Source organism: Drosophila kikkawai, chromosome 2R (genome assembly GCF_030179895.1).
Source record: "Drosophila kikkawai strain 14028-0561.14 chromosome 2R, DkikHiC1v2, whole genome shotgun sequence".
Classification (NCBI taxonomy): Eukaryota; Metazoa; Arthropoda; class Insecta; order Diptera; family Drosophilidae; genus Drosophila; species Drosophila kikkawai.
Window position 1 is genome coordinate 5040495 of NC_091729.1, and position 281049 is coordinate 5321543.

Here is a 281049-nt window from a genome sequence, read left to right on the forward strand (position 1 = left end):
GAAAACAAAACGGGCATATATCGGGGATATTAAGCCTCAGAAAGGGGCAGAGTCAGAGCAGAGATCGGCGCAGGCGGCAGAGAGAAGTCAAGAGAGCGATAGGACAGATAAGCAGAGTCAGGAACCGATAACAGGCAAAGACCATAACCTAACCCAACGACCCGAACGGAACGTTATACAACACTATAACCACATAGGACGTAGTCTAACACTAGAAAACAAGCTAATCAGCTGGCCAAAAACTAACATGGATTCTTTCGGTATCTTTCCAGCAGAGACGATGCACCGCTTTCAAGCAAGCGCGGAAAAATTCAGGGAGAAACTCGACAAGGCGGCACGCGGGGCTCCACGAACGCAGCTGATCGACCCGAACGTGTGATGCTGCGCGCACAAAACAAATAAGTAAAAATAGTCAGCAAGAAACACAAAGAAATGTAAAACAAAAAGAAACTGAAGTAGCCACAAGAATGGAATAAAAAATAATAAAATAAAAATAGTCGGTAAGAAACACAAAGAAATGTAAAACAAAAAGAAACTGAAGTAACCACAAGAATGGAATCAAAGAAACCAAAAAGTATGAAGTAAACACAAAAGAACTGAAATACGAAAGACTTAAATAAAACAAACTCGAAAAGAGAGAAAAGGAAAGACGCACTCGACTTTGAATCAAAAGCGCGCACGGCCTACGAACAGTCACACTGGCCGCCGACAGCAGGGCACACTAGCGGAGGCAAAACCCCGGCCAGTGAGCTGGCCACACTAGGGCCTCGCCGAGCCCTATATAAAGCGCGCCACGGCACTGGAGAAGTCACTCAGTCGCTGATTGCGATTGTAATCACCCAAGCAGCCAAGTCACTTTTTCTGGAACCAGGTACGCCCAGGTTCCAACCAATACATTGTAGTTAGTCGTAGTCTTCCCCGCTAACCCTCCTCCCCCCCTCTGCTGACTTTCGAGTCCAAATCGTTGCCGACTTTCGGGTCCACGCTCTGCTGACTTTCGAGTCCAAAACACTGCTGACTTTCGACTCCAATCTCTGCTGACTTTCGAGTCCAATCTCTGCTGACTTTCGAGTCCAAAACACTGCTAACTTTCGAGTCCAATTCTCTCTGCTGACTTTCGAGTCCAAAACACTGCTGACTTTCGAGTCCAATTCTCTCTGCTGACTTTCGAGTCCAAAACACTGCCGACTTTCGAGTCCAATTCTCTCTGCTGACTTTCGAGTCCAAAACACTGCTGACTTTCGAGTCCAATTCTCTCTGCTGACTTTCGAGTCCAATTCTCTCTGCTGACTTTCGAGTCCAAAACACTGCCGACTTTCGAGTCCAATTCTCTCTGCTGACTTTCGAGTCCAAAACACTGCTGACTTTCGAGTCCAATTCTCTCTGCTGACTTTCGAGTCCAAAACACTGCTGACTTTCGACTCCAATCTCTGCTGACTTTCGAGTCCAATCTCTGCTGACTTTCGAGTCCAATTCTCTCTGCCGACTTTCGAGTCCAAAACACTGCCGACTTTCGAGTCCAATCTCTGCTGACTTTCGAGTCCAATCTCTGCTGACTTTCGAGTCCAAAACACTGCCGACTTTCGAGTCCAATTCTCTCTGCTGACTTTCGAGTCCAAAACACTGCTGACTTTCGAGTCCAATTCTCTCTGCTGACTTTCGACTCCAATCTCTGCTGACTTTCGAGTCCAATCTCTGCTGACTTTCGAGTCCAATTCTCTTTGCCGACTTTCGAGTCCAAAACACTGCCGACTTTCGAGTCCAATTCTCTCTGCTGACTTTCGAGTCCAAAACACTGCTGACTTTCGAGTCCAATTCTCTCTGCTGACTTTCGAGTCCAATTCTCTCTGCTGACTTTCGAGTCCAAAACACTGCCGACTTTCGAGTCCAATTCTCTCTGCTGACTTTCGAGTCCAAAACACTGCTGACTTTCGAGTCCAATTCTCTCTGCTGACTTTCGAGTCCAAAACACTGCTGACTTTCGACTCCAATCTCTGCTGACTTTCGAGTCCAATTCTCTCTGCTGACTTTCGAGTCCAAAACACTGCCGACTTTCGAGTCCAATTCTCTCTGCTGACTTTCGAGTCCAAAACACTGCTGACTTTCGAGTCCAATTCTCTCTGCTGACTTTCGAGTCCAATTCTCTCTGCTGACTTTCGAGTCCAAAACACTGCCGACTTTCGAGTCCAATTCTCTCTGCTGACTTTCGAGTCCAAAACACTGCTGACTTTCGAGTCCAATTCTCTCTGCTGACTTTCGAGTCCAAAACACTGCTGACTTTCGACTCCAATCTCTGCTGACTTTCGAGTCCAATTCTCTCTGCCGACTTTCGAGTCCAATTCTCTCTGCCGACTTTCGAGTCCAAAACACTGCCGACTTTCGAGTCCAATTCTCTCTGCTGACTTTCGAGTCCAAAACACTGCTGACTTTCAAGTCCAATTCTCTCTGCTGACTTTCGAGTCCAAAACACTGCCGACTTTCGAGTCCAATTCTCTCTGCTGACTTTCGAGTCCAATTCTCTCTGCTGACTTTCGAGTCCAATTCTCTCTGCTGACTTTCGAGTCCAAAACACTGCCGACTTTCGAGTCCAATTCTCTCTGCTGACTTTCGAGTCCAAAACACTGCTGACTTTCGAGTCCAATTCTCTCTGCTGACTTTCGAGTCCAAAACACTGCCGACTTTCGAGTCCAATTCTCTCTGCTGACTTTCGAGTCCAAAACACTGCTGACTTTCGAGTCCAATTCTCTCTGCTGACTTACGAGTCCAACAACAAACTTCTCCGTGCCGACTTGCGAGTCCAACAACAACTTCTCCTCGCAGACTTACGAGTCCAACAACAAACTTCTCCTGGCCGACTTTCGAGTCCAAGCAACAACTTCTCCTTGTAGACTTACGAGTCCAACAACAAACTTCTCCTGGCAGACTTTCGAGTCCAAAACAACAACTTCTCCGTGCCGACTTGCGAGTCCAACAACAACTTCTCCTCGCAGACTTACGAGTCCAACAACAAACTTCTCCTGGCAGACTTCCGAGTCCAACAACACACGTCTCCGAGCCGACTTTCGAGTCCAACCACAACCTCTCCTAGCAGACTTTCGGGTCCGAACAACAACATCGCTGAGCCGACTTTCGAGTCCCTTTCCCTTCATCCAAGCCGACTGGCGCACCCAGGTGCCGGGCGACACACGGACCTGCGCGTCCGACAACCACCATCCGCCGTAGCCCCGATCGGAGCCAACATCTTCTCTTCTCCCTCTTCCCCAGGCACCAGCTGCCGCCGACGGCATCCCGACGTGAGAGGACCCTCCCAGACGCGAGGAGCCTACGCCCGTCCAGGAGCCCCGGATCTGATCTTTCCCGTCGCCCCGAACCAGCACAGCCCAGATCCTGATCAATTTACCTAACTGTAATATTCCGTCAATAAACCGTACCCTTACTCTTTACCGTATTTCCCTCTCGAGTTCTTTCTGGAGGGCAACGGATCGGGGAAAAATCTTTACAGCAACCACGCCTGAACCAAATAAATATATCTGCACAGCCCTGGACGTCCCGCTGACTACCCGTGGACGACAGGACGTTACAAGTGTATACCACGTCCACTTGCTTTTGTCCCGAAAAGGCATTAATGCAAAAGTGGTTAAAAACAGCTAAGTTTGTGGTAGTCGAACGTCCTGGCATAAAGCCATGCTGGTTGGGGCTGATGATGCTACCAGTGAGAAAGGCGAGCTGCTTAGCAACAATTCGTTCAAACATCTTAGATATATTGCTAAGCTTAGCAATTGGCCTGTAACACAGGTACACAGCCAAAAATTTCCACGAACCATTTCAAGTTTTCCATGATATTTGGGTGCTCCTGAGTAAAAGTCCCATACAAAATTATTTTCCATCACCTACAGGTTCCGCGGTATACCTAAAAATACAAAAAACCGATGTTTGCCGACATTTTGAATTACGTGGCCTATATAATTGGACTTACCTTTATTATTTTTGGTAGGACCTACTCTCAATACATCACGGCACTACTAAAAAATAGTCCCAATCGTGAACCATTGCCCATGTCTTTGGAATTCGACGCCAAAGTTGAAACTCCCAAAATTTTCAACATTTTTGTGATGAAAAAACAATTCTGAGAATTAAATCTTATATGGAACTAATTTTAAATATTCATTGAATCTATCGTTCATTGTATTCTTTAATTTCGGTTTAAAGCGTTTTCATGAGGACATTTTATTGGATTTATTAAACGAATAAAACCGCTTTTTTGGTTTGATTATCTACTACTATTTTCTGTCAAAATTCAAATAAGTCAAGGCAACCTATAGAATGCGAGTAAAAAATCTAAATTTATATTATATATAAAAAGATACATATTTACTCGCATTCTATAGGTTGCCTTGACTTATTTGAAATTTGACAGCAAATAGGAGTAGATAATAAAACCAAAAAAGCGGTTTTATTCGTTTAATAAATCCAATAAAATGTCCTCATGAAAACGCTTTAAACCGAAATTAAAGAATACAATGAACAATAGATTCAATGAATATTTAAAATTAGTTCCATATAAGATTTAATTCTCAGAATTGTTTTTACATCACAGAAATGTTGAAAATTTTGGGAGTTTCAACTTTGGCGTCGAATTCCAAAGACATGGGCAATGGTCCACGATTGGGACTATTTTTTAGTAGTGCCGTGATGTATTGAGAGTAGGTCCTACCGAAAATAATAAAGGTAAGTCCAATTATATAGGCCACGTAATTCAAAATGTCGGCAAACATCGGTTTTTTGTATTTTTAGGTATACCGCGGAACCTGTAGGTGATGGAAAATAATTTTGTATGGGACTTTTACTCAGGAGCACCCAAATATCATGGAAAACTTGAAATGGTTCGTGGAAATTTCACAAAGTTTAATTTTGTGTTCCTGTGTAATTGGAGATGATATTTTTCCCACCGGACTTAAAAATGGGAGTAACTGTAGCCAATTTCTATCTCTGAGTGAAAACACCGCTGGAGAGGGATTTGTTGAAGATTATTATAAGTGACTTTGAAAGAACGCCAATACAACTTTTTAATATAAAAGGTGAGAGACCATCGCAGTCTAATTTTTCAGTCATTAAGGCTCTCTAAAGCGAGTTGGCAGTCGGACTCAGTGACATATAAGCTCCCAATATTGGAGCTTGGGCAATGGAACGAAGCGTGAAATCATCATTCCATGAAGATAATGGCTCGAAATTCGAAGCAAAGTATTTGGCAAACAGATTTGCCACTTCGATATCGGAGGATGCTGAACGAAGCGTGAAATCATCATTCCATGAAGATAATGGCTCGAAATTCGAAGCAAAGTATTTGGCAAACAGATTTGCCACTTCGATATCGGAGGATGCTGAAGAGTTATCTAAAGACATGTGGGAAGGGATGTATGATGTTGTTTTCTTCGAATTAACAAAGTGCCAGAAAGATTTAGGATTATTAATTAGTCTAATTTCTACATCTGCTATGTATTGGTTGTACAAGAACTTGTTTAAAAACTCGAATTCGCGCTTATGCTGTTTATATCTATCGAAGTCTGCAGAATTACCATTTTCAGTGTATAGCTTATAAAATTTATTTCTGAGATTCTTGTATTTTTTAAGCCCATGCGTATACCATGGTAATTTATACGAACAAAAGAGCCTTTTTTTTTGCATATTTTTTAATGATAGCTGAAATAGTTATTAAAAAGTTATCATAGCAAGTGTCCAAATTATCATGCGAAAGGACCTCAACCCAATTAACATGCTTGATTTCATTTCGAATTAAATTTAAATTGTTCATATTAATGTACAATGAATATGTGCTTGGCGGAAATATATAAGTAAATAATGAAATCAGTAAGGGCTGGTGGTGGGCATCGCACTCAGAAATAGGATTACTACTGCAAACTAGATTTAAGTTCAGATCTTGACTTACAAAAATTAGATCTAGAAGTTTATGTAATTTATTAAATACGTGATTTATCTGGACCAGACCGAGACTGAAAAGCTCATCTATGACCAAGATTTCCTGAGGCAGATGCAGATTACTGGGAATCATTGATGGTGAGTTCATTCCATGCACCCACACCAGCGAGGAAAGATTAAAGTCGCCGAAAACACAGATAGACTGCGAATCCTCAAGATCTTGACTAATACGGGCGATGATATCCACATGAGCCTTATATAGTTCGAAACTGCTGCATGGGGGAATATATGATACCACCAGAAGAATAGTTTCCACGGGTCCGGCGAGAGACACACAAAGTTGATCAAGAAAGGAGTCATCATTCCAAAGCCGGATTGGTCGTTGGTTTACTTGTTGCTTTAGCTGCGTTGCAGAAATTGCAGCATTGCTATTTGTTGGTGCGTGTTCCATCGAAGCCGGTGGTGGTGGGGCTTGGCATTGATAGCACCAAGATGTAGGAGTTGGAGTGTGTAGGGCGGGTGAGCAAGAGTGCGCTCTCTTGCTATCGGTGGTCAGTAGAGCCGGGTTGGGCTTGATAGACGTTATTTCTGCTTCAATATCACGAGTTGAGAATTACGTGAAAGAACAGTTTCTTTGGTTTACAGAGCTTCTATGCTCATTCTTTTGATCGCCGCTCATTATTTTGAGCTTGTTACGCGTGGCACCATATAAATGAACTTTGCAACTCAAAAACACGTCTCACGCACTAGTGTCAGTATATCATACGTACTGTAGGGCTTGGCCTAAATATCAGTACGTAGTTTAGAGTTTCCACCATGAAAAAAAACTTCGAGAATAAAAACCGCGTAGCGGTCGTCCGTAGGCATGTCTGCATTGTCGAATATGAAAACAAAACAGTTTGGCATAAAATATTTAAACTTAATTCGGGGAAAATAAATATACACAATTTAAAACTACAGAAGTCCGACTCGCTCAACTCCAAACTATTTAGGGAGTATAAAAGAGCCTTAACCCTAGACGGTCATGCTTATTTTTCCTACATTGAGGCTATGATTCGTCGAATCGACGACGCCAATTTTAAAATAAGTATAATTGTTAAAAAACAAACAATATTGTAAAAACACGAAAGGAAGCTAACTTCGGCACGCCGAAGTTTGTATACCCTGCAGATTGGTTTTCATATTGATATCATAAATTATAATGCCGAAAACAGACACTAAACAGAGTTTCATAACATTTTACCTATACTTATTATGTTTACAGTTTGACAGTTACTGTTATACATTCCCAGCTATACATTTTCCCTACATCTACGGATCGCTTCAATGGCAGCTTTATGATATAGTTGTCCAATTTTCATAATATTGTTACCAAAATTCTGAAATAATACTAAAAGCTCATGTCTCAAAGTAAATGAAAATACGTTGAAAAACAACGAAGTTATAATTTTTTCTATTACTTTCCCTATCGTTCCTATAACAGCTATAAGATATACAGGCCTGCTCCGGTAATCGTAAAATATTTTCGATTTCGTTTTGGGCAAAAACGAACCGTTTTCGTTTTTAGCTGCTCCGGTTTTCGGCAAATTTCTGCTATCGGAATGTTTCGTTTTCTCATCGTTTCTCACTGCTCAAGCAGCTAACTTGTATTTTTGGTAATACGCAAACAACGTAAAGTACTGCCTATTATATTTACTATTGCCCTTTTTCTAAGCCAGAAAAATGCAAAATTGGTAGATTTAAGCAAATCTATGCACCTAAGATGCTGCCACACTTTTCACAGTTTTAATTCCGGTGGTCTCAATAAATTATGTGGTTAATTTGGACCATTTAAGTAATTACATTAAATAGCATTAATTATAAACAACCATTTTGGCGGTCCTTTAAAGTTATTAATGTATTCATTTATATTTTATAAATATTTTTAACTGGCTGTTTCGTTCCACCAACAATATGGCAACCTTGGCGATATCTTTTTGCGGTGAACTTATCGACCTATCGCCAAAACGAGAAAACTGGTTGAACACGGCAAAAATTTTGTTGTCAAATCTGAGGTGGGGTCAGAAATACATTTTTTATAAAATAACAACGTGCCAGAATGATCTTGTGGTGGTGTGGAATAAACATCAATAGACCACTGAGTAAACTATTTTTTTCCTTTTGTAAATAAGATCTGATTTCATATAAAAAAAACCATTTACTTTTGATTCCGGCCAGAAAAAGGTGCCGGTTTTTCAAATCGAAAAAATCTTTCGTTTTCGATTACCGGAGCACCAATTTCTCGTTTTCAAAAACGAAAACGAAAAAATCTTGCCGTTTTCGATTACCGGAGCAGGCCTGATAGTCATCCGATTTTCATAAAATTTATACCAAAATTCTGAAATAATACCAGAAGCTCATGTACCAAAGTAGATTAAAATACGTTGAAAAACAACGAAGTTATAATTTTTTTTCGATTAATTTCCTGATCGTTCCTATGGCAGCTATAAGATATAGTGGTCCGATTTTCATAAAATTTTTAACAAAATTCTGGAATAATATAAATTGGCTATATCTCAAAAATAATGGAATAATATTGAAAAACAGCCAAGTTATAATTTTTTTTCTAAAAATTTATCGAACATTTGTATGGCAGCTATATGATATAGTCGTCCGATCCGGCCCTTTCCGACATATATAGCAGTAAGAGTATATAGAAGACTATATGCAAGTTTCATTCAGATAACTTTAAAACTGAGGGACTAGTTTGCGTAGAAACGGACAGACGGACGGACAGACGAACGGACAGACGGACAGACGGACATGTCTAGATCGACTCGGCTGTTGATGCTGATCAAGAATATATATATAGAATATATATATTGCAAACTTCTTACTGAAATTATAATACCCTGCAAGGGTATAAAAAAACAGCGTTTAATTCATAAATATAACAGTTCAAAATTATAAACAATAATTTATTCTCACATTATTAATATACTTAAAAACAAAAAATTAAAAACAACATTTTTTTCATTTTTCGATCATATGTGATTTTGCCTCGTCGAATTGACGAAGGATGACCGTCTAGGGTTAAAAGCTATAAGATACAAATCGACAGATAAGCGTCCTTATGCTGAAGTAAGAGTCTTGGACCGACCGCGCGAATCTTTGCAAAGACACATGTCAGTGATCGCGCCGCTCATTAAGCCAACAAGCAAGACACCATCGGATACGCGCCGCGCCGAGACCCAAGAGTCGACAGTTAAGTACACGCACCGATACCTACGGCGAATCGCCAGGCGACGCCACACGCCCAGCGGCACGTGGGCTTAAACTCAGCTGATTTCGATCTGTATCCTAGTGTTGCGTAACGCCAGGGGAGTGAGCCGCGCTTAACAGCACAACATCTCCAGTGTTGGTAAACACGCGTGGTTAAGCTTTTCCCGCCGATTGAGTTTTCAAAACGCTGGCACAGATATTTATTTATTTAATTAAATAAATATAGTATTATACCCTGAAGCCGTGCTCGGCTGCGCAGTTGGCAGGTGGGAAAGGTCACGGAGCCGACCAAAGTCCGATCCCCCGCGTAAAGCGGTGTCCCATACAAGGGACGTCGGGGACCGAGAAGGGGCGGTATAACCCCCGTCGTAGCGCCAGGGGGAAATCTCTGGCCAGCGTGGGAGCCCTGCGTGGACCGACAGGCCGGCCATGGAGGAGGACATAAACCCCTTTGTGGGCGGTTCCGATCTAGCGAGGTCGCCCCAGCGGGAAGGGGACGAAGCAGTGGCCTTCAAGAAGAGCAGCAAGCTCTCCCGAACGCCCACTGAGCTGGAAACCATGGAGGATGGGCGGAGCCCCGGGCCAGGCTCTACGCCGCCTCCCAAGAGGACACGGGATCCTGCGAGCCCGACCAGCTCGCAGAGATCCACGCCTGCCAAGAAGAGCAAGGCATCAGAGGAGGCAGCCAGTCTGCAGGATCTCCAAGAATTGGGGAAACGGCTGCAGGAGGTTTCCACGAAAATGATGGACAAGACGACGCGTCACATCACTGTCTCAACAAGGGAACTGTTTGCCAAAATGAAGGCACTGCACGCAAATATCCTTGCGGCAAGCAGAGCGGCAGCTGCGGGCGTCAACGAAAGGCAGGAGAGCGAGGCCGGGAACAGCCGGTGCCCAAAATGCGCCCAGTGCATACTCTGCGTCGACAAGGAGCAGCAGACTCCGACAGTATGGATGAAGGATGCTACTGCCCAAACAGAGCCCTGGCGAAGGCTGAGCCAGCCAAATTGGCCGGAACTACCAGCAACTGCGACCGCCCCTACACCAACTGGCGCAGCGCAGCAGGGAATCGCGAAAGGTCCCAAAAAGCCCCGGAAAAAGCTTCAAGGAGCCCAGCCAGAGCCCGCGGAGGCCCACGTTGCCGCCCGGACCCCCGAGAACCCTGGAAAACCCGCTGGTGAATGGGAGGTAGTTGCCAAGAAGCCGAGGGCAGCGCGCCGTAGACGTCCTGACGCTGTCATCGTGCAGGCAACCGGCAAGTCCTACAGCGAGGTGCTAGCCATGGTGACCAGGAGGGGCGACAAGCAGTTGTCGGCCCTGGGTGCCTGTGTCTCCAAGGTCCGTCGCACTAACAACGGCAACCTGCTCCTGGAGGTGGCCAGAGGGAGCTTGGAGAGCGCCGAGACCATGAAGGAGAGCATCGAGAGGGTACTCGGTGACTCCGCGACTGTCCGTGCGTCGACGGAGAGCACGAAAGTGCTGGTCTTGGAGATCCGAAACATCGACTCCATCACCTCGAAGGATGAGGTCTGTGCCGCCATCGCCGGCCAATTCAACTTCGAAGTAGGACGCGTGAGAGTCCGGAGCATGCGCCGCGGCCACTCAGAGACGCAGCTGGCGGTGGTCAGCCTGCCCATCCCATTGGGCAAGGCAGTTTTGCAGCGCGGCGAGGTGCGCATCGGATGGTCGATGTGTAGGATTCGGGAAAGATCCGGTCCACCGAGGTGCTTCAGATGCCTGGAAACCGGGCACATTGCGATCCACTGCAAGAACCCGGTGGATAGGAGCGCCTGCTGCATCAAATGTGGAGAGTCGGGCCACAAAGCAGCCATATGCGCCAACGAGCCCTCTTGTTTCCTCTGCAAGGCGGCCGGTAGCAAGGACACAAGGCACCAGGCAGGCGGCAGTGGCTGCCCAGCTGCTGGCGGAGGGGATGGGAACAAACCAACCAAATGCAGCTAATTCAGTTAAACCTGAATCACTGCAGGGCCGCGCAGGATCTTCTGACGCAGACAGTGCGCGAACGCGGCTCAGCTACTATCCTTAGCGAGCCATACAGGATAGGAAACAGCCGAGACTGGGCCACGGACCGTACTGGCAAAGCGGCCCTGTGGCTATGCGGAGTGGGTGCGCAGCAGATGTGCGACATCAAGGCGGCTGACGGCTTCGTCAGAGCAAACGTTGGCGGCACGTGGCTATACAGCTGCTACCTGGCGCCCAGCCTTTCGATGGAGTCCTTCGGTCGTATCCTGGATGAATTGAGCATCGACCTCCGGGGACATAGCAACGTGGTGGTCGGTGGCGACTTTAACGCCTGGGCTATCGAATGGGGATCCTCCCGGACAAACGCAAGAGGCCGCGCGGTGCTGGAAACCTTTGCCTCGCTGGACGTCGTCCTCTTGAACGAAGGCTCCCGGCAGACCTTCAGCAGGGCAGGCGCGGGATCGGTCATCGATCTCACCTTCGTTAGCAGTGCACTGGCCCGCCGCGCCCGTTGGACGATCGGGGAAGTCTACACTGCCAGCGACCATGAGGCCATCGAGTGCTCGCTAGGGATGGCCGGCCGACCCAGTGGCCCCCCACCTCTACCAAGAATGGCGTTCCGGCAGGACACCTTCAGACCCCGGGCCTTTGCAAGCGCCCTTTAGGGATTCGCAGTGGACGAAGCTGATGGAGCCGACGTGATGGCAAACAAGCTGGCCGACGCCGTGGAAGACGCCTGCGATCGGAGCATGCTCCAGAGGAGGTCGTTCCGAGGAAACCACCGCCCGGTTTTCTGGTGGAGAAGGTTGCTTCAGAGAGCAAGAGGAAGCCCGCTCCTTATGGAATGTAGCGTGCGATACAAAGCGGCGAGGAAGGCGCTAAAGATCGCTATCAGGGACAGCAAGCGGGAAAGCTTCCTTAAGCTGTGTGATGCCGCCGAGGAGGATCCATGGGGTGGCGCGTACAAGATGACGGTGAAGAAGCTTAACGCGGGGGGAAACGCCCCATCCGACCCGGAGGCACTAGAGGAGATCGTCAGAGCCAGGTGAGTTCCGCAGCGTCACGGAAGCCGAGGTACTGCAGGCCGGCAGGAACTTAAAACCCAAGAAGGCGCCGGGACCCGACGGGATTCCAAGCAGAGCGACAAAGCTGGCTCTAGCGTTGCTGCCGGAGCAAGTGGCCGAGCTTTTTAACAAATGCCTCCAGGAAGGCACGTTCCCCGTGAGGTGGAAACGGCAACGGCTGTTATTGCTGGCCAAGCCAGGCAAGCCGCCAGGAGAGGCTTCCTCCTACAGGCCCATCTGCCTGCTGGACATAATAGGCAAAGTCTTCGAGAGGGTGATCGCAACCAGGATGACAGAAGCTGTCGAAGCAGCGGGCGGCCTATCCACTGAGCAATACGGCTTCAGGAAGGGAAGGTCGACCATGGATGCCATCACGAAGGTGGTCAAGACAGCTAGGGAAGCCATCTCTGGTTCCAGGTGGAAAGGAGGAACGAAATCCTACTGTCTAGTGGTAACCCTGGACATTAGCAACGCGTTCAACACGGCTGACTGGGGGCGGACACTGGAGTCCCTGAGGTTGTTCAACATCCCTAGCTACCTGCTGAATGTAGCGCTAAGCTACTTTAGCAACAGAGTGCTCACGACGGACACATGCCTGGGTTCCAGAGTATACAAAGTCTCAGCCGGAGTCCCGCAGGGCTCCGTTTTGGGACCCCTGCTCTGGAACGCCATGTACGATGGAGTTCTGAGACTCCCAATGCCAGAGGGCAACAGTCTGGTTGGTTTTGCCGACGACGTCGCCATAGTGGTGGTAGCCAAGGAGATAGCTACGGTGGAGGCTCACGCTGACGCAGCGGTGCAGGCTGTAGAGTTGTGGCTAGCGAACGCAGGGTTACAGCTGGCGGCCCACAAGACGGAGGCGGTGCTTGTCTCAAGTCGAAAAGCGGTGGAGACAGCTAGCGTGAGGGTCGGTGGAACCACGATACGGTCCCAGCGGGCAATCCGGTACCTCGGCGTTCTTCTAGACACGCGCCTGTGCTTCAAGGAGCACCTGGAATTTGTGCACAAGAAGGCCAGCGGAACCGCAGGAGCTTTATCCAGGATGCTGCTAAACTCTAGAGGGCCGAAGCAAGTAACGCGGAAGCTGCTCACGACGGTGGTGACGTCGCAGATGCTGTATGCAGCGCCAGTGTGGGCGGAAGCCGCTAAGGTGAAGAGCTATGTGCGAGGGGTGGAGGCAACCTATAGGCTGTGCGCCGTCAGAATCGCGTGCGCCTTCCGAACCATTTCGGAACGCGGCGCTGGTTATCGCCGGACAAGTCCCGCTGACGGAGCTCGTTCGGGAGAGGGCGGAGATCTACGCAGCCGCGCAGGTCACGGAAGCACCCCAGCAGACCAGAGCAGAGTCGAAGACTACCGCCAGAAGGAGAAGCCTCGAGAACTGGCAGAATCGCTGGGACTCATCGCAAAAAGGACGCTGGACGCACACGCTCATCCCCAACATTACGAGCTGGGTAGAGAGGTCGCATGGGCAGGTAGATTTCTACCTCACCCAGGTGATCAGCGGTCATGGCTGCTTCCGCAGCTACCTAAAGCGGTTCGGCCATGAGATGGAGGACTGGTGCCTAGTGTGCGGCTCCGGCGTCATCGAGGACGCGCGACACGTGCTGTTCGAGTGCCACCGGTTTGACCACGAGCGTCAGGAGTTGGAGGCGGTAGCAGGGTCCAGTATCGTGGCAGAGACACTGGTGCCGATGATGCTGGCAGACCAGCGTGTGTGGGAGGCTACAGCGACATTCGCCGCGGACGTCATGAAGTCTCTCAGGGAGCAGGAGCGAAGGCGAAAGGAGCAGACAGAGTAGGGGTCACAGCGCCCGCGAAGCAATGCCAGGCGGCGGTACCGCTGGGCTTCCGATTCGTATTCTTTCTGTTAATTGTTAAGCCATCCATGTTATGTGTAGTGTATGTATATAGTGTAGAGCAATAAATATAACGAATATAACGTGGGCTTAAGCGTATGTTAACGTTTCCAAATCTGTAAGGCAGTAGTAGGACGAATACGTAAGAAACAATAAAACCAACACTCCTGGCAAACTAATTCACAATTTGTATTATAATTTATAATGTTTATAATTTTCCCCTTTTCCCTGCCGCGCAGACTCCGCGAATATTGCGTTTCGGTACATCCATCAGCACAAATTTGCTGTAGTCGAGCCTTCTTTCTCCTCCACGCGTCCCCTCCCTGCTCCCGCAGCCGCAGTGACACGCCCGCATTGGTTTTCCATGCCCAGCGAGCCGCCACGGCTGAGAGTGCATCCCCTCTCCTGACCAACCCTCGAGCGAAGGCTTCGCGACCAGCCGGAGTACCATTAATTAGCCTCCGCGACCAGCCGGAGTGACCGTGAGCTAGCCTCCGCGACCAGTCGGAGTACCCTTAGTTAGCCTCCGCGACCAAACAGAATGGCCCCTGAGTTAGCATCCGGGCCCAACCGGAGTCTACCCATAGCTAGGTGACGCATCCCGGCCCCCCCATTTCATACATCTCGGTCCCTTCGGGATATTCTGGGAAAGATATAGCGGCAAGCAGAGCGTCTGCCAAGCCAGATTCTGGGTCATCCGGTCGAACCAACCAGCCCTTAACAATAAAGTTAGGTGCGCGTAAATTCGAGTCCCGGGTCCAACGTTCCGATTATAACAATTTTCTACTGTCACTCCAGCAGGAGAGCACGTTGGTGGACTGCTGACCTCTGCGCTGCACGGCGTGAAGTTCGGAGACTTCGCCGCCGACTCCAGGATGCCCGGCGTCGTGATGACGATGCCACTGCGGTGCTGCCTCGGCCTCGGTGATTGTGCACGAGTGCTCCTCCGTAACTTTTTCCCAATTGCGGAGTCAGATGCAATGATTGCCATCGCGGAGGAAGTCCCACCGGCCCTCGAAACATTCGATGTTGATGCTTGTGTCGCCAGGTTGAAGAGCAGGCGCTCTCCCAGCTTAGACGGCATCAATGGCACAATCTGCAAGGCAGTCTGGCGCGCCATACCTCAGCACCTAGCATCGTTGCTTTCCCGTTGCATCCAATCGGGATACTTTCCCAGCGAGTGGAAGTGTCCACGAGTAGTGGCGCTACTCAAGGGACGAGCCCTTCTCGTACAGGGGAATTGCTTGCTGCCAGTTTTTGGTAAGGTGCTCGAGGCAATCATGGTGAATCGGGTGAGTGAAGTTCTTCCGGAAGGTTGCAGATGGCAGTTTGGATTTCGCCAAGGACGATGTGTGGAGGATGCTTGGAGACACGTGAAGAGCAGTGTTGTGGCCAGCCCGGCGCAATACGTGCTCGGCATTTTCGTGCACTTCAAAAGAGCATTCGACAACGTCGATTGGAGTGCTTCACTGCGCCGACTGGCCGACTTGGGATGCCGAGAAATGAGCCGAGATCCGAAGCAGTTCCGGTACTGTAAGTGTGCCGGTAACTAGAGGTTGTCCGCAGGGATAAAACAGCGGACAATTTATATGGGACCTGCTGATGGATGTACTGCTTCAGCGCCTCGAGCCGTATTGCCCTTTGAGTGCATACGCGGATGATCTGCTTCTTCTCGTCGAGGGAAATTCCCGAGCCGTTCTAAAAGAAAAATGAGCGCAACTAATGTCCATCGTTGAAACGTGGGGAGCGAAAATCGGCGTTGCCGTTTCCACCAATAATAATAATTCTGCGTAAAGGTACCTTGAGACGAGCGCCGACAATAAAGTTTGCTGGAGCAAACCTGCCGTATGTGCGCAGCTGGTATGGTATGTTACCGGGGCTTTTAGCCCAACATCCCTGCCGTGTGGTTAGCGGCGAAGAATGCTGCCACAGCCTTCCATTGCTTGTCGTAGGAGGCGACTAAAAGGGCAAAGGGTGCTCTATCCGGGCTTGTCGGAGCCAAAGGAGGGAGGCGCACCGAGCCTCTAATTTCGGTACCACGGGTTAAGCAGCTTTCCAAGGTGGCTCATTGAGGTAGGCCCCCTTGTGGGAGTATCGTGGTAGTTGTGGTTGCTGTGGTTGTACTCCCTTCAATTCGGAACACGCCACATAAAACAAGTACGGAGGGTTCCGATTCACACCTGTCACTCCCATCTAGTCTATATAAATTTCTTGTATAGGTTCCCTGGCCACGACTGGGATCTATGCCGGCCAGAGAGACTCGTTACAGGAGGCGCCCGCGACCGCGTCAAGCGACAACCGCGTCGATCAGTAGCCGCGTCCGAGATCCCACGAGCTCACTCGCACTCCCGTACAGTTAACGCGAACGAGTGCTAGTGCAAAAGAAACAATAAACTCCAACAAAGTGCCTTAGCGGACACGCCAGCTAGATACGACGACTGTACAAGAAGACAACCCTACAGAACTAAGTGAAGCCATGGATCCCGACCAGAAAAATGCCGGTGAGTTCGTTCCACGTTTAATTAAAAATCCTGGGGTCTCTTCGCGGTGGATTTACTCACGCCTAAAGGCCGAATTACAAGCCTTCGCTGAGGAATTTGGGTTCTCTCCCGACGGGGTCGTTGACGACTTATAGCGGAACTTCGTCACCCTTATCAAAGAATTCGATCAAAACCAAGAGGCCCCGATATACCACTCGGGGCCCGAGCCCTGTGCCTCCAGGAGAAGAGAGGCCGGGACCCAGTGGTCTCTCAAGAAGTCAAAACGCCGTAGCAAACTCCGGAGACGCCTCATTGGGACGCCCACGTACTGCCCCTGGTTCCACTATTACCACTGCTAGCTTCGTTGGTACCACACCGAGTTTCACTATCACCACCCCGAGTTTCGCCGTTGCTGCCCCTCCTCCTTCCACTACCCCTGAGTGTGCGAATCCGGAGTCGCGAGCAACTGGAAAAGGAAACTTTTAAAGATTTCATGTTAGACCTTCGCGTTCTCATGGGTCAGGCGGGCTACAACGAGACCCAGGAGCTCGACCGACTGTACGAAAATATGGCACCCGAATACCAAATGTACATTCGGCGCAGCGAATTCCAGACCATTGGGGAGCTGGCCCAACTGGCAGCCGAATTTGAAGCCGTCAAGCCACGCAGCCTACGGCGCCCCATGCAATCCAGACGCCTTCGAGTAGCCCCTCCTACAACCCGCCTCCGCACAGTGGGGATAAAAAATTTTCCCCCGGACGCACCGGGTCAGGAGACGCTCCACGAACGCCATTCCAGCCACGACTACCCGTGCCCGTAAGAGTTAATCGGGTAACGGAACCAAACCGTCGAATCGACATACGGGATGCGTGCATTTCGGGGCATTTCAGCAGCGAATGCCGGAATCCTCAGCAGTATTTCTGCTGGGACTGCGGACGACGAGATGTCCGCACGGTAGAGTGCTGTCGTCAGCCCCAGCTTGGAAACGGGATGGGTCACCACGACCGGCGGAATCCGTTGGGGACCAATCCCGCGACGAACACTTTGTAAACGCACCGCTTAGAATCGAGAGAGGGAGGATCGCCTCGGAGGTCGCGATCGGGGGTCAACTACGCCTAGCCACCATCGACTCTAGCGCGTGCAAGAGCTTCATTAGCCAAGAAGTTGCCTATGTATAAGTTGGCCAACGACACCAGTTGCAGAAGATTCGCGCTCAAATCAACCTTGCCGATACTTCGAGAGTCGAGGTTCGACAACTCCTGCGCGCCGATATCACTCTCGCTCGAAATACCATCCAAGTTCCCCTCTTTGTCATGCCGGCTATGCTGAACCCCTTGATATTGGGAATGGACTTCCTGGCCGCGATTGGTGCGGGACAGCAAAATTCATCCTGTCAAGACGAAGACCGGAGGAGCACGGAACGAGGCCACCGTTGATGCAAGACGCGGCACACGGGCGACAAATGTCCCGACCCAACGAACCATCCGGCCGACGAGGATCAGCAGGACCCGAGCTGGTCAAAAGGACACCCCATGCCAGACAGGAAGAACACCGCCTGGGCATCGCAAAACACGACACAGAGCCACCGAACAACACAGAAGCACACGAGAATAACTACACTAGTACACACGGGAATACAAACGCAGAAGCACACGATAATAATTACACTAGTACACACGATGATACAAACGCCGAGACACACGAGGATACAAATGCCGAGACACACGAGGATACAAACGCCGAGACACACGACACACAGCAGAGGACTAACATAGGGACACCCGCGCGTAACCGCACAGAGACTCAGGGACCCGACGACAACGAACAAGACCCCCGCATCCAAGCGTTCCTACGCGAGCAGCTGGCCCAGTTCGAAGGGATAGCAGGAGTGGCCAACATCGCCGAGCATCGGATTACCATGCGAAACGATCGGCCAATCAAACAGCGCTATTACCCAAAGAACCAGGCCATGCAGAAGATTATCGACGAGCAAGTGGACGCCCTCCTCGACCAGAACTGCATCGAACCGTCGCGCAGTCCGCACAGCGCTCCCCTGGTCCTGATTAGAAAAAGGACTGGACAATGGCGTATGTGCGTGGATTATCGCCAGTTGAATGCCAAGTCGATCCCCGATGCGTATGCACTACCGCGCATCAATCACATACTAGAGCGATTGCGAAACGCGAGGTATATATCCACCATGGATCTACGCAACGGCTATTGGCAGATACCGATGGCAGCCTACAGCCTGGCCGTGGCCTATTTCAGTTGCGAGTCATGCCCTTTGGGCTACATTCGGCTCCATTCGGCTCGACACCTGGGACACCCTGCGTTGCGGCTGAGCATCGACCACGGATTCTCCAGGAATGTCACGACGCGCCCATCGCCGGCCATCTGGGCACATGAAAAACAATTCTGCGGATTTCCCAGAGATATTATTGGCCAGGAAGGTTCCGCGACAAACATCGATGTTGGAAGATTTTTTAGAAACATCGATTGTATCGAATAAACATCGATGTTTGTTCCAGCACTAGAGACTAGGCGCCAGGTAGCAGCTATAGATGCAGTAGCCGCCAACTTCCGCCCGCACGAATCCGTTTGCTGCCAGGATGTTGGACATACGCACTCGCCTGTCTCCGCAGAGCCAAAGGACCACCTTGCCAGAGCGGTCCTTGGCCCACTCTCCTCCCACGCTCGTCCTGTGTGCGCCGCTCTGTAGTGATTCAGGTTAAGCTGAATCAACTGCATACGGTCCTTGGAATGTCGGTACCGCCGGTTTTTGCTGCCAGGTCGAACGTTGGCCTCTCCGGAACTCGCTGGAGGGATCACTGGCTCCTTCTTGCGGGCAACTGCCTTGTGGCATGCTTCGCCGCACTTGATGCTCTTATCCACCAGGCTCTTACACCTAATGACGATGTGACCAAGCTCCAGGCATCTGAAGCAGCGGGGAGGGCCCTCGCGCTCCCGCACTCTGCACATGGTCCAGCCTATGCGGACTTTGCCGCGCCACCTGACCTCCTTCGTCATCGAGCATGGCAGGCTAAAGACCGCCGTTTTAGAATCACCGTACCCGGGGTGGAGGCTTCGTATCCTCACTGCTCCGTCGCTAAGCTGTTATTGCTCCGCGAGGGCGGAACGGATCTCCCTCTCCGCCGTGATCGCGTGAAGGTTGCGAATATCGAAGACGCAAACCTTCGACTCCTCCGTTAGGGCTCGCACTTCCGCAGCTTCGCCCAAGACCCTTGAGATGCTTTCCCTCATGGACTATGCGCTCTCCGCGCTCCCTCTGGCTACCTCAAGGAGAAGATATCCCCTAGCCGTCCGGCGCACGTTGGTGACAGCCCCTCCGAGATCGGTCAGCTGTCTGTCCTCCCTTCTCGTGACCAGGGCCAGGATCTCGCCAGGATCTTTCCACTGAAATGGTGTTGCTCAGCCTGGCCTCCAGTGTTGCTCGCTTACCGGCAAGTCTCGCACAGTTAATAACCGTGTGTTCTGCCGTCTCCTCCAGCTGTCCTTGGCAGTGCGTGCAGGTGTCGTCTTCCTCGTGGCCGAATCTCCACAAATAGCTCCGGAGTGTGGAGGGCCTCGAGGAGGGTCCTGCCTCTGGCATTGGTGAGGGAGCTGCCCCAGTCCACCGCCCAGGCGTTAAAGTCTCCGGCTATAAGGGACGGAGTGTGGCCCCTCGCGTCGTCCCCAAATTCCGCGAGCGACATGCTCGGTGCCAGGTAGACACTGTATATCCACCAGCCTGCCATCTTGGCACATACTAAGCCTCTCTCTGAGCGAACGTCAGCTATTCGCTTAGGTGTGTTGCCGCAAGACCTCAAGGCAGCTTTGCCAGAGCTGTGCACCGCCCAGTGTGGGCCAGGGCCTACCCTGTACGGCTCACTGATAGCGGCAACATCGACACCGCGTTCACGGACCGATTGCGACAGCAAATCGTTTGCTGCCGCGCAGTGGTTCAAATTCAGCTGAACCACTATCATGCCCTTTTTGATTTTGCTGCTCTACGCGACGTCACTAAGGGGCAGTGGCGGCTGCCCTCCTGGTGATTCGTGTCGCTACGGTTCGACTCCGCGCATTTGAAGCAGCGTGGACTGTTGTTGCAGGCGGCTATTAAATGGCCCTCCTGGCCACACCTAAAGCAGGAGCTGCTCCTGTCGGAGGTGCTGGTGCATCTGGCCGCTATGTGCCCTGGTTCCATGCAGCGGAAGCATCTGGGACGAGAATCTATCACCTTGATGCGACATCTCGTCCAGCCGATTTTCACCCTCCTCAGACTAGCTATGGAACCAGCCACAGTCTCTGCGACGGAGATCGTTGCCACCTGACCTCCACTTGCGAGGGAGAGGATGCTCTTGAAGGTAACGGAACCAGGTGGGAAGTTTGCCTGTGAGCTCTGCCGTAAGCTCCTCCCTGGATACCAGCTCGTCCAGGTCCCGGATAAGGAATGTAGTCCGGGGTGACACAGTGCGGATCGGCAATCCTCCGCCTAGCACACTCCCAATCTGCTCCTTCAGCGCGGAGAGCGAAGGTCCATAGGACTTTTTCAGCTCTATTAGGAGCTCGCCCTTTGCCGTTTTCCTGACTCTGGACACCTTGTCCCCAACTCCTGCCATTCTGGAGTCCTGGGTGCGCGTGACCCTGCTCAGAACCTCGCTGTTGGACATCTCCGCCGCGGGGGTTATGATGATCGCATCGTTTCTGCCCCTCTTTCGGTCCCTTTGGCGCATGGTCGCAGACCGCGCATTCGGTCCGGAATCGCTGTCATCACGCTTTTGCGCTCTGTGGGCGTTTTAGGTGGGGACCCTGAGTGGGAAGCGCGTGCTTGTGCGACCGACGGGGGCCGCACCAGGGTTACTGCTTGCGGGACGAGGACGACCTTTGGGGGAAGTCTGCGCTGATTTCTCCGTAGAGGGCCGGGCCCGAGTCATCAGTGGAGCAGTCTGGCTCCACTAATCTGCCACTGCGATGGCATCGCCAGCGGCCCTATCCTTACCCTCTAGCAGCGAAAACTTTTCCTGGAGCTCCTTCAGCCGCGCGAAGGCATTTTTCATGGCCGGGTTGATGCTTCGGACCAGCGATGGGCACGCCGTGGCTCAATTTGCTGACACTGCTCAAACAGTTATCTTTTTTCGGAGGCGCCAGCATGTCGCACAATTGCAGACGCACAAGTGCAGTGCTCGCGATCAGCGAACCGTGAAGATTTACAAAAACAACCACACTGACCTTTGACGCAGGTAGCGAGCACATCGCCACGGTCCCGAGTTTGCAACAACAAAACACAAGCGACCAAACTCGCACATCGTAACAAAAACAAGAACAATTTTAAAGGCTAACGTTGACTTCTGCACTAAAGAAAAAAGTTTGGATTTCTTTTGCAGTCGTTTTTCTTAGGCGGACATAAATGCACGCAAAAATGGCCGAAGATATTGATCTACTAAAAAAGTTTTTGTCAGTGTATTTTCTCGGCTCGCACATTCTGTGTGTCGCGTGGGTGCGACGGTTCACAAAGCTGGGGGTTGTTGTTGTTTTTTTTTTTTTCAGCGAGCTGCTGCTCAAACCGTTAGATCTCGTGCCCATCGCTGCTTCGGACCTTCTGCTCGTTAACCTTGTCTAACAAGTCGTCCAGGATCAAACCCATCTCCTTAATCTGTGGTTTAGGCGCCTTGATCTTCTTTCATGGGTGGGCCGTTACGGGGGCTCTAGGGGAGTCCATTACTCTCTTTGAGGGTGGGGTCGACGAGTTCGACTCCCGACTCTCTCAGGCCGCCGCTAGGTGGGGTCCGCTGCAACTTGGACCGCCTTTGAAAGGCTCCCACATCAATTGCATCTTCACTTGTCGCTGTTGCTAGCGCACCGGCCAAGTGGGCCGCCGGAGCTGCAGTGTGGGTTGGAATGTTGGTTAGGGCCTCCAGAATCCGTGCCCTTGCCGCGAGATCAACCGCGGGTGAATTTCCACATTTGTGGCTGCCACCTGGAGTAATAGTGTTGTTACTCGATATTCCTTTTTTGTGCATTTTTTGCCCAATGCGGGGCTGCATTTTATACCTTCTGCCAAGTGGGTAAAAAACTGCCGGCCACTATGGCACAGACGCAGACCAAGTAGCCGCCCAATGTGGGTCAGACGCTACCTGGGTTTAGGTTAGTATGCAGCTGATACCTGCTGCCAGGCTAGTTCCACTGCCGGCCACTATTTCCCTCCGACTTCTTGATGTTGGGGAATATACCGCCCCGCCTCGGTCGCCAGACCCCTTTTTTTGGGTGTACCGCCAGGGCGGAGGGGATGGCAGTCGGTCAGATCCGTGACCTTTTCCACCATTTGGCAACGTGAGCAAACCTCAATTCGGACGGAACATAGCCAAATTCCGACTCCTTGCCAAGGACTTCGGGCAGCAGCCCGGGAATGTATGCTACGAATTTCCGCATCGATCGTTAGCTTAAGCAGCTTCTGTCACGTATCAGGGTTTTTACCCCGTAGGTGACGCTAATGTGCACATGTAGAGTGCCGCGGCGCTGCAGTGCTGACACACAGCTGCATTGCGCTCGCTTCACTACACTGCTCGCCAGCTGATCGAGCAATCAGCTGGCGTGACCGACACAAATATGTGGGGGCATCCACGTTCGACCCACAAAGAGAGTGCGGCATCGAAAGAGAAGAAAAGAAAAGGTTTCGGAAGAAAAGATCCCCTCTTACCCCTGGCCATCGCCCATCTCACCGGAACATTGGGGCACAGAAGTGCCCTCCGCAGGCCGTAGGAGTCGTGCCTCGACAGGTAAGTCTGGAGACTACCCTCACACTGCATCCTACGTACTGCTACCACTTGTTTCCCCAAGGGGCACTGCCACAGCACGAGTCTATGTCGGAGCACCCACGCGGGCGTCCGTTCACCTTGACTTCACACACAATTTCGGTGTGTGTGTGGGTTTTTTTATATACGTTTATTATTTATTAACTACACTTAACAAATACTATACAACAAACTAGGCATTGACGGGGCCAAGGGCCCGCATTGTGCGGTACGGCCGCAAAGCAATGCTTCGCACAATGGAAGGCCGCTCAGCCAGTCCGCTCGTTTCGTACTCTCTCCAGCGACCTGAGGGATTTCATCAGCTTAGCTGAGAATTCCGCCACCGCATCCCACGTCCTTTGATCCGACAGCATCAACGGCACCAGCGTGTCCACCCTGATCGCTGACCCCGCTACCGCCTCCAGCTCGTCCCTCTCTTCGTCGAATCGGCGGCATTCGAAGAAGACGTGTCCCGCATCCTCGATTATCCCGGATCCGCACTCCGGGCATCCATCCTCCGTGTCGTGGCCGACCTTTTCAAATAGCTGCGGAAGCAGCCATGCCCGCTCAGCACCTGGGTTAGGTAAAAGTCTACCTCCCCGTGCTTCCGCTCCATCCAGGCCTCGATGTTGGGGATGAGCCTATGCGTCCATCGTCCCTTGGGCGAGGCATCCCACCTGGCCTGCCAGCTCCCATAGCTCCTTGCCCTGGCCGCGCTTTTCAGCTCGGCAGTCGTGGCTCTTTCGGGTCCTTGTTGGCTGTGCAACGCAGCGCGAATGTCCGACTTCTCGCGGACCAACTCCTTCTGTGGGACTAGGCCGGCTAGCACCAGTACCGCATCGTCCGAAATCGTACGAAGGGCGCTCGCCACTCGGATGGCACAGAGTCTATATGTTGACTCGACTCCCCGCATGAAGGACTTCTTCTTCGCCGCCTCAGCCCACACCGGCGCCGCATAGAGCAGTTGGGAGGTGACAACGCTTACCAGCAGCCTTCTGGCGTTCGGCTTGGGTCCTCGTGTATTTAGCAACATCCGCCCGAGTGCTCCTGCTGTCCCACTGGCCTTCTTCTGGGCGTACTGAAGATGCTCCTTGAAGCAAAGCCTGGTGTCTAGGAGAACTTCAAGGTACTTCACAGCCCTCTGCGACTCGATCACGGCTCCGCCAACCTGGATCTCGGTCGTTTCCACCTTTTTCCGGCTCGAAATAAGGACCGCCTCCGTCTTGTGCGCCGCTAGCTCCAGACCAGCGCTCGAGAGCCACGATTCGATCGCCTTGATCGCAGCATCCGCCTTAATCTCTGCAGCCGTGCGCTCCTTCGCAACTACCACCACCGCTACGTCGTCGGCGAAGCCTACGATAGTGGTGTCGCTGGGCATCGGGAGTCGTAGAACCCCATCATACATGGTATTCCAGAGCAGGGGTCCCAACCCGGAGCCCTGAGGGACTCCGGCTGAGACTTCGTATACTCTGAAACCCACATCCGTGTCCACAATGAGCACCCTCTGGCTGAAATAGCTCCTAGCTATCTCCAGTAGGTACCCTGGGATGTTCAGCGCAGCGAGGGACTCCAGCGTCCGGTTCCAGTCGGCAGTGTTGAAGGCGATCCATACGTCCAGCGTGACTACTAAGCCGTTTCCGCTATCTCCTACACCATATCGATCGCGTCCAGCGTTGACCTCCCCTTTCTAAAGCCAAACTGGCTAGGAGAGAGGCCCCCTGCCCTCTCGATGGCGGCATTCAGCCTTGCTGCTATCACCTTCTCAAACACCTTGCCAGTGGTGTCGGTAAGGCAGATAGGCCTGTAGGAGGATGGCTCCCCAGGCGGTTTGCCTGGCTTAGCCAGCAGCAGGAGCTTTTGCCTCTTCCATCTCTCCGGAAATGTACCCTCCTGGAGGCATCTGGCGTATAGGGTGGCGAGCTCCTTTGGGTGAAGCGCGATAGCCAGCTTCAGGGCCCTGTTAGGTACTGCGTCCGGCCCAGGCGCCTTTTTGGTGCGAACGCTCCTTCCCGTCCGGATCACCTCGTCCTCGGAGACCTCACAGTCGACGTTGGGGTGGCGCTCCGCACTGGGCTGCGTCATCACCACCGGGGCTCCCCTCGGGAACAGTGCCTGCACTATGGAGTCCAGGGCTTCCGGGTCCGAAGGAGCCGTGCTGCCTGCTTTCAGCCCTTTGACCACCAATCTGTAGGCACCGCCCCAGGGGTCGTTTTCCGCCTCGTCGCAGAGCCGCAGAAAGCACTCTCTCTTTGCTTCCCTTATGGCCAATTTTAGGGCCCTCCTGGCCGACTTGTAGACTTCGCAGCACTCGACCAGTCGAGAGGAGCCACGTGCCCGGGTCATTTGCCTCCGAGCATGGAGCCACTTTGACCGGAGATCGGCTATCTCGTCGCTCCACCAGAATGTTGGCCTTTGATTCCTCCGACATGTCCCTCTCAGCCGCATTCTCTGGTCGCAGGCGTGCTCCAGGGCTGCTGCGATCTGGTTTGCAGCCTCGTTGGCTTCACCCAGCGCCTCGGCTGACATGCCGTCCAGCGCGTTGGCGAATGCCTGGGTGCGCAGCGTGTCCAGCCGGTAGGCTTTCCTGGGCCGCAGCAGTGTGCGGGTGGTCCCCTCCGGCGCACCCACGGTGCATAGGATCGCCTCGTGGTTGCTCCCGGTGTAAGCGTCGCTGACCCACCAGCTGGCGTCATGGGAAATTGCGCTGCTCACAAAGGTCAGGTCGATTATTGAGGCGGCTCCTGCTCTGGCAAACGTGTGCCTCATCCCGTCGTTAAGGAGGACTACGTCCGTCGAGGCAAATGCCTCCAGCACCGCGCGTCCCCTGGCGTTAGTGGAGACGGATCCCCACTCGAGGGCCCAGGCGTTGAAATCGCCTCCGACTACAACCTTGGCCCTGCCACGCATGTCGCTGCATAGGTTGTCCAGGATCCTGCTGAATGCATCCAGCGGGAGACTGGGGGACAAGTAGTAGCTGTAAATGCAAAAGCCGCTGACTTCCGCCCGCATCGGTCGGCTGAAAGGATGTTGGACATCCGCCGCTGTCCGTCGCCACAGAGCCAAAGGGCCGCCTTGCCGGAGCGGTCCTTCGCCCATGCTCCTCCCTCCCTCGCCTTGTATGGTTCGCTAAGTATAGCGACGTCCGCCGCTACCTCGCTCACCGTCTGCAGAAGCAGATCCTGCGCCGCTCTGCAGTGATTCAAATTAATTTGGATCAACTGCATGCAGGCATATGGTTCCCTTTCCCTCTGTTCGAGGCTGGGCAGCCCATGCCGCCTGCCTGGTACCTCGTCTCCTTGCTACCAGCCGCCTTGCACAGGAAACATGATGGCTCCTTGGAGCAATCGGCTGCCTTGTGACCCGACTCTCTGCATTTGATGCAACAGGCACTCCTATCCACCGGGTTCTTGCAATGAATCGCAATGTGCCCGGTTTCCAGGCACCTGAAGCACCTCGGTGGGCCGGACCGTTCACGGATCCTACATGTTGACCATCCGATTCGCACTTCTCCACGCTGAAGGACTGCCTTGCACAGTGGGACGGGCAGACTGACCACCGCCAGCTGCGTCTCTGAGCGGCCACGGCGCATGCTCCGGACTCTCACCCGTTCCGCCTCGAAGTTAAACTGGCCGGCAATAGTGGCGCAGACCTCCTTCTTCGAGGTGATAGAGTCGACGTTCCGTACCTCCAGAACCAGCACTTTCGTGTCCTCCGTCGACGCACGCACGGTCGCGGAGTCACCGAGCACCATCTCGATGCTCTCCTTCATCTCCTCGGCGCTCTCAGCACTCCCTTTTGCCACCTCTAGGAGCAGGTTGCCGTTGTTGGTGGGCCGAACCTTTGAGACACAGGCGCCCAGATCCGACAACTGCTTGTCGTCCCTCCTGGCCACCATGGCTAGTACCTCGCTGTAGGACTTGCCGTTTGCTTGCACGATGACAGCATCGGGTCGTCCACGGCGCGCTGCCCTCAGCTTCTTGGCGACTACCCTCCATTCACCAGTGGGCTTTGCGGGGTTCTCAAGGATCCGGGCGGCGGTGTGTGCCTCGGCGGGCTCTGAGTGGGCTCCTTGAGTCCTTTTTCGGGGCTTCCTGGGCCCCTTCTCGCTTCCCTGCTGCGTTGCGCCGGCTGGTTTAGGGGCAGGCACAGGCGCGGGTAGTTCCGGCCAGTTTGGATGACTAAGCCTACGCCAGGGCTCTGTTTGGGCTGTAGCCTCCTTCTTCCCGACGGTCGCTGTCTGCTGCTCCTTGTCGGCTCTGCGTGTGCTCTGGGCGCATTTTGGGCACAGACTGGTACCGACCTCGCTCTCCTGCTTTTCTTTGCTCCCTCGTGGAGACGGTAATGTGGCGCGTCGTCTTATCCATCATTTTGGTGGAGGCTTCCTGCAGCAACTTCCCCAGCTCCTGGAGATCCTGCAGGCTGGCTGCCTCCTCTGACGCCTTGCTCCTCTTGGCCGGCGTAGTTTTATGCGAACTCGTCGGGCTCGCAGGATCTCGCGTCCTCTTGGGGGCGGCGTAGAGCTTGACCCAGGGCTCCGCCCATCTTCTAGGGGTTCCAGCACTGTGGGCGATCGGGAGACCTTACAGCTCCTCCTGAAAGCCTCTGCTTCATCCCCTTCCCTCTCTTGGCATGGCGTCCTCGCTAGATCCGAGCCGCAAACAAAGGGATTTTCATCCTTCTCCATGGCCGGCTTGTCGGCCCGCGCAGGGCTCCCACGCTGGCCAAGGATTTCCCCCTGGCGCTACGACGAGGGTTATACCGCCCCTTCTCGGTCCCCGACGTCCCTTGTATGGGAAACCGCTTACGCGGGGGATCGGACTTTGGTCGGCTCCGTGACCTTTCCCACCTGCCAACTGCGCAGCCGTGCACGTCTTCAGGGAATAAACTATATTTATCTAATTAAATAAATAAATATATGTGCCAACGTTTGAAAATTTTGTACGGCGGGAAAAGCTTAAACCACGCGTGTTTACCAACACTGGAGATGTTGTGCTGTTAAGCGCAGCTCACTCCCCTGGCGTTACACAACACTAGACTTGATCAAAATCAGCTGTGTTTACGTTCTGAAGAAACGCGGGGAAAGTGGCTTGTGGAAGGTGTAAGGAAAAAGTGGAAAAGTGAGAGCAAGAAAGGCGCTTGTGCTGAGGAGAGGATAGGAAAGAGTCACCCCCCCCCCCCCCTTGCCACGGGTCCCACCGGTAGAACAATCGCCCACGTTAGTTGGGCAACTGGGGAAACTTCAGTTCAGATCCAGAAGCAGCACCAGGTACGTACCAGGGTCCAAGGAGTCTCGCACTGCACTTTTGACCAATTTCAGGCTAACTACACCCCGGCACCGACCGAAAAAAGGACAATAAAGACGGAGCGCGGTAAGTAACACAACCTCACGTTTCTTTGGTTCTGTGTGTGTCCGGTGTGTGTGTGGGTGTGAATGTGTGTGTGTGCGTTTAGCTTATTCTAATTTTACGCCTAATTCTAAGCTTAATCTAATATTCATACTATTTACAAAATATTTACATCTTTGTGACGACAATTTGCGTCGTCACAGTATTAATTATTTCGTAGTGTTGGCCCTGTTTATAATTTTCCCCTTTTCCCTGCCGCGCAGACTCCGCGAATATTGCGTTTCGGTACATCCACCCGCACATATTTGCTGTAGTCAAGCCTTCTTTCTTCTCCACGCGCCCCCTCCCTGCTCCCGCAGCCGCAGTGACACGCCCGCATTGGTTTTCCATGCCCAGCGAGCCACCACGACTGAGAGTGTATCCGCTTCCCTGCCCACGACCAGCCGGAGTACCATTAGTTAGCCTCCGCGACCAGCCGGAGTGACCCTGAGCTAGCCTCCGTGACCAGCTGGAGTACCATTAGTTAGCCTCCGCGACCAACCGGAGTGGCCCCTGAGTTAGCATTCGCGCCCAATCGGTGTCGACCCATAGCTAGGTGACGCAATCTAGCACAGGAGTGGCAAGCTTAATGTCGTTCCCGACGCTTTGCTCAGGGTTAATGTGAAAGCTTTGGATGTCGAGCATGGGTTGTTTGTGGACATGGATTTCTTGTACAAACGGATGGAGCATGATACTGGGGAGCTAATTCAGGACTAATTTAGTTGGAAGCTGTGGAGCCAGCAAAGCCTGATCAAGGAGGTATTATAAAACGCTCATGACTATCCTTTAACATCCCATGGTGGGATCCACAAGACTCTGGACTCTCTGGACTCTGTGAAGGATGTAAAGGCATACTTCTTAGGGTGTGAGATCTGTAAGGCTACTAAGGCTCCGAATATCATACAGAGACCCCCAATGGGAAATGCTCCGGAATCCAGTGGATTCTTTCAAAGATTTTTATGTGGACTTTTTAGGTCTTTATCCTCGATCTAGAAGGTGTCATATCGGTCAAATTTTTATTGTCTTGGATCATTAATCCAAATACGTATTCTTGGAGGCAATAAAAAAGCAAACTGCAGAGATAATTACCAAGTATATGGAGCAGGAATTGTTCCATACGTTTCATCTCAGTCATCTCGAATAGGCCACACACTCACAGCTGTATACTCGCCGCAAGCAAATGCTTCGGAACGAGTTAACCGATCTGTGATCGCGGCCATCAGGTCTAATGTGAGGCCGAATCAGAAAGACTGGGACGAAGAACTTAGCAGGATTTGTTATGCTCTAAGAACAAGTGTCCATTCGGTTATAGGAGCATCACGTACTACATGTTCGGTCAGCAGTTTATAGGCTCTGAAGCAAATTGTTAAGGGCTCTAGGATGGCTCTTTGACGTTAATCAAGGAAGACTCCATGGATATAGCGCGTGCCAAGGCTCGCGAGGTTTTGCAAAAACAAAACGAGAAAAAAGGGGGGGCTATATAATCTGCGGAGCAGGCGAGTATCTTACACTGAGGGCCAAGAAATATTTAGGAGAAATTTTAGGCAAAGCAATTTCCCAACTCTAAGTTGGGTAGATGTTAGATGTCGGCTGTGACCCGAAGGAGGGCAAGAGCTAGGGAGAGGGTTCCCGCTGGTTTCGAGGCGAAGTCTGCATTTTTTTATTTTTTGCAGTAGAGCTTAGCAGATCGGTTTTCTGAGGGAAAAATCCACAAGGAAAATTTCAAAAACAGTATTTGCGAGTAAAAGCTGATTTTTATTATTCCCTACAAAAATTATTATTATTCTTTAAAAAAAATTAATGCCGCGATCTAATTGAATTAATTTAAGTTATTCCTAGGTAAAAACAAAGGTATATACATTTTTATACCCTTGCAGGGTATTATAATTTCAGTCAGAAGTTTGCAAACGCAGTGAAGGAGACCTTTCCGACCCTATAAAGTATATATATTCTTGATCAGCATCAACAGCCGAGTCGATCTAGCCATGTCCGTCTGTCCGTCTGTCCGTCCGTCTGTCCGTTTCTACGCAAACTAGTCCCTCAGTTTTAAAGCTATCTGAATGAAACTTTGCATATAGTCTTCTATATACTCTCACTGCTATATATGTCGGAAAGGGCCGGATCGGACGACTATATCATATAGCTGCCATACAAATGTTCTATATATTTTTAGAAAAAAAATTATAACTTTGCTGTTTTTCAACATTTTTGCACCAGATATGGCCATTTTATATTATTTCAGAATTTTGGTAAAAATTTTATGAAAATCGGACGACTATATGATATAGCTGTCATAGGAACGATCGAGAAATAAATAGGAAAAAAATTATAGCTTCGTTGTTTTTCAACGTATGTTTATCTACTCTGAGATATAAGCTTATTTTATTATTCTAGAATTTTGGTAAAAATTTTATGAAAATCGGACAACTATATCATATAGCTGCAAAAGAAGCGATCCGTAGATGTAGAGAAATGTAAAGCTGGGAATGTATAACTGTAACTATCAAACTGTAAACATAATAAGTATAGGTAAAATGTAATGAAACTCTGTTTAGTGTCTGTTTTTGGCATTATAATTTATAATATAAATATGAAAACCAATCTGCAAGGGTATACAAACTTCGGCGTGCCGAAGTTAGCTTCTTTTCTTGTTTTAAATATATTTTTTTGTGCAAAGTGAAAGGAATAAGGAATGAAATTGTGAGCAACTAGAAAAAAGGAAAAGAAAAGAGAAAAAGGAATATGGCGACTCAGAACAAAATTTTCGCCAATTAGTTTCTGTTTGTGATTGTGGTTCGATTTGAATTTCTTTATTTATCGTGAGTGTTAGGTGCGCATATATTTTCTATCCCCCCTTCACAGCTAGCCTCGCCGAAAGCGCTTTCATCGATGGATCAGCAAAAGTGGTAAGTGAGAAAAATGGGAAAATGATCCTAATTGTAAGTGCTTTAAATATCCATGCCAAGCAATAGATAACCGAAGAAACAAGTAAAAGAAAATTAAATAAATTAAAGAACTCAACTCCCGAATAAGGCAAGCTGCCAAATTTTTGTTTTTTATCCCACTGTGCGCAGCATAATATCTCCAAACTGAGTAAATGAATATAACCGAACCTTATTGTTGTTGTAAAAATTTGCTATTTTGGTAAACGAGTTTCACAATCTTTTCATTCTTTCTTTTTTTGCCACGCGTTCAAATAACTGAATTAATTCCTTAAAAAGGGGTAATCCCAAGTTTTATTAAATTTAAGTAAAAACATACAATTTTGTACTGAAATTATGTTTTGTTTTCATTTATATGTTCATTGTTATGTTTAAGCTAGTAATAAATTTAATTTTTTTTTATAATGTGCTAAAAAGCTTTAGTTTTATTGCCTCCACCAGCATGCCGTACCAGTCAGTAGCCAGTATTTTTTTTTTAAGAGGTCATCCAAGATCATATTTAGGATTGGAGCAAATGACCAAAGGTAGGGAGGGCTGATGGTGAACCTTAACAACAACATCGAAATTTCCGATGTTTTTAAGCGAAAACATCGATACATCACGATACATCGAACAAATTTAAAACAGAAGAACAAAAATTTATTTAAGGTTAATACAAGTTAAGGAACTAAGTTAGAGATCAATGTTGCGGTTGATAAATAGTAATTTCTCCACTACTGCAGGCTTAAGCGAACACCTTCAATCCGATATCAGTATCCAGCCTTGCTGAACATGCGGTTCGCTCTCACCACCACCACAATGTTATCCAATCAATATTCGCTACTTTTGAGCAGGGGTCGCAAATTAGAGTTATGATCAATCATATTCTTTCGGAGAGAGAACAACCAACTAGTCTAAAAAGGTTCTCTCTCGCAAATGTTCTCGCTTCTTTGCTTTGATTGCGATTTCGCTTAACTGTAACGGGAGATCGCAAAGACAAAGCTTTCGGGAAAGAAGCGGCATAGAAACTACTCGCTTGCTTCTGAGTCGAATAGAGTGCCTGAGAGAGAGGGAGAGGGATGAAGCACTCGTTTGAGTTCATGCGTACGAAAAATTAAAAATATATTTTACAAACAATTTAACCCTCTAAGCCCCAAGCGAAGAAATATTAAAAACGAAGTTGAATTATATTTTTTGGGGTAAATGGTAGCTTTTAATTTCAAAAATGACCTCAAAAAGTGTGTACTAATTGTAGTTTACCTGTAAATCGAACAGGTGTAAATAAGGTAAATCACTGCTGCAACGCACTATTTCTATAAAATTGCAAATATGCAACTTGATTTGTATTATATAATATCTTACCTTCTAGAACAATAATTTTTATTTGGCTGATTTTGAAGATATTTCACTTTTATTGATAGACAAAAAAACACTAAATGAAGCACACAAATATTTTTGCGCGCGAATGCATGATGCATGTAAATAACACGAAAAAAGTCCCGTTATAAAGCTTAAGAGAGCTTTGAAACCTTCTACTCATAAGTTCACATGTTTATTGTGAATTGACTAGTGTAATTAAAAAATTTAAAAGGCTCCTCGTTTTTTAGATAATACATATTATATAATAAGTGCCTTGAGGCACTCTTGGGTCTTAGAGGGTTAAACACAAATTAATAAAGAAATAAACTCAAGTTTGTGTTAAATGTTTTTTTTTTTTGTTTCATTTATTATTTATTTTAATAATTTAATTTAATTTAATTTAATTTAATTTAATTTAATTTAATTTAATTTAATTTAAATTAATTAATTTAATTTAATTTAATTTAATTTAATTTAATTTAATTTAAATTAATTAATTTAATTTAATTTAATTTAATTTAATTTAATTTAATTTAATTTAATTTAATTTAATTTAATTTAATTTAATTTAATTTAATTTAATTTAATTTAATTTAATTTAATTTAATTTAATTTAATTTAATTTAATTTAATTTAATTTAATTTAATTTAATTTAATTTAATATAATTTAATTTAATTTAATTTAATTTAATTTAATTTAATTTAATTTAATTTAATTTAATTTAATTTAATTTAATTTAATTTAATTTAATTTAATTTAATTTAATTTAATTTAATTTAATTTAATTTAATTTAATTTAATTTAATTTAATTTAATTTAATTTAATTTAATTTAATTTAATTTAATTTAATTTAATTTAATTTAATTTAATTTAATTTAATTTAATTTAATTTAATTTAATTTAATTTAATTTAATTTAATTTAATTTAATTTAATTTAATTTAATTTAATTTAATTTAATTTAATTTAATTTAATTTAATTTAATTTAATTTAATTTAATTTAATTTAAGTTAATTTAATTTAATTTAATTTAATTTAATTTAATTTAATTTAATTTAATTTAATTTAATTTAATTTAATTTAATTTAATTTAATTTAATTTAATTTAATTTAATTTAATTTAATTTAATTTAATTTAATNTAATTTAATTTAATTTAATTTAATTTAATTTAATTTAATTTAATTTAATTTAATTTAATTTAATTTAATTTAATTTAATTTAATTTAATTTAATTTAATTTAATTTAATTTAATTTAATTTAATTTAATTTAATTTAATTTAATTTAATTTAATTTAATTTAATTTAATTTAATTTAATTTAATTTAATCTTTTAATTATTTACATTATTAAATGTTTGTTGTCAAAATTGAGGAAATTGTGCAAACAATCAACTGACGCTACGCGAAATGTGCAAATTAACAGCGAGAACTTTCCGCGAAGAGACCGGTCACACTTCAGACGACGAGCCCGCTCTCTCCGCTTCAACCGAGAGAGAATAGAAAAAGGGCCCATGGCAGCGGTTTCGTTGAGAGTTTTCGCAACTAACCGGTAACGTAACCTGAATGTTGAGACTTTTTTGAGAATCGTGACTCAACCCTGCGAGCTCTGGTAAAAACGGACATATAACTTTTATTTTGAAAATAAAAATTGTTAATAACTTTTATTTTAAAAATGGAAAATAAAAATTAAGTTGCAATATATTTTTTAAGTAGTTATTTATTAGTATACTTAATGCTGAACAAAAAACATCGATATTAATATTGATGCTTGAAATGATGTATTTATGTTGGGTATTCTTTTCCAAACATCGATACATCGGTAAAACGTTTATGTATCGTCAAGCCTCTAATTGGGACCCCTGCTCTGGAACGCCATGTACGATGGAGTTCTGAGACTCCCAATGCCAGTGGGCACCAGCCTAGTTGGCTTTGCTGCCCTCAAGACGGAGGCGGTGCTGGTCTCAAGTCGGAAAGTGGTGGAGACAGCCAGCGTGAGGGTCGGTGGGACCACGATACGGTCTCAGCGCCTTGGCGCCTGTGCTTCAAAGAGCACCTGGACTTTGTCCAAAAGGCCAGCGGAACAGCAGGAGCGCTATCCAGGATACTATTAAACACGGCACGGCGGTCAACCGAGACATACATTCTAGCCATCCCACCCCAACGAACAGGATCCTCAAGGCGTTGCGAACGGCATGGATTACGCCGGACGCACGCCATCGACATGGGTGAACTGGCCGAGGGCCATGTCGGAGTACAACTCTGAAGCGTGGCATAGGGTCTATGTAGGGACAGAATTAGTTGCTTTTCTACACCCGTAGCTAGTTAAATATGGAAATAAAAATACAAATAAATGCCACTTCGAGCCACGTGACCGCCCCCGCTAGAGCGTTCTCCACGGGTCCCTTCCGACCTGCAGTTTCAATCCATCACCGCTGGGTAAAGCGGGGCGGTGGGGGGAATCCTGCCGGCCAGAAGATCCCGCCGCTGCTGGGTAACCGAGCGGGCACATGGGACGGGAAAAAAATCGGCCATCGCCGGAGAACTCCCGACTGGACGAAATAGGTTCCCTTCCCTAAACTGGATTCCCTTACATTGTTGTATCTGCCTCCTAGATAAAATATAAAATATTCGCGCATCCATGTCTTTGTCGTCTCATTAAATTTATAAATATATTTTTCTGGAGAGGAACTCTGGGCCGCTGAGGTTTAGCCCGGCCTTAGAAACATCCTTACAAGGTAGTGTCAGAAATACATACTTTATAAAATAACTACGTTTCAGAATGATCTTGCGGTGGTGTGAAATAAACATCAATAGACCACAGAGTAAACTATTTTTTTCTTTTTTACTTTTCATTCAGGGCAGACAAAGGTGCCCGTTTTAAGAATTTAAAAAACGGGAGCACCGATTTTGCGAAATCAAAATCGAAATCGTAAAATTTTTACGAATATTTTTCATTGAACTATGACACTTTAATAATTCTTTAACAACCCACAACAAATTTTCTGTCGCGATTCCTTTCATTTTTATTACATTTATGAGTTTATGAGTATTGTCCCATTCAAATACACAAAAACTTTATAAAAAAAACTCGCAAAGGGTCGACAAAATATTAAATGAATAACATGACTGGTTTATTTTATTTTATTTTTATTACAAATATTTTTTTCTTTATATAATTAATCGTTCAAAGTATATGTATGTTGAGGGCATAAAATAACTTTCATCTACATCAATACAACATCACAGCATTCTTTAGAAACTTCAACTTAAATCTGCAGCAATTATCTTATTGGTGTATATGAAACTAAGAAGTCTCCTCATAGAGGCTACTTAAATTAACGACTTATTACTTAAATAAAAATTTAACGTAAATAACTATATATTTTTGTTCAATTTTTTTTGTTATATTAGTTTTCCAGAGAAAGAAGAATTTCTTACAATTTTGACAACTACAAGCGTTTTTGTTTTTACCGATTTTTAAGTTATCACAGTACTAAAATTGCTACAATTAACAATAATTTATACTAGTTAAAATTTTAAGTATACCCAAAACAGCGATGTGCTGACCAACCAATATGTCCGATCTTGTGTGTAGCAACATTTAAAAGTGCTCGCTAGTGGAGGTATTTAATGGTCTTGTATTATTTTGGCATCGGATCGATCAGGATGAATGTACTGCACCCAGTCTTTTGTGGGGTTGCTACTTGCCGCACTCTCGCGTGACCTGGAACTTTGGATTGATGAAGGCGAGCTGCTAAACACGCTACTGACAAGGCTGGTGGCGAGCTGAAAAAATTAGAATAAGTTATTTATTACAATGGACAACAATAAAACCGGATAAGGTCAAATCAAATTCAATTTTAAAAATTACGGGTATACAATTGTCGTTTTACCAAATATAATTTTTTTTGTTTTTATAATTTCCCTATAGTTTCTATACGAAAGAACTTTGACCTGACTATTTGGAATCTTTCCTTTAGATACCTGTTGAACTTAGAGACTAGTTTGCTTATAAATAGACAGATGGACACAGCAATGTGTAAGCTGACCAAGAATACATATACATACATATACATATGTATACATACGAATATAAATATGAATATACTTTATAGCATAGCTCCCAAATTATGTTGACTGATTCATGCGGTCGCAAAAAACTGTTTTCCTCTCAGACTTAGAGCAGCGAATCCGACAGCACCCAATTGAACTGCTCGTATAAATTCAAAAAGTCTTTTGCGCATGTATGTATATATGAAGTTTCTTCACTTGGCTTTAAGATTAACACAAAGTAACAGGGCTTCAACTTATTTTAAAAATGGGACTTGAATGTAATTAAAATTGCATACATTTTTAAATTTTAATACATTTGAGAATGAGTTAGAATGGAAAATTTCCAGAGCAAAACTTGGGGATATCTTGGGGCAAGAATATACAGAAAAACACCAACGAGTTAATATTTTATATTTATATCTTCTATTTGGGGATATTTGCAGCTTTGGCGTCACATTTTAAATTCCAAATTTAAATTGTTCCTCCCCATCTTTGTTTACATTTTCGTAGTATGTAATTTATAAATTAAATCAATAAAATAAAAGAATTTATAAAGCACCAGAAAGGTTTCTTCGATCGATTTCTAATTCAATCGACATATGTATACATGAATATAAGATTGCAAAGCAGCGTTTCCTTCTTTTCTTGTTTTTACGCTTTTTCGCTTAAAATTTTTATTTGTGTTTTGTTTGCTTTTAAAACTTATGATTAGTATTAAAAGTACTCACCCGGTCGAACACGGCGGTTGATGGTAAACATTCATTTCCCGAATCCGCTTTCAATGGGCTGTTGTGAAAGCACTCAGTGCATACGTCTGTAAGCAGCGTCGTGGACGTTTTCAAATTGCGGCTCAGAGGGATATCGTAGTTGTGGCCATCGTCGCTGCTCTCGGCTGCGTCAGATAACGCAGGCTCCATGTCCAGGGCATAGCCTGAATTTCGGTGCACCTGCTGAAAAACCGAGTCATCGCCAAAGGATCGCACAATCACTGGCTGCTGCTTAGAACGGTCAACTATCAGATTCACCTCGCAGGGACTGTAAACTTGATTAGCTGCCGCGTCGCCGCTGTTTTTGAGCTTCTGGAGAAGATTGACACGAGCGTTGTTACCTTCGGAAATTTTGGCCGACTGGCGTCCATAGCTAGACATATGAAGGGTAGCCTTGCAAATTGCATAGCTCAAAAGACTAACTCCCAACAGTAGAGCGCTCCAAAAACCTAGGGGGTTGACCATCGGTAAAATGTTCAGGTAGAAGTTGAAGCGTGAGTCCAATGAGTCAGGTAGCCTTGGCATCATCTTAAAATGCAGATCTAAATAAATGATTTTCGACCCATTGGTTAAAGGGAAACTTACGATCTCAAACCATAGCATGGGTGCTGTCAGGTGACTAAATTTGGAGACAGCCTGGTAGTTGCGCAAGTCCTTGAAATGCATGTTGATTTGCACTTTTACAGAAAGCGATAGAGGCAGTCCGGATTCCTTAAAAGTCGGTAACAAAAATTATTAATCAAGCTGGTTGGCCGTTAACCGGTGTTGTGTTTCCAAAAGCACTTTCAAATACATGTATACGTCAACATGCACTTCGTGATTTGCCTTCATTTTGTAGCAGGCAATAAGCAGTAAGATAGAGATGGCCACACTAAAGACAGGCAGGCCTGCTCCGGTAATCGTAAAATTTTTTCGATTTCGTTTTGGGCGAAAACGAACCGTTTTCGTTTTTAGCTGCTCCGGTTTTCGGCAAATTTCTGCTATCGGATGTTTCGTTTTCTCATCGTTTCTCACTGCTCAAGCAGCTAGCTTGTGTTTTTGGTAATTAGCAAACAACGTAAAGTACTGCCTATTATATTTACAATTGCCCTTTTTATAAGCCAGAAAAAGGCAAAAAATTGTAGAGTTTAGCAAATCTATGCACCTAAGATGCTGCCACACTTTTCACAGTTTTAATTCCGGTGGTCTCAAATAATTATTTGATTAATTTGGACCATTTAAGTAATCACATTAAATAGCATTAATTATAAACAACCATTTTGGCGGTCCTTTAAAGTTATTAATGTATTCATTTATATTTTATAAGTATTTTTAACTGGCTGTTTCGTTCCACCAACAATATGGCAACCGTGGCGATAACTTTTTGCGGTGAACCTATCGACCTATCGCCAAAACGAGAAAACTGGTTGAACAAGGCAAAAATTTTGTTGTCAAATCTGAGGTGGGGTCAGAAATAAATTTTTTTAAAAATAACTACGTACCAGAATGATCTTGTGGTGGTGTGGAATAAACATCAATAGACCACTGAGTAAACTATTTTTTTCCTTTTGTAAATAAGATCTGATTTCATATAAAAAAAGCCATTTACTTTTCATTCCGGCCAGAAAAAGGTGCCCGTTTTTCAAATCGAAAAAATCTTTCGATTTCGATTACCGGAGCACCAATTTCTCGTTTTCAAAAACGAAAACGAAAAATTCTTGCCGTTTTCGATTACCGGAGCAGGCCTGAGGATCTCTATCTCTCCCTCTCTCTCTGTCAGTGAACACCAGTGTTGGAAATTTGTCCTTTATTAGGACAAATGTTTATTTTTTTTGTTTGCAAAAATTTCGAAACGGATAGTTCTTTTTATTGTGTTGAAGCACTGGCAACCTTGCAACCACCAAGGACTAACAGCTAGCAGCGAGTAAGTTTCGATCAAACTGATGATAAAAGATGAGAGAAAAAATCGTGTTCAATCCTGTCACATTCTGCATACAATTTTTTGAATGCAATTTTTTCATGGTTCCTTATAAAACGTGTAAGAAAGCTGAAGTCAAGGTAGTAGCAGCTGTGGTTACGATCGTTTCGTTGGCGCTACCCAACTCATCAGACCACTTGCTAACTATTACTAATTTTCTTGGTACTTTACCTTCAATCTAAGCTTAGACCCGTTGAGAATCGTAAGCTTTGATGTAAAGGCAAAAGCAAACCCCGAAGCAAGTGGTCTGATGAGTTGGGTAGCGCCAACGAAACGATCGTAACCACAGCTGCTACTTGTCTATTGACAAGTTTTTTTGTTGTTTTTAGCTACAGTCGCGCATTTGATTTTTATTAAATCGAAGCCGACTAAGACCTCAAGTCTGCAATTACGAATGAAAAAGAAGAATTCGGTTAAACAATTTTTAGAGTAAGGTAAGGTATTTTATTTTTTTTTTCGTAAATTTTTAAATCTTCTTTAGATAAATCTACAGGTACTCACGTCGAGCTTTTTTTAGTTTTTAATTTTATTATATTTTTTATTTAACAAATTAACTCATTTTTTGAGTCAAAAATCGGGGGTTTGACTTCAAATTTTGATAAAAAATCGGAAAAATTTTTAAAAATAAAAACGCTACGTGAATATCTCGGGACACTTATCCATTACCGAATGAAGTATAATTTTTGTAGATCGGATGATTTTGTGGACAGTTAGGAATCCTAACTTAGGATGTACACCGCAAACCAACTTTTTTTGGAGGCGACTCGGGAGATTCCCTATAACTTCTCTACCTCTAAATATTTTGAATTACAAAATTTATCAAAACTATTCAAATTTTGTGTTATTATATGGTTTTTAATTCATTAACCAAACTTTAGCCGTTTAGCCGATGGCATGCACACGGGAATCATGGATCAATCAGAGGATGTTGCGATGAAACAGAGAGAAAAATTGAAAATGCAACGGCAGATATTTTGAGCGGAGGGCACCACCGGATCCTGAAGAAGCGTTTTCGACTGAGGAAAGGGATTACGGTGCGGTATCACACCGCTCCGAAATGAGGGGGGAGTGTGACGCTCCACTTATGTCTCTATATTGGTAGACCTTAGGGCCTCCACATACGTCTCTATATTGGTAGACCTAGGGCCTCGATATACTTCTCTATATCTTGATAGACCTTAAGGCCTCCACAAACTTCTCGGTATTGGAAGGCCTTACGGCCTCCGCATACGTCTCTATATCTTGGTAGACTTTAGGGCCTCAGCAAACTCTTAGATATTTGAAGACCTTAGGGCCTCCACAAACTTCTCTATATTGGTAGACCTCAGGGCCTCCACAAACTTCTCGATATTGATAGACCTTTCGACCTCCAGAAACTTTTTCATATTGGTAAACCTTAGGGCCCCCACAAACGTCTCGATATTGGAAGACCTTAGGGCCTCCGCACACTTCTCTATATTGGTAGACCTGAGGGCCTCTACTAACTGGTGCACCTGAGGGCCTCCACTAACTGGTAGGCCTTATGACCTCCGCTAACTGGCAGACTTTAGCGCCTCCACTCTGAGGGGCATCCGCACAGTGGCTTTTTACCGACACTTTCGACCAGAGCAAGAAGGATGTACCTGGCCGTTAAGTGCAGCGTTCCAGAGCAGCTACCGTGGTCAGCAGACTTAACCCAATCTTTCTAAACTTTTGTTATATTCGAGACAATAAACATCTTATTAGAGTTACGGCATATTTCATGGCGTTCTACTCTGGGGCCGGGTCGACATCGCTTCAGCAACCACCTCGGACTAAGAAAATACAACTGGAGACGATCCCTGGCCATCCCTGAGTCACCGGAAACAACAAATCGTCTCACCTTATCAAGCCAGGCATTTCATTAATACAGATATAAAGTTTGGATCATCTGAGAAGTCTCAAGTGCCATGTCTCCCGGTTCTACGCAACTTAGTCTCTCTCAATGACACTTTGTATATACTCAACATTCTTTTCTCATTATTCGGAACGGGCAAAATCGGACGACTATATAAAATAGCTGTCATAAGAAGAATGCGAAAAAAATTATAAAAAAAGATAACTTCTATTTTCTTATCATGATTTCATAAAAATTTAACTATTTGATTATTGTAGAATTTAGGTTTTAATTTTATAATTATCGGATCTGAAGGAAAGTGTCTGCAAAGGTCGGTTTTTATAAAAATCTTCTAAAGCATTAAATAACAAACTACCTTTTTTTGGGAAAAATATTTTATTAATTTTATATTTTTCTACAAAATCCCTATACTACTGATTGACTAAATTTCTAAAAACATCGACTAAGTATCGCTTTAGTTAGCCGATATTTTCAACTGAAGACCTAACTGCTAAAAGTATAGGCTAATTATCGTGATACTTTGCCAATGTTTTCAGTAATTATGTCGTCAAAAAAAAAATACCCCAACTGAATTACTGAATTCATTTCACAATAAAAAGCTTTAATTTATACGAACCTTGTAACCTTGGCTTTTCAGTCATTAAGTTTATATTTTCAGCGAATGACTGAAAATATCGTACAAGCAGTTTAAATAGGAACAGCTGCTTTTAGCTTACGATATTTTCAGAAATTTTTGATACAATTTTTGCCCGCTGTAATCTCCAACTCATAGATAGTAATGAAGCACCAATTAAATGAATAAAATCGAAGGAATAAGCATTTACGACTGAAAATAAACATTTTGAAATAATTAATTGCAATCAGCTCTTTTTCATATTCTTTAAACTAATAGCCGATCTTTTAATTGTAAAACTACGTTAAAAGTAATTGTTTGAAATTATTGGTAAATAAATACCTTTTTTTGAACGCTGAACAACCCTTAAATGGTCCCTTTTAAATACAATTAAATAATAATGGAATCATTTTGAAGGTTAGAATCGAACCGAATTTAAGGTGCAACTACAAAATAATTGTTTAAAAATAAAATATATTAGCTTTACGTAATTCAGTTATGCTATAATCTTCATAAAACCTCAAAGAATAAAATATAGTTAACATTTGCCATTTACATGATCGCATTGTATTTTAAATTATTAATTTCTGGTTTTGCGGATCTGAATCCGCCAGCCAAGTGGCACTCGGAAAGTTTCCGAGCGGAGAGAGACGTAACAGACGGAAATACGAATCCTTAAGGATTTTTCGAAAGTGAAAACTAGAAAAGGTCAGGGAAATTCGAATCCGAGTAGTAGAACAGGCCTGAATAATTTTATTCACAAAATAATATGGTTTCAAAAATTCCAAACCTTTGATTTCCGGTGTACTGAACTTTCCATATAATATTAAAAATATAAATTATATTCGAATTTTTATCACAATTGTAAGTTAAAACCATTTTTTTACTACTAATAAGTTAGGTTAGGTTAGGTTTATCCGGACGGGCCTCATGGGGCCATGGGGCCAATATGGCCCTTAGTTATCCGGGGAAATTCCTGGATGGACCTAGAGACTATTTATGCTGGTTTCAAGATTCTTAAAGATCAAGGTGTTCTTTGCAAAGGCAAGGAGTTCGCGTGGCTTCCTCCTGGAGGCATATTCTAGCAATGCCAGAACCGGAGAGCCTAGGTATCTCAGGTTAAGCCCTCGTTAGGGCTGAACATTTGCAAAGATGCTCCAAGATTTCGGTTGCCTCGGTTTTATCACATATCCGTCATTTGTGCGTTGTCAGTAATACCCAGCTTGACTGCATGTGCAGCAGACAGGCAGTGGCCTGTTAGAATTCCCACTACCATTTTTCAGGCCTTCCGTGGAAGATGCAGAAGTGAGTGAGTTTCTCGTTGCGTAGAATAATTAATAAGTTACTTTGTTAAAAAAAATTTTGTGTTAATAAACAAAAGCCGACAAGTACCTGTAGAAAATTTCAACAATTCGATTTTTCAATTTATATCTCAATAATTATCTCCCTAATGTTATATTATATTCTACCATAAGGGGCACAAAGCTTTTGGTACTGTGTATCTTAAAGTCGAGTTCACTTATAGAAGGGTTTTCACTAGTTTTTATTTTTAACTAGCAGTACTGTAAATAGATTATAAACAATTCTTCCCTTCTTCCCTAAAGCCGGAAATGTGAATATTCAATTAATAAAATTATTAATAAATACCCTTAATATCGCTTGAAGGCATGTTAATCAAGTGCATGTACATGTATTTGATTCGCGTATCAAAAGAAATAATTTCTTCTTTTAAAATAACGGCTGCAAATAATGCGCTTATTCCGAGACCCCAGGTACACCTACCGGTTGTATAACAAATACCGACGAGTGTTTGGCCGGATCAGGATGCATGCCAGTGACGTTTTGTTGTAGTCCCAGATCGCCGTTCATGAAGTGCGGGAAGCTTAACGAGATTGGGAAGCCGTAGTAGCAATCAGTGACGTCAATTAGTCCAACCGGCTGACAATCGCCTGGAAAGGGTGAGAGTGAGAATCTTTTGTTAGACACGCGATAATATATTCACAAATTGTTAGTCAATTGTTAACGATGTTTTCTAACTCACTAGTAATAATTTAATTGGCCATTTAAAAGTTCGTTTAAATTTGAAAAAAAAAATCCCCTTTAAGACCTATTTCGACACACTAAATTGAACATCTTTCAATCGGAGTCATCTTTTCAAATGATAATGATATAATAATAACTGAAAGGGTGTAGGAAAATGTGTTTATAATAAATAAAGTCGTCGTAAAAAGAAATTTTAATTCCCAAAATTTAAGTTACTAAAACAATATAATAATTTACACCGATAAATTATTATTTTTTTATTTTTTTTATTAATATTTTTTTTTATTCATTTTGATAACAAAATCATTGAATTTCGATATATAAAAAAAAAATAATTATGACAACCAAATAAGACTTGCGGCTGCTTGCTTGATCGCTGCTTGCTCCATCCGCGATAATACAGTTTCTAGCAAAGTCTACGGTTCAATTTATTTTGCCCAAGAAGCCGGAGGAAATTAAGGATTAGCCATGGCTGGAGGTGCCTGGCGGCAGGCATAAAACGCACGTGGGTGGTTCCCCTGAATAAACACCATACTGGAGTCTTAATAGATGAAACCGGAGCTGGGATGTCAGCCCAAACGTCAGTGGAAGGCATGACTGCTACGACCTGCGGGCACGGGGGAGCAATCCTTTCTGCGTGTCGCCAACGGTACACCTCTGATGTGACGGGAGCAGGTCATGTCAATTGCAACGCTACTGCCACAAAAACGACGCAGGGGAAGCTAAGCCGCATAGATGCCATAGTCAATACAGACTCGGAATTTGAGAGCGTGCAGCTCTCCAAAGAGGATGAGGAAAGCCATCTCCACTCGCCGAAACCGTAGGGACGGGCCAAGACGCCTAAGCGAGGGGATGAGCAAGGCTGCCATCCGAATCCGGAGTCGGCTCCAGAAAAAACGGCCCTATCCCCAGAGGAGAAGGTAAAGCTTACCTGGGCCGAGGAGAGGATCGCTGAGGCAGGCTTCACTTCGCCAAACTCCCCCACATGAACTCGACGGGCGATTTCGCCAACAACGTGAAAGAGACGCTTGCAAACAAACAAGAAGGGAGGCCAAAGTGCAGTCCTCCAGATTAACAAGGAGGCGGAACACATCCTCTATCCCAGATACGGGAAAATGGCGTGGGGCATGGGTAGTGTATACCTGCGCCTTAAAAAGCGCCATCCCGGGGATAAGGATGCTCACAACCTGAAAGCAGGCGAGGTGGAGAAGGACCTAGGTCTGGAAACCATCTTGGATGCCGCCCAAGGAATGACGCTGGATGAGTCCGACGAAGGAGAGGACGGTGACCTGACCGTAGTCAACCCGTCGTATGGAGGTGCCCCAGTACCCATGCCATTTAGAGTGCTGCAGCTCAACCTTCATAAGAGTAAGGTCGCGTCGGAGGAACTCCTCATAGGTATGAAGCAAGGATTCGCCGACATAACGTTGTTTCAGGAGTCATGTATCCCTCAGGCAATGCCATCGCCGGACTAAAGTCCGCAAATTACAATTTGCTCTATCCAACATCGGTCTACACGCTAACCTTATGTCGCATTACAGCTCTTATGACCTAACTATGGTGAAGCTAGAGAGCACAAATAAGCGCCTTTTGCTGCATGGCACACGACAGGATGGCCCCACCAGAAGAACTCATGAGCCTGGTAGAAGCCAGCCCTAGATCTTACTGTTTTTATGGGACCGGGTACTTTGGTATCAGAACGGAGAGCTCTTGAGAGACCATCCTGCTTAGATCATAAGTACATGCGGTTCCAATACGTATTCGAACACTCTGGAAAACAATCAGTCTTCCGGAACCCCCCCAAAATACTAAGGCCACGCGGATACTGACGTCGGAAAGCGGAGCTTAGAACGGAACTTATAAGCGAGCAGATAATTTCAATGCAAATTTCTAAGCTTAGCTCCGCTTTCAGTGTCCGCGCTCTCATACAAGTAGTGGGTTTTTTTCTGTAAAAATTATCAGCTAGCTTATCAGCTCCGCTCAAAGCTCCGCTTTCCGCCGACAATGCACATTGGGATGAAATGCCTTTATTTTGGCCAAAACCTAAAAAATTCGTGTTAATATATCAATATTGTTACAATTATTTTAAGCTAAGAAATGTCCCTAGACATCAAAAATGTTTAATTGGTATTTTATTGTCCAGCCGTTGTCTTCCACCAGCCCTTGAAAGTGAACTGTTCTTGCCACGTAGTGCGTGCCAGTTTGCTGATTAGACAAGTTTCTTAACTTTGACGTTCTCGTATTCTTAAACAGTTTGACCAATTAAAATACCTTAAAATGGAAAATGTTTCACATGGTATGTAGAAAATATCTGTAACAGTGATTAATTATATGTGCTTTTGTTTTGTCATGCTTTTAATGAAATACGTAACCACTAGTTTTGTTGATTCTAACCTTAAAATATTTTTGTTTCGTGGAGCATATCTAGCAAGATACAACAGGATTCAAATAACAGCTTATGTGGTAGTATGTGTTATTATGTGTATATTCAGATAGCATTTAAATAATTTGCGGGAACTTGCGGGGGGGTTTGATATTTCAACAGATGCGAGCAAGGTTGGAATTCGTCGAGGTGACTTACAGGAAGTTTGGCTGGATAATAATCGCAATGTCATCGCTACTTTTTGATTTGCATGCGAGGAAAAATAGCCGAGTGAACAATTTAACTGACGTATTTCATCGAGCTTTGGATTCTTCTGATCCTTACTTATCAAGCATCGCTCAAAAAAAGAGTTCAAAATCACACTCATTGCCAAGTGAAGTTATTGCACTTTTAGCTTCTCCAAATCCAGAAGATGCAGCCCAAGTATATAATATTAAAGACGACCTTATACCATATTTAGATTTTGATTTAGAAGAAGAACGTTTATATTAATACAAGTTTATGTACTTATTTTTAAGTTTTCGTTTATCAAATTATGTTATAATATGCAAAAATATTAAAATAAAAAAATGGTCTAACAATTATGGATAAAAAAATAAAAAAATATATATATAACAACATTAATATGAATTTTATATGAATATACTGCAGTTCTATTATGTGGGCGGCAGGGAAGGAAAGGTGGCAGTGTAAAAAAAAAAAACCGAAATTCACAAATAATATAAGCAGCAAATTCTCCAAGTTTCAACTTTCTAGCTTTAAAATTACGGTTGTGGCCAAAATAAAGGCATTTCATCCCAATGTGCAATGTGCGCACGGCCTAACTGGGGAAAGTTTAAGAAGATTATCACGACAAGGGTAGCGACCTCTCCGGGCATACTAAAATCCGCGGAAGACATAGAAAAGTCCCTAGAGACTCTCTCCAAAGAACTGCTAAATGCGTACCACGCATCATGCCCAATATCGGAAATGAGGAAGAGGACCAGGCCACACTGGTGGAATAAGGACCTTTTAGTCTGACGAAACAAATTCAAAGAACTCTTTTTCTTTTTTACATTTTAGTTTATGGTCAATTAATTCTTAAGGCTAACATTATACCTTCATCTACAAAGTTATGACTTATACTAGGGTGACAAGTTCTGTATAGTTTAATTTGTGTGTTTTTGTATATTGCCTTGCTCTTTTTCAGCTTCTCCAGGCTTTCAAAGAATTCTTCAAAATCGCCAAAAAGGCAAATAAAGATATCAAAGATAGCATGAGGAACACAAAGTCCTACTAGGTGACTGCAAGAAGGAAATCCGCAAGGCGCAGGGGAATTCGTGGAGAAATTTCTGCTCCAATAAAGAGAATGCCCCTAGACTCCAGACTCTGCTATCGAAGCAGTCAACCATTTCAAGTCAGCTCAACCGCGACGACGGACAGTGGGCAGCAAAGATGCCCTAACGCCACTAATGCTCATTTCCCAGAATGCACTGAGGTAACCGATGCCAATAAGAACCGAAAGATATAATATCCTCTCGTAGAATCCATTGGGTTATAGATTCCCTTGCTGGGATAAAAACACCGGGAATATTTCTAGCAATGTTACAGGTGACCAAAGAAGTGATCACCCCATGGCTCTACGCAATATACACAGCTTGCCTAAGCAAGGTTATATCCCTTCCAATAGAGGACCTCTAGGATTGTCTTCCTGCCCGAAGCAGGAAATAAGCAGGCATGTAAGCCCCAAGGATTACATATTTAATTTAATTTTAGATTTCGTTTATTACGCACACAATGCATAAGTGTAAGTGTCACGCACACTTACACACAAAACCCGTGTGTAAGTGTGCGTGACGAAATTTCATATTTGGCTTTGCTCGAGCGATAGTATTTTGACTATTCCAAATCATATTGGTTTTTGTGCATTAATATTTCAGTCGGCGCTATGGTCGTGCTGGTTTAAGCGTTGATCGGCGATAACAATGAGTGGATCGATCCCAGACAATAGCAATGTTTTTATTATCGTGTTTTTTTTTTTTCTTTTATAATAATTCAAATTTTTGTTATATTATAATAAAAAAAACTAATAAAAATCCGGATTGGAACGCATACACTTTTTTTTGTCAGTCCGATTCCTTACCCACTAGACCAACCGGCAAGCAGGCCACGGGGTGTCCGCATTCTAACTAGAATCGAGCATTGCGGTTTCCACGATGAAAATGTCGGTTCTATCGCTGGAACCCGCCATACGACACATTTATTTCTATGACACGTCCCCTCTTTATAGTTTTATACTCCTTGATAATACCCAGAACGTGCCCAGATGGAAAGACAACAGCATTCATATGACCTAATGACTGGAATTCAGGCCAGGACCGTGAACAACACCTCAACATATGCTACGACGCACAGTAGCGCCTTTTCTCATTTTACGTTGTAAAAATCATAACTTTTGAACAAAACAAGATAACTAAATAATTTAAAAGCCATTTGACATGTAATTGTTGTGAAATTTACATATGTTTTGGAAAATGTGCCACGCCCACTCAATCGCCTTTCTAAAGGGTATCAACGTGAAAAAATTTGTTTTTCAATGAAGACAATTTTTAAAAAAATATTTTGTTTAATTTTGTATCTTTATTTTAATGTATTTGCTTAAATAAAAGTAATTTGAAAACTGAAAAAAAAAATTAAACTTTTTTTTTTAATTCTAAGTGTAAGCGCCACAAAACCGTGAGCGCTACAGTTAGTATTTATTCTTTTGTTTGTACAAGTATGAAACTGTGCCGGTACTTTGGTATATTTTACCCTGAGTTGTTTCGGTTTTTTGCTTCGCAATGCGAGAGTCGCAGCTGGACGCAGCCGATCTAAACGGATTCTGATTCAAGAAAGATACACGCAGTCCGTAGTCACAGTGTAGTTGCCGGCTCTAGGCATCTTCAAAAGTTATAGACTACTTTAGCCAGAAAATGGTGAAAATAATGGACACCTGGCAGAAAGCGATTTTCCTGTACAAGCCCACACAAAACTATAATTTTTTTTAATTTGGATAAGAGTTAATAAATGTACCTGTCATTAAAAAAGAAAAATCATGACCATTGGTTATGTAGTTTTTGTGTAATAATACCTGAAAGTCGACTAATTTATTTATTTTTTGTTATATGACGCATACACGGAAAACAATTTCGACTTTGAATGCTCAATTTTTTTTTTTTGTAACAGATTCAGAATCCTTTAGAAATTCTCTGTCGAATTTGTACGGTTTAAAACGATTTGCGATTATGAACTTTCCTATTTTTGCAACGGCTTTTGTTCGGGAGGCGCTACTGTGCAACGGCTTCAAGATGGATGGAGGAGTAGGAGCGGGCATATACTGTGCAAGCCATGAAATGAGGCTGTCGTATAAGCTACCAAACCACTGCAGTATATTCCAGCCAAAAGTATTCGCCATCAGTAAAGCGGCAGAGCTTACGCAGAACATAAACAGTCCAGATGAGGCAGTCAAGCGGGGATAAGATCCATGTAATCATCAGCGGTCAGTTCCAAAAATGTACTGGCAAGCAGAGAGTCATTCCCAGACACCGGGGCATAGATGGTAAGGAGACCGCACACGAAAGTGCAAAGAAATAAGTCGGACTTTCGAGTGAAAGAGCAGAAAACGTTCCTGTCTTCCTAAGAACGCCCCAAAGCGAGCTAGAGAAACGGGCTGACACAAGCGCAAAAAGCAGGAGAAGAAGTAATTCCACAAAAATCATGTGCAAATAGCGCAACGAGAAAATCATTCACAGCGTGCTGCATCTTCCACGGAAGGACTTCAAAATGGTAGTGGGAATTCTAACAGGTCACTTCCTGTCTGCTGAACATGCAGTCAAGCTGGGTATTACCGACAACGCCAAATGACGGAAATGTGATGAATTCGAGGCAACCGAAACCTTGAAGCATCTCATTTGAAAAGGATGAGATACCTAGGCTTGTCGGTTCTGGCATCGCTAGAAGAAAGCTTTTGAACCTGCTACGACAACAGCGCTTGGAGAAGGAGCTGGAGGAGGCGACTCCTGACAGGGATACGGATTTTGCGCTCTGGAAACTTGCTGGTCAGAACAAGAGGCAGGCCACCCCTAAGTTTCCAGTCAAGAAAGCGGATGGGACTTGGGCCAAGTCTCCGCTGGACAGAGCTGAAGCCTTCGCAGAAAGCCTAAAAGAACGCTTCACTCCCGTTGCTACTTCCTCTAAGGCTAGGGTAGAGAAAGTCAGTGTCTCCGTGGATGTTCCACACGAAATGGCGCCTCCTATCGCCCCAATCCTGCTTCCAGAAGTGCAGGATCAAGAAGCTGAAGAACCGGAAGTTGCCAGGAGCGGATGGCATCCTTGAAGCGATCCCCAAGCACCAATTTGGGTTCCTGAAAGGTAATGGCACCCCCGAAAAACTCCACAGAGTTGTAGACTTTATAGTCGAGGGGTACGAGAAGAAGCAGTACACGGTGGCTGCTTTTCTGGACATTCAGCAGGCCTTTGACAGGGCCTGACACCATGGGCTCCTATCCAAGATCAAAGAGCTTCTGCCAGCTACCTCAAGGATAGGAGCTTTCAAGTGGTCCAGGATGGAGTCGCTTCTACCACCAGGGGGATACTAGCCGGTGTCGCACAAGGAAGCGTACCGAAGAGGATTCAGGCGTTCCAGGCCAAGTTCCTGAGGCGTATCACCAACGCCGAGTGGTACATCAGGAACAAGGATATTCGGAGAGAGCTGCAAGTCCCCGCAATTGGAGATGCTGTCAACTCCCTTGCTGCCAGACACTGATCCAGACTGCTGAGCCATCCCAACCCCTTGGGCAGAAGACTGACCAGACCAGGAATGAGACGATGCCTTCAGGGGGTCACCATCCGGGAGCTGCCCATCCGGCGTATAACATAAATTTATATTGCAACTAGCCGTAAACCTCTACTAAAAAATTGTTAGCAAATAATGGAAAAGTAGATTTAAAGTTTATAGCAGCTAAACTTCCTACAAATAAAAACTATCGCTAGAAGATGCCTCCAGGAGGAACTACTTGCCTTTTCGAAAATCACCTTGATCTTTAAGGAAATCCGCATAAATAGTCTCTGGGCCAATCCAGGAATTTCCCCGGATAACTAAAGGCCATATTGGCCATAACCTAAATAAGACTTACCTTTTCGACAGAAGCATTTGTTTGCCTCATTGTTTACACCATTATCAAAAGCGTTATCCTCGAATACGTAGTTGTAACCCTTCAGTCTGCCATACGTTTTTTCATCGCCAACCCGGTACTGTAAAAACAAAATAGTGCTTGAAATACAATTATTTGTGCGGATCCTTTAATACTTACCAAGTTGATTGGTCTACACATGCTCTTTCTGAAGAACTTCACCGTCTCGTTGGGTTGAATGAAGCTTTTAAACTTTGTGCCATCCGACGCGTACTCAATGTTACTGCAGTGCTGGCCCTCCCATTGGGGAAGGGTTTTTTCTCCCCGATAGGTTGCGTAAAGCCCCGACAACGCTGGATCTGGCACTCCCGTATAGAACGTCTCGTAGTCCGTAGTGAAATCGTACATACGATCGATAAGACCCACTTTTTCGAAAGATATCCAGTTGGGAAGGAAGGTATTGCCTAGTGTGGCAAGGGCCGAAGGGTAACCGAACATGAACTCCTTGACAGTGGTCCGAACTATCGGCTCTGATTTCGTACTTGCTAGCAACGTCTTAAGGGCCATTCTTACTAAGAAGGGATGGTTAGCAGTCAAATGCGATATGGCCTGCAAAGAGGTAAGTCACAATAACATTAACGAAACTATCTAAAGTCATTGTCGATACTTAATATTGAGTATGCAGCAATCTGTTGAGAACATTATTATGAATCACTAGAGAAATGTATCCTCGTAAACAAAATTAATTGATACGAATTAAAATTTAGTTGGGATAGTTATAGTTAAGAAGTTTCGTCACTATGACGACCGTACAATCATAGGACTAGATGATGCCTAAGAATTATTCTTAATTTTACATAACCTCATAACCTCCCTAGAAAAAGGGTTTTATGGTTTTAGTCTGAAGTTTGAAACGCAGTGAAGTCGACAAATGACATAATATTTTTGGTTACAGAAAGTAAGATATAAGGAAAATAGTTTGGTTTATTAAGGAAATATTTTGGTTTATTTGGAGTGATTTCTCTGTTTGCTTTTTGGGGAAAAATTATAATAAATTAAGTGTTTAGAGGGCATATTTGGCTAGGCAAAAAAAAGTATATTAAGCAAAACATTTACGTAAAGTTAAATGACATGATATTGTTATTACAGAAAGCAAATATTATGAAAAAATACCTAAATAAGACCTTAACACCGTTAGAATTCTAGTAATTGAGTCGTGGGCGTCCCTGCAGTGTGAGATGACTGAAAAATCACTTTCAGTTAATGAAAACTGTCTAATAAATTTGTAACAAATGCGTTTTACCTGAAAAACATTGGTAAAATAAATATAGATATAGAAAATATTGTTGATTCCTGGTACACATAAATAACTGGGAAACATGGACTCGGTACCCTAATTGTATGGGACTGCATTTCATAAGATGGTGTTAGCACCAATTGAATTACCGGCTCTCAATCCCATGAAAAAATTTCTGAAGTGAACTCAACACAGAACACAGTGGTTAAGCTTTTAGGGAGCCGCGGCCATAATTATTAACTTCTTGTCGTAGATTGCTACGAAATTTTCATCAAAATTCTATAAAAATATATTAAGAATATAATACAAATATTGGCCATATCCTACGTCATCATATGTATATGTACATAGCTGTCATACGAACGATCGGCATGACATAGGCATTTAGTATGCAATTTTTTTTTATTTTTCAAGATATCGACGCATTTTTGCGAAAGTATCGTATGTCACTATTTTTCGAAATTGAGATTTTAATTCAAAATTGTTAGCCACCTAATGTCTCACTACCGATAAAAATTAAGTATCAATTTTGTCTTTTCTATAGTGCTTCCTAAGAGATTAAATCACAAAAAAGCTTCTCCTGTAAAATTGGATTTTTCGACATAACATGTTACGATACATTCGCGGAAATGCGTCGATATGTTTATCAAACTTACAGATTCTATGTTAAATGAAGTTTTATATGTACATGTCTACTAAATCTAGTATATAATATGGCCGAGGTGCGTAAAAATATTATAATTTCATTGGATTGCAATTTGAACAATTGAACTTTTAATACGATTGAAATTGGTTCAATAAGCAATAATATTGTTGCAAATGAAACTTAATACAATTCTGAAGTTTATTCATCTCAACTGCGCAGCCTTTGTTTTTAATGCTTTTATGTACCAAACTAATCACACTACGAGTTCGTACCCTTTTCTGTACACCTGAGTTCAATGATGTATGTATGGTATGTACATTTGAATTACTTTTTAAATAAATGGAGGGTATTATAATTTCAGTCAGAAATTTGCAACGCAGTGAAGGAGACCTTTCCGACCCTATAAAGTATATATGTAAAAAGGGAAGTGATCGAAGCAGGCCGAGAGCTTCGAACTGACAGCAGCTAAGTAGGAACAGGGAGAGAAATATTCATTGTGTTTTGTGAAGTTCAGCTTGAAGGTTGAAAATTCAGTAGATACGACAGCAGAGAGAACCATAACGAAAGCTGAAAATTGAAAAAGCAGAAAAGACGCAAAACTTGCAATAATCAAAATAAATATAATTTAACAAAATAAATACTATAATAAAGAACCAGCTAAGCGGGGCTATCAACCCATCTTACATATATATTCTTGATCAGCATCAACAGCAGAGTCGATCTAGCCATGTCCGTCTGTCCGTCCGTCCGTCTGTCCGTTTCTACGCAAACTAGTCCCTCAGTTTAAGAGCTATCTGAATGAATTTTTATGTTTTTATTATGGACTTTGACTTTTAATTGTTATTATTGCTTGAAATAACTTTAACTTCGGCACGCCGAAGTTTGTATACCTTTGCAGATTGGTTTTGATATTTATATTAAAAATTAAAATGCTGAAAACACACACAAAACAGAGTTTCATAACATTTTACTTTTGACAGCTACAGTTTTATATATTAAGATGTACCTGCCTTACATTTTCTCTACACATCTACCGATCGTTTCTATGACAGCTATATGATATCGACGCATTTTCTCGAAAGTATCGTATGTCGCTTTTTTTCGAAATTGAGATTTTAATGCAAAATTGTTAGGCACCTAATGTCTCACTACCCTGTGAAATATTATAACTGAAAACCCTATAGTTCCGATAAAAACTAAGTTTCAATTTTATATTTTCTATAGTGCTTCCTAAGAGATTAAAGCACAAAAAAGCTTCTCCTGTAAAATTGGATTTTTCGACATACGATACTTTCGCGAAAATGCGTCGATATAGTTGTCCGATTTTCATAAAATTTTTACCAAAATTCTGAAATAATAACAAAAGCGCATATCTCAGAGTAGATGAAAATACGTTGAAAAACAACGAAGTTATAATTTTTTTCCTATTAATCCAGTAAGTTATAATTTTTTTTCTTAAAATTTATCGAACATTTGTATGACAGCTATATGATATAGTCGTCCGATCTGGCCCGTTCCGACATATATAGCAGTGAGGATATATAGAAGGCCATATGCAAAGTTTCATTCAGATAGCTTTAAAACTGAGGGACTAATTTGCGTAGAAACGGACAGACGGACGGACAGACGGACATGGCTAGATCGACTCGGCTGTTGATGCTGATCAAGAATATATATACTTTATAGGGTCGTAAAGGTCTCCACTTCTGACTGAAATTATAATACCCTGCAAGGGTATAAAAATACAAGAAAGAAAGCTAACTTACACAAGGCATGCTTTTCTGTTTTATGTTTTAACTCTATTTAATATGTCAATTTATTTTGTGCTGCTGTTTGTCCTGTTTTTGCATATTTTGCATTTTTGTTGTGCCTTTTCCGTTTGCCGTTGCTTGCGCCGCACAGTAGCGCCTTTTCTCATTTAGCGTTGCAAAAATCATATCTTTTGAACCAAATAAGGTAATCGAATAATTTAAACGTCATTGGACAGGTAATTGTTGTAAAATGTATATATCTACTGCATAATGTACTACGCCCACAAATTCGCCTCTATAAAGGGTATCAAAGTGAAAAAATATTTTTTTTGCAATGAAAAAAAGGTTTAAAAAATATTTTTTATTTAAGTTTTTATGTTTAGTTTGTTTTTATGTTTATTTTTATGTATTTCCTCAAATAAAAATAATTTGAAAACTGAAAAAAAAATTTTTAATTCAAAGTGTAACCGCCACGTGCTATATTTCTTGGAATGTATGAAATTGTGTCGGTATTTTGGTATATTTAACCCTGAGTAGATTTATGTCGTTGTATTTTCGCAGACGCGGCTCGACGCAGCCGATAAAAGTTAATTCTGGTTCAGGAAAGTCCACTTAGGTTATAGACATAGTGTAGTTAATATTACCTGCAAGTCGACAAATTTACCCATTCTTTTTGGTATGATGCAAAAAACCAAAGAAAGTTCAACTTTAAATGCTCATATGTATCTTCTAAAAAAAAAAAAAAATTATATCAGATTCTGAATCCTTGGGAAATTTTTTGTCGAATAAGTATGGTTAAAATCGTTTTTGCGAACATGACGTTTTCGATTTTTGCAACGCTACTGTGCGTCGTTGTCAATAATTTTGCGAATGTTACTCATTTACTCACCAGCATAGCAATATTGAGCATTATAACTTCATCGTCCTCATGTCGACTGCCAGACATTTCCTCTTGCCAGACCAAGGGATGACTGGGTGTGCTGCTCATAGTGTTATTTTTATTGAATGTAACGTTTTTGTGGGTCATTATCTCCCTAAGTGACGTTAAAAAGGATTGGTCCTTAATTTTTATTTGAATTTATCATTTATATACTTACTTGTATACATAAGGTCCAACTTGTTCTACTTTGAGCCGCTCGCGACCAGCCAAAAAAGCCTCTGCGTTGGTTATATTAAAGAGGTATATCTTAATGTACAGATCAACTGGTGGCAGGGCCCAAAGATTAAAAATTTCACCTCCCTCAGACATGATTAACTTCTGCAAAAGGTCAACGTACAAATAAATCAATAAACGGTCAAATACATTGTCAATGAATTGATTCGCGGTCTCTCAAACGAGCTGCATTGCCCAAACTACGTGCCAATGTCGAGCTAAAGACCCTCAAGTAGCCAGTCCCACAATTGGCAAACACAAAGATTAGGGCTAAGAGCCTTAGTTTCTATTTATTGTTACTTACCCATTTAAATATTAAATCATATGGCTGAAACACTTTAACCAGCACTGCTGTTGTAATGGCCAAAAATCCGATGACAAGTAGGAGAAAAGCGCCTAAAAAATAATAATACCATATATAATTATCGTTGTACTAATTGGTCTATTATTATAATAACTATTATTAACTTATGGTAAAAAAAATAGTTTTGTTCAAAATATTTCCAAAATTATTGTACAAACTGTGCGTGATGTAAAGGGTTTCTTTTTTTCCTTGACCTCAGCCACTCTTTTAAGAGCTGCATTTTACAATACTACCTGTAAAGATTTCACAACACTATCTAAGAACAGCTGACTAGCACATGCAAATGTTTATTTAATTAACAATTTCTATAAGAAGGATGCATAAAAATCAAGTGCAGGATGAGAATGGATGAATTGGTACGGGCAAAACAGCTGACATCCGCATGAGTTTTCCAATACTTCTTATTGAACATTTTCAGTAATGCGCCGAAAACAGATGATTGAAAATTTAAATATTTCAAATTAACGGCCAAGAATGCTTGTAACTTTAATTTTATGTAATGAACTGGTAACCCATTAACGTACTTAGGTTGGACGTTAGAGCGGGACAAAATCTAATTAGACCCCTATTAACAAAACTCAGGCAAAACAAAAGCGGTTTGCCTATACCGGCCAGCTGATCTTCCTTGGGAACCAGTGTGACCAAAAAATTTAAGAAAAATCCATTAAAAGCGTTTATGGCGTTTAAGGCTTTTCTTTGGGCACTCTGAACAGCTGGACACAAATTTGTTAATAAATATGGCATTAAAATGTCCTTTGTTAGTTAAATCCCATATCATGGGCTTCCTTGACAGCACTTATCAATGCCACTTTTTTCCTTCAACTTTCCCTTCAGCAGGCCTGTAGAATAAATGAAATGAATTAATGTTATACCACGATATCAGCTGTTTACTCTCTTGATCTGGTAACGCCATTAAATTTTCGCAGGTATAATTTTGGTCGTCACGACGCACAGTAGTGCCTTTTCCCATTTTACGTTGCAAAAATCATAACTGTGCAAGTCCAAACCCAATTCCCTTTTTCGGATTATGAATGTGTCTATTATTTAAAGCAAAAATCATGGCGATAGGTAATATATATATTTTTTTTATAATATTACCTGAAAGTCAACCAATTTTCCCTTTTTTTTCATATGATGCAAAAATGGAAACTAAGTTCAACTTTGAATGCTCATATCTTCTACAAAAAAGAATTGATTTTACTGCAGATTCTGAATCCATGGGAAATTTGCTGTCGAATTTGCGGTTAAAATCATTTTTGCGACAACGACTTTTTTGATTTTTGCAACGGCTTTTGTTCAACAGGCGCTACTGTGCGACGAGGTAAATTCTTCTTCTTCTTCATATTTTCACACCGTTTTTATACCCTATTATTATTTCAGTCAGAAGTTTGCAACGCAGTGAAGGAGACCTTTCCGACCCTATAAAGTATATATATTCTTGATCAGCATCAACAGCCGAGTCGATCTAGCCATGTCCGTCTGTCCGTTTCTACGCAAACTAGTCCCTCAGTTTTAAAGCTATCTGAATGAAACTTTGCATATAGTCTTCTATATACTCTCACTGCTATATATGTCGGAACGGGCCGGATCGGACGACTATATCATATAGCTCCCAAACAAATGATCGATCGATTTTTAGAAAAGAAAACTATAACTTGGCTGTTTTTCAACTTTTTTACACTATTTTTTAAATATGGCCATTTTATATTATTTCAGATTTTCGGTAAAAATTTAATAAAAATCGGACGACTATATCTTATAGCTGCCTTGGAACGATCGGGAAATTAATAGGGAAAAAAATATAACTTCGTTGTTTTTCAACTTTTTTTCATCTACTCCGGGATATACGCTTATTTTATTATTCTAGAAATTTGGTATAAATTTCATAAAAATCTGACAACTATGTATATCATATAGCTGCCATATAAACGATCGGTAGATGTAGAGAAGATATAAAACTGGGAATGCAAAACTGTAACTGTCAAACTGTAAACATAATAAGTATAGGTAAAATGTAATGAAATATTATCTGCAAGGGTATACAAACTTCGGCGTGCCGAAGTTAGCTTCCTTTCTTGTTTTATATGGAGTTTGGCCTCTAAAACACATGTTACATCCGATTTTCGTAGTCAGTTTACTAGGCTTTAAAGCAGGTTGATATGCACATTAACGCCGGCTTTCCTCCTTCTTTTTATTTGGTTAGAGTTCATTGATTGTGAATTTATGTAACTATTTCACATTTATCGCCTTTTCTACTAGCCTTAATTAATCACTTTGTATGCAATGCAAATCAATTAAAATTTTTTGTCGTTAGTGGCAAATGAATAAACAAAGAACTTGGGTTATTTTTAAAAGCACTCTTGTATGCACGAGGTATAAAAATATAAATTGATGTATAAATGGGAGTCGCTGAAGATAATACAAATGCTTTATAGCTTTATTTGTTTTACTTTGCCAAAATTTTGATTTCGGAAAGTTCTAATTGATCTTGCCGAGCACGTATCCTCAGATATTTACATACATACTATGTATGTATGTACTTATATAGATACATATGCATATGTATGTACATTGATATAAACATACATACATATGCATTCGGATTTGCCACCCAAAACGCACAGTGACTGCGCCCATAGGCCAAAATAAAAATATCATTATAACAAACATGTACGAAAAGTAAACATATCGTCTCTAAAACGTACAAGCTTCTTCGTGGCTTACCAGATTTTTTTGGAAATCTAACGGCACTTTCTAAAAATAGAATTGAAGATGTAAACACTTGTTCATTTGCAGAGCGCACCTGCGCGCATCGCGAAATTTTCAAAACCAAACCAAACTTTTTTTAATGGATTTTGAAGTTTAAGGTATTTTCTATATAATGAGATATAATTTTATATATTAATAATAATTATTGTTTTCATTATATCAATGTGAAATAATCATGTTTTTTGTCTATATTTATACCCTTGCAGGGTATTATAATTTCAGTCAGAAGTTTGCAACGCAGTGAAGGAGACCTTTCCGACCCTATAAAGTATATATATTCTTGATCAGCATCAACAGCCGAGCTGATGTCCGTCCGTCTTGTCCGTCTGTCCGTTTCTCCGCAAACTATATGCCTATACGACTATATCATATACATAGCTGCCATACAAATGATCGACAAATTTTAAGAAAAAAAAATTTTTTTAAATATAATATTTTTTATTATTATTATTTCAGAATTTCTCTTTACATTTTATGAATATCGTACGACTATATATTATAGCTGCCATAGGAACTTCGTTGTTTTTTAACGCATTTTAATCAACTCTGAGATATAAGACTTTTTTATTATTTCAAAATTTTGTTATAAATTTGATGAAAATCGGCCAACTATATCTTATAGCTGCCATAGAAACGATCGGTAGATTCAGAGAAAATGTAAAGCTGGGAATGTAAAACTGTAACTGTCAAACTGTAAACTTAATAAGTATAGGTATAATGTAATGAAACTCTGTTTTGTGTGTGGGGGGTAAGGTTAATTCGGGGCAAAACGGGCCACTTTTCAAATGTACTGTGGCGAAACGGCTTAAGTTTGCTTAATGAATTAAAAACCATATAATAACATAACATTTGAACAGTTTTTGATAAATTTTGTATCAAAAAATATTTAGAGGTAGAGGAGTTATGGGAAATCTCCCGAATCGCCTCCAAAAAAGTTGGTTTGCGGTGTACATCCTAACTGTCCACAGAATCATCCGATCTAAAAAAATTATACCTCATTCGTTTAAGGATAAGTGTCCCGAGGTACTCACGAAGCGTTTTAATTTTTAATATTTTTTCCCGCTTTTTTATCAAAATTTGAAGTCAAAACCCCGATTTTTGACTCAAAAAATTAGTTAATTTGTTATATAAAAAATATAATAAAATAATAAATTAAAAAAAGCTCGACGTGAGTTCCTGTACAATTACCTATAGAAACCGATTGGTCCAGTAGATTTTGAGTTATCGTGTACACCGATTTTCAAAATGGCATTTTTCACGAGAGCGCTTTAAACTTTGTGATGCTCATGCATTGATCACCAACCGACCTTTGTTCAACTCTGCATAACTTCGTCAATTTTCCTATGATCGATGTAAAACTTGAACACAATATTCCTAAGATATTGAGCCTTTAAAATAAAAAATACAAAAAAATTTAAGAAAAAAAAAAATTAAATACCTATTCGATATTTTCAGTAATTCAGTCGTGTATGAAAAAGCCTGGCTATCAATTAGCTCTATGAATTACGTACATATCTCTGGAAAACATTCTCTTGATATATGTACATATGTAAATGTAAGGCCCTATACGTAAATCATTTGTTCACTTGCCGTCAAATATTATCATAAAAAACATACATATGTACATATGTATATACGAAATTTCGGCTTAACGATGATTTGACAATAAATACATACATATATACATATAAGAGAGAGGGAAAATACCGAAATGGAAAAAGCGTCGATAACCAAAGAGCAGTGCCTAGCCAACGCGGAACCGAAAGCTTCTACATTAAATGCTAAGTACTGCTGATGAGTAACAAAGTTGATTAAATTGATTACTTTGCTTGCAGGCATCGGTTGCAGAAAGTTGCGTCTGTTAAATGCAGACAACATACTGCTAGCTTGGAGCTGTGCTCATCACAAGCACACGTACATACATACATATGTACATGTATTGTATGTATGTACATAATGAGACTTCTTTGTGTTTTTTCTTCTGCCTTGCATGCTGTCAGAGCATAAGCCAAATTTCACTTGAGACGGCTATACATACCTGTGGTGGAATATTTTTAGATTTTAAAGTTTTTGAAATTAATGGAAAACTTGATTTCCGACTTATCATTAAATACGGCTTAAAGTAGTTTTCGGCATTAAACTTGGCCTCTTCCCGGTGCTCCCTTCACAGTCATTATCATCGATCGGCCGTGTCGGTTCTTGACGCTCATAATGTGATGCTACGTCTCAATCAATATATGGAATGCCTTCTATTTTATTTATTGTATTTAGAGATGGCATGTGTTCATTTTTTTGGCTTTTGGCAATATCTATGTGTCCGCTTTTTTGAATAAATAATTTTTAGCAGCTAAACGAACAAAAACAAAATATATGAACATATACATAAATAAAACTCATTTGACAATCCTGTTTGACCGTGAACAGTCACTTTTATCGTAATTTTGAATTTCGAATCAAAAGTTTTTGATAACCGCGGGCCGATTTTGTTCGTCGAGCAATTTATGCAACCAAAACTTGTTTCACTCGGTTCTTGTCTCTCAGACTATCCAATTGATTTCACTTTAACATTTAATATTTAAGAAAATTGGTTGGCTGTTACCGTTTCGTAATACAACGTTAATGCTTTTTAAACCCTTGCAGGGTATTATATGTAGTTTAAGTCAGAAGTTTAAAACGCAGTATAGGAGACATTTTCGACCCTATACAGTATATATATTCTTGATTTGCATCAACAGCCGAGTTGATCTAGCCATGTCCGTCCGTCTGTACGTTCCTACGCAAGCTACTCGCTCAGTTTTAAAGCTATCTTAATGAAACTTTGTATATAGTGTTCTGAATACCCTCACTGCTATATATATCGGAACGGGCTGGATTGGACGACTATATCATATAGCTGCTAAATTATATCTTCGCTGTTTTTCAACATATTTTCATCTACTCTGAGATATGGTCATTTTATTATAATTTTTTTTTTCATTTTCAGATTAATTTTTTTGAAAATCGGACGACTATAGCATATAGCAATAGAAATGATAGACAAATTTTTAGAAAAAAAAATTTAACTTGGCTGTTTTTTAACATATTTTCATTATTTTTGAGATATGTCAATTTTTTATTATTTTAGAAATTCGGTTTTAATTTTATTAAAATCGGACTACTATATCTTAATTCTGACATTGAAACGATCGGGTAATTAATGGAAGAAAATTATAACTTCGTTGTTTTTCAACGTGTATTCATATACTTTGAGATATGAGGTTTTTTATTTTTAATCTTATGAAAATCGTACGACTATTTCATATTGCTACCATAGAAATTATCAGTGGATATACAGAGAAATGTAAAGCTGTGAGTATAAAACTGTAACTGTCAAACTGTATATATGTATAATAAGTATAGGTAAAATGTAATAAAACTTTGTTTTGTTGGTTTTTCAGCATTTAATTTTTTAATGTTTATTGTATAGTAGATATTTTAAAATCTAAAATATAGTTTTTTTAAACAATTAAATTTCCTTTTTTTTTGAATTTTATTAAAACCAAATTATTATATGCTATGTATAAATATGCAACTTTTAAATAAGTAAATGTAAGGGTATATAAACTTCGGCGTGCCTTTCTTGTTAAATTTTAAACTTACGCATAGAAAAATTAGGTTTAATTAGAAAAATAAGGAATAAGGAAAGGAGTAAAATTCATTTCATTTTTTTATTCCTTTTTTTTTTTCTAAATAAACCTAATTCCCTATTTTCCTAAATTTCCGACATATGTATGTACATACATATATGGTAGTGACAATAGTCAGAAAACTATCTGCAAAGTTTTACTCAGATAGCTTCTGATCTGGGGGACTAGTTAGACGGACTAGGCTAGATCAACTCGGCTGTTGATGCTGATCAAGAATATACATACTTTATAGGGTCGGAACCGTCTCATTCTCTGCGTTGCAAACTTTCAACTATAGTTAAAATATCTTGCAAAAGTATAACAATTTGGTATGTATGTATGTACGACTTTAACATCCTGATTGGAGCGTTACTTTTTTTTGTATGTATATGGTCACATAACCTACACATAACGTAGTCAGTAACGAAATTTAAGGTCAATAGTATGATCATTGCCGCCTCTCCATGCATTAAATACTATAGTATGTCGAGTGAAGTGATTGCGTGTAATTTAAAACTCGAACTTGTCTTACAGCTTATATGCACATACATACAATTACGGTATATGGTTTAACTTTGATTTGATATTCAAGTTCAGGGTCCAACTAAATACACAAAAATTGATTTGTAGTGTTTTTGGGCGGAGCCGTTTTCATAGTTTGGCAAGATATGTACATACTTAGTTCGAGAAGACTCTATGACGAACTGTGTCATTGTCGATTGGGGTATTTTGATTTTTTTACGTTGTCGATTTGTTTCTATTCAAAATAACAAAAAAAAAAATAAAAGAAATAAAAAAAAACTGAAGTGCTATGCTAAATAGCTTTGATGGTTTTTTGGTGAGCGTTTCTTTTATGTTTCTTCCGCATGTGGCAAAAGCAAGCGACTTAACACGCATTTATCGAAAAATGTTGATAAGCAATACAAAAGCAAGGGAATAATTGTGCAAATGTTTGTATGTACATATGTATATACATATAAATCATATTAAGAGTTTACATTTAAATCTATTAATGTCTTTACTTCATCGACAGACTCATATTTCCGGACTTAACTTACGTTTAGGAACTCTATTATGTTTGCCTTGGTTCGGTTCATTAAAAAAGCTACCCAATATATCAATCGGTTTCATTGATCGATTCGCTTTGAGGCTCTTACGACGCTGGGCACGTTGCAAAGCGGACATAGCGGCCGAAGAAGCTGCAGGATCTCTATTAGTCGGTGAACCTGGCCCGAATCCGGCTTTATCTAGCGATTTCCGTTGATAATTATTTGCATCCTCGTCACTTACACAAACTGCACTATAACGTCGAGCAAACATATTGCCAAAGTCCTTCATAGTAATAGTTTGTTGCTTATTTATTTATTTATAAAAACTTATTTACGTGTTCAATATTATACTTTCGTTTTTAAGCACTTCACAATTAAATCTAAATTGATATTAATTTCTGTACCCGCGGCACTAAAAAACTTAGATTGGCTTTTGCTGCTGCAGCTCCTTAAGCATGGAAGCACATTTTCTTATACCGAGCTATATTATATTTTAAATCGCATTGGCGTCCGTTCGCCAGCATTGTCCTCATATAAATGAAATCGTGGATGCGGATTCATCGAGCAGGTAACCTACGGCTTCAGTCTAGTACAATTATAGCTTATAGAAAAGAGCAGTCTCGGAAAGAAAGAGAGATAGAGAAAGAGCATGATAGAGATTGAGAGAAAGAGAGACCAACACAAAGAGATCGTGCGAGCGTGCTGGACGCCATTCATACTTACATACATACATACATATGTACATATGTACATAGTCTTTAGGGCTTAGCTTAGGTCTGAGCTGGAGTCTTACGTTACCTTACGTACACGCTTACGAAGCTACAACTATTCGCTCAGCTGTTGCTTTGTTTTGAGCCGGTCTTCTGATCTAAACGCTTAACCGAAAAACCAGAAGTAGCTCAGCTCAAGCCTAAACCAGTTTCGAGTCATTGTCAAGATGCTGCCGTTGCTTTGATTGGCTTTGGGGAAATACCATATCATATCATATTACTCATACGTAATATAATCAGCGTGATATGGACAACTTTTTTTGTATTAACATTTATCGAGTTTTAATGGATTTAGACCCACTGAACGAACACACAGCTAAAATTTTTCCGTCAGTAAAACACTTAAAATTAATAAGTACGTACATACATACATATGTGCATGCATGGAAGTTTTATTTTTCGTCTTTAGAATCTTACCTATTTTTAGTGATCTTGAGAATCGTGTTTTACTTAAAAGCCACCCACATATTTATTACTCAGTTCTCACATATTAAAGTTAACACTTTCATTTAGCAATACAATTTTCTTGTTTTTTAGGTATCAACAGACTTAGAATCAAAATATGTAAATGTTATTAATAATAGAAAGCATATTTTTTGGTAACTGGTCAAGCGACAGCTAAGTACTCTAGCAGTTAGCCATTAAATCGTTAAGAATTGTTAAGCATTCAGTCAAATGAAAAAAATTATTTAAGTCATACATACAGTGCCGCTCAAATGAATAGGTTTAAAAAATCGTTCTCACATTTTTTACTCTGTCTTTGTTCCAATTGAATGGTTTGCTATTATTTCTTTTTATTTTGAACCTTTATTTGTTTACGCACTGTATGTAAGAAAAAATTAACGGGACAAATGCAATGGTTATTCAGGATTTTACTGTTATCATAAAATTCGCAAAATGCGTGTTTATTCTTGGCTCATCTGAATAGGTTTAACTCTTTAGACTTTACTTTGCGTTTGACTGAGTGACAGAAAAGAAGTCAATTCTTTTGTTTTTCAAAATTTAAAGTATTTTTGACAGTTTTTTGTAAAATGGTCCACGGAAAACCTTTAACCGATTTTGAAAAGGGTCGCATAAAAGGTTATATTGAATCCGGAAAAAAAATGAAAGGAGGACAAAACAAGAAGGGAAGCTAACTTCGGCTTGCCGATGTTTGTATACCCTTGCAGATTGGTTTTGATATTTATATTATAAATTTAAATGCTTAAAACACACACAGAACAGAGTTTCAATACATTTTACCTATACTTACAGTTTGACAGTTACAGTTTTACATTCACCATTTTCTCTACATCTACCGATCGCTCCTATGGCAGCTATATGATATAGTTGTCCGATTTTTATGAAATATTATACCAAAATTCTAAAATAATAAAAAAAGCTTATATCTCAGAGTAGATAAAATACGTTGAAAAGTACCGAAGTTAAAATTTTTTTCCTATTAATTTCCTGATCGTTCATATGGCAGCTATAAGATATAGTCGTCCGATTTCCATAAAATTTTTACCAAAATTCTGGAATAATATAAAATGGCCATATCCCAAAAATGATGCAAAAATTTTGAAAAACAGTCAAGTTATATTTTTTTTCTAAAAATTTATCGAACATTTGTATGGCAGCTTCATGATATAGTCGTCCGATCCGGCCCGTTCCGACATATATAGCAGTGAGAGTATATAGAAGACTATATGCAAAGTTTCATTCAGATAGCTTTAAAACTGAGGGACTAGTTTGCGTAGAAACAGACAGACGGACAGACGGACAGACAGACAGACGGACGGACATGGCTAGATCGATGATGATCTTAAGGAAGCACGACTTCGATTTGCCCGAGAACACATAACGTGGAAGAAGAAGTGGAAGACTGTGGTCTTCTCCGACGAAAAGAAGTTCAACCTCGATGGATCAGACGGCTACAACTACTAGAATGAGCCATATCTTTTTATAGAACATGCAATCTCCAGTTTATCACCTCGAAGATCAACGAAAATGGTTACAAAACTGTGCTCCAAAAGGCTTTTCCCCAGTTTTCTGACACGTATGGTCATATTACATGGACGCTTCCATCCATACCGCTCGGGTTGTAAAGCAGTGGTTTAGGGACCAAAATTTCAAAATTCTCGAGTGGTCGCCTTACTCTCCTGACATTAACATCATGTAGAACATTTGGGACTTTTGTCAAGGAGAGTATACGAAGGTAGTTGAAGCAATTAAAAAAGCCTGCTCAACAATTTCACTAAATAAAATCGAAAAATGCTATGAATGCTTACCAAACCGTATGTTTGAAATAATTAAGAACAAGGGTGTACATGTAAATTTAATAAATTAAGTAGTTAAACCTATTCAGTTGAGCCAAAAAAATTAATCATTTTGTTATGTTTTTGAAAAAATAATAAAAGTAATAGGAAACTACAATTCTCGTGTGAGTGTTCGCTTTTTAGCAATACATGCTACTGAAAAACATTGGACTTATGTATATTAAAAACAGTGAAATTTTATATAAAACATTGAAATTATATTGAAAAAAGTGGAAATATAGTTAAACATTGAAATAATTGTTTTAGGTGAGTAAAAACTAAAAGTTAAATCTAAATTATTAAGTTATATTATTATGAAACTACCGCATTAATTAGAGATTTTATTAAAGATTTCACAGCTCCATATGGTTTACACAAGTGCTACAAGACTACTAGATGGCACTCTTAATGGAATTTATAATGCATTGGCAATGCATTAGCCGCTAAAATCGATAGATATACAATATACTAGATACTAACTTTGGACCGGAATTAAATTGTACTTGATAAGTGAATTAACTTGTACAACATTTACATTTGTATTGACAGGACCAGTGAATGTTTCTCAACTCTCATCTGCCTTCAGCGCTAATAAGACAAAGTAAAATATAAATGAATCCTTGGTTTTGGGTATCTCACAGACATAAATGACGGTAGTTTTTCTAGTTGTATGAGACATGGACTCAAGTCAAATAGATTTTTTGCTGGCTAATACATATATGAACTTTGTATTTGTTTATTTATCAATTTAGGTTATAATAAAATAAAATAACAAAAATAAGAAATAACAAGAAAGGAAGCTAACTTCGGCAAACCGAAGTTTTTATACCCTTGCAGATTGGTTTTTATATTTATACCCTTGCAGGGTATTATAATTTCAGTCAGAAGTTTGCAACGCAGTGAAGGAGACGTTTCCGACCCTATAAAGTATATATATTCTTGATCAGCATCAACAGCCGAGTCGATCTAGCCATGTCCGTCTGTCCGTCTGTCTGTCTGTCCGTCTGTCCGTCTGTCTGTCTGTCTGTTTCTACGCAAACTAGTCCCTCAGTTTTAAAGCTATCTGAATGAAACTTTGCATATAGTCTTCTATATGCTCTCACTGCTATATATGTCGGATCGGGCCGGATCGGACGACTATATCGATAAATTTTTAGAAAAAAAATTATAACTTGGCTGTTTTTCAATATTTTTTCATAATTTGTAGATATAGCCGTTTTATATTATTCCAGAATTTTGGTAAAAATTTTATGAAAATCGGACGACTATATGATATAGCTGCCATAGGAAAGATCGGGAAATTAATATAAATAAAATTATAGCTTCGTTGTTTTTCAACGCATTTTTATTTACTCTGAGATATAAGTTTTTTTTATTATTCTAGAATTTTGGTATAAATTTCATAAAAATCGGACAGCTATATCTTATAGCTGCCATAGAAGCGATCGGAAAATTTATAAAATATATAAAGCGGGGAATGTAAAACTGTAACTGTCAAACTGTAAACATAATAAGTATAGGTAAAATGTAATGAAACTCTGTTTTGTGAGTGTTTTCAGCATTTAAATCTATAAAATAAACATCAAAACCAATCTGCAAGGGTATACAAACTTCGGCGTGCCGAAGTTAGCTTCCTTTCTTGTTATATTATAAAGTTAAATGCTGAAAACACTTACGACAGTTACAGTTTGACAGTTACAGTTTTACGTTTTCTTACATCTACCGATCGTTTTTATGGTAGCTATATGATATAGTTGTCCGATTTTCATAAAATTTATAACAAAATTCTGAAATAATGAAATAAGCTTATATCTCAGAGTAGATGAAAATAGGTTGAAAAACAACGAAGTTATACTTTTTTTCTATTAATTTCCTGATCGTTCCTATGGCATCTATAAGATATAGTTGTCCGATTTTCATAAAACTTATACCAAAATTCTAAAATATATTATAAAATATCCATATCTCAAAAATGATGCAGAAATGTTGAAAACAGCCAAGTTATAATTTTGTATCTAAAAATTTATCGAACATTGGTATGGCAGCTATATGATATAGTCGTCCGATCTGGCCCGTTCCGACGGCAGTGATAGTATATAGAAGACTTCATGCAAAGTTTCATTCAGAAAGCTTTTAAACTGAGGGACTAGTTTGCGTAGATATAGTTGTCCGATTTTCATAAAACTTATACCAAAATTCTAAAATATATTATAAAATATCCATATCTCAAAAATGATGCAGAAATGTTGAAAAACAGCCAAGATATAATTTTTTGTCTAAAAATTTATTTTATTTTTTTATTTATTTATTTATTAAGAATAGCAAATATCTGCCATTTTGAATCCATATCCTTACCTCAGACCGGATAAGGAGTGTTTTTTAATGATATGCTCCGACTCACATCAGGTGGTCAGAGGCAAGGATAGGTGTCTTAAAATATTATTTTTGTTAAAGTCTAATGACATTTCAAAATATAACAGAGAGTACATGTCGTTGTAAAGCGAACATAAAACGCGAAAAGGATCGTGTGCCTCAAAATTAGTTTTACAAATATCCAAAGCTATAGGCCGAAAGTAACGTGATGGCCTAGAAGGAACTGAAAAGCGTATTTGCTTAAGAAGATTACTGGAAAAAATATGTCCATTTATTAATTTATAAAGAAACATCACGCCGTGGCAGGTCCGACGATCCTTAAGAGAGGGTAGGTCCAAAAGGCGTAGTCTGTCAGCATAAGGAGGAAGGCGGCTATTTGGGTCCCAGTCTAAACCCCGAAGAGCGAACAAAAGGAATTGTTTCTGTACCGATTCGATAAGGTCCTGATACTTTGTATATTGGGGGGACCATACACACGAACAATATTCGAGTATGGGCCGAACCAGGGATATATATAAGAGTTTTGTAGTGTAGGAATCATCGAATTCCTTAGACCATCGTTTTACGAAAGCAAAAACACCCTTTGCTTTACCGACAATTATACCGATGTGATCGGTGAAGCTCAAGTTGTGGGTAAATAGAATACCAAGATCCGTTACAGAGTGAATACGTTCAAGAACACTCGTGCCTAAGAAATAGTTGGCCTGGAAACAATTTCTGCGGTAAAACGACATGTGTATTTATATTTGGAGTTGATAAGAAACAATAAATTGTGAGTGCACCAGGACAACATGTTGTTTAAATCAGCTTGCAAAAGCTGAGCAGAGTCAGGATTTACAAGAGGCAAACATAGTTTTACGTCATCAGCATACATCAAGACGTAAGAGTGGAGAATAACTTGGGGGAGATGCCAAATAGAAGAGGACCGAGGTGGCTCCCTTGAGGAACAAAGAAGTCACGTGAACAAGGTTTGAGAATGAACCCTTGAATGCAACTCTTTGAGTACGGTTCGTCAAATAAGTAGAAATCCACTTGATCAACGTAACCGGAAAACCCAACAGACAAAGTTTCTTCAGCAGTAATTAATGATTCACCGAATCGAAAGCTTTGCTGAAATCTGTAAAGATAACATCGGTTTGGGTGTTATTTTTAAACGCGTTTCTAATGACAGCAACAAATTCAAGGAGATTTGTAGACGTTGATTTACGTTTCATGAAGCCATGCTGTGAGGGGGGCATTATTGAGCTACATTGGTGCTGAAGCTGAGTAGTAATTAGAAATTCGAATAATTTGGGAATCGCACTAAGTTTTGCTATACCTCTATAGTGTTCAATATTAGATTTACTGCCCTTTTTATGAAGCGGAATGATAAACGATTCTTTCCAAACTTTGGGGAAAGAATCATTTATCATTCCGCTTCATAACATTACTAAAGCAGCTATATGATATAGTCGTCTGATCTGGCCCGTTCCGACGGCATTAATAGTATATAGAAGACTTCATGCAAAGTTTCATTCAGAAAGCTTTTAAACTGAGGGACAAGTTTGCGTAGAAACGGACAGACGGAAGGACGGACAGACGGACGGACATGGCTAGATCGACTCGGCTGTTGATGCTGATCAAGAATATATATACTTTATAGGGTCGGAAATGTCTCCTTCACTGCGGTGCAAACTTCTGACTGAAATTATAATACCCTGCAAGGGTATAATGAAAATGTTTGCTTTATTATAATTTAAGCATAATAAAACAAAAATATCAAAAAATTTGTTGATATATCGATATTTTTTTTCTGATATATCAAATATAATTTTGATATTTTGTTTCAATAAAAAATATCATCGATACGATATTTTTAAATATTTCGACAACCCTACAGCAGATCAGTCAATGGCACAGATTGCACTGTGAATAATTCAGAACAAATTTTCTAAAAAATCCAGTCAGCCCCAAAAAAGCTTGGACTGCTCTGACGTTTTCCGGCACAGCAAATTTTCTAACCGCATCAGTTTTTTACTGTCCAGGCCATATGTTTCCGTCCTCAATGTTGTGGCCCAAAAAGTATATTTTCTTCTGTAAAAAGTGACATTTTCGACACTTTATCTTCAAACCAAACTCTCCAGCTTTTTTCCATCTTCTTCAAACATTGCTCAGCAGTCTCTGCGTGAATTATTATATCATCCATGTACAAGTCGAGTACATCTTTGTTCATCAGCTCCTGGAATACATGGTTAACATAACGAATAAAAACAGCTGGTGAGTTCCTAAATCCAATCGGGGTCCTATTGAATTCGTAAAGTCCGGATTTGGTGATAAACGCCGTGAATTTCTTGCTATCTTCCTCAATAGCCACGTGAAAGAAACCATTCTCTAAATCCATCACGGTAAAGAACCTCGCTTTTTGCAGCTTTTGTAGCACGTCGTCGATTACAGGAACGGGAAAACAATCTCTCAATACCATCGAGTTCAGCTTTCGAAAATCGACGCATATTGTTCCAGCAGGTAACCATTCACCGATCTGCTTTTCGACGTCATTCTCCTCGGCAATCGCCAATCTACTCGGGGATTGACGAAATGGGACGATTTCACCATTCGGCACAATTCGCAGCTTTACTGGAACTTCTGCTACCAAATCCACTACCTTATAGTTCTTGATGAGCTGCGCCACTTCCTTAGCGTACTGCGGAGGAACATCTATTTCCTCATCTGTATTTATTATATTATAAATACTCATCTGTTTTGATTCCTTCTCCCCCAGCGGGGAAGAAAACCTGTATCCGCCGTCCAACATCGAAAATTCGAACTTCGAGATGAAATCGAATCCCAGCAGCGAGTCATACTCGATGTCCTCATCCTCAACACCAACAAACTTGTGTGGCGTCATCTCCTTATCTACTCCAACTTCAGCCAAAGCTACGCAGCTTCGACGCACATCTCACCAAAACGACATTCGGTATTTTCTTGAAGATATAATTGCGCAAAATAAATACGTCGGCTCCCGTATCTACCAGACACTCTTCTTCCACGTCGTTGATGGTCACCTTTTTCATGCGATTTGCACTCCGCACAACTTGAACGCCATCAGCTTACACAGGGCAATCCCTTGACATGTGATATGTGCAACTGAAGCATTTAACGGCAGCCTTGCAATCCTTGCGAAGATGATCTGCAGATCCACAATTGAAGCAGTGATTCCTCCTGTGGTTGAACTCGCGCGGCATCCTATTGTTTGGCGTCCATTTTTCGTTGTTCGGCTTGAACGGCTTCTCGCCCACGCGTTCGTACACCTCAAACTGTTCCTTTAGCTCTTTGTACGTTTTACAATAGTAGAGAGAGTATCTAAAGACTCCTCATGCTTAGGCCGTCAACAACATAACAAATCACTGAACGTACATCGATGTTGCCAAGTGACATCTTTTTTTCAAGCAGCTGCACAAGGTCTTTCAGCGTTCTTGTGTTTTCGTCGATCGAGCTGCTCTCAACTGCTATAACTGTATCATTCTGCCTTCCACTTGTTCCGACACGATTCTGCATGCTTCTTCTTGCAGCCTTTTGTTCTCCTCTTGATTCGGAAAGTTTATGCATGCTTTTAATTTCGTCGTCATTCTCCTGTTCACCAGCTTTTTCTAAGTTATCTATTTGGATACTTTTATCCGCTGCGACAGATCTAGTGTAATACGGCTTCACACTCATACCCTTCCGCTATCCGCCTTTCAGGCTTCTCGGGATTTGCAATTTCCAGGTTTGGACGAGCCCCCAAATGTGAGATGGGTTAATAACCCTGTTGCGTTAGGCTTTATTATAGTAGTTTTGGAATATTATATTTGTTTTAGAATTTGCAAGTTTTCCGGTTATTTACTTTTTACTTTCTTCAACTTTCGTTCTTTGTTTCTATGCTTACGACTTTACTGCTGAATTCCAAACAACTGAAATTAATCTTTTCGTCTCCGTTCCTATTTTGCTGGTGTCACTTCGAAGCTCTCCGCCTGCTTCGAACATTTTCACATGTATTATCAAAAAACTAAGGCTAGCAAAAATCGTCCAAATGAACCCTCCACGAGGGCGCCGGCTGGGCATTGCGTACATTATTAAACCGCTGCTTGCTCCGTCCGTGATAATACAGTGTCCAGCAAAGGCTACGGTTCAATTTCTTCTGCTCAAGAAGCCGGAGGAAATGAACGATTAGCTATGGCTGGAGGTGCCTGGCGGCATGCATAAAACGCTCGTGGGTGGTTCCCCTGAATAAATAAACACCATTCTGGAGGGTTTAAAAGATGAAACCGGTGCTGGGATGTCAGCCCAAACGTCGGTGGAAGGCGTGACTGCTACGACCGGCGGGCACGGGGGGAGCAATCCTTTTTTTTTTTTTTTTTTTTAATAGGCTTTGCTTTTATTTATTGAATCTTCTCATTTATGAGACTAACAATAAGTGTATCAAATCTTACAATACTACCTAACTAGCAGTCATGAGACTGGTACAGAGTGAATGGCCCTGACTAATTATGGCTGGGTTGGATGGTCGTTACGTAGTAGGCGGCTTCTTCTGGAAACTCGTATCAGGTCCCTTGCTAAAGGATTTGGATGGGTGGAGAGTTTTTCCTTGTAGGATGCTTTTTGTTTTTCTATTTCGTTCTTAACTGCAGGAATGCCGAGATCCCTGTGGATATGTTCGTTGGGAATATACCATGGTGCCCCAGTGATAGTTCTCAGGATTTTTGATTGGGCGCGCTGTATGATGTCTAGATTGGTACTGCACGCGTTCCCCCAGAGCTGGGAGCCGTACGTCCATATTGGCTTCAGTGTGGAGATGTAGAGCAGGACCTTGTAGTCCAGACACAGGGGCGATCGGGAGTTTATGAGCCAGTGGAGGCTGCTGGCTTTTAGTTTTAGATGAATTTTCTTGCATTCAATGTGTCTTCGCCATGTTAGGCGTCTGTCCAGGTGGACGCCTAGGTACGTTACCATGTTGACTTCGAGGATCTGCGTGCTGTTCAGGTAGAGCGGAGGGCATGTTTGTCTGTTGAGAGTGAACGTTATGTGCTTACACTTTTGTTCATTTATTTTGATACGCCAGTCAGATAGCCACTTCTCGACTACCTTGAGGTGGTTGGCGTGCTGGGTTGTTGCACGGACTGGGCATCTGGAAGGGCTGAGGATCGCAGTGTCATCAGGGAAAGTGGATAGTGTTAGCTGGTCGCTTGTGGGGATATCCGCTGTGTATAGGACAAATAGGGTAGGTCCAAGTGCGCTTCCTTGTGGAACTTCAGCTTCGATTGAATAGGTGCCGGATGTTGTTGCGTTTCACCTCACTGCAAAGACTCTGTTGTAGAGATACGACTCAAGTAATTTGTGTGTGTATGCCGGCAAGAGTGTTTTAATTTTGTGCATGAGGCCATTGAGCCAGACGCGGTCGAATGCTTGAGACGTCTAGAAATATTGCGCTGCAATATTCTCGATGTTCGAAGGCTGTGCGAATTTCTGATGTTATTCTGTTAACTTGCTCTATAGTTCCATGCTTTTCTCTGAAGCCAAATTGATGAGCTGGGATGATGTTGTGAGCTCCTAGATAAGGAATTATGCGCTTAAGTAGGCATTTTTCAAATAACTTGGACAAGCATGATAGTAGACTTATGATGGAATCGTGTGGTCTTTTCCGGGCTTTGGTATCATTATAATTATAGATTTTTTCCATTTAGTTGGGCACTATTCGGAAGTTCAATTATCATTTTTTGAGTTATTTGGTCATCGCCGGGAGCCTTTTTCGGCTTCAGTTCCCTGATGACCTTCGTGATCTCGTTCGGACGAAATGATGCTGGAGTAGATTCCGTTTCAGTTTGGTTTTGCGGTAGTTCAAATGGATGTGCAGCAAGGTTCGGCTGGAAAACGCCCTGGAGATGTGAGGCAAAAATTTCGGCTCTGTCTTTGTCGCTGCGGGCCCAACAACCAGATGACTTTCTTATCGGGGTGATGGCTTTAGTCGGAGAGCTTAAGCTTGGGTGAGCTCTCCATAAGGGATGCTTTGTGCTGGTTGGCGAGAGTTTCTCAATATATCTTAAATGTGCATTTTCGGCATCTTGCTTCAGGGCCCGGCTTAGTTTGCGTGTGGCTTCATTTAGACGTTGCTTTGAGTATGGCGATCTATTGTTTTGCCACGCCCGTCGCAGACGCCTCTTTTCTTGGATAAGCTGTTCAATTTGCTGGTTCGTTTTGAATTTGATTTTTTGCACATCCTTCTGTTGTGGTGTTGAGATCCTGGCTGCAGTCACAAGTACCTCTTCCAGAGCGGAGGTGGTGGAGTCGATGTCGGCTTCAGTATTGAGCTGGGGGGCTAGCTCTATGTGGGAACTCACATACTTTTTGTATTTCATCCAATTTGTTCTGTGCGACGTCAGCCTGTGAGAGCGATCCGTAGTTTCTGGGCTTTGAAGGAGGGTTATCAACAGCAGCGAGTGATCTGAAGAAAGGTCCGGAAGGGCCTTGGCGTTTATTAGATTGCGTGGGATGTTTTTTGTCACCGCAAAGTTAATTAGATCAGGTATCTTTCTGGGGTCTGCTGGCCAGTAGGTGGGGCTACCAGGGGAAACGTAGTCCAGTTTATTTCTCACATTGATGAGTTATCTTCCCTTTGGGGATCACGAGGCGGGATCCCCAGTGCGTGTGCTTGGCGTTGTAATCTCCTGCAGCTATGAAACGATCTCCAAGAGAGTTGTAAAAGTCCATGAATTGGCCTTCAGAGATTGTAAAGCGACGTGGGCAGTAGACAGCAGCAATGCAAAGGTTGCCGTTACCTGACTGCACTTTAATGGACGTAGCTTGCAAGTAATTTGTTGCAAACCCTTGGTGGAAGTGGTGTTTGATGCGTTCTCTGATAAGGATGCCGGTCCCGCCGTGGGCTTTACCATCTGGATGATCTGTGCGGTGGGAGGTATAACCTCTTATATGAAAGTTGTATCTGCTTGTGAGGTGCGTTTAGAAATTATGTTAGTTCAAGTTTATGCCGTGAGACGCCGTTGGCATTCCACGTGGATATACGTTCCATCATACTTTGTTGAATGGTCACCATCATGGATTCCAGGTTGTTTTGTGACTGCCCTGGGGCCTGCTGAGCATTTACTGAGTTTGAGGGGAGTGGATTTTGCATACCTGTCCGTAGAGCTTCGGCGTAGGAGATGCCCGTGGGGGCATTTAGCGGACCAAAGAAGATCTGGCTGCTTTGGCAAAAAATACATCTGGAGTAGTTTTTGAATTATAATACACATTTTGTATATTTTGTTGGCGTGTAGCTGTCGCTCTTCGCATGCGACTCTTCAGCTCCTTGTAGACCACACAGCCTCTGTAGTTAGATGTATGGTTTCCTCCACAGTTTCCACATTTTTTCGTGTTGGGGTAAAGCAATCCTTTCTGCGTATCGCCAGCGGTTACACCTCTGATGTGACGGGAGCAGGTCAGTCAATTGCAACGCTACTGCCACAAAAACGACGCAGGGGAAGCTAAGCCGCATAGATGCCATAGTCAATAAAGACTCGGAATATGAGAGCGTGCAGCTCTCCAAAGAGGAGAAGGAAAGCCATCTCCACTTGCCGAAACCAGGCACCAGCTCTCCGCGTAGGGACGGGCCAAAACGTCTAAGCGAGGGGATGAGCAAGGCTAAGTAAAGGTAAAGCTTAGCTGGGCCGAGGAGGAGACGCTTGCAAATAAACAAGAAGGGAGACCAAAGTGCAGTCCTCCAGATTAACAAGGAGGCGGAAGACATCCTCTATCCCAGATACGGGAAAATGGCGTGAGGCATGGGTAGTGTATACCTGCGCCTTAAAAAGCGCCATCCCGGGGATAAGGATGCTCACAACCTGAAAGCAGGCGAGGTGGAGAAGGACCTAGGTCTAGAAACTATCTTGAATGCCGCCCAGGGAATGACGCTGGATGAGTCCGACGAAAGAGAGGACGGTGACTGGACTGTAATAGTCAACTCGTCGTATGGAAGTGAGCGCAGTACCCATAACACTTAGGGTGCTGCAGCTCAACCTTCATAAGAGTAAGGTCGCGTCGGAGGAACTCCTCATAGCTATGGAGCAAGGATTCGCCGACATAACTTTGGTTCAGGAGCCATGGACTAAAGTCCACAAATTACAATTTGCTCCATCCAACATCGGTCTACACGCTAACCTTATGTCGCATTACAGCTCTTATGACCTGACTATGTCGATGCTTGTGAGGAGTCGTATGACCCCTCACAAATAGCGGCAACACCAACAGCTGGAACGTCCAAACGCGTCGCGATCACCAGCGACCAACGGCAGCAACAACAGCCTGCAACGAAAAGCCGCGATCGACCAACGGCAACAACAACAGCCGCCAACGCTCACGGAGAGCCACAACAACAACAAAGCGTCGCGGTAAACAGCGGCCGCAACGCCAACAAAGCGTCGCGACCAACAACCCAGCCAGCGGCAACAACAACAACCAAAACGCTCACGGAGAGCCAACAATAAACAGCAGCAGGCAAAACGCTAACGGATAGCGACAACAACAACAACAGCAGCCGAACTTCAGCAACAGCAGTAGACCAAAACCAAAAGAAACCGGCGACGGCCAAGAGCCGAAACAAAACAAAACTCTCGCGAATAACTTTTGTAAATTTCTTTATATTTCCTTAAGGGGTTATCCGGGTTTTGAAACTTAAGGGGGGACATCTGAGTAACTTTTTAAAAAAATCGAAATTTTTTTTTTCGCTTTAACAATTCTTTAGGGTCTTAAAAATAACATACCAGATAGATAGAGTCCGGCAAAAGTGTCTAAGGGTCGAAATTTTCCATTCTGCGGCTATGCCTACCATGTATATATATACGATTTTAAAACTTTAAACGCGTTTTTCTGAAAACCAATTTTTTTGAGGTGGCTGGAAACATAACTCGAACAAATCTTAGCCGATCGATCTGAAATTTTGACAGTATATTCAAAATACACGTAGGATTTTTTTTTTGCTTACTTTTTTTTATCAACAATTTTGTAACGTTTTTTTTTCATGAAAATTGAAATTTTTTTTAATCACTTACCATTTTGCAAAAAATCAAAATATCAAAAAAATCCTACGTGTGTCGATAGAGGTTGAGATATAGAAACTAACAAAATTAGATTTTTTGTTCTAGATCAATAATTAAGGACGTTAGGTTTCCGGCCATGGACCCCTCTCAACGAAGAAATGCTGCACAGCCGCCATTTTGTTTTCGATTTATTAAAAAAAAAAGTATTTTATACTTTACATATAACATTATAAAAACTACTTTAAAATTTTTCGATTGGCTTTTTCATTTGGCCAAAAAAAATTTCTAGAAAATCGGCTTTTTTTTTGCCAGTTACTCAGATGTCCCCCCTTAAGGGGTTATATACAGTTGTACCGCGCAAAAAATGCAATTTTGTCGATTTTTTTTTGACATCATAAAAAATATTTATTAAAAATGTTTTGCCGACGTTGTTTAGTACATGTTTCTGGGTACTTTATTAAATTTTTTCATAAAAAAATATTTAATATTTAAAATGTTATGGCCGAATTCCAAGATCGTCTTTTTTTTCGATGGTGACTTGCGGTGGACATCATATCCCTAGAACGGTTCATCCGAAATCAAAAATTAAAAAAAATTTCGTTAGTATATTGTATTGCCTAGTCCTCTAGACCATGGATTTGTAAAAATTTTGATTTAAAAAAAATGGCGACGGTTTTAACAAAAAATGTACTTTTTCAAGGTATAAGATTTTCGATTTTTATGCTCTAAAAAAAAAAGTTTAAAAAAATGGCGACGGTTTTAACAAAAAATGTACTTTTTCAAGGTATAAGATTTTCGATTTTTATGCTCTAAAAAAAAAAGTTTAAAAAAAAACTCGTTAGAGGACTAGCTATTGTTATAATAAATAAGTGGTCAAAATTTGGTGTTGATCGGATTAATAGTTTTTTAGTAATCGTGACCACCGCAAAGGTAACTTCGAAAAAAAAACGATTCTGAGATAATCGCGTTTAAAGTTTCAAGTTTGTTCAAGCCGATGTGGAGGTCGTGCACTATAAATAGCTACAACTTCTGTTCTAATGCTCCGATCGTTATGAATTTTTGTGAGAATATTCTCAACAGTACATACATACTTGAAGAATATGAAATAAAAAAAAAAGTCGATTTTTTTATCATCACAACTGTATATAACCCCTTAAAAAAATGCAATTATTTCAAACTTTTTTATATAATAGTACAAAGTGTCAGGAATGTTGTCCGAAAATTTCAAGTCGATAGAAGCTAAACTGTAGAAATGGGATAATTTTAAAGCCCAGCGTCGTATGAGTCACAACTGGCAATTCGAACTTTTGCGTCGTTTTTCTCGAAACTACTTTTTTAATCTCGGTAGTAATGATTTCTCGAAAACTATTGCACCGATCGACTTCTGCTTTTGCACACTTCTTTTAGACATGGTTTTGTTGTCGTTGAACGAAGGATTGTTTATATCTTTATTTACAACTCATTTTATAAGCCAAAATATGGCCAAAAATGATGTAAAAAATGACACTTTTTATAAAAAGCTCTACCAGAAATTCAATTTTTAATTAAAACAAGTGTAAACCCCTAATTTTTAAGGTTGCGCGCCTTAGTGTGACCAGCTATTGTAAAGCTATCGATAAGAGACTGATCGTAGATTTAAGGTATTTTGTAAAAACAAAGAGGTGGGTCACTTTTGGATTTAGACAAAAAAGCGAGGACAACGCGATCGGCGGAATAAAATTATAAATCATTAAAAACAAAAGCCATCCGTTAAAAAATTTACTTCAAATAAACTGAATAGTTTACAAATCAGGTGTGGGGTTCGCCCAAAACATTATTTCGTGATGAAGTACGCCGACATACTCAACCTGACAATGGAGGAGTTGTCCAACTGGCTTTCTGAGAAGCACGTGCCGCTGACTGGAAAGGAGACCTTTCATCAGTTGCGGGGAATGGTAAAGACCGTAGCTGGAGACCTGGAGGATGCCGCTTTAGTGGAAACCGGAGAGCTGGACGAGAACAATAGCGTGGCAGAGAGCATTGTGCATAGCGTGGCCGAGAGCAGAGCGGAGAGCGTCGTGGGAAGAGAGTCCGAGCAGGAGGAGCAAGGTTTAGACGAAATGGCTGAGATCACGAAGCAGATGGCCCTGTATAAAGCACGAAAAGATCTTGCGGAACTAAAGGCGAAGGTTGCCGCCTTGGAAGGCAACTCGCTGGACGGCAGGCCCGTTGTTGATGTCAGGGACCTTGAGACCAGTTTGCGCAAATTTTCTGGAGACGATAACATGTCTGTGCACGTTTGGATTCGTGACCTCGAGCTTGCTGCGGTTATGCACGGATTAAGCAACTCCCAACGTTGGCTGTTGGGCAACCGAATGGTGGAAGGCTCGGCCCGCTCGTACGTGATGCTCGAAAAACCCGCTACTTGGAAGGTGCTATGCGAAAGTCTACAAAAAACCTTCGGATTCCGGATGACCAATCACCAGGTGGCAAGGCAATTACAGAGCCGTTCAATTCTGGCGAACGAATCGTTGCTGCAGTATTTTATTGCGATGCGTCACATTGCGGAGCAAGGAACCTTTGAGGAAACAGACATCATAAAATACATTGTTGATGGTCTGCAGGACAAATCCGGATGCGCAGCGCCATTATATTACTGCGCTTCCCTGGATGAGCTGCGCGAGAAGATGATGCGTTACCAGATGGTACAGCCGGAGGACAGGCAGAAGGCATCGGGAGTGGCACGTCCAGGTGCATCTCTGCGGCAGACGCCAGCAGCAAGACCTATACCGGCCGGAGGAGACGTCGCGAGCATAAGGTGCTTCAATTGCCGAGCGATGGGGCACTTCAGTAGCCAGTGCAAGAAACCAAAGCGCCCGGAGGGAGCCAAAATATTTTGACATTTGGAAAAATCAAGATCGTCCTTTTATTTCAAGAAGAATATTACAGTATTGAAGCTTTTGTTATTCCTAATTTTATTTTACCTACGCCTATACTTCTAGGCAGAGATGTATTAAGACTCCTATCACTTAAATTAGTTAAACGCAAAAATGTTATGAAAACAGATCTGAATAAGTTATCGTTAAATAAAACCATTGCATTATCTACTGATTTAATCTGTGCATCCCTATTTACTAGTACATATAAACCAGATAACAATATAAAGACAAGTAGAGAAAGTTATTTACGTGTAAACGCACCTGCAACCCCGGCAAAGCCTCAGATCTTTCAGGAATGGATGCAAGATTTCGCGAATTGTAGGGTACCGAATGAAGATGACGTAGTTAATGTAGGCAGCGAGTTTGGTGGTGCCTCAATGCGAGAGTGTCGTGGAATAGTATATAGACAATACATTGATAGGTTTTCAAAAAGCTATGGTGTACCAAAATGCAAAATGTGCATTCGACTTACGGATTCTACACCATTTTATTGTGCCCCTAGAAGGTTGTCATATCGTGAGAGAGAAATAGTTTCTGAAACAGTTAGTGATCTTTTAGCTAATAGAATCATCCGACCTAGTAATTCGCCATATGCTTCAGCCGTAGTTTTAGTTAAGAAAAAAGATGGAAATGTGAGAATGTGTGTTGATTATCGTGGATTGAATAAGAAGACCGCTAGAGATAATTTTCCGCTACCCCTTATTGAAGACTGTCTAGAATATCTGGAAGGTAAATCGGTGTTTTCCGTTATGACCTTAAGAGTGGCTTTCACCACATAGGTGTTGAAGAAGAATCTGTGAAATATACCGCCTTCGTGACTCCGGACGGGCAATTCGAATACTTGAGGATGCCTTTTGGACTTAAAAATGGTCCCGCTGTTTTCCAAAGATTTATTTCCGACGCCTTGAGAGACTTTGTAAGAAACCGACAGATTGTTGTTTACATGGATGATATTATTTTAGCATCGTATTCCGTAGAAGAGCATAAAAAGATATTAGCTAGGTTGTTAGATCGACTTGTGGAGTTTAACCTTGAGATAAATTTTAAGAAAAGTAGTTTCCTGCAGCAGCGAATAGATTACCTAGGTTATGATGTTAGTGTTCAAGGAATTCTGCCTAATGATACGCATTTAACTGCTATAAAACAATATCCGGAACCAATTAATAGCAAGACGTTACATTCCTGTCTTGGTTTATTTTCCTATTTTAGGAAGTTCGTCCCCAATTTTTCGCGTGTAGCAAAGCCTTTGACCGACCTTCTTAAAAAAGGGGGACCGTTTCCCATGTCGGATTGCGAAAAAGGAGCATTCCTGCAGCTAAGGACAGCGTTGTCGAGTCCCCCTGTGCTGTCTATCTTCAATCCGCAGTATGAAACCGAATTGCACACGGACGCAAGTTCTCACGGGTTTGGTGCTGTTTTGATGCAGCGACAGCTGGATAAGAAGCTACACCCTGTTTTCTTCTACTCGAGAAAGGCCACTGCAGCCGAATCTCGCTATCATAGTTTTGAACTCGAAACCTTGGCAATCATATACGCCTTGCGTCGTTTCCGAATATACTTAGAGCATAAACCCTTTTTAATAGTAACTGATTGTAGTTCCTTGGTCCAAACCTTAAGTAAAAAGTCTATAAATCCTCGTATTGCCCGTTGGTCCCTTGAGTTAGAAAGCTTCAATTATTCGATAGTCCATAGGCCAGGGTCGAATATGGCCCATGTAGATGCGCTTAGTAGGCAAACAGAGATGCTGAGAGAATTGGAAGGAATTTCTGATCCGTGTCCTATTTCGTCAAGAGATGTTTCACCTCTTCGACATTGTAGCCCTATTCAATCTTGTGTTTCCTTTGAGCCTTGTGATCCTACTGCACCTTGTGTAGTTTTTGAACCCGTAAAATCTTGTGAGCCGTGTGAAACTTTTAAATCTTGTCGATCTACTGATTCTTGCGAACCTAGGAAACATGATGTACCTTGTGGTCCTGAGAAACGTGTTAAATCCGTTAGGTTTGCCCCTGAGGTTGAAGAGATTGTTGGAATTGTAGGGGCATCCCCATATGATATTGATTTACTTTTGCAGACCGAACAGATAAGAGATCCGGAAATCCGTCGAGTGCGAGAGAAGTTAGAGATTGGTGAAATGGAAAATTTCGTATTGTTAGATGGGATAGTGTATAGAGCAAAGGATAGTGAGAAACTGTGTATGTATGTCCCGAGCCGAAAGCAGGAAGATCTAATTAGAAAATTCCACGAGAAGTTGGGCCATTTTGCAACAGATAAGTGTGTGAATAAACTGAGAGAAAAATATTGGTTTCCTGGTATTAGGAGTAAGGTCGATCTATTTATAAAGAACTGCTTACCGTGTATCCTACATTCAGTTCCGAGAAGTATTCACAATAGGACGCTTCATAGTATCCCTAAAGCTCCGGTCCCGTTTGATACAATTCATATTGACCATCTAGGTCCCCTTCCGTCTATTAGCTCAAAAAGAAAGCACTTGTTGGTGGTCATTGATGCGTTCACTAAATTCGTTAAGTTATATCCCGTCAATTCAACCAGTACTAAGGAAGTTAATTGCTCTCTAGAAAAATATTTCGAATATTATAGCCGGCCTCGTAGAATCATCTCCGACAGAGGCACCTGCTTTACTTCTTTCGAGTTTAAAGAATTCCTTGAGTGTAGAAATATTGATCATATTAAAGTGGCCACGGCGGCGCCGCAGGCAAATGGACAAGTCGAGCGCGTGAACCGGGTATTGACACCGATGTTGGGAAAGCTATCAGAACCTTTGAACCAGGCTGATTGGTATAAATTGCTTAACCGTGTCGAATTCGCTATAAACAACTCCGTACAGTGTAGTACCGGAAAGACTCCTAGTTCCTTGTTATTTGGTTGTGAACAACGTGGTCCAGTGGTGGATGAGCTCACCGAGTATTTGGAGGAAAAGTTTGATCAGGAGAAACCGCGATGTTTGGATACAGTAAGGGACGAAGCACTTGAGAATATATGTCAATCACAGGTCCGAAATGAAACCGCATACGGCTTAAAGCATAAGGCACCTACGTTGTACCAGGTCGATGATTTTGTTGCTATTCGTAACGTTGATGTAACCCCAGGGCATTGTAAGAAGTTTGCACCCAAGTATCGTGGCCCATATAGAGTAAACCGTGTTTTCCCGAACGACCGTTATGAGATTACAGATATAGACAATTGTCAGCTTACGCAACTCCCATATAAGGGAATCCTTGAGGCTGCTAGGCTAAAACCGTGGTTGCAAGTGTGTAATAAAACCATAGGAATGTGTGTATGATCGAGGTCGATCAAATGTCAGGTTGCCCGAATGTAAACCCCTAATTTTTAAGGTTGCGCGCCTTAGTGTGACCAGCTATTGTAAAGCTATCGATAAGAGACTGATCGTAGATTTAAGGTATTTTGTAAAAACAAAGAGGTGGGTCACTTTTGGATTTGGACAAAAAAGCGAGGACAACGCGATCGGCGGAATAAAATTATAAATCATTAAAAACAAAAGCCATCCGTTAAAAAATTTAGTTCAAATAAACTGAATAGTTTACACAAGAAAGGAAGCTAACTTCGGCACGACGAAGTTTGTATACCCTTGCAGATATTTCATTACATTTTACCTTCCTTTCAGGAAGTACCACTCCCCGGTGTTTTGGTGGAGCGAGGAGATCGCGGACCTGCGCCGCAAATGCCACCGCAGCAGAAGACTGTTGCATCGAGCTAGAGGCACCCCGCGCCTCCTTACGTGCAACGATCGCTACAAGGCGGCAAGGAAGCAGCTGAAGACTGCCATTAGGAATAGCAAACGAGAATGCTTCCTCAAGCTGTGCGACGCCGCCGACGAGGATCCCTGGGGAGGAGCCTACAAAATGGTAGTGAAGAGGCTTAACGCGGGTGGCAGTGCCCCAACCAACCCGGCGACGCTGGAGAGAATAGTTGACACCCTGTTCCCGAGCGAACGGTAGGTCGTGATCTGCCCCAGCACCGAGTTGAGCGACATCCGTTGGGTCACGGAAGCCGAGGTTCTCCATGCCGGTAGAAGCCTGAAGCCCAAGAAGGCTCCAGGGTCGGACGCGATTTGGAGTAGAGAAGCTGACTCTATCGCTGCTGGCGACCGAAGTTGCGTGCCTGTTTAACAAGTGCCTTCTGGAGGGGACGTTCCCCGACAGATGGAAAAGGCAACGACTGCTGCTGCTGCCCAAGCCTGGCAATCCACCAGGAGAAGCATCGTCCTACAGACCGATCTGTCTGCTGGACACGATTGGCAAGGTCTTCGAAAGGGGGATCTCAACCCGGCTGAGCCAAGCCATCGATGTCGCTGGTGGACTCTCCCCGGAGCAATATGGCTTCACGAAGGGGAAGTCTACGCTGGACGCCATCACGAGGGTAGTCAAAGTGGCGCAGGATGCCATTGCCATTGCCTTCAGCAACAGGGTCCTCTTGATGGACACGAGAATGGGTCCCAGAGAGTATAACGTCTCAGCCGGTGTCCCGCAGGGCTCCGTCCTGGGACCGCTCCTCTGAAACGCAATGTATGACGGCGTACTGAGGCTTCCGATGCCAGTCAGCACTAGCCTGGTTGGATTTGCGGACGACGTCGCTATCGTAGTGGTAGCAAAGGAGCTAGCAACTGTGAAGGCGCGCGCGGACACGGCCATCCGAACCGTAGAGTCGCGGCTGGCGGTTGCAGGTCTGGAGTTGGCAGCCCACAAGACGGAAGCTGTCCTTACCTCGAGCCGGAAAGCGCTGGAGACTGCTAGCGTGCTAGTTGGAGGGACGAGGATCCGGTCGCAGCTGGCGATCAAGTACCTGGGTGTCCTCATCGATACTTGTCTGTCCTTCAAGGAGCATCTGAAGTACGTCCACCAAAAGGCCAGCGGTACGGCAGGAGCGCTCTCCAAGATGCTACCGAACACGAGAGGTCCAAGGCAGTACACGAGGAAACTCCTATCATCAGTGGTGACCTCGCAGATCCTGTATGCGGTACCAGTTTGGGCAGAAGCTGCGTCGGCCAAAAGCTACATGCGGAGAGTGGAGGCGTCCTACAGACTGTGCGCCATCAGGATCGCGTGCTCGTTCCGGACGATCTCGGAAGACGCGGCACTGGTCATCGCAAGGCAAGTCCCACTGGCGGAGCTCATCCGGGAGAGGAAGGAGATCTTTGTAGCCATGCAGGACAGGAGGGCACTGCCGTCTAGAGCAGAGCTTAAGGTTGAAAACTGGCAGTCTAAATGGGACTCCTCTTCTAAAGGCCGATGGACGCACCGACTCATCCCAGACATAGCGCGATGTGTAGAGAGGACGCATGGGCAGGTCAACTTCTACCTGAGCCAGGTGCTAAGCGGCCACGGATGCTTTCGCCAGTATCTAAAGCGCTTCGGCCACGAGACGGAGGACTGGTGCCCGGAGTGCGGATCTGGCAATGTGGAAGACGCAGAACACGTGCTCTTTGAGTTCCGGAGGTTTGGCTTTGAGAGGTAGGAGCTAGAGGAGGTATCAGGATCTACTACCACCTTGGTACCGAGGATGCTCGACCAGAGAGTGTGGGAAGCGGCAAACTCATTTGCCGCAAACGTAATGAAGACCCTCAGGACCCTGGAGCGAAGGCGGAAGGAGCGGCCGGAGTAGGGATATTAGCGCCCGCGAAGCAATGCCATGCGACGGTACCGCCCGGCGTGAGTCCTTACTTCTAAGTATATTTTTCCGTCTTGTCCTATTTGTATTAATTGTATTGTAAGACAGTTGCGTAAAAATAGAGAAATATACATAATATTGAATACAAACAAAAACCAACACAGCGGCGACAAACTCACTACGAAAAAGTGGTCACGTGACTCCACGCCGCATAAGTGTGAGCGAGAGGGAACCTACGATCGAGCGGCGATACAACCCCCGAAAACTGGCATGCGCCAAAGGAAACAGCGAGAGAAAAGGAGTACCGAAACTTCAAGAAGCGAAAACGGAATTGCAGAACTTGCGAAAGCGCGTGACATTTTTTCACTCTTGCGGACGTGGCGAACTTGATCAGAAGTGCGAGCGGAGTTTTACATTTTTCTCGAAGCGACCGATTTTTGATTGATTTGATTGATTTTGATTGAAAGTTACAATCGAGTGATCAGACCTGAGACCGACAGGCGGCTCTCGACGAGAAGTACTGTGACCCAAAGAACCACCAAGTGGGACTCGCAGCCCATCAGTAGTCAGCGTGGAGACACCCGACGTCGCGAGGCCAACAGCGGCTGCGACAGCCACCGGCTGACGATTTGGACGGAGACCAAATCCAGAAGATCTCGAGGAGAGTGTGCCGTTGCAGAACCAGCGGCGGAGCACCCGGATTCACGCGTGTGTGTGTGCGTGAGAGCGAGATGGGTGAGTGAACCGCATTTTGGCCAGCGAGAATCACGTGCAATGAGAAATTTCTCGAAGGCCTCGATGCGGCGTCATCAAGAGTAGGCTAGATTTATAACTATGACCTAACCTAACCTGCTAACTCCTCGAGCACTGAGAGAAAAGCCTGAAAGAAACAAAATCAAGAAAAACCCAAAACGAAGCAAAGTTAAATTAAATAAAGAATATTTTTCCTACACATGGGAACACAAATTGCCGCCGCCATGTTTGCTTTGATTTCCTTGATTTTTCTGCCGAGCCTGACCAAACTGAGAGAAAGGGGTGATCCCAAATTTTATGAAATAAATATTTCTCAAATATGGCGCTTTACCATGTCTCTTCCCCAAATAAATTCTGGAAATAAATATTAGATCTTTTCTGCCCCTACCAGCGGTATTAAGGAAACTCGAGCCTGGCTACACTGAGAGAAACCAAAGACAAACTCGGCTTCAAATAAATTAAATATTTTTTTTTTATAAAAACCCCAGATATTCGCTGCCACTTCCAGGGAGTTCGAACCTGCCTACACTGTGAGAAATAAATCACGTTCGGTCCCAAATGAAAGAAGTAAATAAATAAAAATGCAAAAATAAATATTTCTCGACTGTTTCAATGCACTCATAAGACAAAGATATAACAAAAGCTGGCCACGCATAAATATATATATTTCGAAAACCCACGCTTGTTCAGGGCCAGGCTTAGCTGGCCGAATATTAAAAAACAAATGCCTAGATTTTAGGGCATAGATCATGCCTTAGAAAAAGTTGTCCTCCATAATCGATCCCCTCTCTCGGTCTCCTCGTGGCGAGTTCCATGAGCCAGACCCAAAAATATAAATATTTTCTGTAAAGTCCACCCTGGCACCACGACCTACCAACTGGAGAAGAGCATCTCCAAAAATATCTAATTTCATCTAGTTGAATGCACTGGGCTATAGACTCCTTTACGGGGATAAAGGCACAGGGACTAGATGGAATATTCTCAGCCATGCTACAGGTGACCCAAGAAGTAATCACCCCATTGCTCTACGCAAAATATACAGCATATATAAGCCCGGGCTGTATCCCTGTCAAATTGTGAACTTTTCGGATTGTCTTCCTGCCCAAAGCAGGAAAGTGCAGCCACGTGAGCCCCAAGGATTACAGACCTATAAGCCTCACCTGATTTCTACTCAAAACGCTAGAAAAACTGTTGTTCTTATTCATCAGGAACGATGTAGGGAGACAACTGTCGACCAACCAGCATGCCTACACAAAGGGAAAATCAGTGGAGACGGCATTACATTTGTTGGTAGTCACCATTGCAATGCATTGAGAGAACCCTACACAATATAGAGTATGATCTTGGAGTGTTTGTGGACATATCCGGAGCATCCAACAACGTTAATAACACGTAATAATGGATCGCCTACAAGCGACCAACACAAAAAAATATTTGTATATATAGATATTTTATATTTGTGGAAAATACTGAAATTTGATTTGATTTTTATAGCATTAGAAGCTTTATTTCCTAGACCAACAGCCGACAGAGATGACCCGTGACACGTACTAAAAAACAATACAGAAATGCGAGCAAAAAATGTGAACATCAATATATATATAAATTAATTAATCCGAATTTTTACTAGGAAGGGGTAATTTCAACTAATCATTTGGAGCTTTTTGTCTGTATGTATGTATGTAAATTCAGAAAAGCATTTAAGACTTTTAATCACTTCTTTTCAGCAAACTTTACATTTGGGGCTTTGATTTTGTGATATTATATGGATCTAAACCTATCTGAGTGGCAGGACGTAAGCGATTCTCCGGCTTGTTTTTTTAAGTTTCCGACTTATATTCTAAAATATTACTCTTTGGAAAGAACCACATTAGAAAATGATTTGGGTGACCGCATGGATCAAATTCTTGCAGATTGATCCCTGGATTTCGATCACCTCTGTGTTACGAAAAATACATACTGATCATTTGAAGTATATGGATTCTGACCTACGAGTCCTCAATAAGGCGTCATATGGGGCATCAAATTATTTTTTTATTTGATATTCATAATTATTTAAGTTGAAATTGCAAAAGAAATTATAAATAAGTTATTTTAGTCTGCTAATAAACTAACATTTCTTATCCAAACGCAGATATATATTGTAGAAATATAGTAGGTATTACTTTTATTTATTCACTAATACGGAAATTGAGAGTACTGATTTGTAAGGGTAGCTTAATTTGCACTTAACCAGTAGAAATATTAGATAATAATTACATTTAGTCTTTCGAGAAGGCGGAGCATGAAAATTATAACAAATTCTGAACCTAAAAGCACGGAAGAAGCTCTTTTTGCATTCTTTTCCTATATTTTCTATCCTAAAATTTAACCCAAACGAGCTTGGTGTCGTAAGGCCACTTTGATCTTAGTTTAAATATTTTATTTTTTTTAATTGTTTAAATTTATAATTAAAATTAATAAATGTAATTAACAATTCAAATAAATTAATTGAATTAATAATTAAAATTAATTAATTGAATTAATAATTTAAAATACCTTAAATCTTAGTAAAAATTATTGAATTTAGTTATAGTTTCGGTTAGTGTTTTATTAAAATCGATATTTAATTAGTCATTACATTTCTTCCATTAAATACTATATTAGAAAGCTTTTTACCCTGTACGTCTCAAGTTCAAGCTAAAGTCAAGTCAAAATTTAACCAAACAACATTTGATTTTCAATCGAAAATAGACAAAAGTTCAATCAAAATGTTAATTAAAAAAAAAAGGCAATTTAAATTGGGACATCGATTAAACGTAAAGAAACCCAAAATAAACGAAGAATAAATAAGAATTCTTCTTTCGAATTTAAACAAAGACGCGCCCAATGCATATATTTGTTGATTTATGCATACTGACTACATACATATGTACAAGTATATTAAAACGATTATACGTAGCGTACTTAATTTAAAGGAAATGCAATATATTAAATAATACACAAATATGTTTATATTAATTATCGCACAGGGGGAAAAAAAGTAATAAGGTCAAGTGTGCTTATTTGTATAATACCCACTAATCAAATGTTTGTACATTAAATTTAAAAAAAATTGCGTTTGGAAACTAATACTTAATTCTAAATAATTATCATATCACAGAGTAGACGAAAACTAGAAAATTTATATACTCACAGTTTGTAATTCGATCATTATGAATCGATCTATTATCGTCTAATGAATAGAACAACTAACAGGATACATATATAACAAGAAAGAAAGCTAACTTTGGCCAGCCAAAGTTTGTATACCCTTACAGGTAACAATTAAAATATATCATAACTAAGCCAAAAATGAAAGCATTTTTGTGTTAGTTTTTATTAATTTAAAAAAACTGTATACCAAATTTAAAATTTTAAGAAATCAAAATTTTTGGCCATTTTTGCTAATTTTAATGATGTTATAAAATTTTGCAAAAATGGCAAAAAAATCGATTTCTTCCTGACATATCTAGAAAGATTCCCCTGTTGATGCTGATCAAGAATATATATGGTTTATGGGGTCGAAAATGATTCCTTGACTTAGAAAATATTATTTTGTATTATAAAATCTGATTTTTTATATTAAAAAACTTCTTGATTATTTTAAAATTAACAATAAAGGAAGCTAACTTCGGCATGCCGTTGCAGATTGGTTTTGATGTTTATATTATAGATTATAATACTGACAACACTCACAAAACAGAGTTTCATTACATTTTACCTATACTTATTATGTTTACAGTTTGACAGTTACAGTTTTACATTCCCAGCTTTACATTTTCTCTACATTTACCGATCGTTTATATGGCAGCTGTATGATATAGTTGTCCGATTTTCATAAAATTTTTACCAAAATTCTGAAATAAAAAAAAAAGCTTATATCTCAGAGAAGATAAAAATAGGTTGAAAAACAACGAAGTTATAATTTTTTTCTATTAATTTCCCGATCGTTCCTATGGCAGCTATAAGATATAGTCGTCCGATTTTCATGAAATTTTAACTGAAATTTTGAAATAATATAAAATGGCCATATCTATGAAATGGTGCAAAAATGTTAATAAACGGCGAAGTTAAAATTTTTTTTCTAAAAATTTATCGATCATTTGTATGGGAGCTATATGATATAGTCGTCCGATCCGGCCTGTTCCGACATATATAGCAGTGAGAGTATATAGAAGACTATATGCAAAGTTTTGCGTAGAAACAGACTGACGGACAGACGGACATGGCTAGATCGACTCGGCTGTTGATGCTGATCAAGAATATATATACTTTATAGGGTCGGAAACATCTCATTCACTGCGTTGCAAACTTCTGACTGAAATTATAATACCCTGCAAGGGTATAAAAAGATGTAATTTTATATATTACATATAACATAATTATTTGGTTTTGATAAAATATTAAAAATATTATTTTTAAATCGAATAAAAACGCTATATATTTTAGTTTTAAAATATCTAGTATAACATAAATTACAAATATATATGCTCATAAAAGAGTAATAACAACTTTCATTGCGTTTACCTATACATCTTATATTTACAGTTTTACAGTTACCGTTTTACATTCACAGCCTAACTTTCTTGCTAGGTCTGAAAGTGGAATTTTCTCAAATGGACCGCGGTTAGAACGCATCTAAATCTAACCACGGTTTGTTAGGCGATAGTTTTTCAGTGCAACTCTGATTTCTTCTTCTTAACAGTGCAAATTTGACCAACACTACGAAAATGTAAACAAACTTGGCGAGGAACAAATAAAATATGGAATTTAAAATGTGGCGCCAAAGCTACAAGAATGCCCAAAATAGTTGTTCGCGTTGTTTTTTGTATATTCTTGCCCCAAAATGTCCCCAATTGCTACTATTTAATATAAAACGCCTACCTCTACAAAATAGTTGGTAAATGCTCCATTTCATATTTGCAACAGCCAATTCGACAGCCTTTGTTTACGTTTTCATGAGCCATAGCTGATCGATCAGCTGTTCGGATGCGGATGCACTTTAACGCAGCTCTGTGTGAACACGAGTTTTACTTTTTTTTTAAATCCTAACCGTTCCTCACCAATGCGCTGCGTGGGAAGACAGTATAAAACTCATAGACTATCGCGCAAGTTTTCAGTTGAACTTATCGGCTAACTATACCGATACATCGTCAATATTTTCACTAATTCAGTCATTCAGTAGTTAAGGGAATACCCAGAGACAATAAATGATTTAATTGTAAAATTTTTAATTTTCGGCTATATATATATTTACAGTTGTAGTATTCTTTTATTTAAGGCAATCAAATACACAAATGTGTAGTTGTGTCCCCTTGTATGTTTGCAACTAACAAGAGGTCATTGTAGGAGGGGTTCCCAGGCAAGAGCAAACACAGGTCGGGATAATTTCCAACGTTATAAATATTATTATTCACTGCTTTACTTTAAACTATATGTATATGTATGTACAGATGGGCGTGTATTCGCAATAGATAAGACGTTAGACCGGCGGTGTGCGTTTAGCGGCGTTTGCAAAATCAGACTGACTTTTTCACTCTCCCGCACAGTGGGACACGCAGCAAAACTGAATATGCCGCCCGCAAATGCTAGACCTAGCAAGAGACATCTCCGCGTGTCCAGTCCATCCTGAAAGTAGTAGGCGGGGCAGAATCTAGAATGGAGAAACGAGACAAACGGTGTGCGCAAGAAATAATTCATTATGATTGAGGTGTGTACGTGAGAGCGCTTAAGAACGGATTGGCAGTGGACACAGCTTCGACACTGACCGCTTTAATTGGCCTTGTTTGGTTTTAAGTGTTACCACCCGGACTAACGCATCCGTCCCTGGGTGTAACTCAACGACCCGTCCTAACAGCCATTGTGACGGAGGAAATCGGTCATCCTTGATGATGACAAGGTCGTTCAGCTGCAAACCTTCAGCCTCATGACACCACTTCGGTCTCTGCTGCAGATGAGCTAGCCAGTCTCGACTCCAAGCCTTCCAGAAATGGCGGATCATTGACTGATGGATAAGAAGAAAGTTCTCTGCGAAGGACTTGGACTACGGTCTATATTCCGGAGGCGCCAACATGGAGTCTCCGATTAGGAAATGAGCCGGCGTGACCACCTCTAGATCGTCTGCATCTGCTGTGAGAGGGCACAGCGGCCGCGAGTTGAGGCATGCTTCTATGCTTATGAGCACCGTAGATAACTCCTCATAGGTGAGCCGTCGATCTGCAATGACCCTCTTAAGGTGGTGCTTCACCGACTTCACATCGGCCTCCCACAGCCCGCCAAAGTTGGGCGATTGAGGTGGATTAAAATGCCAAGTGGCACGCTGCGCATCGAGCTTTGGTGCTATGAGCTTCTCGTAATCTTCCTGCAGCCTTCCGAATAATGCCTTCATTAGATTATCCGCGCCGATAAAGTTGGTTCCGTTGTCACTGTATAAATGTTGTACCATCCCTCGCCGCCCGGTGAACCGGTCTAAAGCCAGTAAGAAATGCTCCGTGGTGAGACCCGTTACCGCCTCCAAGTGCACAGCCTTCGTCGCAAGGCAGATGAAAACGGCGATGTATCCCTTGTAGAAGCTAGTTCCTCTCAAGTGCGCTGCCTTCAGCTCTATAGCCCCTGTGTAGTCAACTCCCATGAGCTGAGTCGAGGTGGTTGGCCGGGTGCGAAAGCACCTCACGCACTTCCGTAGCACCCTTCGAACTGCTTGTCTCCCTATTAGTATCCAGAACCGCTGGCGAGCGTGAGCCAAGGTCAGCTGCGCACCTCCGTGCAGAGTCAAAGCATGAGAATACCGTATTACTAGCTCTGTAAAAATATGAGAACTTGGGAGGATTATCGGATGCCGACGTTCGTATGTTAGCCCCGAATGGCGCAATCGCCCCCTCACTCGTAAGATTCCCTCCACAACGATCGGTGACAAACTCTGAAGTCTGCTTCTGGAGGGCAGCCGTTTAGAATTCCTCAACGCGGCCAGCTCAGATGCGAAGGACTCCCTATGAACGATTCGCACGATGGCGAGTAAAGCATATTCGAGCTCCTCAATGCTTAGGGGACCGGTACACCTCTGTCCTTTGCTAATAGCATTGGTTTTGAACCGAATTATAAAAGCTGTGACTCTCACAGCCTGGCTGAAACTGGAAAACCTCTCAAGCAACGATGGTTGCGGAACTGCAAGGTGAACGCGTACCTTGTCCGCCTTTGCCTCCAGCGCGGCATCGTTTATGTCGACCCGCCCGATCTCCGTCGAAGGCCAGTCACCTTGCTTGCGTGTAAGCCACTCCGGGCCTCGCCACCACAAGTCAAAGTCCTTCAGCTCGCTCGGAGGAAGCCCTCTTGTCGCACAGTCGGCTGGATTCTCGCTAGTACCTACGTGTCTCCATTGCGATGGCGACGAGTGGTCCAGAATGAAGGCGACCCGGTTGGCGACAAACGTCTTCCATTTATTGACGTCCCCGTGCAGCCAATGAAGAAGAATCGTGGCATCCGTCCAATAAAAGGTCTGGATGGGAAGGTCATTTAGCCATTTAGCCGTTGTAAGCCATTTCACCAACTTGACGGCTAACACTGCACCACTCAGCTCCGTTCTTGGTATGGTTAGGGGTTTAGTAGGGGTAACCTTTGATTTTGCGGCCAACGGCGAGGCGTAGCACGTTCCATCCCCGTGATCGAGCCTTAGATAAGTAGCAGCTGCATAGGATGTGGAAGACCCGTCACAAAACGCGTGAAGCTGAGGTAATACTATGGATCCTGGAGAATAATGAATCCACCGCTGTATGCTCAGACCGTCGATCCCCAGCAAGCCGTCCCGAAATGCTTGCCACCGCTCCGCAAGAACCTCATCGACCCAATCTAGAGCCGTCCTAGCGCCGTTGTCCTGCATTTTCTTAGCCATGGTTACCTCCTTCAATATTAACTTTCCCGAGATGATGACTGGCGCGATGAGGCCTAGTGGGTCGAACAGCCTCGCTATGCTCGACAGGATCGTCCTTTTGGTGAAACTAGGTGGTATCTCAAAATTGACCTGAAATTTGAAGCAGTCTTTATTGGGGAGCCAATACATTCCTAACGCCTTAATAGGATCCGCAGTGTCCCAATTCAGAGGTGTCCGACTGCATTGATGCTCTGGCGGAATCGATTGCAAAAGGCTCTCTTCGTTGATGGACCATTTCCGCAACTCCATGCAAGCGGATTTTATCGCACCCGATACCTGGGCCCGTTTATTCTCTGCATCTTCTATCGTATGCCCTCCGGAAAGAATGTCGTCCACATAGATCTCGTCCCTCAATACTTCTTCCGCCTTAGGAAACTGCTAATTCTTCGCTAATTGTTGAATTATTTTGATCGCCATGAAGCCATTCGGGCCAAAGCCGTTCCGAAGGTTAGCGTTGTCAACGCATACACATGGGTCCATCAATGTGTATGCGTTGAATCCGCCGCCCGCCATAAAATCCGTTGATATTGGGCGTCTTCCGGGTGAACATCGATACATTTTCTGTATATCCGCCGTGAAAAAAAACGATATTTCCGCCAGTTGAGAATGACTGCAGACATATCGTTTTGAAGAGTAGGCCCAGTCCAGTCATTCGAAAATGATTCTAAATCCTTATAAGTTGGAACGGTGGCACCGCTCCCTTGGTGATGCTCCCAAGCGTTGTGGGTCTCCTTGGGCAACTTCGATGCTATGTAATGCGCCATCCAGTGCTGCCGTTCCCCGTCCAAGTCTTGGACGCGGCGGAATGCAGCCAGGCAAACATTGACCGTGCTCAGCATCGACCGTATTGAATCCGTATTATTCTTTTGCAGCCTGGGCAACGCGTATATCGCGTTCATGTGGTGAAAAAAACTAGACGAGGATTGTTGTACCTTTTAGTCATCATTCCCCATGCCACGGCGTAGTTTGTCTCCGTGAGCTGCATTTGACGGATGTTATTATCACGCCCTACCGGCAATGACACCTTGAGACAATGTAACCGCTGTACGTTACTCAAATTATTGTTGTTATGTATGAGGCTCGTGAAGGCGTCATAGTAGCCTGGCCAGTCCACACACGCACCGGAAAACTTGGGAACTGACATCTGTGTCATGTTCAGTCGCACCTCCGGATCAGCGGCTCCACTTGGCAGTGGCTGCAGCGTAGGAGTCTCGGATCCAAGTTTATCCAACTCCTCTGCGATGGCACAATAGGCGTCCATATAACGCTACTCGAACTCCGATTGGAAATTTTTTACGGCATAGCTCTATTCCGCAAACCCTTCTAGATTCACGATCACGGCATCAGTCTCCTGGAACGCGTTCCTTAGCTCTTCCACTTGTTGTAGCCGCTTCTTTAAATAAATTCTCGTTTTTCTCGATTGTGAATCCTTTTTAAAATTCACCAACGTCGATTTAAGGGATTGGTATCGATTTGCATGTAAGTTAGCTAATTGCTCGAAAGTCGGATCATCCGAAACAGTTTCCATGCTGACGAGTGTAAAACCAAAACTTAGCGCAACTCACCACCAAAAAAACATGTAAAGAAAATATCGGTAAATTCTTGTCTCGCACACAATTTGTCACTTACTCCGTTTTGCACACAAGATTCCAACCCGAAGCCACCAAAAGAAACAAAAGAAGAGAGCGCCTCCGTTCCTTGACCTGCCGTTGATGCGCCTATGTATCGCCGTCTTCTTTTCAGGCAGTTCGCCGAGCCGACTTGTAAAATTAACGCGGCCGCGCGATCTAACAGAATCTATTTACACCCAGTAAAATCGAATTTAAATTTTCACAATTGCAAGGGTCCCCTCATGGGCCACCATGTGTAATTGTGTCCCCTTGTATGTATGCAACTAACAAGAGGTTATTGTAGGAGGGGTTCCCAGGCAAGAGCAAACACAGGTCGGGATAATTTCCAACGTTATAATTATTATTATTCACTGCTTTACTTTAAACTATATGTATATGTATGTACATATGGGTGTGTATTCGCAATAGATAAGACGTTAGACCGGCGGCGTGCGTTCAGCGGCGTTTGCAAAATCAGACTGACTTTTTCCCCTCTCTTCCATTCTCTTCTTCTCGCATCGTATGCACTGTTCGGAGACGAGCGAGCGATCGGCTGACCGTCACTCTCCCGCACAGTGGGACACGTAGCAAAACTGAACACAAATATTTACAACAAAATATATTAGGTCAAAGAAAAAATTCAGCTCGAACTCGAACTTCTCCGTATCGGAGTATTTATAACTTTTGAAGCAAATAATAGAATCAAATAATATAAGCGGCACACTGTACCACGCCCACTAATTCGCCTTTTTAAAGGGTATCAAAATAAAAAAATCTTTTTCTGAGAATCTTTTTCTCACGCCCTGAAGGCAGGCGTGAAGGAGAAGGACGAGGATGCCGCCCAGGGAATGACGCTGGATGAGTCCGACGAAGGAGAGGACGGTGACCTGACCGTAGTAGTCAACCCGTCGTATGGAGGTGAGCTCAGTACCCACGACACTCAGCGTGCTGCAGCTCAACCTCTACAAGAGCAAGGTCGCGTCGGCGAAACACCTCTTAGCCATGGAGCAAGGATCCGCCGACATAGCTTTGGTCCAGGAGCCAAGGATCGCCTCAGGCAATGCCTTCGCCGGACTCAAGTCCGCAAATTACAATTTGCTCCATCCACCAACGGTAAGCAGGAATAGAACCGCCGTACTTATATGGAAGGGTCTACACGCTAACCTTATGTCTCATTACAAGTCTGATGACCTGACTGTGGTGATGCTAGAGAGCGAAAAAAAAGCGCCTTTTGGTAGCTTCCTGCTACATGGCACACGACAGGACGGCCCCACTAGAAGAACTCATGAGCCTGGTAGAAGCCAACCCGAAGGACCAGCAACTGGGTGCAGACGCCAACGCGCACCACTGCGTATGGGGGAGCCCCGACATAAACGAGAAAGGTGAGTCTTTCTTAGACATTATACTCTCAACCAACCGGAGTATAGCAAACGTGGGGGAGGAACACACCTTTGTAGGTCCCACCTCCTCAAACGTGCTAGATCTTATTCTTGGTAGGGGACAAGGTACTTTGGTATCAGAATGGAGAGTCCTTGAGAGACCATTCTTCTCAGATCATAAGTACATACGGTTCCAATACGCATTCGAACACTCTCCAAAACAATCAGTCTTCAGGAACCCCCGGAATACTAACTGGGGAAAGTTCAAGGAGACTATTGCGACACGGCTCGCGATCTCTCCGGGCATAGTAGAATCCGCGGAAGACATAGAAAAGTCCCTAGAGACCCTCTCCAAAGAACTGATATATGCGTACCACGCATCATCCCCTATATCGGACACGAGAAAGAGGAACAGGCCACCCTGGTGGAATAAGGACCTTTCACTCCGACTCAACAAACTCAACGAATTCTTCAAAATCGCCAAGCAGGCGAAAGATGATATCATGAATGAGGAATACAAAGTCCTACTAAGGGACTACAACAAGGAAATACGCAAGGCGCAGAGAAACTCATGGAGAAACTTCTGCTCCAATATAGAGACTGCCCAGGAAACGGCTAGACTCCGTAAGCTGCTATCGAAGCAGCCAACCGTACAGAGTCAGCTCAAACGCGACGACGGACAGTGGGCTAAGGGCAGCGAAGAGGCCCTAACAGCACTAATGCATACGCATTTCCCAGGATGCACTGAGGTACCCGCTGGATTCTCGCTAGTACCTACGTGTCTCCATTGCGATGGCGACGAGTGGTCCAGAATGAAGGCGACCCGGTTGGCGACAAACGTCTTCCATTTATTGACGTCCCCGTGCAGCCAATGAAGAAGAATCGTGGCATCCGTCCAATAAAAGGTCTGGATGGGAAGGTCATTTAGCCATTTAGCCGTTGTAAGCCATTTCACCAACTTGACGGCTAACACTGCACCACTCAGCTCCGTTCTTGGTATGGTTAGGGGTTTAGTAGGGGTAACCTTTGATTTTGCGGCCAACGGCGAGGCGTAGCACGTTCCATCCCCGAGCTCGAGCCTTAGATAAGTAGCAGCTGCATAGGATGTGGAAGACCCGTCACAAAACGCGTGAAGCTGAGGTAATACTATGGATCCTGGAGAATAATGAATCCACCGCTGTATGCTCAGACCGTCGATCTCCAGCAAGCCGTCCCGAAATGCTTGCCACCGCTCCGCAAGAACGTCATCGACCCAATCTAGAGCCGTCCTAGCGCCGTTGTCCTGCATTTTCTTAGCCATGGTTACCTCCTTCAATATTAACTTTCCCGAGATGATGACTGGCGCGATGAGGCCTAGTGGGTCGAACAGCCTCGCTATGCTCGACAGGATCGTCCTTTTGGTGAAACTAGGTGGTATCTCAAAATTGACCTGAAATTTGAAGCAGTCTTTATTGGGGAGCCAATACATTCCTAACGCCTTAATAGGATCCGCAGTGTCCCAATTCAGAGGTGTCCGACTGCATTGATGCTCTGGCGGAATCGATTGCAAAAGGCTCTCTTCGTTGATGGACCATTTCCGCAACTCCATGCAAGCGGATTTTATCGCACCCGATACCTGGGCCCGTTTATTCTCTGCATCTTCTATCGTATGCCCTCCGGAAAGAATGTCGTCCACATAGATCTCGTCCCTCAATACTTCTTCCGCCTTAGGAAACTGCTCATTCTTCGCTAATTGTTGAATTATTTTGATCGCCATGAAGCCATTCGGGCCAAAGCCGTTCCGAAGGTTAGCGTTGTCAACGCATACACATGGGTCCATCAATGTGTATGCGTTGAATCCGCCGCCCGCCATAAAATCCGTTGATATTGGGCGTCTTCCGGGTGAACATCGATACATTTTCTGTATATCCGCCGTGAAAAAAAACGATATTTCCGCCAGTTGAGAATGACTGCAGACATATCGTTTTGAAGAGTAGGCCCAGTCCAGTCATTCGAAAATGATTCTAAATCCTTATAAGTTGGAACGGTGGCACCGCTCCCTTGGTGATGCTCCCAAGCGTTGTGGGTCTCCTTGGGCAACTTCGATGCTATGTAATGCGCCATCCAGTGCTGCCGTTCCCCGTCCAAGTCTTGGACGCGGCGGAATGCAGCCAGGCAAACATTGACCGTGCTCAGCATCGACCGTATTGAATCCGTATTATTCTTTTGCAGCCTGGGCAACGCGTATATCGCGTTCATGTGGTGAAAAAAACTAGACGAGGATTGTTGTACCTTTTAGTCATCATTCCCCATGCCACGGCGTAGTTTGTCTCCGTGAGCTGCATTTGACGGATGTTATTATCACGCCCTACCGGCAATGACACCTTGAGACAATGTAACCGCTGTACGTTACTCAAATTATTGTTGTTATGTATGAGGCTCGTGAAGGCGTCATAGTAGCCTGGCCAGTCCACACACGCACCGGAAAACTTGGGAACTGACATCTGTGTCATGTTCAGTCGCACCTCCGGATCAGCGGCTCCACTTGGCAGTGGCTGCAGCGTAGGAGTCTCGGATCCAAGTTTATCCAACTCCTCTGCGATGGCACAATAGGCGTCCATATAACGCTACTCGAACTCCGATTGGAAATTTTTTACGGCATAGCTCTATTCCGCAAACCCTTCTAGATTTACGATCACGGCATCAGTCTCCTGGAACGCGTTCCTTAGCTCTTCCACTTGTTGTAGCCGCTTCTTTAAATAAATTCTCGTTTTTCTCGATTGTGAATCCTTTTTAAAATTCACCAACGTCGATTTAAGGGATTGGTATCGATTTGCATGTAAGTTAGCTAATTGCTCGAAAGTCGGATCATCCGAAACAGTTTCCATGCTGACGAGTGTAAAACCAAAACTTAGCGCAACTCACCACCAAAAAAACATGTAAAGAAAATATCGGTAAATTCTTGTCTCGCACACAATTTGTCACTTACTCCGTTTTGCACACAAGATTCCAACCCGAAGCCACCAAAAGAAACAAAAGAAGAGAGCGCCTCCGTTCCTTGACCTGCCGTTGATGCGCCTATGTATCGCCGTCTTCTTTTCAGGCAGTTCGCCGAGCCGACTTGTAAAATTAACGCGGCCGCGCGATCTAACGGAATCTATTTACACCCAGTAAAATCGAATTTAAATTTTCACAATTGCAAGGGTCCCCTCATGGGCCACCATGTGTAATTGTGTCCCCTTGTATGTATGCAACTAACAAGAGGTTATTGTAGGAGGGGTTCCCAGGCAAGAGCAAACACAGGTCGGGATAATTTCCAACGTTATAATTATTATTATTCACTGCTTTACTTTAAACTATATGTATATGTATGTACATATGGGTGTGTATTCGCAATAGATAAGACGTTAGACCGGCGGCGTGCGTTCAGCGGCGTTTGCAAAATCAGACTGACTTTTTCCCCTCTCTTCCATTCTCTTCTTCCCGCATCGTATGCACTGTTCGGAGACGAGCGAGCGATCGGCTAACCGTCACTCTCCCGCACAGTGGGACACGTAGCAAAACTGAACACAAATATTTACAACAAAATATTCAAAAAATTCAGCTCGAACTCGAACTTCTCCGTATCGGAGTATTTATAACTTTTGAAGCAAATAATAGAATCAAATAATTTAAGCGGCACACTGTACCACGCCCACTAATTCGCCTTTTTAAAGGGTATCAAAATAAAAAAATCTTTTTCTTAAGAAAACGATTTTTTTTTTCCAACATATTATATTATAACATTAGGTCCTCATTTGACCAAGCCGAAACCAAACTACTGTCATTTTAGTTTCCTTAAGGGGAGGGGGGGGGGGGCAGTTTAGGTTAATTCGGTGCAAAACAGGTCACTTTTCAACAAATTATTGTGGCGAAACGGAACATCGCAACTGTCCACTGAATCATATGATTTAAAAAAATTATACCTCATTCCTTAAAGGATAAGTGTCCCGAGGTACTCATGTGGCGTTATTTTTAAAATTATTCCCCGATTTTTTTTTTTGGCTGGCAAAAATCCTCCATCTGAACCCTCCCCATGGGTGCCGGCTGGGCAATGGGCACTGTATTTACCCGGTAATGCATCGCTGCTTGCCCCGTCCGCGATAATACAGTGTCTAGCTAAGGTTACGGTTCAACTCCTTCTGCCCTAAAAAGCCGAAGGAAGTGAGCCGTTAGCCATGCCGAAAAAACAACGCAGGGGAAGCTAAGCCGCATAGATTCCATAGTCGATACAGAAGAAGAAAGGCACCAGCTCCCAGCGCAGGGACGGGCAAAAGCGGTCAAGCGAGGGAATGGATGCCAAGGCGCTGTACAAGGCTGCCCTCCGTATCCAGGATCGGCTCCAAGAAAAAGCCGCCTTATCCCCAGAGGAGAAGGTAAAGCTTACTTGGGCTGAGGAGAAGATCGCTGAGGGGAGGCTTCACTTCGCCAAACTCCCACACATAAGATCGACTGGTGGATTCGCCAACATGGTGGAAGAGACGTGCAGTCCCCCAGATAAACAAGGAGGCAGAGGACATCCTCTATCCCAGATAAGGGAAGGTGGCGTGGGGCATGTATACCTGTGCCTACAGAAGCGACACCCCGGGGATAAGGATGCTCACGCCCTGAAGGCAGGCGTGGTGGAGAAGGACGAGGATGCCGCCCAGGGAATGACGCTGGATGAGTCCGACGAAGGAGAGGACGGTGACCTGACCGTAGTAGTCAACCCGTCGTATGGAGGTGAGCTCAGTACCCACGACACTCAGCGTGCTGCAGCTCAACCTCTACAAGAGCAAGGTCGCGTCGGCGAAACACCTCATAGCCCTGGAGCAAGGATCCGCCGACATAGCTTTGGTCCAGGAGCCAAGGATCGCCTCAGGCAATGCCTTCGCCGGACTCAAGTCCGCAAATTACAATTTGCTCCATCCGCCAACGGTAAGCAGGAATAGAACCGCCGTACTTATATGGAAGGGTCTACACGCTAACCTTATGTCTCATTACAAGTCTGATGACCTGACCGTGGTGATGCTAGAGAGCGAAAAAAAAGCGCCTTTTGGTAGCTTCCTGCTACATGGCACACGACAGGACGGCCCCACTAGAAGAACTCATGAGCCTGGTAGAAGCCAACCCGAAGGACCAGCAACTGGGTGCAGACGCCAACGCGCACCACTGCGTATGGGGGAGCCCCGACATAAACGAGAAAGGTGAGTCATTCTTAGACATTATACTCTCAACCAACCGGAGTATAGCAAACGTGGGGGAGGAACACACCTTTGTAGGTCCCACCTCCTCAAACGTGCTAGATCTTATTCTTGGTAGGGGACAAGGTACTTTGGTATCAGAATGGAGAGTCCTTGAGAGACCATTCTTCTCAGATCATAAGTACATACGGTTCCAATACGCATTCGAACACTCTCCAAAACAATCAGTCTTCAGGAACCCCCGGAATACTAACTGGGGAAAGTTCAAGGAGACTATTGCGACACGGCTCGCGATCTCTCCGGGCATAGTAGAATCTGCGGAAGACATAGAAAAGTCCCTAGAGACCCTCTCCAAAGAACTGATATATGCGTACCACGCATCATGCCCTATATCGGACACGAGAAAGAGGAACAGGCCACCCTGGTGGAATAAGGACCTTTCACTTCGACTCAACAAACTCAACGAACTCTTCAAAATCGCCAAGCAGGCGAAAGATGATATCATGAATGAGGAATACAAAGTCCTACTAAGGGACTACAAGAAGGAAATACGCAAGGCGCAGAGAAACTCATGGAGAAACTTCTGCTCCAATATAGAGACTGCCCAGGAAACGGCTAGACTCCGTAAGCTGCTATCGAAGCAGCCAACCGTACAGAGTCAGCTCAAACGCGACGACGGACAGTGGACTAAGGGCAGCGAAGAGGCCCTAACAGCACTAATGCATACGCATTTCCCAGGATGCACTGAGGTACCCGATGCGAATAAGCACCAGGACCTAGTAACTGAAGAAGAGCATCTCCCAAAAGATCCAATATCCTCTAGTAGAATCCACTGGGCTTTAGACTCCTTTGGGAGGATAAAAGCACCAGGACTAGATGGAATATTCCCAGCCATGCTGCAGGTGACCAAGGAAGTGATCACCAGTGATCAGTTCCAAAAATACTGGCAAGCAGTTAGTCAGGGATAGCCTAAGCACGACTATGTCAGTGAGGATCTACTGGGTTCCCAGCCACCAAGGCATAGACGGTAACGAGACCGCAAACGAGCTTGCAAAGGAAGGCATCGGACTGGCGAGTAAATGAGCAGAAAACGTCCCTGTCTCCCTAAGAACGCTCCAAAGCGATCTGGAGAGACTTGAGGACTAATTCCGCAACCTGTAGAATATAAAAAATCATATGAAAAGAGCGCAACGAGACCCTCACATCTTCCGCGGAAGAACTGCAGAATGTTAGTGGGTATTCTAACAGATCAATGCCTGTCTGCTGCACATGCAGTCAAGCTGGGCATTACCGACAACGCCAAATGCCGGAAATGTGATGAATCCGAAGCAACCGAAACCATGGAGCATCTCATTTGCAAATCTCCGGCCCTAATGAGTGCAAGATTGAGATACCTAGGCTCTCCAGTTCTGGCATCGCTAGAAGATGCCTCTAGCAGGAAGCCAGGCGAACTCCTTGCCTTTGCGAAAAACACCTTGATCTTCAAGGATCTCGAAGCCCGCACAAATAGTCTCTAGGTTCATCCAGGAATCCGGATAGCTAACCTAACCTATTCCCCGATTTTTTATAAAAAGTTGAAGTCAAACCCCGATTTTTTTTTTTTTTTTGCAAGACGTTGATGCACTATGTACAGTACATATCAAGTGGAACTTGCGACACCAAGCACGTGCTTGTTCTGTTAGTAATTAGTAAAACGCGAAGGACTTAAAAAAAAAAAGGATGCGGGGAGACTACTACTGGCGTACTGCCGGATTGGTTGCTTGCATGCGTAAGTAGGTTAAGATTGAAGTTTTTAGTTTTGGGAGGCTATCAACGTTAGATATTATTGTGTACAAATCGTTATAATTTGCACAGAGGACTCTAAAGGGTTCATGCAGTTCAAAGGATATTCTACAGTGGGGCAAAACTAATGGTAAAAAGGATCTAGTGTTTCTTATTGGTACGTGAAAATTTAGCTGACCGAGCAAGTCAGTACTTTCCACGTCACCACGGATTAAGTTGTATATGAATGTAATACCTAGCATGGTTCTACGATTAGATAAGGAGGGTAAGTTAATTAGTAAGAGTCTACTAGAATAAGACGGTAACCTCTGGTTTGCATCCCAGTTTAAACCGCGTAAAGCGAAAAGTAAGAAGTTCTTTTGAACCGATTCTATGCGTTTACTATGGACGCCATACTGAGGGCTCCAAACGCAGGATCCATATTCTAAGATAGGACGAACAAGTGAAGTATATAACGTTTTTGTAACATAGGGGTCATTGAATTCCTTCGACCACCGTTTAATGAAACCAAGCACACGCCTGGCTTTATTCACCATGCACGAAATATGATCGATAAAGTCGAGTTTAGGATCCAGCCGGACACCTAAATCATCAACTATATTAATTTTTTCCAAAGAGCAGCCGTTTAGCGTATAAGTTGCAGGCTTAGGAGTGACACGGGAGAATGTCATTAGCTTGCACTTAGAGCCGTTTAAGTTTAATAGGTTCACGCAGCACCATGTTTGAAAATTGTTAAGATCTGTCTGTAAGTCTGATTGGCAAGTAGCATCATTATATTGCACACAAAGCTTGACGTCATCAGCATACATAAGTACTCTGGAGTTGGTCAAAACTTCGGGCAGATCGTTGATAAATAATGTAAACAGTAGGGGACCCAAATGACTCCCTTGCGGGACGCCAGATGTAACCCTAAGAACATTAGATAGTTTATTTTCGAAAAGGACCTTCTGCGTCCTGCCATTTAGATAACCTGAGATCCAATTAAGAAGATCAGTCGGGAATCCCATTAAATCGAGTTTCCGAACAAGAAGGGAATGGTTAACAGAGTCAAATGCTTTACTGAAATCAGTATAGATTACATCTGTCTGAAAGTTATTTCGGTATCCCTTTATAATAAAGGAAGTAAGCTCCAACAGATTCGTTGTAATTGATCTTCGTCTAATAAAACCATGTTGACATGGAGAAATAATTGACCTACACAGGTGCTGCAGATGAGGAGTAATAACATTTTCGAACAGTTTAGGGATGGCCGACAACTTAGAGATACCTCTGTAATTGTTGGCTTCCAATTTGCTACCTTTTTTGTGGAGAGGAATAACGAATGATTCCTTCCAAATAAGGGGAAAGTGGGAGGTTTCTAAGGATAAGGTAAACAATTTGAGAAGTGGATTGCACAGGGCTTCGGCACAATTCCTAAGCACACAGCCTGGTATTCCGTCAGGACCTGGTAAAAAAAACTGGCTTAACACGATGAAGATCCCTAAGAAGAGAGCTTTCGTTAATGATAGAACTGAAGATTTGGTTCGATTTGGGGATGATGTAAGGATAAGCCTGATTTGGGTCCATTGAGTTGGAGTAAGTGGTTTCAAAAAACTGAGCAAAAAGATCGGCTATTGCCTGATCATTATCTGCTGTTGAATTACCAAAAGAGAGCGAGGACGGACGAGTAATGGATTTACGCTTGGATTTAACAAAATTATAAAACTGTTTTGGGTCCTCAGAAAACTGGGACCTGCAACGAGTCAAATAATTATTGTAGCACTGCGCGTTACACACAGTAAAAGTGGATCGAGCTGATAAATAACTAAATAGGGCAATCGGAGAACGAGTACGTTGATATTTAGCATATAGATTTGATTTTCTATTTTTGAGGCGGGTCAACTCTTTGGTAAACCAAGGAGGCTTGTTTGATGTAGACGGACAGTATAACGGAACACAGTCAATAAAAAATGAGTTCATAACGCGATAAAAAATACCCACGGCTTCCGCCATGTCAGTGCATGTGTATAGATCGGACCAGTTGTAATTAATTATGAAATTATTCAGCCGTACGAAATCTGTCTTGCTAAAGCAGAAGACTTCTTGGGCTGGACTATCAGATTTATTTCGTGAAACAGTCCCCATGTCGATAGTCACATCGAAAGTGGGATGATAGGGATCTTCGGGTTGCGTCAGGGGCGCCACCCTAGCTAAACTAACTCTTTCAGGATCTGAGACAAAACAAAGATCAAGCAAGCGCTATAAGGAATTTCGAACATGATTGACTTGGGACAGCGAAATGTCAAACAAGCCAGCAATAAAATCATGATGTGTTGTCGTAAGAAGTGTGTTAGTGGAATTATCTAGGGTCCAAATAGCCCCTGGGATGTTAAAATCACCAAGAACTACTAAATGGTCCCTATCCAAAAGTCTTTTGGAGACCAACTGAATAGCGGAAAGATGGTTCCAATAAATAGGAAGTTCCGACAATGTAGGAATGTAGGAACATGTAACAAAAATGGAACTACCATTAACTGATAGCTTCACGCAAAGGAATTCAACATTGTTGGATTCCTCGAAAATTATTAATTCGGACGTAAGAGTGGAGTCGACCGCTATAAGGACACCTCCCCCACGTCTGATAGGCCGATCTAGCCGGTATACTGTGAACGCAGCTGGAAAAACTTCGGAGCTCAGAATCTCCGGCTTTAACCAGGTTTCTGTGAACACAATAACTTGGGAAGCAAATGCGACGCTGTCGGAATACAATTTAGGAAGCTTACTGCGTAAGCCTCTTGCATTCTGATAGGAAATACCAAGGGAACTGGTTAGTTTTTTGGGACGGAATTGGAAGACGTAGACGGAGCATTGGGCAAATCTGGCCTAGGAAGAGTAATTCTTACAGGCCGCTTTTTCTTTTTCGTACCTTCAAACTCTTTGACAACCACATACTGTGGCCAGGTTTCCGCAGAGCATAGAGTGCCAAAGACTTCGTCAGGAACATTTATCTTGAAAGACGAAATGTTCCTGGGGTAAGAAAATTTAAATTTTTCCACCTTAATTTTTCCTCTATCGACTTTTGCTTTGCCTTGGATAAAAGCTATGACATCTTCCGATGTCTGATCAGGGGAAAGCCGAGAAACAAATAACTGTTTTGTTGGTGAAATTGCCGTAAGGGGTTTTGGCACGGCAGACTGAGCCGCCATACCACTTTCGGCCGGTAGTCCGGGCCTGATACCCTGGCAGGGACTGGGATTAGGGCTCTGAGAGGGCTGAGACAACAGTTGGGACCCCCCAGTGGACAAAACGGAACTGGGCAACACCGGGGGCACGGTCGCACCCGCGACGCATTCGGATACCGAATCTTTTTTAGCGCTCGATCTCAGGATTCTTGGAATTTGTCCCGGAGTCGGGGGCAGAGTCGAGGGAGGCTGCTGTGCAGTGCCTATCACTGGTGGCTGAGATCCGCCAATATGCTGCCCACCAGTTGCGGTTTTTTTGCGCCTAGGAGACTCATTTAACAGCTTGAGGCTATTAAATTGAGTATCCAGCGCCAGGAGCATATCTTGAGTTTTGCGAAAACTCAATAATAGCTCTTTAAAACCACCCCTGGTTTGCCGCATAAAAGACATCATTTCCCTCTCCACCTCGCGGCAGGCCTCACAGCAGTAACGTACGCCGATATTTTTGGCCACGTCATCTACTGTCCGTGCAACAACGCCAATGCACTTGGCATGTACTATGTTGTCACACAGCCAACAGGTGATGGTGAGTTCACCGTAAGTAATATTTTTCTTACAGTTTTTGGCGAAGCAGACCATATTATGGGACATTATAACGACTTACCACTGTACTTCGCTATTTAAGAGAGGGCGCAGGGGTTTAAATGCAGCGGCACTTGATGAGCGGGGGGGGCAACGAGCAGGAGAGCGAGAGATAAGCGCTGAGTAGAACCGTTTATAGCTGTCGCGGCAACGCAAACAACAACAAACGCTAAAGGCACAAAAGGGAATGCAAAAAGAGCAAAATGCAAAGCAACCGCAGCAGCCCAAACTAAAATGCAATTTAAATTGAATTAAATAGCACAAATTAAACAAGTAGCATGCACATGCGAAGTGAACGGGAATTATTTGAAACACCAAATATTAATTGTTAGTAAACCCCGGAGGTTTTTAGACAAATTCTACACAAATCGGGAGCGCAAGAAAAAAACACGTCCGTTCACTTTGAAGGAAGATAAAAAATAACAAGCTAATTTGTTAATTTAAAAATAAAATTAAATTAAGAATTAAAAAAAGCTCGACGTGATTACCTGTGGAACTACCTAAAGAAGTTGTTTCAAATTTCAAACCATTGGTTCACTAGATATTGAGTTATCGTGTACACCGATTTTTTAAATGGGTTTTTTCAGGAGAGCTCTTTAAACTTTATGATGCTTATGCATTGAAAACCAACCGACCTTCGTTCAATCAAGAATGTTGGAGGGGGGCGGCTTTAAGCTGAAATGCACTCGATAAATAATAACACGTAGACTTTACGGGGTTTTGCGCGACGTGCGTCGGATGTCTTTATTGAATCGTAGGTAAATCGGGACTAACTATACAAAAGAAACTAATGCTAGCGGACTGGAAGCTCTAGGACTGGAAGTCCGGAGGAAGAGGGAGAGAAAAGGAGAGCGTACGGGATCACACTGCCTCCCGAAATTAAACGCCTTTCTGGCGTAAACATTCTCCCCCCCCCCCCCCCCCCCCCCCCTTGCGAGGATACGCAGCAAAAGTAACAGGAAGGATTAGCTCTGAAAAGCGTAGGATAACGCTGAGCTCGTTGGTATGGAGAAGAGTGTGGTGATCCTGTCCACACGACTGGCATCGGTCTTTACTACGACACGATCCTCCGGAATGGTGGTGGGCCAGGCAGTTGACGCAGTACTTCTTTTCGATGACTGCCTGCAGCCGTTTCTTCGCATCAAGCCGGAGAAAACGGTGGCACTTCCGAAGAGGATGGTTCCGTTGGCAGACTCGGCATTGGTAGGATAAAATACCTCGGGAACGTCTGCTCTTGCTGTCGTCGTACGGAACCCAGTAATTGGAGGAATCGGCAGAAGTGGTCACTCGTGTGGAGAACGAGAAAATCCTTTGGACGGGTGCAGGAATTTGTGGGGCGTCATCACGAGGATTCGGAACACTGGATGAAGTGTTGCTTGGATGCAACAATGTGTGATGCCGACCGTGACAAGTAAGACAACTGTGGGCGCTTGTGCAATTTCGGAGTGGATGACCGCTTGCTAACAATTTAAGCACAACTGCTTTTTCTGGATGTATGAGGTACGATCTTCTATCGTCATTTGGAGGAACCGTGGACATTTACGCACTGGATGGTTCTCTGCAGAACACAAATCGCATCTTTTGGATATGGGAACAATCCGCGTACTAAAGGATTTTAGTACTCGCGGTGCCATGATGGATTTTGTCGGTTTGGACGGACTGAGGCGTATCGTAGGAGGCTGGAGAGAATCGACGGTTTCCAGAGTTCTGGGCGCTCAGTAAGGAACGAATCAAGTTCTAGCCACGTCGGAAATTCGGTTTTATTTGGTAGGGATTGCTCCCATAAGGAGAGCATTAGCTTTGGAAGCTTCGAGGAACACAAATAAACCAATAGACAATCCCAATTATCCGTAGGAAGGCCGGACAGAGTTAGGGATGAGAGGTAATTTTGAATTGTATTCTGCAGCTCCTTCAAGGCTGCCGAGGATTCGCGTTCGATGGATTGTATGTTTAGTAATTTCTTCAGTTGGCTGTTCACCAACGCGCGTTTATTTTCGAAACGCTCAGTTAGGTTTCCCCATGCTGAGCGGAAACCGTCATTGGTGAGTGGCGAATTGGAAACTATAGAATGAGCTTCACCACTAGTCTTGGCATTTAAATAGAACAACTTTTCTACAGTGGTCAGCGTAGGATTGTCGATATAGACCGCTGTGAAAAGGTCCCGGAAAGTCGGCCAGCGAAGATAATCGCCCGAGAAAACTTCCGTTTCGCACGGAGGAAGCCGACAGCCAGACGAAAAGGAATTTTGGGGCGCAGGGCATTGGACTTGAGCTGCTTTAGCAGAGATCGTATCGATCTGTTCCATGAACTTGGCGGCACACCGTTCATAAATGGAATAGGTGTCGTCGTATTTTGCCTTAAGAGTAGGGAAGGTGTCTGCAGCGCCCTCTAAACCAACTGAAATTAGCTCTGAACAAGCGTCGTACTCTGTCTCGACTTTGTCCCATAGGGCTTTGACTTGGTCGAGATGGATTTGACAAGAGTACTTGGATGGAGTGGGTGCTGCTGGATTGCAGACTCTGGACTCGAAGTGACTCAGACGGTCACAGATCAAAGTAAATTTGTTTACAATTGAAGGAGCCATTTTGGCTATTTTTTTTTACAAAAATGTACTATAAATATATATTTAAATTTATGTGCCGAAGTTTGATTGGGAATTTAGGAACCAATCGGACTCGTAATAATTATTTTTGAAATAATTATTATATATAATTAATTTTGGAAAATCGTAGTTTTCCCGTATGGAATTTAAATCGGGAATATTTGAATTAATTCAATAATTTCGGTCAGCAGCGAAAATACGGTCACACTAATGCGGATACGGAAGCGCACTTGGATTTCTAACTTATTCGTTAGTTGAAATTTTAATATAAAATAATTTAAAATTATTTTATTTGTCTGGTCTTATTTGATTGACCGGTGCTGTATTTCGGAACCAATACGTGTGTGTGTATATTTGTGCACTTGTCGTATGCAAGTGCAAAATAGCGGAGATAAGGAGAGGCGGAAAAAATTGCCAAATATCGGAGCGTTGACTTGCAGACAATTATGTATGTATGTACATATGTATATTTAAGGGGGGATATACATGTAAGCGGTCAAAATTTTGCCATTTTTCGTGAATTTTTTTTTATAAGAAATAGTCAAGCAATCGTCGTGAAACTTTGGATATAGTTAAAAGTAGAATCAGAGATGATAAAAAAAATTAGTTATAAACAATATTTTACAAAATGGCGGACTTATGGAACATATGCCGTAGCGCCTCGAGCTTTGAGTTGCCGTGCTATGGACACGATAGAGCTCGTAATTCCTGTCCAAAATCCGTAAACTAAATTTGTTTGTATTCATTACACCTTTATCTTCTATTTGAACCTAAAAAACCAAAAAGAAATCAAGACAAAAAAAATAAATGTTGATTTGAAGGAAAAAATGCCATTTTCAGGTGATCAGTTTTCACTTCCCACCCTCTTAAAGAATAGTAATACTCAGTTTTTTAACAACCATGTAGGTTCAAATAGAAGATAATTTCATGCTGATCATAATAATTTTTGATTCACTCCGATAAGTTACATAGTTTTTTGTGAATCGTGTCCAGAGCATAGGTAGAAATGCAAAAATTAGAAGCTGAGAAAAAGACGTTTAAAGTTTTTGATGCGCCCACGTTAACACTTGTGAACCTTGCGTGCATACTTGATTTGAGGCACTTAGAGTTGGAATTCGACAATGAAACTTACACACTATATTCTTTAAATAATAAACTATTTTTTAAACCAAAAAAAAATTTGCCCAAAAAATTTGTGGTTTACATGTATATCCCCCCTTAATTACTTAGTTGGAGTTCAGCTCAGGATAGAGCAAGGGAGGAAATAAACAAATATATGTACGAATTAAATAAATTTATAATTGTAGTAGCTGCGGACAGTAATTGTAGCATGTAACATAGGTATGTAGTACGTTTAGGAATATTCATATATTGGGTCATATATTTATATATTATGTTTCGGAGTGAAGTGGACTGTATTTGTAGTATGTATGTATGTAATGTAAATAAATTCTAGCGGGAACACAGTAAACGAGAAGGAATTAAGAATAATTCGAAATTGGAAAGTTTTTCTGTGGCTTAGGCATTTATTTAAACAAACACTTTATGAATTTTGGAACCCGTACATCTCGTATAGATATTATTTGGATATAATTTCTCGAATTGGGGAAATGTCAATGTTGACAGCGATTGTAGTCTTGTGGAGTGGACTGTATTGAATATGTATGTAAGTGTAAATAAATGCTAGCGGGAACACAGTTAACGAAGAGGAATTGAGAACTATTGGAATTAAAATCTCACTGTGGCTATTGCATTTATTTATTTATTTAAACACACACTTTTGGTTTTTGGCACAAATGTAGAAAATGAATACCGAATTATTTTGGATTTTTGGAAGGTATTATGCTGCCGTAGTGTCGGATTAATCGGACTTGGATTTAGACAATAATCATACAGAGAAGTTAAGACGAATTGAGTTTCGCAAAACCTAACTGTATGACCGGCAGCAATAATGTAATGGACTTATGTATCTGGTGCGGTGTTAAAGCCACCGGAGCTGCTGGTGGATGAAATCCGGCTCGAAGGACCAAATGTTGGAGGGGGGCGGCTTTAAGCTGAAATGCACTCGATAAATAATAACACGTAGACTTTACGGGGTTTTGCGCGACGTGTGTCGGATGTCTTTATTGAATCGTAGGTAAATCGGGACTAACTATACAAAAGAAACTAATGCTAGCGGACTGGAAGCTCTAGGACTGGAAGTCCGGAGGAAGAGGGAGAGAAAAGGAGAGCGTACGGGATTACACTGCCTCCCGAAATTAAACGCCTTTCTGGCGTAAACAAAGAACTTTCAACTTTATCTTCTACGAAAAAAAAAAACACCAAAATTTACTTTGATTAAAAATTCGGAATTATAGGAAAATTCTCTGTCGGATTGGTATGTTCAAAAAGTGTTTGCTAACATGACATTAATAGCGGCAAGCAAGAAATTCACGTACCTGAATCCAACGCCGTTTCTCATTTAGCGTTGCAAAAATCATAACTTTTGAACCAAATAAGACAATCGAATAATTTAAACGGCATTGAACAGTTAATGTTGTAAAATTAATGTATGCACTGCATAATGAGTCACGCCCACCAATTCGCCTTTTTATAATGAATTATAAAAAACAAAATTTTAATAATTTTTTAGCTTTATTTTTGTTTATTATTATTCGATCAAATAAAAATATTTTGAACACTGAAAAAAAAAAAAAAATATATATAAGGAATGTACCGAAAAGAAACTGCACACTTTCAATTGTGAAAAGCTCTCAGTGGGAGCTTTCGATCATGCCATGCGGTGCACCGTTAGAAAGCTCTATTAATTCTGCGTTGTTTGCATGTTCTTTTTTCACTATTTGTTTTGCACATTTCGCAATGCCTCGTATTGAAGAACACGTCCGTCAAAAAATTGTGCACAATTACTGCACAGAAAACGGTGTTTCGTACCGAAACTTAGCCAAACGCTATAAAGTAAGCGTTAATAGTGTTAAGAATATTATTATCAAATTTGGAAAGACATGTTCTCTAAAAGATTTGCCAAAAACTGGCAGAAAAAAAGGTCCAAGGGATGCCAGCGTCGATAAGAAGGTGCTAGCTTTAATTGAGAAAAATCCCACGACGTCAGTTCGAGATTTGGCCAAAAAAGCGCGAACGAGTGTAAGTATGGTGCAGCGCATAAAACAACGGCATGGCCTAAAGATTATAAAAAACAAAAAGTGCCAAAAAAAAAGTTTGCGCCAACAAGAAGTCGGCAAAACGAGAGTACGCAAGCTTTATGATCGCTTGCTCACTGATGCAGTGGAATGCGTCGTAATGGACGACGAAACATATGTAAAATTGGACTCAAAAACATTACCAGGCCCCCAATTTTACACAAAAGCCAAAGGTGAAACAATTAGCGACTCGGTCACCAAAATAGAAGTGGACAAATTTGGGGAGAAAGTCCTGATATGGCAGGCAATTTGCACATGTGGCCTAAAAACCAGCCCATTTTTCACAAATGGCACAATAAACGCAGAGGTTTACCAAAAAGAGTACATTAAAAAACGTTTAATACCGTTTTATAGAAAGCACAACGTGTCGACAATATTTTGGCCAGACTTAGCGTCAGCGCACTATGCCCGGTCAACATTGGCGCTCCTTGAGGCGGAGAACATCAAGTTTGTTTCAAAAGAGGAGAACCCACCAAATTGCCCAGAGCTGCGTCCCATTGACAGATATTGGGCCATCGTTAAGCGAAATTTAATAAAAAATGGTAGTCTCTCCCAAAATAACAAAGAAATGAAAAAAAACTGGATGTGTGCAGCCGGCAAGGTCACCAAGGAGGGTGTGCAGAATGAGAGGAGTTAAGCGAAAAATTCGCTCAAAAATAAGAAGTTAATTATTTTTTACTTCTGTTTATAAAAATTGAAAGTTTAAGTTTTGCTATAAAAAGAACAAAAAGAAAAATTGAAATCGAATCAAAAACATGAAAGTTATAGTAGAAAGAAAGTGTGCAGTTTCTTTTCGGTACATTCCTTAATATAAATATATATATTTTTATATATATATATATAATATAGCGCCAACGAAACGATCGTCACCACAGCTGCTACTTGTCTATTGACAAGTTTTTTTTGTTGTTTTTAGCTAAAGCCGAGCTTTTGATTTTTATAAAATCGAAGCCGGCTATGACCTCAAGTCTGCAATTACGAATGCTTTATATAGTATATATATATATATATATTTTTTTTTTTTTCATTTTGACTGAAAACAAACCAATATATGGGAAACTTCTAGTAGGCTAACCATTTCTGGACTATAATTACATGTTTATTTTTTATTTTATTTTATTTTTTTTTATTTTATTGAATGTTAGAATAGTTTATAAAACTAAGACTAACATGTAAATATATAGTGCGAGCTGCCAGGGCCATCGACTATATACGGGGCTATGGTGTTATTATTATTGGTATTATTATTACACAATATGTACAATTTGTGTAGAAGTGTACGTTAAATATTGTGATACAATGTTGTTTCTTTAAGAAATTTGGTTATTATTTTGATGTTTTCTGTGGAATGGTTACTTAAATAGTGTGTGGCGTTACTTGTTTATATATCTATGTAACTTTAAATGCCGTAGAGATGTAATAAACAGGTCAAATGATGCATCCAACGTGTTGAATAGGTCCTCATTTTGCAGTTACTATACTTTCTGGTATATTTTACCCTTAGTTTTTTGTTTTTTTCTTAGCATTTCCGCAGACGCAGCCTATGAAAGATATTTCTGGTCCAGGAAAGATCCACAAAACCTATAGACATAGTGTAGTCGGTGGCTTTCATCGACTTCAGAAGTTATATACTACTTTATGCTGACAAGGGTGAAAAAATTGACACCTGCCAGGTAGCGATTAACCTGTACAACCCGAAACCAAACCGCCGTTTATCTTTAACTGTTTATGAATCTATAACTTCAAGTAAAAACCATGACCATTGGTTTTATGGTTTTTGTGTAATATTACCTGAAAGTCGACCAATTTACCCATTTTATTTTGTTAAGGTAAACTTAACGGTACTTCTGGTTAGTTAAAAAAAATTGCTTTTTTTTGCATTTTTCGGGAGCTTTAAGTGTCTAGAATATCGAAATACGTAATCGATTTGGGGACTGTCGTAAAGACCAAACCTGATCTGAGTTGCTCAGCGACTAAAGTTCGCTGCTTTCGTAAAGCAAATTTTCAAAGGCTTGATATCTTGATTTCCAAATTTAATTGGTCTGAACTTTACAGGTGCACTGACATGGCGTCCGCCGTGGATATTTTTTACAGTGCCATGAATGCGTTCTTTGCATCGTGTGTTCCGTTAGCCTATCCGTCGGTTTCTAATAAACCACCTTGGTTCACCAAAGAGCTGACAAGCCTAAAAAACGTTAAGTCTAGGCTTTATAATCGCTATAAACGCACCGGATCTCTTACTGTTCATTCAAGATATCTTAGTGCTTGGTCGGATTTCACCGTGCTTATCGCGCAGTGTTATAAAAGTTATTTAACTCGTTGTAGGGTTCAGTTCACGCAGGACCCGAAACAGTTTTAGAACTTTGTTAACACTAAGCGAAAATCCAATCTACATCCTTCATCGCTTTCGTTCAATAACGCTACAGCAAACTCTGATCAGGCCATCGCCGATCTCTTTGCCGAGTTTTTCAAAACTACGTATTGTTCCTCAAATAGCTTAGATCAGACTTACTCTTTTGATTTGCCCAGGTCGAACCTAATTTTCAGTCCTATTTCAGCCGAAAGCTCCCTTAGTTCGGATCTTCATCGTGTAAAACCAGTTTACTCACCGGGTCCCGATGGAATAACAGGCTGGTTGCTCAGGTATTGTGCTGGAGCTCTGTGCAATCCCCTTCTGAAATTGTTTACCTTATCTTTAGAAACCTCAGAATTTCCCCTTATTTGGAAGGAATCATTTATCATTCCTCTCCACAAAAAAGGTAGCAAATCGGACGCCAGCAACTATAGAGGAATCTCTAAGTTGTCGGCAATTCCAAAACTTTTCGAGAATGTAATTACTCCCCACTTGCAGCATTTATGCAGATCCGTAATTTCACCATGTCAGCATGGTTTTATGAGGCGAAGATCGACCACTACAAATCTCCTGGAACTCACCTCTTTCGTTATTAGAGGTTTCCAACGCAACTTTCAAACCGACGTGATTTACACAGACTTCAGTAAAGCTTTTGACTCGGTTAATCACTCTCTTCTTGTAAGGAAGCTTGACTCAATCGGGTTTCCAGACGATCTTCTTAAATAGATTTTGAGTTATTTGAGTGACAGAACTCAAAAGGTTCTGTTTAAAAATGCTCTATCCAAATTCCTCAGAGTCACTTCTGGCGTCCCACAAGGTAGCCACCTCGGCCCGCTGCTATTTACATTGTTTATCAATGACCTCCCGCTGGTTCTAACGAATTCTAGAGTACTTATGTACGCTGATGACGTTAAGCTATGTTTGCAGTATAAGGACAGCTCTTGCCAGTCAGACCTGCAATCGGATCTTAATAACTTTCAAGCATGGTGTCGTGCTAATTTATTACATCTCAATAGCTCTAAATGCTGATGACATTTTCACGTGTCACTCCCCAGTTTGCCACTTATATGCTAAATGATTGCGCTCTTGAAAGAATATCTCTTGTTGATGATTTAGGCGTTCGCTTAGACCCTAAACTTTCGTTCTCTGAACATATTTCGTGCATGGTTAATAAAGCCAGAGGCATGCTCGGTTTTATTAAGAGATGGTCGAAGGAATTCGATTCCCCCTATATAACGAAGACCGTTTTTACTTCGTTAGTTCGCCCTATATTGGAGTATGGTTCATGCGTCTGGAGTCCTCAATTCGGAGTCATTCGGAATCTGTACAAAAGAACTTCTTACTTTTCGCCCTCCGTGGCCTACCTTGGGATGCTGAAGAGAGACTACCATCCTATTCCAGTAGACTTCTATTAATTATCTTACCCTCGCTAGCTAACCGTAGAACGATGCTTGGTGTCGTATTTCTTAACAACTTAATAAACGGTGAGGTTGAGAGCCCCTATCTCTTGGGGCTGCTCAACTTCCACGTTCCTCGACTAACATCTAAAACCCTTATCCCTTTAGTAGTAAATCATTGTAGGTGGGAGTTTGAAGTACATGAACCCTTTAGGGTTTTATGTACGGATTACAACCGCCTCTCTGACATTATTATTCGTAGTGATAGCCCTTCTGTACTAAAAACTTTAATACTTGTTGAGTTAGCTCGTAATGTACCACCGTAGTCTAATTTTGCAAGCGTTCTTATTTATTTATCGTAGTTATTATTTAGTTACATTATATTATTTTTTTAATATTAATTTTGCATGCGTTTTGATTTATTTATCGTAGTTATTAGTTAGTTACATCATGTTATATTTTTTTATATTTATTTTGCATGCATTTTTACTTATATATATATTTTATTATATTATTATATTATTTTTTTTTTCTTATTAAATTTTATTTTTGTACTCTCGTAACGTTTCCTCGTTCTTTTCTTCCTTCATTCACCGCGTCTATCCAGATCGCGATTCGTGCCGTACGTCACGCGGCTGCGCCCCTCGGGCGGTTGGGCGGGAGGTGGAAGCGGGACCCCGCACGAAAAAAAAAAAGCTGTTATCTTTGGTGCTTTCCTCTCGAATCTCTTGATAAGGTCGTCTACCACCAGATTCCATAGGAGGGGCTACCAGCCCACCTTGCCGCGTGCCTCTGTGCGCTCCTCTCACCATGGAAGCGGTGCCCCAATCTGGTTGTACCCGCCGGCAACTTAGAAGATTTCTTATCCACAAGTTGATAGCGGGGGCGTGTTGGTCGCTTCTAGGCGATCCATTATTTCGTCTGTGCTAACGTTGTTGAATGTAGTGCCGTCTCCACTGATTTCCCCTTCGTGTAGGCATGCTGGTTGGTCGACAGAAGTCTCCCTACATCGTTCCTGATGTATAAGTCCAGCAACTTTTCCAGCGTTTTAAGTAGAAGTGAGGTGAGGCTTATCGGTCTGTAATCCTTGGGGCTCATGTGGCTGCACTTTCCTGCTTTGGGTAGGAAGACAATCCGAGAGGTCCTCTATTGGATAGGGATATAGCCCGTGCTTAAACAAGCTGTTTATATTGCGTAGAGGCATGGGATGATCACTTCCTTGGTCGCCTGCAGCATGGCTGGGAATAGTCTCCTTGAGTTTTCCCAGTTAGTATTCCGGGTGTTCCTGAAGACTGATTGTTTTGGAGAGTGTTCGAATGTGTATTGGAACCGTATGTACTTATGATCTGAGAAGGATGGTCTCTCAAGGACTCTCCATTATGATACCAAAGTACCTTGTTCTCTTACAAGAGTAAGATCTAGTACGTTTGAGGAGGTGGGACCTACAAAGGTGTGTTCCTCCCCCACGTTTGCTATACTCAGGTTGGTTGAGAGTATAAAATCTAAGAGGGACTCTCCTTTCTCGTTTATGTCGAGGCTCCTCCATACGCAGTGGTGCGCGTTGGCGTCTGCACCCACGAGCAGTTGCTGGTCCTTCGGGCTGGCTTCTACCAGGCTCATGAGTTCTTCTAGTGGGGCCGTCCTGTCGTGTGCCATGTAGCAGGAAGCTACCAAGAGGACCAAAGCTATGTCGGCGGATCCTTGCTCCATGGCTATGAGGAGTTTAGCCGACGCGACCTTGCTCTTATGGCGGTTGAGCTGCAACACCCTAAGTGCCATGAGTACTGGGCTCACCTCTATACAACGGGTTGGCTACTACGGTCAGTACACCGTCCTCTCCTTCGTCGGACTCATCTAGCGTCATTTCTCGGTCGGTATCCACGATGGTTTCCAGACCTAGGTCCTTCTCCACCACATCTGCCTTCAGGGTGTGAGCATCCTTGAGATTCCTTTAAAAGACACCGTTTTTGATCGAACCACACACAAATACTTTTAATCACTTAAGCCTAGTACTCTGACGACGAAAATCCGGTGTAACACGTGTTATAGTGGCCAAACTCCATATAAAAAAACGATGTGAAAAAGGAAGAAGAAGAAATTTGTGCCTCGTCGATTTTGCCGGTATTCTGACGACGAAAATGATGCCTGCGAAAATTGAATGGCGTTGCCAGATCAAGATAGTAAACAGCTAATATCGAAGTGTAACTATAATTCATTTGATTTTTTCTTACACCCAAAGGATGGGGCGAAGATTGAAAAAAAGGTATACTTGTCGACAAATTTTCTGCCCGCGAGGTTAAAGTGGCATTAATAAGTGCGGTCAGGGCATGTTGGTTTCCCGGCTGTCATGGCTCCTTACACCCCGCAACAAACTCTCGCTTTACTCTAAGGTCATGATATATAAGTCAATTCTAGCCACCTCCCTCTTATATGGCCTTCAAGTTTATGGAATTGCTGCAAGATGTCATTTGAACAAGATTCGGATTCGTTAAGCAAAAACGTTAAGGAGGATCTCTGGGGCTCCTTGGTACATGCGGGATAGTGACATAGAACGAGACGTGAAGGTGCCCAAACTCGGCGACAAACTTCACACTATTGCAACAAAGTACATGAAAAAACTAAACAATCATCCTAATAGTCTGGCAAGAAGCTTCGCCACCTCTGAACATAGAACACGAGTTAGAAGAAGACTCAAATGTCATGACCCTCACGACCTCCCTGACCGGGTCTTGACATAACAATTTAAATAAAAACATTACAATCTATATAACATAAAAACTCTTTATACTCTTACTTGATACAACTTTGGACTCCTTATAGACTTTTTATTTATAATTTTGTTTTATTAAGTGACTACAGAACAAGGAAACAGTACACTAATCATAATAAAATCTAAATTTTTTGAAAAAAAAACCCAAATTTAATCTTATTTTGACACATTTGACAAAGTTTGTCTGAAAAATTTAATTTCTATTGTTCAGATATTTGATCGTATCTAAATTACAATGTATGTATATCTCTTGTATCTATAAGTTATTCTTAAGTTTATTGCTTTGTTATACAAAAGTGAATATATTGGGTTAGGTTAGGTTAAACCGGACGGCCCACGATGGGCCACACATAGGCCAATATGGCCCATAGCTATCCGGGGAAACTCCTGGATGGACCTAGAGACTATTTATGCGGGTCTCGAGATCCTTGAATATCAAGGTGTTTTTCGCAAAGGCAAGGAGTTCGCCTGGCTTTCTCCTAGAGGCATCTTCTAGCGATGCCAGAACTGGAGAGCCTAGGTATCTCATTCTTGACCTCGTTAGGGCCGGACATTTGCAAATGAGATGCTCCAAGGTTTCGATTGCCTCGGATTCATCACATTTCCGGCATTTGGCGTTGTCGGTAATACCCAGCTTGACTGCATGTGCAGCAGACAGGCCTGTTAGAATACCCACTTACATTCTGCAGTTCTTCCGCGGAAGATGCAGCACGTAGTGAGTGAGTTTCTCGTTGTGCTCTTTACACATGATTTTTGATATTCTGCAGGTTGCGGAATTACTCCTCGACCTGCTTTTTGCGCTTGCGTCAGCCCGTCTCTCTAGCTCGCTTTGGAGCTTTCTTAGGGAGATAGGGACGTTTTCTGCTCTTTCACTCGTCAGTCCAACGCTTTCCTTTGTAAGTTTGCTCATGTCTCGACCAATTGAACTGTGCCCGAAACCTTGTAGCGACCAGTTTCTTGATGCAACCAGACGTTGTGCCGCCTTTCCTGCTGTCAGTTGCGCTTGGATATCTAGGGGATATATACCGATTATGGTTTCGAGTGCTTTGGTGGGGGATGACCTCAGCGCCCCTGATATGCAGAGCAGTGCCTGCCGCTGGGTTCTCTCCATAAGCTTATTATACGTTTTCTTCTCCATGGCTTGCCACCACACTAAGACTCCATACAGTAGAGTCGGACGCACCACCTATATATATGTAGACCCAATGCATTAGAGCGGGTGAGAGGCCCCACGTCAGCTTGCTGTCAAGTACAATGCCGAGGTATTTGACTTGTGTTTTAGGGGTCAGTCTGGTTTTTTTTAATTTTCGGGGGGATCCATTGCGGCATCTTGTATCTCTTAGTGAAGAGAACAAGGTCCGTCATATCCGCATTGATATTGAGTCCTACCTTCTCCGCCCACTCACATATCTACCTGAGCGTTGTTTCCATGATCGAGCTGAGGGTCGATGGGCAGACTTCCGTGATAATTATGCTTATGTCATCCGCATAAACTGTTATCTTTGGTGCTTTCCTATCGAATCTCTTGATTAGTGAAGTGAATATATTAAAATATATTAAATATTTTTCCTTTGGGATTATACTCCTTTTTAGATATTTAAAATGTATCAAATGGTTTAACTATTATAATATGTATTATAAAAGACTTGCGAATGATTTTGAAAAAAGGCGCGAAAGATATTAAATTCGTCACTCTGTTAATATTATAAAATTAACCCAGCAGACCAAAACTTCGATAATAATGTTGTAAACGGTACTTTTGCGGATTTCATGCAAACAAAACGTGGGGACGTCCGGTCCCGAGGTTAATCATAATTTTCGCAACCCGGAGAAGGTTTTGTTTGCGGACCTAGTGAGGAGTCAACCGACTCCCCTCAAATAAATATTAAAATACATTTATTATACCCTTGCAGGGTATTATAATTTCAGTCAGAAGTTTGCAACGCAGTGAAGGAGACGTTTCCGACCCTATAGAGTATATATATTCTTGATCAGCATCAACAGCCGAGTCGACCTAGCCATGTCCGTCTGTCCGTCTGTCCGTTTCTACGCTAACTAGTCCCTCAGTTTTAAAGTTATCTGAATGAAACTTTGCATATAGTCTTCTATATACTCTCACTGCTATATATGTCGGAACGGGCCGGATCGGACGACTATATCATATAGCTGCCATACAAATGTTCGATAAATTTTTAGAAAAAAAATTATAACTTGGCTGTTTTTCAATATTATTCCATCATTTTTAAGATATAGGCATTTTATATTATTTCAGAATTTTATTAAAAATTTTATGAAAATCGGACCACTTTATCTTATAGCTGCCATATGAACGATCGGGAAGTTAATCGAAAAAATTATAACTTCGTTGTTTTTCAACGTATTTTAATATACTTTGGTACATGAGCATCTGGTATTATTTCAGAATTTTGGTATAAATTTTATGAAAATCGGACAACTATATCATATAGCTGCCATAGAAGCGATCAGCAGATGTAGAGAAAATGTAAAGCTGCAAATGTAAAACTGTAACTGTCAAACTGTAAACATAATAAGAATAGGTAAAATGTTATGAAACTCTGTTTAGTGTCTGTTTTCGGCATTATAATTTATGATATAAATATGAAAATCAATCTGCAAGGGTATAAAAACTTCGGCGTGCCGGAGTTAGCTTCCTTTCTTGTTTTTATTTTATTAAATGTTAGAATCGCTAAAACTAACATGTTAATATATAGTACAAGCTGCCAGGGCCATCGACTAGAAAATTAAAATACATATATGTATATAAGCCTGTAATATAGGGAACTTAAAATAAGCCAGTTCATCCATATAACTATATAAGTTAGATTTAACGATACGATAGTTAGGGTAACTCCTGTCACCACCCGCAAACTCAGCAAACTCCATACGAAAGAGCGAGAGGAAGTGATGACAGAAGCTTCCAGAAGACAAAACCAAACCAGGACAAACTTCGCGAAGAGAAGTTTAATTCAATTTCGCTTAAGACAAAAAGTGAGACCGGCTTTCGAGTGACGCTGGAGAAAACGGCGACCACGAGAAGGGAGAACTGGCCATCGAGTGACGCCGGAGACAAGGAGACCAGAAGGATTCGGGAAATACAGTCACGGAAAAGGATGTTGAAATATAAGCTTTCTTATTAGTTTATATACACTCATGAAACCTGAATATTATTATGAAACAATCCTGAATATTGTTCTGAAACATAAAGTCGCACTAACATGAAACCCACGAACGGACAAACCGTGCATTAAGAGAAATAAATAAAACACATTCAGAAAAACGAGGTTAAAATAAAAGTTTCTCTATTATTTTATATACACACATGAACCCAAACGCTGGCCCACGCTAAAATATATGTATTTCGCAAGATTTCGGCCAGACCCAAATACCAAAATAAAACCGTTTCTTACTCGGTAACCCGGAGACTGACACTCTCCATCTCACGTCAGCCCACCGTTCGTCGAAGACTCTTGTCCCAATCTTTAAAAATTTTCTTTAAAGAGAACCTGGCGTGACTGAGCTTCTCTTATGATATTTAAAGGGGGTCGGATTTGATAGAAACAAAATATGTATGTATGAGTGGATGGGAAAGAGATGGAGAGGGAGGAGGGAAAAAAATCGAATATACAGAGATCAGATTACTTAGGCCCCGCGCTCACTGGCGGCGAAAAGCAGAGCTGAGAGCGGAGCTGATAAGCGAGCTAATAATTTCAAAGAAATTTTCTCAGCTCAACTCCGCTTTCAGTGTGCGCGCTCTCAAGTAGAGTGTTTGTGTTTCTGAACGCTAATAGGAGAGCGTAACTAAACGATTAGTTTGACCAAAGCTTACTTACTCATAGGCCGCGCGCACACTGGCGGAATGCGGAGCTGATAAGCGAGCTTATACGCGGGCAGCTTATCAACGAGCTCAGCTTTTTGCAGCCGCGGACACAGAGAGCTGAAGCTGACGCTGAAATATAATGAGAAATTAATTGTTTTTCAAACAATAGGTTTTAAAAAAAAATTGTATTTTTCAATATTTTCAAAATATTCTAGTTCATGCGTCATAATTTATACAGATCATTTCATTATTTAAATTTTAATTTAAATTTCCGAATTTGACCCACCCAGTTCGCCAGAATTTTGTTGCCAATGTACCTTTTTTCGTGTGCATCGGGACACTGTATCTCGGAAAGTTGACAACATTTTTACCTTAAGAAATATTAATAAAAATTGTTCATATTTTACTTAATTATAGTGACGTCCCTTCCTAAGAGGCGCACAACACGTATGTATATGTCGGAGATTACTTTGAAATGCTAGATGTAATGACTATTTGCAAGAATCCAAGTGAATCGAGTATAGAAATAAATGAAGAGTAATGGCTTGACTATGGCTTGCTTATGACTGAATTTAATAAGTGAAACTGGAATAATATTTTCGTATCTCCATCAGTAGACCAGCAACTTGGACAGTTTCAAAACAACATCAGCTATTTATACGAAAACTTTGTTCCGGTCAAAACAAAAGTGATTAAACATTCCGTCAAATCTTGGTTTAATAATGACATTAAGCTAGCAATAAAATCCCGAAATGACGCATACCAAAAGTGGAAAAGGTATAGGACGCCAGATTCCAAACAACAGCATCCACCTCACAAACTTGGAAAGAAATAAAGTCATTAGGAATAGGCCGGAAACCAGCAGCGCCGGAACAGGATGTTGACATAGAGGAATTAAACACAAGTCTGTCGAAATGCAATGTACCTGAAATCTGCGAAAACAATATGTACCTGAGATCAGTACCTCGGAACCTCTGTGATAGTAGATTTAGATTTGTTTGTGTCAATCAGTGTGAAGTGCTCGTCAATATTCTTAAAATCAAATCAGACGCAGTTGGACTTGACGACATTAATCCTAAATTTATAAAAGTATTGTTACCAAAAATCCTGAAATACATAACATATATATTCAACACGGCCTTTACAACTTCCACGTTTCCAGACCGTTGGAAAATCGCAAAAATTATCCCTGTTCCGAAGGCAAACAAAGAATATAGGCCCATTTCTATTCTTCCGTATCTATTAAAGGCCTTTAAGAATATAATGGCATCTCAAATTAACTCGTTCATCCATGATAACGCTTTACTGAATAATAACCAATCAGGATTTAGGAAACACCGCAGCTGCACTTCGGCAATTTTAAAAATAGCAAATGATATACGAGAATATGCTGACAACTCCAATGTGACGCTTCTTGTACTACTTGACTATAGTAAAGCCTTTGACACCGTTAATCATAATGTCCTTTGTGCAAAATTAGTAAATCAGTTCTAATTTTCAAAAACTGCTGTCAAACTAATGACATCATATTTACAACACCGTCGTCAATCTGTCGTAGTGTCAAATGTGTCGTCTTCTTTTGAGTTTACAAAACGCGGTGTGCCGCAAGGTTCTGTACTTGGTCCGTTTTTGTTCACCCTTTATGTAAATGATCTTCCCTCCATGTTGTCAAGTTGTGATGTCCATATGTATGCAGATGACGTCCAAATGTATGTGAGCCGTCCCCTAAATAGAATAAATGAGTGTGTAGACTTATGTAATAATGAACTGGTCACAATAAGCAACTGGGCAAAAGAAAACGGACTAGGACTGAATCCGTCAAAATCCAAGTGCATAATTATTTATAAAAAGAAACTCAATGTTAACATTGGGCCCTTACTTTTAAATGACAGTCCTATTGAATACGTAGAAAGAGCGACCAATTTGGGTTTTATTTTTAATAATACGCTGAACTGGAGTGATCACATTAACACCGCGGTTGGGAAAACGTATGGATTGCTAAGGTCGCTTTATTTGATCAGAAACTTTCTAGCCCTAAATGTAAGAATGTTGCTTGCGAAATCTTGCCTGATCCCAACATTATTCTATGGGATCGAATTATTTGCTAATTGTGACTCAATCAGCCAGCACAAACTTAAAATGGCCTTCAATAGCATTACAAGATTCGTATTTAATTTGAGACGATTTGATCACGTAACTAGACTATCATACAATATATTTGAACTTCACTTGGCAGATTGGATAAAAATGAGAGTGTTAGTTTACTTACAAAAAATAATTTTTTCCAAATTACCAATTTATTTGTATGAAACACTTAGATTCTCCACTTCACGAAGGTCAAATATTATTATACAAATAAGGCACAGATCTCTGCTTTCAGAACGACAGTATTTTATCTATGCTATAAGATTATGGAACCAATTACCAAGCTATCTAAGAAATATTAGCAGTGCTGTGCAGTTTAAGGCTAAACTTATTGCACACTTTCAAGAACAAATGTGACATAAAATAAAACAAAGCGAGCGTAGTTTTTAATTTTAATATAAGAATAATTAAAAATTGTATAACATATAGATGTGAACTGATAAAGAACTTGTCCTGTGTGACTAGCGCATTAACTTATAAGTATTTTGTACTGTAGCGTTAGGAAGAATATCTTCAAATAAATAAATAAATAAAAGAAGTAACAACGAGAGAATAGAGGGAGAACCTATTAAGAAAGAGCGTGGTAGGTAAGAAGAGAGTATTCCTTACTGAGTGTGGCGCAATGACGAGTAGAGAGGATCGAGAATAGTAGAAAAAAAGGAAAAGGCAAGTCAGTTCGAGTGAGACTGTCAGAGAGAACGGACGAACTACAGAATTCATTGCGACTCACTGCGCTACGTGAAACGAAAAGGAAGCGACAATGGCCGACAAAGCTGACCCCCCATCTCCTTCATATATATAGGTTAGGTTGGGATTATTCGGACGGCCCTCATGGGGCCGCACATAGGCCAATATGGACCTTAGCTATCCGGCAATTCCTGGATGGACCTAGACACTATTTGTGCGGGTTTCGAGATCCTTGAAGATCAAGGTGTTTTTCGCAAAGGCAAGGAGTTCGCCTGGCTTCCTGCTAGAGGCATCTTCTAGCGATGCCAGAACCGGAGAGCCTAGGTATCTCAATCTAGCCCTCGTTAGGGCCGGCGTTGTCGGTACCGCCCAGCTTGACTGCATGTGCAGCAGACAGGCAGTAATCTGTTAGAATACCCACTAACATTCTGCAGTCCTTCCGCGGAAGATGCAGCACGTAGTGAGTGAGTTTTTCGTTGCGCTGTTTGCACATGATTTTTTTTATTCTACAGGTTGCGGAATTAGTCCTCAAGTCTCTCCAGATCGCTTTGGAGCGTTCTTAGGGAGACAGGGACGTTTTCTGCTCTTTTACTCGCCAGTCCGACGCCTTCCTTTGCAAGTTCGTCCGCGGTCTCGTTACCGTCTATGCCTTGGTGGCTGGGAACCCAGTAGATCCTCACTGACTTAGACGTGCTCAGGCTATCTAGTGACTCCCTGCTTGCCAGTACATTTTTGGAACTGACCGCTGATGATTGCATGGTTCTTATCGCCGCTTGACTGTCTACGAACAAATTGACTGCCTCATGTGGACGGTTTATGCTCTGTGCAAGCTGTGCCCGCTCCGACTCCTTCATCCATCTTGGAGCCGTCGGTGTATATATTGAGGTATTGAGCATGGTCCTGTCCTGATTTTCAGCCATTTGGTCCCATGAATACTGTTGTGTTTACATCCGGGCACGTTCTGTGTATCATGTAGTCAGATGTACTGCTCATGTCTCGACCAATTGAACTGTGCCCGAATTCTTGTAGCGACCAGTTTCCTGATGCAACCAGACGTTGTACCGCCATTCCTGCTGTCAGTTGCGCTTCGATATCTAGGGGATATATACCGATTATGGTTTCGAGTGCTTTGGTGGGGCTTGACCTCAGCGCCCCTGATATGCAGAGCAGTGCCTGCCGCTGGGTTCTCTCCATAATCCTATTATACGTTTTCTTCTCCATGGCTTGCCACCACACTAAGACTCCATACAGCAGATTCGGACGCACGACCGATATGTAGACCCAATGCATTAGAGCGAGTGAGAGGCCCCATGTGCTGCTAAGCATCTTCTTGGATGCATATAGCGCTATGGTGGCCTTTTTCTTCCTCTCTACTACATTGGCCTTCCACATTAGCTTGCTGTCAAGTACAATGCCGAGGTATTTGACTTGTAAATACAAGCCTGGTTTTGTTAATTTTCGGGGGGATCCATTGCGGCACCTTGTATCTCGCCCACTCACAGATCTCCATGAGCCTTGTTTCCATGATCGAGCTGAGGGTCGATGGACAGACACCCGTGATAATTCTGCTTATGTCATCTGCATAAGCTGCTATCTTTGGTGTTTTCCTCTCGAATCTCTTGATTAGGTCGTCTACCACCAGATTCCATAGGAGGGGCTACCAGCCCACCTTGCCGCGTGCCTCTGTGCGCTCCTCTCACCATGGAAGCGGTGCCCCAATCTGGTTGTACCCGCCGGCAACTTAGAAGATTTCTTATCCACAAGTTGATAGCGGGGGCGTGTTGGTCGCTTCTAGGCGATCCATTATTTCGTCTGTGCTAACGTTGTTGAATGTAGTGCCGTCTCCACTGATTTCCCCTTCGTGTAGGCATGCTGGTTGGTCGACAGAAGTCTCCCTACATCGTTCCTGATGTATAAGTCCAGCAACTTTTCCAGCGTTTTAAATAGAAGTGAGGTGAGGCTTATCGGTCTGTAATCCTTGGGGCTCACGTGGCTGCACTTTCCTGGTTTGGACAGGAAGACAATCCGAGAGGTCCTCCATTGGATAGGGATATAGCCCGTGCTTAAACAAGCTGTATATATTGCGTCGAACCATGGGGTGATCACTTCCTTGGTCGCCTGCAGCATGGCTGGGAATATTCCATCTAGTCCTGGTGCTTTTATCCTCGCAAAGGAGTCTATAGCCCGGTGTATTCTACTAGAGGATATTGGATCTTTTGGGAGATGCTTTTCTCCAGTTGCTAGGTCCTTGTGCTTATTCGCATCGGGTACCTCAGTGCATCCTGGGAAATGCGTATGCATTAGTGCTGTTAGGGCCTCTTCGCTGTACTCTGTATGGTTGGCTGTTTCTATAGCAGCTTCCGGAGTCTAGCCGTTTCCGGGGCAGTCTCTATATTGGAGCAGAAGTTTCTCCATGAGTTTCTCTGCGCCTTGCGTATTTCCTTCTTGTAGTCCCTTAGTAGGACTTTGTATTCTTCATTCATGATATCATCTCTCGCCTGCTTGGCGATTTTGAAGAATTCGTTGAGTTTGTTGGGTCGGAGTGAAAGGTCCTTATTCCACCAGGGTGGCCTGTTCCTCTTTCTAGTGTCCGATATAGGGCATGATGCGTGGTACGCATATATCACTTCTTTGGAGAGGGTCTCTAGGCACTTTTTTATGTCTTCCGCGGATTTTAGCAGGAATTGGTCAGAAGTAGGCGACCAGGTAGCCATTCCCGACCACCAGATAGGTTTTAGGTAGCATCATGGGACCCCAGAGCAAGCACATCGAGTCGTCCTGCAGTAAATTCAACCAATTTTACTGTCAAAGTGCCCCTACACAAATTCATGAGTTGAATTTACTGTAAGATACAGTATAACTGTTGATAATAAATATTTTCCCTAAGCAATGCATGTTCGTTCTCATAACTCATACTTGCGTTTGTGCATATATATAAGAACGCGAGTCAGTCGCAAATTAACTCTCAAGCTAAGCAGATCACGTCGTGCGTATTCTCTTCCTGTGCGGGTAACTGTTTTCCCCCTTAATAGGTTATGGGCCCAGACCCCGCCTAATATCATTGTGCGCCTTCAAGAAGTAATTGCGCGAATAAGTAAAGACTTAAATGTAGCTTGAGTGTTCGGCTCGTGTGTTTTTCTAACTCCGGAGATCTACAGCAGCTATATGAGCGGGATGTACCAAATCGAGAAGCTCGATGAAAAGAATTACGATTCGTTGTGTGTCCAAATGCGTATCGTTTTGGTACACGCATATCTGTGGAAAGTCGCATCAGGGGAGCTAAAACAAGAAGCAGTTCCACAAGGAGTAGACTGGACAGGATTAGACCAGAAAGTCTTGGCAACGATTATCCTAAGCATAAAACCCTCACAGTTGGGATATCTCAAGCACTGTGGACTCGCGTTTGAAGCGTGGGCGAAACTTAAAGAAGTTCATCAACCCAGCGGACCGGTACGCAAAGTTTCGCTTTATAAAAGATTATTGAGCCTTAGGATGGCGGACGGCTAGAGCATGACCAGTTACATAAATATGTTTGTCGAAATCTTGGATCAGCTTGCAAGTGTTGGAATCGATTTAAATAAGGAGCTAAGAGCAATCATTCTACTCTCCAGCCTTCCAAAAGATTACGAAAGCTTTGTTGTTGCTAAAGTTATGATTTTTGCAACGTAAAATGAGAAAAGGCGCTACTGTGCGTCGACAGACTGAATGTTTGACCTTATCACGCTGAAATGAGTTTAAAAAAGGACTTAAAAATAAAAGGTATAAATTTATACATAGGAAATACAAGTTTACAAGTTTAGTTTTGCGTTTTAAGCTTATTATGTCACAGATTTCGTTTTCTTTAACTCTGCCGTCTGTCTCTGCTGAATGTAACTCTCCGAGCGAATTAGCTCTGTTGATCTGCTGTTGTTCTCTGGTTGTCGCCGGTCGCTCTGCTGTTGCTCTGATACCGCTCCTTCTGCTGATCTCTGCTTTAATCCAGCTGTTTTCTCAGCTTTTCTGCTTCTGTTCTATATTTTCCCGAGGTCATCTATCCCAGATGAATCTTATTGTCCTGCACATATCGCCCCAACTTCATGTAATCACAACTGGTGGAAGTGTTAGGCCCACCTAATATGCTGCCTTCCAAAGCTCGTATCTGCTATTCTTTTTGGCACTTGAAACTTCCTACTAATCTTCCGCCAACTTCTTTTCCGCAGCAAACTATCTCCGGTTTATAGCGACTAAATCTAGAACTTTATAATAGACTTCCGGTTTTCGCCTTAGGTCAAAGATATTTTTTACTATTCCTATGCGCATTGAATACCGATCTTTGCATAATTTCTCAGTTGCTGCCTTTGCTCGTAAAAGTTTAAATACATTTCCTTTTCCAGAGGTTGTAGCATACCATCAATTGGCTTATTGTTCATCTCCAACCTAAGCATCACTGACTTAAACTACTTAGCTGGTTCATCTGCCGAAATCTTTAAAATAATCGATAAAATAGTGCGATTAACCCTTTCTAATTAACAAATTTTACAAGGAACTCCGGTTGTTGTAGACACTGGGCCTATGAGGACCCATCCGAAGACCGTTTCTAGCGCCAGGAGAGAGCCGAAAATGTTACTTTTGGAACCGCCCAGAAGCACAGATGGAAGTATGTCAGCTCCAATTAGGACGTCAATTTCAGAACTCTCGAAGAACGTTGGATCCGCTAAGGGGAGATCAGGAAGCTCCTTTAGGAAATCTCTCGGAACTGGATATGATGGAAGTTTTCCAGCGAGTTGAGGAAGAACATAAGCAGTCGTTTTTAACTGCAGCCCGGGTGTGGAGGGAGCGCGAATTGAGAAATATCAGAGCCTTGTGGCTTGAGCGGCAATTGTATCATTCAGACCGGAAACTCGGGTTTGAGCTGGTTGGAATGGAAGTTTGACGAGATTGAAAAGTCTCTCCGTAATAAAAGTTGCTTCGGAACCTGAATCGATTAGAGCTCGCGCTTGGAAGTTGCGGCCAAGATGGCAGATATCAATAATCGCCGTGCCGAGCAAGACAGTTTTGGATCCTGACGCAAAACAGACTTGCACATTTGAGTGGTCGTCGGAGGCTGCAGCACTTCTCGCAATGGGTGCGGGTCGTGGACTAGATGGAGCGGAGGGTCTTGGAACGGTAGTCGTAGGATTGTCGCGGTGCAGCAGAGTATGATGCCGGCTGTGGCACGTAAAGAAGGAATGGGCACTAGTACAGTCCCGTTGCTGGTGCCCTCGCGAAAAAAATTTAAGCAGAGTTGCCTTCTTCTGATGAAATCTGCTCGCTCATTGACCTTCATGTCCAGGAAAAGCGGACATATACGAATAGGGTGGTTTTCTCTGGAACATAAATTACACCTTCTCGGTGTTGGAGCCACCCTAGCTTCATATGAATTGAGCCTACGCACCGGTGGTTTGGCATTTGCTGTCCTTGGCGTAAAATGCCCAGAGCCGCTAGGCCTGACGTCGTTGATGGTCTCCAACGTGCGATGGCGCTCGGTCAAAAATGCGTCCAACTCATTCCAGGTTGGAATTTCGGCCTTATTGTGAATTGATTGCTCCCACAAGGAAACAGTGATGTCATTTTTTTCTTAGCAAAAAAGCTGGATTAACAAAAAAAAAAAAAAAAAAGCGGAATTCAATAAAGAAAAAACTAAAAAAAAACCTGATTTTTTAAAAACCACTTTTTGTTTGTTTAGGCCTAATCTGACGACGAAAATCCGCTGTAACAATTGTGATAGCGGCCAAACTCCATATAAAAAAACTCTGTGAAAAAAGGAAGAAGAAGAACTTTTTGCCTCGTCGATTTTGCCGGTACTCTGATGACGAAAATGATACCAGCGAAAATTGAATGGCGTTGCTAGATCAAGAGAGTAAACAGCTGATATGGTGCTATTGCAATAATTAATTTTATTTATTTTTACACTCCTAATGGAGGGAAAGTTCAAGGAAAAAAGTGGCATTGATAAGGGCTGTCAAGGCGAAGACCATTATATGGGATTTAACCCACAAAGGGCATTTTAATGCCATATTAATTAACAAATTCGTTTACATACAGCTGTAAAGTGTAAGTACGTTTGTTGCTGGACAAATTAAATACACAATATATAAGTGAATATTTTTTTTTTTACTTTTGGGTACTTATATTTCACCAACGTTCTCATTAAGAGATCAAAAATTAAAAAAATAAAGTTAGGTCTTGGAAAAAAAATTATTTAATAAAAATTTTGTATGGGAGCTATAAGATATAGAGATCTGATTTTAACCAAAGTTGGTAGGAATATATAAACCTGTACCAAACATATAATCTGTAAAATTGGTTAAGATATTTTGAAAAACAAAAAAGTTTTTCATACTAAATGTTGATTTTTAACAGATTGTTCCTATGGCAGCTATATGATATAGATGAACAATATGGCCAATTTTTTGTGGATATACTTAAACCATTTTTTTAGATTTTTGTGAAAGTTTCATAGTGATAGCACATCTAGAAGTAATTATGGCCGCAGCTCCATACAAGCCGAACCACTGTGCACTGGTTACAGAGCAAAATATTCAGCGATTCTGCTATAACACATGTTACAGCGGATTTTCGTCGTCAGAGTACTAGCCTAGTACTACTAGACTTTAATTTTGCTGAACACCCGAAAAACCTCGGCATTTGACCAGGGCACATTGGGCCAGCGAACCGATATATCGACGAAAATTCAAATTTTTCATAGAAAGTAAACCTATTTTAATAATAAAATTTGAAAAGTATATACTTTGACTAAATTGAATCAAAAGATTTTAATTGTTTTGATGCATCCCGGAAATTTTGGCGTCCCTTCAAAGTCAACTCTTTGATTGCGTGCGTACGAAACTCAAAAACGCGAGAAAGATTTTGTTTACTTGCGAGCGCGACAAAATTGTTGTGCTTTAAGCAATTTTCACTAAAATTATGGAAAAGAAAGGGAAAGGTATGTAGAATATTTGTATTAAAAAAGATTTTGTTCATGTTTGTTAATGTGTTCTTTGTGTGCGTTTATTTGTGTTGTCCAAAAGTATTAAAAAGCTAACCTGGTAACCCATCTGCTGTAGACTATAACAAATTTTGTGCCAACTTGTGCCAAAAAGTAAATATGTGTCATTAAAGTGCAAAGCGTATATAAACTAATTTTATTAAGCTTTTTTGCATCTTTTTGCACCTATATATATAAATCCGACATATTGTAGCTGTGTTTGAGATCACCTATGCGCAACTGTTTGATGTCTATATAGAAAACAATCTTAGAGCATCTGCCGTAACGAGTTGGATTTATGATGAACTGATAGAACTCGACTTAAGCACGGAGCAATAGTGATAGTGATTTAGATTCTGACTCTGAAAATCCGTTTTCAAAAGAACTTGACGTAGAAGACGACTGTTAGGAACATTTTAAAATGAAAAATACTTTTTTATATTCATTTTGAATGCATTGTCATTTTTTACTTATTAATATTAAGGTTAAGTGTTAAAAAAATTAATTTAAAACATTTGTTGAATTTAATTAATTTATTACCGTACAAATATCAATAAGAGGAAACCTATCATATATGGGCGGCTAGGGAAGGCGTGGTCTGATCGGTCTGAAACTTATATATGTTTTTATGTGAATCGACACTAATATATGTACCAAATTTGAAGAACCTAGCTTTAGAACTTTAATTTTCGTCGAACTATCGGCTCGCTGGCCCAATGTGCAGGGAAGGGTCAGCGTTTTTAACGCAACTAATGCCTGTCCCTTAAAACGTTTCCGCCACTGTCCTTGTAAGTTAGCATTTCATTTCAAAAGCTAACAGTGTCGTCGACATTTTGCATTGGGATTAGTTTTATGTCATCATAATGCCGTAACGGCATCATGGAAGACGCGCCAAATATGGGTGCGGACTTTTGGATGATGTTATTCGATATAAGTATATCGACGCCTTTTCGCGAAAGTATCGTATGTCGCTTTTTTTCGAAATTGAGATTTTAATGCAAAATTGTTAGGCACCTAATGTCTCACTACCCTGTGAAATATTATAACTGAAAACCCTATAGTTCCGATAAAAATTAAGTTTCAATTTTGTCTTTTCTATAGTGCTTCCTAATAGATTAAAGCACAAAACAGCTTCTCCTGTAAAATTGGATTTATGGACATACGATACTTTCGCGAAAATGCGTCGATATATAGATACTGTTGCAATATAAATTAAAAACAATAAACACATTTAAAACAGCACTTAAAATGTATTAAAATTAAAATTAAGAAAAAAGCATCTCAATTTTCTAAAAAAGCTGGAATTTCCGCTGCCCGCTGTTTTAAAAATTTTCCCGCAATCACACTTCAAAAACAGCTGAATTTGACGGGAAAAAAGCGGAAATGACATCACTGCAAGGAAAGTGTAATCTTGGGAAGCTTCGAGGAGACCATAAACACAAGAAGGCAGTCCCACGCCTCGACTTCAATGGAGGACATTTGTAAGGCGACCAAGCAACTTTGAATTGTACCTTAAAGCTCTCTTAGAACGAATCAGGATTCTTGAGGAACAGCATGGATGTTAAAAATAATTTTTAACTGACTGTTGACTAACAACCGCTTATTTTCAAAGCGGTCAGAAAGGCTTCTCCATGCTGAGACGAAACCCTCGTTGGTCAGAGGGGCCTTTGAAACGATTGCATGCGCATCGCCGCTCGTCTTCGAAGGTAGGTGAAACACCTCTCCACAGGCGTGAGTCGGGAATTATTAATGTAAATCGCCGTGAAGAGGTCCTGAAAGTGGGCCACCGAAGATAATCGTCTGTGATGACTGACAGTCTACTGGTGGCTGGCGACAACCCGTAGAAGGAAGTGGTTTGACACTGACGGAAGCCTGAGTGGCCTGGGAGCCGGCCTTGTCAAGTATGTCCTGAAGCTGGACATCACACCTGAAATAGACGGAGTAGCAGTCGTTTTTGGATTCGAGGACTGTCGAGGTGGCGGTATTGTCGGCAGACACGGAAAGAAGATCGGAGCAGCTTTTATAGCTCTTCTCCACCTTTTCCCACAGAGCCCACAGGTTTTGGCCCCGATGGATTCGGCACATGACATGGGAAAATCTCTCAGTTTCAGGAGCGCTCTGTGTGGATGTTACCTCGAATTGGCTAACACGGTCCGTCGTGGCAATAAACTTTCTTAAGTGCCTGTATTGGCAGTGGCTGCCTTTGGAGTTAAGTGAGACGGCCACGGATACGCGGATCGGGACCTGTCCAAATGGATTGAACGTGGCTTCTTGTCGTCTCCCGTGGGCATACTCGAACTCGGACTCTGATTATTAATCAATAATTAATTGAAATAAACTAATTATTATTATTAATTAATAATGAACACAAAAAACACTAATAATTTTAATTATTATTAAGTATTAATTAATAAATAGTAAATATTTATATTCCAAAAATTACTTAATTATTTATTTCGTCTCGGAAAGGTGGAATTAAAACCCTTGGTTTTTGTCTCGAACGGAAAAGGTTCACTGGGTTATGCCGTCGTCAACGCAATGCATATGTATGGATGTATGTATGTAAGAGCAGCGGCCCAAGAGAAAACAACAACGGAAAAAACAACCAGGCCGCTGCGGTTGCTAAGTCGAAGAGTCGAAAGGAAAAAAAACACTGTCGCAGCCGTGTGAGATTAGGATTGGGCTTTCGATTTTTAAATGTTGTTTATTTTGTATCGTTTTGAATTTTATAAATGTTTTTTAAAATATAGTTAGTTTCTGTATTAGAGGCAGCACATATTGTTGGGTCAAACCCAATTGGATTAAAACAGCCAAGACACAACCCAGGTTATCTTACGTTTTAGGCACATTTGCGAGCGAATGCAGCTGATCTCTTTGGCTCCGCTGGAGAGGTTTTTTTTATGATTAGATCTATATCTTGGCTCTGGCCACTCTTGTAATTAACTAACTGCACTCTTGTCAATATAACTGAACTGAACTGATTTCTGAAATATAAATTAATGTCACCTCCTAATAATTAAATAAATATTCAAGAACAAGCTTTTGAATCAAACATTTTGGCGACCGTGACAGGACTCGTGACATTGCTCATATTAATTAATTGGTGAAGTCCGCAGCTTTCAACATTGTACGTAAAAGTACGTGCATGTATTGTAAGGTTAAGACGAAAGGTGCATTGGCCTCGAGCATTCGGTCTCGAGAAGCTATACTTGGAAGGGTCACCGTGTGCCTCTCTGTCGCTGTCGTCTCCAAGCTCTACTTGGAGTCTCGGGTCTGTCGGTTCGAATCGAGTCACCGCAGATCTCCTACCCAATTCGCTGCTGTAGCTGCGCCCAAGGCTACAGAAACTTCTCGTCGTTGGAAATTTGGTCTCAATCGTCATTGGAGCACCACCCGGGTACATAACCCTTTGCCTACGCCAATGCCGCATCGTAAGGAAAAGGGAAACAACCGCCACGTCGCCACATGAATTTCATTTGGATCTTGCTGTTCTAAATGCTGTTCCTGCCTTCAGCGCCGCCTCATCGTCAACCAAGCCGTTAAGTTGCATTCAGTCATCTCGCTCACTCTTGATACTTCGTTTGGATATCGCTGATCTGAAGTTATTTGCACAGCGATTTCACTCAAATTGGCTGTGCAATTTCACTCCAGTTTCAAATTGAGTGAAATACACACGTACGTATTTACATTGGAGGGTTGAGTACCTGAAGGCCACCCATAACACGCAGAATGGTTAAGTTTTTACAGCTTAACTTAAACCACTGCAGAGCTGCCCAAGATCTGTTGTCACAGACGGTTTTCGAGGAGGAAATTGACATTGCTGTACTGAGTGAACCGTACAAGTCAAAGGCAGAGGGAGTATGGCAACAGAGTGCGGATGGTGGTGCAGCCATATGGAGCTGCGGGCAGTCCCCTGGACACCTGTCGCAGAGGGCGTCGAGACCTGGCTATGCAAGGGCTAAGGTCCAAGCAACCACCATCTACAGCTGCTACCTAGCCCCGAGCTTGCATATAGATGCCTTTAGAGACATCTTGCAGGAGATCGCCCGAGACGCCCGCGGAAGATCCCCAGTACTAATCGCTGGGGACAATGCGTGGTCCACCGCCTGGGGGAGCTCGAAAACGACTCAGCGGGGAACCATCCTTCTGGACGCCCTGGCCACATTAGACGTTTGTCTCCTGAACGATGGAGCTAGATGCACCTATAGCAAGGCAGGCAGAGAGTCAATCATTGACCTGACTTTCGCCAGCCCGGAGCTCTGCCGGACCAGCCACTGGAAGGTCACGGATCTGCTCACATACAGCGACCACGCAGCCATTATCACCCAGACGACGCACAGCCAGCAGGGCCCGTCTCTCCGGCAATCTGCGTACAAGGTACACACCCTTAACGCAGATACACTCCTAAGCAGTATGGATGGCAACGTCATCACTGGCGACGCCAACACCTGCGCCGACATATTAGCTGCGAGAATCAAGGCTGCTTGTGATGCCGCCATGGCGAGCTCCACTAGAGGAAATGGAAGGAGACCAGTCCCCTGGTGGAATCATGAGATATCCGTCGCCAGGAGCGAGTGCCTCTCTGTGTCAAGGCGAAGCTGTCAACGAAGTAGAGGGCGTCCCACGCAAGCGCTGTTCGAGACATGCTACAAGGAGAAGAAAAAAGCCCTCAAAATCGCTATTAAGACGAGTAAGAGCAGGTGCTTCCAAGAGCTGTGCGATGCAGCAGACCAGGAACCCTTCGGCTCGGCCTACAAGCTGGTCATGGGCAAGCTCTACAGACCGCCGACTCCAACCTCCCAGGAACAACTTGGAGCTATAATCTCCACGCTGTTCCCGTCGCAGCCGCCCCTCGTGCTGCCAAACATTGCTGCGAGTGAAGCGATCTTCATCGGAGCACGATCGACGCGATACGAGAGGTAACGCTAATGGCAGCAAACGCGATTGAAGGCGAAAGATGGCAGGGAGGCACCAAGCAATACTGCCTGGTCTGCACCCTAGATGTCAAAAACGCTTTCAACTCAGCAAATTGGAGCTTAGTCCTACAGGCACTCCAACACGGCGGCATATCAGGGAACCTCACCCTCCTGATAGCGGACTACTTCAAAGACCGCGTCCTTCTGTACACATCCGACGACGGTAACCAGATGCACCACGTGACAGGTGGTGTACCACAGGGATCTGTTCTTGGGCCAATCCTGTGGAACGTCATGTATGACGGGATCCTGAGACTTCCACTACCAGATGGCTGCGCCGTAGTAGGGTTCGCTGACGATATAGCGCTGGTCACGGTGGAGAAGCACCTGTCCGATGTCTCTGCTAAATGCAGCCTTGCAATCGACATGATGATGTCTTGGCTGAAAGACAACGGTCTCTCGCTCGCCGAACACAAAACGGAAGCAGTGCTCATAAGCAATAGAAAGACCGTAGAGAAGGTCACCTTCCGGGTCGGCTCGACATACGTCGAGTCCAGTCCGGCGATCAAGTACCTCGGAGTCATGATCGACTATAGGCTGAGTTTTAAGAGCCACCTGGAGTACGCAGCGGCCAAGGCATCTAAGGCCACGGCCGCTATCTCTAGGATGATGGCCAACACCCGTGGCCCAAAGCAGCATAGCAGACGATTAATAGCTACAGTGGTGACCTCGACCATCTTGTACGCCGCTCCGATTTGGGCGGAAGCCATGAGGACTGTCAGCTACAGCCGGCAGTGTAAATCTGTCTACAGACGCTGTGCTTTGCGCATCTCGAGCTGCTTCTGCACGGTGTCAGAAGAAGCTGCATTGGTGGTATCGGGAGCAATTCCAATAGACCTACTGGCAGAGGAGCGCAGGACTGGGAATTCAGGTAGCAGAATCCAGAGAAGCAGCACCATGGCTCGATGGCAGGATAGATGGAACAACGCGAGCACAGGACGATGGACCTACAGGCTCATCCCCGATCTGGTTTCCTGGTTGCAGAGACGACATGGTCAGCTGGTATACTACACCACGCAGATCATCACAGGACATGGTTGCTTCAAGGCTTACCTGCACAGGTTTAAGCATGAGGGCGACCCGTACTGCGACTACTGTGGCAGCGCTTTTACTGAGGACGCGGAGCATGCATTCTTCGTATACCCCCTTTTCTCGGCGGAACGAGCCGCGCTGGAAGCGGCAATGAACTGCCGCCTGACACCCGACAACTTAGTCTGCTGCATGATGGAGACCCCCTCCAAATGGGATGCGGTTGCTGAAATGGCAGCATCCGTGATGCGAGAGCTGAGGCGCCGGGAGCAGACCCGTCGCACTGAAGGCCGATGAGCGGCATTAGGACCGCCAGCCGTCCCCGTGAAGTATAGCTTTGCGGCAGTCCCACGGGAGCGGACTCTTCCACTCTTTCCCTTTTTTGTATATTACACTTAACTCTATATTCTTTTTTAATAATAAAAAAAAAAAAAAAAATTGGAGGGTTGCCAGATTGTAGCAGTAGTATCGCTGCAGTTGTTTCGGTCTTTGGCAACTTAATTTTCAAGCATGGCTTCATTACAACAGTTAAAACAACAACGCACTAATCTCCGCAGAAACATTACTCGAATTCGGACTACTGTGGATCCACGTCATGGACTTTCGTCAGCCGAACTGAATTGCCGATTGTCAATATTGGAGGCGTATTTCAAACAATTCTTGTCGGTACAAAATGACATCGAGCAGCAAGATGTGGATGAGCAGCAACGAGATGTTCGTGGGGAGTTGGAAGACATGTTTGTGAGCATCAAGGTTAGCATTAAGGAGCAACTCGGCCCTGATGTTCACAATACATCTGGCAATGATACGACGCTCAGCGTATTCAACACGTCATCTATCAAACTACCCAGACTCGCATTACCTACATTTGATGGCAAGTAATCGGAATATCAAAACTTTATTACGTCATTTAAACAAGTTGTAGATGCTCAAGCTTTGTTATCCCCAATCGAGAAATTTAATCAGTTGCTAAATTTTCTACGTGGATCAGCTCTTGAAACGGGTTAACGTTCCAAGTTACACCTGAAAACTACGCAAAGGCTCTCGAGCGTCTAAAGAGTCGTTATGACAACCCAACCCTGGTTTTTCTGGACAATATATCGTCGCTATTCAATTTGCCAAAGGTTGCAAAATCTAATAGCCAAACGTTTCGCAGCCTTATTGACAATGCAACGGCATTGTTTTACTCGTTGTTATCTCTCGGAAGTGAAACCCAAATTGTTCAGGCGATGCTCATCTCAATCAGACGAAGAGAAAGTGGAATGAATCTTTAGATTACGGAACTCTGGCGTCCTGGCCAAAGTGCGTTGAGGTCGTAGAGCGTCACTGCCAATATCAAGAAGCTCTTAGCAATGCTAACGGTGATGCTAATGCGACCCAGCAGATTGCCACTAAACAACGTACTCCACAGCAGCATCCTGGGTTTACCTTTTCTTGCTCCACACCAATATGCCATGTTTGTTCCAGTAACGAACACAAAACATTTAGATGTTCTAAACTTAGTAACACTTCTGTCGATCATCGCTTTCAAATCATAAAGAACTTGGGTCTCTGTATTAATTGTGTCGGCAAAGGTCACCACGTGGCCAAATGCCAGTCGACACAGAAGTGCCGAATCTGTTCCCAATCCCATCACACTATGTTGCATCGAGAAGTCGTTCAAGCTACTCTTTCGCCACCGTTGCCTTCTCAACCTCAGTCAAATGCTCCGCAGATGTCGAATGCAGTTGTTCACACTCACAGGGAGACTTAAGTAGATCGTGTAATATTGGCCACGGCATTGGTTCTGGTTAAGGATGCCTCAGGTTGTTACAAGATAGGTCGCGCTCTGCTAGACTCGTGCTCACAAGTTAACTTTATGTCTGATGAGTTTGCTCAAGCGCTTCGCATACCACGTATCAAGCGCCACATGGAAATACGCAGCATTGGAGAATCTCAAACGCAGATAAAGCATCGCGCACAATCAAATCACGCTTTAACGCATTAGAATTGTCGCTAGATTTTTGCATTACATCGCATATCGCATACAACCCAGATTCAGATATAGATATATCGTCATGGCATTTACCTTAAAACGCGCCCCTCGCTGACATTAAATTCAATAAGTCTCGTCGAATTGATTTGCTACTTGGAACAGAAACATTCTTCGAAATCTTATCGGTTGGTCAAATTAAGCTCGGTCCCCACCTGCCAATTCTCTAAAAAACGTTGTTAGGATGGATAATCTCTGGTCGTTGCCAAACCAAGCCCACTATAGTTCACAGCTACTCATTAACTGGAGGATGCTATTAACCGAAACGTCGAGCGATTGTGGAAGGTTGAAGATGTTAGCAAGTCGGCTGACATATACACACCAGAGCAGCGCAAATGTGAGGAGAAATTCGCCGACTCTCTTCGCCGTGACGATGATGGACGCATAGTGGTTCGGCTGCCATTTAAAACGGATCCCAGCTTACTTGGCAACTCGTATGAAAGTGCACGAAGACGATTTCAAGCGTTTGAACGCCGCCTCAGTCGCTCAGCGGATATAAGGTCGATTTACATAGACTTCATGCAGGAATTTCAAACTCTGAGACATATGAGTTTAGTAGAGATGCCTCAACTCAATGTGCCACACTTTGTAACGCCTGTAGGCGCACAATATATCTTATAAGGAAGAAATAGAATAAAATAGAACCACTTAGGGACATAAGAAATGGATTGGCAACATTATGGAGATAATTTGAATTGAATGCGCGCGCGCGCCACTGATCGCGAGCGGAGGGTCACACTAGACCGAACGACTGGCCACACTATTCGGGCAAATCCCGCGCAAGACTCTGGCCACACGGAAGCCTCGCCAGGGCCTATATAAAGCGGACCACGGCCCTGGAGTAATCACTTAGCAGCCGACTGCGATCGGGTCGAGTTAACCTCCACAGTAGTTAGCAGCGAAGTCACTTTTTGGGAACTCAGGTTCCTATTTACAAATCGTAGTTAGGATCTCTGCTGACTTTCGAGTCCAATTCTCTCTGCTGACTTGCGAGTCCGAAACACTGCCGACTTTCGACTCCGATTCTCTCTGCTGACTTTCGAGTCCAAAACACTGCCGACTTCCGAGTCCGATTCTCTCTGCTGACTTGCGAGTCCAAACCACTGCCGACTTTCGAGTCCGATTCTCCGTGCCGACTTGCGAGTCCAACAACAACTTCTCCTTGCAGACTTACGAGTTCAACAACAAACTTCTCCTGGCAGACTTTCGAGTCCAAAACAACAACTTCTCCGTGCCGACTTGCGAGTCCAACAACAACTTCTCCTTGCCGACTTACGAGTCCAACAACACACTCCTCTCTGCTGACTTTCGAGTCCGAACCTGCAGACTTGCGAGTCCAAACGTCTTCGAGCTGACTTTCGAGTCCGAATCTGCAGACTTTCGAGTCCGAACTTCTCTGAGCTGACTTTCGAGTCCAACAAACGGCGCTGAGCTGACTGTCGAGTCCGACAACTACTGGGTTCGGTTGACTTTCGAGTCCGAACGCATTCTCTCGTGGTTGACTTTCGAGTCCGAACGCAATCGCTATTGGGTGGCTTTCAAGGCCCATACCCTGGCGAGACTATCGGCATCCCCCTAACGGACAGCCGCACTCGGAACGAGGAGGACGAATCGGAACTACGGCGTACCCCAGAATCGAGATCCGGCATGATATTATTGAGAATTAATAAACATTAAGATACATTTACGGCATAATCCTCTAGCGTTCTACTCTGGGACGGGGTCGGAATCTCTTATAGCAACCACGCCTGAACCAAATAAATATATCTGCACAGACCCTGGACGTCCCGCTGACTACCCGTGGACGACAGGATGTTACAACTTTTATATACCTCATCATTGTGTGCTCAAGCCAACGAGTACGTCAACCAAACTAAGAGTTGTCTTCGACGCATCCTGTCAGACAACGAGTCAGAAATCGCTAAATGATTTGCTCATGGTCGGGCCAACAATTCAACCCGATCAATATACGCTGCTTTTACGCTTCCGTACGTATCGCTACGTGATCACGGCTGATGTGGTTAAGATGTTAAGACAAGTCCTCGTCGACGTGGATGACCGTAAGTTTCAGTACATTCTCTGGAGGAGCAACCCCGTAGAACCAGTACGCACCTTCGAACTCAACACTGTAACTTATGGGACCGAAACGGCACCATACCTAGCCATACGAAGCATGATATATCTGGCGGATCAACATTCGAACAAGTTCAAGGTCGGTGCTGATGCCATTAAAACATCGTTTTATGTTGATGATTTCCTTTGCGGAGCGAACACAGTGGACGGTCTCGCTCGAATCAAGGCAGAGGTCTCCGAAATTCTTAGTAGTGGCGGATTTAAGCTTGCAAAATGGCACTCAAATCACAGTATGTTCGTCGACGATCGCACTATAAAGGATTCGAATTTAGAAGAACGTTAGGTTTGAAATGGGATCAACGATCGCATTTGTACCGAAACACACATCGGAAACCGTCTATCTATCGATAGCCTCATCATTATTTGACCCATTGGGCTTAGTCACGCCAATAATAATAGTTGCTAAAATCATTCTGCAGGAACTATGGCTGCTCAAGTTAGACTGGGATGAATCGGTGCCGCAAAATCTTTATGCAGCATGGACATCGTTTCTCTCATCACTTTCGTCGTTGGAATCGCTGTTTCACGCCTTTGCTTACAGCCGAGTCTCCGGAGTCTACAGTAGCATGGATTCGGCGACGCCTCGATTAGAGCCTATGGCTGCTGTATATATGCACGTACAGTTGAAACAGATGGCAGCATTAAGATACGACTCATAACATCGAAATCCAGAGTCGCGCCCACTAGAAAATTGTCGCTACCAAAGTTAGTTATGTGGGGCGCACTTGTTACAACCTATTGCGCAAGATACAGAAGATATTTGCAGACTACCAACCAACGGTATTCTTATGGAGTGATTCTCAGATTGTTCTTCACTGGATTCAACAACATTCGGCTACACTTTCTAAGTTTGTCGGAAACCGTATTTCCGAAATCCAGGAAAACACTTCCAATTGCGACTGGGGACATATTCCGACACACGATAATCCAGTAGATCTACTCTCCAGGGGCTGCAACGCAGCTGAATTACTGCAGTCGATATGGCTCGACGGTCCCGCATATTTACTACGAGATCAGCTACACAGGCCAGCGGATAGTTCTGGCAATATTGATCCGGATGTGGTCCAGATGGAAAAACGCAAATCGGCCTTTACTATAGTCACCATCAACAATCGTCTTCTGGCAGCTGCATTAACTATTAGCTCTCACAATCGTTGCATACTAGTTGTCGCCTGGGTACTTCGTTTTGTTCACTTCGCCAGAAAGCTGCAGCCGTTCGCAACATTATCGCCATCACCACAAGAATTGTCTCCCGCATTGCACTGTATTTGTTGGAACTTGCAGGCCAAGCATTTCTCTGAGGATATAGGACTGTTGCAAAAGGGCAAGCTGACTCGAACTAACTTAAGAAATCTGAATCCCTTCCTACAGGTTACTGATGGGTTCGAGTTGCTCAAGGTCGGAGGTCGTCTGGAACTAGTCAATGTTCCTGACACCCAAAGGCATCCAATTCTTCTCCCAAGCAAGGACTTCTTTGTGCACCAATACGTACAGCACATCCATTTGAAGAATTTCCACGCCGGCCCAAAGGCTCTAGTCGCACATATACGCCTACGATTTTGCATCGTCAATGCACGGGACTTGGCATGCCGCGTCGTAAGGTCATGCGTACACTGCGTACTCTATCGACCAACTCTGGAGAAACAAGTCATGGGTCAACTGCCCGTCGAGCGCCTGACGCCATCAAGACCATTCTCTAGATGCGGTGTTGACTTTTGCGGTCCGATTAACATATACGCGTGTATTTGAGGCAAGACACCTTCCACACATAGGCCAATACGGCCCATAGCTATCCGGGGAAACTCCTGGATGGACCTAGAGACTATTTGTGCGGGTTTCGAGATCCTTGAATATCAAGGCTGGCTTCATCCTGGAGGCATCTTCTAGCGATGCCAGAACTGGAGAGCCTAGGTATCTCATTCTTGCCCTCGTTAGGGTCGGACATTTGCAAATGAGATGCTCCAAGGTTTCGGTTGCCTCGGATTCATCAAATTTCCGGCATTTGGCGTTGTTGGTAATACCCAGCTTGACTGCATGTGCAGCAGACAGGCAGTGACCTGTTAGAATACTCACTAACATTCTGCAGTCCTTCCGCGGAAGATGCAGCACGTAGTGAGTGAGTTTCTCGTTATGCTCTTTACACATGATTTTTGATATTCTGCAGGTTGCTGAATTACTCCTCCACCTACTTTTTGCGCTTGCGTCAGCCCGTCTCGCTAGCTCGCTTTGGAGCGCTCTTAGGGAGATAGGAACGTTTTCTGCTCTTTCACTCGCCAGTCCGACGCCTTCCTTTGCAAGTTCGTCCGCGGTTTCGTTACCGTCTATGCCTTGGTGGCAAGGGGCGCCAATCCAAGGCAAAGCTTGCAGGGCAACTGTTGATGAATATTCCTTGGCTCTAATGGAGCACCAAGTCGACTCGCAGGTGAATATCGGTTTGATAGACACCACCTTCCCCTCGGAGAAGGTCCTCCGCGTGGTACCTCCTGGAAACGTACTACGGTACGGCCAATGCGAGCGGCACCTCCAGTGAATCCCTCACCCAATAATCCTTTGACTCTTAATCCCTACCGTTCGCATTCGACCTTCATCGAGTGCAGACGTGCCTACGGACAACCGCTACGCGGGGTTCATTCTTGTAGTGTTGTCATGGTAAAAAAGTAAATTCGGAACTCTAAACTACGTACTGTCAGTTAGGCCAAGCCCTACAGTGCGTATGACATACGGACACTAGTGCGTGAGACGTGTTTTTGAGCTGCAAAGTTCATTTATATGGTGCCACGCGTAACAAGCTCAAAATAATGAGCGGCGATCAAAAGAGGCGTACAAAAGTATTGGAGGCAAGAGGTATATTTTGTAAAGTGGAAACCCGATAACTGGACTGAAGTTGAAGAAACTGTTTCACAAAATATCGAGGGCGCGGGAAACATAAAGTGAACGAAGGTTAGGTTAGGTTAGGTTAGTCCGGACGGCCCTCGAGGGGCCACACATAGGCCAATACGCGGGGTTCATTCTTGTAGTGTTTTTCATGGTAAAAAAGTAAATTCGGAACTCTAAACTACGTACTGTCAGTTAGGCCAGCCCTACAGTGCGTATGACATACGGACACTAGTGCGTGAGACGTGTTTTTGAGCTGCAAAGTTCACTTATATGGTGCCACGCGTAACAAGCTCAAAATAATGAGCGGCGATCAAAAGAATGAGCGTAGAACCTCTGTAAACCAAAGAAACGGTGTTTTCTCTTATTTCTCAACTCGCGATATCGAAGCAGAAAAAACGTCTACCAAGCCCAACCCGGCTCTACTGACCGCCGACGGCACGAGAGCGCAATCTTGCTCTCCCGCCCTACTTATTCTAGCTCCTACATCTTGGAGCTCCCAATGCCAAACCCCACCACCACCGGCTTCGATGGAAGACGCACCTACAACAAGCAGAGCTGTAATTTCCGAAAACGCAGCAAAAGCAACAAAAACAACTAACCGAACGACCAATATTGCAAAATCGGTGCCAACGGCCGCAGCGCCAAGTTCTTTGGTAACAAAAACCGTGAGCTCCGATAAGCAACAAGCGGTTCCGGCCATACAGACTGGCATGGATCGCTACATCCAAATTAAGCGTAAGCTCAGCCCACATAACACGGTTGGTAACAAACCTAAGATCAACCGTGTCACCAAAAGCTACGACCCAACCAACTCCAACAAATTTTTCCCGCTAGCAGCTGATGAGAATAACCCAGCAGAGCCGGAGCAGGAGACTCAAAAACAGTCAAAGCCCCCACCTATATATATAAGGGAGAAAAGTTCAAACGCCCTGGTCAACAAAATTGTTGCGGTGGTCGGGGACGGAAATTTTCATGTCGTTCCGATTATTAAAGGGAACATCTGCGAAACCAAAGTTCAAACCAAAACAGAAGAACACTTTCGAGCTGTGTCTAATTACCTGCAGGAAGCAAAAAAGAGCTTTTACACCTACCAACTAAAAAGCAGCAAGGGACTGCAAGTAGTGCTGAAAGAAATTGAACCAGATGTCGCCCCCTCCGAGATACTAGAAGCCCTGAAAGGCAAGGGTTTCTTTGCCAAGAATGTTTGCAACATTATCAACAAAAACAAAAAGCCGCAACCTCTTTTCAAAGTCGAACTTGAGCCAGACAGTAAAGCCCTAAAGAAGAATGAAGTTCACCCGATCTACAAGTTGCAGTTCCTACTGCATCGAAGAATCACCGTGGAAGAACCTCACAAACGCAACGGTCCTGTGCAATGCACAAACTGCCAGGAGTATGGTCATACAAGGACATACTGCACCCTTCGGTCAGTCTGCGTAGTCTGTGGAGACTTCCACAACTCTGCACACTGCCCTGCGAACAAAGAAGACCCCAACACGAAAAAATTTGGAAACTGCGGAGGAAACCATACAGCTAACTACAGAGGCTGTGTGGTCTACAAGGAGCTGAAGAGTCGCATGCGAAGAGCGACAGCTACACGCCAACAAAATACACAAAATGTGTATTTTAATTCAAAAACTACTCCAGATGTATTTTTCGCCAAAGCAGCCAGATCTTCTTTTGGTCCGCTAAATGCCCCCACGGGCATCTCCTACGCCGAAGCTCTACGGACAGGTATGCAAAATCCACTCCCCTCAAACACAGTAAATGCTCAGCAGGCCCCAGGGCAGCCACAAAACAACCTGGAATCCATGATAGTGACCATGCAACAAAGTATGATGGAACTCATGTCATTTATGAAAACGACCATGCAAACGCTCATCCAGAATCAGAATATGGTGCTACAGCTGCTTGTAGCACAACAGTCAAAATAATCAATGTCCAATCTACGTATATCCACGTGGAATGCCAACGGCGTCTCACGGCATAAACTTGAACTAACACAATTTCTAAATGAAAACCACATCGACGCCATGCTACTAGTTGAAACGCACCTCACAAGCAGATACAACATTCATATAAGAGGTTATACCTTCCACCTCACAGATCATCCAGATGGTAAAGCCCACGGCGGGACCGGCATCCTTATCAGAGAACGCATCAAACACCACTTCCACCAAAGGTTTGCAACCAATTACTTGCAAGCTACGTCCATTAAAGTGCAGTCAGGTAACGGCAACCTTTGCATTGCTGCTGTCTACTGCCCACCTCGCTTTACAATCTCTGAAGGCCAATTCATGGACTTTTACAACTCTCTTGGAGATCGTTTCATAGCTGCAGGAGATTACAACGCAAAGCACACGCATTGGGGATCCCGCCTCGTGACCCCGAAGGGAAGACAACTGTATAACGCTCTCATCAATGTGAGAAATAAACTGGACTACGTTTCTCCTGGTAGCCCCACCTATTGGCCAGCAGACCCCAGAAAGATACCTGATCTAATTGACTTTGCGGTGACAAAAATATCAAATGACATCCCACGCAATCTAATAAACGCCAAGGCCCTTCCGGACCTTTCTTTAGATCACTCGCCGCTGTTGATAACCCTCCTTCAAAGCCCAGAAACTACGGATCGCTCTCACAGGTTGACGTCGCACAGAACAAATTGGATGAAATACAAAAAGTATGTGAGTTCCCACATAGAGCTAGCCCCCCAGCTCAATACTGAAGCCGACATCGACTCCACCACCTCCGCTCTGGAAGAGGTACTTGTGACTGCAGCCAGGATCTCAACACCACAACAGAAGGATGTGCAAAAAATCTAATTCAAAACGAACCAGCAGATTGAACAGCTTATCCAAGAAAAGAGGCGTCTGCGACGGGCGTGGCAAAACAATAGATCGCCATGCTCAAAGCAACGTCTAAATGAAGCCACACGAAAACTAAGCAGGGCCCTGAAGCAAGATGCCGAAAATGCACAATTAAGATATATTGAGAAACTCTCGCCAACCAGCACAAAGCATCCCTTATGGAGAGCTCACCCAAGCTTAAGCTCTCCGACTGAAACCATTACCCCGATTAGAAAATCATCTGGTTGTTGGGCCCGCAGCGACAAAGACAGAGCCGAAACTTTTGCCTCACATCTCCAGGGCGTTTTCCTTCCGAACCCTGCAGCACATCCATTTGAACTACCGCAAAACCAAACTGAATCGGAATCTACTCCAACATCATTTCGTCCGAACGAGATCACGAAGGTCATCAGGGAACTGAAGCCGAAAAAGGCTCCCGGCGATGACCAAATAACTCAAAAAATGATAATTGAACTTCCGAATTGTGCCCAACTAAATGGAAAAAATCTATAATTATAATGATACCAAAGCCCGGAAAAGACCACACGATTCCATCATAAGTCTACTATCATAATTCGCATAATTCCTTATCTAGGAGCTCACAACATCATCCCAGCTCATCAATTTGGCTTCAGAGAAAAGCATGGAACTATAGAGCAAGTTAACAGAATAACATCAGAAATTCGCACAGTCTTTGAACATCGAGAATATTGCAGCGCAATATTTCTAGACGTTTCTCAAGCATTCGACCGCGTCTGGCTCAATGGCCTCATGCACAAAATTAAAACACTCTTGCCGGCATACACACACAAATTACTTGAGTCGTATCTCTACAACAGAGTCTTCGCAGTGAGGTGCAACGCAACAACATCCGGCACCTATGCAATCAAAGCTGGAGTTCCACAAGAAAGCGCACTTGGGCCTACCCTATTTGTCCTATACGCAGCGGATGTACCCACAAGCGACCAGCTAACACTATCCACTTTCGCTGACGACACTGCGATCCTCAGCCGTTCCAGATGTCCAGTCCGGGCAACAACCCAGCTCGCCAACCACCTCAAGGTAGTCGAGAAGTGGCTATCTGATTTGATTTGATTTGATTTTATTTGCCTTCCTAACGCTACAAGTGTAAAACTTATAAATTAGAGCGCTAGTCACAAAGGGTTACAATACATACTGTCATAAAGCTTAAATCTAAACAAAATTTGTGCATATTATATTCTTAATCTAACAATTTAAAGTTTATTATTATTATTATTATTTAGTATATTTTGTAGTTAATTTAACTTAATCCTAATCCTATTCCTAAGTCGCTGTAATTTAATTTAATTTATGGGACTTATTTAAACTGTGAGAGTACCTTTTCTTTGAATTGCGTAGCATTGCTAATGTTTTTAATGTTGTTGGGTAGCTGATTCCATAGTCTAATAGCATTAATAAAAAATTGTCTCTCGGATGTCAGGGATCTGGGCCTTATACAAATTAGAACTTCTACACCATAAAATAAACACGGGACTAAACATGTTTTTGCTACTAACATACGAACATTTATAGGCAGGCAACCCTTAGTCACAGACAATGCTCTCAGCATTCCAAATACTTTTCCTATTGCCTTTGCGATGTGATCGTTCCATGTAAGAGTCCTGTTGAATGTAAATCCAAGATTTACGGCTTTTTCGACATACTCTAATGGACTGTTATTAATGTGAAGAGGTTCGATATTGTCTAGCTTTATTTTTTTTTCTGCTTATTACGAGGCACTTAGATTTATTTGGGTTAATGCCTAGTCCATTTTTGATTGCCCATTCATTTACTCGAGCAAGTTCACGGATACATACATCAATACATTCACTTATTCTATTTAAAGGACGACTCACATACATTTGGACATCATCGGCATACAGATGCACATTACATTCTGACAACACAGATGGTAGGTCATTAGCATACAGTGTAAACAACAGTGGACCAAGTACTGAACCTTGGGGGACACCACGAGTGACATTTCCAAATTCCGACGATACATTAGATAGAACAACTGATTGACGACGATTATTTAAGTACGAAGACACAAGCTTAACAGAAGTTTTTGAAAAATGGAACATATTACGTAACTTTGAACATAGAATATTATGGTTTACAGTGTCAAAAGCCTTGCTATAGTCCAGTAAAACTAAAAATGTGACATTGTTATCGTCCATTTGTTTCCTTATGTCGTCAGTAATCTTTAATATAGCTGTAGTACAGCTTCGACCTTTCCTAAATCCTGACTGATTATTATTTAGCATTTCATTGTCAGTGAGAAATTTATTTATTTGTTTTGCCATTATATTTTCTAATATTTTAGAAAGGTACGGCAGGATCGATATAGGTCTGTAGTCAGTATTTGATTTTGGAATCGGAATAATCTTGGCCGTTTTCCAGCAGTCAGGAAAAGTCGAGGTTGTTAATGCTTTATTTAATATATGAGTTAAATAAGGCAGAATCCTAGGTAACAAAATTTTGATAAATTTCGGATTAATGTCGTCAAGTCCAGTCGCATCACTCTTAATGTCAAGTATAGTCTGTAGAATATCACATTGATTAACAGTCACAAACCTAAACCTATTATCACAGACGATTTCAGGTGCAAGTTGTAAGTATTGATTGTCAAGAACTTCAGGTACTGAGCATTTTATAAATTGTTTATTTAGTTCATTCACATCTATGTCCTGTTCCACCCTCCCTTTGGATTTTCCTATTCCCAAACTTTTTATTGTTTTCCATGTTTCTTGAGTAGAAGATGTTCTTTCAAATTTACGGGAATAGTAGCTGCTTTTAGCAATGTCAATGAGCTTAGTTACAGATTGTCTCAGCAAACTAAATTTCCTGTATTCATGTGATGTCCTATACCTCTTCCACTTTTTGAAAGCTTTGTCGCGTTCATTGATCGCATTCCGAATGCCATTATGAAACCATGGTTTCTCCGTTGCACGAATTATTTTTCTACGAACCGGAACGCAGCTGTTATACAAGTTAAGTATATTATCCTGAAAGTACTTTACTTGATCGTCAACTTCTGCGAGTAAATATAGGCCATCCCAATTACAGCAGTTAAAGGTTTCATTTAAATGTTCATAATTTATATTTCTAAAGTCCCTAAAGACTATGGTATTGTCATGATATAGAAGGTCAATTGCGTATGTCAGAAAGATGAGGTCATGTTTCGAAAAAGACGGGACGATTAGCTGGTCATATAAAGCTACTTTGTCAGTATTAGTCACAAAGAACACATCTAGTAATGAGCTGCGAGTGTTGCAAAAATGCGTAGGGGAAGTAGTGTTTACTACATTTAACCCTAGCGACTGCATATTATTTGTAAGATGTGATTCTCTTATTAAATCACTATTAAAGTCACCTGCAAGAATAACATCTGCATATTTTGTTGACAAATCAGCTAGGATACTTGTAATGTTGTCATAGTTGGTCCGACAATTAGGCCGATAGGCGCACCCAATCAGCATTTTTGCAGTGTGTTGTAACTTATATTTAATTTCTACAAATAAATATTCCACAGAACTACAAGCAGGATGTTTACATACAAATTTGGACTTCAATTTTTTGTTCACATACATTGCAACCCCTCCACCATGACTTTCACGATCAGAACGATACAAGTTAAAGCCGTCACATTCAACTAAGACATCACAAATATTCGGGACAAACCATGTTTCAGATATACATATAACATCTATTTCTGAGTCGATAAAGAGATACCTAAATTCTTCAATTTTTTTAGTCAGGCTTTGAGCATTTATATGACAGATTTTTAGACCAGATCTCTGCTTTCCAAGAATGCGCAGTAACGCGCGGCTATTTTGACTATTTTGATTTATGTTGTCTTCCATGTTATATTAATAAATTTTAAAATTATTAGCATTTTATCAAGAATTATTCAAAATTTAAAGACTCCCACAATAAATATAAGCTTCCTATTACAGCGACTGTTTTTAAATATTACTAAACTTTTTAAATAAAAAATGCATTTTAAACTACGTTTAGGCGCGAAAAGAACTATTTTGTAAAGCTCCAACACTTGAAACTTCTAAAGTAAGGGACTCATTACCGAGCCCCATCTCCAACTCCAGATGATCCAGATCGCCAAAGCTCTGCAAGCACCTAGCCTCTGCACCTACTCGTTCCTTCACGAATATCTCCCCTCGCCGAGTGAAAACAGCTGATAAGCACTTTATCCGTTTGAGATGCATTGCTCGTTTGAATATTTCATATTTCGGTTTCGTCAGCTGCTCGTTTATGTAGATAAACGCTGGCGAGTCTAGGCCTATAAGCTTTAAGCTTAGTTGCGTTTTATTATTTCGCCGGAATGCAGCCACTGCACGTAAGAGCATCGCTTTATCGCTCACGTGGTCCAACTTTATAATTATGATCGGATCAACTATAGAATGTGCGGGTTGTTTTGGTCGCACGCGAAAAATATTTCGTATTTTGGGCGGAGGAGTTAGCTCAAGTGAGAAGCAGAGTGCGTGGAAAAGTGCCCTCAGGTTCTCCCCATCCGTTTGTGGGACTCCATGCCAGCGCAAGTCGCATGCGATTTCTGCCTCTGCCTGCGCATTACAAGTTGCCACTAGCCTGGCCTCGAGCGCCTCGACGCGTTTATCGCTTTGGGTATCCGCTAGCTTCTTCTCCAGCTCCGAGACCCGCTGCTTCAACGCGCCCATCTCTCTCACCTCGTTCTCCAGTTTGGCCACCAGCTGGCATAGCTGGTCGTATTTCTCGGTCATCGGTTGAAGCTTCTTCTCCAGGAAGCCAGTCAGACTCTCCTTTAGGTCTGCGAATTTCAGGTCGAATTTCTGCAGCAACTGGGCATCTGAGGGCCGGGATCCGTCCTGGTCGAGCTGAGTCTCCTTCCTGGATCGCTTTGCCATCGAACTCATCGTGTTGTTGTTTTGAGTGTTTTGTGCGCGCGCTTTGTGTTTTATGTTTTGTGTATGTGTTTATGTGTAGGCGAGTGCACAAGCGGTTTGCTTCGGTTCGATGTAAATGTTCTATGTTCGATTCGCACGACAATAACAAAATGCACAGCGTTTAACAAGCTTTTTAGTTGTTAAAAAACAATGTAAATAGTGCAAATTATTGTTTACTTCGATATAATCGCTGCAGAACTATGTTTGTTTTGCAGGAAAAAAGCAAAGTTATGAGATTTTGACGATTATTTCGATTTATAAAATGGATTTAATGCGGAGTAAAAGTAAACACGTCCGTGTTCCAAGATGGTTCTATTTTCTGATTGGCGTATTAAAATAAATGAACAAAAGTGTAAGCACATAACGTTCACTCTCAACAGACAAACATGCCCTCCGCTCTACCTGAACAGCACGCAGATCCCCGAAGTCAACGTGGTAACATACCTGGGCGTCCACCTGGACAGACGCCTAACATGGCGAAGACACATTGAATGCAAGAAAATTCATCTAAAACTAAAAGCCAGCAGCCTCCACTGGCTCATAAACTCCCGATCGCCCCTGTGTCTGGACTACAAGGTCCTGCTCTACATCTCCACACTGAAGGCAATATGGACGTACGGCTCCCAGCTCTGGGGGAACGCGTGCAGTACCAATCTAGACATCATACAGCGCGCCCAATCAAAAATCCTGAGAACTATCACTGGGGCACCATGGTATATTCGCAACGAACACATCCACAGGGATCTCGGCATTCCTGCAGTTAAGAACGAAATAGAAAAACAAAAAGCATCCTACAAGGAAAAACTCTCCACACATCCAAATCCTTTAGCAAGGGACTTGATACGAGTTTCCAGAAGAAGCCGCCTACTACGTAACGACCATCCAACCCAGCCATAATTAGTCAGGGCCATTTACTCTGTACCAGTCTCATGACTGCTAGTTAGGTAGTATTGTAAGATTTGATACACTTATTGTTAGTCTCATAAATGAGAAGATTCAATAAATAAAAGCAAAGCCTAAAAAAAAAAAAAAAAAAAAGACAGTTGTCCTGACCAGACAACTGCAAGGTGTCGCTTTTTGAGACTCTACTCATACCAACTGGTGCCATTCACCCCCGAGCATCAATGTAAAAGACAAACACAAAACCGTCTGTGAGTTGCAAGTACTCTTTGTGCTGAGCACCGATCACACTCGCACCTTAAATCGAGGTCCTGCCTACTAGCCGTGTCTTTGTGAAGCTCGCGCCACAGGTCGCAGGCAGCGACGATGTTAGGGCACAAGAAATTCACGAAGACACCACGATGAGAGTGGGGCATCGCTACCAGACAGGATTACTCTGGAAGGATGACCGCATTGTGCTGCCAGAGTTATAAGATGGCGTACAAGCAGCAGGGCGTTGGAAAATAGTCAGATTATTAAGAATAACGTGTCTAAATGGTTTTATTAAGTGAAATCAATAACAACCATTGTTTTGGAGCTCACTTCCTTTATTATAAAGGGCTACCGAAATAACTTTCAGACAGATGTAATTTATTCTGATTTCAGTAAAGCATTTGACTTTGTTAACCATTCTCTTCTTGTTCGGAAACTCGATTTAATGGGATTTCCGATTGATCTTATTAATTGGACGGACTCAAAGACGGTGCTGAGATGAATCGGCAGCACCCACCGCTGGTATTAGCAGTTAGTTGGCAACCCAGTGGCGGAGATATTGGAGTCGTCGAAGGTGTTTCAGTGGCGATGGGTACCTACTGCTGACAATGCGGCGGATGATGCGACTCGGTCGCAGAGCCAGGAGTCACTTTGGCAAAGCGGGTCCTGCATTTTTAAGACACTCTACAATCGGCTGGCCCTCACGTGAAGATGGAACTAAGTGTGTTCTTTATGCCTCTGATGAGTTTGCCTTGGTTACGGCAAACAATTCTGTAATATCATCATTCATGTATATAGTATATAACATATTCCTCCTTCCAAGTTAACTGACGTATTTTTTTCTTGTGTTCTTTGTTTTGTCTGCTGCATTCATTAGCTGTTGGTTGTGCGACAACATCGTAGACGCCAAGTGCATTGGTGTCGCTGCCCGGACAATCGATGACGTGGCCAAAAACATCGGCTTACGTTATTGCCGTGAGGCCTGCCGCGAGATGGAAAGAGAGATGATGTCGTTCATGCGGCAAACCAAGAGCGATCTTAAAGAGCTGTTTTCGTAAAACTCAAGATATGCTCGTCGCTGGAAACAAAGTTAAATAGCCTTAAGTTATAAAATCAGTCTCTTAGACGCAAAAAATTAATTAAATTTTCTCATCCTATGAGCATTTCATCTTTTAAAGTAAATTTTCCTGACGAATTCTTTGACAAACCATACTCTGCCCAAATCTGCTCAATGAACGTGATTGTCAAGAAGTTCGAAGCAAAGAAAAATATTAAGTGGTCAGTACGAATTACCTTCCTAGGCCCGATCTGACATTTACGTCTTTCAATTCCGTCCCAAAAAACTAACCGATTCCCTTGATATCTCCTATCAGAATACAAGAGGTTTACGTAGTAAGCTTCCTAAATTGTATTCTTACAGGGTCTCAGTTCCCCAGTTATTGTGTTCACGAAAACTTGGTTAAAGCTGGAGTTTCTGAGCTCCGAAGTTTTTTCGGCGTGTTCACAGTATACCGGCAAGATCAGACGTGGAGGAGGTGTCCTTATAGCGGTCGACTCCACTCTCGCGTCCGAATTAATAGCAGTTTAACTACGTTAAATTCCTTTGCGTGAAGCAATCGGTCAATGGTAGTTCGATTTTTCTTACATGTTCCCACATTCTGCTTGGTTTCAATAAACGGTGGTCGAAGGAATTCAATATCCCCTATGTTTCAAAATCCATATATACTTCACTTCGTCCTATATTAGAAAATGAATGCGTTTGGAGCCCTTAAACTGGGATGCAAACTAGAGGTTACCGTCGTATACTAGTAGACTCATTATAATTAACTTACCCTCTTTGTCTAATCGTAGAACCATTCTAGGTATTACATTCATCTATAACCTAATCCGCGATGACGTGGAAAGTGCTGACTTGCTCGATGTTGGATATAACATTTATATATGTTATGTTGAGAAAAAATTACTATATTTAGTAAAAAGGAATGTACGGTCACACTGGTTGGCCTCACTTCCTCTTCCGTTTTCGATCTTAACGTGGCTGGTTGTGTGCACGAAAATAATCAAATATAAAATAATCAAATATAAAATTATCAAATATTAAACTACTCACACAACTTAAACATATAACTCTTATTGAATTGGTTCGGGCTATAAATAAAAAAACAAGCGATTAATTTCAACACTGGGTCAGCTTAATTTTCACGTACCAAGTAAAAACACTAGATGTTTTATCCCGTTAATTTTGCTCCACTGTAGAACATCCTTTGAACTGAATGAACCGTTTAGATTCCTTTGTGCAAATTACAATGATTTGTACTCCTAAACTAAAAACTTCAGTCGTAACCCACTTAGTATGCATGCAAGCAACCAATCCGGCAGCACCCCAGTAGTAGTTTTCCCCTCATCCTTTTCTATTTATTTCCTTCGCGCCTACTAATACCTAACATGAACAAGCAAGTGCTTGGTGTCGCAAGGTTCACTTGATATGTACTGTACATAGTGCATCAACGTCTTGCATAAAAAAAAAAAAAAAAAAATACAACTGGATTATGTGGAAGAATATTTTAATCACAGCCTGCGGATCCCTAGCGGCCATCAAGGATATTGTTAAGGCCTACTAAGATCCAGCACCGGAATAAGAACCCGAAAGGATTCGAGAGAAAAGCCATGTGCTTTACAGCTGGAAACGTATATTTGTTATAACATATACACAAAACACACACAACACACCTACGATATACTACTTGTATATATACAAGGCCGGAGGCAGAAGCATGGGAGAGAAGAGGCTCCGCTTCCAAGGGAGAGATAATCTAACTACTTATTGTTAGATGTAAAACTGCGCGGCCACAATTTGTACATTTCTCTTGTCTGTTGCTTAAATAAAAGACCTGTGCTTTCGCAAGACGGACTTCGAACGGCTGAATAATTTGATAATTTATTATAATTGGTCCAATTTATACACATGCACTGACATGGCTGATGCCGTGGATATTTTTTTGCAGTACTATGAATTCATTTTTTTATTAATGGGTTGCGTTATACTATCCGTCAACAGCAAATAAGCCTCCTTGGTTTACCAAAGAGTTGACCCGCCTCAAAAATAAAAATCTAATCAATACGCACAATATAATCGCATGGGTTATCAAACTGTCCTATCTAGCTATTTATCGCCTCGGTGTTACAATAATCATTTGACTCGCTGCAGGGTCCAGTTTTCTAAAAACAGTAAAACAGTTCGCTTTTTTCAAACTACTTACTCAAACTTAATAGACTCAAATCAGACTTACTCTTACATCATCCCCAAATCGAACCAAATTTTAAGTCCTACCTTAAATGAAAGCTCTATTCTTTTAGATCTTAATCGTGTTAAGCCAGTTTTTTTGCCAGGTCCCGACGGAATACCTGGCTGTGTGCTTAGGTATTGTGCCCAAGGCCTATATAATCCCCTTCTGAAATTGTTTACCTTATCCTTAGAAACTTTCCACTTTTCCCTTATCATTCGTTATTCATCTCCACAAAAAAGGTAGCAAATTGGAGGCCAACAACTACAGAGGAATCTATAAGTTGTCGGCCATCCCAAAACTGTTCGAAAATGTCATTACTCCTCAATTGCAGCACCTGTATAGGTCAATTATTTCTCCATGTCAAGATGGTTTTATTAGGAGAATATCAATCTTTTTGAGCTCACTTCTGACAGATGTAATCTACACTGATTTCAGTAGAGCATTTGACGCTGTTAACCATTCTCTTCTTGTTTGGAAACTCGATTAAATGGGATTTCCGATTGATATTCTTAATTGGATCTCATATTATCTAAATGGCAGGACGCAAAAGGACCTTTTTAAAAATAAACTATCTAATGTTCTTAGGGTTACATCTGGCGTCCCGCAAGGGAGTCATTTGGGTCCCCTATTGTTTACATTATTTATCAACGATCTGCCCGAAGTTTTGACCAACTCCAGAGTACTTATGTCCGCTGATGACGTCAAGCTTTGTGTGCAATATAACGACGCTACTTGCCAATCAGACTTACAGACAGATCTTAACAATTTTCAAACATGGTGCTGCGTGAACTTATTAAACTTAAATGGCTCTAAGTGCAAGCTGATGACATTCTACCGTGTCATTCCTAAGCCTGCAACTTATACGCTAAACGGCTGCTCTTTTTTTTTTTCTTTTTTTTTTTTTGGGTTGAGGAGGGGGAATGCCTCATGCATCTTGGTTTCATTAAACGGTGGTCAAAGGAATTCAATGACCCATATGTTACAAAATCTTTATATACTTCACTTGTTCTTCCTATTTTAGAATATGGATCCTTCGTTTGGAGCGCTCAGTATGGCGTCCACAGAAAACGCATAGAATCGGATTGATATAAATTGGCATATATAATTAATCTACGCTTCAATACCTTTAAATTAAAAACTGCGGAATAATTGGTATGTTCCATTATTTTTAAAATTGAATATAACAGTTATAACTAAACATTTATATAAAAATTTAAAATAATAATTATTCTTCATTCTTTATTGAAATTTAAAAATAAGTGGTAAAAAATTGGTTATAATAGACCTAATTTTTGAAAACTCCATAAAATAATATGAAATAGGTAAAATTATTATATTTCCAGGTCAAATTTTTTGGTATTACCTTTTATTTTACTCATAACTCTTATTTGCGATAACTGGATTTGAGTGAAGCAGTTCTTTAAGCGGTCAAATAATGTAATGTATGGATTTTTAGCCCAATTTGAATGCGGGGATACTACGATCCCCACTGCAAGTTACTGGGAAAATTAGGTTTTTCATTGTCGCGTAAAGGTAGGAGGGAACACTGCGGTGAACTCTCAGTAATGTAAACTTGTGTGATGTTAAGTTATTGTATATTTTAAAATAAAACTCACACGTACACGTAACGCAACGGCCTTGGGCTCGATCGGCACAAGAACGAAACTTACATACACAGCACGAGTGCAAGAACGACAGAGGCAGCGGACCATCCGCTTATTAACACGTACATCATTCGTTCGTCTCGCTTTTAAATATGCACCAGATATTAACTAACATTCGCATTCAAATATTGCTATCGGTGGAATGGATAAAGTATGTCAATGTTGTCAGACATTGAAATTCCGGAGTGAAATACCCGACATGTGCTATGCATCAGGAAAAGTTGTGTTGTCACCTCTACCCACTCCGCCGGAACCTTATCCCATCTTGCTGGCAATTAAGCTAATTAACAATTATTTTTGCATAGGATACGCAAATTTAATTTTTGCTTCCAAATGACGTCATTTGGGGCAACTAAAATTGGCGATCTTGCATCCAATGGATGCAATTTTAAAACTACATTCAAAATACAAGGCCAGGTGTAACAAAAAATCGGGTCATTGATGCCAATGCCTAATAATAATCCAAAATTTCATCAAATTTATTTTATGGGGAACTGTAAAGAGCGAGTGACCACGCGGTACCGGAAAGAGCAATTGTGATATTACTGGTAAATGTTTTAGAAGATCAAAATCAACTAATTCGATTGATTATAAGTGTTTCGCAACGATTGCAAAATGACAACTATCAAATCGTCATAAAAGCCGACAAAGTACCATTGAACATGCTGGTAGATTCAACGCTCCAACTGTTGTTGTTAAGCTGTAAGCTATCCTATCTTTTAAGTGCACACGGTGTGCAAATTTAATTTAAAATCGGTTAAGTAGTTTAGGAGTTCATCGCGGAAAAACTTTATATATAAATTTATATATATTATATATTAAATATATATATTTATTTAAATCATTTTTAAGCTAAAAAAAAATTATTTTCAAAAAGCAAACACTCATTATGATTTTTTTAAATCTTTTGAACGAATTGTCGGATTGAGATGATTGAGGTTTCTATATCCGCTTTTGGAACTTATAATACAACGTTACAGCGGGTTCAATTGCTGCCGGATGCTTGCCTTTGAGGTGTCGGCTTAGATTGCTCAGCTAATTGCAGCTCAACGTGGTCTTGTTTTAATTCCAATTGGTCTACTGGTTTGCCAAATCCTCAAAATGGTTCAAACTTTTAATGAACTTCCTTTTGCACAGCAAGATCAGTTTTTTCATGATTTTGACACTCTTATAGAACTATGAGCAATGAAAAACAAGAAAGGAAGCTAACTTCGGCACGCCGAAGTTTGTATACCCTTGCAGATATTATTTCATTACATTTTACCTATATTATTATGTTTACAGTTTGACAGTTACAGTTTCGCATTCCCAGCTTTACATTTTCTCTACATCTACCGATCGGTTTATATGGCAGCTATATGATATAGTTGCCCGATTTTTATGAAATTTCTACCAAAATTCTAGAATAATAATAAAATAGAATAATAAAAAAAGCTTATATCTCTGTGTAGATGAAAAAACGTTGAAAAACAACGAAGTTTTAATTTTTTCTATTAATTTCCCGATCGTTCCTATAGCAGCTATAAGATATAGTCGTCCGATTTTTATGAAATTTTTATTGAAAATCTAAAATAATATAGAATGGCCATATCTAAAAAATGGTGTAAAAATATTGAAAAACAACAAAGTTATAATTTTTTTTTCTAAAAATGTATCGAACTTTTGTATGGCAGCTATATGATAAAGTCGTCCGATCCGGCCCGTTCCGACATATATAGCAGTGTGAGTATATAGAAGACTATATGCAAAGTTTCATTCAGATAGCTTTAAAACTGAGGGACTAGTTTGCGTAGAAACGGACAGACGGACAGACGGACTGACAGACGGACAGACGGACGGACAGACGGACATGGCTAGATCGACTCGGCTGTTGATGCTGATCAAGAATATATATACTTTATAGGGTCGGAAACGTCTCCTTCACTGCGTTGCAAACTTCTGACTGAAATTATAATACCCTGCAAGGGTATAAAAAATTGGGCCAAAATGATTTGCTGAGCAAGATTGAGATTCTGATCAAACATGAATATAATAATCAATAATAATATTAACAAAATTCAATTGAGTATATATTGGAACGGGCTAACGATGATATATGAACAATATTGTAATATATATCTAATAGAAGCTACCTTTGAACTTGTTTGAATCAGCACACGCTGCTAATGCCACTACAATTAACAAGCTATTATGGAATTACGTAGTTTGTGTATCATTTCTTGATTCTTCAAGTGCAAACACGGCGGTAGTTAAAACAACTCTAGGTTGTACTCGACAACATCATATTGTCATTACCTTAGATTGTAATAATAGCTTGAGAATCGGAATTTGTTCAGGCTGTCGATTGTAGTTAAATTACACAAATCAGTAATGTTCTTTGAACTTATTTAAGATGTGTGATTTTAAAACACTAGGAGCTCTGCTAGATTTTAAATTCTAAAAATTGCTACGCAATCTTGTAATATGTAAATATTTTCTACCAACTTCAACAGCCTAATATATTTAGCTATTGCCGTCTGGCAGGTTTTGATTTAAATATGAAATACAACAAACCTTACATCGTCAGCAGATTTGTAAGAATATTCTCATTTGATGTGAAACCAATATAATTTGATTGATTCTCTAAATAAAAAGGCGTAATAGAATGTAGTTGGACTTTGTATATGTTGTTATTAAATTTAAAACTAAAAAAAATAGATTTATTCTTAGGCAAAAACTGCGTCTTCAGGATAAAAATGTTATGACTAAGTTTAAACTAGTTTTTTTTACATTTTAGAAAGACTTCGTAATTTCGATCGGGGAGAAAATCATAAAAATTCTTTAAATATTCCCATGTTATTGTTGACCAAGTCTGTTTTATACTGGAAATCAAATATTCTTTGGTAGCTTATACAGTTACACTCGCAGCTTTATATTTTTTGTGCATCCATTGTTCGTTTCTATGGTAGCTTTATGATATTGTCGCCAAATTTTCATAAAATTAAAATCGAAATTCTGATAAAATAAAACAAGCTTATATCTGAGAGTAGATTAAAATACGTTGAAAAATAACGTAGTTATAATTTTATTCTATATAATTCCCGATCGTTCCCATTACAGCTTTAAGATATAGTAGTCCGATTTTCATAAAAATAAAACCGAAACTTTAAAATATTAAATCATTGCCATATCTCAAAAATGATAAAAAAATTATTGAAGAGCAGTCATGTTATAATTTTTTTACTAAAAATTTGTCAGCTATATGATATATTCGTCCAATCCGGCCCGTTCCGAGATATATAGCAGTGAGATTATTCAGAAGACTAAGTTTCATTCAGAAAGCTTTAAAACTGAACTTAAACAGGCAGAAGTACGGACGGACAGACGCGCATGTAAGGTAATCCAGAAGTTGAAGTTGAGGGAACAGAACTACGAATTATCATTAAGGGGGTGTAAGGTATTTAATTTTTTTTTTTCGTACATTTTTTTTATTAATTATTAATTTTTATTTTAAAGGCTCAATATCTTAAGAATATTGTGTCCAAGTTTTACATCAATCATAGGAAAATTGACTAAGTTATGCAGAGTTGAACGAAGGTTGGTTTGTGTTCAATGCATGAGCATCACAAAGTTTAAAGCGCTCCCCTGAAAAATGCCATTTTGAAAATCAATGTACACGATTACTCAATATCTAATGATCCAATCGGTTTTAAATTCTTTAGATAATTCTAAAGGTACTTACGTCGAGCTTATTTAAATTTTAAATTTTATTATATTATTTATGTGAGATGGGTGTTTTCCCTCTTATGTTACGTTTTATTATAATAGTTTTCGGATATTATATTTGTTTCTAAAATTTGCATGTTTTTTCCTATTATCAACTTTTTCCGTTTTTTTTTCAACTTTCGTTACTTTTTCCGCTTTTGTATCTCACTGCTGAATTCCAACTGAAACTGCTGAACCCCAAAAACTGAATGAATCTTTTTCTCCCTGTTCCTACTTTGCTGCCGTCACTTCGAAGCTCTTCGCCCGCTTCGACCACTTCCCTTTTTACATTCGGCCATTCCTGACTACTCATCTGTCCCAGATGACCAATCATCCTCGTTTTCCTGCACATATCGCCACAGCTTCATGTAGTCACAACTGGTTGAAGTGTTAATTGGTCCTTCGAAATCTGCTGCCTTCCGAACTTCGTACCTGTCATTCCTCTTAACTTTTTCAACCTCGTACGGTCCCATGTACTCTCCAGCCAACTTCTTTCCAGCTACAAACTGTGTCCGGCGTATAGCGACTAAGTCTCCAACTTTATAATCAGCTTCCGGTTTTCGTTTTCGGTCAAAATTCCTTTTATACAATTCCTGCGCTCGTTGAATCTCGATCTTTGCCTATTTCTCTGTTGCTGCCGTTGCTCGTTTAAGTTTAAGTACATCTCCTCCTCCAGAAGCTGAAGCATACGATCCATTAGCTTATTGTTCATCTTCACACCAAAAAGCAGTTCAAATGGTGACCTCTTAGTGGGCGCATGCACGTGTGAATTAACTGCTCTCTGCACGTCTGGAACTGCCTTAAGGGGGGATATACATGTAAACCAAAATTTTTTGGGCAAATTTTTTTTTTTGTTTAAAAAATAGTTTATTACTTAAAGAATATACTGTGTAAGTTTCAATATCGAATTCCAACTTTAAGTGCCTCAAATCAAGTATGCACGCAAGGTATACAAGTGTTAACATGGGCGCATAAAAAACTTAATACGTCTTTTTCTCAGCTTCTAATTTTTGCATTTCTACCTATGCTATGGACACGATTCACAAAAAACTATGTAACATATCGGAGTGAGTCAAATTTTATTATGATCAGCATGAAATTATCTTCTATTTGAACCTACATGGTTGTTATAAAACTGAGTATTACTATTTTTTAATTTTTTTTTATGATTGCTTGACTATTTCCTATAAAAAAAAATTCACAACAAATGGCCAAATTTTGGCCGCTTACATGTATATCCCCCCTTAAAACACCTTGCTGGTTCATCTGCAGAAATCTTCGAAATAATTGACAAAATTGTACGATTCACCCTTTCAATTTGACCATTTCCACGGGGAACTCCGGTTGTGTTCCAAACATGCTCGATTCCATTTTCCTTCATGTACTCTGCAAACAAGTTGGCCGTGAAAGCGGTGCCTCTATCCGAAACTACCCGTACTGGGTTGCCAAAAATTTCGGACCAAATCTTAAACTTCTTCAGCGTCTCCTCGCTGCTTGTAGTTTTCGTTGAGAACAGCCATATAAACTTTGTAAATGAATCCACCATCGCAAATATGTACTTATACTGTTTTCCAGTGGCATCCATTGGGCCGAGATGATCAACGAGCAGCGTATGAAGATGTTGATCACCTTTATCAATACAGCTTAAACATCCTTCTTTCTTGCCAAGTTTCTTATTGAAAATTATACATCTCACACAGTTGTTCACCACCTGCTGAACCTTCAGTTCTAAGTGAGGGATCCAATAAGATTGTTGAACAGCGTGAACAGTTTTTTGTAGTGCAAAATGACCTGCACTGTGGGCGTCAACAATAACTTCTTTTTCCATCGTTTTCGGGATCACGAGGAGGTCATTGCCATTCACCTCCTTATAGACAAGTCCAGCTTTCATCTTGTAGTCCTCATATGGACGGCTTGCCAAAATTTCCATAATTACCTTCAGTATCTCGTCCCTTCCTTGCGCGAATTTGATTCGAGCTGTGATCTCAGAGGACACTAGCATAACACGTTGGGGGTAGCGACTAAGGCAATCTACATGCTTCAACCGTTCAGGGCGATGTTCCACATTAAACTCGAAATCCTGCAAATAAATAATCCACTGTGTGACTGCTCTTGGCACGTCCGCCTTCTGTAGGGTTTGCTTAAAAGCGGAGCAATCCGTAACCAATTTAATTGGCGATCCCAGCAGATAATGTCTGAATTTCTTTACCGCTAAATAAACAGCTTTTGCTTCCAAGATATAGCTGTGCTGACGGGACTTAGCTTCTGACTTCTTCTTGCTCCAATATTGTATTGGATGGAGACTGCCATCAAACCACTGCATTAAAACTGCTGCAAATCCATCTTTTGATACATCCGTGTGTAAGTCAGTTTTGGCCTCTCTGATGTACAGCTTTAAAACGGGTTCTTTTGTCAATGCATCCTTCAAACTTTGAAATGCATTCATCTGAAGCTCAGCCATTAAAAAGCGAGCATCTTTTCGCAGCAGATCAGTCAATGGCCGTGCAATCTGTGAATAATTCAGAACAAATTTTCTAAAAAATCCAGTTAGCCCCAAAAAAGCTTGGACTGCTCTGACATTTTTCGGCCTAGCAAATTTTCTAACCGCATCAGTTTTTTCCTGTCCAGGCCATATGTTTCCGTCCTCAATGTTGTGGCCCAAAAAGTATATTTTCTTCTGTAAAAAGTGACATTTCCGCCACTTTATCTTCAAACCAAACTCTCCAGCTTTTTTCCATCTTCTTCAAACATTGCTCAGCAGTCTCTGCGTGAATTATTATATCATCCATGTACAAGTCGAGTACATCTTTGTTCATCAGCCCTGGAATACATGGTTAACATAACGAATAAAAACAGCTGGTGAGTTCCAAAATCCAAACGGGGTCCTATTGAATTCGTACAGTCCGGATTTGGTGATAAATGACGTGAATTTCTTGCTATCTTCCTCAATAGCCAAGTGAAAGAAACCATTCTCTAAATCCATCACGGTAAAGAACCTCGCTTTTTGCAGCTTTTGTAGCACGTCGTCGATTACAGGAACGGGAAAACAATCTCTCAATACCATCGAGTTCAGCTTTCGAAAATCGACGCAAATACGCCGTGTACCACCTTTTTTGCTCACCAATACCAGGCGGCTAGCAAAATTAGATGTATGCGTATGCGATATGATGCGTATGATTCCAGCAGCTAACCATTCACCGATCTGCTTTTCGACGTCATTATCCTCGGCAATCGCCAATCTACTCGGGGATTGACGAAATGGGACGATTTCACCATCCGGCACAATTCGCAGCTTTACTGGAACTTCTGCTACCAAATCCACTGCCTTATAGTTCTTGATGAGCTGCGCCACTTCCTTAGCGTACTGCGGAGGAACATCTATTTCCTCATCTGTATTTATTATATTTATTTTTATTTATTTATTATTAAAGATAGAGAAGTTTACAAAACTAAACTAACTTAGTTGGTAAAGCGCTGGCAACAGGGCCTTCGGCTTTTAAGATTCATGATATTATATATATTGTTTTAATTACATATTTGACATTGTAGTTTGGCTACTTAGTTGGTAATTTTTATTTATATACATTTTGGGTATGTTTTTATATTTTGTGGTAAAGATTGGAAGATCTTAAGAAAATTAAGATTTTTTCTAGATTATCTGGGTTGAGTTCGCTGAGGACTTTTGTTGGGTCTGTGTTTTTGAAAATGGATAGTTTGGTGGGGAGGAGTGATGGGCAGGAGTTTAAAAGGTGGGATATGGTATTGTCGCCTTGGCAAAAAGGGCAGGGTGGAGGTTGGTTTTGGTTGAAGTAGTGCTCGTGTGTAAGTTTTGTGTGGCCTAGTCTAAGGCGTATTATTTTAGTTTGATCGAGTCTGCTTGATTTGGGATGGAAGGATCTGTAGTAGTTGTCGATGTTTGAATTGTTTTTGTTTATGGTTTTATACCATTGATTACAGTGCTCTAAGCTAAGTTTATTTCTTGTGAGAAATTCTAGTTTTAAGTGTCTGTTAATGTCTGTTAAGTTAATGTTTGGGGTGTAAATAAGGGGCATGTTGCTTGTTGATTTTGCGGTGTGGTCGGCTAGCTCGTTGCTTGCTATGCCTACATGACCAGGGATCCACAATATTTTGATTTTCGGGGCTAGTTTTGTTATAAGTGATCTGATTTTGTTTGAGTAAAAGTTGTTGTTGTTAGTGTTTTTTATGGCGTCAATTGCTGAGAGAGAGTCAGAGCAGATCATGAACTTCCCCCTTGTGCTTTTGACTTGGTCGATCGCTACTAGGATGGCTATTATTTCAGCGGAAAGAACTGATGAGTATGGGGGTAGGATACCATATTTGATAATATTGGTATCTGTTGTGACTGCATATGATATAGTGGAGTTTATTTTTGATCCGTCTGTAAATATGAATTTGTGTGTTTTATGGCTGTCTTTGGTATGTTGGTATAGTTTTCTGTAAGTATCTGGTGGTGTAGTTTGTTTCTTGTGTGTTCTGAATGTTGTATCTATGAGATTTGGGAGATCCCAAGGTGGCTTGCATTTGTGTAGTTTTACTGGTTCGTAGGGTAGATTAAGTGCTTGCCAAAGATTTATTGTGCGGTCTATGGTTGATGGGTTTTTTTTTTATTTTCTTTGTTTGACGAGTTTGTGTATTGGGGTATCTTTTGAAAATATTAGGTTTTTCGTGAGTTTTGCTGTTTGGAGGTCTCGTTTTTGCTCTAATGGCAGGATGTTGGCTTCGTATTGCAAGTTATTAATGGGCGTGGTTCGGAAGGCGCCAAGGGCTAGCCGAATTGCAGTGTTAAAAGGTGTTTTTATTTTGTTTAATACACTTTTGGGAGCGTGTCCGTATAGGAACAAGCCGTACTCAATTTTTGCTATTATTGTTGCTTTCGCAACGTGAAGTAGTGTTTGTGTATTGCAGTTGAATTTTTGGTTGGAGAGGCATTTAATTATATTTAGCTTTTGGTGTAGAGATGGAAGTAGTGATTTTATGTGTGTGTCCCATTTTTATTTAGTGTTTATGGTTATCCCTAAGATTTTGAGTGCAGATACTTGTTGTATTTGTGTATTGCTACAGCTTATGGTGCTAGTACAATTGTGTTTTCGACAAATATGGAGGTGTTTGCATTTAGCTAAGGATAGGGATGCTCCTGAGTATGAGCACCAACTGTTTATATTATGTAATACGTTGTCCATATTGAAATTAAGGCTTTTGTTTTTGTTGAAATTTATGATGAGGAAGAAGTCATCAGCGTATGCGTTAAATTTAATTTCTTTGTGTATAGATATTATGTTTGAGAGCTTGTTGTATGCAATGAGAAATAGGATAACTGATATAGGTGATCCTTGTGGGATACCATTGGATAATGGAAGTGAATTGGAGATGTGCGGGCCTACTCTGACAATTATTTTCCTTTTGAGCATGAAGTTTTTGACGTAGTTTATTATTTTTGGGCCTGTTTTCCATTCCTGGATCGATTATGGTGTGCACACCTACTCGATCAAAAGCTCTTGAAAAGTCAAGAGTGACGAGGGAGGTGTGCATTTTTGACTTCGTTATAAGATGGTCTACGTATAGTAGACTATCCGAAGTCGATTTGCCTTTTTTAAAGCCGAATTGGTTTTCATTAAGAAGTTTATTGTGGGTCACGAACCACCATAGTCTTTTTGCTATTATTTTGTCTAGTGTTTTTGCTAGACAGCTGTTGAGGGAAATGGGTCTGTATGAAGAGATGTTTGTTTTGTCGGACTTTGGCTTGAGGATCGGTATAACTAAACTTATTTTGTAGGCTTGAGGTATGTGGCTGTCGAAAATTTGGTTGAAAAGGTTTTTTATTTTGTTTTTTGTGGTATGTGAGCTTTTACTAATCATTTCGTAAGAGATTCTATCTAATCCTGGGGTGGATCCTTTAAGAGTTTGTAGTGCTGCAATCAGTTCAAGGTAGGTTATATTTTCCTCGATAGTTTGGGCTGTTGAGGTGGGTATGTAATTGGCTGTTGTAATTTTATATTTGTTATTTCGGAATTCGTCTGAGAAGTTTGAATCGTTTGACAGTTCTGAGAAGTGTTGGGAGAAGGAATTGGCTATTTCGAGGGTATCTGTTGTTGCTGTGTTGTTTTTTGGATTGAGTATGGCGTGAATTTGTTTCATTGGGTTAAGACCGCAGAAGCGTCTTATGTTGCTCCATATTTTAGATGAGGGGGTTTCTGGATGTATGGTGGATGTAAAGGAGTTGGAAGCTTCGCTTTTACTTCTTTTTATTTCGAATCTGTATTTAGCATTTAAGCGCCTGTAGTTTTAACATTTGTGAAATTTATGTTGCGGTTAAGTGCTTTCCAAGCTAATTGTTTTTCTTTTTTTAGTTGGGCTAGTTCTTTGTTCCACCAGGGGACCTTATAGGGTTTTGTATTTGCTGAGGTTTGTGGGATTGAAATGTTGGCGCTATGTAGAATGATTTTGTTAATTTGTGCGGCTTCTTTATTGACATTAGTTGAAGTGGGGAATGTGTCGTTATTTTTGTGTGTGAGAGTCTCATATTGAAGCCAGTTGGCTTTTTTTAATTTGAAAAAGGGTTTTGAAAATCTGTTTAATTTGTTTGGAGGGAATAGGGAGACGACTATTGGAAAATGGTCGCTCCCGTGGAGATCATCAAGTATTTCCCACTTGGCGTGTGGGGCTAGTGTTGCTGAGCAAAGTGAAAGGTCGATATGTGTGTATGTATTGTGCGTTGAAAAGTGTGTGGGGGATTTGTCATTTAGTAAGATTAGCTGTGTGTTGTCAATGAATTTTTGTATTGTTTTTCCTCGAGAATTTGTTTTCGGGGAACCCCAGGCGGGGTGCCACCCATTAAAGTCTCCTACAACTAGTGAGGGTGTTTGATTGTTGTGCAAAATGTCTTCAAGCATTTGGTTTGTGACGGTTTTGTTTGGGGCAATGTATGCTGTCTTTATGTGCATGTTTTTCTTTGATTTTATATGTATTGCTAGAGCTTCAAGGTCGTTTGGAATGTTAACTATGGAATATTGAATTGACTTGTGTACTAATAGCGATACGCCGCCAAATCTGTTGGTGGCTGTGTTTGTTAGTATTATGTAGTTAATTGGAGTTGGTATATTGTTAGTGTATTGTATATGTGTGTGACGCTGCGCGCACAAAGTAGAGATAAAAATAGTAGTATAAATAAGAATATAATATGTAAGCAAAAATGAAGTAAAGAAACCAAACGAAACATGAAGTAATAGGCAATAAGAACACAAATGTGAGCAGAAAAAGGAAAAAGAAAACCAAAAGAAAATGAAGTAAAGAAACCAAAAGAAACATGAAGTTAAATGTGAACAGAAAACAAAAGAAATGAAGTGGCTGCAATAAACACAAAAAACAAGGGAACATGAGGTGTTTCAATCGAACAAACGCGAGGAAGGAGGAAAAGGGAAGACACCCGCGAATTTAAATCAAAAACGCGCGCGCGCACGATCAGCGAACGGCCACACTGGCTATACGACGGCCGGGCACACTATAGGAGGCAAAAACCGACCAGGGAGCGGGCCACACTAGGGCCTCGCCGAGCCCTATATAAAGCGGGCCACGGCACTGGAGCAGTCACTCAGCCGCTGATTGCGATCGTAATCACCCAAGCAGCCAAGTCACTTTTTGGGAACCAGGTAAATCCAGGTTCCGCCCAATACATAGTAGTTAGTCGTAGTCCTCCCCGCTAACCCCCCTCCCTCCTCCTCGCTGACTTCAGGGTCCAAACCATTGCCGACTTTAGGGTCCACCTCTGCTGACTTTAGGGTCCAAATCTCTGCTGACTTTAGGGTCCAAATCTCTGCCGACTTTAGGGTCCACCTCTCTGCTGACTTTAGGGTCCAAATCTCTGCTGACTTTAGGGTCCACCTCTCTGCTGACTTTAGGGTCCAAATCTCTGCTGACTTTAGGGTCCAAATCTCTGCCGACTTTAGGGTCCACCTCTCTGCTGACTTTAGGGTCCAAATCTCTGCTGACTTTAGGGTCCAAATCTCTGCCGACTTTAGGGTCCAAATCTCTGCCGACTTTAGGGTCCACCTCTCTGCTGACTTTAGGGTCCTAATCTCTGCTGACTTTAGGGTCCAAATCTCTGCCGACTTTAGGGTCAACCTCTCTGCTGACTTTAGGGTCCAATTCTCCTGGCAGACTTTCGAGTCCCAAACCGCACTTCTCCGGCAGACTTTCGAGTCCCAAACCGCACTTCTCCGGCAGACTTTCGAGTCCCAAACCGCACTTCTCCGGCAGACTTCCGAGTCCCAAACCACACTTCTCCGGGCAGACTTTCGAGTCTCAAACAACAACTTCTCCGGCAGACTTTCGAGTCCCAAACCACACTTCTCCGGGCAGACTTTCGAGTCCCAAACAACAACTTCTCCGGCAGACTTTCGAGTCCCAAACCACACTTCTCCTGGCAGACTTTCGAGTCCCAAACCACACTTCTCCGGCAGACTTTCGAGTCCCAAACCACACTTCTCCGGGCAGACTTTCGAGTCCCAAACCACACTTCTCCAGGCAGACTTTCGAGTCCCAAACAACAACTTCTCCGGGCAGACTTTCGAGTCCCAAACCACACTTCTCCTGGCAGACTTTCGAGTCCCAAACCACACTTCTCCTGGCAGACTTCCGAGGCCAAGACAACAACCTCTCCGTGCAGATTTTCGAGCCCCACTTCCACCCCCGAGCCGACTGGCGAACCCACGCGACGGACGGCATACGGACCTGCGCGGCCAACAACCACCCGGCACCCCGAACAGAGCCAACCTCTCTCTTCTCCCTCTTCCCCAGGCACAAGCTGCAGCTGACGGCATCCAGACGCGAGAGGACCCACCCAGACGCGAGAAGCCTACGCCCACCGTCACCCGGGGTTCACGGACACGATCTTTTCCGGCGGCCGAGCCATCCTGTGGGTCCCCAGCACAGCCGAAATCCTGATCAATTTACCTCTCTGTAACATTCCGTCAATAAACCGTACTCTTACTCTTTACTGTATTTCCCTCTCGAGTTCTCCCTGGGGGGCAAACGGATCGGGGAAAATCTCTTACAGCAACCACGCCTGAACCAAATAAATATATCTGCACAGACCCTGGACGTCCCGCGGACTACCCGTGGACGACAGGACGTTACAGATTGGCGCCCGAACAGGTTGAAGTGGTTGTAAGTAAAAGATCCGATACCGTGGGAGTAATGTCGAGCTGGGTATACCTTGCATCGAAGAGTGAGCTAACGGAGTACGCGGAAGAATTTGGGCTAAACATCGCAGGAAAGACCGAGGATCTAAGGCGGTTACTAGCGGCTTTCGTTAAGAGAACGGATCACACGGAGACAACGGTACTGAGACTCACAGAACTTGCGGAAAAGTACAGGAAGGAGAAAAGTCCGGCTAGAAGCTCAACACCGGCGATCGTGGTGACAAACGGAGAAGAGCGGAGCACCGAGGAACAACCAACAACGAGTGCAGCGGCAAGGGTCAGAGCGGGTAAAGAAGGAGAGCAAAAGACCAACCACCGAGGAACGGTTACGGCTAAAATGGAGGAGGTCAAAGAAAGGAAAGGAGAACGGAGAATGGAGACAGATATTGTGGACCGAGTAAGAGGTTGGGGCATCCGGTACCAAGGAACAACGAACCCGCTGGAGTTCCTGAGCAAGATGGAACAATGGGCAGATGGGTACGGGATACAGAAGGACCAGCTAATACAGACCATGCCATTTATACTGGAGGGGATCGCGTACGACTGGTGGAACACCGCACCGGCCAGGATAACAACATGGCAGCAACTGACATCAGAACTGCTGGAACATTTCCTACCGCCGAGATACGGAGAACAACTGGAGATCCAGATAGTGCAACTGAAACAGCGGGAAACAGAGCCAGTAAGAGAGTACGCGATGAGTCTGAGGAAACTGATGCGGTTCACAAAACTAACGGAGGAGGAGAAACTCGACCGGGTGTACAAGAACTGCAGAAGCAAAATAAAGCTGTATACGCGGAGAACGGGGTTCAACACCCTGACAGAGTTCCTCAGGCTGGCGGAGGAAGTGGAGGAGATCGAGGCGGCAGAAAACCTCACACAACAACTCCAACAGCCATACCAGCTCAGACCGGACATATGCATGCGCTGCGGAGGAACCGGGCACGCAGCGAGAACATGCACGAATCCGCCAAGGTTGTTCTGTTGGGTCTGCGGGAGAAACGGCACCCGGACAACAGAATGCTGCAGATCTGGATCGGGAAACGACAGAGGCCTGAGCAGATGAAGCTGGCGGCTCAGGCGACAAGAAATCCAGCTATAGAGGACGACCTAAGCTGTGACGGGTTTCAGATCATAGCACGGATCGGAATCGGGAGAGGAACGGCACGCGGAGTGGTCGATACGGGGGCATCAAGAAGTGCGATCAGCAAAAACATGTACCAGGATCTAAGGGACCACGGAAGATGGTGGGGTACACGAGAGGAGATCACACTCGCCAACGGAGCCCGACAAAGAGCCATAGGGAACTTCACAGCAAAGGTTAGCTTCGGAGGAAGAGCGTTCACGATAACGTTCATGATTTTGAAGAACGTGTCTGGAGGAATACTATTGGGTATGGACTTTCTGGCAGGAGCGAACAGCATGCTGAGGTGCGGCAATCTAGAGTTGGACCTGGTATCGGCCATGGACGGAACACCGACAAGGGAGAAAAAGGATACGATGGCAGAGAAGGCAGGAGAACCGTCAGAAGAGGAAGTGCAGCAGTTCCTGAACAAGAACAGGCAAGTATTCGAGGACATGAAGGGGGTAAGCAACGTGACCGAACACAAAATATACCTGAACGACGACAGACCGATCAAGCAGCGATACTACCCGCGAAATCCCAAGCAACAGGCAGTCATCGACGAACAGGTAGACGAACTGCTGGCTCTGGGGTTAATAGAACGATCGAGGAGTCCGTATAGCGCACTAGTCGTGTTGGTAAGGAAAAAGAATAACGAATGGAGGATGTGCATCGATTACAGACAGCTGAATGAGAAAACAGAGAAGGATGCATACCCGGTACCGCGAATGAACTTCATCCTGGACCAATTAAGGGAGGCAAAATTTATAAGCACCATAGACCTGAAGTCAGGATATTGGCAAATCCCGATGGAACAAGGAAGCAGGCAATACACTGCATTCACGGTTCCAGGACGAGGGCTGTTCCAATGGACGGTAATGCCATTTGGGCTAACCACCGCCCCGGCAACGTTCCAGAGGGCGTTAGACACAATAATTGGGACAGAGATGGAACCGTTCGCGTTCGCGTACCTAGATGATATTATTGTGATAGGCCGGACTAAGAGGGAGCATCTAGAAAAGCTCCAGGAAGTATTCCGAAGGCTGCAACAAGCGAACTTGAGAATAAATCCGGACAAGTGCCATTTTTTCCAAAAAGAACTAAAATACTTGGGACATGTGGTAAGCGAGCACGGGATCCGGACAGACCCGGAGAAGGTAGCAGCAATTCGGGACTTACCGACACCAAAAAACACAAAGGAAGTACACAGTTTTTTGGGAATGGCGTCGTGGTACCGGAGATTTATCCCGAACTTCACGGAGCAAGCAGGAGCACTGCAGGAGCTTACAAGGAAGGGCCAAAAATTCGAATGGAACCAAAACCATCAGAACTCGTTCGAACAGCTGAAGGAAAGCCTGATGCGGGCTCCGGTACTGGCGTGCCCGGACTTCACGAAACGGTTTAAACTGCAGACCGATGCCAGCGACTTCGGAGTGGGGGCAGTACTTACGCAAGACACAGAGGACGGCGAACATGTAATCTCCTTCGCAAGTAGGAAACTGAGCAAGGTAGAAAGAAAATATAGCGCAACGGAGAAGGAGTGTTTGGCGATCCACTGGGGCATAGAGAAGTACAAGATGTATCTGGAGGGCTACCCGTTCACGGTAGTAACGGACCATATGGCACTCAAGTGGCTAAACTCAATAAAGAGCCCTTCAGGAAGGATAGCAAGATGGGCGCTAGGTCTGCAACCGTACCAGTTTGACATACAGTACAGGAAGGGGAAGCTAAACGTGGTGGCGGATACATTATCAAGAGCACCGCCGATAGAACTGAAGACAGTAAACCAGGTGGCAAGCTGGGTAGAACGGAAGCGAGACGAGGTGGAAAAAGGGCAAGGCGACACTGACTTTTACATAGAAGGTGATCAGCTCTACAAACTCAATCAAAACCGGAGGGATCAGCAGCCATGGAAACTATGCATACCCGAAGACCAAGTACACCACATACTGACGGAAAACCACTGCACGCCAGCAGCCGGGCATCTGGGGGTGTACAAGACAAAGCGGCGAATACGTAACCGATACTTCTGGCCAGGTATGGCAAAAGATGTGGAGGAATTCATCAGTAAGTGTGATAGCTGCCAACGATACAAAGTATCGCAACAAAAAAGCGCAGGGAAAATGCTAACAAGAATAGCAGAGGCGCCATGGGAAACGATGTGCGTGGACTTCGTCGGGCCGCTACCACGGACAACCCATGGAAACACAATACTAGTGGTGATAGTGGACAAGTTCTCCAAATGGGTGGAGCTAGCAGCGATTCGGCAGGCGACAGCAGAAGCATTCTTGAAAATCTTCCGCGAGCGAGTAATAGCACGAGTCGGCGCACCAAAAATCCTAATCTCCGACAACGGAGTGCAATTCACGGGACGCAAAACTAGAAACGCGATGGAGAAGTGGGGAATACGGCAGCAGTTTACCGCACCCTACACGCCACAGGAAAATCCGACGGAGCGAACAAACAGGACGATTAAAACAATGATAGCACAGATGACGGGATCGGAACAAACGAAGTGGGACGAACACATCCCAGAACTGATGCTAGCGTTCAATAGTAGCACGTCGGAATCGACGAAATACAGCCCGGCACAGTTAGTTTTTGGAAAGGAGCTAAGGTTACCGGATATGACTTTCGATAAGGTAGCGAACGGCTCAGGAATAAACGAAGAGAGTATATCGGCAAGATGGAGGCGCATGGAGGACGCACGAAAAGAAGCAACGGAAAGCATGGGAAAAGCGGCGGAGCAACAGAAGCGACACTATGACTTGCGGAAGCGGGAATGGAAGCCCAGGATCGGGGAATGGGTTTGGTGTAGGACGCATCAGCTCTCAAACGCGGTGAACAAGTTCAACGCAAAACTGGCACCACGGTATGACGGACCCTGGAAAATAGGAGGGTTCATATCCCCAGTGATATTGACACTAAGAGACCCGAAAACCCGGAAAACAAAACGGGCATATATAGGGGATATTAAGCCTCAGAAAGGGGCAGAGCCAGAGCAGAGATCGGCACAGGGGGCAGAGAGAAGGCAAGAGAGCGATAGGGCAGATAATCAGAGTCAGGAACCGATAACAGGCAAAGACCACAACCTAACACAGCGACCCGAACCTAACGTTATACAACACTATAACCACATAGGACGTAGCCTAACACTAGAAGACGAGCTAATCAGCTGGCCGAAAACTAACATGGGTTCTTTTCGTATCCTTCCAGCAGAGACGATGCATCGCTTTCAAGCAAGCGCGGAGAAATTCCGGAAGAATTTCGACAAGGCGGCACGCGGAGCGCCGCGAACGCAACTCATCGACCCGAGCGTGCCACCGGGGACGGTAAGAAAGCGGACGGCACCAACCAGGATGGGCAGCAGGAACGCGCAGGCGCTGGAGAGTGGGGGCGAACCGCTCGCTGGGCCGCCGACGGCACCCGTCCGCCCGGGGAGAAGCAGGATCGCCCACACCCCGAAGGAGCACAGACACGCAGAGGGACCTGGATGCAGCGGTGCGCAGCAGCAGACACAACAACAAGTGACCGGAGGGGCGAGGGCACCCGCCACTCAAGTCCGAGTCCTGCAAAAGCCCGCAGCAGCAGAAGGGCAACCAGAGGGCCCACAACGCAACGAGCAGGAACCAGCAGGGCCGAGTCAGCTAGGGCAAGCGAGCGACAGACACGAGGCGGCGCCGGAGGCCAGACGGCAGACCAGGTCACCAGATCGGGACGTGCTGGAGATTCACTCTGAGGAGAGAAATGAGTACGGATGGATCGTGCCGGCCGGAAGCCGTATATCAGACGCGGCAATGGCAAAAATCCGACAGAAGCTGGCAACGAAGCGAATCGCAAAACAGAAGAAATGGTTGGAGCAGGACGGAAGCAACGTCTGGCGGATTGTCTCAAATAGAGGCAACCACGTCACAATTCGCCGCCACTTCCCAAACGGGGGGGGGGGGGGGGGGGGTGTGACGCTGCGCGCACAAAGTAGAGATAAAAATAGTAGTATAAATAAGAATATAATATGTAAGCAAAAATGAAGTAAAGAAACCAAACGAAACATGAAGTAATAGGCAATAAGAACACAAATGTGAGCAGAAAAAGGAAAAAGAAAACCAAAAGAAAATGAAGTAAAGAAACCAAAAGAAACATGAAGTTAAATGTGAACAGAAAACAAAAGAAATGAAGTGGCTGCAATAAACACAAAAAACAAGGGAACATGAGGTGTTTCAATCGAACAAACGCGAGGAAGGAGGAAAAGGGAAGACACCCGCGAATTTAAATCAAAAACGCGCGCGCGCACGATCAGCGAACGGCCACACTGGCTATACGACGGCCGGGCACACTATAGGAGGCAAAAACCGACCAGGGAGCGGGCCACACTAGGGCCTCGCCGAGCCCTATATAAAGCGGGCCACGGCACTGGAGCAGTCACTCAGCCGCTGATTGCGATCGTAATCACCCAAGCAGCCAAGTCACTTTTTGGGAACCAGGTAAATCCAGGTTCCGCCCAATAAATAGTAGTTAGTCGTAGTCCTCCCCGCTAACCCCCCTCCCTCCTCCTCGCTGACTTCAGGGTCCAAACCATTGCCGACTTTAGGGTCCACCTCTGCTGACTTTAGGGTCCAAATCTCTGCTGACTTTAGGGTCCAAATCTCTGCCGACTTTAGGGTCCACCTCTCTGCTGACTTTAGGGTCCAAATCTCTGCTGACTTTAGGGTCCACCTCTCTGCTGACTTTAGGGTCCAAATCTCTGCTGACTTTAGGGTCCAAATCTCTGCCGACTTTAGGGTCCACCTCTCTGCTGACTTTAGGGTCCAAATCTCTGCTGACTTTAGGGTCCAAATCTCTGCCGACTTTAGGGTCCAAATCTCTGCCGACTTTAGGGTCCACCTCTCTGCTGACTTTAGGGTCCAAATCTCTGCTGACTTTAGGGTCCAAATCTCTGCCGACTTTAGGGTCAACCTCTCTGCTGACTTTAGGGTCCAATTCTCCTGGCAGACTTTCGAGTCCCAAACCGCACTTCTCCGGCAGACTTTCGAGTCCCAAACCGCACTTCTCCGGCAGACTTTCGAGTCCCAAACCGCACTTCTCCGGCAGACTTCCGAGTCCCAAACCACACTTCTCCGGGCAGACTTTCGAGTCCCAAACAACAACTTCTCCGGCAGACTTTCGAGTCCCAAACCACACTTCTCCGGGCAGACTTTCGAGTCCCAAACAACAACTTCTCCGGCAGACTTTCGAGTCCCAAACCACACTTCTCCTGGCAGACTTTCGAGTCCCAAACCACACTTCTCCGGCAGACTTTCGAGTCCCAAACCACACTTCTCCGGGCAGACTTTCGAGTCCCAAACCACACTTCTCCAGGCAGACTTTCGAGTCCCAAACAACAACTTCTCCGGGCAGACTTTCGAGTCCCAAACCACACTTCTCCTGGCAGACTTTCGAGTCCCAAACCACACTTCTCCTGGCAGACTTCCGAGGCCAAGACAACAACCTCTCCGTGCAGATTTTCGAGCCCCACTTCCACCCCCGAGCCGACTGGCGAACCCACGCGACGGACGGCATACGGACCTGCGCGGCCAACAACCACCCGCCACCCCGAACAGAGCCAACCTCTCTCTTCTCCCTCTTCCCCAGGCACAAGCTGCAGCTGACGGCATCCAGACGCGAGAGGACCCACCCAGACGCGAGAAGCCTACGCCCACCGTCACCCGGGGTTCACGGACACGATCTTTTCCGGCGGCCGAGCCATCCTGTGGGTCCCCAGCACAGCCGAATTCCTGATCAATTTACCTCTCTGTAACATTCCGTCAATAAACCGTACTCTTACTCTTTACTGTATTTCCCTCTCGAGTTCTCCCTGGGGGGCAAACGGATCGGGGAAAATCTCTTACAGCAACCACGCCTGAACCAAATAAATATATCTGCACAGACCCTGGACGTCCCGCTGACTACCCGTGGACGACAGGACGTTACATGTGTTTCTTGTAGTGCAATGATATGTGGGGAGTATTTTTTAATCAGGATTAGGAGGTTATTATAATTATTTGTGTATCCTTGAATGTTCCATTGAATTAAAATTAGTGACATTTTGGGGGTGGAAAGAGATCTGAGGTTGAACCTTAGAGTATAGGAGATCTGTGGCTTTTAAACCGATTCGCTGTCGCTGGTATTGGTGCGTTTGTTTTTGTTGGAAGATTTAGGCTTTTTTTTCTGGTTTAAAGTTAGTGGAGAGAGAGTTTGACTTATCTTTAGGGAAAATTTTTAGTTTAAGGTTCTGTGTGAGTTGTGATCCGTATTGTGTCGTTATTCTGGTGGGGTTGGGGTTGTCCGTTTCCATAGCTTCGATGTCGTCTTGGTCGTGTTGGTTGTGGGTTAGCAGGGTTTCTTTCGGTGCCAGTGTTCTTTTGATTGGTGCGGTTGATGTTGTGGCTCTGTTTGGTTCGTTGTGATCGCAGGATGTGGGTGTAGTTTGTGCATTTAAAGCTGTTGATGTCTGAGTATTTGGAGATCGGGTGTTTATTGTGGTTGTGGTGTTTGTGAGTACATTTGCATAAGAGTTTCTTGTTTTGTATCCGTGTCGCTCAAAGTATATACCCAGAGCAGTTTTATGGTCGACTTTTTCGGTGGTCTTAATGGCAGTAAGCTCTTGTTGTTTCAGGAATGTGGGGCATTTGCGGTCCAAAGGGCTGTGCTGAGAGTCAAGTTCGGGATTGTTGACACAGTTAAGACATTTTTTGTCGTTTTTGCAGAGTTCTCCTTCGTTGGTGTGTTTTTCCTCTGAGCAATTTAAGCATTTCTCTGTGCTCTTGCATATAGGTGCCGGGTGTCCGAAACGGAGGCACTTTCTGCAACGCATTGGGAGAGGGATGTAGTTGCGTACGCGGACAGTTTTGTAGCCGATTCGCAGTAATTCAGGGAGTTGATGAGTTTCAAATGTAATTATTATAAGTCCGGTTTCTGTTAGAGGGTTGTTGTTGTTGTTGGTGCTGCTGTGATTGTTGGTGTTGCTGTTGTTGTTGGTGTTGTTATGGTTGTTGTTGTTGTTGGTGTTCTGTCTCTTCATAATTTTTCGGACTTCAATTACCTTCTGCGGTTTTAATTCTCGGAGAATTGTTTCTTCGTCTATATATCTAAGGTCATTACAGTAGATAACGCCTTTTGAAAAATTTAGTGTCTTGTGTTCGGTTGCTGTTATATCAATGTCTCCGATTTTGGTAAGTTTTAGAAGTTTTGTGGCTTGTAAGTTGTTTTTTGTTTTTATCAAAAGTCCGCCGTCCCTAAGTTTTTTCACGGAATCAACTCTTCCTCCGCAGGCAAAATCCACGGATTTTTCGATGATGAAAGGTGAAAGTGTTTTAAGTGAGGTTTCATTTTTGCTTTTAATAATAATAAATTTGGGTTCTCCTAGTTGATACGATCTCGTAGTGAACTTTGGTATGTCTGGTGGCTCGTGCATGGTTGCTTGTAAAGGGCTTGCGCCCGATTGGTATGAAATGGTGTTTTTTTTGTTGTTGTCTTTTTTTATTTTGTTTTGGTTTTAATATTTGTTTTTCACAAATTTGCTGATAAGCTCTATGGGTTTTTTGCAAACGCGGGATCGATGCTGTTGTAATACGACTTGTCTCTCCGGAGGTTGAAGTGGTACTGATTTATTATATTATAAATACTCATCTGGTTTGATTCCTTCTCCCCCAGCGGGGAAGAAAACCTGTATCCGTCGACCAACATCGAAAATTCGAACTTCGAGATGAAATCGAATCCCAGCAGCGCGTCATACTCGATGTCCTCATCCTCAACAACAACAAACTTGTGTGGCGTTATCTCCTTATCTACTGCAACTTCAGCCAAAGCTACGCAGCTTCGACGCACATCTCACCAAAACGACATTCGGTATTTTCTTGAAGATATAATTGCGCAAAATAGATACGTCGGCTCCCGTATCTACCAGACACTCTTCTTCCACGTCGTTGGTGGTCACCTTTTTCATGCGATTTGCACTCCGCACAACTTGAACGCCAGCAGCTTACCCAGGGCAATCCCTTGACATGTGACCCTTTTTGTTGCAACTGAAGCATTTCACGGCAGCCTTGCAATCCTTGCGAAGATGATCTGCAGATCCACAATTGAAGCAGTGATTTTTCCTGTGGTTGAACTCGCGCGGCATCCTATTGTTTGGTGTCCATTTTTCCATTTATATTCTTGATCAGCATCAACAGCCGAGTCGATCTAGCCATGTACGTCTGTCCGTCTGTCTGTCTGTCCGTCTGTCCGTCTGTCCGTCTGTCCGTCTGTCTGTCTGTCTGTCTGTCTGTTTCTACGCAAACTAGTCCCTGAGTTTTAAAGCTATCTGAATGAAACTTTAAATATACTCTTCTATATACTCTCACTGCTATATATGTCGGAACGGGCCGGATCGGACGACTATATCATATAGCTGCCATACAAATGTTCGATATATTTCTAGAAAAAAATTATAACTTTGCTGTTTTTCAACATTTTTGCACCATTTTTTAGATATGTCCATTTTATTATTATTTTAGAATTTTGGTAAAAATTTTATGAAAATCGGACGACTATATCATATAGCTGCCATCGGAACGATCGGGAAATTAATAGAAAAAAAATTATAGATTCGTTGTTTTTCAACGTATTTTTATCTACTCTGAGATATAAGCTTATTTTATTATTCTAAAATGTTGGTATAAATTTCAGAAAAATCGGACAACTATATCATATAGCTGCCATATAAACGATCCGTAAATGTAGAGAAAATGTAAAGTTGGGAATGTAAAACTGTAACTGTCAAACTGTAAACATAATAAGTATAGGTAAAATGTAATGAAATAATATCTGCAAGGGTATACAAACTTCGGCGTGCCGAAGTTAGCTTCCTTTCTTGTTTTCATCTGCAGTAGGTAAACATGAAATGATTCGTCCTTGCGTTTTTTCCGAGTACGGAGCTGCTCATGGACATCAGCACTGCACACATATTGACGACCATCAGCATACGCATTTCTGAATATTGATGAACAAACGTAGACTCCAAAAATTATTTTGCAGTGTTCACCATTTTCGCCCGAGCCTGGACATACATTTGTTTTATGTTCAGCCCGTAGGCTGCAGCATTCTGCTCAAAATTGTCAAACCAATACTTTACTGGAATGGATTCTCCGTCAAACTCTGGAATAATTTTCGCGAAGCTTTCCGCTGTAATCGAGCATCCACTGTTTTGCTCCTCCGCTCCAAACTTTATGGCAAGCAGCTGCACAAGGTCTTTCAGCGTTCTTGTGCTTTCGTCGATCGAGCTGCTCTCAACTGCTATAACTGTATCATTCTGCCTTCCACTTGTTCCGACACGATTCTGCATGCTTCTTCTTGCAGCCTTTTGTTCTCCTCTTGATTCGGAAAGTTTATGCATGCTTTTAATTTCATCGTCATTCTCCTTTTCTCCAGCTTTTCCAATGTTATCCATTCTGATACTTTTATCTGCTGCGACAGATCTAGTGTAATACGGCTTTACACTCATTCCCTTCCGCTATCCGCCTTTCAGACTTCTCAGGACTTGCAATTTAGGTTCGGACGAGCCCCCAAATGTGAGATGGGTGTTTACCCTCTTATGTTACGTTTTATTATAATAGTTTTCGGATACTACATTTGTTTCTAAAATTTGCAAGTTTTTTCCTATTATCTGCTTTTTCCGTTTTTTTTTTTCAACTTTCGATACTTTCTCCGCTTTTGTATCTCACTGCTGAATTCCAACTGAAACTGCTGAACTCCAAAAACTGAATGAATCTTTTTCTCCCTGTTCCTACTTTGCTGCCGTCACTTCGAAGCTCTCGGCCTGCTTCGATCACTTCCCTTTTTACATTTATTTAACAAATTAAATTAATTTTTTAGTCAAAAGTCGGGGTTTTGACTTCCATTTTTTATAAAAAATCGATGAAAATTTTTTAAAATAAAAACGCCATGTGAATACCTCGAGACACTTATCCTTTAACGAATGAGGTATCTTTTTTTTAGATAGGGTAATTCTGTGGACAGTTAGGATGTACACCGCAAACCAACTTTTTTGGAGGCGACTAGGGAGATTCCCTATAACTCATCTGCATTAAATGTTTGGCAATACAAAATTTATCAAAAATTGTTCAAATGTTGTGTTATTATGTGGTATTTATTTCATTAAGCTAACTTTAGCAGTTTCGCCACAATAAATTTTTTAAAAGTGGCCCGTTTTGCACCGAATTAACCATACCCCCCTCCCCTTAAAGAATTTTACAATTAAACTAGCACCATCCGACTTATTATTTTATACTCAAGAGAAAATCTCTTGTTTCAAGAACTCCAAAGGGTTCATATAATTCAAAGGTTTTTCTACAGTGGTGCAAAACTAAGTGTATAAAGGATCTAGTGTTTCTAGTCAGTACGTGAAAACTAATCTGACCCAACAAGTCACCACTTTCCTCGTCAGTATATAAGGATTTTGTAACATAGGGGTCTATCAATTCCTGCAACCACCGTTTAATGAAATCAAGCACACCCCTGGCTTTATTCACCATGCACGAAATATAATCGATAAAGTCAAGTTTATGATCCATACGGTCAAATCAACTACATTAATTCATTCCAAACAGCATTTCAGAGTATAATTTGCAGGGTTAGGAACGACACGGGAGAATGTCATTACCTTGCATTTAGAGCCATTTAAGTTTAATAAGTTCAAGCGGCACCACGCTTGAAAGTGGTTAAGATATGTCTGTAGGTCTGACTGGGAAGAAGAGTTCTTAAATCAAGCTTTCGAACTAGAAGAGAACGGTTAACCGTGTCAAATGCTTTACTGAAACCAGTCTGAAAGTTATTTCGGAAGCCCTTTATAATAAAGGAAGTGAGCTCCAAAAGGTTAATAACACCTTTCCTTAATAAAACCATAGAGAAATTATCGACTGTTAATGCTGACAAAGAATATATATACTTTAAGGGATCGGTAATGTCTCCATAACTGCGTTTCAAACTTCTGACTAAAAGGGTATAAAAATTGAGTTCATGGCATATCCCCGGACATGTATAGATCGAACCAATTAAATTAAAATATATAGGTATTCATCCGTTTAAAGTCTGTCTCGCACAGAGGACATTTTTGGCTGGACTATTAGATATAATTATATTATTATATTATATATTCTGTAAATCAGTCTTCATTTCGCAATTCATATCGAAAGTAGAGATGGTTGTGGTGTTTGTGAGTACATTTGCATAAGAGTTTCTTGTTTTGTATCCGTGTCGCTCAAAGTATATACCCAGAGCAGTTTTATGGTCGACTTTTTCGGTGGTCTTAATGGCAGTAAGCTCTTGTTGTTTCAGGAATGTGGGGCATTTGCGGTCCAAAGGGCTGTGCTGAGAGTCAAGTTCGGGATTGTTGACACAGTTAAGACATTTTTTGTCGTTTTTGCAGAGTTCTCCTTCGTTGGTGTGTTTTTCCTCTGAGCAATTTAAGCATTTCTCTGTGCTCTTGCATATAGGTGCCGGGTGTCCGAAACGGAGGCACTTTCTGCAACGCATTGGGAGAGGGATGTAGTTGCGTACGCGGACAGTTTTGTAGCCGATTCGCAGTAATTCAGGGAGTTGATGAGTTTCAAATGTAATTATTATAAGTCCGGTTTCTGTTAGAGGGTTGTTGTTGTTGTTGGTGCTGCTGTGATTGTTGGTGTTGCTGTTGTTGTTGGTGTTGTTATGGTTGTTGTTGTTGTTGGTGTTCTGTCTCTTCATAATTTTTCGGACTTCAATTACCTTCTGCGGTTTTAATTCTCGGAGAATTGTTTCTTCGTCTATATATCTAAGGTCATTACAGTAGATAACGCCTTTTGAAAAATTTAGTGTCTTGTGTTCGGTTGCTGTTATATCAATGTCTCCGATTTTGGTAAGTTTTAGAAGTTTTGTGGCTTGTAAGTTGTTTTTTGTTTTTATCAAAAGTCCGCCGTCCCTAAGTTTTTTCACGGAATCAACTCTTCCTCCGCAGGCAAAATCCACGGATTTTTCGATGATGAAAGGTGAAAGTGTTTTAAGTGAGGTTTCATTTTTGCTTTTAATAATAATAAATTTGGGTTCTCCTAGTTGATACGATCTCGTAGTGAACTTTGGTATGTCTGGTGGCTCGTGCATGGTTGCTTGTAAAGGGCTTGCGCCCGATTGGTATGAAATGGTGTTTTTTTTGTTGTTGTCTTTTTTTATTTTGTTTTGGTTTTAATATTTGTTTTTCACAAATTTGCTGATAAGCTCTATGGGTTTTTTGCAAACGCGGGATCGATGCTGTTGTAATACGACTTGTCTCTCCGGAGGTTGAAGTGGTACTGATTTATTATATTATAAATACTCATCTGGTTTGATTCCTTCTCCCCCAGCGGGGAAGAAAACCTGTATCCGTCGACCAACATCGAAAATTCGAACTTCGAGATGAAATCGAATCCCAGCAGCGCGTCATACTCGATGTCCTCATCCTCAACAACAACAAACTTGTGTGGCGTTATCTCCTTATCTACTGCAACTTCAGCCAAAGCTACGCAGCTTCGACGCACATCTCACCAAAACGACATTCGGTATTTTCTTGAAGATATAATTGCGCAAAATAGATACGTCGGCTCCCGTATCTACCAGACACTCTTCTTCCACGTCGTTGGTGGTCACCTTTTTCATGCGATTTGCACTCCGCACAACTTGAACGCCAGCAGCTTACCCAGGGCAATCCCTTGACATGTGACCCTTTTGGTTGCAACTGAAGCATTTCACGGCAGCCTTGCAATCCTTGCGAAGATGATCTGCAGATCCACAATTGAAGCAGTGATTTTTCCTGTGGTTGAACTCGCGCGGCATCCTATTGTTTGGCGTCCATTTTTCGTTGTTCGGCTTGAACGGCTTCTCGCCCACGCGTTGGTACACCTCATACTGCTCCTGTAGCTCTTTGTACGTTTTGCAACATTAGAGAGAGTATCTAAAGTCACTCCTCATGCTTAGGCCGTCAACAACATAACGGATTACTGAACGTACATCGATGTTGCCAAGTGACGCAATCTTTTATACCCTTGCAGGGTATTATAATATCAGTCAGAAGTTTGCAACGCAGTGAAGGAGACGTTTCCGACCCTATAAGTATATATATTCTTGATCAGCATCAACAGCCGAGTCGATCTAGCCATGTCCGTCTGTCCGTCTGTCCGTTTCTACGCAAACTAGTCCCTCAGTTTTAAAGCTATCTGAATGAAACTTTGAATATACTCTTCTATATACTCTCACTGCTATATATGTCGGAACGGGCCGGATCGGACGACTATATCATATAGCTGCCATACAAATGTTCGATATATTTCTAGAAAAAAAATTATAACTTTGCTGTTTTTCAACATTTTTGCACCATTTTTTAGATATGTCCAATTTATTATTATTTTAGAATTTTGATAAAAATTTTATGAAAATCGGACGACTATATCATATAGCTGCCATCGGAACGATCGGGAAATTAATAGAAAAAAAATTATAGATTCGTTGTTTTTCAACGTATTTTTATCTACTCTGAGATATAAGCTTATTTTATTATTCTAAAATGTTGGTATAAATTTCAGAAAAATCGGACAACTATATCATATAGCTGCCATATAAACGATCCGTAAATGTAGAGAAAATGTAAAGTTGGGAATGTAAAACTGTAACTGTCAAACTGTAAACATAATAAGTATAGGTAAAATGTAATGAAATAATATCTGCAAGGGTATACAAACTTCGGCGTGCCGAAGTTAGCTTCCTTTCTTGTTTTCATCTGCAGTAGGTAAACATGAAATGATTCGTCCTTGCGTTTTTTCCGAGTACGGAGCTGCTCATGGACATCAGCACTGCACACATATTGACGACCATCAGCATACGCATTTCTGAATATTGATGAACAAACGTAGACTCCAAAAATTATTTTGCAGTGTTCACCATTTTCGCCCGAGCCTGGACATACATTTGTTTTATGTTCAGCCCGTAGGCTGCAGCATTCTGCTCAAAATTGTCAAACCAATACTTTACTGGAATGGATTCTCCGTCAAACTCTGGAATAATTTTCGCGAAGCTTTCCGCTGTAATCGAGCATCCACTGTTTTGTTCCTCCGCTCCAAACTTTATGGCAAGCAGCTGCACAAGGTCTTTCAGCGTTCTTGTGCTTTCGTCGATCGAGCTGCTCTCAACTGCTATAACTGTATCATTCTGCCTTCCACTTGTTCCGACACGATTCTGCATGCTTCTTCTTGCAGCCTTTTGTTCTCCTCTTGATTCGGAAAGTTTATGCATGCTTTTAATTTCATCGTCATTCTCCTTTTCTCCAGCTTTTCCAATGTTATCCATTCTGATACTTTTATCTGCTGCGACAGATCTAGTGTAATACGGCTTTACACTCATTCCCTTCCGCTATCCGCCTTTCAGACTTCTCAGGACTTGCAATTTAGGTTCGGACGAGCCCCCAAATGTGAGATGGGTGTTTACCCTCTTATGTTACGTTTTATTATAATAGTTTTCGGATACTACATTTGTTTCTAAAATTTGCAAGTTTTTTCCTATTATCTGCTTTTTCCGTTTTTTTTTTCAACTTTCGATACTTTCTCCGCTTTTGTATCTCACTGCTGAATTCCAACTGAAACTGCTGAACTCCAAAAACTGAATGAATCTTTTTCTCCCTGTTCCTACTTTGCTGCCGTCACTTCGAAGCTCTCCGCCTGCTTCGATCACTTCCCTTTTTACATTTATTTAACAAATTAAATTAATTTTTTAGTCAAAAGTCGGGGTTTTGACTTCCATTTTTTATAAAAAATCGATGAAAATTTTTTAAAATAAAAACGCCATGTGAATACCTCGAGACACTTATCCTTTAACGAATGAGGTATCTTTTTTTTAGATAGGGTAATTCTGTGGACAGTTAGGATGTACACCGCAAACCAACTTTTTTAGAGGCGACTAGGGAGATTCCCTATAACTCATCTGCATTAAATGTTTGGCAATACAAAATTTATCAAAAATTGTTCAAATGTTGTGTTATTATGTGGTATTTATTTCATTAAGCTAACTTTAGCAGTTTCGCCACAATAAATTTTTTAAAAGTGGCCCGTTTTGCACCGAATTAACCATACCCCCCTCCCCTTAAATAATTTTACAATTAAACTAGCACCATCCGACTTATTATTTTATACTCAAGAGAAAATCTCTTGTTTCAAGAACTCCAAAGGGTTCATATAATTCAAAGGTTTTTCTACAGTGGTGCAAAACTAAGTGTATAAAGGATCTAGTGTTTCTAGTCAGTACGTGAAAACTAATCTGACCCAACAAGTCACCACTTTCCTCGTCAGTATATAAGGATTTTGTAACATAGGGGTCTATCAATTCCTGCAACCACCGTTTAATGAAATCAAGCACACCCCTGGCTTTATTCACCATGCACGAAATATAATCGATAAAGTCAAGTTTATGATCCATACGATCATACGGTCAGCAATAAAGTCGGGTTATGTTGTAGTTAGAAGAGTTTTTTTGGAATTATTTAAGGACCAAGTAACCCTTGGGATGTTTTAATCAACAAGAACTACTAAATAGTTCCTATCCGAAAGTCTATTGGAAACCAACTGGACAGCGGAAAGATTGTACCAATAAATCGAAAGTTGCGACAGGGAAGGAATGTAGGAACATGTATCGAAAATGAAGCTACCATTGACTGATAACTTCACAAAAAGTAAAGTAAAGTAATTTCTCGAAAGCTATTAATTTGGACGGGAGAGTGGATTCAACCGTTATGAGAATACCACCTCCACATTTGATAGGCCGATATAGCCGATATACTGTTAACACAGCTGGAAAAACTTCAAAGCTCAAAATCTTCGGCTTTAACCAGGTTTTTGTAAACTCAATAGCTTGGGAAACAATTGAAAGACTATCGGAATATCCCAGTGGTCAAATCATTTCTAGGAAGGCTAATTCTTACTGGCCGATTTTTCTTTCTTGCATCGTACTTTTGACAGCGACATACTGGTTCGTTATTAACCACATTCACGAGACCACTATGATTTTGGCAAAAAACATTGGATAAAGTCTACGAGCAGTACTGGTTTGAAAACATGCCGAAATATGGCAGAAAATTTGTGGGAAATTTTATGACCACATTGAATGTGGACAACCCAAAACCGAAAAGCAAGAAAACCGGCCGAGCGGAATGAGCATCAGCCATAAACAAGTTCGAGTATGGGGTGAAACGTTCGACGGAACAAGAGATGCGCTGGAATTCGTGACACGAATCAAAGAGTTAGCAGCAGCCTACGACATCGGGCTTGAACACATAACAGCGGCAGCAGTAGTCATACTGAAAGGACCAGCACTAGACTGGTGGCGCACGAATTCAGAAAAAAAACCCGACTGGGCAATTGGCTCAAAGCACAAATAGTACAGTATTACGTACCACCAGACTACAGAGAGAGAGCCATGGAATAAATAACGAGACGCCAGCATACAGTGGTTTGCTATATAGCTCGTCTATATCATATAGCTGCCATAGGAAAAATCTGTTAAAAATCAACATTTAGTATGACTTTTTTTTTTTTTTTCAAAATATCTTAACAAATTTCACAGGTTATATGTTTGGTGTAGGTTTATATATTCTTACAAAATTTGGTTAAAATCAGATATCAATATCTAATATTTTCCAAGACCTAAATTTAATTTTTGATGTCTTAATGAGAACGTTGGTGAAATTTAAGTGCCAAAAGGTTAAACTAAAAAAAATGGCAAAAATCCTCCATCAGAATCCTTCCCGAGGGTGCCAGCTGGGCAATGGGCACTATATTAGCCCGGACACGGGTAATGCATCGATGCTTGCCCCGTCCGCAATAATACAGTGGATAGCAAGGGCCACGGTTCAACTCCTTCTGCCCTAAAAAGCCTAAGGAAGTGAGCCGTTAGCCATGGCATAAAACGGAAGTGGGCGGTACCCCCATAAAAGATACCATTCTGGAGTGTTTAAATGATAAAACCAGGGCTGGGATGTCAGCCACCGGCGGGCACGGGGGGGAGCAATCCTCTCTGCGTGTCGCCAGCGCACAGTAGCGCCTCTCGAACAATTAGCGTTGCAAAAATCAAAAAAGTCATGTTCGCAAAAACGATTTTAACCATACTTATTCGACAGGAAATTTAACAAGGATTCAGAATCTGCAATAAAATCAATTTTAAGATTTTTTTTTGTAGAAGTTATGAGCATTTAAAGTTGAACTTTGTTTCGTTTTTTGCATCATACAAAAAAAAATGTGTAAATTGTCGACTTTCAGGTAATATTACAAAAAAACCATAAAACCAATGGTCATGGTTTTTACTTTAAATGATAGATACATTCATAAACTATTAAAGAACCTAAAAAAAACGACACTTTGGTTTGGGCTTCTACAGGTAAATCGCTACCTGCCAGGTGTCCATTTTTTTCACCTTTTTCTGCCTAAAGTAGTCTATATCTTTTGACGCCAATGCCGGCCACTGACTACACTATGACTACAAGTTACGTGGATCTTTCCTGGACCAGAATTAACTTTCATCGGCTGCGTCGAGCTGCGTCTGCGGAAATGCAACGCAAAAAACCAAAACAACTCAGGGTAAAATATACCAAAATACCGACACAATTTCATACATTTCAAGAAATATACTAACTGTAGCGCGTGGCGGTTACACTTCGAATTAAAAAAAAATTTTTTTTTTTCAGTTTTCAAATTATTTTTATTTGAGCAAATACATAAAAATAAACATAAAAAATTAAATAAAAATTTTTGTTTAAAAATTGTTTTCATTGAAAAAAAATTATTTTTTCACTTTGATACCCTTTAAAAAGGCGTATTTGTGGGCGTGGTACTTCATGCAGTACATATATATATTTTACAAGAATTACCTGTCCAATGCCGTTTAAATTATTCGATTACCTTATTTGGTTCAAAAGATATGATTTTTGCAACGCTAAATGAGAAAAGGCGCTACTGTGCAGCGGTTACACCTCTGATGTGACGGGAACAGGTCATGTCAATTGCAACGCTACTACCGAAAAAACTACGCAGAGGAAGTTGAGCCGCTCACGTGCCATATCCAATACAGACCGGACCTTGAGAGCGTGCAGCTTCTCCACTCACCGAAACCAGGAACCAGCTCCCAGCGCAGGGACGGGCCAAAGCGGTCAAGCGAGGGAATGAAGGCCAAGGCGCTGTACAAGGCTGCCCTCCGCATCCAGGATAGGCTCCAGGAAAAAGCCGCCCTATCCCCAGAGGAGAAGGCAAAGCTTACCTGGGCTGAGGAGAAAATCGCTCGGGGGAGGCTTCACTTCGCTAAACTCCCCCACATGAGTTCAACTGGCGGATTTGCCAACAAGGTGGAGGAGACGCTTGCCAACAAAAGGTAACGCTCAACCGAAAGCGCCTCTATGGACGCACCGGGGAGCAAGCGGCAACGCAGGCCTAAGGAGGCAGGCCCTCCTCAAATGGCGAAAAAGCCCCAAAATACCGCAAAAGTCAGTGAGGTGACCAAACGACACTTCATCGTGGCCCTCATTGACAGAAGCGATGAAGCCGGCAAAATGACCGAGGCGGAGTGGAAGATGGTGCATGCGCGGCTCGTTGAGTCATTGTACGCACGGATGGAGGATGATCCCGAAGCTCCCATGTCCACCTTTGAAGATACAAACTTCGGCGTGCCGAAGTAAGCTTCCTTTCTTGTTAATCCTGAGGCTCTGTGCAACCCAGTTCTTAATTAGTATTCTTTATCTTTGGAAAACTCAGAATTTCCATGTATTTGGAAGAAATTATTTATCATTTCTTACCACAAAAAAGGTAGCAAATCGGATGCTAGCAATTATAGGGGAATCTCCAAGTTATCAACTATTCCAAAACTGTTTGACAATGTCTTCACACCTAATTAAAGTTTTTAGTTTGAAAGGCTATCCACATTAGTTGTTATTGAATAGAATCCATTGTAATTTGCACAAAGGAAGGGTTCATGCAGTTCGAAGGATGTTCTAGTGGGCTAAACCTAAGGGTAAGTTCTTTAATTTACTGTTTTTACTCGGTAAGTGGAAATTAAGCTGACAAGTCAGCACTTTCCACGTCACCGTAAATAAGGTTATAAATTAATGTAATACTTAGCATGGTTCTGTGATTAGATAAGAGGATAAGTAAATTTTTAAAAGCATTTAAGAGTGTGATTTGCAGGCTTAGGAACAACACGAGAGAGTTTCATTAGCTGGCATTTGGAGTCAATTATGTTTTAATAGGTTCACGCGGTACCATGGTTGGAAATTGTTAAGATCTGTATGTAGGTAAGTCTGTCTGGCAAGCAGCGTCCTAATATTGCGCACAAAGTTTGACGTCGACTGGAGTTGGTCAAAACTTTGGGCAGGTCATTAATAAATAATGTAAAAACGAGAGGACCTGAGTCACTGCCTGCGGGACGTTAGAAGTAACCCTTATACCATTAGAAAAGTTATTTATAAAGAGGACCTTTTGCGTCCTGCCACTTGGACAACTTGAGATTCAACTAAGAAGATCAACCGGAAATCCCATTAAATCAAGTTTCCAAACATGAGAACGGTTAGCAAAGGGAAATGCTTTACTGAAATCAGTATAGATTACATCTGTCTGAAAGTTATTACGGAAGCCCTTTATAAAAATGAGCTCCAAAAGATTAGTTGTTACTGATCTTCGCTTAAACAAAACCATGTTGCCATAGAAAAATAACTGATCATCACCTGTGTAGATGTAAATAATGATTAATGACAATTTTAAAAAGTTTTGGGATGGCCGACAATTTAGAGATACCTCCGATTTGCTAAATTTTTTGTGGAGAGAAAAAACAAATGATTCCTTCCAAATAAAGGGGAAGTGCACAGAAAAAAAAATCCGGGATAAAGTTGCCAAAATCAATCCCAAGTGGGCATGATTTCGAGCTAAGGTCGGATTTTCTTAATATAAGAACGAACATACTTAATTTTTTCAATCTCGAAAATTCTTGATTCAATCCCGCTAATCTTAAAAATTTCAATCCCAATTTTTCTTAATTTAATCTGAAACATTCTTAAATTTTAATTTAATTCAAAAAATTTCTCGATTTAGTCCCCGAAATTCTTAATTATTTTAATCCCAAAAATCCTCGATTTAATCCCTAAAGTTCTTAGTGAGAAGTGAAAGAAGTTTTCATTTAAATCGGTAATTATAGAGCTACAAATGGTTATTAAATTACTTATATTAATGTATAAATCTTATTAAAAGCCACTTATAAACTTACTTTTTCTAGTTCTCGGTCGGGATTCGAACCCATGTCTCAGAAATCACAGACCGTCAGCTTACCAACTGGGCCACTGAGTCAAATCAAAAGCTAATGTCGGGAACGCGAATACATACAGTTTCAAGGAAAGAGCAAAAATATATGTATCCCTTTATCTCTCTCTCTGAGCTAAAAATAGATTTGCTGCTCTCACCAAATTTTTAAGATTTATGCCTCTATAATCCCAAAATGAGATTAATTCAAGAATTCTTACGCTCATTTTGTCATTTTAATCCCGAAACGCGATTGATTCAAGAATTTTTAGGCTTAATTGGTAATTTTAATCCCGAAACGGGACTGATTCAAGAATTCTTAGGCTTAATTTGTCATTTAATCCCGAAACGGGATTAACTCGACCGTCTAACCCCGAATCGTACTTAAAAATTTTAAGCCACCACATCGAAAAAATCAAGAAAAATATTCTTGATTTTTTCGTTCTACCATTTTTTCTGTGTGGTAAAGTAAACCATTTCAGGCGGGGATTGCAGAGGTCTGCTGAATTCCTAAGCACACAACCAGGATTTTCATTGGGAACTGGAAAAAACTAGTTTAACACAATGAAAATAAAAAAAGAGAGCTTTGCTTTAAGGTAGGACTGAAAATATAGTTCGATTGGGGATGATGTAAGATCTGTTAAATTTGAATAAATCTGTTGAATTTGATTAAGTTGTTTGAGAAACAACATCGACCATCTTGGAACACGGAAGTGTTTTACTCCGCATTACAGTGCCGCTCAACTGAATAGGTTTGACTTTTCTTTTAAGTTTGAAACGGTGTATCTCTGCAACAAGACCTCCGATTTGATCGAAATACATTTTTTTGTATAAAGAAAACTGTCTTTTGTGAAATAATAAAAATTGTGTCTTGTCGGGTTTGTTGTTATATTATTTTTATTATTTTTTCAAAAACATAACAAAATGGCTGCATTTTTTTGGCTCAACTGAATAGGTTTAACTACTAAATTTATTAAATTTACGTGTATTAAACAAAATTTGAAGGCACTAGGTAACTGAAATAATAAAGGACACTGTTTTAGCAATATTTAATATTTAATATGCCCACCCTTGTTCTTAATTATTTCAAATATACGGCTTGGTAAGGAATCGTAGTATTTTTCGATTTTATTTAGTAAAATTGTTGACCATGCTTTTTTAATTGCATCAACTAGGGCTTCCAGAGTCACTTAATTGTCTTTCTCATTCGTATACTCTCCAAAACAAAAGTCCCCAAATGTTCTCCATGATGTTAATGTCAGGAGAGTAAGGCGGCCACTCGAGCAATTTGACATTTTGGTCCTTAATCCACTGCTTTATAACCCGAGCGGTATGGATGGGAGCGTTGTCATGTTAATACGTCCATGGAATATGACCATACGTCTCTGAAAACTGGGGAAAAGCCTTTTGGAGCACAGTTATGTAAAGATTTGCGTTCATCTTCGAGGTGACAAACTGGAGATAGCATGTTCTATAAAAAGATAGGGCTCCCCATACCATTACTCCACCGGCACAAGTGTCATGACGACTTAAAAAACATTCTTCTTTTCTAATATCGTAAAAATAGTAGTTATAGCCGTCTGATCCATCGAGGATAACTTTCTTTTCGTCGGAGAAGACCACAGTCTTCCACTCCTTCTTCCACGTCATGTGTTCCCGAAAAAATCGAAGGCGTGCTTCCTTACGAGCATCATTGAGAGGTGTTTTTTTTATATTTTTAATCTCTTTAGGTGTTCGGCGCTTCGAATAATTTATTTTACCGTAACCACACTAGCATTTACAGCGCATTTTTCCCTTATTTTACCAGCAGAAAGGTGGGAATTTTGGGCAGTTCGAAGGATAAGTCGCCTCTTATATGCTGTGGTTGCATATTTTTTTTCTCCTTTAATTTTTTTCCATAGTCTGCTTCATTACGAAGAAAATTACTCACAACGTTTTAACTTCGACCTATTTTTTAGGGTATTTCATGGTGTTTTAAGCCAGATTCAATATAACCTTTTATGCGACCCTTTTCAAAATCGGTTAAAGGTTTTCCGCGGCCCATTTTACAAAAAACTGATATAAAATGCTTTAAATTTTGCACTACAAAAAAATTTACTTCTTTTCTGTCACGCAGTCAAACCAAAAGCAAAGTCTAAAGAGTTAAACCTATTCAGATGAGCCAAGAATAGAGCACGCATTTGGCGAATTTTACGTTAAAAGTAAAATTCTGAATATTCGTTGCATTTGTCCCGTTAATTTTTTCTTGCATACAGTGCGTAAACAAATAAAGGTTCAAAATAAAAAGAAATAATAGCAAACCATTCAGTTGGAATAAAGGGAGAGTGACAAATGTGAGAACGATTTTTCAAACCTATTCAGTTGAGCGGCACTGTAAATGCATTTTATAAATCGAAATAAGAGTCAAAATTTCAAAACTTTTCTTTTTCTGCTAAACTAACATAGTTCTGCAGCGATTTTATCGGAGTAAACAATAATTTGCACTATTAACATTGTTTTTTAACAACTGAAAACCTTGTTAAACGCAGTGCATTTTGTTATTGTCGTGCAAATCGAACATAGAACATTTACATCAAACCGAAGCAAACCGATTGTGCACTCGCGAGACTCAGCTCGACCACGACGGATCCCGGCCCTCAGATGCCCAGTTGCTGCAGAAATTCGACCTGAAATTCGCAGACCTAAAGGAGAGTCTGACTGGCTTCCTGGAGAAGAAACTTCAACCGGTGACCGAAAAATACGACCAGCTATGCCAGCTGGTGGCCAAACTGGAGAACGAGGTGAGAGAGATGGGCGCGTTGAAGCAACGGGTCTCGGAGCTGGAGAAGAAGCTAGCAGATACCCAAAGCGATAAACGCGTCGAGGCGCTCGAGGCCAGACTAGTGGCAACTTGCAATGCGCAGGCAGAGGCAGAAATCGCATGCGACTTGCGCTGGCATGGAGTCCCACAAACGGATGGGGAGAACTTGAGGGCACTTTTCCACGCACTCTGCTTCTCACTTGAGCTAACTCCTCCGCCCAAAATACGAAATATTTTTCGCGTGCGACCAAAACTACACGCACAGTCAATAGTTGATCCGATCATAATTATAAAGTTGGACCACGTGAGCAATAAAGCGATGCTCTTACGTGCAGTGGCTGCATTCCGGCGAAATAATAAAACGCAACTAAGCTTAAAGCTTATAGGCCTATTCTCGCCAGCGTTTATCTACATAAACGAGCAGCTGACGAAACCGAAATATGAAATATTCAAACGAGCAATGCATCTCAAACGGATAAAGCGCTTATCAGCTGTTTTCACTCGGCGAGGGGAGATATTCGTGAAGGAACGAGTAAGTGCAAAGCTAGGTGCTTGCAGAGCTTTGGCGATCTGGATCATCTGGAGTTGGAGATGGGGCTCGGTAATGAGTCCCTTACTTTAGAAGCTTCAAGTGTTGGGGCTTAACAAAATAGTTCTTTTCGCGCCTAAACGTAATTTTAAATGCCTTTTTTATACCCTTGCAGGGTATTATAATTTCAGTCAGAAGTTTGCAACGCAGTGAAGGAGACGTTTCCGACCCTATAAAGTATATATATTCTTGATCAGCATCAACAGCCGAGTCGATCTAGCCATGTCCGTCTGTCCGTCTGTCCGTCTGTCTGTCTGTCCGTCTGTCCGTCTGTCTGTCTGTCTGTCTGTCTGTCTGTCTGTCTGTCTGTTTCTACGCAAACTAGTCCCTCAGTTTTAAAGCTATCTGAATGAAACTTTGCATATAGTCTTCTATATGCTCTCACTGCTATATATGTCGGAACGGGCCGGATCGGACGACTATATCATATAGCTGCCATACAAATGTTCGATATATTTGTAGAAAAAAAATTATACCTTTGCTGTTTTTCAACATTTTTGCACCATTTTTTAGATATGGCCATTTTATATTATTCCAGAATTTTGGTAAAAATTTTATGAAAATCGGACGACTATATGATATAGCTGCCATAGGAACGGTCGAGAAATAAATGGGAAAAAAAATTATAGTTTCGTTGTTTTTCAACGTATGTTTACTAGTCTGAGATCTACGATTTTTTTATTATTCTAGAATTATGGTATAAATTTCATAAAAATCGGACAACTATATCATATAGCTGCCATATAAACCGATCGGTAGATGTAGAGAAAATGTAAAACTGGGAATGTAAAACTGTAACTGTCAAACTGTAAACATAATAAGTATAGGTAAAATGTAATGAAACTCTGTTTTGTGAGTGTTTTCAGCATTTAAATCTATAATATAAACATCGAAACCAATCTGCAAGGGTATACAAACTTCGGCGTGCCGAAGTTAGCTTCCTTTCTTGTTATTCAATAAGTTTAGGAATATTTCAAATCAGTCGCTATAATAAAATGCCTATATTTATTGTGGGAGTCTAAAAATTTAGAATAATTTTTAATAAAATGCGTGTGGAGCTAATAATTTTAAAATTTATTAATATAACATGGAAGACAACATAAATCAAAATAGTCAAAGTAGCCGTGCGTTACTGCGCATTTTCAGAAAGCAGAGATCTGGTCTGAAAATCTGCCATATAAATGCTCAAAGCCTGACAAGAAAAATTTAGGAATTTAGGAACCTCTTTGTCAATTCAGAAATAGATGTTATATGTATGTATATCTGAAACATGGTTTGTTCCGAATATTTGTGATGTCTTAGTTGAATGTGACGGCTTTAACTTGTATCGTTCTGATCGTGAAAGTCATGGTGGAGGTGTTGCAATGTATGTGAATAAAAAATTGAAGTCAAACTTTGTATGTAAACATCCTGCTTGTAGTTCTGTGGAATATATATTTGTGGAAATTAAATATAAGTTGCAACAGACTGCAAAAATGCTGATTGGGTGCGTCTAGAGGCATAATTGTCGGACCAATTACGATATTTTTCATGAATCCTGATTTGTCAACAAAATATGCAGATGTTATTCTTGCAGGAGACTTTAATAGTGATTTAATAAGAGAATCACATCTTACAAATAATATGCAGTCGTTAGGGTTAAATGTAGTGAACAGCTCTTCCTCTACGCATTTTTGCAACACTCGCAGCTCATAACTAGATGTGTTCTTTGTGACTAATACTAACAGAGTAGTTTTACATGACCAGCTAATCGTCCCGTCTTTTTCGAAACATGACCTCATCTTTCTGACATATGCAATTGACCTTCTATATCATGACAATACCATAGTTTTTAGGGACTTTAGAAATATAAATTATGAGCATTTAAATGAAGCATTTAACTGCTGCAATTGAGATGGGCAATCGAAAATGGACTAGGCATTAACCCAACCAAATCGAAGTGCCTCGTAATAAGCAAAAGAAGAATCAAGCTAGACAATATCGAACCTCTTCATATTAATAACAGTCCATTAGAGTATGTCGAAAAAACCGTAAATCTTGGATTTACATTGCAAAGGCAATAGGAAAAATATTTGGAATGCTGAGAGCATTGTCTGTGACTATAAATGTTCGTATGTTAGTAGCAAAAACATGTTTAGTTCCGTGTTTATTTTATGGTTTAGAATTTTTTTCGAATTGTGATTCGACTAGCCAATATAAAATAAAGATAGTATATAATAGCATCGCAAGATATATATTCAATTTGCCACGAATGGAATATGTGTCGGGTTATGCCTATAAAATTTTTGACGTAGAACTTAGTGGATGGATAAAGATGAGAATATTGGCATTTCTTTACAAATTAATATATAAGAAATAACCAGCATAACTGTTTGAAAAATTAACATTTACTGCGTCTAGAAGAGTAAACAATCTAATTTGTATAAGGTCCAGATCGCTGACATCCGAAAGACAATTTTTTATGAATGCTTTTAGATTATGGAATCAGCTACCCAACAACATTAAAAATATTAGCAATGCTACGCGATTTAAAGAAAAGGTACTCTCTCAATTTAAAAATGGCCCCATTAATTAAATTAAATTACAGCGACTTAGGATTAGGATTAAGTTAAATGAAATAATAATAATAATAAAATTTAAATTGTTAGATTAAGAATAGCTTATGCACAAATTTTCTTTAGATTTAAGCTTTATGACCGAATTTTGTATAAACTTGTAGTGTTAGGAAGGCAAATAAAATCAAAATCAAATCAAAATCAAACTGTGCAAATAGATCGGGAATTGCCTTATCATTATTTGCGATTTTATTTTTAAAAGAGAGCGATAAGTGATGAGTAAATGGTTTAAGTTTAGTATTGTGACGCTTGTACGCGCACAATTGGAATAATATAGTAGGAAATATAACAAAATAGGAGCAATTAGCGACATAAGGAAATGGATCGGCGACATAATGAAGATAATTTGAATTGAATGCGCGCGCGCGCCACTTATCGTGAAGGAGGATCACACTGGACCAAACGGAGGCTGGACACACTATTCGGGAAAATCCCGCACAGGACTCTGGCCACACTGAAGCCTCGCCAGGGCCTATATCAAGCGGACCACGGCCCTGGAGTAATCACTTAGCAGCCGACTGCGATCGGGTCGAGTTAACCTCCCCAGTAGTTAGCAGCGAAGTCACTTTCTGGGACATCTGGTTCCTATTTATAAATCGTAGTTTAGGATCTCTGCTGACTTTCGAGTCCGAACTCTGCTGACTTTCGAGTCCGAACTCTGCTGACTTTCGAGTCCAATCTCTGCTGATTTGCGAGTTCAAAATACTGCCGACTTTCGAGTCCAATTCTCTCTGCTGACTTGCGAGTCCGATTCTCTGCTGACTTTCGAGTCCGAAGTCTGCTGACTATCGAGTCCGAACTTCTCCGAGCTGACTTTCGAGTCCAACAAACGTCGCTGAGCTGACTTTCGAGTCCGACCATAACGTCTCTCTGCTGGCTTTCGAGTCCGAATCTGCAGACTTTCGAGTCCAGACTTCTCCGAGCTGACTTTCGAGTCCGAATCTGCAGACTTTCGAGTCCGAACTTCTCCGAGCTGACTTTCGAGTCCAACAACCGTCGCTGAGCTGACTTTCGAGTCCGACAACCACTGGGTTCAGTTGACTTTCGAGTCCGAACGCATTCTCTCGTGGATGACTTTCGAGTCCGCACGCATTCGCTATTGGGTGGCTTTCAAGGCCCATACCCTGGCGGAACTATCGGCACCTCCCTACCGGACGGCCGCAATCGGGACGAGGAGGACGAATCGGAACTACAGCGTAACCCCCGAATAAAGTGAATAAAGATTAAGATACATTTAACGGCATAATCCCCTAGCGTTCTACTCTGGGACTGGGTCGAAATCTCTTACAGCAACCACGCCTGAATCAAACAAATATTCCTGCACGAACCCTGGACGTCCCGCTAGATATTCACGGACGACAGGACGTCACAGTATTAATAAATTTATAAAAACCGTTTTGGGCCAGAGAAAATTGGGCCCTACAACGAGTCAAATAATTTTCATAACACTGCGCATTATACACTGTAAAACTTGACCTAGCTGATAAACAGCTGAATAGTACAGTTTATTAAGTATAATATTTTTTATTGAATGTGTTCCGTTACTATGCGACAGCATCAAATAAGCCTCCTTGCCTTACTAAAGAGCTGAGTCGCCTGAAAAACAAAAAATCAAAAAGCCCTGGCATGTTAAAATCAACATGAACTACTAAATGAATCCGAAAATTGATTGAAACCAACTGGATAGCGGAAACATTGTTCCAAAAAATAGGAAGTTCCGACAATGGATGAATGTAGAAACATGTAATGAAAATGAAGCAACCATTGACTGAAAACCTCACGTAAAGGAATTCAACATCGTTGCACTCCTCGACAGAAATTAATAATAATAATAATAATTATACTGTTAGCACACCTGGAAAAACTTCGGAGCTCAGAATATCCAGCTTCTACCAGGTTTCTGTAAACACAATAACTAAGGAAGCAAATGAATGACAGTCAGAATAAAATTTAGAAAGCCTATGACTTATGGCAAGGCAAGGTCTGCCCTGCCAATTGCGGCCGATAGTCCTTCCTGTTGCCGGATAATATTATCCGATAAATTACCAGACTCCGATGGTCATTATCCCTCCAGTGCCCAAATTGTTTTCCAAGAAAAATTTTTTTTTTGGATTCAGTATGTATCAAAAGTGAATGTTTGTTTTAGGAAAAATTTTACTTTTGCTCGGATCGAGTTTTATATGTATGACTATAATCTTGGACCGCATGGAGGCGGCTTTGGGAAGATAGGCCAACAAAAAATTAGGTAATAAATTTTTATGTGTAAGGATCCATTCTGGTTAGTTAAAAAAAAAATCGACATTTTTTTAAACATTTTTTGATAGTTATAAGCATAGTAGAATTATACAAGGTAGTCTAGTCTGGTCCCAAATGTTCGAGTTTTAGGGCTTATTTTGACAGTTCGTGTTTATTCATTGAGATAAACTCAATGGGTTGAGTAGATTGTGTGTACAAATTTTACTCCTGTCAATCTGAGTTAATAAAAAAACAAGAAAGGAAGCTAACTTCGGCACGCCGAAGTTTGTATACCCTTGCAGATTGGTTTTGATGTTTATATTATAGATTATAATACTGAAAACACTCACAAAACAGAGTTTCATTACATTTTACCTATACTTATTATGTTTGCAGTTTGACAGTTACAGATTTACATTCCCAGCTTTACATTTTCTCTACATCTACGGATCGCTTCTATGGCAGCTATATGATATAGTTGTCCGATTTTTATAAAATTTATACCAAAATTCTGAAATAATAAAAGAAGCTCATTTCTAAAAGTATATAAGAATATGTTGAAAAACAACGAAGTTATATTTTTTTCCTATTCATTTTCCGATCGTTCCTATGGCAGCTATAAGATATAGTCGTCCGATTTTCATAAAATTTTTACCAAAATACTGGAATAACATAAAATGGCCATATCCCAAAAATGATGCAAAAATTTCGAAAAACAGTCAAGTTATAATTTTTTTTCTAAAAATTTATCGAACATTTGTATGGCAGCTATATGATATAGTCGTCCGATCCGGCCCGTTCAGACATATATAGCAGTGAGAGTATATAGAAGACTATATGCAAAGTTTCATTCAGATAACTTTAAAACTGAGGGACTAGTTTGCGTAGAAACGGACAGACGGACAGACATGGCTAGATCGACTGGGCTGTTGATGCTGATCAAGAATATATATACTTTATAGGGTCGGAAACGTCTCCTTCACTGCGTTGCAAACTTCTGACTGAAATTATAATACCCTGCAAGGGTAGAATAAAATAAAATGTCTTACTGCAATTTTTGTACCAGCAGCATCTGACAATCGGTTCTCGGATCTGTCAGATATGGACACGGACGATGAAATTATGAAATCACCACAAACAGTCGGTCAAAATAGATCCAACCAAGCCAGTATCAGCACCAGCAACACCAGCAACACCACCAACACCAGCAACACGACCAACACCAGCAACACCACCAACGCCAGCAACCAAGTCAGCAACACTCTAACCAACAATTTAAGCAACAGCGGCAACACCTGTAGCAGCAATAATAGCAATACGACTAGCTGCAATGGTAGTCCAAACCAGCCCTCAGACAACAACGAAACCTCACCGTCTCACAAACCACCACCAATTGTGGTCAAAAATTGTGAAAACTTAAACGGACTTATCAGATCCACAGATAAGGTCGTTCACCCAACCAAATATTCCATTAAATGCCACCCAGATAATTCCGTTTCGATCTTGGCTTCAGATTCAGATGCGTACAGAGCCATTACTAAATCGCTTACCTCAAAAAAGGTGCCATTTCATACCTGGCAACTTAAAGAGGAAAGGTCTTACCGCATTGTCATCCGAGGTGTGCATCACTCCATTCCGGATGAAGATATTAAGGAAAGCCTTACTTCACTTGGCCATACTATCCGCTTCATCAATAGACCCAGAAGCCGGTTCGATAAAACAAAGCTCGTCAACCTTGTCTTTGTTGAATTAGAACCAGCCGTCAACAACAAAGAAATACATGAGCTTAAAACGCTTTGTCGTCAACGGATACAAGTTGAGCTTCCTTTCAAAAAGGACGTTGTCGTGCAATGCTATCGGTGCCAATCTTACAATCACACAAAAAATAACTGTCATAAGGAAGTTAACTGTGTAAGATGTGGTCAGCAACACTCCATTGAAGACTGCCAACGAGATGTACATCCAGTTAAATGCTACAACTGCGGCGGTAATCATACTGCAAGCTATAAGGGCTGTATCGTATACCAGCAGACAGTAAGTCGACGCAAAACTGCTACATCCCATCGTAGCCCCCATCAACAACAACAAGTTACGGCTCCAACTGCACGAAGAGGCATTGAGCCCTCGCTATCTTACGGGTACGTCGCCGGGGGATCTCGCCAAACACAACAGGCTAGCCCTCAGCAATTTACAAGCCAACAGCAGCTGCAACAATTCCCACCACTAGGAAGTAGGTACCGGAAGCAGAACCAACAAAGTCAACGTAGGGAAAACAACCGGCAACCCCAACAACCAATGCTGGACACAATCCCAAGGCCAGAGCAACATCCAGGAACCCAGCAACAGCAACAACCGCAACAGCAAAATCTATCCCAGCAACTGCGTAATATCCAGAATAATCAGCAATGGCAGCGGCAAGAAGAAATGTTCATGCGATCTGATGAAAAAATGTCAGTTCTCGTAACACAACTAGAAAAGATGTTCCAGATGATGATGTCAATGATGACTCTCGTCACTAGCCTTTTATCACAAAACGCGCCAGGATCTACTCAACCAAGTTCTGGACGTCTCCCAGTTTATCCAATCCAACCATGAGTCAAATTGGACTCAAAATTGGTGTGTGGAACGCCGACGGGCTGGCCAACAAAGCACTGGAGCTAGAGCTTTTTGTTCATAAACATCACATAGATATTATGTTGGTCAGCGAAACACACTTCTGCTCTCGTTCATACTACAAACTACACGGATATGACGTTCACCTATCTAACCATCCCGCCGATCGCCACCGTGGGGGCTCTGCAGTCATCATAAAGTCCTGTCTCAAACACTACCAATTTTTAACAATGGAACATCAAAGTGCTCAATGTGTCGCAGTCAAAGTCAATACGGATCAAGGTGAAATTGCTATTGCCTCTATTTATTGTCCTCCAAACTTCCAGCGCTCCTATGATGACATTAGAACACTGTTTGAGGAACTAGGACCCAAATTTCTAATTGCCGGTGATTGGAATGCACACCATCGACTTTGGGGTTGTCGAAATTCCTCTGTCAGTGGAAGAGTATTGGCAAACTATATCCTCAGCTCTCACATTCAAGTCCTTGCAACCGGAGGTCCTACCCACTACCCGTACAGCCAGCGTACGCCAACTGCAATTGATTTTGCCATATATGGGGGGATTCGCTCTGAGCTCCTATCCATCTCAGGGAGCTTGGAACTTTGTTCTGATCACATCCCATTGTTAATTGAGCTAAGAAGTGCTGCTTTCAAGGTCTCCCAAAAAACACATATTCTCCCTCGAAACGCAAATATTCCACGGTTTCAGGCAGCAATTAACCAGCTAGTAAACCTCAACATGGTCCTGAGATCCCCTGAAGACATTGATGATGCCACTGAGGTCTTTGTGCGAAACATTCACATTGCTGCCGAATCTTCAACCAGTGGACAAGGCGCAATAAACCCATCAGATCCACCTCATGCTCTTTTAAAACCTGAGGTCCTGGATTTGGTGAGGTCGAAAAGAGCCTTGCGTCGCAGATTCATGCGGTCGCAAAATCCGGCCGACAAAAGAGCATATCGTCGCGCTGAGAACGATCTAAAGAAGTTGCTGCATAAGACGAAAAATGATTATTTCTCAGATCTACTACGCAATGCAGACCCCACAAAACCGTATGGATTTAACATCTGGAAAGCAGCAAAGTCAGTTAAACGGCAGCCCCCACGCAGAATCCCTATAAAGCGTGCTGACAACACTTGGTGCAGATCGGATGCAGATATTTCTCTGGCTTTTGCTGACGAACTAGAAGGTCGATTTCAGCCGTTTGATCTTGCTAGGAGTGAGGACGTGGAAGCAACACTGGCATTTCTTAATACTTCCTGCCCAGATGTAGAGCCCATTCGTCATGTAAGTCCGGAAGAAGTTTGTCTCCAAATTAAAAAACTGCACGTTAGTAAAGCACCAGGATTTGACGGAATCGATAATAGAGTTGCCAAAGCTCTGCCCAAAAAGGGCATATTATTCCTTGTGCTCCTGTTCAACTCCATGTTACGTATTTACCACTTCCCCACACAATGGAAGTGCGCAGTGATATCGATGATACCTAAGCCAGGCAAACCGGAGAACCTTGTTGCGTCTTACCGGCCAATAAGCTTGCTGCCAACATTCTCTAAAATATTCGAGAGAATATTTCTTAGCAGAATGATGGCAGTAAGAAGTGTTCAGGATGCCATTCCAGATCACCAGTTTGGCTTCCGGAATCACCATGGAACGCCAGAACAGGCTCATAGAGTAACGCAGCATATCTTAGATGCTTTTGAAAACGGTCAGTACAGCTCTGCTATCTTCCTTGACGTAAAGGAAGCCTTCGATAGAGTGTGGCACAATGGATTGCTTTTTAAGCTAAAAACACTCCTACCAACTGCTCAATATCTCCTTCTGAAATCGTACCTGCTGGAGCGAAAATTCATGGTTGATGTGAGAGGTGAAAGATCATCCATTAGAAGCAGTCGAGCTGGAGTACCGCAAGGGAGTGTTTTGGGTCCTGTGTTATACACCCTTTACACCTCTGACTTGCCCAATCCCAGAGAACCGGGGACACTTCTTGCAACGTATGCTGATGACACAGCCTTTATCGCAAACTCAGCGTGTCGAATCGAGGCTTCTAGAAAAACGCAAAGCTTTTTGGATACATATAGCGAGTGGACGAAGAGGTGGAACATATCCATAAATGGAAATAAATCGCAACACTGCAATTTTTCCCTGAGACACAAAATCCTCCCTAGGGTCAAATTTCAGGACACGCTAATTCCTCAATCTCCTCAGGCCCAATACCTGGGATTGATCTTGGATAAGCGGCTCACGTGGAGGCAACACACCACCAAAATAGCAGCAGCATGCCGTGGAAAACTCAGAAAGCTAAACTGGATGCTAAAGTCCACCAGCAAGCTGAGCCTCAGCAACAAAGTGCTGATATACAAAGCAATAGTTGTTCCTGCTATGACCTATTGCATCCAGATATGGGGTACTGCGTCCGACTCTAACGTTATGAAAGTGCAAAGGGTCCAAAACCGGGCGCTGCGCACAATCACAAATGCACCCTGGTTTGCTAGGAATGCAGACATCGCTAACGACCTCAAAATGCTACCAGTGAGGGAGCAGATCAACAGGCACTCAAGTCGGTACAATGAACGGCTTCTGGCCCACACCAACCACCTAGCGGCATCATTGGCCATCCCCATGTCCAGACGAAGACTGAAGAGACGACATCCAGGTGACCTTTGGTTAAGAGGGAGGCAAAGAACCCGAGTCCTACACCAATAACTGAAATGCCTTTGTAAATTATAAATTGTTGTTTACCGTTTACTGTTATGTTTCCATGTTATGTTTGTTGTTAGTGTTAGTCCCTACGTTTTATAATCATTGATTTGGTTGATTAACGTATAATTAAATTTGAACTTATATAAAAAAAAAAAAAAAAAAAAAAAAAAAAAAAAAAATACTGCAATTTTTGTGGCACAAACGTTTAAAAAAAATTGCCCTGGAGACGGTTGCCGATGATAGAAAAACCAAAATAAAATTGACGAGCTGCCTCAACAACAACTTTAAAGAGATTGAACAATTTAAGCCCCAATGTACAATCTTATAAACATAGTGTGTTTAACACACATACTATTGACATTTCACTCAAACTTTGAGACTATACCCGTCTCACGCACACTTTGATGAGCCGAACTAGGGCTTATTTTTTCCAAGTGGACTACCTTGTATAATTCTACTATGGTTATAAGTGTCTAGAATATCATACTAAAACGGAAAATCGATATACGTAATAGTTTAAAAGTTATGACCCTCCGAGCCTGCCGGCTTAAAGGAGGTACGGAGCAAACATAAAACTTTAAACACGTTTTCTGGAAAACTACATTTTTCGAGCTGGCGACCGTCCTATCTCAGTCAATTTTTAACGAATCTTAAGGCTTTTTTCTAAATACGCGTAATGAAGGTGTCCATGGAACAGAATACAATTACATTGATAGCTTATACATTGGATTTTTAATTAACAAAAAAGTGAAGAAAATTTTCGCGAAAATGTAAAAAAAAATTTTGAATCGCCGCCATTTTTTATTTTTTATTAAATTTTTATAATTTTAGTCTATTCCATAACCACATTAATACTAAACAAGAACATCTTTGAATTTTTGGTTTCAGTCGATTTTAACGTCCTGCAGGACGGTCGCCAGAGGAGTTCCTTTTTTGGGCATGGGCTTACGTCGCCCTGTGTCCTGCTTCAGGACATGCTCTAAAAATTTTGAAATTTTTGCTAAACTTTGAACATGTCTTTTCCTTTGTCCACAAAAAATTCCTGAAAATTGTCTATTTTTTGGCCCAACTAATTAGAATGGACCCTTAAATGTTTATTACAAATGTCTTTGAGACTATCAGCAACACAGTACAATTTTTTTCCAAATTTTTCTAATTAAAAAAAAATTGTTTATATGTTGCACTTCTTACAAAAAAATTACTTCGTCCGAGTTGCACAAATTTTCAGCTTCAAATGAATACAGCAGCATGCGCTAGCTCTAGTATGTATTCCAAACGCAACGTACTTAATTACACAGGAACACAAAATGTTCCATGATATTTGGGTGCTCCTGAGTAAAAGTCCCATACAAAATTATTTTCCATCACCTACAGGTTCCGCGGTATACCTAAGAATACAAGAAACCGATGTTTGCCGATATTTTGAATTACGTGGCCATATAGGCCACTTAGACTTACCTTTATTATTTTCGGTAGGACCTACTCTCAATACATCACGGCACTACTAAAAAAATAGTCCCAATCGTTAACCAATGCCCATGTCTTTGGAATTCGACGCCAAAGTTGAAACTCCCAAAATTTTCAAAATTTCTGTGATGAAAAAACAATTCTGAGAATTAAATCTGATATGGAACTAATTTTAAATATTCATTGAATCTATTGTTCATTGTATTCTTTAATTTCGGTTTAAAGCGTTTTCATGAGGACATTTTATTGGATTTATTAAACGAGTAAAACAGCTTTTTTGGTTTTATTATCTACTCCTATTTGCTGTCAAATTTCAAATAAGTCAAGGCAACCTATAAAATGGGAGTAAATATGTATCTTTATACCCTTGCAGGGTATTATAATTTCAGTCAGAAGTTTGCAACGCAGTGAAGGAGACGTTTCCGACCCTATAAAGTATATATATTCTTGATCAGCATCAACAGCCGAGTCGATCTAGCCATGTCCGTCTGTCCGTCCGTCTGTCCGTCCGTCTGTCCGTCCGTCTGTCCGTCTGTCCGTTTCTACGCAAACTAGTCCCTCAGTTTAAAAGCTATCTGAATCAAACTTTGCATATAGTCTTCTATATACTCTCACTGCTATATATGTCGGAACGGGCCGGATCGGACGACTATATCATATAGCTGCCATACAAATGTTCGATATATTTCTAGAAAAAAAATTATAACTTGGCTGTTTTTCAATATTATTCCATCATTTTTGAGATATAGCCATTTTATATTATTCCAGAATTTTATTAAAAATTTTATGAAAATCGGACCACTATATCTTATAGCTGCCATAGGAACGATCGGGAAATTAATCGAAAAAAAATATAACTTCGTTGTTTTTCATCGTATTTTAATCTAATACATAATACATAAGCTTCTGGTATTATTTCAGAATTTTGGTATAAATTTTATGAAAATCGGACGACTATATCTTATAGCTGTCATAGGAACGATAGGGAAAGTAATAGAAAAAATTATAACTTCGTTGTTTTTCAACGTATTTTCATCTACTTTGAGACATGAGCTTTTAGTATTATTTCAGAATTTTGGTAACAGTATTATGAAAATCGGACAACTATATCATATAGCTGCCATAGAAGCGATCCGTAGATGTAGAGAAAATGTAAAGCTGGGAATGTATAACTGGAATTGTCAAACTGTAATGTAAGGATTATCCTGGCTAAAAATGTTATGTTCGAAAGACCTTTTTATACATATACATATTTACTACCATTTTATAGGTTGCCTTGACTTATTATATAGGCCACGTAATTCAAAATGTCGGCAAACATCGGTTTTTTGTATTCTTAGGTATACCGCGGAACCTGTAGGTGATGCAAAATAATTTTGTATGTGACTTTTACTCAGGAGCACCCACTATATCATGGAAAACTTGAAATGGTTCGTGAAAATTTTTGGCTGTGTACCTGTGTTATTGGACTTCCCTGAATTAGAAAAAACGGAAAACCGAGTGAAAAAGAATGAAAATAATACAATAACGGTGTTTTTAACAATACCCATCTAGAGGCAGTCTTGGGCACTAAAGGGTTATTTGAGACCCACTAGGGGACAAAACCGAAATCACCAGGGTCACGGTCACTCCGACGACGCATTTGCTTACCGAAAATGCAAAGCAACCAAGGCAGCCCAAACTAAAATGTGAATTTAAATGGAATTAAAAAACAAACATGCAATCATCAGCGGTCAGTTCCAAAAATGTACTGGCAAGCAGGGAGTCACTAGATAGCCTGAGCACGACTAAGTCAGTGAGGATCTACTGGGTTCCCAGTCACCAAGGCATAGACGGTAACGAAACCGCGGACGAACTTGCAAAGGAAGGCGTCGGACTGGCGAGTGAAAGAACAGAAAACGTCCCTATCTCCCTAAGAACGCTCCAAAGCGAGCTAGAGAGACGGGCTGACTCAAGCGCAAAAAAGCAGGTGGAGGAGTAATTCCGCAATATAAAAAATCTTGTGTAAAGAGCACAACGAGAAACTCACTCACTACGTGCGGCATCTTCCACGGAAGGACTGCAGAATGTTAGTGGGTATTCTAACAGGTGACTGCCTGTCTGCTGTACATGCAGTCAAGCTGGGTATTACCGACAACGCCAAATGCCGGAAATGTGATGAATCCGAGGCAACCGAAACTTTGGAGCATCTCATTTGCAAACGTCCGGCCCTAACGAGGGCAAGAATGAGATACCTAGGCTCTCCAGTTCTGGCATCGCTAGGAGATGCCTCCAGGAGGAAGCCAGGCGAACTCCTTGCCTTTGCGAAAAACACCTTGATATTCAAGGATCTCGAAACCCGCATAAATAGTCTCAAGGTCCATCCAGGAGTTTCCCCGGATAGCTATGGGCCATATAGGCCGATGTGTGGCCCCTCGAGGGCCATCCGGACTAACCTAACCTAACCTAACCTAAACAAACAGAAAAGATGCATGCACACATGAAGTAAACGGGAACTATTAAAAACACCAAATAGAAAATTGTAATAAACCCCGGTGGTTTTTCACGAGTTTGGCAGGAAGAATATAATTATTGTTTTGAAGCTCGACTTAATTCGGTTTCCTGTTGATCTCCTTAAATAGACATTGACATAATTAAGTGACCATTAAGCATGGGACCTTCGTCAAGTCCAGACGTGCCTACGGACGACCGCTACGCGGTGTTTATTCTCGAAGTGTTTTTTTCATGGTGAAAAAGTAAATTCTAAACTCGAAAATATGTACTGATAGTGAGGCCTAGCCTTAGAGTACGTATGACATACGGCCACTAGTGCGTGAGACGTGTTTTTGAGCTGCAAAGTTCATGTACATATATGGTGCCACGCGTAGCAAGCTCAAAAAAATAAGCGAACAAAAGAATGAGCGTCGAAGCTCGGTAAAGCCTAGTACTCTGACGACGAAAATCCGCTGTAACACGTAATACAGCGGCCATATAAAAAAAACGGTGTCGAAAAAGGAAGAAGAATAACTTTTCGCCTCGTCGTTTTTGCTAGTACTCTGACGACGAAAATGAAACCTGCGAAAAATAATTCATTTTATTTATTCTTACACCCCTAATGGAGGGATAGTTGAAGGAATAAAATAATTGTATGACCGAAAAACTTTCTGCCCGCGAGAAGAAAGTAGCGTTGAATAGTGCGGTCAAGGGGAAGCTCATAATATGGGATTTAACACACAAGGAGCATTTTAATTCCATATTCCTTAACAATGCCTGGGAGGCTGTTGCTGCGGAGTTACAAAAAGTTAAAAAAGTTCCTCCTAAGCAAGTAATCGTTTGTATGGGGGCGACGACCAGTTTCCTTTTTTCCCTCCAGCTCATTAACAGCGAAATACATCAGGAAAACACCAAAATCCAATTCGTTTGAATTCATTTTTATTTATTTTCAAACAACAAACGGCTATTCAGTATTACGCTTTTCATGGCGTTTTATCGCTTTTCATTAATTTTGTTGGTCACACTGGTTACCGAGCAAATTAAATAGCGATTCCGCTGTATTACGTGTTACAGCGGCCATACTCCATTTAAAAAAAAACGGTGTGAAAAAAGGAAGAAGAAGAAATTTGTGCCTCGTCGATTTTGCCGGTGCTATGACGACGAAAATGATGCCTGTTCAAATTGAATGGCGTTGCCAGATCAAAATAGTAAACAGCTGATCTCGGGCTGTAACAATAATTCATTTGATTTATTCTTACACCGCTAATGGAGAGAAAGTTGAAGGAAAAAAGTGACATTGATAGGGGCTGTCAAGGCGATGCCCATAATATGGAATTTGTGGGTACAAAGGACATTTTAATATGCCATATTTATTAATATTTTAAATATTTGTTTTTAATATTTGTTTACAAACAGCCAGTGTGACCAAATATAAGCCTTAAACGCCATAAAAGGTACATTTGGTACTTGGCGTTATATGGCTTTTCCTTAATTTTTTGGCCACACTGGCTCCGTAGCCATATAAGGAGCGATTTAGCAATCACACGTGTTACAGCGGATTTTCGTCGTCAGAGTACTAGGCTTTAAACTTCAAAAGCAACAGCAACAACTAAAACAACAACCAATATTGCGAAAACGGTGCCAACGGCCGCAGCGCCAAATTCAATGGTAAAAAAAACCGTGAGCTCTGATAAGCAACAAGCGGTTCCGGCCATACAGACTGGCATGGATCCCTACATCCAGATTAAACGTAAGCTCAGCCCTCAAAACATGGTTGGTAAAAAACCCAAGATCAACCGTACCATCAAATGCAATGACCCAACCAACAACAACAAATTTTTCCCGCCAACAGCTGATGAGAAGCAAAGCCGGATCAGGAGAACCAGAAAAGGCAAAGCCCCCACCTACTTATATTAGGAGGAAACAAAAAAGAACTTTTACACCTACTAACTAAAAAGCAGCAAGGGACTGCAAGTAACACTAATAGGAATTCAACCTGATGTCACTCCCTCTGAGATACTAGAAGCCCTTAAAGGCAAGAGTTTAAAAAGACACACAACAAAATACACAAAATATGTATTATAATTCAAAATTTCCTCCAGACCTATTTTTTGCAAAAGCAGCCAGATCCTCTTTCGGTCCGCTAAATACCCCTCAAGGACACCTCCTACGCTGAAGCTCTACGACCAGGTATGGAACATCCACAAAAAAAAATCCCTCAAACTCAGTAAACACAGAGCCGGCCCCAGGGCAGCCACAATTTTGAATCTAAACGGTTGTCCAGAATCAGAATATGGCGATACAGTTGCTTGTGGCACAAAAGTCGAAACACAAATCCTAAATGTTAAACACATCGACGCCATGCTACTAGTTGAAACGCACCTCACAAGCAGATACAACTTTCATATAAGAGGTTATATCTCCAGATGGTAAAGCCCACGGCGTGGCCGGCATCCTTATCAGAGAACGCATCAAACACCTTTTTCACCAAAGGTTTGCAACAAATTACTTGCAAGCTACATCTATAAAAGTGCAGTCAGATCATGGCAGCCAGATCTAATTGATTTCGCGAAGACAAAAAACATACCTCGCCATTTAATAAACGCCAAGGCCCTTCGAATCTTTTATCAGATCACTCGCCATTGTTGATAACCCTCCTTCAAGGTATAGAAATTACGGATCACACCCCTACAGGCTGACATCGCACAGAACTAACTGGATGAAATACAAGAAGTATGTGAGTTCCCACATTGAGCTAGCGCCCCAGCTCAATACTGAAGCGGACATCGACTGCTCCACCTCCGCTCTGGACGCATTATCATCCACTGCGAGTGGCAGTCTCGAATATTACAACTGTTTAGAAAGATTGGGGTTTAGTCTGCTGTTGCCGGTAGCGGCTCTGGAACGCTGCACTTCAAGGTCAGGTACATCCTTCTCGCTCGGGTCGAAACGCCCTGAGATTTTCCCGTTAGCGAAGACGATGAGATCTTTTAGTAAATGAGAAGTGTGTGGAGGCCCTAAGGTCTACCAATAGAAAGAAGTTTGCGGAGGCCCTAAGGTATTCCAATATCGAGAAGTTTGTGGAGGTCCTAAGGACTTCCAATATCGACAAGTTTGTGGACGCCCTAAGGACTTCCAATAGAGAAGTTTGTGGAGGCCCTAAGGTCTACCAATATCAAGACGTATTCGGAGGCCCTAAGGTCTACCAATATATAGAGACGTAAGATATGGTCGAGGTCCGACTATTACACCACTTTACCAAAATACCTTAATTAACCTCCTATCCGATTCAGGGTATGACTGCTTGGTTGGTTCCTTACCGCTGCTCCTCCGAAGTACTTGGCTGATCGCCGGCCGAAACTGAATGAGCTCCCAAGGGCTGGGGCGCCATTATAAATTGCCGGGAAAATTATCTTTTCATAGTCGTGCAAAGTTAGCAGGACACAATGCGGTATGTTAAGACTAATTATGTGTGTGATTATTTGTGTGAGTTTAAGCTATCGGAATGAATCGCGCTTGTTTATCACACCAAGTCGATCCTTCCTTTGGGAACTATCTATGTGGGGTCGCCGTTTAGGGCAATTCCATGTCATGCAGCATTCTCCCAGGAGAAGTACCTGGTTGAACGATGGGTGAGCCGGAGCACATCCTGGCGAAGATCGTTCCCTTGGCAACCTGAGTGAGTAACCTTACGGACTTCTTGCAGTCAGCGGAGGCGGAGAAGCACCTGGGAAACCCAACCCTCATGTAGGAGCTTGTGGCCAAGCTTCCTAGGAGCAAGCCAGTGGGCGGGGCTATGTATTTTGTAACCATTGTGCCCTTTTCTACTGTAGTGCACTTCAGCGCGTGGCCAGAGGAGTAGGTATTCTGTGACGATTGTGCCCTTTTCTACTGTAGTGCACGTCAGCGCATGGCTACAGAAGAAAGCAAACGTCGTGTGTACGATTTCGGACGTCCAGGGAAAGAAGCCGAAGCGTCGAGTGCTACAAGTAAACATCGACCAAGGCGTGTGCAATCAATAGCATGAACCGCATCGAGGTTTTCTAATCTAATAGAATATAATAGAAAATCAGTTAGAAACTGCCGAAAGTTCATTGGAGGTTCGACAAGTTCGAAGTTCGGTCAGATCGGACGAGGAGCGAGGAGCGAAGGCCGGCTGCTAGTGGCTTCAGGCGCCACAATGGAGGGGGAACCAGCAGTCAGCTCCTGCCAGGCGCAGCCCGGACAGGTGGTTTTCGCTATAAGGTGGTTACAGAGACCACGAGGAGAACAAGCAGCGAGCAGTTTCCAGAAACAGTCTGGACAGAGGGCTCCGCAGGCAGCGGAGGCGTCCGTGCAGAGGAATTTAAGCTGTGTTGACGCCGAGGGAAGTCGGCTTCTCTCCCGGTAGGAAGGTGGATACGTATGCGCTCTTGGAGGGACGACGGTTGATGAAGAGCTACGGAGAGATCTGGTTTGAAGGTAGGGCAACCAGAGAGCCTACCAACGTGGTGAGTCTGAAGATAAGTGATTTTGGGAAGCCCACTTGCCACGTACTGAGAAACGTCTATGCCGTATCGAGCTTGATTCTGCCGATGCAGATGTTGAGTCAACGGGATCTGCTGATGAAGCCGTATAGCAACGTAGTGCCGAAGGTTCTTATCGGACTGGACCATGGACACCTAGGATTGCCACTTAGGAAGAAGTGGTTTAGGTTAGGATAAACAAAATGTATCATAATAATATCGCTATCGTTAATTATATGCAGTTGAAGATGATTAATCTGATGTCTTTTAGGACACTTCCGGGTATGTAAAGCAGCGGGTAAAAGGGTGGAGTTTGATGGAATTTCACAGGTAGGGTGACTGAGGCCAACAACATCTGGTCCTCATCTTCGATAGGTTCTCTGTTATGTCCGAGTCCTTAACCGAAGGGTTTTCTTATTTATCCTCTTGTTCATTTTAACACAAAACCACGCCCATGTTCCCTGAGCAAGCCGGTCAAGAGTAGACAGAGTGTGTTAAGGTGGACAACGCTCAGTGAGTGTGTTCGTTACAGCGAGCAGCACCAATCTAGACATCATACTTACAAAAATCCTAAGAACTATCACTGGGGAACCATGGTATATTCGCAATGAAAAAATCCACAGGGATCTCGGCATTCTTGCAGTTAAGAATGAAATCGAAAAATCCTACAAGGAAAAACTCTTTGCCCATCCAAATCCTCTAGCAAGGGACTTGATTCGGGTTTCCAGCAGAAGCCGTCTACTATGTAACCACCTTCCAACCCAGCCATAGTTAGTCAGGGCCTGTCAACAAATAAAAGCAAAGCAAAAAAAAAAATAATAATAATAAAATAAAATAATTAAGTGACTGGACTTTCGTTTAAAAATGCTCAATCCAATTTCCTTAGTGTCACATTCTGCGTCCCACAAGGTAGCCACCTCAGCCCGCTGTTATTTACTTTGTTTATCAATGACCTCCCGCTGCTTTTAACTAACTCTGAAGTACTTATATCGGCTGACAATATTAAACTACAGTATAAAGACAGGTCCTGCCAGTCTCACTTACAATCGAATATTAATAACTTGCATGGTGTGGTGCTAACTTGTTACATCTCAATAGCTCCAAATGCAAACTGATGACGTTGTCACGTTCTATTCCCCAGTATGCAACTTACATGCTTAATGATTGCTCTTTGGAAAAAAAATAACTCTTGTTGACGATCTGGGTGTTCGCTTAGGTCCTAAACTTACGTTCCCTGAACATATTTCTTACATGGTTAATAAAGCCAAAGCCGTGCTCGGATTTATCAAAAGGGAGTCGAAGGATTTCGATTCCCATTATGTAACTAAGGCGTTTTTTAGTTCGGTATGGTATTAATCGTATTAAATCTTTTCAAAATAATTTTGTACTTTTCGGAGTGCCGAGGTTAGCTTCCATTCTTATTTCTTCGTGGGCTTCTTTTAGTTTCCGTCATAATATAAGGGCGTATTGCACATATTTTGATGATCAACCATTAAGGGGGGACATCTGAGTAACTGGCAAAAAAAAAAGCCCATTTTCTAGAATTTTTTTTGGACAAATGAAAAAGCCAATCGAAAAATGTTAAAGTAGGTTTGATTATGTTAGATGTGAACTAGAAAATAAATTTTTTTTTTAATAAATCGAAAACAAAATGGCGGCTGTGCAGCATGTCTTCGTAGGCCCTATTTTTTTGAAAGGGGTCCATGGCCGAAAACCTAACGTCCTTAATTTTTGATCTAGAACAAAAAATCAAATTTTGTTAGTTTCTGTATCTCAACCGCTATCGACACACGTAGGATTTTTTCGATATTTTGATTTTTAGCAAAATGGTGAGTGATTAAAATTTTTTTTCAATTTTCATGAAAAAAAAACGTCACAAAATTTTTCATAAAAAAAAAAGTAAGCAAAAAAAAAAAAAAATCCTACGTGTGTCGATAGCCATAGGTATTTTGGATATACTGCCAAAATTTCAGATCGATCGGTTAAGATTTGTTCGAGTTATGTTTTCGGCCAACTCAAAAAAAGTGGTTTTGAGAAAAACGCGTTTAAAGATTTAAAATCGTATACGATTACATGTGAGGCACCGCCGCAGAATGGAACATTTCGACACTTAGACACATTTGCCGGACTCTATCTTTTGATATGTTATTTTTAAGACGCTAAAGTATTTTTTAAGCAAAAAAAAAATTTTTCGATTTTTAAAAAAAGTTACTCAGATGTCCCCCCTTAAGAAATACTGTATCAACAAAAATATTTTACATCTAAATCAAAAAATACCATCCCATATAAGACATATCCGCCGCCGCGCCCCGCCGCCGCCGCCGCCGATTTTTGCCTTATTTGACGCGCCGCCGCCAAATTATGAAAATAACGGCGCGCCGCGGCGCGCCGCTGGTGCGGCATCGGCGCAGCTTCAGCGCGGCCTTCAGTGTCATTGTTCTTTATAAAACTTAAAAAAAAATAAATAACTCATTAAAATGGACTTTTTGCCTTATTTGACGCGCCGCCGCCGCCGGTTCTTTCTGACAACTACGCCGCCGCCGCCGAGTCATTTTGACCTCTACGCCGCCGCCGATGCCTTTAACCATCGGCGTAAACCTCTATCCCATATTAAAGGCGGTTTATTATTATTAGTAACTCAATTTTTTATAATTAAAGAAAAAATTGCCCTTCGAAAAATTGTTTTAAATGTAAGAAAAATTCACCTTTAATTTAAGGGGGGACATCAGAGTAAATATTTTAAAAAATCGAACTTTTTTTTTGGCTTAAACAATTCTTTAGCGTCTTAAAAATAACATACCAGATAGATAGAGTCCGGCAAAAGTGTTTAAGTGTCGACATTTTCCATTCTGCGGCGATGCCTACCATATATATATATACGATTTTAAAACTTTAAACGCGTTTTTCTCAAAACCACTTTTTTTGAGTTGGCTGGAAATATAACTCGAACAAATCTTAGCCGATCGATCTGAAATTTTGACAGTATATATATATATACTTTTTTTATCAACAATTTTGTGTCCTTTTTTTTCGTGAAAATTAAAAAATTTTTTTAATCACTCACCATTCTGCAAAAAATCAATATATCGAAAAAATCCCACGTGTGTCGATAGCTGTTGATGTATAGAAACTAACAAAACTTGATTTTTTGTTATAATATAATATTATATATATATATTATAAAACTTACTTTAAAAATTTTCGATTGGCTATTTCATTTGGCCAAAAAAAATTCCAGAAAATCTGATTTTTTTTGCCAGTTACTCCCCCCTTAATAAAAGTTGTTTCTATAATTTTGGTAAATCGCCATAGAATCAAATAAAATTGTCTAAATTTAAGAAAAATCTCCCTAAAGAAAGCAATGTGTTCAATCCCTCCAGGTGAATCACCGATGATATCTTATAACATGGGTGGCCCCGTACCATGAGAGCTACATATAACGTTTACACCAAAATCACTTAAGATTTCACCGATGTGATTAGACATACACATGTGAAGTCTGACAAGTCCTATATGAATCAGTCAGACCTAGTTTATTTTATTGTTATTGTTATTTATTATTACTTTAACTCGCTGTAGAGGTTTAGCCCAATCACGAATCTTTGGTTCTAACAGAGAAGGTTAATATAAAATTTGCTTTATAATATATTATAATACAGTTTCAGGGTATTATAATTTTATCCAAAAGCTTGCAATGCAGTGAGGGAGTCATTTCTAATAAGTATATTTATTTTTGATTGGCATTAACAGCCGGGTCCATGTAGCCATGACCGTCTATCTGTCGTTGTTAAGCGAACAAATCTCTGTTTTTTTTCTGTATCTGAAAGATAGTCTTCTATGCAAATAATGTATAAGTTAAAACGGGCTAGATCAAGTGATTTGCTGCTACAAAAAAAATATACATTACTTCTTTACCTTTCAATATATAAACTCTGATATATGTAAGTATTTGCAAAATTTAAATCAAACAATAACTTCCAGCAACGAGGTGAGATAAGTGTCGATAATAGTGCCTAAAAAAATATTCTCATGTCATATTTACTGACAATTATTAGTATTATTATTAACAAGAAAGGAAGCTAACTTCGGCACGCAGAAGTTTGTATACCCTTGCAGTTCGCAATTAAGAATCGATCCATTCTGGCCAAATTAATAATAAACAAGAAAGGAAGCTAACTTCGGCACGCCGAAGATTTTATATCCTTGCAGATATTATTTCATTACATTTCACTTATACTTATGTTTACAGTTTGACATACATCTACCGATCGGTTCTATGTCAGCTATATGTATATAGTTGTCCGATTTAATAAAATTTATACCAACATTCAAAAAATAAAAAAAGCTTATATCTCAGAGTAGATGAAAATACGTTGAAAAACAAACGAAATAATAATTTTTGTTCTATTAATTTCCCGATCGTTCCTATGGCAGCTATAAGATATAGTCGTCCGATTTTTATAAAATTGCAACGGAAATTCTGCAATGAAATTAAATGGCCATATCTAAAAAAAGAAGCAAAAGTTAAAAAAAAACATCAAAGCTATATTTTTTTTCTACAAATTTATCGATTATTTGTATGGCAGCCGTTACGGCCGTTTCGACATATGTATATAGCATTGAGAGCATTCAGAAGACTATATCCAAAGTTTCATTCAGATAGCTTTAATACTGAGGGACTAGTTTGCTTAGAAACGGACAGACGGACGGACGGACGGACATGACTAGATCGACTCGGCTATTGCTTCTAATCAAGAATATATATACTTCATAGAATAGGAAAAGTCACCATCGCTGCGTTGCAAACTTCTGACTGAAATTATAATACCCTGCAAGGGTATACAAAAATTAATGATCGGACTACTCTATCATATTTCACCTTCATATATATATATATATATATATATATATATATATATATATATATTATATATTATATATTATATATTATATATAAATATATATATATATATATATATATATATATATATATATATATATAAGAAGGTATAGTATATAATATATAATATATATATATATATATATATATGAAGGTATATATAATATATAATATATAATATATAATATAATATATAATATGTATAGGTAAGTGTGTTGAAAGTTGTCATTATATTGTTTTTGTTCAGCATATATAGTTATAATTTATATATATATATATTTAAATAAAAATGTTTTACTCTCAGACACAGCCATTTTTAATTTTTTCAGAATTTTGTGTCTAATTTTATGAAAATCGGAAAACTTTATAATATAGCTACCCTAGAAACAATCGGTATATGTAGCGAAAAATGTAAAACTGTAAAAATAATATGTATAGGTAAGTGAATTGAAAGTTTTTATTACTTAGTCTTCTTTCTTTATTGAACTTTGAAGAACTTTCCACCTAATGTTGGCCCGCCAAACCCTTAACAAAAACAGTGGAAACTAAACTGTTCCCTCCATCTGAAATATGATTATTACTAATTATTACGGATACATACCTCTTGTTAATGTAATCATTTTTAATACCTTTGTATAAACATGTATTAAATATTTAAAACTTAAAAAAACCGACCGAGTGGTTAATTTTGTTCAATAACTAATTTATATTTTTTTCTATAAAATATATCAGCACCATCAAATTACAAGATCAACTGGCAGCAATCAATTGAATTACACTTCCTCAACTCGACTTCGGTTATTTTATTTATTTTAAAATGTTTGGTTTTTTTATGTCGCGCACCAGATTATGAGTATGAATATACTATATTAAATCAGAGCTTTTTCGGACGTCAAAAAGTCTTATCAAAAGCTTTCTGAGAGACAAGCAGAACCGCTAATGATGAGACAAGCCTAAAGACCACAGCCAAGAAAAAGACAGCGATTAGTATTGCGTTGAATAAGTGCATATTGAAGAGTAACAGCTTAAACAGCTGTATATTTTAAAGCTCAATAAGATTTTATTTTATTTAAACGCCCCATTAGTTTTATTGCACTTCTCACACACAAACACGAAAATGCCTCAATTCGAAAATGTTAATCACTAGCCACTGTTAGACTTTACAATAAAAAGACTGAAAAACTATTTTATCAAAAAAATTAGTCCGCTAAAGTCTTGGAGCGACTGCGACGTCAGCACAGAAATAAAAGGAATTAGCGATTAAAGAACAGGAAAAGGGCTGCGGGTCTACGCTCTTCCATTCCACTAAACTTCCAATCCATCTTGTGACTGTTGTTCTTATCTCTTTCTTTTTCCTTTTTATAAGCTAAATACATGTTACCATAACCATTGTCTCTAAACAGAAAGCAATTTATAATTACAAAATTATAATTGATGATGGTTTATTTATTTAAATTAAAGAATGTAAATTAAGAAAAACAAGAAAGGAAGCTAACTTTGGCACGCCGAAGTTTGTATACCCTTGCAGATTGGTTTTGATGTTTATATTACAGATTTAAATACTGACAACACCACAAAACAGAGTTTGATAACATTTTACCAATTTTTATTATGTTTACAGTTTGACAGTTACAGTTTTACATTCCCAGCTGTATATTTTTTTTTTGCATCTATCGATCGTTTCTATGGCAGCTACACTCAACCGCATATCTCTGCGTACACCCCATAAAAATTTCAAATTCAAACTTCAAACACACACCGTTCGGCCATTTTTCAACATTTTAACCAACTTTTTTTTCGTAACATAACTTTATTTAATTGGCTTCAATTATGTATTTTTTTTTAGAATTTTTTAACCATGTCTTATTATTTTTTTTTAATTTTAAACTTAACGCTATGAAAAGGTGTACACGCAAAAGTCTGCGTACAGCTAACTAAAAACTACTTAAAGCCTATTATTTACAACTTTTTATATTTAGTAAGGTATCCATTTGCCTTTAGCACCTCCGTAAGGCGCCTCGGCATGGAATCCATAAGTTTTTTTGACTCCTCGGCTGTAATTTCGCCCCATTCCTCCACGATGACATCCTTGAGCACTTTTTAGATGTTATGGTGTGTTTCCGGATCCTTTTCTATATTAGATCCCATAAATGTTCAATTGGGTTGAGGTCAGGACTCCTGTGGAGGTGTTCGCAGCTAATTTTTAGCATTATATAGAAGCCAAAGCTTCGTATTATGCGCCGTGTGCTTGGGATCGTTCTCTTGCTGGAACCAATATTCATGTTTTAGCCCCAAACTTTCAGCACTTTTTGGGACATTTTTTTTTCAAAATGTTGATATAGGCTCCTTGATCCATAATTGTCTCGATAAAAGTCAAATTTCCCACGCCGCTCGCTGTCATACACCCCTACACCATAATGCCGCTCACTCCATGCTTTACCGTGCCCACAAAATTTTTCGTTTTAAAGGCTTCTCCGGTTTTTCGCCACACTAAAACTTTGCTCTTTATTCCGAAAATGCAAAACTTGCTTTCATCGGAAAATAAGACCAAAAGTCGGAATGTTTTAGTGTGGCGAAAAACCGGAGAAGCCTTTAAAACGAAACATTTCAACATTTTGAAAAAAAAATGTCCCAAAAAGTGTTGAAAGTTTGGGGCTAAAACATGAATATTGGTTCCAGCAAGAGAACGATCCCAAGCACACGGCGCATAATACGAAGCTTTGGCTTCTATATAATGCTAAAAATTAGCTGCGAACACCTCCACAGGAGTCCTGACCTCAACCCAATTGAACATTTATGGGATCTAATATAGAAAAGGATCCGGAAACACACCATAACATCTAAAAAGTGCTCAAGGATGTCATCGTGGAGGAATGGGGCGAAATTACAGCCGAGGAGTCAAAAAAACTTATGGATTCCATGCCGAGGCGCCTTACGGAGGTGCTAAAGGCAAATGGATACCTTACTAAATATAAAAAGTTGTAAATAATAGGCTTTAAGTAGTTTTTAGTTAGCTGTACGCAGACTTTTGCGTGTACACTTTTTCATAGCGTTAAGTTTAAAATTAAAAATAAATCATAAGACATGGTTAAAAAATTCTAAAAAAAAATACATAATTGAAGGCAATTAAATAAAGTTATGTTACGAAAAAAAAGTTGGTTAAAATGTTGAAAAATGGCCGAACGGTGTGTGTTTGAAGTTTGAATTTGAAATTTTTATGGGGTGTACGCAGAGATATGCGGTTGAGTGTATATGATATAGTTGTCCGATTTTTATAAAATTTATACCAAAATCTCATAGTAGATGAAAATACGTTTAAAAACAACGAAGTTCTAATTTTTTTGTTATTAATTTTCCGATCTTTCGTATGGCAGCTTTAAGATATAGTCGTCCGATTTTCATAAAATTAAAATCGAAAAAATGTGAACACATCTACTATGAGATAATTGTGAGCTTCTTATATTATTTCAGAATTTCTGTGTTAGTTTTATGAAAATCGGACGAACATATACATAGCTACCATAGAAAAGATTTGTAGATGTACAGAAAAATGTAAAGCTGCGAGTGTAACAGTAACAGTAACCATCAAACTGTAAATGTAATAGGTATAGATAAATGTAATGAAATTTAATATTACTTTGGTTTTTTTCAACATTTATATTTATATTGTTTATTATTTTAGATAAAAAAGTTATGTTATACGATTAAACATTTTTTGTAATTTTATTAAAACCAAAGTATTATATGCTATGTACATATGTATAAATATACAACTTTTATATATTTCCTGTTATTTTTGCTATTAATCTGACCAGGGATTGATTCATACTGATGCAATGACAAACTGCAAAGGTATACAAACTTCGGCGTGCCGAAGTTAGCTTCCTTTCTTATTTTCTATTAATTTGGCTAGAGTGAGTGGATCTATTTTTAATGATCCAACTGCAAACTGCAAGGGTATACAAACATTGGCGTGCCTAAATTATCTTCTTGTTACCTTTGAAATTAATTGGTTTTCAATTAGTTAACTGAGCTTTGATAATTTAAAGTCACATTTTTAAAGCAATATTTATGGACAGTCAAAAAAAAAAAATGTTAAAACAACGGTGTTAGCTATTAGAAAACACAGTCTGGAATGCATTCGACCAAGAGTATGCCAAATCGCATAGGAGAACTTAAATAGTCTAAGGGGCTGTGGACGCATTATTAAAAAAATATTTGTTTAAATTGTAACATTTGACTTTTTATACCCTTCCAGGGTATTATAATTTCAGTCAGAAGTTTGCAACGCAGTGAAGGACCCTTCCCGACCCTATAAAGTACATATATATAATCAAGGCAAGGGTATAACAATCAAAACCAAATTATTAAATGCTATGTATAAATATACAACTTTTATATATTTTCTTTTATTTTTTTAAATTATTTAACCAGAATAGCTCGATTCGGAGCTCATAAAAATGTAGTATTTTAGTTGATTTTTTTTAATAAATCATACAAAATTTTTTCGTAAAACTGTCTAAAATTTTATTTAAACCAAACGAAATTCCAAAAAAAAAAAACAGTCAACAGTCTTTGTTAAGTTAAAAGATCATAAAAAAACTAATTGCAATGAAGATAAATAAATGGTCCCATGAACCGTTATCTTTCGCATTCCTTTTTGGATTGCTTCTGCATCAATCGATCAACAACAACAACAAGAACGACAAGAACAACTAAAAGAAGTTAAAGAAGTTAAGATGTGCAAAAATTGGTTCGTTGTGTAAATACTTTTGACTCCCTGCATACATAAATACATTTACATAATAATACTGATAGGTTTACTCCCCAAACGATCTGAAAAATTGTCTTCCTTTTTCTCAGTTGGTAACCTTGTTTCGCAGACTGGGAATCTTGTACTTTTTGTACAAAGCATAACTCATTACACCCAATCCGGCATCTCAATGTTATTTTCGAACAGTAAACTTCCAGCCTTAACTTACATATGTATGTATGTATATACATATGCATGTATATTTCCAAGTTCTCATTATTTTGACAGAGAGAGCAACGTCTTTCCTTCCCTTCAGTTGACTGAAGTGATCACAGAGCTAAACTGATTGTCTTTTAGAGACTAAATGTAGATTATTTGGTGTCGTTTAAAGGTCAAGACGGATAATTGTACATTTCTCTTAGCCAACTTCCTTTTGATTAAGTTATTAAAAAGAAACATACGCGTTCCTAAGAATTTGTTTTATTTCTATTTGTTTGTTCCTTTATTTTTTTAATCTTAAATAAATTGAATTTTGTATATGATTTGGTTGTTTATAACACCAAACCGCAAGTTGACCCACCCAGAGGTTGCTATTGCCATACATACATTACTGAAATACTGTGCCGGTAAGAAATATCCTAAATATACATATGTACATACTACATACATAAATATTTATGTATGCATTTTATATTTGTACTAATTTTGTGTGTATGTACATATCTACATAATACAAACATAGATTTATGTATATACAGCACGTAAATACATATTATATAAATAAAATTCAATACGTTAAATCTTATTATAGGTAAGGAAAAAATTGTAACAATATTTGCCCGCTCTTATTAAACAGTAGACGGCTTACAGAAGATAATACAATATGGGAGAACGTTTGCATGGGTATGTACATATCTATTTACATAAGTAATATGGGTATACAGTATACATACATACATATGTATATATATATTATTTAGGATTTTATGTTCATTTAATGATAATTTGGTTGGTTATAAGCTTACACACATACATATTTATTTTCCAATTTTAATTCTTATTGTATTTATGTATGTACATATGTACATATATGTACGAACATACACATATGCTTACATACAGACATGCGTATGTATGTATGAATGTATGCATACATACGTACATATATCTCCTCTATAAAATATAAACATATATGTATGTATGTACATACATACATATGTACATTTATAGACATTTCCAGGATATTTTTTTTATAAATGTTTTTTTTTTTGCATGTTTTTATACGCTTGCAGGTTTTTATAATTTCAGTCAGAAGTTTACAACGCAATGAAGGAGACATTTCCGACCCTATAAAGTATATATATTCTTGATAAGCATCAACTGCCGAGTCGATCTAGCCATGTCCGTCTGTCCGTTTCTACGCAAACTAGTCCCTCAGTTTTAAAGCTATCTAAATGAAACTTTTTATATTGTCTTCTATATACTCTCACTGCTATATATTTCGGAACGGGTCGGAACGGACGACTACATCATATAGCTGCCATACAAATGTTCGATCAATTTTTAGAAAAAAAATTATAACTTGACTTTTTTTCAAAATTTTTGCATAATTTCTGGGATATGGCAATTTTTTTTAATATTATTTTAGAATTTCGGTTTTTATTTTATGAAAATCGGACGACTATATCTTATAGCTGCAATAGGAACGATCAGGTAATTAATAGGAAAACAAATTTTAACTTCGGTGCTTTTCAACCTATTTTCATCTACTTTGAGACATGAGTTTTTAGTATTATTCCAGAATTTTGGTAACAATATTATGAAAATCGGACAACTATATCATAAAATGTAAAATGTATAAAATGTAAAGCTGGGAATGTAAAACTGTAACGGCCAAACTGTAAACATAATAAGTATAGGTAAAATGTTATGAAACTCTGTTTAGTGTCTGTTTTCGGCATTATAATTTATAATATAAGTATCAAAACCAATCTGCAAGGGTATACAAACTTCGGCGTGCCGAAGTTAGCTTCCTTTTTTGTTTTAGGTTAAAATAGAAGATAATCATATAATAAATACAATAAGTTTTGGTTTTTGAATACCCGACACGAATTACGAGCTCAATCGTGTCTACAAGGGAGACACTTAAAGATCGCGAACCACGGCATAGGTCCGCCATTTTGTCAAATATTGTTTATGGACAATTTTTTTCAATCATCTCCGATTCCACTTTTACCTACATATTCCCAATATTCCCAATATTCCATATTTCCTAAAAAAATGTCCAAATGTTTACCCCTTAAATCATTGGTTCTCATATACTTAATTTCCTCTACTCATTATAATTCCAATGGTTACTATTTGCATTTACTCCTGTAAAGTACTTATTACTAGAAATAAACCTATATTAAGGGAGTTTCTAGTAGATGTCTGGTCTGTAATCACTTGATTTTATATCTTTTCGTGACTTCACGTGCAGATGCAGTTTGTGTAATTTTTTGTATATTCTGGTAGGTTTGTACCCTTACGTTTTCGCAGACGCAGCCGATGAAAGTTTATTTTGGTCCAGGAAAGATCCACGCAACTAGGCATAGTGTACTCGTTGGCTTTCACCGGCTAAAGCTTTTGCGGACGTCTTTAGTCAGAAAAAAGTAAAAAAAAAAAAAAAAAAAAAAAAAAAAAAAAACTGACACCTGCCAAGTTGCGATTTACCTACCACCTGTTATTTTAGTTTTGTTTAGTTAATTTAAGGTAATGAATGTATCTATCATTTAAAGCAAAACCCGTGACCATTGGTTATATGGTTTTTGTGTAATGTTACCTAAAAATGTACCAATTTACCCTTTTACCAAAGTTCAACTTTAAATGCTGTTATCTTCTACAAATATAATCCTAATATTAATTGGTTGCTTATTCGGAATCCTTGGGGAATTCTGTTCTCTCGGATTTAAAATGATTTTGCGATCATGACTTTGTTGATTTTTGCAAGGGTGTTTGTTCGAAGTCGTAGTCTGGTACTGAAGGCAAGCCCACTAGTACGTTCCATCTTTTACGAAACACTAATATTTTGTGGCAGTGCGATGGCTGTGTTGTTGCCAATGAATTCCATTCTGAAATTAAGGAAATTTATTCTAAAATAAAAACTCAAGAGTGTTTGTATTAGAATTTAAATGCTAAATTCTTCGAAGCCTTTTCAACCAAAGGGGAATGGTAGCTTTTCAATAATTTTCTGCTGCTGCGTCTTTATCTTTGGTCCAGGGTCGAGATCTACGACCCCGAAATCCGAGAGAGACGCTTTTAACAAAGTCCAGTATAGGAAGAAGAAGTGGAACTATAACATTAACAAAAAAAAAAACCGTCGTTGGCGTCGCGCCTGAATCGGATTTTCTCCAAGTTTTGCCGAGCATTAAATGTCTACATGTCGGCAAGCATAATACGTATATGGAGCCGGAAGCAGTTTCTAATGTTTTATTATTATTTTGCATCAAACTGGTAAACAAAACACTTATTTAATGCTTTTAAGGAATTTTAAGCTCGATGACCCGGATCAACATTATTTTTTAGATAATAAAGACCATTATCGAACTGGACTTCAATATCAACTCATTCGTCATCTTTCATCCTTTTCTTTGAATTCTGTGTGCTGGCTGGAAATATGCTTTTAATTCTTGTACGACTCTGACACGCTCCATTGACGCTCTCTCTAGATTCGCCCTCCCATCCCATCGTCATCAACAACAACTCCGATCTCAGTGTTTCTGGATTGCATTTCTCTGCATGCACCGCTCTCTTCAGGGATTACATACGATCTTTAAAGTAAATGCATATATATATATATTATATATATATATATTTTTTTTTTCATTTGAAACTAGTAAGCCCGGCGAACTTCGTTACGCCACCTTTGGCAGCCGACGTTCGAACGTCGTGCTCTAGGCATTATGGACAATAGGCAGATCGGTTAATTTAACCTCTAATCCACATAATTTACAGTTCAACTTACCACCATAAAGACAAATGCTGGTTTCCAATTGAAATGTTAGGAACGAATAACTTATTTTTTTGACATTTTTTTTCACAATTTCACATAATTGAACACTATTTCGGTTTGTCTCATGAAATAAACTGTATCATTGATGGCTCTTTATGCAAGAATGTCTCCCGCTTTTCTGTTGCAATTTGTCCTTTCTCCTCACGGAGCCCGTGACCTTTCCAACGAATGCAAAACCGTAGAAATCGGCAAATTTTCCGTTTTATTGAAGTGAAGTCAGACGTCTAATATTCTGATCATCACCATCTGAATGAATAGCATCACGCAAGTGTATATAGTCCTCAGATCGTAGCTTTGCCAGACTCGACTTTGACATACATGTCGACAGCGCATTGCTGGAGCAGCCGACGGCACTTCAGAATGACATTCTCCTCATGTGTACGAATCATCATACGATACGCATAGTAATTCATTGCGCTTATTTTTTTATTCGTTGATACGCCTGAAAATATCAATAATTTAAATAATTAGAATGTGAATATTGTACCTGTAATTGGATCGACCATCTTCAAGGTGATGTCGTATCCTTCTTGCCCTTGCCAATAAATGATTGGATATTGTAACGCATCGTACAAACGGTGTGTCTCGTTTACACGATGCATGATATTGGTTCTTCGCTGAACCACAATATCTCGCGATTTAGTTGGATCGCCAACAATAATTGCAGAAACATCATTAACAGTGGGTGCATTGAATCTTCGCACATGTTCACCTGCTGGGGTACAATCCGCTCTTATGATTAATTTGTGCGTATCCGATGGCATTGTTCCAATGCTGAATTGAACATATTAACCACACCATTATTAGCGTAAAAAAATGCTTGCAACTGTTCAATAATTCTTCTCTTTAACTGTCGTGTTCCCTAAATGTTGCATCGCACATTCAGCTGATCCACCATCGACGAAATGAAATATATTTGCAGAAATGATGCAGTTCATCTGGTGTTGGCACCAATGAACCATGCAAATGATATATTTGCCCTTGTATCTGTAATTGCAAACAATCATTTGTTGAAGAATCGTGTGATGGTGTAGTCCGTAGAGTATATGTTGTTATTATGTGTTGCAATTCTTTTTGTTTGTCTAAGTGATTGTAACTTTTACTTTGCAAGTCGGCATGAAGCCGCCTTCTCGAATGATATTAGCTCCAAAGGAAGTCATGCGAAAGCAGTTATTGTATTCAAGGATGTGTTGAAGAAAATGGCTAGAATCTGGATCACTTCCATCGAACAATGCTTTCAGTGACTGTGGTGGTGCAAGTAATGGATCCAGTTTGACTTTTCCACTTGCGCAGCTCAATCCAGCAGTTTCTCTTTTAAACTTAACGCATTGCAATATCGACATATAGTCGTCATCTCTGTAGTTCGCAGTGGGATCATATTGAAATGCCAAGCGATTGTATGATGCCAATGATCTTCGTGTGCTCACGCGTTGTCTTAATCGGACATTTTCTCTTACTGCATTTCGTCTTTCCTCGCTTAAGTTCTGTAAATACACTTGTTGCTGGATTGCATGCCTTCTGCGGAGACCGATTTTATTATTTTATTAATAACTCTGGTAAATTAAATTATATTTTAATAAAATTTTAAACTTAATTTTCTTAATGTATTCTTGACATATTCTAAAAATATTAATACCTTACCTCAAGTAAAACTCATACTTTTCATATTAAGAATATAGTAATTTTTGCTACTTTATATACTTTCCAAAAATATATTTTTAAACATTTGAAATTCAATAAACAAAAATTAAAGAAATATACATATTTTTTTTTTTTTTTTCGCGCGGGGTCCCGCTTCCACCTCCCGCCCAACCGACCGAGGGGCGCAGCCGTGTGACGTACGGCACGAATCGCGAACTAGATAGACGCGGTGAATTAAGGAAGATAAGAACGAGGAAACGTTACAAGAGAACAAAAATTAATAAGGGGAACAAAAATATATAATATAATAAAAATATAATATAATAAAAATAGTAATAATTAAGTAAAATCGCATGCAAAACAAATATAAAAAATATAAAATAATGTAACTAAATAATAACTACGATAAATAAATAAATAAAAACACATGCAAAGTAAATATAAAAAAAATATAATATAATGTAACTAAATAATAACTACGATAAATAAATAAGAACGCATGCAATTTATAAACTTTAAGGCACCAGTTGAAGATATTCAGAATCCGATGCGTCGGAGTTGACCAATGAATTCTTAGGAAATTAAGCTGCTCGCTTTTCCTAAGAATTCATTCGTCAACTCCAACTCTTTAACCTTCGGCGTAAACCTCTAAATCAGAATAGGTTGACGAATGATCCAATTGCAAACTGCAAGGATTTACAAACATCGGTGTGCCGAAGTTAACTTCCTTTCTTGTTTTGTCATAATTTCTTCTGGGTTTTTATACCCTTGCAGGGTATTATAATTTCAGTCAGAAGTTTGCAACGCAGAGAAGGAGACCTTTCCGACCCTATAAAGTATATATATTCTTGATAAGCATCAATGTAAATGACGTTTCTTGATCAGCATCAACAGCCGAGTCGATCCAGCCATGTCCGTCTGTCTGTCTGTCTGTTTCTACGCAAACTAGCCCCTCAGTTTTAAAGCTATCTGAATGAAACTTTGCATATAGTTATAACTTTGCTGTTTTTAAACATGTTTGCATAATTTTTTAGATATAGCCATTTTATATTATTTCAGAATTTTGATAAAAATTTTATGAAAATCGGACGACTATATGATATAGCTGCCATAGGAACGATCGGGAAATTAATAAAAAATAAAATTATAGCTTCGTTGTTTTTCAACGCATTTTTATTTACTCAGAGATATAAGCTTTTTTTATTATTCTAGAATTTTGGTATAAATTTCATAAAAATCGGACAGCTATATCTTATACCCGCCATAGAAGCGATCGGTAAATGTATAAAATATATAAAGCTGGGAATGTAAAACTGTAACTGTCAAACTGTAAACATAATAAGTATAGGTAAAATGTAATGAAACTCTGTTTTGTGAGTGTTTTCAGCATTTAAATCTATAATATAAACATCAAAACCAATCTGCAAGGGTATACAAACTTCGGCGTGCCGAAGTTAGCTTCCTTTCTTGTTTAATTGGAAGTCGATAAGAAATGTGTAAAACACATTCGAAAAATCGAATCCAGGCATGAAGGGTTGACAGCCCATATTTAAATAAATCGGCATCAACTTCATAACTTTTCACCAAATCTAGATTATTCATATTTTTTGGTACTGCTCGACAAAGTCCACATATTTGCGAAGAGGCTTCTGCAAGGACGCTGAATGTTTGTCCATCCAACATGGTCATATTAAATTTATGGAAAATTGTATATGAATCGGTTATTGTTGGTTTAATGGCTAATATTTGACTATTAATATTTTCAGTCTCAGAAAGGATTAATTCACTCGATTCCTTTTGGCAAATTAGCTTAATGGGCCGACAATATCGAGTTGATGAAGGTCTCTCGTTTTTCCACAAAATTTTAGCTCCAAGCTGCACTTGTAAAGGAACAAGACAAACTGAAAATAGGTGTTGATCGACCATACTCATTTCACTATCACTGAACTTTTGACGATAAGTCGAGTGACCACTGCTACCATCGCATCCCCATTTATATGAAGCAGTCAAAATAGTATTTTTATCATTTAATAATTTCTGCTCTTCAAAGCCTTGCGGGTACGATTTTATAATACGGCTTACCGTATGGTCAACTAAGCTTTGCAATGTTGTTTCAGCAGAACCATCCGTAAACTTAAGAATTTATGGGTAGCATAAAATCTTTCTGAATGCAGCTTTTGATAGCTTGGATATATATTTGCGTTCCTTTCTTTTGCAGCACATCTGGTTAGCTTGTATGAATGCTTTGTGTGGCCTACATCAATATAGAATGCAAGTGCTTCTTCAGGGGTGAAAGGAACCATTGGATTCCTTGGTGTTTCCAATGACTGCTTCATATTTTGTCCAGACTTCTTTCTCATCATCCTTTAATGAACACACTATTTTTGAAGCAGTGCGCATTCCGGACTTGAACAAACTCCCACTTGTTGCTACCAACAACTGTTCACATGTCGATTCCTGAACTATGTTACCTACTTTTTTGATATGGGCTTTCGGGCACAGATCACCAAAAATCTTCCTTGGCCTACCAGTATCAATCGTTGACGTTGCATTATGTAATATCAGAGGCATATCAAGCCATTTCTGATTTTTTTTTTTCAAAAAATGTTTTGGTAGGGTAAGGTGGGGTAAAGCCGACAGTGTGGGTAAACCCGACCTCCCTCTGTTTTCGAAAATCGGAAGCACTACGCAAAATAATATTAGTGTTGTCGTGTAGAGCATCGAAAACAATGTAAATGGTGGTATGACAGCATTTTATTAGTCAACATTGAGATGGTCAAACGACAAAAAGTTTGTTTTCACAATTTTGAATTTCATTTTTGTGCATAATTAACTGCAGGATATTTCTTTTTGTCAAAGTTATCGCATGAAAAGGTAAGTGGATTTAGATTCTTTGAATAAAGTCCTACAAAGTGCATATAAGTTTGGTTCATTTTTTTTCATAATTTCTTTTTTAATTGCGTTTTTATGAAAAATTACGTGGTGGGGCAAATCCGACCTCTAAATAGTGGGGTAAATCCTGCCGCAAAAAATCCAAAAAAAACAACAATCACACCAAAACCATCAACATCGCAGCCAACCAGACGTTCAACTCGAACCAAAAAACGCCAGCAAGCTATTTAAGCAGCGAATCAGATGATACTGATTAATTATTTTGCTATTTTAATTTTTTTAATTCTTTTATCTTTTATTACCATTATATAACATAACATTGATTGATTTATCATTGCAAAACCTATATTTAGGTTATATCTGTACTAAATCAACCAAAAACATAGGCGGTCGGGTTTACCCCATCATTTTTGAACATAGCAAAAATGAACTTTTTCGTAAAACGCTTGTATCTCAAAACTTTTCAAAGGCATGAATAAAATGCTATGCATAGAACGCTGCGCAAAAGTCTAACCTTTAATTTGGTATAAATAACGATTTTATCCGATGTAAAATAAGCATTTTATAGCCAAAACCATTTACTAGGTCGGCTTTACCCCACCTTACCCTATAATGGCAAATTTCCATTTTGCTATAAGCCGGCTCTCAAATTTTGATAATTTCATCCTAATTTCTTGTTCTTCAGCTTCAGAAAAATTGCTGTTTTTTAACACATATTCGCTAAGAACCAAACTTTTTTTGTCTGCTACAGTTTCGCTGAGCAAAAAGACGTTTTCTTGGGACCGACATTCCACCTACATATGTAAAAAGTGTAATAAATTGAAGAGTTGGACGTAGTTGGCTCTCATTTTGGACATTTTGACATTACAGGGACTTACACTTATAACAAATACTAAAATTAGCTTGAATACGATTGAATTACATTAGTTACAGTCCAACGAAGACAGTATAACGTTTAAAAATCATAAATTCAAAAGCATTTTAATAAAAATTTATTTTTAGGCTACACATACATAGACGAATTACGAACACATTTAGTACATACCTTAGTTTAACGAAAACAATGATTACTTCGATTAAAAATCGTCAATTTGCTAATTTTTTTAAATGGTAAACAGGAGTCAAAGTTAACTTCAACAAGAAAGGGAGCTAACTTCGGCACGCCGAAGTTCGTATACCCTTGCAGATTGGTTTTGATGTTTATATTATAGATATAATTGTTGAATACACTCACAAAACAAAGTTTCATTACAGTTTACCTATTATGTTTACAGTTTGACAGCTTCCCAGCTTTACATATTTGATACAATTACCGATCGCTTCTATGGCAGCTATATGATATATTTGTCCGATTTTTATGAAATTTATACCAAAATTCTAGAACAATAAAAAAAGCTTATATCTCAGAGTAGATAATTGATTGAAAAACAACGAAGCTATAATTGTTTTCCTATTAATTTCCCGATCGATCCTATGGCAACTATATCATATAGTCGTCCGATTTTCATAAAATTTTTACCAAAATTAAAAAATAATATAGAATGGCCATATCTAAATAAATATGCAAAAATATTGAAAAACAGCAAAGTTATAATTTTTTTTCTAAAAATTTATCGAACATTTGTATGGCAGCTATATGATATAGTCGTCCGATCCGGCCCGTTCCGACATATATAGCAGTGAGAGTATATAGAAGACTATATGCAAAGTTTCATTCAGATAGCTTTAAAACTGAGGGACTAGTTTGCGTAGAAACGGACAGTTGGACAGACGGACAGACGGACATGGCTAGATCGACTCGGCTGTTGATGCTGAGGGTCGGAAACGTCTCCTTCACTGCGTTGCAAACTTCTGACTGAAATTATAATATCCTGCAAGGGTATAAAAATTGGCATGCGTACGTGGAAAACTAATGACGACTTTGAAAGCTCACAATTGATCACATGAGCCATTTGAAGGCTTTTAAAAAGTTTTTGGGAGCTTTATAGAGTGTTAACTTAAAAAAAAAAAAAAAATTAACCAAATATTGAACAGTTTTTTTTTTACTGCGATTCTATGGTAGTGTCGACCTACTTCAGAAATACTTGGATCAAAGCGTTGGTGAACTATCTGGGGAATTCTGGATTGATCTTGATCAAGGACTATGGGCAGAGTGCTTAATTTAACCTCAAGTCCACATAACTTAAACAGTTTAACTTACCACCTTAAATACAAATGCTGGTTTCCAATTGAAATGTTATGAAACGAATATCTTCTTTTTTTTTGTTTTTTTTTTCACAATTTCACAAAATTTAACACAATTTCGGTAAACTAATTAGAGAATTATGGCATGCTATGTATCAGTGATGGAGCTTTATGCAAAAATGACTTTCCCGCTTTTCTGTTGCATTTTTTCCTGAATTTTCTTTACTGCATATATCACGAATTCCGAGACCTTTCCAACGAATGCAAAACCGTGGAAATCGGTTCATGCGTTCTGGAGTAGTAGGATCAGGATGGAAAACCCGACTTGTTTTTTTGGCTTCAGTGCCGACTTATAATATAACGAGAACCTAAACTAGAGTATGATGGATCGACTCCTTGTCGGTCTGCGTTAAGGGTTGGATAGGCGTATGTTGTGCGCCTCCTTGCAAGCGGCGTCACAGAACATGCAGTCCATTGAACGCGAATCCCCGGAAGCCTTGAAGGAGCTGCAAAATACAATTAAAAATTGTCTCACATCCCTGACTCTGGCCGGTTCTTCCTACAAATAATTGGGATTGTCTATTGGTTTTTTTGTGTTCCACAAAGCTTCCAAAGCTGACGCTCTCAGTATGGGAGCAATTCTTACCGAATAAAACCGAACCATAGAACTCTGGAAACGTAAATTAGTCGACTTTCAGGTATACATAATTACACAAAAACTACATAACCAATGGTCATATATATTTTTTTTTTAATGGCAGGCACATTCATTAACTCTTATCCAAATTTAAAACAAGAAAGGAAGCTAACTTCGGCACGCCGAAGTTTGTATATCCTTGCAGATTGGTTTTCATATTTATATTATAAATTATAATGCCGAAAACAGACTCTAAACAGAGTTTCATAACATTTTACCTATACTTATTATGTTTACAGTTTGACAGTTACAATTTTACATTCCCAGCTTTACATTTTCTCTACATTTACCGATCGATTTTCATAAAATTTTTACCAAAATTCTGAAATAATACCAGAAGCTCATGTACCAAAGTAGATTAAAATACGTTGAAAAACAACGAAATTATAATATTTTTTCGATTAATTTCCCGATCGTTCCTATGGCAGCTATAATTTTTAACAAAATTCTGGAATAATATAAAATGATGGAATAATATTGAAAAACAGCCAATTTATAATTTTTTTTCTAAAAATTTATGGAACATTTGTATGGCAGCTATATGATATAGTCGTCCGATCCGACCCGTTCCGACATATATAGTAGTGAGAGTATATAGAAGACTATATGCAAAGTTTCATTCAGATAGCTTTAAAACTAAAGAACTAGTTTGCGTAGAAACGGACAGACGGACGGACAGACGGACATGGCTAGATCGACTCGGCTGTTGATGCTGATCAAGAATATATATACTTTATAGGGTCGGAAAGGTCTCCTTAACTGCGTTGCAAACTTCTGACTGAAATTATAATACCCTGCGAGGGTATAAAAAGGGTAGTTGTGTGTGGGCTTGTACAGGTAAATCGCTACCTGCCAGGTGTCCATTATTTTCACCTTTTTCTGGCTAAAGCAGTCTATAACTTCTGAAGCTGCCCAGAGCCGGCAACTCCACTATGACTACGCACTGCGTGTATCTTTCCTGAATCAGAATCCGTTTAGTTCGGCTGCGTCAAGCTGCGATTCTGGCATTGCGAAGCAAAAAATCAAAACAACTCTGTGTAAAATATACCAAAATACCGACACAATTTCATACAGACAAAAAAATCTAACTAAGCGCTCACGGTTTTTGGCGGTTACACTTAGAATTTTAAAAAAAAGTTACGTTTTTTTTGTTTCAGTTTTCAAATTGTTTTTATTTAAGCAAATACATTAAAATAGGGATAACAATTAAATAAAATATATTTAAAAAAAAAATGGTCTTCATTGAAAAGAAAATATTTTTTTGACTTTGATACTCTTTAATAAGGTGAATGAGTGGGCGTGGCGCATTTTCCAATACATATGTAAATTTTACAACAATTAACTGTCAAAGAGCGCGTGACTTCCCGGTCCAGTATAATTTCATTGAATTAGCAGCAGAGGCAAGAGCAATTGTGATGTTACTGGAAAAATTTTAAGCAGATCAGAATCGACTAATACGATTGGTTAAAAGAGGAATTAATAATCAAAGATCCAGATGGCCAGATAAAACATTTTCTTTAAGAGCACTATTCTTAACCGTTCTTATAAGACCTAACATATCTAACTTAACTCTAATACAAACAAACCATTATGAATACTAGTCAATTATTTAAGGCTAAAAATTACATATAAACTCTAATATGAATAATAGTGATTAAAGATAAATAATGGGGTAATAAAAGGAAAGAAAGGTCATACACTAATTATGTTAGGTTATGGTTAAACACGACGAAGACCTAGCCAGAACGTTCCAGTGCTAACCAGCATCAAATCAGTTAAGGGACAGCTTTTGTTTACCATTCTACAAAAAACAACAAACTTAAAGATTAATAAATGAAATGAATAAATAAATGAATTATATCAAAATATATTTTAAAAAATTAACCAATTTTGTAAACATTAAAATTATATATTCGCGACTGCCTATGGTCCTGGCAGCTAGTATTATATGTTCTATGTTAGTTTTTTTTAAGCAAAGTCTTAGTGTGGTGGCGAGCCATTGAAAGGGAAACGTACAACAAGCTTATGGAGAGAACCCAGCGGCAGGCACGGCTCTGCATACCAAGGGCGCTGAGGTTAACCCCTACAAAAGCACTTGAAACCATAATCGGAATCTATCCCCTAGGTATCCAAGCGCAACTGAAGCCAGGAAAGGCGGCACAACGCACAAAGGTTCGGCCACAGTTTGAAAAATCCGAGGCCCTGAGAGGGTCGGCCGGATTTACCTAACCTAACCATCAAATAAAATATAAAAATAGGTATGCCATGTTGGTGCATTGGTATACATTTTTTTAAATTTATTCTTCGATCGCAGTCAAAGAACCTAGAGGTTTTGCGAGAGCGCAAATTGTGTATTGCTATTATGCTAACTCTTTTACATTCACTTGTTCTTTTTCGCCTATTTCCGAAGTTTTAAAACTGTGCATTGCAATATAACGCGTATGGGCTTAGGAGACTGACGGCCGGATTTAGGTTTATATTTAGTCATGTTCGTCCATGTTCTTAAAGGCTTAACGGCTACTTAATTTGGTTACATAGTTGCACCACGCCAACTATGAGCCAAAATCATGGGATTTGAATGTCCACTGATATCGAATAATAAGTCCTTAGTGAAGGTACTCTTAACGTTTGAGCTAAATCAAAAGATAAATGAGTACAAAAGATAAATAAAGCAGGCGAAACACGTTATTGCGACTCCCATTATAATTTCATTCGCCTGGCTCTTGCACTTAAGCTCGCCATAGATTCGAATAATCCATTGTAAACCATGGTTCTAACTGAGACATTCGTAAATAAATTTTTTTTTTCTATTATTGTCTTAGTTTTTGTATATTTTTATGATTTGAAACAGTTTTTAAAAGTAATAAAGTAAAGTATAAAGTATTTCTCAAAATTGTTTATAATAGGGTCAAAGCGCATCCACCGTTGGTTGAACAAACGGTCCATAAGGTTTTGCCGTTCCGAATTTTCTCATGCTGGACCGCGGTTAGAGTGTATCTAAATTTAACCACAGTTTGTTGGCGATAGTTAGGCAATAGTTTTTCGGTGCAACTCTGGTTTCTTCTTTTAGACATCGTCGATTCACTACGAAAATGTAAACAAAGTTGGAAAAATAAAACATGCCCAAAATAGTTATTGATGTTTTCCTTTATATTCTTACCCCAATTGCTATTAGTTAATATAAACCGCCTCCCTCTACTTTATTTGATAGATTTTGGAAGCCTATACCACCTATACACACCCTTCGGGGCATTTGCTCCTTGTTAGAGAAAAATCATTAGAGAAACTCAAATTCCTCGTAATCTAATTCATTTTAATTTAGTGCGGATAAAATCTGACGCAATCTGTGGTTTTGCTGTTGCTAAACAGCCTAAATAGTTGATAAACGAATCATTTTACTCCCACATCGGCTGCTTCAGCCATCGTTGTTTACGTTTTCATGAGCCACAGCTGAGCGATCAGCTGTTATTGGATGCGGATGCACTTTAACGCAGCTCTGTGGGAACATGAGTTTCGCATTTGGTAAAAATCCCAACCGTTCCTTACAAATGCGCTGAGTGGGAAGACAGTATTAGTCGAAAAATTGCCAAATTACCGATATGTAGGGAGCCGAAATACTACACTCAAGAAAAGACTGTCATGGTCAACACGATTCTGGCGACTGGCAAAGTCGATTTCAAAAATTTAAATGCAATTATGATCTGGATGAATGCGGACAGCGAATGGACTCAGATAATTTAAAAATATTGAAAAATAAAAATTTGGCGCCACTTAACATTTTTTTTTATTAAAACGTACCTTTTTCTTGTCTATTCGCAGTGAAAAAAAACTTCTTGACCTATCCAAATGATCCTAGTCTATAATATGTCCGCATGTCGTTTTTGAGAAATCGTGTTAACCAGTTGCAGGAGTAAGCTGCATGTCTTTTCAGTGATGTAACTTTGTAACGACATTGAAAATCGAAAAATCCTTTTTATCACTTATAGTAATATAAGTTAAGAAAGCGACTAATGCAAAAATAAATTTCGATTTTTTGAAACCGTCATATTTAATGAACAGAGAAATTAGAAAATAGGAAATTAATATAAAAATTTACATTTCTTCGTTTTATCGCATAAAACTTCTGTTAGAGTTGTTTCAAATGTTTTTAAAATAATGATTTAATAATAATTAAAATAATCAGGCCTGCTCCGGTAATCGAAAACGGCAAGATTTTTTCGTTTTAGTTTCTGAAAACGAGAAATTAGTGCTCCGGTAATCGAAAACGAAAGATTTTTTCGATTTGAAAAACGGGCACCTTTTTCTGGCCGGAATGAAAAGTAAATGGTTTTTTTTTATATGAAATCAGATCTTATTTATAAAAAGGAAAAAAATAGTTTACTCAGTGGTCTATTGATATTTATTCCACACCACCACAATATCATTCTGGCAGGTATTTATTTAATAAAAAATTTATTTCTGACCCCACCTCAGATTTGACAACAAAATTTTTGCCGTGTTCAACCAGTTTTCTCGTTTTCACCGCAAAAAGTTATCGCCAAGGTTGCCATATTGTTGGTGGAACGAAACAGCCAGTTAAAAACACTTATAAAATATAAATGAATGCATTAATAACTTTAAAGGAGAGCCAAAATGGTTGTTTATAAATAATGCTATTTAATTTGATTACTTAAATAGTCCAAATTAACCAAATAATTATTTGAGACCACCGGTATTAAAACTGTGAAAAGTGTGGCAGCATCTTAGATGCCTAGATTTGCTTAACTCTAGCATTTTTTGCCGTTTTCTGGCTTATAAAAAGGGCAATTGTAAATATAATAATAGTACTTTACGTTGTTTGCCGATTACCAAAAACACAAGTTAGCTGCTTGAGTAGTGAGAAACGATGAAAAAACGAAACATCCCGATAGCAGATAGCAGCTAAAAACGAAAACGGTTCGTTTTCGCCCAAAACGAAATAGAAAAAATTTTACGATTACTGGAGCAGGCCTGAATAAAAATATTATTAAAATCTGTGTTCATTTTTACGTGTTCTTATTTATAAGCTTGTGTACACATCCAGTTAGGTTTCTTAGATCGACTTTCAGATCAATCGAATATATCCAATTGCAAACTACAAGGGTATAATAATTTCAGTTTTCCGAATTTAGGTCTCTTTCTTGTTTTATTAAGTTTTGAAGCACAAAAAAAGCATATTTTCGTGAATTTTTTTCAAAAGATCCTACGACAATTTTGCAAATTTCATTTTTTCTGCATTAATGTACAAGGTTTGAACTTAATTGTGTACAAATTTGAATAAAAAATATTACAAAATCAGCCCTTGAGGCAGGCTTGAATTTAACCCCACCAAAAATTGTGTCCTTGCAGTAGTCATAATATCTCCGTGCATTTTTATCAGAAATCAAAAAACCAAAATTTTTCTGTTAGTGTATGTTGTGCCTTTGAACAAGTATTTTTTTTAATTAAAAATTGAATTTTTCGTAGCGCTTTTCATAAAAAGTTTCATATTTTTCGTAATTTTTTGCCATATTTTGGTTTATAAAATGAGTTGTAATTGAAGATACAAAAAATCCTTCGTTCAACTACAACAAAAACATGTCTAGAAGAAGTGTGCAAAAGCAGAAGTCGATCGGTGCAATAGTTTTCGAGAAAACGTGACTACCGACTTCGAAAAAGTGGTTTCGAGAAAAACGACGCCTAAGTTCGAATTGCCAGTTGTGACTCATACGACGCGATGGGCTTTAAATTTCTCCCATTCCTACAGTATTATTTCGATCGATTTGAAATTTTCGATATAAAAGAGTTTGAAAAAAATACATTTTTTGAAGTTTCAAAACCCGGATAACCCCTTAATGTAATGCAATTAACTTAATCAACATGTTTATAATTATACTGATCTTACTTATTTTAAAGCTGGCCTTCTGATAGAATTGGAAAAGATGTATCTGCACTTTATACGCAGAGGGCTCCGGCTATCCACCCGCAGCTTTATCAACAGCCCCCTCCCAATGCTTTGTTAAGCGGCTCTACGGTTACTGATTACAACAGCATGACCGATATTGGACAGCGATTCTATATTGGAAGCAGTGGGCTCCCACATTACACACCAGCGCCCGTTACCATGCCTACTGGCAGTAGCTCTTCCTGCTGTCGTCGAACCCGTTACATGCCCTACAATATTAACCGCAACGATGTTGATCAATCAGTGAGCACCCATCTTCCTAAACATCAACAGTCACAACAACAGATTGTGGAGTCGCGCGCTTGCAGCTCCTCTAATATCTATCACTACGTAACAATGCACCAGCAGAATGGAACTATAAGCGAAAAGCAAACCATGTCCTCGACAATTTTCCCAATCGCCTCCAGTAGATCGTTCTGCCGTTCTGCTGTCATCATCAATTCAGTTAATAACGAAAAAACTCCGATAGCCATCAGTAAGTTTACGCCTTGCTCTAGTGTTGTCACCACCGTCGAGGCCAACGGAGTGGTGGGCGGCAAAGTCGGTAACGAAAACAACGGACGCAACTTTGCCAACGTCTCTGATTTCGACGATGCTGTGACTTTGCAGATCACCAACTTGGATTACTCGCTGGACGAGTCCAGTTTGCGTAGCTTCCTTATGAATCAGCTGAAACCGATCACTCCGGTAGTGTCGCTTGTTTTCGAGGGAAGCTCGTATGCTAAAGTTACTGTTCCTGATCTTTATGTGAGGAAATTCTCGACATATACCTATTTCTAGTAATAGTTTAAGTTGCCTTTTCCTTATAGTTTGCCAAGCAGGTCGTCTCGAATTTACACCGCAAAAAGATTGGACATAAGCGAATGTTGGTCAGCTATACGCGCGATTCCTCCACAACCGAGGTTAATACACTTCGTTGCCAGGTTGCTGGACTGCTAAAGGTAAAATTAAAATTATTTCACTTCAAATTTATCTCTTTACTTGAATTTTAAGTTAATTAAATTATTTTCTAATTTTTTAGGATGTCCCGTACTATACATTGCCCATGTATAAGTTTCGAGAACTTTTTCAGTCGCGCTTCAAAACATCAATAAGTGTATTGGATTTATATAAAATGCAGGATATCTGTACTATTAATTCGGACAACAAGGAGGAAAAGTTTATTAGTTTGCAGCCTGAGCTTGTGAATACATTAGAAAGTTCGCCCTTAATGGAAGGACTGCAACACAGCGTTCCCTATTGCACGGTACATTTCAAAAGAGAGCAGCATAAAGGATGGGCCGAACAGGACTTAGAGCCTCTGCCCAATGTGTGCATGAAAATTTCCGAGATCCAGAAGCTTATCTATCCGTTGCTTAAGCTGCACCCTGGAGACATTCCAGTGGCAACCCTAATCCATTGCATTGAAGGTCAACTAAAAGTGTCGATAGTGGCAAACGATAGCGGCATCAACCTGGAGCACTTGGTATGCTGTGTCCAGGGCATTCAGGTTCAAATGAACAACTTCGGCATTAAAATTCTAGGCTGGCTAGAACTGAACAAGGAATTAAAGCCGTCATCGTCAATGGAATCAATTAACTGCAGCTATAATAATAACTCAAGCAATCTGAGTGTTTGCGATCGGAGCAACTACTTTAAAAACTCAGCGGCCGATCCATTATACCAGATCTCACGTGAGGTTATTGAGCTTGTTAAGATGTCACCCAAATCTACCATTAAGTTTAATCGTTTTATACCGGCCTACCACAACCATTTCGGAAAGCAATGTCGAGTGGCTGATTACGGCTATACCAAGCTAATCGAGTTGTTCGAGGCGCTGTCATCTGTCGTACAAATTATGGGTGACGGAGAATATCGTCAAATCACACTCACCCACCGAACTCAGATACGTAGATTCACCTCCGATCTGTTTCGTGTTTTGCGTGCTACTGGTAACAATTCTCTATTACTATCTCAACTACCAGTTACTTTTAGTCAAACCCAAAATCGCAATTTCGACGTTACAGATTATGGCGTTTGCGACATTGTGGATATCCTAGATAGTCTTGTCAACTCAAATATCGTCGTCTTAAACCCTGTTAATAATGGCAAAGATATACTTATATCAATGCCAAAGCGTAAGCAAACGAGTAGTGAATTGGAAAAAACCTTTCTTTTTGCCGGCGAAATGGTGGAGCTTTTTCAAAACGCTCTTCAATACACTATTCTTTTTCAAAAGTTCGTACGGTCTTACCACTACCATTTTGGCTATCAATGTCGACTCAGTGACTACGGTTTCCTGAAATTAGCGGATCTTTTGGACGCCATTCATGGTTTGGTAGACATGGAGGTGACCAATGATGAGGACAAGAAAATAGTGCTCTCGCCGACTATAGCTAGACGTGTCTTTGCGGAGCAATGCGAAAAGCTTATAAACAACTCAACTGGTAACTTTACTAACTGCATGAAATTAGATCAAGTTCTGAAGCTGCACAAAAAAAAGTATGGCTATCAAATTCAGCCTCAGACTCTTGGGGTATCTTCCAACATGGTCAAGGCAGTTGAGATGCTACCATACGTAGAGGTGAAACAAAAAGACCACGAAACTTGGCTCATTTGTCACAATAAAAATATAGACTTCCGTATTATTTGCTACCGGGCATGCAAGCTTCTTCTTCAAGAGCAGAAACCCTATCATTCTTCAGATGCGGGAGAACCTCCCTTGCTAGTGATATCTGATTCTACCAGACCGTGTTCCGTCGCAACATTTTTAAACGACATTAACGCTAAGCTTAAAGTACAGCTCACCAAATCAGCTCTTTTAGCTATGCGACATTTGATTGAGGTAAGTAATGTACTACGTAAATATGTCTATATTGATATAATATCATTTCTAGATATACAATGACCCCGATACTGAGACCCAGTGTGTTCGCCTTACTGCTTTTATGAAATTCTTAATGAATATTGTGCGTTTGCTTGAACAGCGTCCTAATATGTACGTGTATGAGATTAGGGGCGCTCTGGAATGTAGCCTCACCACCACATTTGAATTTGGGTTTCCCAACCTATACTCCCTCGTTGCCGCCTATGATGATATCTTTACAATTAACAATGGCCCAACACAAGAAAGAAGTGATGTGACTCTAACTGTCAACTGTGAGCGTAAGTAGTATTTAGGAATCTATTATTATCACAGATCGCAAATAACAGTTGACCGTCTACTGTACAGACCGTCTACTGTAGCCATGATACAATTATAATTGTATCATGACTATAGCCAGACGTGTATACCGTTTGGTATAAAAGATAAGACAGGGTTAGTTTTATAAATTCGTATAAATTATCTTATAACGTGTTATATTCAGACAGAGAGCAACCGCGACGGTATTTATATTCGGATAATATTCGTTCACAAATTGCAAAAAAAAAAACTATCAACTGTTATTTATGACCCCTTATTATAATAAATAATCAAAGTAATAATACATTTTTTCCCTTGCCAGTACGCCTAAGTAACCATCAGAATTTGTTTGGTTCGGTAAAGTTGCCATATGCAAAGCCTAGAACCCAGCAACATAGTTTAAGTACTTTCTTGGGAGAGCATAGGCGACCTTTCTACAGTCAGGCGCCACCGCCATACAAAATCCGCGCGATAGTTAATGAGATCGCCCATGAGACCGTGTCCAGCTTGCCCTTTAAGGCAGAGGTGAACAACTTGCACACATTCCAAGAGTCTGGAGGAATGATGCTTGCGCCAGATAGACATTCACCACCGAGTACCAACTCATCGTCGCTAAGTAGCCTTGAATCCTGTCGTGGCACCTATAGTTTGTGCAACAACTGGTGCTACAAGGAGAACTCAATGAATGACTCATCTCTTAGGCTTTTCAACAGTTCCTTTAACTCATCTGGAGAGCTAAACGCTAGTTTAGGGGCTGGCGACTTGACCAATATAACGTCAAGCTCTGCTATTATGGCTGACGTAGCACTAGATGAGCATTCATCATCAAAACTCTGGAATCGGCGTCAAGCTAGCCTTTATCAGCAACCAATACATAATCAGATTCAAGTGCAACCTCGAGGTCATCATTCGGGAAGTGGCACTACGGAACTTTACGAATCGATAAGATCTGCAAATGAGTCACAAATTATTAATACGGCACCACCTGAGGTAAGAAGACGCGATACTTTATAATTTTTCATTAAATGTATCACATATTCTGCTTACTTAACCAACAGAAAATACCTTTTTGGATCGATCCTATTTGGAACAATCGATCAGAGCCTCAGCCGAGCAACAATATACTTAATATCCGTCTTCCTGAACTTAAGTCATCGCACAATGTCATCCCAACAATGCTCCTCTCCCCGTATACCATTTCAAAAAATGAAAATTTGAAGCGTAAACTTTTTAACTTCGATAACCATGATCGTAATATAGCTTAATATCGCATCCATCATCTCTTTGTATCTGTTAATAATTTCTCCAAATGTACAGAAACAAAAACGATATTTTTAAAGTTATTTTATTAAACAAGTGTATTTTTAAATTATAAAAAATATTTTTTTTTTAATTTGTAGAAAACATATTTTTTGTCAATTCTTTTGTAATAATTATAAATTATTTATTTAATAAAGAAAATGTTATGTACCACAGATAAATTTATTAATTAACATACATTTTTGGAAGTCCATAAAATTCGGAAAACAATATAAAAAAATGTACGGCTTTCACGGGAGCTGAAAGAATATATATATATATATATGTATATGTTTTATATATATATATATATATATATATATATATATATATATATATATATATATATATATATATATGTTATATATATATATATATATATATTTGTTTTTTTTTTATGTAAAGCTAACAAGTGGTTAACACTTGAACTGAAAATGATCGAAGAGGCACGAAATAGCCGCTGTTCTGTATAATCACAATGGTCGAACTTGAACGGAGAGGCGGCATAAATAATTCCCATTGAGATATCGCTATGAAAATGTCCCCAAAAATCTAAAAGGAAATTAATTGAAACATATTGGGAAAAAAAACTAGCTACATCGGACGACTATAGCTCTCATGGCACAATATTATGGCTTATATGACAATGGTAGAGTTGTAGTGCTAAATTTTTATTATCGGCGTATGGCAAATGTACTATATCATATTATATTCTGTATATATTTTGTAAAGTGCAACTCCTCAGACTAAACAACGCGCATTTTTTATATAAAACAAAAAAAAGAAAATGAACCAAATTATAATGTGAAAAAAAGGCCCCATTTTGTATTTAGCCAACGTTAGGTGTTAATCGCCACTCCCACTATCATTACGCCGTATCATACGTAGTTTTCATCATAATATTTTTCAAACGACTCTATATGTAATTAGATATGCATATATTTAAATCAATTGAGTAAAATTTGTTGGTTTCTTTTGGGTTTTATTTACTTGGTTGCATGGTTAAGGGGGTCTTCTCATTCAAAAGCCGTTTTTTGGACCCTTTTTAAAAAAATTCTTATTTGAAAACGCAAAGAATAATTGAAAACTTTTTTTATTTATTGTATTCAAAAATGTTCAAAGTAACTAAAAAAGTTGTTCTTGCCTCGCTACGAGGGTTGCTCAAAGAGTAATGGGACTTCAAACTTGGTGGTCGAAAAAAAAGGTGTCGTCCTGGCGGCCACGATTCAGGGTTTCCAGAGCGTCCGAAATGAAAAATAAAAACGGGGTTATAATCAGAATAGATGTCATTTTCGGCTGACGGAACAGATTTTTTTTAAAAATTTTTAAAACAAAATGGCGGCCATTCAAAAAAAAAATTCGATTTTGGGCGTTTTTTTCGTAGTTTAGTGTAAAAAAAAAATAGAAAAAAAAAATTTTTTAAAAATCTGTTCCGTCAGCCGAAAATGGTGACAATTCTGCGTCGATTCCACTTTGTTTCATGAAAATCGGTTCAGTTGAACTGGAGATATCATGGCCGCCAGTTCGAAAAACGTGGTTTCGAGATAAACGCGTTTGAAGTTTGAAAAAAGCTCATTTTGCGAAGAACTTGCTTCACAAAAAAGGGTGTATCTTCTAAAGTATTTCGAATTTCTAAAAATCCTTTTAAGGACATATACACAACATCCCAAGCTATAAATAAATGCAAAAAAAAAAAAATCGAAAAAAAAAGTTGCCCAATGAGAAGACCCCCTTAAAAGAAAAAAAATCCATAGTTGAAAAGAAGGTCGAATAAAATCTGGTTTCATTTCCCTCAGTGTAGCCCGTCAATGCTTACATTACATTAAATTGACTTCAATTATGATGTAAGAACTTCTTTTATAATAGAAAACGGAATTGACAAATAATCTGCGCGAACTGATTAGCGTTTCTCCAGGTAACCAAGCTTTACACTGAGCGACATAATTAAGATTCGGTAACTTGTTTTTTTTTTCAATCACCCATTGTTGATATCGAAGAAGGGCTTTTTGTCAATGTAATGTTAGTGTACGTTAGTAAAGTGAAAAATCATAAACCCTTATGTGTATCTAGTCTGTAAGTTAATTTTTTTTGTATCCTAAGTTCAATAGTATTATAAAAGCTCATTTTCTAGTGTTGGAGGGGGGCGGCTTTAACCTGAAATGCACTCGAAATAAGAACACGTAGACTTTTCGGGGTTTTACGCGACGTGCGTCGGGATGTTTATTTAGTCGTAGGTCAATCGGTACTGAACAAAGAACAAAACTAAAGCTAGGGAGAGCGGATTAGAAGCTCTATGGACTGGAAGTCCGGAGAGAGAGGGAGAGAAAGAGAGCGCTTATGGAATCATCGGAGGTAGCGGGATCACACTGCCTACACTGCGAGGATACGCAGCAAAAGTACCAGAAAAGATTAGCTCTGGAAAGCGTAGGATAACGCTAAGCACGCGTTGATATGGAGAAGAGTGTGGTGATCCTGTCCACACGACTGGCATCGGTCGTTACTTCGACAAGATCCTCCGGAATGGTGGTGGGCCAGGCAGTTGTCGCAGTATTGCTTTTTGGTGGCTACCTGGAGCCGTTTCTCAGCGCTAAGGCGAAGAAACCGGTGGCATTTCCGAAGAGGATGGTTCACTTGGCAGACTCGGCATTGGTAGGATAAAATACCTCGGGAACGCCTGCTCTTGCTGTCGTCGTACGGGACCCAGTAATTGGAGGAATCGGCAGAAGTGATCACGTGTGGAGAACGAGGAAATCCTTTGGACGTGTGGAGAACGCGGAAATCCTTTGGACGGGTGGATGAATTTGTGGTGTGTCATCACGAGGATTCGGAACACTGGAAGAAGTGTTGCTTGGATGCAACAATGTGTGATGCCCACCGTGACAAGTAAGACAGCTGTGGGCGCTTGTGCAATTACGAAGTGGATGACCGCTTGCAAAGAAATTTAAGCACAACTGCTTTTTCCGGATGTATGAGGTACGATCTATCTATCGTCATTTGGAGGAAGCGTGGACATTTACGCACTGGATGGTTCTCTGCAGAACACAAATCGCATCTTTTGGATATGGAAACAATCCGTGTACTAAAGGATTTTAGTACTCGCGGTGCCACGAAGGATTTTGTCGGTTTGGACGGACTGAGGCGTATCGTAGGAGGCTGGAGAGAATCGATGGTTTCCAGAGTTCTGTGGCGCTCAGTAAAGAACGAATCGAGTTCTAGCCACGACGGAATATCGGTTTTATTTGTTAAGAATTGCTCCCATAATGAGAGCGTCAGCTTTGGAAGCTTCGAGGAACACAAATAAACCAATAGACAATCCCAATTATCCGTAGGAAGGCCGGACAGAGTTAGGGACGTGAGGCAATTTTGAATTGTATTTTGCAGCTCCTTCAAGGCTGCCGAGGATTCGCGTTCGATGAATTGTATGTTCAGTAATTTCTTCAGTTGGCTGTTTACCAACGCGCGTTTATTTCCGAAACGCTCAGATAGGTTGTTCCATGCTGAGCGGAAACCGTCGTTGGTGAGTGGCGAATTGGAAACTATAGAATGAGCTTCACCACTAGTCTTGGCATTTAAGTAGAACAACTTTTCTACAGGGGTCAGCGTAGGATTGTCGATATAGACCGCTGTGAAAAGGGCTCGGAAAGTCGGCCAGCGAAGATAATCGCCCGAGAAAACTTCCGTTTCGCACGGAAGAAGCCGGACGGAAAGCCAGACGGAAAGCCAGACGGAAAGGAATTTAGGGGCGCAGTAGGTTGGACTGAAGCAGCTTTGGAGGAGATCGTATCGATCTGTTTCATGAGCTGGGCGGCACACCGTGAATAAATAAAATAGGAGTAGTCGTATTTTGCCTTAAGAGTAGGCAAGGTGTCCTCCGCGCCCTCTAAGCCACCTGAAATTCGCTTTGAACAATCTTAATAATCTTTCTCGACCTTATCCCATAGCGCTCGGACTTGGTCGAGATGGATTTGGCAAGAGTACTTGGATGGAGAAGGTGCTGATGGATTGCAGACTCTGGACTCGAAGTGACTCAGACCGTCACAGATCAAAATAAATTTGTATAAAATGGAAGGAGCCATTCTGGATATTTTTTACAAATATTTAATATAAATATATTTTACGGATTTATTTATGGGTCGAAGCTGGATTGGGAGTTTAGGAACCAATCGGACTCGTAATAATTATTTTTGATATATTAATTACTTACTTTTGTGGAAAATTTTATTTTCTCCTTTGGAATTTAAAACGGAAATATGCAAATTAATTCAATAATTCCGGTCAGCAGCGAATAATATACGGTCACACTAATGCGGATATGAAAGCGCACATGGATTTCTAACTTAATTCGTTAGTTGGAATTTTAATATAAAATAATTTATAAATTATTTTATTTATCGGACTTATGTGATTGACCGGTGCTCTATTTTGGAATCAATACGTGTGTGTGTGTATATATTTGTGTATTTGTGCACTTGCCGTATGCAAGTGCAGAATAGGGGAGATAACGAGCGTCGACTTGCAGACGATTATGTATGTATGTACATATGTTTAGTTAATTAGGTGTAGCTCCGGATAGAGCAAGGGAGAGTAAATAAATTAAATATACAAATGAAGTTGGCGCTGCAGTATATTTAAATAAATTTATAATCGTAGTAGCTGCGGACAGTAATTGAAATGTTTTTTTTTATTATTATATACTAAGAATTAGTAGAAGATCAGTGGTGTGGACTGTATCGCAAATATATGTACGTATGTACATATATATGTAAATGTAAATAAATGCAAGCGGAACACAGCGAACATAAAGGAATTTAGAACAATTCGGAACTGAAAGTTTCACTGTGGCTTAGGCATTCATTTAAATAAACACTTTCGGAATTTCGGAACCCGTAGATCTTGTATAGAAATTATTTGGATATAATTTCTCGAATTGGGGAAATGTCAATGTTGACAGCGATTGTAATCTTGTGGAGTTGACTGTATTGAATATGTATGTAAATGTAAATAAATGCTAGCTGGAACACAGTTAACGAAAGGAATTGAGAACTATTTGGAATTGAATTCTCACTTTGGCTATTGCATTTATTTAAACATACAATTTGGACTTCGGCACAGAAATTTGCAACAAAAGTAGAAAATGTGGAAATTTGGAATTGGATGTTATTATGCTGCCGTGTGTCGGATCAATCGGACTTAGGATTTAGACAACAATCATACAGAGAAGTTAGACGAATTGAGCTTTGCAAAACCTAACTGTTTGACCGGCAGCAATAATGTAATGAACCTATCTTGTGCGGTCCTACTTAGGGACTACAAGAAGAAAATACGCAAGGCGCAGAGAAACTCATGGAGAAACTTCGGCTCCAATATAGAGACTGCCCCGGAAACGGCTAGACTCCGGAAGCTGCTATCGAAACGCGACGACCGACAGTGGACTGAGGGCAGCGAACAGGCCCTAACAGCACTAAAGCATGCGCATTTCCCAGGATGCACTGAGGTACTCGATGCAAATAAGCACCAGGACCTAGGAACTGGAGAAGAGCATCTCCCAAAAGATCTAATATCCTCTAGTAGAATCAACTGGGCTATAGACTCCTTTGCGAGGATTAAAGCACCAGGACTAGATGGAATATTCCCAGCCATGCTGCAGGCGACCAAGGAAGTGATCACCCCATGGTTCGACGCAATATATACAGCTTGTTTAAGCACGGGCTATATCCCTATCCAATGGAGGACCTCTCGGATTGTCTTCCTGTCCAAACAGGGAAAGTGCAGCCACGTGAGCCCCAAGGATTACAGACCGAGAAGTCTCATCTCATTTCTACTTAAAACGCTGGAAAAGCTGCTGGACCTATACATCAGGAACGATGTAGGGAGACAACTGTCGACCAACCAGCACGCCTACACGAAGGGGAAATCAGTGGAGACGGCACTACATTCGTTGGTAGCCACCATTGAGAGAACCCGTAAACAATAAGGAATATGCACTTGGACTGTTCGTGGATATATCCGGGGCATTCAACAACGTTTGCACGGACGCAATAATGGATCGCGGATGACATAAGCATAATTATCACGGGAGTCTGTTTATCGACCCTCAGCTCGATCATGGAAACAACGCTCAGGGAGATATGTGAGTGGGCGGAGAAGGTAGGGCTCAATATCAATGCGGATAAGACGGACCTTCTTCTCTTCACCAAGAGATACAAGGTGCCGCAATGGATCCCCCCGAAAATTAACAAAACCAGGCTGACCCCGAAAACACAAGTCAAATACCTCGGCATTGTATTTGACAGCAAGCTCACGTGGAAGGCCAATGTAGTAGAGAGGGTAAAAAAGGCCACCACAGCGCTATATGCATCCAAGAAGATGCTTAGCAGCACATGGGGCCTCTCACCCGCTCTAATGCATTGGGTCAACATATCGGTGGTGCGTCCGACACTGCTGTATGGAGTTTTAGTGTGGTGGCAAGCCATGGAGAAGGAAAATATAATAAGCTTATGGAGAGAACTGGCCTGGCAAAAATCCTCCATCTGAACCCTCCCCGAGGATGCCGGCTGGGCAATGGGCACTATGTTAGCCCGGACAGGGGTAATGCATTGCTGCTTGCCCCGTCCGCGATAATACATTCTGGAGGGTTTAAAGGAAGAAACCAGGGCTGGGATGTCAGCCCAAACGTCGGTGGAAGGCGTGACCGCTACCACCGTCGGGCACGGGGGGGAGCAATCCTCTCTGCGTGTCGCCAGCGGTTACACCTCTGATGTGACGGGAGCAGGTCATGTCAGTTGCAACGCTACTGCTGAAAAAACTACGCAGGGGAAGTTGAGCCTCTCACGTGCCAAAGTCGATACAGACTCGGACCTTGAGAGCGTGCAGCTTCTCCACTCACCGAAACTAGGCACCAGCTCCCAGCGCCGGGACGGGCCAAAGCGGTCAAGCGAGGGAATGAAGGCCAAGGCGATGTACAAGGCTGCCCTCCGCATCCAGGATCGGCTCCAGGAAAAAGCCGCCTTATCCCCAGAGGAGAAGGCAAAGCTTACCTGGGCTGAGGAGAAAATCGCTGAGGGGAGATTTCACTTCGCCAAACTTCCCCATATGAGTTCGACTGGCGGATTCGCCAACAAGGTGGAGGAGACGCTTGCCAACAAAAGGTAACGCTCAACCGAAAGCGCCTGTATGGACGCACCGGGGAGCAAGCGGCAACGCGGGCCTAAGGAGGCAGGCCCTCCTCAAATGGCGAAAAAGCCCCAAAATACCGCAAAAGTCAGTGAGGTGACCAAACGACACTTCATCGTGGCCCTCATTGACAGAAGCGATGAAGCCGGCAAAATGACCGAGGCGGAGTGGAAGATGGTGCATGCGCGGCTCGTTGAGTCATTGTACGCACCGATGGAGGATGATCCCGAAGCTCCCATGCCCACCTTCGATGGCGCTGGGTGGCTAAATGGGGTCAAAATCCTAAAGTGCATGGATGACCCGACGAGAAAGTGGCTGACGCAAGCGGTCTGCCCGTTAGAGGCGCTGTGTGAGGGAGCCAAGCTAGGGGTGGTGTACCGTGAGCTAATCCCATCCACTCCAAAAGCGAAAGTACTCTTCCCCATCGCAATCCAAGCGGACCGGGCGCAGAAGCTGCTGCAGCGTCAGAACCCGGATATCCCAACCGCGGACTGGAAGGTTCTGCAAGTTGCGGCCCCATCACCCAAGGAGGGGGGGGGGGCAAAGTGCAGTCCTCCAGATAAACAAGGCGGCAGAGGACATCCTTTATCCCAGATACGGGAAGATGGCGTGGGGCATGGGTAGCGTATACCTGCGCCTCAAAAAGCGCCACCCCGGGGATAAGGTTGCTCACACCCTGAAGGCAGATGTGGTGGAGAAGGACCTAGGTCTGGAAACCATCGTGGATGCCAACCGGGAAATGACGCTGGATGAGTCCGACGAAGGAGAGGACGGTGACCTGACCGTAATAGACAACACGTCGTATGGAGGTGTGGCCAGTACCCATGACACTCAGGGTGCTGCAGCTCAACCTCCATAAGAGCAAGGTCGCGTCGGCGGAACTCCTCATAGCCATGGAGGAAGGATCCGCCGAAATAGCTTTGGTCCAGGAGCCATGGATCGCCTCAGGCAATGCCATCGCCGGACTGAAGTCCGCAAATTACAATTTGCTCCATCCACCGACGGTAAGCAGGAATAGAACCGCCGTACTTGTACGGAAGGGTCTACACGCTAACCTTATGTCTCACTACAGCTCTGATGACCTGACCGTGGTGATGCTAGAGAGCGGGAAAAAGCGCCTTTTGGTAGCTTCCTGCTACATGGCACACGACAGGACGGTCCCACCAGAAGAACTCATGAGCTTGGTAGAAGCCAGCCCAAAGGACCAGCAACTGCTCGTGGATGTAGACGCCAACGCGCACCACTGCGTATGGGGGAGCCCCAACATAAACGACAGAGGTGAGTCCCTCTTAGACTTTATACTCTCAACCAACCTGTGTATAGCAAACGTGGGGGAGGAACACACCTCCTCAAACGTGCTAGATCTTACTCTGGTAAGGGGACAAGGTACTTTGGTATCAGAATGGAGAGTCCTTGAGAGACCACCCTTCTCAGATCATAAGTACATACGGTTCCAATACGCATTCGAACACTCTCCACTCTCTCGCGATCTCTCCGGGCATAGTAGAATCCGCAGAAGACATAGAAAAGTCCCTAGAGACCCTCTCCAAAGAAGTGCTGGATGCGTACCACGCATCATGCCCTATATCGGACACGAGAAAGAGGAACAGGCCACGCAACAAACTCAAAGAATTCTTCAAAATCGCCAAGCAGGCGAAAGATGATATCATCAATGAGGAATACAAAGTCCTACTTAGGGACTACAAGAAGAAAATACGCAAGGCGCAGAGATTCTCATGGAGAAACTTCTGCTCCAATATAGAGACTGACCCGGAAACGGCTAGACTCTGGAAGCTGCTATCGAAGCAGCCAACCATACAGAGTCAGCTCAAACGCGACGACGGACAGTGGACTGAGGGCAGCGAAGAGGCCCTAACACCACTAATGCATGCGCATTTCCCAGGATGCACTGAGGTGCCCGATGCAAATAAGCACCAGGAACTAGCAACTGGAAAAGAGCATCTCCCAAAAGATCTAATATCCTCTAGTAGAATCAACTGGGCTATAGACTCCTTTCCGAGGATAAAAGCACCAGGACTAGATGGAATATTCCCAGACATGCTGCAGGCGACCAAGGAAGTGATCACCACATGGTTCGACGCAATGTATACAGCTTGTTTAAGCACGGGCTATATCCCTATCCAATGGAGGACCTCTCGGATTGTCTTCCTGCCCAAAGCAGGAAAGTGCTGCCACATGAGCCCCAAGGATTACAGACCGATAAGCCTCACCTTATTCCTACTTAAAACTCTGGAAAAGCTACTGGACCTATACATCAGGAACGATGTAGGGAGACACGAAGGGGAAATCAGTGGAGACGGCACTGCATTCGTTGGTAGCCACCATTGAGAGAGCCCTAAACAATAAGGAGTATGCACTTGGAGTGTTCGTGGATATATCCGGGGCATTCAACAACGTTAGCACGGACGCAATAATGGATCGCCTAGAAGCGACCAACTCGTCCCCCGCTATCAACTTGTGGATAAAAAATCTTCTAAGTTGCCGACGGGTACAATCAGATTGGGGCACCGCTTCCATGGTGAGAGGAGCGCACAGAGGCACGCCGCAAGGTGGGGTTCTGTCGCCCCTCCTATGGAATCTGGTGGTAAACGACCTAATCAAGAGATTCGAGAGAAAAGCACCAAAGATAACAGCTTATGCGGATGACATAAGCATAATTATCACGGGAGTCTGTCCATCGACCCTCAGCTCGATCATGGAAATAACACTCAGGGAGATATGTGAGTGGGCGGAGAAGGTAGGACTCAATATCAATGCGGATAAGACGGACCTTATTCTCTTCACCAAGAGATACAAGGTGCCGCAATGGATCCCCCCGAAAATTAACAAAACCAGGCTGACCCCTAAAACACAAGTCAAATACCTCGGCTTTGTACTTGACAGCAAGCTGACGTGGAGAGCCAATGTAGTAGAGAGGGTAAAAAAGGCCACCATAGCGCTATATTTTAAATCCATATCCTTACCTCAGACCAGATAAGGAGTGTTTTTTAATGATATGCTCCGACTCACATCAGGTGGTCAGAGGCAAGGATAGGTGTCTTAAAATATTATTTTTGTTAAAGTCTAATGACATTTCAAAATATAACAGAGAGTACATGTCGTTGTAAAGCGAACATAAAACGCGAAAAGGATCGTGTGCCTCGAAATTAGTTTTACAAATATCCAAAGCTATAGGCCGAAAGTAACGTGATGGCCTAGAAGGAACTGAAAAGCGTATTTGCTTAAGAAGATTACTGGAAAAAATATATCCATTTATTAATTTATGCAGGAACATCACGCCATGGCAGGTCCGACGATCCTTAAGAGAGGGCAGGTCCAGAAGGCGTAGTCTGTCGGCATATGGAGGAAGGTGGCGATGTGGGTCCCAGTCTAAACCCCGAAGAGCGAACAAAAGGAATTGTTTCTGTACCGATTCGATAAGGTCCTGATACTTTGTATATTGGGGGGACCATACACACGAACAATAGTCGAGTATGGGCCGAACCAGGGATATGTATAAGAGTTCTTTAGTGTAGGGATCATCGAATTCCTTAGACCATCGTTTTACGAAAGCAAAAACACCCTTTGCTTTACCGACAATTATACCGATGCGATCGGTGAAGCTCAAGTTGTGGGTAAATAGAACACCAAGATCCGTTACAGAGTGGATACGTTCAAGATCACTCGTGCCTAAGAAATAGTTAGCCTGGAAACAATTTCTGGGGTAAAACGACATGTATTTACATTTAGAGTTGTTAAAACAACAAATTGTGAGTGCACCAGGACAACATGTTGTTTAAATCAGCTTGCAAAAGCTGAGCAGAGTCAGGACTCACAAGAGGCAAACATAGTTTAACGTCATCAGCATACATCAAGACGTAAGAGTGGAGAATTACTTGGGGCAGATCATTTATAAAAATGCCAAATAAAAGAGGACCGAGTAAGTAAGTAGAAATAATAAGTAGAAATCCCCTTGATCAACGTAACCGGAAAACCCAAAAGACAAAGTTTCTTCAGCAGTAACTGATGATTCACCGAATCGAAGGCTTTTCTGAAATCTGTAAAAATAACATCGGTTTGGGTGTTATTTTTATACGCGTTTCTAATGACAGCAACTCAAGGAGATTTGTAGACGTTGATTTAGGTTTCATGAAGCCATGCTGTGAGGGGGACATTATTGAGCAACATTGGTGCTGAAGCTGAGTAGTAATTAGGAATTCGAATAATTTGGGAATCGCACTAAGTTTTGCTATACCTCTATAGTGTTCAATATTAGATTTACTGCCCTTTTTATGAAGCGGAATGATAAAAGATTCTTTCCAAACTTTGGAAGTGATAACTGAAAAAGTCTAGACAGGGGTCTACATAATGAGCTGGCACAATTTCTCAGAACGCAGCTAGGTACAAGATCTGGACCAGAGGAGAAGGAAAGTTTGATTGTTCTGAGATTTTGAAGAACATCATCTTCGCTGATTACAGGCATAAAAATGCAATTGGAGTGCGGGAGTGGAAAAGAATACTCTGAGTTATTATAAAAATCAATTTGTGAGTGTGTAGTCTGGAAGAATTTTGCGAACCGTTTCGCGATATCAGGCTCATTGGAAGCGGAGGCATTATCGAAATGAAGACATGATGGAAATTGTTGAGATTTTCGTTTCGAGTTTACGAAAGCGTAAAATTGCTTCGGGTTAGCCTGAAACTCGATTTTACACCGATTTAAGTGGTTTCTGTAGCATTCAGAATTGTGTGCTGGGAAATTTGTACGAGCAGTTAAATATCTCGAATGGTCGACTTGAAGAGAAATTTCTGGTGAAATGAAGGGACATACATGTCGAAAACTGAGTACATTATTTCATAGAAACGCTTAACAATGTCTGAGGGATCCTTTGTGGAGGTCAAGAAAGTCCAATCCGTTAAAGATAATTGGTGGTTCATTTCTTTAAAGCTTTTCGAAAGCAACGAAACGTTGCAGGCTCAGCTTCCGGACACAATAATAATGGTGTGGAGGCTTCGAGGGTTAGCTCCAAAGTGGGATGATAAGCGTCCTCAGGACTAGAAAGAGGGTCAATTCTAGTGACGTAGGCATTGGCAAACTCAGAGACAAAGATGAGGTCTAAGACGTTATTACTGCAGTTCCTAACAAAATTTAATTGTCCCAATGAATGGTCAATGAGACCATGAATTAAATCGCGGGGTGAGGTGGGAACAAGAACATTTGAATCAGGTAAGGGCATCCAGGAAATGGAGGGTAGATTAAAATCACCCGTGACGATAATGTGGTCATTAATACCAAGGGAAGAATGAATTTCTTGAATTAAGGATAAATGCTGCATATAAATATCAGTGTCAGACCTAGGTGGAATATACGAGCATGAAACGTAGATAGAATAATCGTAAACCTGGATGCGAACCGCCACAAACTCTATATCAGTGTCAGTTTTAGAAATGTTATTGGAAACCAGATCGGATTTAACCGCAATGAGAACACCACCGCCTGTCCGTATAGGACGATCACGTCTAAAGATGGTATAGTTCCCTGAAAAAATCTCAGAGTCAGACACAGAGGAGTTGAGCCATGTTTCTGTAAAGACAATAACATTGGCATCGAAAGAGACACTATTGACGTGCAGCCTACTGAGCTTGCCAAGTAAACTACGAACATTCTGATAGTGAAGAACAAAAGAGTCTATTAGTTTTTTGGAGGCCTAGTTGAAGGAGTTTGAGGCCCGCGAGCACGAGGAGTACTTTTGTGTTCGAATTCATGAACAATTGCATGCTTAGGCCACACAGAAGGATCAAGAGCCTTAGAAAATAGTTGGTCAGAAATTGTAATTTTAAACGAAGATATATCACGTCTTTCTTTAAAATTGAATTTGGAGACACTAAATTCAGTAACAGAAACATTCAATTTGCTGCTCAAGTGGGTCATAACGTCGCCCTCAGAAGCATCTGGATTGAGGCGGGAAACAAAAATCTGTTTTTTCGGAGCAACACCAGCCAAAGGCACCGGTCCGCGTTTGGCAACGCCAGAAATTGTCGACTGTTGGGGGCCGCTTTTGGTAACGGCCGGCACCGAGATAGTGACCACCGGGGGAGCCACTGGGTTGGGATTTGACACCACCGACGCGTCGTTGATGGCAGCAGTTGATGGATGCCTGATCAGTGTAGACAGGCTGCTGAACCGGGAGCATGGTGGCTTCGCCCCCTCCGAGAATGGGGACTGGTGCAGCAACTTTAGCAGAGGCAGCAGCAGGCAACGTGGACGCCTGGACAACGTTGACAGGCTGCTGATCCAACGGCCTGACAAGATCTTCAACCATAGAAGTTGTTATCGATGCTGCATCATCACCAGAGCCGTTATCCACGGCTGCAGGCTTGGCACGTGGGGTAAACTGCATAAGGGGGCATTCAGGGTCTGGAAGAGATAAGAACTTTTCAGACAGGTTGCTCTTGTTTTTGTTTGCGGGGTCACTTAGCAGTTTTAGCGACTTGAAATGGTGTTCCGCCTTCTGGAAGCGAGTTGACAACTCCTTAAAGCCGGCCGCCAACGACTGAAACTCCAGGTGAGTCTGCCTCATGAAGACCCGCATATCGGATTTGATATGCAGGCAGCTCGGGCACGTCCAGTCCAATCCAGGATTTTCACGAATACGATCGGTGATACGCGATCCATTTTGCCCCAGATCGGCGCATCCAATGTGAGCGATATTATCGCAGAGCCAGCAGTAGACAGTGACATGCCGCGAAAAAATTTTTTTGGCCGTTCGGGCACTTAGAGAAACAACACGTAGCCATTTTTGGAATAAAAAAAATACTTTATCCAAGTAAATTACGAATTGGATTAATTTATTTGCGCGACGAAATAGCCGATCAAAACAAATTATACAATCGTTTATTTGGAAAAAAAAAATTGTTTAAGTTTCGCGGCGAACAGACCGATCAAAACAAAAAGCGAAGAGCGCAAAAATAAAAGCTTTTATCTAAGCGCCGAAAAATAAGAAATTTGTGTTATTGATTTAGCTAGCGCCAACAACAACACAAGGCGATGCAGCGATAAGCGGTAAACACAATGCACAAGAATAGAAAGGCAAGGCAATTGTAAAACCGAAATTGTTTTACGACGATAAAGTCACAGACTTTATTTAAAAAGGTCCGGTTGTTTACTGATTAAGAAGTTCACGGAAACACCGACCACTTGCCGAAAATTTGGGCTTTGATAAATAGGATTTCACTAAGAAAACTTTGAATAAATGTAGAGCGATGTAAAGCACGTCCAACTCAAAGCTCGTCGAATGAACGAATGAGGGGGTCTTCTCATTCGAAAGCCGTTTTTGCACCCTTTTTAAAAAAATTCTTACTTGAAAACGCAAAGAATAATTGAAAACTTTTTTTATGTATTGTATTCAAAAATGTTCAAAGTAACTAAAAAAGTTGTTCTTGCCACGATACGAGGGTTGTTCAAAGAGTAATGAGACTTCAAACTTGGTGGTCGAAAAAAAAGGTGTCGTCCTGGCGGCCACGATTCAGGGTCTCCAGAGCGTCCGAAATGAAAAATAAGAACGGGGTTATAATCAGAATAGATGTCATTTTCGGGTGACGGAACAGATTTTTTTAAAAATTTGTTTAAACAAAATGGCGGCCATTCAAAAAAAAATTTCGATTTCGGGCTTTTTTTTTGTAGTTTAGTGTAAAAAAAAAATATAAAAAAAAGATTTAAAAGAAAATCTGTTCCGTCGCCCGAGAATGGTGACAATTCTGCGTCGATTCCACTTTGCTTCATGAAAATCGGTTCAGTTGAACTGGAGATATCATGGCCGCCAGTTCGAAAAAAGTGGTTTCGAGATAAACGCGTTTGAAGTTTGAAAAAAGCTCATTTTGCAAAGACCTTGCTTCACAAAAAAAGGTGTATCTTCTAAAGTATTTCGAATTTCTAAAAATCCTTTTGGGGACATATACAGACCAAGCTATGAATAAATGCAAAAAAAAAAATCGAAAAAAAAAGTTGCCCAATGAGAAGACCCCCTTAATGTAAAAATTGTTGATAGGACAAGAAAAATAATAAGAACAATAACTACAAATAGTATAATTACATAAAGTGTGGTATTATTTTCAGAAATAAGTTGTAAAACGTCATTACGTTCTACTGTCCTTATCTTAGTTACATTAATTGGGGAATACAATGGAGTTAAATCAAATTCTGGACTTAACGAATTTTCGCTTAAAATAACATTTCGAATTATAACTTTACATTGTTTTATTCTTATAATTTTGTTTCCACTTATTTTTATATCGCCATTTAATTCTTGACAATTTTGTGCGATTGTGGTTTCAGTTAGATTCCACGTAAGTATAATATTTGGTTCAACATATTGGGTAATTTCTTTTGAGAGAGTTGGTTTAAAATTTCAAATTGGGTTCTGTCGCTTAATTATATTTTTAATGCATTCGTTATTAACTTCTTTATTGTCTTGATTATACATTTTATTCTCGTTTTCAAAATATGATTGTTGATCTGAATAGTCTAACTGATACCCATTATGGTCGGGATAAGGAATTATTTTAATGGTGTTAATGATTTTGTGGCTAATAGGGATATGCGAAATAAGTAATAATTCGTTATTTTTGTGATCAATCCAAGTTGATGTTTTGATTAAAAGTATGTTTTGACTGTTAATGCTTTCTAGTTTGTCATAATTTAATAACTTTGGGTTAAAAAGTCCGAGACGTGAAAGCTGCATGCCCATTTCTATGTCTTCGATGTACTCAATAAATTGCATAAGTTCATAAACAAGTGTGTCGATACTATTGCGGTTATTTTGGTAGTTGGTAAGTCTCTGCAGTCCTTCATTCACAAACTTTACTACATCATTTAATTTATATGAATTTTTACCATATCATCAAGTGTGCCAAAAAGAAATTTAAAAGATGAACCTATTATATCAAATAGCCCACGTTTCTGCCTATTTTGCTGATGAATAGTTATACCATTCAATTCTTTCAATAGTTTATTGTACAAATATTTCATTCTAGGCGAATCTGTGACTTTGTTACCAAAAGATTTAGTGATGATATTGATTTCCGTTAAATTAATTCTTAGACAGTGCTGTTCATACACTACCGGTATTTGGATTGGAATGCTTGAGAAGAATAAATAGCCAATGTCGGAATCTGGGTTGGTTATTTGAATTTGTTGAGTGTGGCCCGTGGTGAATAATAGAAACAACATCCTTGTACACAGGGTTCCTGTGGAAGTTTAACGGCATTAGTTTTTTTTTGTTTCTTAAATTGTGTTTTGTAGTATTGGATTTCCCTGTTTCGATTAGTAATTTTGTAATGGTCTTCGTCTATTTTTTCTACATTTTTATTTTCTTTAAATGGATTTTCTAATTTTCCCTTTTCGAAATGGACCTTTTCTATATTTAGTGTCAATGTTTAATTCCTGTCTGTCTTCATTTATTTTGTCTATTTTTCTTTCTTTAATGTTTTGAGTGTCTAATATTGGATGTCAGGCGTATAAAAATATTTGAGCAGGGGTTTGTCCAGTGGTATCATGTTTAATTTTGTGATTGTATGTGTAAAGGATTGTTTCCATCTTGCTTAATTTTACTTCTTCATCATCGGATGAATTGATTATAGGGAATTTTTCATTTATTGTCTTATGTAATCTTTCGACGTCTGCTACACCTGTTTTCGCTGTATTGAGTTGTAACTCAATTCCTTCTGCTTCGAGCCATCGCTTTAAGGTCAAGCTGGAGAAAGCTCCGTCTCTGTCTGCCTTTAGTAATTTGGGTTTACCTAACTGATTGAAAATACGCATTAACGCGTTCCTGCATTCTATCCAGTCCTTTTTTTTAATTTGTTCAAGGGTAGCGAATTTAGAATAAATGTCAATGCAACTGATGTAATATTCTCCTTCAGATGAATAAATATCTATCACAAATTTGTCTCAACAATGTTCAGGGTTGGGTGTGATTTTAAAAGGCATTTTGGTATTTCTGTGTTCTGTTTTAGTCAAATTGCATATGTTGCATTCGTTTATTATATTCTGAATTAATAGTTGGCTATTTGGGAAGTAGTGATTTTCTTTAAATAATTTCGTCATTTTCTGTATACCTGGATGTAAAAGCTTTTCATGTAAATTTAGTATAATCTCTTTGAATTCGGCATATGAACAAACATTTTTTAATAGGTAGAGGCTGCGAACTAATTTAGTGTAAGTGGTATTAATAATTTATCGGTGTGCTCTTTGAATAGTTTCAAAATCAACATCGGTCTCAATATAAATAGTAATGTTTCTATGAATAAAATGATCAAGTAAAATTTGTTTGGCCTTTTCGAGTGTCATTACATTATGAATTGTGGTAATGGAGTTATTGAATATTGTTGAATTCTCTAGTTTATTTTTTTCTGATTTTAGGAAAATGATTTGTTTTTTGAAATAGTTTATTGGTTTTTCTGTTAGATGAATAAGGTTGCTATTGTCTTCTTCTGAACTATGTTGAGTAACTTCACTATGATGATTTTCTTCAATTTTAATTCTGGATAATGCATCTGCAACCGAATTTTTCTTCCCTTTAATATAGTCGATTTTGAATTGGTATTCGTTTAATTTGGCTCTCCATCTTTTTAACTTGGCATTTGGTTCTCTTAAGGTATGCAGCCATCTAAGAGGTTGATGGTCACTAGCAATAACAAAATGTCGTCCTAGTAAATAATGTCGAAAAGTTTTAGTGGCCCAAACTATGGCGAGTAATTCCTTTTCGATAGCACTGTAATTTAATTCATGTTCATTAAGTGTTCAGCTAATAAAGGATATTGGATGATTATTTTGAGAAAGCACGGCCCCAAGGGCTAAATTACTGGCATCTGTTGTTAAAGTGAATTTTTTTTCGAAATCGGGTAATTGGAGAATGGGTTCACTAATTAATAGAGCTTTAAGTTTTTTGAATGCTTCTATGTAATCGAGATTTTGTGTAAATATCTTGGGTCCTTTTTTTAAACATTTGGTCATTGGTTTTGCTATGTCTGCGCAATTTGGGATAAATTTACGATAATAACCGGTTAATCCAAAGAAAGCTCTGATCTCTTTTACTTTAGTAGGAATTGGATATGAAACTATGGCTTTAACTTTAAGGGGATTTGGTTTTATGCCGTTAGGAGTCACAATGTGACCAAGAAAGCTGGCTTCCTTTTTTAAGAATTCACATTTGTCTAACTGCAACTTTAAATTAGCTTCTGCAAGTTTGGAAAAAATTAATTGTAAAGAATTTAAGTGTTCGGTAAGGGAAGTGGAAAAAACTATGATGTCGTCAAAATAGACTAAACAGTGTTTATTGAGCAACGGTCGAAGGATATTATTCATACACCTCTGAAAAGTAGAGGGTGCATTTCTAAGGCCAAATGGCATTCGAAGGTATTCGTAATGACCACTTTTGGTGGAAAATGCAGTTTTTGATATTGATTCTGGGTCCATTTCTATTTAATGAAATCCCTTTGCCAAATCGATGGTTGTAAAATATTGGCATTTTCCTAATTTACCTAGGATTTCGTCCATGTTTGGTATTGGATATCTGTCGGTAATTGACTATAGGAAGCTTAATGAAATAACTATTAAGCTTCCTATAGTCAATTACTACTCTATATTTAATTTTACCAGAACCATCTATTTTTTTGGGTACTACCCAAGTAGGACTATTGTATGGAGAATTATTTTCCCTAATTAATCCCTGATTAAGCATCTCTTGCACTTGACTTTCGACTTCAATTTCGTGCGTTTGAGCTAGTGGGTACTGTTTTGAATAAATTGGGGAATTATGTGTTGTATTTAATACGTGTTTAATGGTATTTGTAAATGTTAGACTGTCTCCTTCTTCAAATTGAAGATTTTTGAATTTGTTTAATAAATTCTTCAACCGTAAAGTATCCTCCTGATTCAGGTGATTTAATCGAAACAATCCAAAATCAGTCTAAACCCCGAAGAGCGAACAAAAGGAATTGTTTCTGTACCGATTCGATAACTCCTGATACTTTGCATATTGTTAAGAAACAATAAATTGTGAGTGCACCAGGACATCATGTTGTTTAAATCAGCTTGCAAAAGCTGAGCAGAGTCAGGATTCACAAGAGGCAAACATAGTTTTACGTCATCAGCATACATCAAGACGTAAGAGTGGAGAATAACTTGGGGCAGATCATTTATAAAAATGCCAAATAGAAGAGGACCGAGGTGGCTCCCTTGAGGAACACCAGAAGTCACGTGAACAAGGTTTGAGAATGAACCCTTGAATGCAACTCTTTGAGTACGGTTCGACAAATAAGTAGAAATCCACTTGATCAACGTAACCGGAAAACCCAACAGACAAAGTTTCTTCAGCAGTAATTGATGATTCACCGAATCGAAAGCTTTGCTGAAATCTGTAAAGATAACATCGGTTTGGGTGTTATTTTTAAATGCGTTTCTAATGACAGCAACAAACTCAAGGAGATTTGTAGACGTTGATTTACGTTTCATGAAGCCATGCTGTGAGGGGGACATTATTGAGCTACATTGGTGCTGAAGCTGAGTAGTAATTAGAAATTCGAATAATTTGGGAATCGCACTAAGTTTTGCTATACCTCTATAGTGTTCAATATTAGATTTACTGCCCTTTTTATGAAGCGGAATGATAAACGATTCTTTCCAAACTTTGGGGAAAAACGAATGCTGAAGTGATAACTGAAAAAGTCTAGACAATGGTCTACATAATGAGCTGGCACAATTTCTCAGAACACAGCTAGGTACAAGATCTGGACCAGAGGAAAAGGAAAGTTTGATTGTTCTAAGATTATGAAGAACATCATCTTCGCTGATTACAGGCATAAAAATGCAATTGGAATGCGGGAGTGGAAAAGAATACTCTGAGTTATTATCGAAATTAGTTTGTGAGTATGTAGTCTGGAAGAACTTTGCGAACAGGTTCGCGATATCAGGCTCATTGGAAGCGGAGGCATTATCGAAATGAAGACATGAAGGAAATTGTTGAGATTTCCGTTTCGAGTTTACAAAAGCGTAAAATTGCTTCGGGTTAGCCTGAAACTCAATTTTGCACCGATTTAAGTGGTTTCTGTAGCATTCAGAATTATGTGCAAGGAAATTTGTACGAGCAGTTAAATATCTCGAATGGTCGACTTGGAGACCAGATTTGCTATACTTTTTAAACAGTCTGGATTTTAGATTTTTTAGATAAGAAAGCCGACGAGAAAACCAAGGGGGCTTATATGAAACTTCTGGTGAGGGAAATGAAGGGACATACATGTCGAAAACTGCGTACATTATTTCATAGAAACGCTTAACGATGTCTGAGGGATCCTTTGTGGAGTTCAAGAAAGTCTAATCCGTTAAGGATAAGTGGTGGTTCATTTCTGTAAACTTAGCTTTTCGAAAGCAACGAAACGTTGCAGGCTCAGCTTCCGGACACAATAATAATGGAGTGGAGGCTTCAAGGGTTAGCTCCAAAGTGGGATGATAAGCGTCCTCAGGACTAGAAAGGGTCAATTCTAGTGACGTAGGCATTAGCAAACTCAGAGACAAAGATGAGGTCTAAGACGTTATTACTGCAGTTTCTAACAAAGTTTAATTGTCCCAATGAATGGTCAATGAGACCATGAAATTAAATCGTGGGGTGAGGTGGGAACAAGAACATTCGAATCAGGTAAGGGCATCCAGGAAATGGAGGGCAGATTAAAATCACCCGTGACGATAAGGTGGTCATTAATACCAAGGGAAGAATGAATTTCTTGAATTAAGGATAAATGCTGCATATAAATATCAGTGTCAGACCTAGGTGGAATATACGAGCATGAAACGTAGATAGAATAATCGTAAACCTGGATGCGAACCGCCACAAACTCTATATCAGTGTCAGTTTTAGAAATGTTATTGGAAACCAGATCGGATTTAACCGCAATGAGAACACCACCGCCTGTCCGTATAGGACGATCACGTCTAAAGATGGTATAGTTCCCTGAAAAAATCTCAGAGTCAGACACAGAGGAGTTGAGCCATGTTTCTGTAAAGACAATAACATTGGCATCGAAAGAGACACTATTGACGTGCAGCCTACTGAGCTTGCCAAGTAAACTACGAACATTCTGATAGTGAAGAACAAAAGAGTCAATTAGTTTTTTGGAGGCCTAGTTGCAGGAGTTTGAGGCCCGCGGGCACGAGGAGTACTTTTGTGTTCGAATTCATGAACAATTGCATGCTCAGGCCACACAGAGGGATCAAGAACCTTAGAAAATAGTAGGTCAGAAAGTGTTACCTTAAACGAAGATATATCACGTCTTTGCTTAAAATTGAACTTGAAGACACTAAACTCAGTAACAGAAACATTCAATTTGCTGCTCAAGTGGGTCTTAACGTGGCCCTCGGAAGCACCTGGATTGTGGCGGGAAACAAAAATCTGTTTTTTCGGAGCAACACCAGCCAAAGGCACCGGTCCACGTTTGGCAACGCCAGAAATTGTCGACTGTTGGGGGCGGCTTCTGGTAACGGCCGGCGGCGAGATAGTGACCACCGGGGGAACCACTGGGTGGGCATTCGATACCACCGACGCGTCGTTGATTGCAGCAGCAAGAGACGTGGATGCCTGATCGGTATAGACAGGCTGCTGAACCGGGAGCATGGTGGCTTCGCCCCGTCCGGGAATGGGGACCGATGCAACAACTTCAGCAGAGGCTGCAGCGTGCAACGTGGACGCCTGGACAACGTTGACAGGCTGCTGATCCAACAGCCTGACAAGATCTTCAACCATAGAAGTTGGGATCGATGCAGCATCGTCACCAGAGCCGTTTTCCACGACTGCAGGCTTGGCACGTGGGGTGAACTGCATAAGGGCGCATTCAGGGTCTGGAAGAGATAAAAACTTATCAGACAGGTTGCTCCTGTTTTTGTTTGCGGGGTCACTTAGCAGTTTTAGCGACTTAAAATTGTGTTCCGCGATACGCGATCCACTTTGTCCCAGATCGGCACATCCAATGTGAGCGATATTATCGCAGAGCCAGCAGTAAACTGTGACCTGCCGCGAAGAAATTTTTTTGCCGTTCGGGCACGTAGGGAAACAACACGTAGCCATTTTGGATTAAAAATACTTTATCCACGTAAATTATAAATTGATTTAATTTATTTGCGCGACGAAAGAGCCGATCAAAACAAATTATCAATTGATTTATAAAAAATTGTTTAAGTTTCGCGGCGAACAGACCGATCAAAACAGAAAGCGAACAGCGCGCAAATAAAAGCTTTTATCTAAGCGCAGAAAGATAAGAAATTTGTGTTATTGATATCAGCTAGCGCCAACAACATCCAAGAAGATGCTTAGCAGCACATGGGGCCTCTCACCCGCTCTAATGCATTGGGTCTACATATCGGTGGTGCGTCCGACTCTGCTGTATGGAGTCTTAGTGTGGTGGCAAGCCACGGAAAAGAAAATGTATAATAAGCTTATGGAGAGAACCCAGCGGCAGGCATTTCTCTGCATATCAGGGGCGCTGAGGTCAACCCCCACCAAAGCACTCGAAACCATAATCGGTATATATCCCCTAGATATCCAAGCGCAACTGACAGCAGGAAAGGCGGCACAACGTCTGGTTGCATCAGGAAACTGGTCGCTACAAGGTTTCGGGCACAGTTCAATTGGTCGAGACATGAGCAGTACATCTGACTACATGATACCCAGAACGTGCCCGGATGTAAACACAACAGTATTCATGGGACCAAATGACTGGAAGTCAAGCCAGGACCATGCTCAATACCTCAATATATACACCGACGGCTCCAAGATGGAAGGAGAAGTTGGAGCGGGCATATAGTGTTCAGACCCTTAAATGAGGCTGTCGTGTAAGCTACCAAGCTACTGCAGTATTCGCCATCAGGAAAGCAGCAAAGCTTGCGCAGAGCATAAACCGTCCACATGAGGCGCTCAATTTGTTCGTAGTAGGGTTGTCGAAATATTTAAAAATATCGTATCGATGATATTTTTTTTTTGAAAAAAATATCAAAATGATATTTGATATATCAAAAAAAAAATCGATATATCAAATATTTTTGATATTTTTGTTTTATTATTATTTTTTTAATTTCAATAACCACTAAACATTAACTCACATACGATCTTAAATTATATTTTTCGATTTTTATTTTATATTTATTAATAAATGAAAGAAAACAATATTTATTTTCACTTTCTTTTGCTTTTATTTATATTAAAATCAAATCAGAACAAAAATTTATCTTATATGAAAGATAATAAAAACATGCTTAAATAATAATAAAGCAAACGTTTTCATTATACCCTTGCAGGGTATTATAATTTCAGTCAGAAGTTTTGCAACGCAAGGAAGGAGACCTTTCCGAGCCTATAAAGTATATACATATATTCTTGATCAGCATCAACAGCCGAGTCGATCGAGCCATGTCCGTCTGTCCGTTTCTACGCAAACTAGTCCCTCAGTTTAAAAGCTATCTGAATGAAACTCCGCATAAAGTCTTCTATATACTCGAAACGGGCCGGATCGGACGACTATATCATATAGCTGCCATACAAATGTTCGCTACATTTTTAGAAAAAAAAATTCTAACTTGACTGTTTTTCAACATTTTTGCATCATTTTTGAAATATGGCCATTTTATATTTCAGAATTTTGGTATGTTTTATGAAAACAACTTCGTTGTTTTTCAACGTTTTTTCATCTACTCTGAGATATAGGCTTATTTTATTATTTCAGAATTTTGGTATACATTTTATGAAAATCGGACAACTGCCATATATCTGCCATAGAAACGATCAATAGACGTAGAGAAAATGTAAAGCTGGGAATGAAAAACTGTAACTGTAAAACTGTAAACATAATAGGAATAGGTAAAATGTAATGAACTAATATCTGCAAGAGTTTACAAACTTCGTGGTGCCGAAGTTAGCTTCCTTTCTTGTTTTAGGTTCAGTTTCATTTTTTCCGCCGAACTAAGGCTTTAACAGTATCTTATATGAAAGATAACAAATGCATGTTTTCTTTCCTTGTCCCGATAAAAAGTGTAACCGCCTTAAATATCAAAAAATATCTCAAAAAAATATCGATAAAATATGATAATTTTTCAAAAAAAATATCACGATAAAAATATTTATTTTTTCGCAAAAAATATCGATATATTGATATTTTGATATATGTTCGACATCCCTACAAGAAACGTTGTAGCCCATCTGTTAATGGGTACAGCGGAAAATTATGAGGCCGCTTGGGACCTTCTAACCAAGCGGTACGAAAATAAGAGAAAAATATTCTCTGACCAACTAAATCGCCTAATGGATTTGTCAATGTTGAATATTGATTCCGTTAGGCAGATTAAATTATTTATAGACACAATCAATGAAGCGATACACATTTTGAAACTGAAGGCTAATCTGTCCGATGAAGTTGATGTGTTATTTGCTCACATTGTACTCAGAAAATTTAATACACAGACTCTTCAGTTATACGAGAGTCATATTAAAAAAACCAAAGACATCCAGCAATTAGCGGATGTAATGGAATTTTTAGAGCAGCGGCTGAGTTCCACTAGCTCTGTACAGGAAGAAAAACCTGTCAATAGAAATTTTAATTTTTCAAAAAGTTTTGCCAAAAATAATTATGTTTCGAAAAGAAACGAATTTTTAAACATGAATGAAGTAAAGTGCCACATCTGCAAAAGAATGGGTCACATGGTAACGCAGTGCCACAAATTTAAGGGTATGAATCCCACAGAACGACTAGAAGTCGTAAGAAAAGCACAAGTATGTATAAAGTGCCTGAAGCATTCAGACAGCAGAAGATGTGCCAGCGAAAATTTGTGTTCGTTGTGCAATAGAGGGCATCATTCAATGCTGCATATTGCATATTCCCAAAATAGGGAAAATGTCAACACCTGCGTGACTTCAACTCAGGCGTTGCTTGCAACAGCAAAAATCAAGGTAAAATCGGCAAATGGCGATTTTAAAAATTTAAGATCTCTGATAGATAGTGGATCCCAAAGCACTATCATATCAGAGGAGGCAGCTCAAATTTTAAAGCTGCCTCGAATAAAAGCAAAAACAGAAATTAGTGGAATTTCTTCAACAGATATATGTGTGTCAAAACATAAAATAAAATTAATTATTGACGACCCAACATCAAAAAAGGATGTAATAACCGAGGCAAGAATATTGCCCAAATTAATGAAAGCCCTACCAATAAATAAGATAGAGGTAGACAAGTCCAAATGGCAAAACTTTACATTAGCTGACCCGGACTTTAAGGGGGGGGTAAGGTATTTAATTTTTTTTTTCGTAAATTTTTTTTTATTTTTTATTTTAAAAGTTCAATATCTTAAGAATATTGTGTCCAAGTTTTACATCAATCAAAGTAAAATTGACGAAGTTATGCGGAGCTGAACGAAGGTCGGTTGGTGTTCAATGCATGAGAATCACAAAGTTTAAAGCGCTCTCCTGAAAAATGTCATTTTGAAAATCGGTGTACACGATAACTAAAAATATACTGAACCAATCGGTTTGAAATTTGGAACATAACTTCTTTAGATAATTCTACAGGTATTCTCGTCGAGCTTTTTTTAATTTTTAATTTTCTTATATTTTTTATTTAACAAATTAACTTAATTTTTTAGTCAAAAATCGGGGTTTTGACTTCAAATTTTGATAAAAAATAGGGAAAAAATTTTAAAAATAAAAACGCTTCGAGAATACCTCGGGACACTTATCCTTTAACGAATGAGGTATAATTTTTGTAGATCGGATGATTCTGTGGACAGTTAGGATGTACACCGCAAACCAACTTTTTTTGGAGGCGACTCGGGAGATTCCCTATAACTCCTCTACCTCTAAATATTTTTCAATACAAAATTTATCACAAACTGTTCAAATGTTGTGTTATTATATGGTATTTAATTCGTTAAGCTAGCTTTAGCCGTTTCGCCACAACATTTTTTTGAAAAGTGGGCATTTTTGCACCGAATTAACCTTACCCCCCCCTTAATAAGCCAGGTCGAGTTGATGTTATTATTGGAGCGGATTTATATACGCATATCATGAAGAGAGGTTTGGCAAAAATAGATGGTTTGCTAGGTCAGAATACTAAGTTTGGGTGGATTGTCTCTGGGAGAACTAAGTCCAAGGGCACTAAATCAATAGGGAAAAATCATTTTATAAATACCACCATATGTAGACCTATTGTAAAGATTCCAGTTAAACATGACAAGTTATTAGGAGAATCGAAGCCACAAGCAATGGCACAAGCTAGAAAATTTGAGCAAAAATTCAAAAAGAGAGGTAAATGGAAAAGGAATATGCCCCATATAGAAAAGGGTTAAGTGTGCATCACATATTGGGTCATACCTCTTTAATCATATGTATTTGAAATTTTATTGTATATTTTGAGAATTTGATAAACTAAAATCCTACACTTGCTGGCCCTTGGCAGAATGTTCACACATGAACATGAAATTATGTTTGTAATTTGAATTGAATTGTATTTGTGAAATTTAATAATTAAAATGAAATTAAAAGAAATGAAAATGTAATTGTATATTAAGCCATGATACAGAGGCCGCTGCAAAATGTTAGTTGCAAAATATATCGAATGAAACAAAATAAATACAGTCCACTTATGTTTTTATTGCAACTAATTTAAATGTACACCTACACCTTGCTGGCCCTTGGCAGAATGTTCAAACATGAACACAGTTATAGATAAGAACGCATCTGTTTGCGATTAAGTCCCAGCAGCAGAGCCCTGCCGCAGCACTTGTATGTGCATATCTATCTATTAATACAACCGCCACTTGAGCCTATGTAACAAGTAACCCGAAATATGACCTCCTGCGAGCGGTCTGGGTTTGTTCAAGATATGTGCCTGTGTGCACCCTTATCGTACTTAAAATATTTCTCACGATCGGGAACTGTCCGATGCGTGGGTCTAGAACTAAGATCTACAATGTACATTCTCATGTTAGCTATATAAGCTAGGGTTTGAATGAAATAAAATCAGTTTCTTACAATAACTCAGCAGATGAAGACTTCTCATTTATTTGGGGGTTTTTCAGCCACTGTGCAACTTCTCTTGGCACATCTTGCTTTGTAGTAGTTTGTTTAAACGCAAGACAATCTGTGACCAGCTTAAAACGGATTCCAAGAAGATAGTGACGGAACTTCTTCAACGCCAGATATGCTGCTTTCACTTCTAAGATGTAACTGTGCTGCTTGGATTCTGCTGCCGAAGTCTTCTTGCTCCAGAAGTAAATAGAATGCAACTTTCCCTCGAAACTCTGCAACAGTATGGCTCCATAACCTTTCTTCGACGCATCATTCAGTTGGGGCACTTCGTGAATATATATGAAGGACTGGCTCCCTTGTGAGCAAACTTTTCAGCTGATCTATCGCCTGTACTTCTTCTGGTCCGATCTTGAATTCGACGTCTTTCTTCAACAGGTTCGTAAGTGGACGAGCGATTTGGGCATAGTTCGGCATAAACTTTCTGAAAAATCCGGTCAGACCAAGGAAAGATTAGACTGCTTTGATGTTTTTGGGCATACGGAAGCGGCTTACTGCAGTGGTTTTCTCCGTTCCCGGCCAAATTTTACCATTATCGACGAAATGACCTAAAAAAGATATTCGCTGCTGCAGAAAACTGCATTTTTTTCACTTCATTTTCAAATAGTATTACCAAAACCTGCTGAGTCTTCTGCAAACATTCCTCTGCGGAGACTGCGTACACAATTATGTCGTCCATGTACAGCTGCATGATGTCTTCGTTTATCAGGCCTTGGAAAATGTGGTTTACAAATCGTATGAAAGCAGCTGGAAAATTTCGAAAACCAAATGGAGCTCTATTGAACTCAAAGAGCTCTTCACGTGTAACGAATTTTGTATAAGCACGACTACTTTTCTCAACTGGCACGTGAAAAAAATCATTTTCCAAATCCAATACTGTAAAAAACTTCGTTGCTTGAAGCTTTTCAAGAACCTCCTCGACCATGGGAACTGGAAAACAATCCGGAAGCACCATACTGTTCAGCTTTCTATAGTCCACGCAAACTCTGAGTGATTGATCCTTCTTCTTGACAACGACGACGTACGTACGACGAAGATTTGGTAACAATGCCCTGCTGGAGCCACTGCTCAACTTGTTTCTATACATCTTCTGCTTCTTCTGCAGAATGGCGACTTGGTGATTGACGAAACGGCTTGACGACTCCAGCCGGAATAATCTTCAACTCGATAGGACATTGCAATCGCTCTACTGGACTCTGATACTTTCTTTTAATCAACTGATCCACACTCTTTTGAAACTCGGGAGGAGCGGAGACTGCATGCTGGCTCTCAAATACGCTGTAAACATCTGCATCACACTCACCTACTGATTCAGTTTCTTGCTCAAGGGATTTAAAAAGAAAACCACGGGAGTCGGCCGAAAACTTGAACTTTTGAAGAAAATCGTAGCCCAGAAGCGCATTACAATCCATTGTAAAGTTGTCTATGACCAGAAACTTGTGATCAGTCTGCAGCTGATCAACGACTACTTTGTTACCCAGGCCTCGCAAAACCGACTCGCTTTCCATCATTTTTACGTTTTTTAAGTTCTGAAGCACGCTTCTTCTGACTATCGAGACATCTGAACCCGTGTCGACTAGGCACTCAACATCAACGCCATTTATTGTAATGTTCTTGAGACGGCTGCTGCTTGTCACAACCCGAACTGTCTTTTCCTGTTGTTTTTTACACTCCCGTGAAATATGTCCGAACCCGTTGCAACGACAGCATTTTGTTTGCGACTGGCAGTCTTTTCTTTTGTGCTCCGCAGAGCCACAATTAAAACAGAAGTCCTTCTTCTTCTCAAACACTTTCAGCTTGACACTCGTGTTAGCTTTGTTTTTTAAGTCGGATTTGCCCACCTGTTCGACGCCTCGCTGGTGGATGAGAAGAGAGTAAGGTTGACTTATTTTCCTCTGCCTTTAGGATGGACCAGTCCTCAATGTCCACACCTAGGTTCTCAGCTTGCAAAGTTTTGAGCACCCTGTCATAGCCACATGCGACCTCTGGGCCTTCCCGGGATTTTCCTGGCGCCAGGCAGTCCCTCGCGCCTTGCCCTCCCTTTCATTTCTTGCGATTTTTGCAAGAATGAAATGGTTCTTGCTGGCCTGCGCCTTTCTTTGTTAATGGGTCAATGGCATTGGCTTTCCGTCTTCCCTTGCAACCTTGGCGTGACTCGCCTCGGTTTTGCTAAATGATGGCTGTAGCGTTAGGGAAGTGCTCGATTTGGGATTGCCTTCAGGCAAAGCTAATGTCTCGGCATCCGAGCGCAGTATTTCAGTAGTATTTTACCCCCCCAGAGGGCTCGGGTCGCTTTAAACTCCTGACTTGTGGGAAGGCTATTCCCAGACTTGTCCGGGTCTCGGTTAGGATTGGGAGTCATACCGTAGTATGTTTCCAGGAGGTACCACGAGGAGGACCGCTGAGGACCGTTTTATGCTGTCCGTTATGCATGTGCTTTATCTGCGATAGATGATCCCATATATTGAATTAAAATTTTTTTTTTGTTATTTGTAAAGTAAACAGTAAATCTGAAAAGGAAATACAGGTATTTCCTTTTCAGATTTACTGTTTACAACTGTATGCACTTTATCTGAGTTTCATGTTCAGCTACGTTAGATTTGTTGGATTATTCTGTTATAGATTTGTTTAATGTATATTTTTCGGAGTTTATATAAAGTATATTTGAATGAATTTTATTTCAATATGTGTGTATAATTTTAAATAGTTGTTATATAATATTTTTAATTTAATTTAATA

The 281049-nt window shown here is 41.1% G+C and overlaps 3 protein-coding genes across 8 annotated transcripts; 2 read left to right on the forward strand and 1 right to left on the reverse strand.

Moving 5' to 3' along the window:
* Positions 1–9099: 9099 nt before the first annotated feature.
* LOC138928079 (uncharacterized) lies at positions 9100–11846 on the forward strand. Its single transcript, XM_070284363.1, has 3 exons — positions 9100–9242; positions 9621–11009; positions 11186–11846. The coding sequence occupies exons 1-3, from the start codon at positions 9100–9102 to the stop codon at positions 11844–11846; spliced, it is 2193 nt and encodes a 730-aa protein (XP_070140464.1).
* A 24307-nt stretch (positions 11847–36153) lies between these two features.
* Positions 36154–225016, reverse strand: LOC108081519 (scavenger receptor class B member 1). Of its 5 annotated transcripts, none has more exons than XM_070284290.1 (10): positions 224983–225016; positions 57038–57129; positions 56678–56838; positions 56470–56614; positions 52067–52495; positions 51890–52007; positions 44093–44259; positions 38450–38575; positions 37826–38392; positions 36154–36830 (listed from the first exon to the last, which is right to left on the reverse strand). In XM_070284290.1, the coding sequence occupies exons 1-10, from the start codon at positions 224999–225001 to the stop codon at positions 36672–36674; spliced, it is 1983 nt and encodes a 660-aa protein (XP_070140391.1). In that variant the 5' UTR covers positions 225002–225016; the 3' UTR covers positions 36154–36671. The 5 variants fall into 5 exon arrangements, with proteins under 5 accessions (XP_070140391.1, XP_041633329.1, XP_070140392.1 ...); XM_041777395.2 differs by lacking the exon at positions 224983–225016 and adding an exon at positions 126272–126386; XM_070284291.1 differs by lacking the exon at positions 224983–225016 and adding an exon at positions 78786–78948.
* A 4423-nt stretch (positions 225017–229439) lies between these two features.
* On the forward strand, positions 229440–251099 carry Marf1 (meiosis regulator and mRNA stability factor 1-like protein). 2 transcript variants are annotated; one of them, XM_017179670.3, is made up of 8 exons: positions 229440–229760; positions 229946–230037; positions 246513–247308; positions 247371–247502; positions 247583–249385; positions 249438–249705; positions 250047–250714; positions 250783–251099. In XM_017179670.3, the coding sequence occupies exons 2-8, from the start codon at positions 230018–230020 to the stop codon at positions 250987–250989; spliced, it is 3894 nt and encodes a 1297-aa protein (XP_017035159.1). In that variant the 5' UTR covers positions 229440–229760; positions 229946–230017; the 3' UTR covers positions 250990–251099. The 2 variants fall into 2 exon arrangements, with proteins under 2 accessions (XP_017035159.1, XP_017035168.1); XM_017179679.3 differs by having other exon boundaries at positions 230005–230037.
* The last annotated feature ends 29950 nt before the right edge of the window (positions 251100–281049 follow it).

What these genes read in the sequence shown, in the direction of transcription:
- LOC108081519 (XM_017176737.3), bottom strand. Translation starts at nt 64,869, where the DNA reads ATGAAGGACTTTGGCAATATGTTTGCTCGACGTTATAGTGCAGTTTGT. An exon ending in ACATAATAGAGTTCCTAAAC is followed by an intron (nt 57,130 to 64,589) that starts GTAAGTTAAGTC and finishes ATTATTTTTTAG; the next exon opens with GCGCTTTTCTCCTACTTGTC. An exon ending in CCATGCTATGGTTTGAGATC is followed by an intron (nt 38,393 to 38,449) that starts GTAAGTTTCCCT and finishes CTGCATTTTAAG; the next exon opens with ATGATGCCAAGGCTACCTGA.
- Marf1 (XM_017179670.3), top strand. Translation starts at nt 230,018, where the DNA reads ATGGGAGAACGTTTGCATGG. An exon ending in AGGTTGCTGGACTGCTAAAG is followed by an intron (nt 247,503 to 247,582) that starts GTAAAATTAAAA and finishes CTAATTTTTTAG; the next exon opens with GATGTCCCGTACTATACATT. An exon ending in TCTAACTGTCAACTGTGAGC is followed by an intron (nt 249,706 to 250,046) that starts GTAAGTAGTATT and finishes TTCCCTTGCCAG; the next exon opens with TACGCCTAAGTAACCATCAG.
- LOC138928079 (XM_070284363.1), top strand. Translation starts at nt 9,100, where the DNA reads ATGTCAGTGATCGCGCCGCTCATTAAGCCAACAAGCAAGACACCATCG. An exon ending in CGCCACACGCCCAGCGGCAC is followed by an intron (nt 9,243 to 9,620) that starts GTGGGCTTAAAC and finishes GTGGACCGACAG; the next exon opens with GCCGGCCATGGAGGAGGACA. An exon ending in TGCTGCATCAAATGTGGAGA is followed by an intron (nt 11,010 to 11,185) that starts GTCGGGCCACAA and finishes GAATCACTGCAG; the next exon opens with GGCCGCGCAGGATCTTCTGA.